The sequence below is a fragment of the Chiroxiphia lanceolata genome, chromosome 3 (genome assembly GCF_009829145.1).
Source record: "Chiroxiphia lanceolata isolate bChiLan1 chromosome 3, bChiLan1.pri, whole genome shotgun sequence".
NCBI lineage: Eukaryota > Metazoa > Chordata > Aves > Passeriformes > Pipridae > Chiroxiphia > Chiroxiphia lanceolata.
Genome location: NC_045639.1, coordinates 59,382,155 through 59,670,512, shown reverse-complemented (window position 1 = coordinate 59,670,512; position 288,358 = coordinate 59,382,155). Strand labels below are relative to the sequence as shown.

Below are 288,358 nucleotides of genomic sequence, written 5' to 3'. Positions count from 1 at the left end.
AGGCTTTCTTGAGAGGCGTCTTTTAATGTTCTGCCCCCAGGTAGCTTTTCAGCACATCAGCTCTCCTGTGCTGGGAGTGCTTCCTAACATCTGTTTCAGATTTGTTGCTCCTTTGTTTCTATTTATGTCCCTTCTCAACCATTATTGTTTTTAGGCCAAAAATATTAAATTGTATAGAAAATCTCTGGATAGGCTAAGACTGCTGTATGCATGAGGTAGATTTTATTTTAATTATTGTTTTCTATCATATTAAGCACAAGAGGTTCAGCTGCTTTGTGGAAAGGAGAGGAAAGATTTTTATCTGTCTTCATTTAACAAAGCAAAGTCTGTAGAGACTCTCTGTCTTTTTACAGACCAGCTATTGCAGCCAGAAAAATACAACAAGGTTTTGAGCTCAGAGTGCTCATCATATCACACTTCTGCCATCAAATCAGCACTACTACAGCAAAATGAACTTATTTAGAAATGTAGCAATTTCTTTATCTAATGAGTCTCTTGATTTTTGCAGTCTGCAAAAATCAAGGGATAACAGTGCTGCGGGAACTGCACCTTAAGGAAGTCCTGGTACGCACCTCTGGGTCTGGTTTTTAGATTATGTTGGGGTGGCATGATCAGTGGTCACCTAGATGATGAATGAAAACAATGGAATTTTTTTTTGGCTCTTCATGATTACTGAACAACTGAACTACTTCGCATGGTGTTAAAAAAACGTAAGATGGGAATACAAGTGCTTACTTGCTACAGTTTATAAAAGCAATCCATTCAGGGAAAATTGGAGCTTAATCTTGAGCAAGTATGACAAACAATTAAAAAGTAAATATTTGCATGCTGTACCAAACAGGTAAGCATTGTACCAAATAACCTATATAGTGCAGAGCAAGACAATAAAGTCATGTGCACAACTGAATGGATCTCTTCAATTTCTGTTCATGTCCATCCTTTATTGTTGATGATAATTTCTTTTTTCTTTTCCCATTCTCTAACCTTCATGCATACATTTCTAGCTCAGTCAGCTGTACCTGCCAAGGTGAGAGGTAGGCAGCCAAAGTTAAAAATAGAATGGTTCTCTTGCCATTTCCCAGTCCAAAGCATTTAATATACCCTAAGATGGTGCACAAAAATTAAGTATGTGGCTTATGCTTTATGGAGCAGAGGTCATCTGGCAACCAAGAGGAGTAAGCACCTCACTGTTTGCAAGATCACAGTTTTTTTCCAATGTAGAATGTCTAGGATTTAAGCTTTGCCCTGGTTCCATACATTGCTCCAAGCCACATCCTGTTCAATGGAGTTAGCAGAACCTCTGAGTAACTTCTCTGTGGGGCCATTTTTAAGGTCCACACTGGTAGGACATCAATAGCTCTGTACCACAAACGTGGTTTTGGCTGGGGTGTGGGGTTCGGAGGCAGCCTCCAAAGCAACTTGCTGCATTCTTTGGCAGTCAAACTACAGAAGCATATGGCACTGAGTTACTTACTGGATAATATTAAAAATAGTATGAGGCTCTGCATTTTAGCTGAGCAACTATATTGCTGCTCATTAAACACTTCAGAAATGTCTATCTTCATAAATATAAAATATAGAATTCCATATGCCAAAGAAAGGCATTATTACAGTTCCTTAAAATGAAATCTTCCAGGTTTTAAAATGCTTAGTAATATTGGCCTGCTGACATCCTTCTTGTGACCTTAAAACAATTTTTTGTTGTTTCCTTTAAATAATTTACTGAGTGATTGCTCAGTGATGATGTTTAAATAAAAACACAATGTGATAGTTAATCTGTGAGACAGATGCTATTAATATTGGATGGATGTAGTTTCAGAAGTATTCTGCCTGAATCTGAAGTACTAAGCTGGATATAAATAGTGGTGGATTTCCCTTATGTGGAAAATGTAATAGCCCCATTAAGCATGTCTTCGCTGCAGAGTCAGGCAGTATATTGGCTCTCAGCTTCAAGTACCAGCTTTTACTGAGATGAGGTGCAAGGAGCCAGGCTGCCAAGCTATTTTGGGCTAATGAATCTCCATCAGCTTGGTGCTCCCCTGGGTATTTCTTTCGGCCTTCACAGGACATCTCCCCTAGTCCTTTCTCTCTGCCGTACGTGGAGTTGTTTCAAACCTAAGTCTTTGAGGGAATAGTGCCTTTTGGGCATAAGGAGGGAAGCAGGAGGCAGAGGGTGATGGTATGACCCAGTCAACCTTGTAATAGCTGAGTTATATAGCTTAACTATAATCATTTCAAATGAAGTTATCTGGATCTGTAGCACCAAATAGTGGGTAGCAATGACCATGTGATGCCTTTACAAGGTCTAGCTGTTTCTGAAATACTTTGTTCCTGTGAGCTAGGTCTTCACCAGTAAGCAGGGAAAATGAGAATGCTGAATGAAGGTGAAAAGCTGTCTCTAACCTCCCTTTTCAATTTCATCATCCCAGAGACCGATAACATCAAAGTTTGTGTGTGGGCACGATGAACAGAGTAAAATGCAGAGATGAAATAAGAGTCAAAAAATAACTCCACTCTGAAGACATACTGTTACAGGGGGGCTGTTATATGGCCAGGTCACTCTTCCCAAATGCCCACAATTTCAGCCTAAGGCAGAAGAGAAAAGATGTTTCTGTATATGTATGTGCCAACAAAATGCTTATGGGTATATACTGCTTTCTTTCCAGTCCACCCTTCTTTCCGTCCTAGAGAGAAGAAATGTTAAAACTGCTACTACTGTAAAGTAGTAGGCTATACTCGCAGCTACACATTCAATTATTTTTAAAAAGTTCCAGTGACAATTCCTGCAATCGGCTCCATTTTCCCCTTTGTCCTTTGTTTTTTTGACTTTTACTAACAAAATAAAAGATGGATCAGCCAAAGATCTTTGCTTAAATATTATTGGCATACAGTAAATTTAATAATTCTAGAGTTAGTCCTGGAAGGATGTTAATAAGATTACTCATATTACCTATGCACTTAATAAATTTTTGCTGGCTACTGCTGGATGTTTTGTAGCTCTAGTAACTTGTACTTTAAGTTAGGGCAATTCCCAGCTCAATACTGAGGGGAAGGTTGATCCAGCCATTAGTTACTGCCTGAAGTTTGGGAGACGCAGCTGCAGCTTCCTTGCTTTACCAGAGCTACCACCAAAAGCAGCAAAGCAGTCAGCAGAGGTGCTACACTGGGACACAAGACAAGGCAAGCATTGGCTGGAATATTTCATTTTTAACACAGGAACGTCTCTGTTTCAGTATTTGATTGGTGGTGGCATAAATGCTTCTGCTGACACACAGAGAAGGGCAATGCTGGGGTGGGATGAGAGGAAGGAAGGACTGATGTTTTTCCATCACTGGCAATGTTTGTGAACCAGGAGCCACTGTGACCCTCTGCCCCACCATCCCCTCAGTAAATGGGGCAGTAATACTCCTCTTCCCCACAGGGCCCTTGAAGATCAACAGTTCCTGCTGCTGAGGCACTCAGGTGCAACAGATGTACACAGATACACTAGATCAGGCCTCCACTGGAAACCTGGGGAATGAATTTCAGCTATTTGTCTCCATGACTGAAATCAGAAACCTCAAAAGTTGTCTTCAGCCCACTGCTGCATCATTTTCATGATAATTTAATCTTTTTTTACTTCTTCCTTGCAGTTCATTTTATATATTGAGAGAATACTGAAAGTAAAAGTACTGTGCAGAAAGCTTTGCAGTGCTTTAACATATTCTATTTTTCCCAATATTTTGGCCAAAAGCAGTCTCATAATTTGACACCAAGCTTCTCCTCGCTGTATGAAAAATCTGATATATTTCAATGAATTTATTGTCTGCTGAAAAATATTCTCACGGTCATGTAAGATGTAGGCCAGTCTGAAAAATCTGTTTAAAGACTTCAATTTTTTACCATTATGAATAATGATGTTGATATTTAAAATAGGTATTTGCACTACTTAAAGTTGGGATAAAGCAAGTGGTTTTGGAAGCCAAATCCAGAGTTAAGGCTTGAAGTGTTTTTCTTGGTGAAAGAAGCTGAATATTCCTACAGCGAGAAACTTTGGACTCTCCTAAAACACTGCCAGTGTTTTATGTCTACCTGATAATTAACAAGAGGACATGATAATACACTATATATGCTGGAAGAGTGATAACACTAAAGAAAATGGGAACAGTGTGATGATGGAAGAGAGAAAAATAGAATAAGATGAAAATAAGAAAAGTATAATTCAGTTTGTGAGGAAAGTATCTTTGAAGGTACTTGGATAAAAAGTCTCCAGTCTTCTGTGGTGAAACAATCCATCTTGAGTTTCTAAAATAAATCTTGTATTTTCATGATAAACAGCACTATGATCTGGATATGTTTTCTGTATTACTGGTGTAGTAATAGCAATCTTACTGTTTTCTAGTATTTGGATCTTTTCTCAAAATCTTCTAATACAGAACTTCTTCACAGTGAAATTAATTCTTCTACCATTACATTTACTTTTCTTAGGTACTTTTTACAGACTTGCAAATCCTGGTCTGAATATCAATTTTTTAGGGAAACAGGCTGAAATAATTCAAATATTTCCAGTGGAAGAGGGCGATCTTAAAATGACTGAATCACATTTAGAAATCTGACAAAGAAAACTGAATGACAAATGTGTTATAAAACTTTATGTTTCCCCAGAGTACATCTTATTGCTTATATGTATGCATTAGTGATATATGCTAACATTGAATATGTACACAGTACAGTTGGATAAATGATTCTTTGCAAAGAATACCTACAAATGTAACCCATCTTTCTCCAGTAAGTTAGTCTAATTTCTACAAATACATTTCTTGTTTATTATATTTACCAAAGAGTTTCCAGCAATTGATTCTACATGGTATTTACAAGCTATTTGGTATGACTAATGCCTTGTTTTATTATAATTGATTCACTGCTGCTCAAATGGAGGACCTAACATTCCTAACACTTCGATGTAGATAAAGTACTTGGCATTTCTCTTCCTACTGCTGTTTTTGTAGCTAAAAGTGATTAGTGTGGTAACAGTGCTCATTTATTGCTTTATGCTATTTCTAAACAATATTCTGATAAAGATGCACATTTTTTTTAATTAAAAATTTAGTTCTTTCTACACACTCCTACCTTCACGTAGTCTTCATGCACACCTCTACCTCCATTTTTTTGAAAAAAGTATGTACTTCTTGTAGAGGTTTGTATTTTTGTCACTCACACAACAAAAATTCAAAGATTCACAGTTGGTTTTTTCCTAACTTTTTGCCAAAAATTGAAGACTAACATGAGAAACAAGTCAATCTCTTGAAATGTTTTTTTTCAGTCTTATGATACATTTCAAAGCCATTAGAAGCTAATCGGACAACATTTTTATGTGACATGGTTGTCAGTAGGAAAAAAAAAAAAAGCATGTGAAAGCAGTGGGAAAAACCTGAAAATAAGAGACTTCAATATAGTCGGGAACAGCTGCTAGTGAGATACATGTGTGTACAGGAAATGCACTACCCTAAAGGATCAGGATTTTAATAGAGGTTGGATAACACTTTAAGGTATGCTGTTCAGTGTCTTTACTGTTACTGCATCTACAGGAAGAAAGTCGGAAAACAACAGCTTGATGAAGCAGATTGTAAATGAAAGAAACTTACAACCTTCTCTGAGAAAGTTAAATTAGGAGTCCATCAGCAATTAAGAAATTAAAGTCCTGTTTCTAACGGGTGATTAAGGGAATACGTAAGACCATCCATTCTAAAACAATGGTTAATGTGTAGCAAAAATCAAACCAAAAATACACAGAACTCTGAAAAGTCATCTTGAAGTTTCAGCACCACCTTGGAGCACTTCCCTGAGTGAAAGTGAATGGCTGACTTTGTATGATGGGCCAGTGACAAGACCATAAAAGCCTTTCTAGTTCTGGGCTAATTGATGTGTCTACTATCTCTTTTCACATCTAATCTTCACTGAAATCTCCACTCTGTGGAGATTTAAATAAATTTAAATAATTAAAATTATTACTACACTGAATTATTAAGTAGTATGGAGGAATTTTCTTAATTTAGTTACATGGTATTTGTACAATTGATCAAAACACTCAGCTTGCAACTGCATCACAAATCATCACACTCTTCAGGTAAACTAGCAGTGAGATGTTGGCTGTTTGTGTCACAGTATTAAAGCTGCAGAAGTAGTACAGACTTCTGAATAGTTTGGATAGAGTGCTTAATATAATCTGAAAAGCACTGAGAATTTGTGTACCAGGACTCAGTTACCTATCAAGCCGAAAGTGTCAATAGCTTCCTAGAAAAGTTGTATTTTTTTAAATGAAAGGGCTATATTAAGAAGGTTGCGTGTGTCTTGGTGCTACAAGGTACATTTTTGAAACCCACTGAAGGAATGTAGTTGCTTCGCTCTCCGACGTTGATGACAGCACACACCTCTTTGAAAAATCACTCTCTATGCTTTGCCTATGTTCGGGTCCTCCAGCTCCATAAGCTCCCAGAGTGTATTGTTATTGCATTTTTGACAGCTGGTTCGCATACCAAAAGTGATGTAACCCAGCTGACCTTATATCCTCTGCAGGTCATGCATGATTTTTGTATTCACATTTTAATAAAGCTAGGAAACAAGACTTGCTGAGAAATATGTCCTTCCCTGGGCAAAGTAGGTTACAGCAGCTCTAAGTTGTTTTTATGGCCTAATGGAAACAGCAAAATATCTGTCTGTGTCAAATTATTTTTTTATTTTTATTATGGTAAGCCACCACGTGAATTTTGATTCCTTCTCAGAAGAGAATATCTAGGGAGTCACAATGGACATGGCAGGTAGAAAATGAGTCTTTCCCATATCAACACTTGCTCGCTTATTTTTACACCATTTTATGTACATGATGTCATTTCTTTTTCTTCCCATCTCCCAAAACACAGTAACTCTCCAAGTCTAAAAATTACCAAACAGAATGGTTTTGCTCCTGTTACATGACTCCAGAGTGACTAAAAATTCCTTTGGTTAATAGTCTTCCTAATTTTTTTTAAGTCTTGGTGTTCTATTTTCTGTTGGCTTTTTCTCAAAATTTCCTGTATTAATGTTAATTCAGTTTTTAGAATGCTCAGAGGATTAGGTAAGGTCATGTGCAAATGTTTCGCCTTTATTTTATGCTGTAAATAAATAAAAACAAAATAAATTGTGTTGATACAGATAGGTTCCATTGTGCCTTTGTGCATTACAAGCTATCATAGGATAGTCTGCTCTAGACCAGGTTTTGACTAAATGAGAATTATGGGCAGTATGCAAATGTCTTGTCCCTCTTGGATGCATGAACCTTCCGCGAGGTTTTCTTTTTCTTCTGTCTGCTGTAAGATCATGTTTTTATTCATCCACTTCAATATCTGGGATGACAGAAGATGTTAAACCTCTCAGTAGCACAGCTGGAGTCTTTGAAACAGCCTTTACCCTGAATTGCCCTGACTGTCAGAGTGGAAAGGAAATTTGAAGAAACAAAAGAGCAGTGACAAAGGAAAACAAGAAGAGCAAGAGCCACCAGGCAGCTTCTGACAGCTTAGTGCATTGCACTCACATAAGACTCTGATGACTTAATTACTGACTAACTTTCTTCTCAGTGGAACTGATATGCCTACACTTTCAGTACAAGGAAATAGTTCAAATGTTGAAGTAATTCAGCAGGCTTTGCCCATTTCAGTTTTCTTTAGCTATCTGGTTGTGAAGGTGTAAATATTGTAACCCCAAAGGGATTTTAGGGATCATTAGTGGCATAGAAGGCTGAAGACGTGAGTGACACTTGGCTGAAAGCCTGTGACTGAGTGGTAGCTACAAATATGGTTTCCAACTACAGAAAAAGAGTGAGATCATCATCATTAGGAAGGAAAAGAAAGATGGAAACAAGAGGACCTTTTTCAGAGTGAATTCAAAGTTTCGTACCTGTTTCTTCAACTTGAGTTGCTGAGAGAAAAATTTAAAAGATAAGGTAAAGAATCACAATATCCACAATTAAAAAAAGCCCCAAAACTAGAAAGATTGACACAACCATGGGTAACACAGTGAAACTTCACTGACCTTCAGTTAATTTGTTCCTATGTTCCTATTAGTGAAGCCAAAAACATGTTATTTCAGCAGTATTAATTTCACTAAATTTATAAAGAAAATATAAATGAGAGCAAGAGGGAGAAATTACCTAGTAGTTGACTTCTAGAAATAATTTCCGGTCACAACACAGTCACTTTATGAACTGTTTCAAAAAAATAGCCTCCCACCAAAATCACAGTATATAAAATACTTGTCTATGTACTGAAAAAATCCTCACTTAACATTTCATTCTGCAGGGTAAGCTCTTTAAGTACAACTGCAACCTTCAGAGCATGACAAAGAGCTGTCCTTAAAAAAAAATATTGAAAGCACTCCAAAGTAGGAACACGGAAGAAAGAAATAAATTCTTTTCTTCGATCAAACAAGAAAAAAGATGAAGTAGGGTGGAGCAAATGAAGTTTTTTGAGGTCATGTAAGTGTTTTCTTTATCAGTTTGCTCAATCTACAGCTTCATTCACTCTGTTTTCACATATTTCACTGACAAAACTTTACAGGGAAAACAAAAATGCAAATCCTTTTTCCTGAAATAATAAGACAGAGATCCACTACAGCCTCTAACAAAATTAAAAGGATCAAAACAAAACAGATGAAGCCTATAGGTCACTTATCAAACACCCCAAAGTCAAGCTGCTGCAGTTTGCCCTTCCCTGCTTAGGGTCCTCCTAATACTGGGAGAGCAGTGAAACCAGCCATAGAGCAGACAGTGAGAGTATTATGGAGATGGGGAGGGGCACAAGAATATTTCCTACACCTAAGACCTTAATTTTTTGGGGATGGGGATGGGGATAAGCAATTGGAAGCTGAAATGAGGGTCTATTTGGATGAGAAAACTGTATTATATTTGACTTTGGACATTGTCCAGCACTTCCAAATGAAAGCACAGAATTGTAAACCATTCTAAAATTTACTAATGAAATTCATAACTGTTCTGAATTAGAGCAGGATGGTGTCCCCTTTATGTCTTTGTCTTGTAATTTAATTAAATTAGCCTCCTTTAGAAGCACTAATTAAGGCATGACATAAGTAATTTACTGAGTTCATTCACCATAAGACACGAAGACAATAACACAGATCCAGATACATGGGAGAATAAAGAAAGTAGTAATACTAGCTGACCCTTCTGATTTCTTTTTTTCCTGTTTTGAACCATTGAACTTATTGGGAATCACAAGCACAAGTCCAAGAGCTTCCCCCTCTTCATCTCTGCCTAGATGTTGCTGCAGGCTCTCTTATCTCTTCGTGACACTGGTGCGACACTGGTGACACGGCTGGTCCCCTGGACTGTACACAGAATTCACTTGCAGGCACTGGAAAGAATTCAAAGCAATTTAAAAAACTTTTAGTATAGATGAGATTGAGGCCAATGATAGCTAAATTGCACATCATCCTCATACCTCTCACTGATGTGTATTTGGGTTGTTCTGCAAACTCCACCTATAAAAATGAGACACAAAGAGATGCCCACACAGCCCCCAGCTTTGTACAACCCACTGCCTAAACTTCATGACACTGGCAAGCCAAAAATGTTCATCCTAGCGAAATGGGTTGACAGAATGGGCTAAACTCTCTTCTTTGCTGAGTGTTTGTGTCCTGCTGAAAGAAAGCCTTCTAGGAAAAATTTGCATCATTGCCTTTGGATGCCTGTTGGCACAAGTCTTCCCCAAAGCCATTCTCAAATATAACATAGAACCCTAGAATCATAGAATCATAGGTTGGTTTCGGCTGTAAGGGACCTTAAAGATCATCTAGTTCCAACCGCTGCAGCCATGGGCAGGGACAGTTTCCAATAGACCAAGCTGGTCATAGCCCCATACAACCAGCCTTGGGAGCTGTCTTGGTCAACCCCCCCAAACATACAAATAATAAATGAAGACTGCAGGTGGGACTGCTGACACTCTGATACTGTAAAGTTTTGTCATGTCCAGAACTGCAACAGTCAGTGCCTACAGTGAAGAGATTGATTTACATCCAGTAAATGCACTAGCAACCTAATAATAACATATGTTTTTCAAATAGGTCACTCTGGAAAACCTGGCTTTATTATAATTATATGTGCTCCTTGGACCTACCAGCATCTTGAATCACAGGATCACAGGCTGTACTCATAAATCATACTGAATTGCTGATTTTATACATATATTGTGATTGTAATTTATGTGTTGGTTTATATTTCTTTCCCTTCTTGACATTATTCTTCAGTTTGAGAATGATTTATATATTTTTCCAGTGTTATTTTGACCTTAATAAAGACTGTCTTACTACAAAACGAGTTATTACTATTATATGGACCTCTTGGGCAAAGGTGGTGCTCAGACAAATATGACTCAAATTTTTCAGATGCCCCTATCTTTTGGATTATTTGTTTTCTGAGTTCAAGATATAGTGTCAACTGTACAGCTCAGATCTCATGGCCAATGCAGTAGCAGAAAAAACACCTATAAGGAAGTTCAATCTTTGAGGAATTACCATCCCCAGAGGCTCAGGCCACAGCCATTTCTGGGTTTGTCCTCTAGACCAAAGCAGTGCCTATCCCAGCCTTGATTTCACAAGCCTGTCTACCTCCTATTTTCTTTGTTTCTTATGGTGTTCCTAGCAAGAAGCTCTATAGCCCCTTACAGAAATCCTTCACTTTCTGGCATCCTGGGATTTCAGGACCTCTTTTACTGTTTCTGGCACTGAAGGGAATTGGGACACTCGGTCACTGATGATGATTCTTCTCATTAACTTAATCTACTTAAAAGTCTTTGTTTTTAAACAAGGCAGTTTGCATGCTTGACTGCTGAAGATGGCTTACTTCAGGCAAGATCCTCAGAGCCTGCATTTTGGAGGTGTTGAGTGCTACAAGCTGAAGTCAGTGGGAAATTCCACAAGGTCAACTCACTTGAACAAGGTCTATGAAAATTGCTTTAAATGTGCTACAGTAGGCTGAAAGTAAAGAAAAAGCAGATCTGGGGGGAAAAAAAAGTTAAAAAAAAAGAAAGTATATTTTGTTGGTTTGTGGGGGGGAGTTTCTTTTGTTGGTTGGTTGGATTTTTTTATTTAATTCTAGGAGGGATATAATATTTTGAGAAATAAATTCCACACGTAGTCGAATCTATTACTTAAGAAGAACTTCTAATCTCTCTTTTGTCTCGGCGAGGAAATACACATTCAGCCGTGTACAGAAAGAATAACTGCTGTTATTCTAAAGGCTTAAAGAAAAGCTACAAAAATGATTGTTTAAAGTATTTTAATCTATTTTGTGTTTGAAGTGGATTTTTGTATTTTTATTTTAATTATGTTTACTACATAACTCACAAAAATCAGTTTATTTATATATATATATATATATATTTAAGGAAACCTAAAAAAGGCAAAAAAAATCTAGAAGTATTACAGTAGGCCTTCCCATGACATAACAAGATTCAGGTATGTTGTGATCATTTTAATATACCTCTTTCCTGTGTTAAACCTTTTTCACCTTTCTCTGTACTTGGTCATTCGTTTCTGGATTATTGTAGATTACAGTTGTTCTGTATGGTGTCTTGATGGTTGTTTATTTAACATATAAACCAACTTTTTTCAGTACAGCAAAGAATATGACAAAATAATTCAGAAATATGATTTACTATTCTCCATACACCTTTAAGAACAATCTTCTCTGAAATTTGATGTATTGGCAATAAATTTCTTGATATTGTTCTAGAATCCAAATGTAATATCTGAGCTGGTAGTTGGGACCTATAAATCTTCTTATGTATTAAACATTGTAAAAGATTGTATCTAATATCTCAAACCTTTCTTTCAGCTTGAAATTGCCTGAATAGATGCTCATTAACATTAGTTTTTCAGTGGGCCAATTTTTTTCCCCAGTTGTGCCAATAAAGAAAGCCCTTTGATTAGAAAGGCTTCAATCCATATTCATTTAATAATTATTGAAAGCATTGGAATTTGACCCCATAAGCCTTTGTGTTGAGAGATTTCCATCTTTACAATGTGAGGGTTTTTTTACCCTTTATTAAGACTCGAGCTTTCTTTTTCTAAAGTTCGAGTTATTTAATTTTGATATATTTCTTCATAGAAACACCACACTGTAAACCTGAATTCCACAGAGGTTTAATTCCTAGCACTATGCATATTTTGTCTATAACCTCTACTTAGATTTGTTTTTATTCCATCAGATTCACACCTTTCAATTCGACATGACTACCTATACAAGACAGAATGACAAAAACTGCTGATTCAGAATAAAGAATAGCAAGCAATGGGAACCTAAATTCATCTTGTGCTTGATTTTGGACTTCACGTGCAACACTCATCAGCAGATACATAAAGCTAGAGGTTCATCTCCACTCCAGAGGTGTGAGAGGACTTAGGATACACAATGCTAGTTCCATTTTGGTAGATGTGACTATCTCTGGATAAAATTTGCGTATAAATTCTGCCAAGATGTTTAGTACATAGCTTGCCTCCAGAGACAAACACAAGCATGTCATTGAACAGGCTTTCTCCATCAGTAGCCTTGTGATGGATTTCCCATGGCGATGGGCTCCTTCATTATGTTTATATCATAACAATCTCAATACACTCAAGATAATTAAAAAATATTTCTATTGACTTCATTCAGCTTTCGATTAAGTCTTAATAGGAAAATTAAATGAACTTTAGCAACCTACTAGAAGCGTTGTGTAGCTCTAGTCATCTTTGCTCAGGTTGTATAGTTATCTACTCTTGGGCCCTGCTTCTTGCTTCCCGTTCATGACTATTAAAAGAAAAGATTGCATCTAGCTGGTAAATCAGTGACACTGGTCAAGATTTCTATTTTTTCAGCTTAATGGCATTTGTTAAGCATTTGAGGGAAACTGACAGGCATAACATAGAATCATAGAAACTCCGGAGTTGGAAGGCATCCACAAGATCAGCAAGTCCAACTCCTGGGCCTGCATAGGATCACCTCAAGAATCACACCATGTCCCTGAGAGCATTGTCCAAATACTTCTTGAACTCTGTCAGGCTTAGTGCTGTGACCACTGCCCTGGGGAGTCTGTTCCAGTGCCCAACCACCTCCTGGGTGAAAAACCTTTTTCTAATATGCAGCCTAAACCTCCCCTGACACAACTTCAGGCCATTCCCTTGGTCACTGGTCACCAGAGAGAAGAGATCAGTGCCTGCCCCTCCTCTTCCTTTTGTGAGGAAGCTGTAGACTGCAATGAGGTCTCCCCTCAGTCTCCTCCAGGCTGAACAGACCAAGTGACCTCAGCCACTCCCCACACGGCTTCCCCTCAAGGCCCCGTCTTCGTTGCTGTCCTTTGAATGCTCTCTAATATCTTAATATCTTTCCTATATTATGGTGCACACAGGACTGCAGGTAAGGCCACACCAGTATAGAGCAGAGCAGGACAATCCCCTCCCTTTACTAGCTGGTGATGCTGTGTTTGATGCCCCCCCTGGACACAGCTGGCCCTCCTGGCTGTCAGGGCACTGCTGACTCATATTCAACTTGCCATTGAGTAGGACCCCCAGGTCCTTTTCTGCAGTTCTGCTTTCCAATGTCTTTTTCTTCAGTCTGTACGTATATCCAGGGTTGCCTCCTCCCAAGTGCAGAATTCAGCACTCGTCTTTCTTTCTTACGGTTGGTTATTCCCCAGTCCTCTAACATGTTAGATGTCTTACTTGAGTGCACCACAGCCAAGATGCAATTGGTTAGATTTACACTTCATGTTAATCAGCCTAACACCATTGAATGTGTTGTTTCACAGAATGGCTTGGATTGGAAGAGACTTCTGGTGATCTAACCTCCTTGCTAAATCAGGTTCCCCTACAGCAGGTTGTGCAGGATCACAACCAGACAGGTTTTTTAATGCCTCCAGAGAAGGAGACTACAACCACTCTGGGAAGCATGTTCCAGAGTTTTGTCACCCTCACAGTAAATAAATTTTTCCTCATATTTGGATGGAACTTTCTGTGTTTCAGTTTGTGTCTGTTGCCCTTTGTCCTGTCGCTCGTCACCACTGAAGAGTCCGGCTCCATCCTCTTGACATCTGTCCTCAAGATATTTTTACACATTGATAAGATCACGTCTCAGTTTTCTCTTCTCTAGGCCAAACAGGCCCAGCTCACTGAGAGGGAGTTCCTCTTGTCCCCTATCATCTCTGTAGCCCTCTGCTGAAGCCTTTCCAGTAACTCCTTGTCTTTCTTGAACAGAGAAGCTCAGAACTGGACACGGAACTCCCGATGCAGCCTCACTAAGGCAGAGTAGAGGGGCAGGATCACCTCTCTTGGTGAAAGCCACACTCTTCCTAGTTCACCCCAGAACACAACTGGGCTTCTTGGCCACAGAGGCCCACTACTGACTCATGGACAGCTTGTTGCCTGTCAGGACCCCCAGGTGAGTATTTGCTCTGCTGATTTAAACTACATGGAGATCATGACACGGATCTGCCTTAGAAGTTGCATGGTTTGTTTTCTTTTGACTTCTCTGAAATACAGTGTCTGCAGGTAGATTTTGCTTTGTGAAGTACTGCTATAATGGATGATCCATCATAAGGAAAACAGATGGTATCTCTGCCCTTACTGCATGGACATGGCTTCAGGGAACAGGAAGCCTGCTTTTCACAGCCCAAGCAAGCTGCATGACCCTCTGATCAAGAGTCTCTCTGCTCTCCCACCTGTAAGGCAATAATTTTACACTGATCTGTGTCAAGTATGTACTGGAAATATCCCAGCAAATCTTCACGGTTCCCCAGAAGACTTGTCTTTCTCTTTACTCTGCCAACGTACATGGTGAGAACTGCTGCTTCCCCTTGGTTTTTGAGTTGTTCATGCCAGCCCAAAGCATGAACCTTGAAGAATAAACTCTGGTTTGTTTTTCACTAACAGCTGGAAAAAGTAGTTAAGCAAACCAATGTTTAGGTTAAGCAGACCATCTAGCTCCTATAGGAAGAAAAGGCACACAAGGCAGTACAAGTACTTGAGCAAGTCATGGTTAGCAAGCAGGAGCTCACAGCCTGGTCCAAAGCAGCAGGAAAGGAAGTGCAATCTAAAATTTAAACCTCTCCCATTCTCCTTGTGTTGAGCCACACTCAGTCTGCTGGGAAGCAGGAGATTAGGATGATCTGGTGTTATTTGTAATGTTCTGTTTAACAAACTTTCACCAAATGAAAAGACGGGCAATACAGGGAACAGAAAAGAATGCTAACTTGCATTTAATTGGTATAAATGGAAGATGAAGGTCTTGCACAGAAATAGCAAAAAAACATGAGAATCTCTGAATGTGACCATAGAAGTAAAAATTGAGAAAAAATGAACATAAGGAGTAATTTTTTTGTGTGATGAGGGCCGTAAGGCCCTGGAATAGGTTGCCCAAAAATTTTGTGGATGCCGCATCACTAGAAGTGTTCAAAGTCAGGTCAGACACAATTTTGAACAACATGATCTATGAAAGATGTCCCTGGGGGCTGGACTAGATGATCTTCAAAGGTCCCTTCCAACCCAACCCAAGCATCTCAAAGAGAGATGTTTCTTTGCAACAGTGGAGGCAGGCTGACCTGAAATTTTAGCCTGTGAATTATGCTGACGTTGGCCTCAAGAAATAATCCACTACAGCTGTAGGTAAGAGAACTACTGCAAGGTGAGAAATGCAGCACTGTTTCATGTCGGGAAATGTAAACTCCTCAGTACAAGCCTAATGGCTGTTCTGATTATTTCACATCACCTTCTTAGTTCTGATTAGACAAGCACAGATACCCTGTTCAAAGCAGCATCAAGGATGGTTCAATTTCAAACTGGGAAAGTGGTACCAAAGAAATAAACCTATGCAGTCGATATGCTGAAAGCTTTTCCTGATATAGGGTCTACAATCTTGCCATTTGCGTAAGTTAACAATATCTATCGTTTTATGAATATTTTGTTATGCTGACATTGATACCTGTAATTATGTGGATTCATTTATGTCGTAGCATTTGTAACAATCTCAGTACAACTAATAAGGTGAGAGATTTTCTATATGTAGAAGAAAGTTTTTACAGCTCTCAGAGATACAGATATACGTTTAATTCTTTCAAAGTGTTAAACAAAAAGCTTTCATGTTCCTGGCCCTAGGTTTTGTATTTAGATGTAGATGTCTGGATGAAGTTGAGAAAAATATAAGACAATACAGTAATAAAAAAATCCATATTGGAAATATTTTTGGGAACTGCAACAACTTACTGGAGTAAATTTGGTCTCAAAAGTGTTCATAAATGTTTAAGAAGAGGGAGTAATTTCTTTCTGATAGGCATTTCAGTATTACTACCCATTAAGCTTTCTGATGTAATCATGCTCACAAATTAATAAGAAACAAGTCAGTTTTTATAGACTTTGCGAATACTAGAAACTACATAGGAATCTGAAAATATGTACATACTAAGTACTTAATATCACCTCTTCTACTTAGTGTTAGTTGTATAAAATTGAAGTGCTATTCTTCCGAAAACTAGCATAATTCTACCCTAACCTATTCCCCAGCACCTTTCCTCCCTCCCAAGACTATCTTGCCAACTATCCAGACAGCTTCAGGGAAATCACATTAAAACAGACTAAAATGAGTGAAAAAACCTCCACCTATTTTGACACAAAAAGTTGCCTGAACCTAGGTGCCACCTGAGTAAAACTCAGCAAGGAAGAAGTGTGACATAAGCATCATAATGATCACTGCAAGCAGCAGCACTCTCTGCTTAACACTCCCTGGCTCTCCTTGGTATCCAACACCTTGTTGTGCTGGAAAAAAGCCACAGGGTGTATGCTGTCTGACAATTAAAAAAAAAATCCTTATTCTTGTTAAAATTACAAGCATCACGAAGGAAAGAAGAAAAATGGAAGCAAAATAGTTTGCTTGCCCACAGCTCAGTGGTTTCCCATCAGAGGTATTGAATGTGCCCCTCCAAAGAACTGCACCAAAAGTTAGTGGGTAACCTGACTTGCAGTTTTAGGAATAGCTGTTTGTACTAGCATCACCTTTGCCCTGTTCTGTGGCAAAATATGCCAGAAAGATAGCTCAAACTTGTTTTATTGATTGGTGTTCTTCAAACCTATCTGGTTTAGGACATCCTTTCCTGACCCTGAGTGTGAACTCTTCTGGCATGAGCTCACCAGAGCTATGATGGTCTCACATTCACAGATTTGGGTCTTGTAAGTGCACTCCAGAATCAGAGGAGACTGGTCCAAAGCATAACCTCTCTGGATTCCTAAAATTCTATGGTGTCCATGTGAGATTTGACTGTAGATACTGTATCAGCTGAAGTAAGCATGGAAGTGGAATATTATAATCTACTTATGACCCAACCTACCAACTGTCTTCAGCTGGGAGTTACATCTTATTTTGCTGTCAATCGTCAGTGCTTATCTGAAAATGTTAGATCTGATAGACAACCTCAGGGCTCACCAGAGGCTCTTTTTCTGAGTGTGCAACCTAATTTCTGTGAATGCCAACACCACAGCTCAAAGAAGAAAGGAAGGTGAGTGCTTTCTTCTTTCATCTGGAGTAGTCTGCAATCTTAAAAACTGTTGTGGGTATACAGCTAACCAGATAAGAAGAGGCACATTCAAAATAACCATCAACAAAGTTAAATAAGAGGAAAAAAATGGATTCTAGCTGAAAGGTGTAGGAGAGATATTTGACAATAAGGTTTTTCTTGGCTGTATTAGTTACTATGTATATTTTCCATTGAGGTTTTGCACTAACATCCCATTGATTTACACACATACTAGGATGTGTAGGGCTGTTAATGATACACCAAAGACATGGGGATATTTTACAATTTCTATGGAGAAGGGGGAGGGAGAGGAGCTGTTCACACACTGGCTGTAACCAATCAAGTTTTGCATGATGCCAAAAGTTAAACACAGTAAAGCTAGATCCTGTTAGCAACAAGTTGATTGCTTTAAATGGGGAGATTTCCTGAATGTTTAAATTGAAACTTCTACTATGATTAAGGAAAAAAGAAGTACCAGGATGCTTCTTAACCATTTAGTTCCTAAAATTCTTGTGAGGTCTGGAGATGACAAATTCAATTCTGATGTGCTGTGCTTTACACTCTGCAGGCTGTAGTAAAAGGTAAAACTAATCAAGCTTGGGTTTCCCATGGACTGTGCTTTAAGATGTTTTCTTATTTAAAGTCATGGAAATATGTTAAAATCCGTGCAGACTGGGTGAAGTTTATACAAGGCAAAATATATTTGACCATGCTTTTGCACAGTGTGTATATTTTGACTTTTCATTATTTTTTCTAGTTTAATCCTTCATCCCACTTAAAACTGTATTAAACCATATTTACAGACTGAAGATAGGGAAGAACAGTTTATAAGTCTCTCAGAATGTTACTTAAGACTGTTTTGAGCAGAGGATACCATGGTAGTGAACTGAATTTCTTTAGTAAGATTTTAAATGCAGACACACACTCAGCAGTAACATTTAATTACAAGGGACAGAATATTCATGCTGCTTATACTCATTTCAGAAAAAACAGAATTTTATCCCTAAGACTTTATTTTAAGGGAAATTTTAAGTTCATCAACAACAATCATTCCACACCATTTCAAGCTTCATGAAATAAACAGACAGATGGAATGTACCTAATTAATTATCATATGTACACACTGAATGTTTTACATGATTGAAAGGAGTCTTTTCAGAAGATCTGGCTCCATCAGAAATTGCTTCTGACCTGACTACAAATGTATTTCTCAAATACATATTTTTGAAATTATAATTTTAAAATTTCCTGAGTGCAAATGATATTTCCATTGTAAATAAATGGAAATATATCTGTGCAACTGCACATTTCACCATATAAAATGATCTCATCGAGATTACTGTATCCCACCAGAAGAAACATTCATCTTTAAATCTTCTTTGTCCCAGAAGTTTTAAGGTTGGCTTGAATTGCTATATTGTTTATACTTCAAAAGTTTAGCACTTTTCATTATGCTGATTAATCATGGAGATATTCTTTACAGTTCATAATTAAAATCTCCCAATGCAATTTCTCTGATATGGTGTCCAAGTTTAGGTTGGAGAGAAACTAAGTAGAAATGTATTTTTAAGATTTATTATACCATAAGTTGTGTGGTGGTCCTTTACCAAATGAATGACAGATGGATGATGAGTATTATTTAACTGCCTGTGTCATCATTTTACATTCTGCTTTTGGAAGCCTAAAGTATATTCATAACAAATCAAAAATACAGACATAGAAAATTCATGTTTAGACAGCCTTTTAGTCTATGTTTAGATAGCATTTTAAAGGCAGAAAATGCTGTCTTTTCTAAATGCAATGATTTGAACACATGCAGTTGTGGTCTAGGTTTATATTTTTTCATTCTGGCCAGCTTTCATTGACTGATGTTGCAATTGCTGAGAAACTCTGTCACTATTGCAGCCTACATGTTGGTTTTAAATAACATCTTCCATAAACAAGGTTATTTTGATTGGTGTATCCTAAAGAACACCTGTTAACAAGCGAGCATTGGAATTCCTTTAAATTACACTCCAATTAGTTCATATGGTAAGTGACAGTGGGGTGCTGCTGCAACATTCTCCCTCACGGTCTGCCTTACACAGCCAAGTCCAGGAGCTGGGATCACACAATCACTTGATGGTCTTTATGTATGGCTGCATTTAAGGTTCAGATGGTTTTCAGGCTTAATCACCTGTGATCAGATTGTGCCCCCATGGAAGCAAATGATGAAAACCCATCTTCTCCAAAACAAACAAATACACGTGATTAGTGAGGTAGTAAATGGGTTTGAACCTCCTTCATTGAGCTCTGCTTGCTCACGTGGAGATTTAATTTTCGTAACCCACTAAAAGCAGCCATCAGCATCCATGGTGAAATGCAAACTGGTATTGAAGTACAGATGACAGAGGAAGGATTAAAGCCCTCATGACAGTGAGAAGACAACAGTGAAGTAGGCTAGCTAGAAATCTCCTTGTGCCTCTTTTCACATGATCAGGGCATTGCAAGGTAAGAGCCAAGCAGACCTTTTTACCCAACAGTATGACAGATGTCGATGGGGGTCTGTATCATAAAGGAGCCTTTGCCACAGCCATGCACAACTAAGCTACCTGTGTTGACAGCAGTAACAAGCTGGGCTTGGCGGGGCAGCCCCAGCCACTCAGGCTGGATGTCCACTGCTGGATCATACCAACACCCTGGTGAGCATCAGCATGCTAGGAAACCCTGGGATGCCTCTTGGAGCCATTGCGGCTGCATCCTCAGAGCTATCCAAGGCAAGTGAGGAAGCAGGAGCTGCAGCTGCAGACAATTACCGCCTCCACCCAGACTAAACAAAGGGCAGCCCTGCAGCCAGATCCCAGAGACAGAGACTGGAGAGACTTACCCCTTTAGCCTGGACCACTAGCACAGGCGGGTGTTCTGCACGGCCAAGCACGCAAAGCCGACAAGTCTTGGGTAATTGTGAATGACAGAGAAAGGCAAGGCAAGGGGAAAGAGCAAGTTTAGCTTTGTAAAGACATAAAAGCATCTCTCCCTTGTGCAGCTTTGTTTTATTCCCCACTCAGAAGCAGATCTGACTCTACCCACATGGATTTCAGGCGCTCCTTTTGGAGAGAAGAAAGGGGTTTCTGTGCTCTTTGAGGCCTGTGTATGCTGGTCAGACAGGAAGCCAGAGCTTCTGTCAGTCAACAGCACATGCAAAATTTATCAAGTATATTACTTGACAGAGGTTACTCTGTCATTACTAGCTAACAGGCCTCTGCCAGAGAATTTTTTTTATGGAAGCATGTGCTGTCAAAGGCAAAGTGTCCATTGATTGATTGCCACAGCTGACCTAAACATACAGGGATCACTGTGTAATAACCCTTTTATCATATATAAACTGCCAAATGCTAAGTTCAATAACACTAATGGTCTCACTTAAAGCCCCAAAGAAAGGCAAATTCAAAGGAGGAGGAAAAACTGCCATTCTTTCTGTAACCAGTGCAGCAGGACTGTCACTCAGGACGGAGATGTGGGACTGTGGAATGGGAGCACTGGGCCCTGCTGCCTGCAGTGGACTCGTGGGGAAACACCATCCAGTCCATAGGCTGAGCTTTCCACAGCAAAAAAATATATTTATACGTATGTATTGCTCAGATCTGTATTTTCTACTAAACAGCATGGTATGGTTATAACAGAAATACTGTGTAACAGTCAAGTCCAGTAAGATCCTAAGCCTGAAAACTGCTTGAATCCCAAGAACAACAAAACAAACGAATAAAAAAATATGGAAAAAACCCCAACCTGCCCCCCCCCCAAGCCCCCAGAAATAATGTAGCATTTACAAAAGAGGAAGAAGTAAGATTTCTGAAGCTACAGGCTAGACTTTAAGATCTCTATAACCTGTTTAAATGTATCATTAAAATTGTCTTTGGAGATAGAAGTGTAGGTAGAGAAAACAAGGCATGAATGTTACTTGTGTTGTGGTTTTCTTAGGGAAGACAAAAAAGGTCTGAATGAGGAAAGAGAAGAAAACTGAATATAATGTTTGCATTGCAGGCTATTACCATATTAAGAGTTTAAGAAATACAGGATTTGAGGGGAAGGCTGAACCTTAATGTGTTGCTGTTCTCAAAAAAAGAAATTGCAGTTTTTCTTTAACAGTTACTATGAGTTCCCCCTCCAATTGTTCTACAGCTTTTAAAATCTTCTGCCTAGCTGTAAATGCAGCAGCTATTTAGACAGAGATCAGTAGTCATTTCAATAGCCAGGAGCCAAGACCGTGTTCCCCTGAGGCCAATGACATAGCTTACTATAATAAACATGGCACTGGGCTGAGAGTCATTTCTGGTGGGAGGTCTAAGGTCTTGTGGGTCTTTCTGTCGTGGTATTTTCCTGGAAGATTACGATAGGACTGCAGCTGGGGATGCACAGAAAGATTCTTCATGAGGAAAAAGCCCTGTGAACAATTTCTGACAGAAACTATTTGACCACTGGGATTAGGTTTACGTGTAGAAGAGATTTTTTTTGTTTTGTTTTGTTTTTTGGTTTTTTTGTGGTTTTTTTTCCATTCAGCAGCCAAACCAAAACACTGCTTTGGTTCTGCTCAAGCAAAGTATTTGTGTAACCTGAAACAGATAGCCCTAGCCTCTCTCAATACATGCACAAGGCTAGATCACATTCACCATATTAAAAATCATATTTTGGAAATCATATTAAAAACGACAACAGTGCAAATTCTTAATAAGTATTTTATAATAACTGAGAAAAAACAGCAGAAAATATCCAGGGTGCCCTGAATATTTGATGCTGCACCTGTTGCTCTCTGGCCTGTTTAAGGGAAGCACAGGGTAAGCACTGCTACGAGTAGAGCAAGGAAGGGGGAACAGTGTGCACTCTAAAGATACTCTAGCTTGGAGGTTGAAATTGGCAGGGAGTTTTACTTTAGGGGCAACTTCTACCTGTATAACTCTAGCAGGAAACACCCCATCTCTGCAGGTGAGCCCTTGGGGGAACTCTCTGCTTTGTTGAGAGTTGCAGGCATGAATGAGGTGTCCGGGAGAGCCAAGCCAATCTTTCTGGCAGGGTCAAACATGTAGAAATGTCACAGCTGTAAATCAGAGTTATCATCACCTGGGCAAAATGTCCAATGAACTGGAAAGCATTTACTGCTTCTGGTTAAAGCCATATACAAATAGATTTCCATGAAAGTGGTTCCCTAGAGTTTCAAGTTGAAAACAAAATTTAGTCAATGGATTCAGATAAGAATTTCTTTGGCATATGAGATTAGTTTGAACCTGAGGTGAAATGCAGCAGTTGGGGGCCGAAATGTTGTTTTCCTGAACCCTTTCTTGTCAGTCAATACCCCACCAACCCCCCAGGTTATTCTGCTACTTAGTACCAAGAGGAGATATTACCCACCTTACCGTGATTCATGGATAGTATCTCTGTCAGTTGCTGCTGGTAACCAAAAAGGCAGGATTCAGATATCTATGGTTTCTACTAAAAGCCTTCACTACCCATGGAAAAGCTGATTTTTACCCAAGTCTCTTGCCATTAAAAAGCAATACCAACCCTCGCACATATAGAGTCAGGATATAAAACAGCAAAATACTTTGTTAAGGGATACAATGACAAATCATCAGTAACTCAACTGTCGGGGAACACAGCACAAGTAATAAGTCAATCACTCATAGCGCAGTGACTTCGGCCACAATGAATTGCAACCACTCTAATGAAGCAACATTAACTTAAAATACTCAGATGAGGAAATGCTTCAGTGAGACCTGGATTCAAGGTCAATGTGCATTTAGAAAATTTTGAAACGCTGGAGGACATTCTTCCTTGTGAGAGTAAGAAAACTACAGTCCTCTTGGTCATATCTGTGTTTTTTTTCATGTGCTTTCCACGTCCCATATCTTGTTTTCAGCTGAACTACTTAATATATGGCATCACACATGCTTGTTTGTTTTCATTCACCAGTTTCTTACAGGATGGTTTCTCTTACAGTTTTAAAAGAAGAGCTCAAGCTGAAGTCAGTTTCAGAGCCTCCCTTCTCAAAAAAGCCAGCTATGTCATTCCTGCTGAAAGTGTCTTACAGTACCTGGAAGGTTGGACAAGAGTGGTCAACCAGCTCTCACCTGCCAGCTTTCTTAAAAATAGCTATTGAGACAGCCTTTCTTATGACTTCCCACTGGTGCTCTGTAACATTGTAAATAAACAGTGAGTGATGCTGACGACGTCCTGCAAATTCCGGCAATGTCCATGAAGAATCCCATCCATCTGGCTGTAGTAACTGATGCTCTCCATCTCATCTTTTTTATTCAAACAACAAATTTTTAACTGGCTACATGCATATGTGGTTCCAGCTCATTCACAGTTGTGATACCCACAGATAATATATATGGAAAACTCTTGACTTGGGTACTTGCCTAAAACCACTCTAGGAAGCAGATAAATGTATTAAACAGCATGATTCTGAGATGTGATGAGATACAGAGCTGTATTAAGTGACTTAACCTGTCATTTCCTTCCTCTCTCATGCCCCTTTTTGTGAGGGTACACTTTGCAAAAGGTTCAGTCTCTTGTGATCGGCCTCTTAACCACCAGAGAAAGATATGGTGAAGACCTCTTCATGTGGCTTTTGCCACTGGGTCCCTCATTGCATTCAGGGACATCTCAGGCCCAGTGGTGTCAAAAGCTGACTAGAGGAGTTATAAACTAAGCATAAGCAGCCTTCCAGGTGTGGGGAGAAAACCCCAGTGGGAAAGGATGGATAACATGCACTTGGAGAGGAGTCAACCACTCTGAGTCAGTGAGCAGCTGAGGGAAACAAAATGGTGAAGGAGGCCTACATTTGGAAGCAGAACAGTGTTTCAGGATCCAAAGTGCTGTGCATCAACATCATCACCATAAAGCAAAAAGCAGAAGGGAAGCCATGGAGAACTAATAAACAGATGAAAAGCTGGCTCACAGAGGTACCTGGCTCAGCTGCGGGTATTATAGTCAATTTGCACATCTCTCAGAAGAGAGTTTTCTAAAAAACATCTTTTTAAGAGGTGAGCTTGCCAAAAATAACATTTTAGCAGCAGCACAGCTTGTCAAAACTAGCATTTTAGCTAGGGCAAGTACTCAGTGTGCAAATAATATTTTTCCAGGAGCAAAGCTTCCCATATAGGAAGGTAGAAGCTGCTAGCATACAACTTGCACCAAATCCATACCTCCTCCCTTCTTTTTGTTAAAGTGTTACTTGCATCCATCCCCTCCAGCTAAAAAACCATTATTTCTGGAAAGTTCCTGCCCTTCATGCAACACTATTTCCCTCAAGCAAAACTCCTGGTAAAAGTCCACTTTCAGCAAACTTTTCTCCTTAAATTGCCGTGGTCCTCAAGCCTGATAAAAAGGCATTTTCTGTTAAGTCTCCATGTCTGATAAAATGTTACTTTTTCCAAACTTCTGCTTCTGATAAAACATTCATTTTTTCCAAGATAGGCTCCTGAAAAAATGTTATGTTTGGCATGGGCTCTTCCTGATAAAACATTTATTTTTGCCAAACCTCCGCTTCCATTATTTTTTTTCCCCTCAAAATTATTATTATTTCCCCTAGAGCCTCCTTAATGTAAGATACTGGATATGACACAACAGTGGGTGATAGTGGATCACTTGCCAACCAGTCTTTTATCCACAGCCATGATTGTTAACAACGAACCCTCTGAAACACTGATGTTGAATGTCTCTTGTACAGTGTGGATGTCTTAGAAGGAACAATGAAAAAGATATTTGCACCCTTGTGCTGAAAATGGGCTTAGTTATCATATTAGCTCCTCATATAAGGCAAACATCATCTTATTTAAAAATAAATCAGATCGGACTCACCAACAGGTTGAAGGTAAAACATTTACGAGGATGTTCAGAATTTTCGAGTTCTATAATATTTGATGTTCCAATGAGGTTAAATGAGGTTATAGACAGGAGACCAGGAGATTCTTGCTTGTTCACGAAACTTTAGACCTGCCAGCAGTTCTATGCCTATTCTGTCTCATTCTGCCCAACTTCACACTGGTAACTGCCACAACACACCACATATTTATCAAAAAAGACTTCTTCCATGAGCACATGCAAAAATCTGTTCTGATGTTGTGAGGTGCTGTAGGAAGGGGTGACAACAGCAAAGGGCACAGGCATCATGTTGGCACAGGACAAGAGAACTGGGGTAACAATACCTGGAGCACACTCTTCCCTTGCGTTATCACGACCCTCTGTCTGGCAGTGTTCAACCTGCACCCAAGGCTATTCTGTGACAAGTGTCATTCAAGAATTAACAACAAACCACCTGATACTTTTCATATGTTTGCACAAAGTGCGGCTGACCACTTACATGTGTGGCTAGTGGATTGTGACACACAATGTGAGGAAATGGTGAGGACCCTAATCAGTCTAGCCTGGAGAAGCCTCAGGTCTCTAAATGCTGCCTGAAGCTACCTAAAGGGCAGTATAAGGGAGGTGGATCCAGACTCCTCCCAGTAGAGCGCCTCTGCAAGGTCAAGAGGCAACTGGCACAAGTTGCAGTAAGGGATATTCCACTTAGACGAAAGGAAGAATAAATATCACCATGACAGTATCCAAGCACTGGGACAGGTGTCCACAGAGGCTGTGGAGACACTGTTTTTGGAAATACCTAGAACAGAGCCGGACACAGCCTTGAGCAGTACAGCTTCTAAGACTGCTCTGCTTTTAGAAGGAGGTTAGACCAGATTAGCAGAGGTCCCTTCTGACCCAAATATATAATTTTCAGCATATAGCAATTTACGTATTCAAGCTGGAACCCAGACAACAGAGAGTATTTTCTTTACAGTGAATTAAAAATTTACCTTGAACAGAGTTGAATATTAGACTGTACCTGGTGCACTTTGTTTACTCTTACTAGATAATGTCTCATCTGAGTTACACCTTCAATAAATTAGCCTTCTGAAGGTTAGATTGAAGACAGCAGGTAATCTGTGGGAATAAGCATTAAAATTAGTAATTTTGATTAAATAATTTATGAAGCTTCTGAGACAAGCTTGGAGTTAGACATGTTAAATCTTAGTGCATTCTCACATGGTAAAATTTGAAGAGAGACTTGCATGGAGACTGTGGCCAGAGGCAGGCAAAACAGCAGCAACACCTTTTCCAGCAGCAAAACACTTTAATCAGTTTAAACCAATTGAAAAACTGCATCTTCAGGAAGTGCCCACTGAGCTGAAGTTTTGGTAGCAATACATGTTGCTCTTTCTTATCTCTGTACCTTTGTTCTAAGCTAAAGAACTGTTCAGGTTTGGGTGGGTTTTTTTTGTTTTGTGAAATGTAAATTCATTCACCTGTGCTTGTACTGGTACAAGCCACAAGTATTGCATTCCCTTTCTGGTCTTGTCCTTGCAGTTCCTGTTCCCAGGTTTAGGGGCACTCAGGACCTAGAGCCAGTGATGGACAATTGTATGATGATCTCCTTGTCTCGTAGCTTAATTTAGGCACTAATAATTCAAGACTTCAGGTGAAAGTGTGTTCTGTAATGCTGAGCACCAGACAGCCCATCTTTCATAAACAGCAGAGCAGTGGGGAGAATGCCGCATCCCAGGAGTGTCTTTGAATTGTAACCCTCTACATGAAAAAAGTCCAGTGTATATTCTGGACAACAAAGCTTAAGAGTAGCACTTGTGCAAGCACTCAGGGGCTGGCCTTAGTCTTGCCTCAGTTTACCAACCACTGGGCTCAGTAACTGACCAGTCCCAGTAGTAATAAGTATGTGACAGAGAGCTGGCTCAGTGTTTTCACTGCTTCCTTGCTCAGTAGGGAGAGAAGGACCCTTTTCCTTACAGTTAGCTTTACATTTTTAAATAAAAAGTTGAAATCAAAGGCATGTCTTACTACCAAGAATACAAAGTAATTAATGAGTCCTCTCTTCCTTTCTTGTACTCTCATTTTAACAAAGTGACAGTGCACAAGATGTAGTGACATGCAAATCTTTAAGTTGTTAAGCCACAAAACATGACAGCATTACCTTTATTTCATCAAAGAGACTGGAAAATCAGTGTTGATCCTTTCCCTTTCTCCACACCTCAGCAGATTACAGGGGCTGTTCTGAAAATAGAGTAAAACCTTGTATTTTTTAAGAACCAGTCCAGAGTATAACATTAATCTCTCACTTCAGATTAGCAAACATAATGATTCTTGTCTAGTTTCATTTGTGTTATCTCTTCATCCAAGGAATTGGAGCATTTTCTTGCCAAGAGAAGAAAAAAAGCTAAAATGTTTTCCAGCTTATGTCATACTAATAAACCTTAGATCCACTACAGAGAGAAATGTTAAGTCAGTAATAATGATGAACGAGACCACAATCTAATAGCCCCTATGTTGCAATGAATTTTTTGAAAGAAGAATAAGAACAAGGTTCAAATGCAGCTTCTGATTTTGGATGCCACACACTGCAATGGTAAACTTTGGGTACCAAGGTAATGCTCTGAAGATACCACAAACCAATGTCCCCTTTGGAAAATGTCAGCCATAGATTCTACTACACTGATACTTAAGTTAAAGTAATTTTTACCTCAGAGAAAGTTGCCACTTGCATCCTATTCATATTGGGATTATAGGTGCATAATTTTATTTATATTAGGCTTTTGTAAATATTTTTAGGTTTTCTTTTTTAAGACCTGTCCTCTGGACAGGTAGCTTCCTGCTGTGTTCTTGCAACATTTCCAAAACATAAGCACATGCTTAAGGCATTTTTCAGATTCCTCAAATTTCCCTTTTTTTCGGTGTCCAAACTTCCACAAAACCCATAAGAAGTGTTAAGCACAGAGGGTAATAATGAATGAGATGACATCAGGCTGGTGACCTGTCACTAGCGGGATTCCACAGGGCTCCATCTGGGGCCCTGTGCTCTTCCACATCTTCATAAATGACTTGGACACAAGACTGGAAGGGATACTAAGCGGGTTTGCAGACAACACAAAACTGGGAGGAGCTGTTGACTCCCTCAAAGGCAGGGAGGCCCTGCAGAGAGACCTTGACAAATTAGAGGACTGGGCAATCACCAACCATGTTAAGTTCAACATGTGAACGTGCCAGATTCTGCAACTGGGATGGGGAAACCCTGGATGTTTGTACAGGCTGGGGAATGAGATGATGGAAAGCAGTGCCACGGAAAGGGACCAGGGGGTCCTGGTTGATGGCAAGTGGAATATGAGTCAGCAGTGCCCTGGCAGCCAGGAGGGCCAACCATGTCCTGGAGGGCATCAGGCAAAGCATCACCAGCTGGTCAAGGGAGGGGATTGTCCTGCTCTGCTCTGCAGTGGCGCAGCCTCACTTTGAGTCCTCTGTGCAGTTTTGGGCACCACAATATAAGAAAGATATTAAGCTCTTGGAGAGTTTCCAAAGGAGGGAAATGAAGGTGGGGAGGGACCTTAAGGGGAAGCCATAAGAGGAGCTGCTGGGGTCACTTGGCTTGCTCAGCCTGGAAAGAGGAGACTGAGGAGAGACCTCATTGCAGTCTACAGCTTCCTCACAAAGGGAAGAGGAGGGGCAGGCACTGATCTCTTCTCTCTGGTGACCAGTGATAGTACCCTAGGGAATGGCCTGAAGTTGTGTCAGGGGAGGTTTAGGCTGGATATTAGAAAAAGGTTTTTCACCTAGAAAGCGGTCGGACACTGGAACAGGCTCCCCAGGTCAGTGGTCACAGCACCAAGCCTAACAGAGTTCAAGAAGCATTTGGACAATGCTCTCAGGGACATGGTGTGACTCTTGGGGATGGTCCTGTGCAGGCCTACAAATTGGACTTGCTGATCCTTATAGGTCCGTTCCAATTCAGCATATTTTGTGATTCTGTGAAATATAGGATAGTTTCTCTGGCTGTTCAGCATTTGTCCTCTCAAACATGAGGCACATGAATCAATACAATATGTTTTACTGTATCTACACAAAGTATGTTCATATACTCTGATAAAGCACAGCAATGTAAAAAGCGCAAACCACTGACAATTTATTCCACTGACTTTTTCCAATACTCACAACCTTGCTGTTTTCCGGATTCAGCCTTGGGACCCTACAGAGGTTTCTGCTTCCCTGACTAACAGTAGGAGTTAGAGTTTCTCTGAAATCTCTCTATGACTCATGTTGTTGATCAATTTTAAGGAAGCCATCCCATTTCCAAAATTTAGTCACTGCTAACATCCCTTGCCATGTTCACCTGCCACTCCTGGCTGCTCTTCAGCAGATAATCTGCACACCACATAAACATTTAAAGTTTACAGTTAAACTAGGAATAAGATATCAGTATCAGGCATAGCTGATGACCTTTCTGATAATGACATAAGCAGATTAAGAGGTTTTCTTTTAAAAAGAGGACCCCCACCTCCTCCCAAAACCCTGAGACTTTGCTTGTAGGAGTCATTCATCAGGTCCTGACTCATTTGCTATTCTAAATGGCTGACAGAATTATGCTATGCTTAAAATATTAGCACCATAAATAAAGAGATTCATGCTTATGTGGTTTTCTAGGAAGGCTTTACTAAGAGATTTCATTTTTCTATCAATCCCTGTAGTAGACAAGAGTCTAGAGGCATCCAATCTCTGTGTAGACCTTATCCCCTTAATATCATACACATAAAGTTTGCATCGCATTTCTCTACAATAATCTATCTAGTCCACAAACAACATGGCACTAGTAAGAAGATATGAAACAACTAGCTCCACACCTCAGGTTAAATCTTTTTGATTTGGCACAAACATAAATAAAAGGAGGTTAATATGAAAAGAAACTAGCTTGGTTTAAGAAAGCAAGACAGAATGACCACCTTTTGATTTTCTCTGTAGTAAATAACCATAGGAGAGGAGTAATGGTGGAAGTGGTTTTGTACTGTTAGGGCACAATCTGGCTGTAATATGTAGGCTGTGAATTCTCCATAGTATGAAACAACTTACCAAGTCATTTCTCTTGCTGTGAAGAAATAAAACATTGACACAGAAAAACAACCTTCTGTCATCTCTTCTACCTTTTATTGTAGGGATCAGGTAATGAGAATTTGAACTCAGACAGATTTACTAGTGTTATTTAAAAAATTAAAATAATTCAGTTTGCTCTCCTTTGGGGGAAAAGACTTTGCCTCTGGACATGCAAGCAATGAACAGAAGGCAATAGTATTAGCCATGAGGCTAACAGTGCAGATGCTTGAGTGTCTGTAGGCTTGGCCTTAGCTACTGACTCAGATCACCTTGCTGGCAGCATAGCTGGTTGCCTCTGTGCTGTCAGGTCAACTTGGCTCCAAGATTTCTAGAGCATGAATTTTCATGACTTACAAACTGTGGGGTTAGGAAAGACTTATGATTGTAGGGGTCAACAGCACTGTATTTTGACCATTCCCTGCAACTGTTAATTGTTATGGAATTTGAAGGATTGGAAAGGGCTTCCAGAGCACAGGAGAGCTGCTTGCAGCAAATATATTTTAGCAATGTAAAAAATACATCCCCAAACCAAAGTGAGTATTAGGTTGCTTTAGGAAATTCTGACCTTCATTACTTAATGCTTCTTATATTTTGCAGTGTACCACTGCAAGAGAGGTTGTAACAATTTTATTTCTAGTTGGTGGTAGCCATCAAAATAAATTCTAGGCTAGGGAGGAAGGAGACAAAGTGCACTGTCTGAGAGGAAAAGTGTCTTTTCTACTGCAACAGTACTATGGTTAGAAAAAGATAGCCATGATAACTATCCTGGTAAGATGCCAGGTGCATTCCATGTTGAAGCTTGACTTATGTCATAGGAAAAGCTACAGAGACTGGTCTGTAAGGTATTAGAGAGGACATATATGCCATAAAGCATTTTTATGCTAAAACACAAAGCAGGAAAGTCCACTGTTGCCCTGAAGCTATAAACTGTGCTCAGCAGACATGCTATCAGAGAATTATTTTGAAAACTAATTTTGGTAAAAAATCTCAGTGAATTGCAGAGATAACACACATGGCTGGCTAAAAGTTCTGATTAAGCTAAAGAAATAGAAATCATGGGGACCTTGCTCTTACTAGAAGTGCTGAGACAAACTCCCTCATAGCTGGAAGCCTCTCAGATAGGATTGACCGGAATCTCTACTGGTAAACATTAATAAAACCTTGCAGTAACTGATGTCAGCACTGACACATTCACACACAGTATGAGATAGTTGTAAGGAGATCTAGAAAAAGGATGCAAAAAGAGAGGAAAGAGTATTTTCTGAGTAACATGATGCTGGCAGGTGGGGCAGTGTGCAAGTTTTGAGCTGGCTTCCCACCAAGTCTCCGAAACTTGAAAACAGGGTCTGCTTCCCAGAAAGGGAAGAAAAAACAAACAAGCAGCCAAAGCTATAGCAAAAATATATATTTTACATATGAAACAGATATATACAGTGAGAATATTATATACCTATAACCCCAGAAACCCTAAATAGCTTCCTAAAGGGAAGAGGGGAAGGGAGATGGGAAAAAGGACAAAATAGGACGAAAAGGGACAAAACCAAAACAGCTCTACACAATCTAAAAACCTGGTAACCAGCAAACTGAAGAACTGGCAAAATCTCACCACTTCCCTTGAGAGAAGCAGGACGGCTGGACACGGCCCAGCACTCTCCCCTCATGCGCGGCAGACAACAGCAGTCACTGTGGGCCTCAGCTCCAGATAAGCAAGACCGAGACAGGGACCCACCGCTCTCGAACCTCGCCGGAAAGGAAGAGAGCGAGGTCCCTCCTGTTGGCTTTATTTATACCTCAACTAACGTAAAGGAATAGCATGGAATACTTCCCTGGTCACCTTCCTAGTTCCTTCCTGGTTACAAGCTGGTCTCCAGGAAGGCCTAGAGTGAAAACTATCCCAGGCAGTGTGGTCAGGGAGAAATGATTCCTTTTCTTGACATCCTCTCTCATTATACTATGGATGTATCTCAAAGTAAATCTGGAGATGATGAAAAAAATTTTTTTCTTCTTATTTTTTTTTCTTCTTCTTTCTTTCTTTGGAAGTTCTTTCACTTGTGCAATCTTTTATTTAAATTTCCGTTGCGTGGTGACTTGTCTGCACCTTCTCATTCTGTCGTTCATCTGAAACTTTAAAATCAGCCCTGTTTACCACGAAACCTCCCTGGGCAATGCAAAGAAGGTGTTTGCAGACTTCAAGAAGTCCTTTATTCATGCTGCACCTGCAACAGTCACAAAAGGAAATAATAAGCAATTTGTTCACATGAATTTCTACAAAAATGCCATCCATCAGTGTGCTTCTAAGAGAGCAGACTTTTCTAACAGCTTTAATTGCACAACATAAAGAATTTACTGCAAATAAAAAGAAACTCTCAGAAGGTTGTTTTTTCACCATGAAGTATTCAACTTCTTCTGAAGACCACATATAACTTACTAGAAATCTTAGCAATACTTTATTATTTTCTTTTCAGAAGTGTAAAAAAATATGTTAAAGTACATATATGGACTGACCACAGATTTACTACCACTAGCTCTTTGTAAGGCAGCCGGAATGAGGCTGCTCGTGTACATAAATGAGTCCAGCTGGTACATTTACTGGCAGCTTTATAAGAACACCTCCAGAACTGCTGAATGCTTGTGAAAGGTAGGGTATCAAACAAACTGGACTGGACATGTGGGCCAGTTGATGGGCAAGGCACTATAAACCTATCCATAACTAGTGCAGCTGTGACTATAAAACTTTTCAGAAAGCCCCCCCCAAAAATCAGACACACAAACATTTAATGAATTTCAAATGAAAAACCTGGAATGCTTAAAGGGACCACGTAATGATTTTGAGGAGTCCATTACAGGTCACACTTAAAACAAGAAGTGAAGTTTAGTAGTCAATATATTTTGTTACTTCCTTTAATCAACCTCAATTAAAATTTCTCAGCAACAATTAACTTTCTTTCTATTTTTAAAATCACATTTCAGAGTGCAGCCTGGTATTAATATCCAACAAAACAAGGGGACCTCTTTAATATTGCTGCCAACAGAGTGGTAGCATTGAGGTTCAAAGGCAAGCTTTGCACATTTGTGTTAAACAGAGAAAGCAAAGTCATTTGTCTCAAGTGTAATAAAAGCCTATCTGAAATTTATTCTTCCTCTAGCAGTGAAGTGCCTACATCTGGTCATTGCAATGCCCCTCAATGAAAGTTTATGTCCTCAAGATCAATTGTTTAATTTATTTACTTTTTCTTCCCCCACTCCCTAGCCAAGTATTGGCACTTGGTAGTCAAATCCTGAGAAGTGATTGCAGTGTGTTATCATCTGCAATCTTTCCTTTACATAAGCAAGTAAGTGGGAACTCATTATTTCATAGACATAGCAAGTTATCTGTAGAGATGCCTGTTGTGAGTGTACAATAATAGTATCTCTTCAAGTTCTGAAAGAACCAAGTAAACTGTACCAACCTGGTCTAAGGCATATCTGACCACAGCCCTCAGGTTGGCTCAAAGGTGATGAGTAAAATGGGAAATATCTCCCATCAAAGGTCCAGAGAAAACATTTCAGTATTGTAGCAGCAGACAGCGTAGGACTTCGTAGCAGCATGTGCACACAAGATTTAATTCTAGCACAATTCTTGGGCAAAGGCTTTGAAGAGTATCTGAGGGATTACAACCTGCACAACACCCTTGCACACACACCTTTGGGTCTGTTGAATGCTAAACACCCCAGCCAGGCCACTGCTGCCCTATACAGAGGAAATTCAGGGGCTATCATGCCCCTTATCATGGTATCCAGACCTCCATACCCAGTCTGAGACATGGAAATCACTGATTGTGCAGCCAGATATGTGATATGTTTGTAGGTCTTTGGAAAACTGCCAGAGCCCATGTTTCTGAGGGACTCATAGCCTAAGTCTCCACAAAATTTGGAAGCTCCTTCACAATTCCTGAGATAATACTGCTGAGACAGCTGAAGTTACTCTGGGGACTGTCATTAAGACAAAAATGCTCTGTAAATGGAACCTGGCTAAAGCAGACAGGCCAAGACTCTATAAAAAAGGGGGATTTAAAACTATTTTGGAGGATCTTTCTCACTATGTTACATTATGAGAAATAGCTGTATTTCATCCTGATCTGAATTGCTGTCTTAAAACGGCCTCAGGCACATCTGTATGTGGAGGATGAAGAAAGAGCATCTCCATCAGTGGTGTTCAAACACCATCCAGAGCATCTTCTGCATGCACAGTTCAGCTGCCCATACCTATTACAGGGCAGATCATTTTCACATAATAAAGTTGTCCAGAGACAAAAGTGTTGAGACTATCAAATCCTATTAAGGATATCTTCTTTAGCAAGAACCAAGTGCTCACTTTTTATTACACTGACATGTTGCAGTCATCAGCTTCCTAACCAGGGTAGTAAAGCCAGGGGATTAAAAGTAGCAGAGAGGGTTGCAGTTTTTCTATTCTAGACAGATTCAGTGGAATGATTGAAATATAAAATAGTTGTCAGCCTGTTTTCTAAATAAACTCGTTGATGAACTACTCCCTGAAATACAGAATTAGATTAATTGATCCCATGCTGCAGCTTCTCAACTACTCAAATGTAACCTGCAGGGCTTCTGCTGTAACAAGCAAGTACTGAAAAAATACACAAACTTCATAAACAACACTTTCTATTTTCCTGGACTTTTTTACTCTAATTTTCTTATATTCCTGGCAATCAAGAGTCTCCGTTTTTATTCTTCTCCTGTTCTTGTTGAACTGGATCAGCAGCAGAACAAAGCAATACAACTCCGAGGGAACTATGTTGATTTCTACTGGCTGTGGTGCTGGCCTCGAAGTATACAAATACCAAGAGATTTGACTCAGTAATAAACATTACTGATAAAATCCTTTCCATTCCTTGAGATTCTGTACTCCAGCAGAAGCAAAAGATAGGGAAGAAAACTAATTGTATAACTCAAATTTTAAATGTTCATTTCCTGCTGCTGAAGGAGGGGAAAATTGTGGGGAAAGAACAGGTTAGCATAGGCTTGAAATGGCCATCTCCAGCAGAACTCCTGCTCATGCACTCTCAGAGTCAGGCCATGCTAGTTACCTCCCTTTAGCATTTTGAGTTTGCATTACAATTTCTTCTGCTCCAGCTAACAGATCATCTTGAAGTCCCATGCTGTATTAGTAGTGATAATCTCTCTTTCTTTGGTGGAAGTCCACAAAAGTGGAAACATGGTCAATCTCTTATCTCACATAGTCTCTGTCTAACTCACCCTCAATTGCTCTCAAAACCAGGAGTCAAAAGCCATGACTGATCTTAAATACGGGAGGTGTTTGTTGGGAACTGCAAGCAATCTGGACAGTTTTAAAGGCCATGTTTAAACTAGATGATGTGGCTTCAGATGGATTGGCATCATATCCTGCTTATTCGCCCAGGTAACTAACCAACTTCCAAATATCCACTTGGGATTTTTATTTTGATCATTTCTTCCAGCAATTACTTTATTCCTTCTATAAAACTTTTATTTAAACAGACAAAATTGAAAGTAGCAGCCCCTTGATTCACTAGCCTTCTGACTACTGGACACTTGGTGACTTGGTCACGATAAGCTCTCTGGTTTCTTCGATCAACTTGAGTATTAGAAGGTTTTCATGTAATTACCAAACACGCTGAAATCAGTTCGTCTGCTACCCTCCTTCCTGCTATCTTTTTAATACTTTAAGATGGTTAATACAATGCACTGCTGCTTGAGTTACCATAAATTATAATAAGAGTAGTACTATTATTTTGGATGATATCAGGTCCATCAGTCAGTATCTTTGTTAATGTTTGCTCTCTGTGTATGATGGCCTTAGTGAAAATTTACCCCCTCCAGTTTGCCATCATTATATTGAATTGTGGGTCCAGGAAGGTCTTCAGTCTGCACTCTTGATGACTGCTCACTTCTGTAGGGATGCAGGTATACAATAAAGATAGTGTAGTGTAGGCAATGGGAGCTGCAGTGTGAAGAACTAACATAATGCTATGCAGAAATGCTTCCTGATGAACAATGTCCCAGATGCCAAGTTGGCCATGTAGTGATGTGTACCATGGCCAAACTTCAAATGAGTCTGGTTACATACCTGAGTCTGCTAGGACTTTCACCAGCCTCTGCATCTTACACCATTTCTGTGAAGCTATATACTTGAAGGAGATATTTTTCTCTATCCCTCCATTACTGGCACCAGACTATACCTATGGCACACTGGTAACAGTTTTTTCTTCAAGTGAAATTTTAGAGGTCCCTGGGCTGGCCAATCTCAGACACCAGTCCAAGAATCTGTCCTGAGATATCTTTCCAAGTTATAACCTGGGTGCATTTGTTTTCTACACACTAAAAATTTAGATGCACAGTCTACTCATATCACCCTGTAACAAGAATAGCTTTCTTGAGACTGTCATTGATTGTGTTGATATCGTAAATATCTCAGCAAAATGACATTGCAAGCCACACTACTACAATGTAGTTTGCTAATCCAGCAGTGTATTTTTCTAACTCTGTGATTTATGTCAAGGCTGTATCAATCAAGGACTGTAAATGCATAAATCTAATTGTTTTTGTGATTTGCTTTTGGAGAGTGCACTGCATTCTAGCTGAAATAACACACTCCAGGCTACACATTTCCAGAGGATTACTGAACTTATTACTCTTCTTGGGTGGTTAAAGTCAGTCAGACAGACAAATACGTTTATAATACTGCATATAGAAGGCCATATTTTTATGTTATAGTATATGAAAGAGATAATTCCAATGGATAACGGCCTCCCACCACTTCATAAATGCTGAAGTGAAGTCAAGACTTTATTGTAAAAGGAAATTGATCTCAAGACAATGTTCTATTGCAGTTGCTGAAGATTGCAGCTGCTGAAGATTGCAGCTATTTTATTACAATAGCTGCAGCCTACTATATGGCAGATGAAGGGGAGCTCATTTTTGCGGCCTTAAACCTGCAGAAAGAAGCCTAGAAGATTGCTCAATGTGCACGAGGAAATGAAGGACACTGATTCTGTGTTAATAAATATTCTGCTATGAGGCTACTGTATTATTCCTGTGTGCAGTTGAAGGAAGAAGGCCTAACAGCATTCGAGAGGGACAGGCAGTATGGAGATAATGGAAAAAGTCTGAGATCTGGTGAAACAAATAGGAGTTTTCCCCTTGGATCTTAACTCTTCGCTAATTTCAGCTCCTACATATGCTTATTCATGCCATTTCTCAGAGAAAATTAGTGCCTATCAGGCAAATGCAATAGGCTGTTTATGCTCTATGCAGACACCCTAGCCCAGGCATGCATAGTTTTGCAGCACAGCTGAGACCAAGGTTTTTTTCACCTCTGGCAGCCCCAGTCCGGCGTTTGGGCTGTGGGAGCCAGGTACACTTACTTTTGCTAACTTACTGTCTTCAGCTGGGGCTGCCATGCATACTGTCCAATTAGGTGCCAATCTGTTCTTGAAACACCTATCTGATGGTGCCACTTGAGGAAGAGAAGGGAGTATAGAAATCGTGGTACTGGATCTGTGGGTTGGGTCTGACCATGGCCCCTACCAGGTGCTCGGCAGATGTCGTCGTACCACAGTTGGCAGATGTGGGAAAATCTCTATTCCATGGTCATTAGGTCTTATTCTGATCTCCGGCTTAAACTCTGAATCAAGAAGTTTAATGGCTGGATTGCTTCCAATGGGCCAGTATTATTTATGTAACCAAATCGGGACTTGTCCACACAGTGAGATAAAAGCAGGAGGGCAGCAGGTTTTGGCAGCTCTGAGTTAGCACAGGGGCTATTGACGGGTCAAGACAGTGACCTCTTTAGACCAAGCAGACTAGGGGGCCAAGTCAGGCCCTGACCCTGCAAAAATAATGTGTTTAAAGCAATCCCACAGTGTTTCCCCAAGGAATTGGAGTGTGTCCATGATATTTCCAGTGTTTTAGCACACCAGCCAGCTCAGACCGTGATGCATGCAAAGGGGAGGATGAACCCTTCCAGTGCCTGGTGCGAGGCACCTCCCTGGCCTCACACCTCAGCCTCCCAGATGCTGTGGCCAGTAGAGTGGCAGCTGTGCCCCAAGAGCCTCACACCCAGTGGTGGGCTTCCAGCTGAATCCAGCTCACAGGAAGAAACAGGATCTGTCAGCTTTCCTGGACACAAAAGCCCATGTCTGGAGTTTGCAGGGTCTCCAGCACAGGTTTTAGAACAGGTTCAGATTAACCTTGTAATGTGTACAGTGATAGGGCTTAGGAGATTGTTTTGCCAGGTTTAGGTGACTAATTATCTTGTTGGGAGAAGTCCAGCAGGTACAGTAATACCAAACAGGTGTTTATAAATATTAGAAACATACTTCCTCCTGGCATTTGATCTCACCAGCTCCTGATGTTGCCTCCTTAGTGGAGACAATTGCCAGCTGACATCATTCATTTGGCACATGAATATCTTGTATTTCATCTTCCACCTCACAGGTGCTAAAATAAAAACAGAAAGGGAGGAGTCAGGTTTATGAGGTTGTCCACGCTGGGCGGTGGGAAACTGAGCGAGGTTGGCCTGATTTTCCATCCCAAGTACACAGGGGCATGGTCAGGGTAGGTACCTGGAGCTGGCAGATGCCAGGAGGAATGCAGGTGAGGAAATACCCTCAAACTTCAAGGTGGCATAGGAGGATTATAGCCCTTGGAGGTTCCTTTTCAATCTTGTTGGAGTTGATAGAAGAGTCTTTTTAAGATGGTGTCTGGAAAGACCCACAGAAAGAGATTAAAGCTGTAAGATACAGAGTGGATCAGAAGTGTAGCTATTTACAACCCAAAGTGGTAAAGATTTATGTGTGTTTGGTTTTCACATGTGGTCTAGAGGCTGGGGAAAGACTGGTGGACTTATAGGACTTTGGATCAGATGCATGAATGTTTCAATAATCCAAATGTGATAACCATGGAGTCATAACCATATGCCTTCATTAATTTCTTTTTTTTTAATTTTTGCAGAACTGGGTATGAACAGCTGAAATTCTCATTCGTGAATCTATTTTACTCAAATAACCCTTTATGGATTTTTTTTTTGGTATTAACTGTTCCCTAGCAATAAAACTGTTCTGCTATCACTATGGATTCAAAAGTAACTCTTTTCAAACTGCCCAAATTGGTTTTTATTTTTGAAACTGGCCACAGTGTTAAGATGCGACTCTTAACATATATGCAACATACTAAACATATAGGTCTTTGAGGAATTTGTCCTTACGTCTTGCTTCCTGTCTAGTTGAGGTATTATTTAATGCTCACAGCCCCTGTTTGTTGCTGTAAATAACTGGAATTTAGGGTAAGCCCTCATAATGATTAATGATAGAGGTAGATGTTTTGGTAGCACAAAGGAGAGTATTAGGTATTTTAGGTTTTTTTTTTTTCATTATGGCATTCAGTTTTGCAAAATTTGAAAGTTGTTTCCAGAGAGATGGAAAAGTTGTTTCCAGAGCAGAAGAGCTTGTGCCTTTAGATGAAAAATTTATTTTACTCATAATGCAATAGGTTAATGAAACTTCATCACGGCTGAACATTTAAGGAGAGCATTCTCTGAAAGGATAAACGAAGTCTGGGCAATGGGCATCCTGGGGCATGCTGTAGGCATCTCAGTCCTCTCAGCACCTCATTGCCAATGCAAAGCCCACCTAGGCTTGGTGAAGCCAGAGGTTTCACTATAGGATGATTACTTGGGGTGTGACATTAAATGGATAGCAATGCTGCTTCCTTGTGGTAGGTGGGTCACCAAGTCCATGCCTTTTATGGGCATGTTTAGTAAAGGCCTGAATCCTACAGGCTTCAAGCTAGGCCTTAATAGATAGAGCAAGTGAGCTCCTCTTTCTCCAAATAGCAAGCAGTGTGTGAGTTACCAGACGTGTAAGGCAGGTGGAAAATGAAGAAAAAAGAAAAAAAATCACAGTCAATGCATTAATGCACGCTTTGAGTCACTTAATTCCACAAGGCAGATATTGAGTGCGCGACTGTATACCTGCAGGAGATTGTACAACACACAAGAAGTTCCTCCTTTCAAGTACCTATTTGACAGCCTTCAAGAGGAGACTAGGTCTGTAACCTAGAAGTCTGCAGCCATGGACCTATTCTGCAAACCTTGGGAGAAGGATGTGAACATTTTCCCCTGTCACTGGCTTTAAACAGAGTATATATTTCTATGTCTGTGTAAAAACACTTTTGGACCTATTATCTATGTAATGCAAAACGTAAGTATCCATCACTGTCAGGACCTTACATGGTATATCTTTCCAGGAATGGCACATGTTTCAAAACCCATTGTTTTGGATATCATCACAAAATAACTGGCTTCCTTTAATTTTTCTTAATCAGTACTAGTGATCTACAGACTATCAAAAACTAAGCATACTTTTTTTTTCTAATACAGACCTAACAATTGTAGGATGCTACACAATCATTACCCCAATTCTGGAAGATACTGTTTCAGTGAGAGCTCTCTCTTTGAGAGGAACACTACTGTGTGACATTTTTGGTTTCTGGAGCCTCAAAAGTGAAAGGAAGTCATGCACAGGAACTGTAAGAACGGGAACGACTGGGATTGCCGTTCAGAAGACAATTCAGGGCCTGTAGAGACTTTATTCTGCTGTTAAAACAAGGTCAATAAAGGACATGAAAATGATAGGTATAATCATCTGTTCCTTGTGTTATTATTGTTCTCATTTCTATTAGATCTCATCTCAGAAATGGTATCTGGTTCACCTACTTGTTAAATCTGCTTTCCTAGTTACTGTGTTTGATGTGCTGGCTACTTGATAATATTTTTTCTTTGTAAATCTCATACAAATTGCCTCCATTATAGCATCAGAAAAAATGTTTGAAACACTTTCAGTTGTACAGAAAGCTTCCAAAAGACCTTTCATAAACCAGGAGAGAAATTAGCTGTAATTTTTAGGTATGGGCCTTGTGTGGGATTACTTTTTTTCTAACTTCTTTCTGACAAATCCAAAGTATATAATTTACCACTAACCAGGTAGAAGTATTCTTTTTGTGTATGTGATTTAAAAATGATATATATAGAAACATAAATAATTTCAGGAGTCAAAAAAATGCCAGGGAAACTATTACTTCCAGTGCTAGTGTTGAAACAGCGCCAAGCCTAAAGTTTTGTAAATTAGACTGTAAGTGTGAAATCCCTCCAGCTGTTAAAAGTATTCCATATCTAATTATATGCACAGACTACTCTTTGCATTTGGAGAATCCTGAAATTACATACTGTATGCCTGGAAGTGAGGGGCACATGCATTCTGTGAAAGCACTGAAAAACATAAAGAAAACAAATAGTCAAAATAGATAAGCCACATTTTTATATGGTTTTGTATGTTTTTGTCAGTGTTTCCCTATGTGGCTTTCTTTGTTTTCAGAACATTTCTTTATAAACACCATTTACTGTAACGTGCCCACCCTGTCATTCCAGATGCCTTGAACAGTTATATATAAGGAAGTGACTATTTTTCAAACCTGTTTGTACAGGAGGCTAAAACAACAGCTGCATGAGAGTAGTGAAGTCCCAAAAGGAGGGAAACTTATTTACAGTCACTACTCCAGCTTTCAGAAACCAACTGTAAAAGCTTTTTGTGAGCACCAAATTGTATTGTCAGAAAGCGGGTAGGCTGCCCATTTTGTGGAATAACTTAATCAGATTGATGGGAATTGCATTTTTTAAAATTGCTACATTTGGTACAAAACTTTCTGACTGTATCTGATCCTCTGCATGTTCATATTGCAATAAAACTTATTAATTAGCATCTTTGTCACTCATTCGTAAAGATACTCAATGCAGACATTCTCCTGAGTGGGAGCCTAGTGACATAAGCATTAAAGAAAAACTAAGTAAGTCCTACACCTTAAAAGCAGCAAAATGTTGGCAAGAGTGGGAAGATGTGAAAACCACTTGCCATCAAAAACATTTGCCATCATACTTTCTTTGTTCTTCTTTGGATGATTTACAGTTCTATATGTTCCCTCTGTAGGAACTTATATATGTATGTATGTATGTTGGGGGGGGGGGGTGTGTTTCTATATCCAGGTTTATTTATTCCTTTGTTGTACATCTGAAACCTTGTGAAACCAATGTGTGTTCTCCAAGACCATGGTTACTATTGAAGATTGTTCATTTGCCATTTTTGGTTTGAACATACCGACACTGCACACAAATATTTTGGTCATTTAAACTAAAAAAAAAATTATTTTAAAAAAAATACTTAATCTATCATCCCATAGGAAAGATATAATTTTCCATGCAAAAGTCCTTTGAACAATGACCCTGTGCTACTTGAAAACATGTACAACTGGCAGCCTGGACAGTCCCACACATTTTGCAATTTTAATGGCACAGAAGTTAAATGCCTTGAAATCAAAATATTGAAGAAAGACTGATTAGGTCACTGTAAGGTAAACTGCTTTATTACATTTTCAGACAGAAAATGCTCAGATAGTCATTTAAAAGAAATGGACATAGGAAAATTTTTCTCATTTTAATGATCTTACCCTAATTTAAAATATCCCACCCATGTTTTTACATGCGAAGTTACGATATTTATTTCGCTTTCCATGACCCCCCCTCATTTAAAAAAGACAAAACCAAACCACACCCAAATCATCACCAGCATATACATCTGGACTGCAAAACCACAGCATTCCAGGAAAAGCCAGTGGCGCAGTTCTGCCGAAGGGCCTCAGGAATGCACCCATACACTGCACAGTCAATGTAAAATCACTTCAGAGTTCATGTAAATGATATCTGCTTGGTTGTTGATGATCAATTCTATCTAGCACATGGTATATGTAGTATTTTTGGTTACTAACCTGTGAAAAAGATTGTTGAAAGTGTTTGTTATTTGGGGTTTTTTGTATTCCAATGCATACAAACACCTTTGTTTTGCTGCTGCTGTGGTTAATCACTGCCATATTGTAGGACTTCCTTGATTGGATTATATGTATTACATTTCACTTTTCTAATTCTAAGAAGGTGTTTTATTTTTTTGCTTGCCAAAAACAGTAAACACCCATTAAAAATGTAGATAAGGAGAACTGTACAAGGACAATACCCTGCTATAAACCAGCAGTGAGATGCAGGGCCTAGTAAACTAAACCGATGCCCTAAGATTTCAAGCACAGTAGCTAGGGTAGTTAGGCACATTAATGCTTTAATCTGATCAAGCTCCCATCCAAAAACTGTGTTTTCAAACCCTGGCAAGATGAGTCACGGTATTATTGCCAGGGACAGGCATCAGGCCTTCAGCATTGAAAATGAGCCTGCCATTTACAGCATGCTATACCAGTGACAGTTTTCCAGGAGACCTAAAAAACCAGGGATGTCTGCAGGAGCAGGAGAAATATGAAAACTTCTAGCAAGGCTGAGCATCATGGGAATTTGAAACTAGCTAGCTCACTCTTCACCCATTCACTGCCATGAATGGGAATCTTGACATTTCTTTGGATCCAATTCCTTTCATTTCAGATATTAAACTTTATATTCAATATGTAAAATGTAAAATCAAAGATGTATTTTTGTGGCAAAACTCAAAAGCACATGTATCTTGTCATTCACTTTGAAAACAAAATGTTTTTAAAATCAGCACATTCCTCAGAAACTTTTGATCTTGACAGAGTAGAATACCTATTAAAAATTTATAGCCAGAACCAGTATGGAGCTTTGCATAGCCAGAATAAAAATGCATTTGACTTTGCCTTTTGACATGTATGTAACTATTTTTCCTTTTCGTAGCATATGTTTATGCCACGTTTTTAAATTTGAAAGTGTTATATCCCAGTCCTGCCACTTGTTCTGTGTGGACGTGTTATTGCACCCATGTATCCTTTGAAGTCATGCCTGTTTAGTAGATTAGTCAAGCATATGTGACAAATAGATTTTCTTTGTGAAATATATTATCTAATACATCTTTGATATATGACAAAATCATTGGTGTGTATCTGGTTGCCTTCAGTCTTCTTCTGAGATCAGAAAAGGAATGTTTTGATAAAATAATCAAATACATCATAAATTTTCTATTAAACTTTAATATTTTGATTGCGTATTAACCTCTACTACAGTAAGGGATAAAAAAAAAATCTTTTCCTGTGTTTAAAAAGTTACTTTCAGCACTAAAGAACTACATCCATCTAAATTTTACAAGTCCATTTTTCATGGACAATGAAAGTGTAATTGCTGCAACATTTACATATTTGACAACTGCCACGGTGAGTTCTTAAAGCTCCAGAGAATGGATAATGTAGAAGTTCTCAAAAAGAATATAACTAATAATAGGATAAACAAAACTATAAAACTACCTCTCAGTTTGATACATGGCAGTTAACTTTAAAGGGAAAAGAGGAATTTTATTCTGTACGTTGTGGAGATACTCATAGAGAGTAGGTTCTATATAGCTTCTATGAAAAAGGTTCTATTGGTGTGGATATGTTCTATATGTCCTTAATTCAATAAAACATTCGTTTCTTTGAAGGATTTTTTTCTTTTTTGAGTCAAAAGTAAAGAGCTGTAACAAACTTGGTGCAATACTTCCTCTAAGGCTTGCAAGTGTCAAGTTAGCAGGAGACATCAGAAATGGGCAGATCCTTTACAGTACTAGAAACTGGGAACTCCTTTCTTGTTCCCACTTACATTCAGTACTGAAAGTCTTGCCCCAAGCTTCTTTCACACTTGTGCACGGGGTCCCAGGATGAGAACCTGAGCACACGTTCCCCTGAGGGTCCTGTTGTCTCCTGTCACATAGGGCTGCAGCATCATTCCTTCCGTGCACCACATGAGCTGGAGCTAGTTCCTCACCTACTGCTGTGTGTATGTAGAATTGTACATGTGGGACAGGGACTGACTGTCTTTACTTCTACTGCCCATAAAGAAGGCTTGATATGGCCAGCTGAGGCCTGGGCTATGTCAGCATTAGCAACTATATCTGAATATTCTCTTGAAAGAGGAGAGACCGGGAGACCAAAGCACTTTTGGTGCTCAGCCCCCAACATCAGTACTGCATGCAGCTCAAGGGGATTGCTTGAGCTCATGCTTGTGGTTCGAAGTTGCCCAAAGGACTGATCTGGGGTTAGCACCTTTATGTCCTCACTAGGGGTTGGAAAGCATTTTGATCTTGAAAGTAGAGCTTCTGGCCTCATTTTCCTCTAGAGGAATCCAGCTTCAAACCCCTGAAACTGCTTTGCAAACCAGACCAATGTGCATTAAGGGACAATGATCACAGGATTCACTTCAAAACCACGCTGCTGTCTGCAGCCAAAATGCTGATGTAGGCACAGTCTCAGCCAGCCAACTTGTTAAAAGTTACATCAGGTAAATCTTGACCAATGAACATAAATTTGGACCGTACCTAAATATCTGTCTTCCCGTGGATGCATTTTGAGACAATCAAAACTAAAAGAAAAGAGCATCACCTTTTTTTAGGTTTAGATTCAGCAGTTACATGGCCTGTCCTTGTCATGATTAACTGAGGAGATCTAGAACCCCGACACTTTTGGGGGGACCTTCAGGACTGTTAATATTCCTGACGGTGAAAGAAAAGCAACTGGGAACTGAACAGACCATGCAAAGATACAGATTTATTAAAAATGCCCCGTTACCCTTTATAGTACCCGTTCTCACAAATCATCTGAGCAGAGGAGAGAATTTACATATAAAAATATGTATGGGGCACAGGTACTTAATTTATGGGACGGAATACGCACTGAGTAAAACACGGATTTGAGCAGAAGTTGCATAAACCCCTGAAGTAGCAGTTTTAATTTCTCACTCCTTCTTCTGAACTGAATAAAACATCTCAATGTAATTACAAGGAAGCTGTGAAAAACAGTTTGTTGAAAGAGACAAACAGTTAAGGTCATGATCTGCAGCCTTTATCTGGCTAAACTCTATTTTTTAAGTCTATACTGCCAGCAACTTCCTTGGAAACTTTGCATACATTTGTGTGTATGCTTGCACAGCTGTGTGTAACCGAGCCTTGGATATTGGATTACATCTGCACATCCTTATCTGTCTGCTATGGCCTCTGCATCTTTAGAGTAGGAAGATGTATCCTTGTATCTCATTCTAGTATAATTTGCAGAGCTGCTCAGTCATAGGAGAAGGGCTTTGGTTCCATTTGAATCATAATTTTTTAATTAGAAAAGAAATCTCTGATCTCCAACAGGCAGATCAGCTATTTATATACACACACACGTTTCCCTTTATCTAACAAGTATGCCATGTTGTGGTCTCTGGCTGCATGGCCCAGCCCAAGATTCTTTGAAGCCAAGGAAAAGACATTTGCTCATTTGGCAGCAGCAGGATCAAGCTAAGAAATAAAAAGTAGTGAAAAAAAGGCCTTTCCTGTAGAATTCCTGGTCTCAACTGAAGGAAGTAGTGCTAAATATTTCACAAGAAAGCCTGATGTTGCAATCTAATTTTAGACATGATGTAATAGGAGCGTGTACTAAACAACAGGAGAGAAGGAGGGGAATTAAGGACAAGGATAGAAGTAATAAGAGCATGCCTTTCTCCAGTCTTTTTATTTCTGCATATTGGTAGCTCTGCTGAATGGGAAGATGTAGTTATTAATTTATTTATTTAGTACTTATATTGTCATATATACTAATAACCCAGAGAAACTTACTTTCTCCTTTCCTCTGCCAATTCCTTTCCAACACCCACCATCCAAAACATCTGCTACATGTACGTGGCAAATGGGAAGCAGTAGGCAGAGTGGGGCAAGCCTTCAAGAGAGTTTTTTCTCCCCTCATATACTAGGTTACAAAGTACAGCCTTCAGCTTAGTCCTGGAGATGAGCCCTGGGACAAGTGGTTGCAGAGGACCTCACAACAAGCTTGGCCATCATGCACTGGCAAGAGGGCTGGGTGTGGAAATTGCAGGTATTTCGGGTGCAAAAGCACAGCAGCACCAGCACCCTTAGCAACCAAAGATTTCAACTTTCATGTCAGCTCCAAATCTCTGTTTCCACTGCTTGAGGTGAATAATGCCAGTTTCCAGTTGCAAAATAAACCAGTTCTTTCTTCAAATGAGCCTGTGTTCCCTGCCCACACCTACAGCAAGTGCGCACTGGATTAAGGGCTCAGTGTGGCTCTTGTAATGTGAGAGATGCTGCTTCACAGAGAAAGCCATGAAATGGTATTCTTTCTTCAAGTGGATTTCGCAGTTCTCTGCAAGCCAAATCAAACATTAATAACATTCAATCAACATTTCCATATGTTGATACTTTTATCAAACCACAACTTCTTTCATTGTTATTTTTCAGTATCATTTTGGTCCCTTGCACATATTGACCAAAGTAAATAGCAATGCAGCTTTATGAAATGTTACTTCACATTTATGAGTGTTTTTTAAAGGTTCTGATTTTATTACTCTTGCCAGTACCAGTAAATGTGTTTGAAGTCCTTCACAAGTTGCTTTGCTTATGGTAGAAATACCACATTTTGCTGCGGAGAACATCTCCCTATTAAAAAAAAGAAAAAAAGAAGCTGAAGTTTTACTGAATAAAGCCTTCAGAAGAGTTAGTTGCTCCAAAATATTATGCGCAAGAAAAAAAAGTTTGTGTCCATTTTCGTTAATGACCTCATGAGTTTTGCTAGTTAAAACTGAAAGCAAAGAAACCAGGACTGATGCTTAACTGGCAAGAATCCAGTTCAAAGAAATTAATAACATATGTTGAAGAACCCATTTGTAACAATTTTTCCATTTAAAAAAAAAAAGTGGCAGCTTAAAACCACTGACAGGACTGTCTTTTCTTTTTTCTTTCTCTTCTTTCCTCCCCCCTTTCCCTTCACTACATGGGACACTTTGGCTCATGTCCAAATGTGCGGTACCCAACTTGTCTAAAAGTTCAGATTAATGCTTTATGCAATTTTAAGTGATCCTCTTGCAGCTGCTGCTCAGGAGAATATTGTACTGAACGTGTTTGCTCTGAGGAGCCAGTGGCAAAACCACAGATGCAGCAGCCATCTCTTGGCAAATAACAGATGTGGTGTATGCTGTGTTCAGCCCCATCCTCAGCGCTTACCTTACTCCTGAGCAATGTGTGGGGCACTGACCCAGCTCACTGCCATCCATACACAAACTCAGCTGTAAAGCACTTGGCTTGTGAGATTTTTTGCTTGATTGTTCTCTGATCACATGCAAGTGAATCTTCAGATGGAGAAGCGAGGATCTTGCCCTAAGGAAGGTTGCCTTATCACTCTCTGGGATATGTCACCTCCCTGTATTTTTATCTTCCCTTTCAGCCAGTTTGTTTTCATTGCTGCTGGGTTTGCATTTTTTTCCCACCTCCTCTAGAGACTGTATTGTATGTCCTTTGGGGCAAAGCACTCTCTCTTGCTGTTACCCATCACATTTTCTGTGAGAAACTCCAGGCACATTGGAGCTTCATAGCTGTGGTGGGATTCTCCCATTAAGAGGTTTAAGTGCCCTCAGTGGCATAAGCCAGAAATGGTTTTAGTCATTAGAGATGACAGGAGGAAAGCATCGTGTTTTGAGAAATCTCTGCTTGGCATAGAGGAGACATCTCGGTTTTTCCGAGTGGCCAGTGTGTTGGTGAGGTTCTTTAAGGATACACTGGTAGTTTATAACTGGGCACAGAGAATGAGAGAAGAGGGCGGTTCCCAGCTGTGGGAGTGCAGTCAGATGCCTGGAAGTAACTAAGGTATGGGGAAGTGAGTGAGCTGATACGGGAAGGGAATGAATAAAGCTGTGGTTGTCCAACAGGTTGGAGGTATTAAATGACACTGAAGATGATTCAGGAAGTGATGCATCCCTGCACAACAGATGGAGACACCAAGCAGGCAAAATAAGGAAAAAACAGAGTTAAAGTTGCCATATACTGCAAATGAAATGAAAGGTTTTGAGGCAATTAGTGCTCATAGTAAGCTGGGTAAAGCCTTTGTAATAGTGAAATGAATTCCTTTTTGTGTAATCTCACTGAATTCAGTGGCTTGTACAGGGTAGTACTATGCCGAATTGGGCCCAAAAATCAAAATAAATTCAAGTGCAGCTATTATGCTGTGCTCTGACTTGAAAAGAAATTGCACAGACTGTGGATAGGAAAATCTTCAATCATCAGTTCATTGTATGACTTCAGTAGAAAAGGAAAACAGGTGGAGCAGAGTGGGGGAGAAGACTTGAGTGTATGAATGAGGAGAGAAATCCAAATTAGTTCCAGTGTTCGGAGACTGTATGAGGTGCTAGCTCCATTTCCTCCACAAAACTGGACACTTTGGGTTTCCTCACAGAAAGTATACCATTGCTCTGGAGATAGAACAATGCTTGGGAAACATTTGAGACTAAAGGTGTTTTCCAATGGAGAAGGAAAAACAAGATAACAATGTGCCTATTTCCATAACCGGTGGCCTGCACGGGCTTGGTTTATACCTATGAATATAATTTCTGATAGAAGGCAATAGGCAGAGCAAGTGTTTAAAATATACTTAGCATCAAGAAGAATGGAATTTTTAAAATGTTTGGACAGTGAGAAGGTGTCTAGATCAAAGGATAATCACAGCAATGGCTAACCCAGACATCTAACATTGTTTAATATTTGCATTGTACCCTGGCCAAGGTGCCAGTCAGCTACAGGAACGTCTCTGTGCTGAGCCCTGCATGCTGAATTACAAAACGTCTGTATAGAATGTGCCGTACATTTTATTAAAAAGTGGCTGAAAATTAGGTGCAAAAATGACAATACGGGGTGGGGAGGGGGAAATGCTTACAGAAATATTTAGAGCACAAAGTAGAGGCTGAGTTGAGGATATTTTGGAAAGGTGTCCCTTTTCAAACAGGGTAGGTAAGCCAGCTCCGAGCTTTTAGGTATAATGTATTTACTAATGTCTATGCTATGTTGTCTAGGCATACAAGATCACGTTCTAGTCACTGGCACTCACCCTGCCTATTCAGGTTTAAGCCACAAACTTATTAATTTTGAGCCTCTTTCTTACTGTTATTTCATGGGTTTACTTCTGAGTCTGGTATTCTGTCTTAATCTAATGTCTGACTTCAGGAGTCTTTTTTTTCCAATTTTCAGCAGTAAGTTGAAAAAGCGTATTTCTAGGTGCCTATGTGTTATTATATCTAACTTATAAGAAGACCTGTGAAAAATAAGCTTTTTAGTCTTGCCATCAAAAAGTAAAGGAGGTTGCCAATTTGTGTCAAACTGAAACAGAAATTTTAGGGTAAAATGACAAACAAGGAAATTAATGACCATTTGTATAAACAAAAAGATTTCACAAACCACAGTGAAACATCTTCACGTAGGTAAGCCCATTATTTGATTTCAGTTTAAATTCATTCATTCCGAGCAGAAAAGAATTGGGATTTGAAGCAAATTCAATGACTTACAATTTTTTAACAAATCTCTATTTTTTTACCCAAAACAATTAATGGAACTAAATACTGACTTGCAAAAAAACTCAGCCCTACAAAATTACTTTTTTTCTGACACTTAGATTCTTTTTTCTCAAATTTGTCCAAGTGTTTTTTATGATAAACATGACTGAAATCCTGATCTCATTCGAGTCAATAGCCAAAACCTCACTGACTGCAACATAGTCAAAATCTTGTGTATGCAGAGAATTACTCATGAGAGCTCTGCTCACACATTGTCTGTTCTCATATTTGTCAGCTGGTCATGGAAAGTGCAGGCACAGCATTTGACTCCTAGCACCGACTTCCGAAGTTAAATTAATAAAACTTTTAAAAAGAACTCTGTAGAACAACCTTTTCATTTTCAGAGTAGTTAATTGGATGAAAATGAAACTAAGACTCCATCATTCTGCATTTTGCTTTGGCAACTTTTAGTCCCTCTTTTTTTGCCCTTTACTTGAAAAATGCGTAACATTAACTTATATTCACAGATTTGCAAATCTCCCTTTTTCTATAACCACTGAAACAGTTTTTCTTAGACTTCTGCACATTACATAATTATTTTTTTATTACAGTAATTTATTAGGTTAAGTTGGAGAGCTTTTACTGCTCTTTATACAAAAAGATTGGGCTGACTTTGGATCTCTTTAAAGTGGCCCTTTAGATGTGGTAGCTCTGACATTTGAACTTACTTGGACATTTGACATTTGAACTTACCTAGTATCTTGGTAATGGGCAAAATATGACAAAGAAGCACCATTCCCTTCAGAAAAAGGGGGCATTGTGCTCTCCTAGTTCTTATGCTAGGTATAGCCCAAGGAGTAAAATGCCAGTGTGAATGTCCATGGAAAAAGGGTGTGATGCCTCAAAAGACAGCTTTTGTGGCCTTTTGTGCTGAGATAGATCTGCAGGCTAGAATAAAAAGGTTGGGTCAATTTGGGAAATGATCTGCTGAGAAGAAAGGCTGAGTTATGTTATGCATGTAAAAAGGCTAAGATGCAAAAATGTAATCAGCTTCTTGAGATCTAGTGGCAGCAGAAAACTCATGTAAATGTGTTTTGCCAACCTACCATAGGAATCCCCTATGTAAGGTCAAGTCCTTTCTACCTCTCATATAGTGTATCCTGTAAGAGACACCTCTATATCTGTCACCATGTAAATCATCAAACAAGACCCCTAAGACATTACACACTGATTAGGTTAGGAAAGTAATTTAGGTCTGAGTCACTGGCAAGCACTGACTGTGCAGTGATCCAGTCTTCATTTCTTTGCATATATAATTTTAAGGACAGAATCCTCAAATAATTTAGCCTGGTTCCATAATGACTTTGTAAATCCAGAGTGAGTAGACATTTACAAATCTTTTTGCATTATTATTGATAATTGAAGAAAAGCAGCAATGCAATATGGAATTTTTTCCATGGTCGATTCTGACATAAAATGTTGAGGTGAAAAAACACATTTATAGGCAATTATTCAAGGCAGAAAAAGTCTTACTTTGTGTGAGTCCTACTTTATGTCTCTGGGCATGTGAGGTATTCTTTCCTTTCTTCATTTCTTCCTTTCAGAATGGGAAAGCCCTGAGGAGACTGTTACTCATTCAGTATCTCTGTGGTGAAGCCCAGCATAAGACTGTCACAGGAATTAAAAGTCATCCTAGGGCTGAATGAAAATCCTGATATAATTAAAGCTGACTACATTCCCTTTAATAGTGAAGTTGGCATAAAACTTTTCCCCTTCAGGAATTTCTACAGTACTCCAGTATCCAATTTTCCTTGTCTTCTTTCAGTTATTTGTGGGGCTGTACTTTAAAGTTGGATAAGTGAAGTGATATTAGTTAAAAAGAAGCCCTGAATTTTAATGTTTACTGAACTATACTTGACTCTAGTCATTCTCTGCTCTTACTTTTTGGGGGAATCTGTTTGACCCGGATATCAAACTAATGAAAGAAAATGGGCCATCACCTCCTGTGGTAGAAAACCATTTCACAGTTAAAGTTGCACAGGGAGCTGGAAGATGCAAGCACGTAGCCATATTTTCATCTTTTGGTATTGTGTGTTGAATGAGTTAATGAGATATTACTTTAACTGTGGCTGAAGTCTGGCTTGAACTTCTCTGAGGTCTGTGTTGTAAATACGGAACAAAGCTCTCCAGAAGCAAAAGTCAGCACTGTACAGCACACATGATCTAACGTTAGACTTAAGTAATTTTATCTTTTGCTGAACTATGTTAAATAGCCATTTTAGGGAAAAACCACTATAAATAATACAATTTGCAGGGTGTAAATCAAAATTGCAAATACTCACATTAGCCATTCAGCCTAGCCAGGAATCAACTGCTGCACACTGTAGTTCATAATGTCCCTACAGTTCAGCCTTACAGATCAAGTTGCCTGGCAGGTACTGTAAAGCAAAATGAAAGACTGAGATAAAATAAAAGTATATACATTCTCTCTAGCTCTTGAAATTGCTGAAAATATGAAAAGTGATAATGAACTTTATAAGCACTTCCTGCAGTATTTCACAATCACTTACACAAGTATTTTATTTTTGTGCTATAGTAAGCCTGTTCAGTACCAAATACTTGATTGCTTTTCATTGGTGATTTACTTTTTTTTTAATGTGAAATTCAGGACTTGACTAATACCATATATTTCTGAAAAGTGAACAACCCTTTAAAGAAGCACAGGAAGATTTATCATAGAAGCTGTGGGTTTTGTTGGTCTTTAAAAATGAAGACGTAGGGTGTTTCATTTTACTAGATTAAAATTTAAAAATGCTGCATAAAAATGTGGCTACTTAAGTGGAAAAAACCTAAAGCATACTGGAAAAGGATGCCGGATTTAGGTGGGGGTTTTTTAGGTCAGGAAGTCCTTACATTAAATATCATTTTACAACCTCTGAATTCGTTATAAAGGAATTCCTTGAAGAACCAAACTGTGTGAATGAGATGTTGTAACACTATCACTGTAGTGCCTGAAATGCTAACTACTGTTTCTCATGGAAAAGTCCTTTACAATCATGGCATGTAGCAACAATTTGATTTGATTCAGTTTCTTACAGTTTAGACCAATAAAAGCTTTAGCTTTGTTAATACTTTGTTCAGGTGGGTAGGCCAAGCTAATCATGACTCCCTGAGGAGTGTCTTGCCTCCCAGGTGAGACTTTTTCCACTTGTCACAGAAATGGCCTGTCCATACAATCCCCCAATGTACCTGAGATGACTTCTGATGTTTCAAGTAGTAGTCAGACTTGTTCTTAAATCCGACAGGAGTAAAACAAGACAGGAAGAGGCAGTTCCATTACGCACTCTGTTGTACAACACGCAAGGATTTACATGGGGGAAAAAAAATAACAGAACTGAACTCAAAACTATGAAAACCCCAAACATCAGGAATTTTCTCATTTGCACCTTTGATGATGTACAAGGACTTGTGGCACCATTTCAACAAAGCACTTTGACATGTCATCAATTAGAAGGCAGCAAGTCCCGCTCTGCTCAGAAAAACACTTGAGCACATGGTTAACTTCAACCATATTAAATGGATTCACTGAAGTCATATGAATCCAAAATGATTTAGAGTGAGACTTAAAGTTAAGTCCATGTTTCATAGATTGATAGCATTTAAGGTCAGGAAGAACAATAATAGTAATGTAGCCTGACCTCCTTTGTAACAAAGGACCAAAAAATTTTGCCAAGTGTTCCCAATATGAAATCAGCTGCTGCTGCCTGAACTGTAGCTGCGCTTTCCAAAAGACAGACAGATATGATTTAGGGACTTCACAGGAGAGAGAATACATTGTATTCCAAGATAAGGTTTTTTTTCTTTCATTAGTTACGATCCGCCACTAAAAAGAGCTGTGTGCTTGAACGCTGATCTCAATTTGCTGAGATCCACCTTCCATCCATAACAACCTTTTCTGTTAAGTTAAAAAGTCAGATTCTCCTTCTTTCTTTCTATAGAAGTATCCTCAGACCATCATTATATCAAATCTTAATCTGAACTTTTCAGTGACTAAATTAAGATGCCTTTTCCTCTCACTTCTGTGACTGAAGTTTTCTTTGTAGCTCTTTTCTGAACATTTTCCAAATTGCCAACATCCTACTTAAATGTGTACATGAAAAGTGGACAGAGATATCCCAGTAACAATCTTACTAGCTGACAATTATCCACACTAGTAAAACTCCTTTGTTTCTATCTGATAGTCTCCTCTCATGTATACATCCAGGATACCATTTGCTGGCTCAGCCTTTGTGTTGCCCTTGGACCTCTTGTTGGTCTGTTTGTACCGCAAAACAACTAAATCCTTTTGTGAGTCACTTTGTGCCTGACTGTCAATCATTCTGTAAAAATAGTTAATATTTTTCATTCTTAAGGAGAGGTCTTTGAATGAAAGCCAGCATTTCATGTGGCATTTAACAGTAATACACGTGCAACCAACTTACAAATCAGCTCATATTTCTGTGTAGTACTGGTATGTCCTCATTATTACTCATATTTTCCAATTTTGGTGTCATTTGCAATGATTTTGCATCTTCTTCTATATCCTTTTAAAGAACTCAATACTATTAAGCAACAAATCTATGCTAGGAATGTTCCTATTTAATCACTATTTATTAAGTATATTTGCTTTCTTAAGATGCATTGTCTACCAGAAGGGAGGAAGAGAGAATAACATATGCTATACTGTTTGCTTAGGAATGAAATTGGCTAGTTCCCAGTCTAAAAGAACGAGCTAACAAAATCCGCAATGAAAAGTAAAATAGAAAATAAAAATCTTTCTTATCAATTAATAGTGTTGGTGCCAAATTTTTCATCCTGAAGTTAGTTATTCTGCTTTAACATACACTGCTTTAGGAGTAGCTACTTTGGCTTTCATCACGTGGTTTTCCATGAGAAAGTGGATTGGGTGATTGTGGGTGAATTTTCCAAATTTAGGGACTTCAGTTAATATCACAGAGAAGGGCTCTTAAAAATATGTGGAGATTTGAGAATCAATTGATTTCATGCAGATCGCTGATTGAAAAGAGGCAATGTGACAATGTAACAGTGAGACATTATTTTAGCTTAAGAAGTAGTTATGTCACAAGCGGTTAGTTTTTAACTGCCTTTCTTAAATGTGATTATTTCCCAGCTGGCTGCTTTCCCCTCTCATTTTCTAAATTAGAACAATTTGCACAAGAAATGAAATTGACTTTTACATCATATGTGAAAAACAGGCTCAAGCCTGACTGACTCAAACCTATTTATGCAATCTCTCTTTAACTGCTGAATCTCTTCACCATCAATATATGTACAGTAAAAGCTCATTACTGGGTGAGATATTAAGTAGAGCGTCTTCTAAATACAATGCTGACACTTGAGAGAAAGGAGTTTTATAGTCCCTTGCAAAATTTGCTTTTTCCTTCATGTGACTGAGTTTGCAATTTATAAAACAAGAATAATCCTAACTTCTTATATGAAGCGCTTTGAGATCTGTCATGGAAAAGTGCTTTGTCAAGCAAAGTTATTATGCAACCCTCCTGTAGCTTCAATCTTTTCAGAAGGTAATTTTGGTTTGGCTAAGGACACCTATTTGAAGACGGGTCACTCCATCACCTACTGGGCAACTTCTGGATGCTCCTGAGCGTGTACCTCAGACACACAGAGGAAAAATGGTCTAGGAGACTGGCAGACAGGTCTGTGATTTAAAAGATGAATTAAAACAGATAAGCAGTCACTTATTTCCCTTTCCAGGAGATTCAAAGCTGAGTTCAAGGGACCATGACACGCTTGGCTTAGTTTTTGTAAAAAGCCCTCTCCATCATTAACCAGCTCTGTTTTCAGATAGCAACTATTATTCACGGTGAGGGAAGAAAGGGTGTGAAGTAGATGAACACTGGAGGCTCACACACATTGTCCAGAGAACTTTTATCACTGTAGGAGTGCAGGGTGGAAAGCAATAAAGATTGAAATCCTGAACTTTTACACAAACTGTAACTTATTAAGTAATACCTTCATCATCATCACTGCAAAACTCCGAAGTCCTTCCCTGCTTCCTGCTGTTCCTACAGCCTCCAGGGCTTCAGTGGCCTTTTTTTTTTTCTTTCTTTTTTTTTTTTTTTTTAAGAAACATACATCATAATGTGTTTTCTTTCTATTTTAATTAAAATATCAAAGGCATACTTATCAATGACTGAGGAGGGAGAGCTGCAGTGCAATCTATTTTTTAACTGGAACATGCACCATGCTGTGACACACTCATCCAGGAGCAGAAGATTGATGGCTAGACATGTGGAGAGAACTGCCACTGATTGAAATCAGACAACTGCAAGCTGTGAGGGAGATCCAGGGGAAACCATTTTAACCACAGTAGCACACTTGGACAGGGTCTTTCCTCTGTCTGAAGTTTGCACTGCGGGACACAAAGAAACTAGGCAGTATAGCAAGGCCAAAGGCAAAATATAAAACTATGACAGTATGGAAGATATATGTGTACATCTCTATCTATCTCACCTCTGTAAATTATTTCCTTCACTAACAGATAACAGATCAGAAATTTCATTTTTCAAATACCAGTCATCTTCTTACACCTTTCAGATTCTTTCTCAAAGACCAAAAGAAAGGGAGAAATAAAAAACAAACAAACAAAAACAAAACAAATAAACAAACAAACAAAACCCCCACAAAAAACCCCTAAGCTTTCAAATAGGAAGTAAACAATGGGAATAGTATTAGAAACCTGATTTTCAGAAGTAATGAGCACCTGGAGTGTCAGTTACAGTCACAGTGAGCTGGAGCTGTTCACCATATCTAAAGACATCAGAATTACTGCAGCACAAAATTGTGAAGAATTTACTTAATTCCACTTCGGAAAAGTATATCTTGTTTGCTGCAAAACAGGGAGAAGTGGAAAATGTGATGTGGAAGGGCATGCCCCCCAGCACCCATCACTGGGACTGCCAGGGTGGGTGTTGGTAGCAATTGCACAGCCGTGCACTTGCACTGAGACATTTTTATTTCATTATGGGTGTCAGTTTACAGCCATTAGCTAAGCAGATTGGCCTGGACCAAAATACCTCCTTTTTGTGTGCATGCATGTGTCTTATCACTAGATCTTACTTCCATTATTCAAGTCTTTCAAAAAGAAAAAAAAAAAAGAGAGAGAAGGAAGGAAAGAAAAGAGGAGAAAATAAAAGGACAAAATAAAGTCTTTACATACATTATGTTCTGGAGTTTGTCCTCTGGCCAGAACAGTCTGAAATAGATTTTATTGGAAATCATTACTTAAATTCCAGCACTGAGGAGAATATTGATCTCTTGTGTGTAATGGTTACCAGACTGCAGAAAGTAGCAGAGAGGGCTCCAAGCAGGCCGACATAATGTCAGTGACAATTCATTTTTTCTACCAGTTAGGATGCTGGTTTAATATCCTGTAAAAGGCACTTAATGCCAGCCTTCTCATAGCATCTGTCCGGCCCTGGCGGCAGCAGGGGGCTGCTCCTGGGGCGGTGGGCTGGCAGGCGCATTGGAGATCTGCTTGGCCAGAGGCTGCTGGCAGAGCCCCAGCATTCCCCCGGCACCCCGCACGCGCTCACCAGCTGTTCCAACTTTCCAAGGCCCTTCTCAATTTTCTAAATATGTGTCACATAAAAATAAAATTTCGGACAGTGATGCGCTCAGGAGCCCCTTGCCTGCAGTGCATAATTCATTCACAGTGTCCATAGCCCATTATTCCCACATTCCTTCTGCAGAGCTATCAATTTCATCTCCGGCCAAACTGGAATCTGAATCTTGGGAGCACAGTGAAGTGGCGGTGGTGTGGGTATGCCACTTTTCTTTTTTTTTACCTGACTCTTTCTTGTCTGTCCTGCAAGAAATGTTACATTCATTTTGTGTTTGCAGACATGAACCACCTGGAAAGTGACACATACGTAGCTCCAGATTCCCAGATTTGGTAGACTTCAGGGGAATAAAAATACGCAACTGTCCATTAGATGCTGAACCACACAGAGAAAACTACCATCTTCTTCCCAAAATAAAACTACCAGTTGTTCAATGCATCTCTCACCCATGAACTCTCACAGGAAAACATAGGAAATCAGCTATTTGCTAATGAGGTTTCTGTTCATCTCATAAAATGTGTGAGGATTCCTATAAGTTTCCCTGTGTTAATCATTTCAGTAACCAGGGGCACAAAACTTTCCACAGATATCAGTGGCATTTAATTAACATAGTGACTTGGACATCTGCCCCAGTGCTGCAATGACCTATGGAGAATGGTTTGTACTGCAATTATTTGAGCCAGCAGTTACTGTGCTGTAAGCACATTCAGAAGGGTGCCAGCAAACTACAGTGTAAATTTGTCTCAGGTCTCCTAGTTCTTTTATTCCCCCTGAGCCATTTTGAAAATACTCTCCAAAAACTGCCAGAGAAAGGATAATCCACTGCACCACACAACAAAACAGCAAAAGGCTGCTCATATGAAGGAAACTATGACAGATGAAAAGCTTTTAGGGACTAGTGAAGGAGCTGGCAAAGCAATGTCATCATGGACTTCAAGTCTGTTATCTGTACCAATATCTACTATCTACTTGCTATGTTTAGCAAATAAAATCCTTTTTCCCCAAAAAAACCAGAACATTCTTAGCTAAAATTTTTTTAACTTTTTTTTTTTTTAAAGTCTTGGTAACTTAAAATAAATATTAAGTAAATCATTTTGTTTAATTGGTAATAGAAAAATCAATAACAGTGAATATCAGCTATTCAAAACCCATATGGACACAGTGCTGGGCAGCCAGCTGCAGGTGGCCCTGCTTGAGCAGAGGAGTTGGACCAGATGACCTCCAAAGGTACCTTCCAGACTCAAACATTCTATGATTCTGTGATACAGACATGTAAAATTAGTATTAATGTGTTTGCACAGAACCACATATTTCTAACACAGGAGCACTTAAAGATCAGAGTCAAATGCTAATAAATTTAAGACGGACAAAAAGTTATTGTTATTCTTATTTGACAGTGTGAGAAGCATGTAGAGACTCAGTGCTAGAATTCATCATGTCTAACATCAGCTATCTCAAAGTTAGGCATTTAGTCTAAGCTCTGCTGTAATCATGTCTCTACAGAAATAGCAGAGGTTGCTGGTGTGCAACCAAATACCTATTGCATGGAGCGGACCCTGAGGCAAAGCTCTCCCTTCATTCATGCCCAGGGTTTGTCTTACCACCTATGCAGAATAGACTATCAAAGACACACAGCTAGATGAGATATAGTCCATGCAGAGCCTAAAAAGGGCAGCGAAGTGTCTTCTAGTAGTATGTCTTCTGTACTATGACAGATTGTATGAATGAGTATAATAACTAACTTAGAGAAATAATTCCCTTTCTAGGTGGTAAAGTTAGGTGAGATGGATCTGGATCCTGATATCTTACTTAAAAAAGTCAATTGCATAGAAGCTCCAGGGCAGAAACTAGTCTGGCAAGACAGACTTTTTGCTACCAATAATCCTTCACTATGAGTACCTATAGGTTCTTTCTTATCACTTTACAAAGCAGAAATTCAGCAATTTAATGCAGTCTTTTCTGTTTTTCCTAGGATTTTCTTAATCTTCTTTCTGAAATTGAGAGGCCTATGGAACATGGAAATGATGCAGTAATCTTGTGAGGATTCATATGCAGTTTCCAGGAACAAACACGTTACAGAATCATTGTACTATTTGCATCTCTCTGTAGTCCTCTAAAAATCATTACAGCTTTTAAAGAATTCTAATTAGGCATGTCTGAAGTGCCAAATCCAGGTGGATTTTCACCCACTTTCAGTAATATGGCCAGTCTGAACCCTAGCTGAAATAGATCATATCTCTGGAATCTAGCTGTAATGGAGATCAGGTTCTGACTTATCCTATAACCTCCCAAAATAAAAGTTAAGTTGCTCAGATGCAGCCTGTTTTAAAGCTCTGTTGTGCTTACAGCTATGTGCCTGTTAACATACCCTCCAGTTGCTTATATTTGGTAGCTATGAATCATGGTGTTAAAGCAGTCATTCTTCTCCTATCTTTCCTCTGCAACTCTTTTTTTAAGACTTTCTGAGTTGGTTTTGTACTAATATGGTACTTTTCTGCACACACTGTTGAATAACATTATATTATCAGCATCTGCTTCTCAGCTGAAGCAGTATGGAACCTCAGCAATAAGGGGAAAAAACCTGCCATTTCTAGCCATAATTTTGAGCACAGTCATGTTTTTTTTCTTAACAGCTCTTCCAAGATATATATTTTAAGGTGAGAAAAGGGCCATTTCCATAAAAAGGCCCTGTCATCAATTTTTACAGTACCTGAATCTACATTATAACAACAAATCTCTGCTACTATGAAATCTTTCTGATGAGCTAAACTAGTCTATACATATGCCTTAAACATGGTCAGGGGAAAATGAATTCAATGAAACAAGCTCAGCGGTTTTGTGCATCTGTGCACTAAATGTAAAGAAGAAAAGATCCATTTCAAAAACCAAAATTGCTGCTTAAAGCTGGGCAAATTCCAAATACCCTGCTGATCAGTCAGAGTCTGTAATATTAATCAGACCGTCATTTAAAAAAAAAATGTAAGTACAAATTTAGTCAATCAAGATACAATTACTGTTATTGGTTTTGTTACTATTATTTATTAAGACAAAATAATGTGAAATCTGTGAAGTTTGGGATTCTGACACCAAGTACATCTTCATATAGAAGTCATCTCAGGCAGAGAAGAAGACATAAGGGATTTTTTTTAGAAGATGATTGTCTGATCTGATTCTGCTGTTGCCTTGCCACAAGATAAACTGGGTATAGGTAGAAACAACTTGTTTCTCAGTTCATCAAGGATTTTGCAGTTTAGAAGAAGCCATGATGGTTCTTCTTGACCGTGTCCCAAATGCCCTTCCTACATTTAGAGGACATACATTTTTAAAACCCACATCTATTAAATCTGATGATAAATCTGTGAAGTTATTCTCAAAGAGGCAATGAGAGTTCATAGTATACTCATAGATATACTACAAATGCACTCATCATTGCTTAATAAAGCCAAAAAAAAAAATATATTAGTTCCAAATAGTTTTGTTCAGGCCACATAACCATAAATATGATCATGCCTCTTTTTTATTTTTAAATTATCATTTATGTTAATATATGACACCCATTGGAGGTGAATGTTAAAAATGAAATCTTCACTGATGAAATCATTCAGAGGAATGAGAGCTGCCTAAAAAGTGGCAAAGGATGCATGATTGTTCACATGTACCATTCACAGTGCTTTAATAAGGAATTACAAGTGTTTGGAGGTTGTCAAAACACCTGTTTGTGGGTCAGGAATAAACTGGCCAGTCTGGAGACATATGAGCCTTTACTAAACAATGCTTGTAGGACAAAGGACAGTATAGAGAAATACGTCTGTTCCAACACTTACTGAGATATTAATCTGTAGGGGAAAAAAACAAACCATCTCTATGCTCTTAAAATGTCCCTGTAATATACACAGATTACTAGGGATATATACTGAATCATATCATGTTTGATTTTGGAAAAATGTAGTTATGATTAAAGGCAATAACAATGATGATGATGGTCACCAGATCATCATATGCTAGTGTTCTTGCTTCTGTACTTACAAGAGATACATATTGAGATACATATTGCACCCTTGGTGCAGAGAGAATCAGTGTTCTCATTTAGATCTGTGTGGCCAGCAGGTAAACAGCCTTGCACTGTTTCACCAGAGGAGCTGAAATATATTCCACACATCCCTGTGCAAACTCAGATTAGAAACAATTTCAAGGCTACATATCAAGCTGAAGTCTATGCTAGTCATTCTATCAGGCTACACTGCACAGCCTGCAGGGCTTCACAGGATGGGGGCCACAGTTTTACTCTCAGCTATGTGACCATGCTACTGAAATCTGAAAATCAGTAGGAATGACAGTAATTGCAACAGGAGAAACAGTCCCTCAGGGACTCTACTAAAAGGAAAGTCTATGTAAATGCAAATGAATTAGCATTTCCTGAAGATAAGGTTCAAGGAGCGAGAAAAAGGTAGTCTCTCAAGGGTAAGTGCTTAAATAGGTGGAAAGAAGCCTGGTGACATACAATCTGGTTTTTTTCCAACTGAAATCGGTAATGATTGCTATGGCTGTAATATCATCACTCTCCATTGCTCCAAATGTTATTGACCATTTGATAGAAAAAGGCCAAAACAGCTGAGAAAGTTTCAAGTGTATCTAAATACTCAGCTTTATTATTGCTTTTTCTATTACCATGTGAACAACCATTATCTGAAATGGCAGCATTGTATGTATGAACATTATGAGCACCTCAGATTCCCTTTGCTGGGTATAAAAGTAGCTTAGCAGTTTTTAGAAGATCCGTCTGACAGGATCAGACCATTGGATTTTGCTAATGAAGAGTCTCTGGATGCAATAACCTGTTGAATTTGCTGTGGCTTAGAAGTGTTTGCCAGTGAACCACACTTACATGGAAGCTCAGCACGGGAATTTTGTAATGTTTCTAATAATTTTGCAAAGTAATGAAAAAGGACATTGACGAACACCATATTGACTGCCATTTGCACATGTCCAGCTCCTGGTTTCTCCTTCATACTTCAGATCCATTCAGAATCAACAGCTCCTTTTAGTCCAAGATGAAAAAGGAAATAGTGATGAGAGGTTTATATAGTTATGAAATCAATATATGAGGGAAATGTTATCTCCTTTAGTCTGCCTAGATACCTTCAGTGTTAAGCACCTCAATGCTTATTTTCACTTGGGTGTTTCCAGAGGCTCTTTAAAATGTATCATAACTCCTGAAGTGCAGTGATAATTCAACAGCACAAAAGGAAAGCTAATGCTAAAATTCTATTAAGTTGTGTCAGTAGTGTTCAAATTACTATCACTAATATAATTTCAAAGACTATTAACATTGTTAAGGAATTTATTTCCAAAAATAGCTTCTAAACTTGTACCAGTATAGCATGTGCATGCAAGTGATTTTTTGTCTCTGAAACAGTAAATCCTCATCTCCATGAGCTGCTCTTGGGAGGTACACCTTCAGCTAACTCCTGCATCTTCCCATGTGTGCAAGCTTATACACATATAAATCTTATTGCAGTTTGGACTTTCTCCTATATGAATAGCAAAGAATGCTGTGCAGAATGATCCACTCTTTGGTGCCATTTTGGTGAGGAAAAAAGAGAAGAGAGAAAAAGCCCCTGCAGAAAATTCTTGTCAGAGACCTCAGCACAGAGAACCGGTAAAGATGGCAGCCTAAGGATACCACCTAATGTGAGACTCGGTATTTGCCAGCTGTAAGAGTCTGGATGCATTATTCATCTCCCCATATTCATATTCATCATGACACACAAGAGAGACAATGTGACTGAAAAGTACCGTGAGAAGAACTTATTTTTGAAACTGCTTTCAAAACATTATTTTTCTCTTTGATTTCTTTTATAGTCCTAGGTCTGAACAAATGCAAAAAAAGGCCTATTTCTTTCCTAAATCAAGATAGGCTTTGCATGTGTCATACTTGTCAATACAATGAAGTCCAAAGGACGTCATAGAAGTATTGGGTCCATTTCCAGTACGCCTTTGTTCTGTCACACCGTGAGGAAAAATGTACCATGACTAAGTACCATTAGCCTGTTGTGTCCAAACGTTGCTCGTACAACAGTTCTTGGACCTCACTGACAAATGTATACAAGCCATGGAAATCGCCTGTCCCATTCTGTTCCTGGTGTGACAGCTGTATCACTGAGCTCTTATGTTCAGGTTAAGGAAGATTCCTCAAGAGAAAACATTTAGAAGGTGTTATACTACCATTGGGGCTAATACCAATATACAAAGGCATGTGATACTCAGCCACTGCCACATTGCTGTAGCATTCTTCCCATCACAACACTTTTGACTACGCTTTTAATACATGACACTTTTACCCAGCTGTTATCTGTGAGATAGCACAGAAGGAAACTCTTGCCCAGATTAGTCTTTTTGACCTTCAGCACAGTCATTAAAGTCCTAAAATCTTTTAAAAAAATCATGGTCAGTGCCAAGCACCACTTCAAAAAGGATCTTACAACAAGTAGACAATGGTTATAAATGGCAAGCAAAGATAAGTACAGGTATGGAAACAGTTTTGCATAACAAGAGACTAAAAGTTTATGTCTGCTTAATGGGAATTGCAAAAAAAAAATTTCTGATGTAATGAATAGAGAAGTAAATCACAGAAACCTTTATATCTCTTCTGAAGATGGCACAACACAAGAAGGCACAGGCTGCAAAACTAAAAAGTGATGCCAAAGGAGGAAAAGGTATTATCTTATTCTTCCATCACTAAAAAGAAAAGTTTTACCATTCTGTTCAGTGGGAGTCGAGCTGGTGCTCTATCTCCCCATTACTCTGAGGGATACCTCGTAAAATATTACTGTGCTTATGGTAAAAAAGCATGTGGTGAAACCGACTGTCTTTGTTCCTAACACTTCTTTCATTGAGAAGAGTCAAGTGAAAAAATGACAAAGCACCAACTTCCACATTTTTACTTTACAGTCGTTGTTTCCAAGAGAAGATTGTAGTATTTATTTTAAAAGATTTCCCAACATGACAAATGAAACATTGAGATAAAACAGTAAAAATAGTGTTTTCTCCCCCAACATTGTCACAAAAAGAGTTTTGTAGGAACAAAAGTGTTAAGCAAAAGTGTGTTATCTTTGAAATGAAGAGCTGAATGAAGCAAAAAGTTAATTAAAATGTTTTTTTAATAGAACAAGTATAAATTGAAATAGACTTCAAAAGGAAAATAAACAGTTGAGTAAGAAGAGTATACACAATTCACAGAGTTACATGAGATGAGATAAAACTTTCATAAAAGGGAAATCCTTTACACTTCAGGATATAAACTGGGTACCAGCTTTTGCTCAAGGTTAGGTAGAAATATCTTTAGCGTATGGCTTATTTCATACTTAGCATTACGAGATGCCTACATCCTCCTCTGAAGTGTTAGTGTCACATTTCCTGAGCATTCGGAGTTAGAAATGCAAGGTGGTATGACCTTAGTTTTGAACAGTCTCAAATCTGATGGCAATTAATTATTTGTGATGTGTTCAGGACTGCATACCCCAAAGCAGCTGGTCAGGTCCTAGCCACCATGTTTGGAAGCCATTGTGTCAGTTACTGTTTAATACTACTAAATTCTTCTGTGGTTGAATAAAAGGACAACCCTGATATTCCTCCCACTATTTTACACAATACTATTTTCAGTTAGGAAACTGGCCTACCTGGAAACTCCTTATGAAATGGATCTGTTTCAGATATTGAATACTGAAAAAAGAAGCAGCAACTAAAAAGTAGTCCTGCATGAAATCTCTGTTCTACCTCCTTGTCTTGCTCTTTCTTTCCATATATATATTAAGATATGTATATACATGTATTTTGCAAGAGACAGATAGAGAAATAAAGAGGCAGAGAGAGCTGTGTAATAGGAAAAGATAGAAAGTGAGCACCAGCTATGTGTTCTGAAAACATGCAAATAATTTCAAATTCCTCCCACAAAGAGATAAATGAAAGGAAGTGAATGTCAAAGGCTACTCATGCACCTAGAAGAGTAGGTTGTGTATCATCCAGCTTGTAAAAAGTCTATAGCTTGATGTAAATGTTAAGAGTAGCTTTTTTTCTCTCCCAGATTTTCAGTACCTTGAGCTTGAGCTAACAAATGAAGCTTCAACTCAAGATGGAGTTTTAAAGATGTCCAGCTCTCAGTGCTGTCTTGCCATCTCTTTGTAAGAAATCATTATGGGCTACTTTTCATATGTTCAACCACAAACACTATGGCAGCCTCAAGTAAAGCCCTATGTTCTTCTAGCTTATATCACTGACCCAGCATTATTACCATTTTTACAGCATTTAATAGGGAGAGAAATAAGCCAAGATCTATATTTTTAAGTGTTGCAAATAGTATAACTATTTTATTGCACAGAATTTCTGACTCAAAAACATCTGTTTAAAGAGTTTAAGTGTCTGCCAAACAGCCATTTGACAAACGTTATTTTCCTTCCCCCAAATATTTTCTTCAGCAAGGAATGGCAAGCAAGTAAGTTAAAAAATTTTACATCAATTACACAGACTTGAAGCTAATATTGTAAATTGATGCTTGTTTGAGTGCTTGATACACATAAAAAATGCAACATCAGTGAATACAATAAATTATTAAAAACCATTTTCTGAGCTCCTTAAACAGTGGAAGTGACACACTGAAGTGACAAAAAGGAAAGAGGTTCTGTACCTATCATGGTTTAACTCCAGCCTGCTCCAAGAGCCACACAGCTGCTCACCCACTCTCCCATCAGTGGGATCAAGACGAGAATCAGAAACCTAATAGCAAGAAAATTCATAGGTTGAGATAAAGACAGTTCAATAGCGAAAGCGAAAGCAAATCCACACACACAAGCAAAACAAAGAATTAATTCATTGTTTCCCATGGGCAGGCAGGTGTTCAGCCACCTCCAGGAGAGCAGAACTCTGTCATGCATAACCATTACTTGGGAAGACAAACGCTATCACTCCAAACACCCCCTCTGCTTTCTTCTACAACCCACTTTATATACTGAGCACAATGTCATATGGTATGGAATATCCCTTTGGTCAGCTGGGGTCAGCTGTCCCAGCTGTGTCTCCTCCCAGCCTCACACACACACCCAGCTTCCTTGCCATCATGGCAGTACAAAAAGCAGAAAAGACCTTGGCTCTGTGCAAGAACTGTTCAGCAATAATAAAAGCATCTCTACTCCCTTGAAGGCTGGGAGGCCCTGCAGAGAGACCTTGACAAATTAGAGAACTGGGCAATCATCAACCATGTGAAGTTCAACATGCAAAAGTGTCAGATTCTGCACCTGGGATGGGGCAACCCTGGATGTACGTACAGACTGGGGAATGAGATGATGGAAGGCAGTGCCACAGAAAGGGATCAGGGGGTCCTGGTTGATGGCAGGTTGAATATGAGTCAGCAGTGCCCTGGTAGCCAGGAGGGCCAACCATGTCCTGGAGGGCCTCAGGCAAAGCATTAGCAGCCAGTTGAGGGAGGGGATTGTCCTGCTCTGCTCTGCGCTGGTGTGGCCTCTTCTTGAATATTGTGTGTAGTTTTGGGCACCACAAAATAGGAAAAATATTCAGCTCTTAGAAAGCGTCCAAAAGAGAGCAACAAAGATGGGCTCTTGAGGGGAAGCCGTTTGAGGAGCAGCTGAGGTCACTTAGTCTGTTCAGCCTGGAGGAGACTGAGGGGAGACCTCATTGCAGCCTACAACTTCCTCACAAGGGGAAGAGGAGAGGCAGGCACCGATCTCTTCTCTCTGATGACCAGTGACAGGACCTGAGGGAATGGCCTGAAGTTGTCTCGGGAAGATTTAGGTTGGATATTAGAAAAAGGTTTTTCACCCAGAAAGCGGTCAGACACTGGAACAGGCTCCCCAGGGCAGTGGTCATAGCACCAAGTCTGACAGAGTTCAAAAAGCATTTGGACAATGCTTTCAGGTACATGGTGTGACTCTTGGGGATGGTTCTGTGCAGGGCTAAGGGTTGGGCTTGATGATCCTTATGGGTCTCTTCCAACTCAGCATATTCTCTGATTCTGTGATTCTGTGATATTATCAACACTGTGTTCAGCACAAATGCAAAAAAGAGACTAATACTGGGTACCATGAAGAAATTAACTCTACCCCAGCCAAAACCAGCACAGTTCCATACTAACTTGCGATGCAAAGTTGCCTAAAGATTGGTTTAAGTCATTAATTTTCTTCTCCCTATTTCTTCTCTCATATTTGGCCCACCTAAATTGGAAAATACAAGGTGTTACTGGAGCTGGAGGTGTTCAGAGGAATTGACATGGGCATGTCATCTAGCACTATAAGACTAAGTAGCCAGGTCAAGATCCTGACCAACCATAAAAACATGTCTATATGAGATGACCGCTTCTACCCAGTGGATAGGCTGATCCAAAACCTGTGGAAATTTACCAGGCTTCAACAGGCTTGAGGGCAAGTTCTTGTGAGATTCCTAAAACCTTGCCTTATAAAGCCTGTCTTGCAGATGAGATTCTTGAGGGAATGGCACTAGGACATTTGACCAGTAAGAGTTTTAATCAGCTTTCGTAGCTGCCAAAATGTAGTGAAGTGGAATGTCAAGGATTACAGATTTGAAGAGCTTCAATTGATGTCCTTGTCTACTTCACTGTACACTTTATATTTCCTGTCACGTGAGCTCTTAGTAGAGCAAATCACTGTCCTTGGCAACAGCATCATACAAAGAGCCTCTTACAAAATGTAGATTGAACAAAACCAATGAGTATTCTCAAAAGTAAGATGGCACATGGTAAATAATTCTTATTTCCTTCCTCTAAATGCAAATCAGAATAATTTATATTAGTTTCCAGCACTGCCTTTCTAGTGTTCTTTAATCATATGATTTTGAAACTTTTTTTTGTTTCTTTTAAAGAAAATGTTTTATGTTTAAGAGTACTATATTTGAAAGAGATATTTTTAGATATCTGAGATATCTGAAGTGACATACAAGTAAAAAAAACCAGCCCTGTCTGTTTTCGAATGAGGTCCAGGTTGGAGAAGGTACTCCATTACCTGCCTATGAACCAAGCAGTGAAAGAATAAAAATAAAGTACTTTTTGTCCCAGCTTTCTAAGCTAAATCTTGGATGTCTCTATTTTACACACAGCATTGCAGCAGAAGGAATAGAGTGTCTCTGTGTATTAGGGAGCATTTTTCATCTCATACATCACAGTCATTTTGGTGGTATAATTCCAGAAGGTCAGTTAATCTTCTTCTACATTCACATCAACACAAATAATTTAAAATAATAATTTGAAGTGTTGGGCTTTTTTTATAATTTGTCTCCCCCACAATTTCTTCTGCCTCTCCTTCCTTCCACGATAGATGGATAAAGCAGATGTGTCAGCGGTGAGCGTTTTTAGCCAAGCACATTGTTGAGTTCAGCCCACTTGTCTGCCTAACAACAAGCTGAGCATTCCCGGTAGTGGCCTTGGTGCATTAGAAAAAGATTTAGTGTCACCACCTTCCAAGCTGCGTAACAAATCCTTATAAAATATTACAGCAAATAATAAAGGGTGTCTTTTGTACACACCTCAGCTCAAAAACAGCTATTCAAAAGTAAGCAGAATGGCTAGAAGAGGAAGAGTTACCTCATGGAAATATTTTCTGAGATTTTATTAAAACACCAAAGTCCACTTGTCACTGGCCATGCACAAACTGCTTTTTGTGGAGATTGCTGGAAGGAGAAAGTTAAAATGAGAGCTGATGGCAAGAATAGTAGAGAAACAACTGGTGATTACAGAAATCTGCTTAGGACTCTGAAAACAAAAGTCTAGCAACTATTAGACTCATATTCAGATAGAGAATAAAGAGAAAAGGACAGCTCTCTGTAGGTTGGGAAAGGATTGAAGAGCTGGCAAAAGGAAAAAGTATTCCTGAGTAGTTTAAAGCTAAAAGGGAAGCTGGGTGCTTTGAGGTATGAGAAGCATACAGAAGGTTTGTCAGGCAAATATGAACATGAATGCTTGTAAGGAAAAGGCTAGCAGAAAATTTTCGTAGCTGGTGAACCAATTATCTCAGAGGGGGAGATTTAGTCAGTGAAGTGTTGGAAGAGGTGATGGGAGGATTCAGTACTTTTGACACTAGCAAATTTTTAATTGCTGAGACTGTGGGAAGGTAAAACAAAGGAGTCTCAGATCAGGCACTCAGTGGAATTACAGGAAGATGGGGAAAATACACTAGTATGTTCCACTTAGGTAGAGTTCTCTGGGCTATTTACTGCCTAAACACATAGCATCTGATTTTGAGAACCCTGGTGTGTTTTGCTTTGAAAACTTAATGTTTTTCTACATGTCATGAGTTAAAAATGAAAGCAAAAACTTCTGAGTGGAAGAGCTAATTTGAACCTTTGAGAAAAGGGGGACAAGCCAAATAGAGATAAAGGTCCTCATCCTTGTAGATGTTGAGGCTCCACCACTGCTGCCCACAAAGGCACAGTGTCTTCAGCTTTCTGCCTTCACTGCGCAGAACAGCTCTTTTGTACTTCAGGCCCTGATGGGACTCCATTATGTACCTAATGCAAGGATGCTTTGCTCAGTCAGTGGCACTGCAACCTGAACTGACACCGTGATGATTAGCAAGGTTCATATTATTGACTTCCTCAAGCGCATGCTAAGGACTGCAGGGAGCAGGCAGCATTTGGACTGCACACATCTGTCTATGTGATCAGAATGACCAATCTTTCTTTATGAGATTCTTTTAAAACAAAGAATGATCTTTGTTAGGCCCTGGGGGACTTTTACCAGCAGTATGAAGAGTACTTATTAACCACAAAACCATGTTTAAACTGACAATATTCAGTACTCCTGAAGGGGAATGAAAATCACCAGGTTTGCTTGGGCAAAGGTTACTCTGTGATACAGAACCAACAGACAGACCCACACCCGAACCTGTGACCCGAGATGCTCCAGACATGACTGCTACTCCTAGATTTGCTAGACTGGCTACATCAGGAGTGGCCTCCCCATGCATCTTAGGCTAAACTTGGGTGCTGAATACCGTCAGTTAATTCTCTGACTTCATGCCTGTAGAACTTTGTTAGAGGTATACTTGATTTCACAATCACTTCCATATTTCTGTATAGCCTCCACATAGATAATTACAGTTCTGTGGTATCACTAGGGCTGGCCACGTCACATTGACTCCCCTGTGTAAAAGGGGAGGAGGTTTTGTTCTCTTGGACAAATATTTTATTATTCTTTTTTATCCTTAGTTTTCAGCAACATTGAAACAAAGGACTGATACATTTTTGAAAGCTACATGAAAAATTCAGGCCTTCTTTCACCAATTTAGGACACCATTCTCTTTGTTTCTATGTCATCAGAAAATTCATTTTTAACTTAGAAAGGAGTGATCGCCCAGAGCGAGGTGGGACACAGTGGAAAATACGGAGAAAAATAAATATTGCATTAGGAGCAAAATGCAAACATAATAAAATTAATCCAGAAAGGAAATACAGAACAGAGAGCCAAAGCTGACCAGAAAAGTGAGGACAATAAAAAGGGTTTTTTTCAAATGCATTTATAGCAAGAGGTAGTATAGAATTTTCCTCAGCCCATTACAGGATGAGGACGGTAACCTCACAAATAGGGACAGAGACAAGGCAGAGATGCTTAATGCTTTCTTTGCCTCTGTCTTCAACATGGATGACAAACCAAGGGGATCTCAGTGCCATGAACTGGAGGACCATGACTGTGAGAATGATCAACCCAGTTGACTCTGAAACTGTGTGGGATCTGCTGCTCCAGCTGGATCCCTACAAATCTATAGGGCCTGATGGGATTCATTCCAGAATCCTCAAAGAGCTGGCTGACATCATCATAAAACCTCTCTGGATGATTTTTGAGATGTCTTGGGAATCTGGAGATGTCCCAGCTGACTGGAAGCTGGCAAATGTTGTCCTGATTTTCAAGAAGGGCAAGAAGGAGGATCCCAGGAACTACAGGCCTGTCAGTCTCACTTCAGTGTTTGGTAAAGTTATGGAGAAGATTATTCTGAGAGATATTGAAAACCATCTGAAAGACAGTGCAGTCATTGGTCACAGTCAGCATGGTGTCATGAGAGGAAAGTCCTGCTTATCAAACCTGATTATCTTCTATGACAAGGTAACCCACCCAGCTGATCAAGGGAAGCCAGTTGATGTCATCTTTTTGGATTTCAGTAAAGCTTTCAATACTGGCTCTCACAGGATTCTTTTGGACAAAATGTCCAGCACACAACTGGATAAACACATCATGTGGTAGGTGAGCAATTGGCTCACGGGTCGAGCACAGAGGGTGATAGTGATTGGGGTAATATCAGACTGGTGACCTGTCACTAGTGGGGTTCCACAGGGCTCTGTCTGGGGCCCTGTGCTCTTCCACATCTTCATAAATGACTTGGACACAAGACTGGAAGGGATACTAAGCAAGTTTGCAGATGACACAAAACTGGGAGGAGCTGTTGACTCCCTCAAAGGCAGGGAGGCCCTGCAAAGAGATCTTGACAAATTAGAGAAGTGGGCAATCACCAACCATGTTAAATTCAACATGCGAAAGTGTCAGATTCTTGCAACTGGGATGGGACAACCCTGGATGTACGTACAGACTGGGGAATGAGATGATGGAAAACAGTGCCATGGAAGGGGATCAGGGGGTCCTGGTTGATGGCAAGTTGAATATGAGTCAGCAGTGACCAGTGACCAAGGGAATAGCCTGAAGTTGTGTCAGGGGTGATTCAGGTTAGATATGAGTGGTCACAACACCAATCCTGATAGATTTCAAGAAACATTTAGATGTTCTCAGCCACATCTTGGGGATGGTCCTGTGCAGGGCTAAGGATTGGACTCGATGATCCTTATGGGTCCCTTCCAAGTGAGCATATTTGGTGATTCTGAGATTCTGTGAAATGGAATGATTTCCAAAACCTTTCTAAATGTGTTTGTCTTTACGCCATGCCTGTGTCAACGTGTGTTGACACCCCTGTCAGAGTTGTCTCTCTGGGACTCAACATTTCATGGGATTAGAAATGATGCAGAAGAGAGACTTGTGTCTGCCTCACCTCGCATTTCATTTGAAGAGCAATATGAACATGAAGGCATAAACTTGTATTTGGTTTAGAGGAAAGGAAGATGAAGTAAGCCATCCCACTTAAATTTCTGATTATAAAGCCTCCTATACCTTAAGTTCTTGCTTATTTAGTCCTACTCAATACAAGTAGTCCCTGGAAGGAATTACGGATCAGACTCCAGAAAAAGCACATGATTTATCTATATAAATAGGAATTAGAGAGATGCCTCAGTAGCCATCTTTCACAGATCTGCTTGCGAAATGGTATAACTCTTTCATAAGCTCAGAATCAGAAGCATTGTGACTTTTACATCATCTCGGAAAGTTTTGTAATAGATGGATCTGTATAAAATGATTCCATTTAATCTGAACCAAACTCCACTGGTGGGTTGGCAGTCCTGTAGTAGATTTCTCCAGGAGTTTGTGCAGACTCTGACATTTTGAATTTTCTTTCTTCACTGAGGTCACATGAAGGTAGACAGGAGATAGCAACTATAAACTCCCATCATGGGAAAGGAAATCATAGTGAAACTTCCCCTGTTATATAAAACTAGCAGTGAAGGAGTATAACTGTACAGACATCTGTGAAATCTCCCTGAAAAATAAAGACTTTAATCTATAACTAGCAACTTGCTTTTCTGTGAGACCACAGTACATGTCACAGTCAGAGCTGGAGGTGGCACATACAGGTTTCATGGCTTATCAGCATAGTTTAAGGGGCTATTGAAAATACTTCACAGCCTACAGTACACTTTAATATGTTACAGAAAGCTGAACAGAGGTGTAGAATAAAATATAATTGTTAACACTTTAGGCACATATTTGTGGAAGAGTGTCTACACAGTTTGATTATTAAAAGAAAATTCAGTGACTATCAAATATAAAAGCACCTATCATCATGAAATCTAAGGCCAGATATTGAAAGGAAACCACAACAGAGGTCAGGAGTGAGTGCCTGAGTCCTAAACAGATAAGTCATTGACAGCTACAAAAAATGACTTAAATAACCCTAGGATAGCTCATTTACTTGTCTTTGTGTAACTAGGAGATATCCATTTCAATCTCTGAAATACCGGCTACTCTTATAGCCAATTTCTGCATCAGTCCTTCTTCAAAATGTAGACAATGCCTACTATTATGTGGTGATTACACAAAGCACACAGGAGGATGAAGGTGCACTTTTTATTTGTGCAATTGCCAAGAAAAGCCAATGGCAGTGAAGCAGCATAAATTAAAGCTATGAAAAACTAGGAGTGGCAAACAGAACTAGGACTGCAAGTGAATTCATCTATTAATAACTAAAAATTGATTGGATATATAGATTCCTCAGGGAGGTTGCTGTGGTTAAAATAAAAGAAATCACTTCATGCCTAGATGTGAACAAAGTTCAGTCTGACAGTGACTGAAGACCATCATGTCATTAGCCCTTTATAATTCTAACAACATGCTGTCTCTCCTAGGTCCATCACAAAAATCCCAAATGGGATAAGTATTAACTACCTCCTTCCTTCAATCACAGGTGTTATAAAGAATTCAGTCTCAAAGTAGCATCCACATTGCATTTTCATTGAGCTGCTAGAGCTGGAAATTGAAAGGCATTAATAGGAGAAGCCACTAGTGTGGCATCCACTAGAGTGCTTCAGGAAATTCTAGAAGGTCCTCTAGAGATTTGTGGGATTTATCTAGAAGATTTTATGGCAACAGTATACCCCTTTAATACCTGGCACTGTTGTCAGAAGCTCCACCCAGCAAGTGCTGGGCTGAGCTTCATTAATGCTGGAGACTTGATTTTGGCTTGGGTTATGTGACTGCACTGAGGGCATGAGCATCAGGGTAAGACAGAGTGGTCATGGAGGGGTGCTGGGCCAGCACCTGGTACCATGGGGAGCTCAAGCTGACAAGGTATGACTGCGGACCAGAGTGTGGATCACCTTGGCACACCATAACTCCTCATGGCTGTCATTAGGAGAGAGAAAGGGAACTGGGGGAACATGCTCCTCAGAAATAATGGAGAAGCCAAACGCACCCTCACTGCTGGACTTCTTTTGTATTTCATCTCAATGAGACAGAATTCAAGTGAGTCCTCATCACCCTGAATGCTCCCAAAATCCTTTCCACAGATCTCCCATATCCCTCCAAAGTTAGTCCCACCACACTGTGTCCATATGACATAAAAACCTACCTTCCCTACTGGAGCATTTTAAGATACCCAAAAGGCGTTTTCTCTGCATAAATACCTGACATTTGGGTTAAAAATAATGAGGATTAATAATCTTATTCTTAAAGTACTACCCCTGCTGATGGACTCTGTACTATATATTTAAGTATAGGATAAAACATAGGAAAACATGAGAGTAGTCACTTAACAAACCAGGATAACCTGTGAGAAGGACAAAATAAGACAATGAAAAGGGACTGAATCCCAAGAAAAAAGAGCAAAAACTCTGGTAGGAAGACATGAATGCAGAATATGCTGAATTGGAAGGGACCCTCAAGTATCATCAAGTTCAGCTCCTGGCCCTGAACAGCACAATGTGCCTGAGAGTACTGTTATATTAAGAATTTCCCTTAGAGATAAGAGAACTTACATTTCTCAGTTAGGAGAAAAAGAGACCTTTGAATTCAGTGCAGAGTAACTTCTGCAGCTTAGGACCACTGCAGCATGCTGCAGGATGCTGGAGAGTGGCATTCCCTGAGGTGGCAGTGCTTAGAAGAGGTTGCTGTGTGCGAAGGGCTCAGTGTGTGCTGGGGCATTTTAACAGGTACGACCCTCAGGGAGGATGCCTTCAATACTATCAGGGCTTGGACTGTTCCCAGCTCCTAAAAGCCCTTTCTTACTTACTCAAATCAAGCTGTTTCTTCGTAGGCAGGCCATGTAAAACAATCCTATAATACACTAATGGCCAGAAATGGAGGCCTGAGTAAGCACATATGTCGACAGCTCAGAAACGCAAAGAAAGGAGCGGAGAGCATGGGAGACATGTTGAAGGGGCCCTTACTGACAATCACGATAAATGTTTGTGGCTTTTCTTTCACACTTGGAAGTGTAACAAACACCAGGCTAAGCATTCACAGGTAGGACTTTGGGCAATCTTTATTTAATGTTAAACTCTATGTGTAATATTATTGTGTGGTTTTATTACTACAATCTGTTCCTACCCTTCCCTTTCCTTGCCACGACTCCCTCCAGCTCCCATCACAATAAGACACTGAAACCATGGATGACCTGTTTCTACTGAAAACCTTCTCTCACATCTTTAGAAACAATCGTGCACTTTTAAAGGGTTGTAAAAATAGTTCTCATAGTATTGCTGAAAAATCTATCCAGCTTTATTTTCATAGGAACTATTTTTCACAATACCCAACAGTCCTCCCTCTTGGTAGCCTTTCTAAAAAATCGAAAAGTGTCACAATTGTAAGTCATCATTTAAAAAAAAAAAAAAAGAATCAGAGAGCTTTTCCATGGTATTACCCAGATAATCCAATCCACATGTAGCTCTGCACATGAGCAAGTGACTCCATGGACTGGAGAAGGTCTACTACACACATGTGTAAATCAAAGCAGAATAGTTCTGTTTGCAAGATCTGAGTTCTGCTTCAATTCTGAAGCAGAGTAAGATTCACATGGTTGTGATTCACATTGAATTTGAGCCTCAAATTTGAACATGCCAGCTTGTCATCAAGCTAGCTGCCTTTATTTTATTTCTGGCTTTTTCTTTGTCAGTGGAAGCTTCTTATATTTCAGACATATATATATATATTGCGAGGCAGCTCAGGCTGCTGAGCCAGGATCTTTCAACAAGGAAAGAAAAGTGTATTGCTTGATTCTTAGAGAAAGAAGAAAACCTTCCTGCTTTTTGGAATACATCCAGACTGTCTGTGACACCTTTAAATACCATGGAAGTAGCGTAATTTGTCATAAATTAAACTATTAATGGGTTTTAAAATATACATAGTCTGATTAGCTTGTGACCAAGTATAGCAGTCAATAGCAGTCAATAACATATCCTTATACAATTCCACATCTCTACTGGTGTCTAAGGATTCTGTTTCTGAATCTTTTGTGTTTTAACAAAATAATGGATTCACTGTTTTGCAGCATAATTCTAATTTTTATTGCTATATCCCTCCTAATTTTGTCCTCAGAACTTCCGGAAGCTGTGGTTTGATGCTTTTTCAGCTTTTTCTTTTGTTTCTCAGATCTTCAGAGGCAACAACCCTACCAACACCAAAAAAAAAATCCCCAATCCCATATTTTGACTCTGTCATTAAGATATTAAACACTCAATTAATATTTTCTCATAAGGAAGCCAAAAGAGTTCAGGTATTTCCATAGTGATGGGTGAGCAAAAAGAAAGACAGTCACCCTTTCCAGCTCTGCATCACTTCTACACTTTATGGGCCAAATGCTGTGGCAGAGCTTACCATTGCAGGCACTGTGCAACACTGTCCCGACCATGTGGCTTGAGCATAACAGTAGGATCACATCTGGACAATCACATCAGAAGCTGAGAAACTCAGTGCCATCTGATGTCTGTGAAGACATAACCAGTAAAGGAAGTTGTATTTCTGCTTCTCTTCTCTATGACAGCCCTGTGAAACTAAGCTTCAATTAAGGGATGTGAACATAATATGTGGCCTTGCTATATTCCCAAGTTCTTTGCTAAGAGAGCCTGCCCAGTTTCCTGCAGATGGCCTTCCCTCCCCTAGACCCATATTCAACATGCAAGATTAACCCTGGGGACAACTTTGTTGAATAGAAGTCATATTTTAGGATTCAAACACACATTTTTCTTTTTACAATCACTTAAAACTAGAGTGAGGAAAACTGAAAATTTCATTGTGAAGTTGCAAACTACTTTTCAGCAGAACTGCTTCTATTAAATTTGTACATTTCTCACAATTACAGTGGAAATAAAGAAAAGACCATGACCATTATGCTTTATTTTATTTTACTTGAAATTTCATGAACAGTTTTCGTTATCACCGGTACAAAGATGTGCTGGTTTAAAAGTAAACTGGCAGGAGAAACGAACACAATTCAAGAGAGGTTACAAGTCAGAGTTACAATTTACTAAAAAAGATTACAATAAATGCAATGATAAAGAGAAAAACTGGTTTTAATCCACAGAAACAGATGTTGTCCCAGCACCCTGGGACAAGAACAGAACCATGTTTGTCAACCCCTGTGCTGAGCACCACGTGGCCCCACTGGGTGCAGAGTAAAAGGAAAGGAAACTTGTTGGTCGAGATGATGGTCACCGCTCTGTTGATGTAACGATTGCAGTCTTATCAAGAGTGGCAGTCCCAGTTCTGGTCCTACTCTGGATCTGACAAGTGATTCCAGAAGTCCCCAGATCCCAAGATTATATATGCTCAGGTTCAGGTGGGAATGTGCCCAGAGCGGGGAATTTCACAATCGGTGATTTAACTCTGTGAGTCATGGGATATTTTTTGAGTCTTTGATGCTCTAGGACATTGCAGCTGCCTATTACACCAGTCCAGTATGGGCCATTAACAGAGATGACCCCTCAGGCTGGGTATGAAGGTGCTAATGCCTCCCTGGAGGGAAGTTATCACAGCTGAGTCACTGGTGTGAAGACAAAGAAACATTTCTTGAAGAGTTCTTTAACACTCAGCTTGTAGCCCAAGGTGTCAGGTGTACCCCGGGCAGCTGCTGCAAATGATCCATTATTAACAGTCCATTAGAAATGATGCAGAGATGTAGAATACATAGTTTTGGTTTTACCCACACAGTGATAAACTGGTCCCATCCCCTGTACCTAGAACAACAGATAACTAAGATCTTCTTCAGAATACACTAATGTATTGTAGACCATGGAAAAACCAAATAGTCAAGAGCAGAATCTGATCTCTGCATTTCCTAGTCAACAAAAATAATGCAGTAGGTACACATTAAAAAAATAGCACTTTTCTAATGTAATAATATCTATGTGAAATGTCATATGTGGTCAGCATACTCTGAACTATAAAATATTTTGTACATGCTAAGACAATAGAACTCTACAAGGTATTTCATGTAGCATTTTATAGCATACCAATATATCTTCTAATACATATGTAAGAGAATCAAAGAGATCTCTTGATTTCATACTAAGTGATGTTTTCATTAGATACTTTTATAATGTGGTGGTGATATTAGAATTTATCTCACTATAGTATATTCCACTGCCTGGCTCTTTTTCTCAACAGCTTCCTTATGGCTAGGTCATGGTTTGAAAACCTGGGATTACTTCCAAAGAGCATAAGCAGAAGAGAGTTGTTACAATTGAAAACAATTTTGCTAAATAAAAAGGAATGTTTCTATAAATATATATGAACTGTAGACTTCCATAATTTATTTGTTTGTGGATTATCTCTGCTTGTCTGTACTGATACTGTAGAATACCGCACAAAATTAGCCTTTTTATATGACTGTATTGAAATCAACACAATGGGATAATAGAAAATTATATCAGTTTAAATTTAATTAAAATAGCACTAGGAAAAATCAAACCCCTAATTAGATAATCCAAACTGCCATGTGCTTTTTTTCTTCCCTCCCGTCCTCTGCCTTGTGCTTTTTTTCTTCCCCTCCCCTTCTCTTCCATCCCCTTCCCTCCCTTCTCTTCCTCCTTTTTTTCCTGAGGCTTTATGGTAAATGCCTCACTGGCTCTGAAGCCCTAGAAAGCATGACTTTTGGTCTGCCTCACGACACACAGTTCTGTGTGGAGGATGATGTTGAAACCCAAACAATACTTGAGCCCCATGCAGACAGAAGCTCTGTCAGTTATGGCTGATTTGACTATGTCCAGTTTAAGAACAACAATGTAAACAAGAGCAGGATTTGAATAGAGGAACAGTCAGCAAAATCACAAGCATTTCATAACTTCTAACCACAGCCACCAGAGAGAATACAAACAGCAAGTTTGTATTGCTTGGTTTGCTTCATGTTTTGCCTTGGGAGCTTCACCAGACACCAGACTTTGATTTTGCCCAACCAGGAGTAGGTACACATTCAGTTTTTAAAGTATATACTTAGGATATTTTTGGATATCACTTCCATATCAAGTCATAACAACACAGATCTTTCTCTGGTACAAAATGCTTGTTTCAGTGAAAAAATGTTAAGTAACACTGGTGATTTTCAAGTCAGATTTAGGACCTCTGCTACAGGTCAAACAGCTTTCACATTTATCGGTACTCCAAATCAACAGACAAAGCGCACATTTTCACATCTGTTTTAACCACTAAACCAATTGTTTTGTCTTTTGTTTGCTTGCAGGCTAAGGCTCAATATGCAGTTATAAGGCTCTATGCTAGAACTGCATCAGAACCATGAGAGTTAAAAGCATATATGACGGTAAACCAAGGAAAGGTTTACAGATATGAAAAAATGGGACACCATTTCAGTCAAAGTTGTGCTTCAGGAAGAAGAAATCTATGATATACAGCCTGGCATATGGGCCTAAATTATTGTTATTCTGTTACAAGGTTCACAGTTTTGGCATCTCTGCGTTTCATTGTTCCTTATGAGTTTATAATGCCTAGGTTACAGTTGTTCCTGATAGGCTCTGGAAGCCCTTCGCTATAAGGAGGCCGTTCATCATTGTATCTCTAAGCAGCCTGGGGTCTCTAACTTCAGCGCATAGAGCTACCTTTTGAGCAAAACAGAGCAAGTGCTGCTACCTATTTAACTGTTACCTAAATGAAACTCATATATTACAGTCTTAGAGTAAAAATAAAACAGAACAACACAGTTTTAATTGCCACTTCTACAATAAAATTGTGGCTTATTTATAAGTTGGGATTTTATTACCTACTGCAATTTATACCCACTTTATCTGGAAGTTCATGGTGGGCAACAAAGGACTGTTCACAATTTTTTCAGTCATTTTTCCATGAAAACATAACTGCATCTTAAAATATGGTAAAGTAATTTATAAGTGAAATGAAAAAAGCTTACATGGAAGATTACATAAAATACATCTGTCTTTTCAAACCATTGAGATATATAAACAACTCGTTAAAAACTGAAAAAGCCAAAGAAAAGGACAAAAGACCTTTTAATGAGAAGACGTTTTGAACAGATATTTTTCTGCTTTTCAGAAAGGCAGGGTATTACTTCATTCATAGAAAGATGATCTCAAGTGAACAGGGAAAATGCCAAAAACTTCAGTGAGCACTGTCCCTAAAAGGGCTTATGCTAAATCTTACAAAAAAAAAAAAGTTACAAGAGGAGATAGCATCCCGGCTCTTTTTTTCCATTGCAAAGAGTTTTCTTTTATGTCAAATGAAATTTTAAGATCACCTATGAATTTGCAACTGAACCCTTTACTGCCAAATCTGATTCCAATCCCTAAAAACTCTGTTTCTGTAATATGGCCAGCAATGCAGTAACTTCTAAAAGGTAGCCAGACATATTGGCAAAAAATATATGTGGTTAATCAACTAAAACTATGTAGCAGTTTGGGAACAATCAATCATTTTCCAGAACCTCTAAGGCAGGCAGTTGCTGTGAGGATATCCAAAAGTAATGGTAATAATAATGGCTAATGTACACAGATGTTTTTGAGATGGTCTTGTCTTTATTTTTTATTTTCACAATGCTTCTACAGTAGTGTGGGTTCTAACCTTAGACTAAAATAAACTCTCCACAAATAAATTCCAGATAATAATACAAATATAGAGGGACAGTAGGTGTCACTTTGCACCAAGGTAAAATAAGCACTATCAGAATGAGGTTTGTGTTCAACCAGTGGTGTTTTCTCAATCTGTGCTCATCTACATAAGGACCCGGAGACTTAAAGAGGGACTTAGGCATGCAACACTGGGATTCTGAAAACTCCCCTTAAGTTATTCCTTGAGGCATCACACCTGGTAACTTGAAAGGTGACTAAGCAACTTGAACACATTTCTTCTGTCTATATGCAGAAAATGTCTCATTCTTAACAAACAAAGCTGAGCTGTTCACTTGCACCTTCACACTTCAGCCTGCCTGGCACCTAGGAACTCTCTGCTAAATTCCTTGAGGGGCTCCTTAAAATACATTGCATAAAGTCACCCCTAAAACACCCCAGTAAGAAATGGTAACCCATAAAACATAGTAGCACTTTCTGAAGTTCTTTAGAATAGCTGGAGGAGGACTACAATCACTCTCATGTTCCCTTTATATCGTAATACTGTGATCTGAGTTCTGACCAAAGAAATGTGTGACCAAGGTTCAGTTCCTGGTTATATCTCATAGGATTTTAACCCCTGTTTCCCACTTCCTGACTCTTTATATATCAGGTTGCTGGCTTCCATCCTGAGAGAGGTTTGTGTGTGTATATTACATTAAACTCTTCTTGGGTAAGTTAGCAGATTGAGTAGAGGAACCAAGAGAAACGCAACAGCAGCATCCATGTGGGGACAGTATCTACTTCACCCTGCGTTCTACTGAAAATTATGGAATTGCCTTTAATCCCCTTAAAAATGTTTTCAGAAATCTGTGATCAAAGCAGACATAAAAGCCCTGTCATATGAAATGAAAGCCCATGTTTTTGTACTTAAACTACAGTAATCCTCTTTAGGTCATATGAGAATGAAAAATTTCTACAGTTTTGATTTCACTGATGAAATCAGATGGTTTTCAACTCTAGAATCCTAATTTCGATGGGGGCTACTTGTTCCATTGGCAACAAGTGCTGCAGAGAGGGTCTTCTCTTGAACTGGCATCATCTAGTTTTTTGGTGTTTTTTATTGGGATCAGTGGATAGTGGATTGTGCCCTGCAGATAGATAAACTGAAAATGACCAAAGTATTTTTGTAAAAAAAATATGTAAAGAATTTGTGCCAAATAAATAGCTTTAATTTAGTCCATAAATATGACAAGTTGCATCATTGTTAATATGATGATTTTTTAAAATCGGTCTAGGGTTTTTCCAAGGCAATTATGGTCATTTAGATCAATGTGGAAGGTTGGGTTAGACTTCACCTTAGTATTTTGGAAATATAACTTACAGAGGGTAGAACCCAATTTTCTTTTTCATGCATTTTCTTTTGCCATAGCTCCATTTGTCACAGTGACAAATTTTAAATATCTTCAAGTCATTTTGTTTCATATTTCCTTGATAAACTTGAATAAAGCAAATCTGATTAGTCTGCCCTATGCGGAAGTCAGCATTTTCTACAACCAACTACACTCCTATTTACTTGAAGAGTAGTTCTTGTTTTCAGGTATGTAAAAGCATTTTATAACTTTGAATATTTTTTTCTTTTCTATTAAAGGTTAATAGCAATTCTCCTGTACACAGAACATTCATGAACTCAAATCATTAACAGAATCTGTGTCTAGACTAAATACTACATTTTAAAGAAAAATATTTCAAAAACCAGCTACTCCTTAATTTACATACCCAGGCTTAAATTTTAGGAGTTTGTTTCCACTGCAGCAGATGATGACATCATTAACACATAAATCAGGACAGAAAAATGCCTGGTTTTAGGTGTGTCAGTGACATTGTAACTAATTCAGGGAGCACATTGCACCCAGAACTCCCAGACCTGGCAAGAAAACCAACTGATGTCAAAACACTTGTGTAAAAGGTACTCATCCTAAGGACAAAAACTACTCAAGATCTTACTGTGGAGATCTTAAAAACTTAAAAAAATAAAAGGAAAATAATATTTTGCTGTTCACACAGAATAGAGATGAAAATATGTGTAAAATGTATATTTTGGCGTTTTGAAGTGGTTTGCTTCTAACAATAGAACTGCACACTCATCACTGGTCATGGGATAAATGTGGTTTGGGGGATCTGTGTTATGCCAAGACTCAAAGCATTTAGTATGAGCTTTGTTTTGGAGTGATGGCAACAGCAAAAGGGAGCTGACATGCAGACGGTGGTGACTCCAGGCTTCTGGAAGTTACACGATCACCTAGGATCTGATGCTTCCAAAAGTCCCACATGACATGAAAACATCTGATCCACTAACCAGCTGCGAGACTTTCCCAGATTCTCTCAGCAGATGTACCTTCACAAGCTCTGGTAGAGCCCAGAGGACAGTAAACTCCCTTCCTGCACAAGTCTTTTGGAACTCTCACTGGGCTGTGCTTCATGTCTTTGCATACCGACTGACTGGTTTATGTCCGTTACTGGCTTTGTACTGCACCTCCTGGGAGAAAAAAAATCAAGGGCTTCTGGTGCATGCAATAGTTAGCTGGGATAGTGTGCCAAGAAGCAAACTAGCAATAACATAAAGAAAAGACACTGATTTGGGGTTTTTTACCACTTTTCCATTAATGTATTTGTGCTTAATTAGTACTTAAAGGGGGCCTGTAAGAAAGAAGGGATAGACTATTTAGTCTTTCCTCAGGGGACAGGGGGATCTCAGGGGAGTTGGACTAGACGACCTTTAAAGGTCCCTTTCAACCCAAATTCTTCTATGATTCTATTACTCTATGAATTAATCATCAGCTCTCATCTTTCTTATGATATTGTTATTTAAGATGCTTCCTGACTTGGAATCCAAATTACTCATGTCTTAAGACCCTGTATGGCAATGCCCCCAATGGGTATTTACTATGCATGGTCCTTGCAAGATCATGGCAATATCGTATTTTCCAGCTGGGTTGTAGCATAATAGATAAAAAATAAGGATAGTGGGCAATTATTTTGCAAGTGCAAAGTACATCCTACAGAGACTTAAAAATCTATCCATGAATTATTATATATATTCTCCATTTTGTGTGCCCATGCATACATTCACACACTTGGAGAGTTTTATGTTATGTACATATTTTTTCCTGTTCGGTTTTAATCTGTGTGGTGGTTTGACCAATCTGTCAGGCCCCAATTCCTATTTGTAATAGGAATGTTCTACACAGACACACAGCCCTCAAGAGGGTTTGACATATCTTAATCCAGCCATATCTTTTTCTCTTTAAGACTCCCATTCTCTCAGGCAGATGCCTTCCAACACTGCAAAATACGATCACTGCTACAAAGGCTAGAATAGAGAAGAAATTTAGGGTCATCTGCAAAAATGAAATTAAGAGATCCAAGAGCCTTTGAGTGGCTCTACTACTGTCCTGTGTTACTCCTTGAATATAAGGAAAGGAGCCAGTGTCATCTTGTTTTTTGTGAGACTCATACTTTGCTTTACATGAAATTCAAATGAAAACAGTAGGATTGACAAGACCAGCAAAAGCAGGTCATCAGCACAGTCTGAACTTGCCTTATTCAGGCAAATAGATACCATGATGTTAACGGATATTAAAAAAACATATTTTACATATATGAAGTATTTGCAGTATCTACATCTCCCAATGTAGATTCAAGAGCTTCACAACAAGTAAATAGTGAGAAGAGACAGGGAAGGAGAGGCAAAGTTCTGATGAAGCATGAGTGGAAAAAGAGTGGCAATAACATCAATTTTTGAAGTACCAGTTATATTTATGATATAAGCTCTCATGCATCTGTCATTTCATTTAATGGTAGAAGGTGGGGGCAGTCCCTCCATGTCCAGTCCTCTAGTCTGCATATTTCTGTAACTGCTAAAACCACTTCTGCAATTTCTTTTAAACAGGGATTACCAAACTGGCAACAAACTATAAGAGTAAATGCATTTACAATATGCCCTCTAGATAGCTTTACTGTCACGGAAATAGTTTTGCTGTGACCGTGGGCCGTAGGAGCATAAGGTTGGTGATATTACACGCTTTGAAAAGATAAAATCCATCAGGTTTTAGCCAAACATTTTACTTGTAACCTACAACCATCTCACCCATGAATTGTGTTTATTGAGTTTCTTTCGTGACCACAGGACCTGCAATTTGTAAATGCTGCAGGTGTGAGGGCATTGTGTGGCACTTTTAGGTTAGTGAAAGAAGATTGTTATTCATGGGTGAAATATTCCATTTATTCAGTGGAAGAGGAGTAATGTGTGTGGGGGTGGAGAGTGCAAAGCTGATGATAGACATAAATAGAAACAGACTTCAGTGGAGCACCTCAGCCGTTCCATTGTATTGCTGCTTCAAGCATGTAAATCCCTCCACAATGGCCAAGCACTGGGATTTTTTCTCTAATGACACAGGCTTGCTGTATGTCCTGCCACTAAACTAGTTTTAAAAGTTTGCCTAATCCTACTTAATTTTTAGGGAGTAACAGTGATGGTGCCAGACCGTGGTAATCCAGTGGTTTCTTTTAGTTAGAGACCAAGTTCCTGTTGATGTAGATCAGCCCCTGTATTACTTAGCCTTTTGCTGTTTCTATGCAACGCTTTACTCCGATCGTCATAGATGTCTATCCCAGAAACAAATGTCCCTAAAAAATGTGACAGTGAGATTTCTTGAAGTTAAAGGCAGGGCTTAAACTACTTAGTAACTTCATTTTTTTTAGGAGTTTGAACAATCACTATACATTATTGTTCCTGGAGAATATTACATCTTATCTTGTCTTCATTCTTTGGACTGCTTTCCAATAGCTATCCTCATTTTAGTTTTCAAGGACTGACAAGGAGCAATTTGAACACAATGTTATTTTAATGCAATGAACAGATGAAAGGATTTTGCGATAGTTTAAGATTTTCTTTAAAGGATACACTTAGTTAATGATTTTCACTTTGAAGGAAGTTGGATAAACAGTTGAATTTAAGACAGTGCATTAGTGTGACTATAACATATTATAGCTAAACCCATCATGATCAGATAGTACAGATGTTAAGGTAACTATCTGACAGAAACTATGATTTCATCCTGTGTTCTTCTAGCAACACCTGCAACATCATGCTTCATTCTTGTTCCATTCATTACAGATGCTCTGGTTTCCTTGTATTTCTGTATCTTCTATAGAGTTGAGTATGATTAGACTGTCAACAGTTCTTACTCACATAGGAATACATCCCCAGAAAATTGTCATACAAGTGACTGAGAGTAGACTTTGTAAATACATTATTCTCTTGGAGTTACATACTTGGAGGTTGGTGCAGGACTTTTGGTGCGGAAGTGTATTGTTCCTCTTTCAATGAGATACTGACAGTGTCTCTGATGTATCACTACTAAATTGTTAAGATAGAATATATAAATGTTTACTGAATTTTTTTGTCAGGTCAGCAATGTAAAAAATACATTATATGTAGATATATTACACGTAGCAAAGGACATAGACTCAGTACTGTCAAGAACACTGAAAAGTGATTTTTAAAATCTATACTTAATCTCTCATGTTTCTATTTTCTTTTCTAACTTGGCTATAGGCACTTGGGAGTCTGAATTTTTGAGCTCCAAGTGTGCTGCATTTTTAAATCAACTATGGGGATGGGAAGCATGTACACATGGGCTGTAATGCTGGCTAACATACTGGAGTATTGACAAACCTTGCTCCAAAGGAAGAAAAAACCAGCAAAATAAACAAAAACACCCACAAAAAAACAAGCAGCAAGCATATCAACCTAGATGTAGACAAACATCTAACCTGATTTAAGTTCTAAGACAATTTTTCCTTTAAAGAGAAGTTAAAAAAAGTTCGGGTTAACACTGAAAGTGCTTCAAACTGAACAACACTGGATATTCCCTTACTTATCTCTCTTCTACATTACTGGCAGCTGCTGAGTAAACAGTGATATTTCTCATTAAGAACATTTAATGGAGAATGTTCTATCACTGTGAAGCTAGGAGAAACTTAAGCAACATCTAAATTCACCTAGCACTCAAACTAAAGGAGGGCTTATGTTGGCCAGGGCACCACCATATTTTCTGCTAGATCATGAAATCTTTACAATTGTCAGAGCCTCAACACCTCATTCACAAGACCTGGACATGATTAAGTACCGACTCAAGAAGACTAATACCTCCCCCTCCGGTTATCAGCACACACCCCCATCCCACACACACCCCCGCACACACCCCCGCAGCATTTGCAAGACTCTTAGCATTGGTGGGAGCAAATACTGAGCAGCTTGCAAGGTTCCAGCAAATCACCCGCAAGAGGGATAAAGTTGGAAGCTAATAGTTATAACAACATGATCAGCAATGGCATATTCATCTGTTTTTTAGCAAGGGGGTTATTTTAGTATTTAAACATATTACAGAGCAGTGCAAACCTGAATCAAAAGACAAGTGGAAGTGAATTTTGAACCCGCATTTCTTTCAGACACACATTACTTCAGGCATTTGAAGAAAGTGTTGAACAGCTTCCCCACCCACTTTCTCAAAGTGGAGGAGAAATTGCTCTCAAATGTTGGTTATAAACCTGTAATCTGAACTCCAGCCACTCGGCAGGGCTGCAGAAGAATTTACGATGTGCTAAATATTTCCTTTGTTCTTCCCAGTGGTAGCCTGCTGTAGCAATTAGAAAGCAACTGACTGCACATGTAAACTGTGGCTGTTTTCTAAAGAATTGTTGATAATTGTTAAAACCCTTGCTAAGCAGGACTTGTTCTGTTAATACTGCAAAAATTTTATTTTTAAATGTGTGTCTATATTGATTGCCTATATGCTTTTTCTTATCTTCTAATCTTAGTCATGTCCTCTAGGTACCTTACTACTGGGATAGAAAGCAGACACAACTGTCAACCATTGCTGTAATTTAGCCACTACTAACTGGCCTTCTGAATCCCTCTGTCTTTATTGGGCAGCTATGTAGCTTCCATAGGAACAATGTGTTCATGTAAATGATCCAAACCACTACAACATTTGTTTCCACTTCTGCATAAATATAATACAAAATAAAATGCAATGTCAGTCCAATTCTTCTTGATTCCAACAAAGAAAGCAGTGTCCTAAACCATTCTGCCGCATGCTGAAAACACAAGGTATCAAACCCATGGTGGCGAATTTGATGTAAGCTTGCTATGAAGGAAATTGCAAAGAAATGTGCCTTGGAAAGACTGTAGGTTTTGCAAATGGGAAAAATGGCTTTGGAATATGCCCCCCCCACCAACATCCATTGCCTTAGCCATAGCTACAGAGAAGGCAAGAAGGGCAAAGTAGACAAATTGGTACAGCTGCCATATGCAGGAGGGCAGGCCACGCCGAAGGTGGAGCCTGCTAGCAAGATGAGGTGTCAATAAACAAATGCTCTAAGCAGCAAGACTGCTACTCTTATGGGAATGAAAGTTCACAGTGAAGAATATGTTAGTTATGCTGAGAGCAGCTTTAGCAAGACTTTTGTGGTCCGTCACCTCCTGCCCAAAGCTCAGTATGCAGGTGCTGGCCAGAAGCCAAGGGCAACCCCACAACCTTGCTGCCTGTGCTGCCTCTGCAAAAAGGTGGAGAGTAGTGAAAAAGCCAGAGGGAAAACTTCTTCTGCATGCCAGCAGCAGGATCTATGGGATTTGGCCTTGGAATTCCTGTGGAGTCTTAACCAATACATCAAAAGTCAGCTCCTTGGCATTTGTGTGCTATTGCTTAGCTCCCTGGCTTTCCTAATCCTTGGGATAGTGCATGATATTTTCCCTCTGAAGCCTAAGGAAAACACAGTTCCTGAGCCAAAAGCAGCCAACATACATTGAAAAGACAGCAAAATACTACCTCTGGCAGGTGATCTTCAAGGTAAACCACTGGACATACAAGTTTTGATCAGAGTACACTCTCCTCTGTGGTGGCCTTCACACTGTTGCACCACCTGGCAATGTCTGGAATTAAGTTATATATCGTCTATACAATGAGAAGTCAAGTGAGTTGTATGGTTCAGGATTTTGGTAATGGGAAACAGAGATTCCTGTTTTGGGCTTGCTGGGTCAGACTCGGGCTGGACTGGTGTTAAGTGTGGAAGCCATTGCCATCTAGTTTCTTCTCAGCAATATGTGTGAAATGGACTTTGTTTGGGCACCCTTCCTTTGAAGGCCCTGCAGACAAACCAATGAGGAGGGCAGACTGAATAGTCTCTTTCTTCCCTAGATTTGAGCCTTACCAGGCAGATTGGAAATAGTCTACAGCTAGTGCTTTAACACTTTCCTAAGGCTTTGATGAGACGTGTTTTCTAGAGCAGACCCAAACAGTGCAGAAGTCAGTGGAATGAATCCCAACTTGTGCTACTGCCTCCTATACTAGTTTATTTTAAATGTAAGCATAAATGAAGAGACTCTCCAGACAGATATTTGCATTCACAGCTATATCCATCTGCCACAAGAACAAGTCATGTTTTCACTCTACGCTATTGCATTGGCTCCATCATTTCAAACCCAGCCCTACCATCCATCCTTTCATTCAAGACAGCCTGTTTCTTCAACTGGACAGATTTTCATCACTGTTATGGACTTGAATTTCTTTGGATATTTAGGGTAAATTAATAACCTCTGAGACCAAATCATCATCCATGCCTGTGTTAGTACTGAATATTTTTGTGGTTAGTCCCTCACAGGTCTAAATGATTCATCATCCTGAGACTCCAGTCTCACAAAATGCCACGAAACACAACCCATCCCTAGCTGTCATGTTACATGGAGAATCCTGATGATCCCATCTTTTTGCAGTTTTAGTAGTGAAATGAACAGGAACTCACTGTTTCTCTCCTTTTGTGTAATCAGTCAAAACTAGCATACATGTCCTGGATTGCTTTTAATATTCGGTTCTCTCTAATACATAGAAAGATACGCCAAGAAACATGATAGGAAGAAATAGGAACAAGAAACAAAATTCAATGGGAGTTGAAGAAAAACATAGCACTTAGTGGTTATGCTCACAAAGACTGCAATCAACACAGGGATCCAATGGGATCTATTTGATATTCTCAGTGTTCGTTTATTACTTGTTTCTTGGAGATGTACACTTCTGTCTCAGCTTTGTATTGCAGCAGCACTGACATCACATGCATTCCCTCACTCTTTTTCTTTCTTGCTTTGACCTACTGAGAGGAACACATTTCTGCAGGCTCTGCCAGTGTAAGAGGATATCACTTGTCTCCCAGACTCTAACTTTCCATCAAACTGCAGTTGTAAATCCAAACACTAAATTGATTCATTTTCAGCACTATGTGTTAAGGCAGAACACACAGGGCCAAAACATGATTAACTCATTAGATACCACAGCAATAGTCCTTGCTGCAAAGAGCTTCTAATCCAAATAGATAAGACAGACCACAGATGTAAGGGAAAACAGAGGCAAAGTCAACAAAGATAACTCATCTAAATTCTAGAAAGAGCTTAGATTAACACAATAACATTTGAGGATACATCACCAAAAATCTAAAAAGATCCTACATCTGGGCTTTTCTTTAGCAGGACTGCAGATATTTTCAAGACACTGTAAATAAAAGAAAATAAGAAAATAAAATCACTATATTTCATGTTATATATTTCCTCTAATAAATGGACTAGCAATGTCATAGCATTTATATAAGCACTCTTACCCAAGGATTTTAAACAACTACCATTTAGTGCAACTTCCTCATTCTCCAATGCTATGGATAAATACTGATTTCAATTTACATACTGAAGCCCAGAAAGTCAAGAGACTGGCTTAGCATTCTTCTAGCCAATGCAAGCTGCAGCAAAACTTCAGGAGCAAAGATGTGCAGTTTTGACTATTCACTAGGTGACATTTATTTTGCCTTCTACTGACCTATTTTGCAGTTGGTCAGTGTTGGAATCATCATGCTCAAGACTTAAAGTATGTTGGTTTAGGCTCAAAGGAGTAGGAAAAGTGGATGGAGAGAGAGGAATAGGTAATTGTGTTTCACATGAAAGAGATCTGTGAAGAGATAGCAGAGTCAGTGCAGGTTAATATGACAGCAGTGATTTAACAGTTTGTGCGATGAAATTAGTTGAATCAGTTTGATGAATTAGTAGAATCAGTTGGTTGGAGTATGGTGCTAAAAACACCAAGTTCGCAGGTTTGATCCCTGTATGGGCTAATTGCTTTAAGAGTTGAACTTGATGGTCCTTGTGGGGCCCTTCCAACTCAGAATATTCTGTGATTCTGTGAAAGAAAAAGCCTCCCCTGTAGCACTTCGAGGTAGCTCTGATCAAACACAGCCATACTGTTTATTTTTACCTCGCCAATTGCTGCATTTAGAACATTAGCAAGAAACATTGCAACAATGAAATTAAAGTTATCAAAGTGCTGTTAAATTTCATCCACTCGTACATCAGCTAGAGTCGCAGTAACTTGTGCCATCAGCCTCTGATTATTTTTATACTTTGTTTGACAGACACTTCTGGAAATGTCTTCTTGTTTTACGCCGTCAGCAGAGCTCCCAGGCTAAGTTCCTTACGTATCTCTCAATGTTGCTAAGCTGATTGGCATTTACTTGTACCCCCTCACTGTAAGAATCATGGGGTCTGACTTGGCAAGAATCACCTCCTTTTTTTCTTTTTTTTTTTTTTTTTGTTTTCGAACAGAACAGCTGCCCTCCAAACCTAAGCCCATCTGGTCTTATTTGAAAAACGAAGGGGCAAAAATTAAAATCAGTTTCCACTGATTAGTGGAAAGTTGTACGTAAACAATTGAAAGGTCTTTTCAGACTTATGCCCTGACATTTCCACAAAAAGCTTAATTGCTTGCATGGGCCTAAAGGGTTATGTTCTTTTTTTAAGTTGCATATGCTCTCTGCCAAATACTAGCTTGGACATGCTGTGAGTGATTTTTGGATCACCAGCAGCTCCTGCTATTTTAGTCTCTGTCACAGCTTGAAGTTGTAATTAATTTTGAGGATCCTGACAATCATAATTATGATCGCCCTGGTTTCTGATAAGGCTCACTTCGATTTTTTTTTTTTTCAGGAAGATCTTTGGGTTTAGTGTTATAAAAAAAATGCCATACTAAAGACTATCATACTGCAATAAATTTTCAGTTTAAACACTTACCACAGAGTTGTGGAGGAAACATGTTTATTGCACCATGAAACTTTTAAAGTTTTCATAAATGTTCTCATCATGAAAACAAGATTCTTTGAAGCTCTATTTATAACACCAGGTACAGCAACCTATAATTGTAGTATAATATTTTGAATGCTCAAGATGCATATAAGAGACAATTACAGTTTCTTTTATGCTGTCTTCTTTATGCAAGTGGAACCATCTAGGTTTATGTAAAAAGTAAATACTAAATGGAGCAGAATCTGTAGTGGACAACTTTCTCTGTCCCAGTCAGGTCTGATTAAGTTGCACTTTGCTGTTCTGGAGTTTTTATCAGTCTCTTCTCATCACATTCTTCCATTTCTCTCTAGTTTTGATCAGAAAACCAGGTTTTGGGCCAGAGAAATCCCCAAAATATTTTACTGAACTGGTGTGTTCCAATGAAAAGTTTCCATTTCCTCGAAATTTTGAAAATTTCTCCTTTGTTCCCTGAAACTTAAAAACCATTGTGTTCTTTTGTTGCAGGTGAAAATGCATGATGATTGCAACTTTCCAGCATAGCTTACCTTCCAACTTCACATCACCAGTAATTTGTAATAGGAATAATGGCAGGAGTACTTCTCCTTTCAGATTTTTAGAGACATTGAACTAAAAATTCACTGGAGTTGGGTAGCAAAAGAAGTATAGAGTGAAAAGAAAATGTTTGCTGGACCTTTGGATTCACTTCTGATGGCTCTGGGAAATAATAATGTCCCTCAACTGTTTCATGGCCCTTGAAGACAGAAAAAGCTTACTGCATTTGCCTCACCCCCCAAACTAAGCACATGCGTCATGCTGTAGTCACTGTTTTCTGAGATTTATCCTCCCTCTTTAGCAGCTCCCATTAATAGCAGAAGTAATTACACGGTTACAGAAGGGAGGATGTCCCTTCTGAAAAAATACCGTTATGTGTTACTTGAAATACAACACTCAAGGCCAGCTTGTACCTTACAGGTTTTGGCTGATTTAGGGTACTGCAGAGCCTCAATAAGTAAGGAAGGAGCTCAAGGAGTTTCCTAGGGTATGTATTCCTAGCCAAAGATGACACCCAGCTAAGGAAGTAAAGACACACAGTTCTGTGCAATCCCCCACCCTGGGAATCACACAGCCTGTGTAAGCAGACTGCTTGGCTGGCCCAGTGTCCAGAAAAGGGAGAAAAGCAATGCCTACCTTCTTGTCTGATCCAGGGGCATTCCTTCCATCACTGGGTTCAAGGGAAAGTCTTTTCTACACTTCCCCAGCAGAACAATAGCAATTTTACCTGCATTCATTGCATCCTTTTCCTTGAGAAAGAGCTATCTCCTAAGGATTAACCCTTAGGAGATAAAGTATAGGTCTCCATTCCTATTTGTAACATATTCAGACAGTTCTTCCAGGGATCCTAAGACCTAAGATCATGTACATTTGTGAGGATTTTTTTATATATATAATGTGAATTTCCAGCTCCTCTTTCTTCATCAAGAAGATTCTACTGGTGTAAACTAGGTAGGTACTAAATGCTGGAGAAAAAAACCCTCAAAAACAAAGGGAAAATGAAAAGATCCCATTTCTTGTTAGGGTTTCTAAAGGAACTTTGTGATTTTGTTTGTTTGAATCCAGGTTTTTCAATGCCCAGAACTAGTAATCCTGATTAAATATTTACTAAACCAGAATTCACACATTCAAAACTCTCCACATTTTATTTGGAGTGGGTAGGGAAGCTTGGAACTTACTGTCTTTATTCAGTGAAAAACTCAGATCTAAATGTGTCCAGCTTTCAGATCTAAGCATGAATGTGAGAAAATAACAGGTGGTGTCATAGATCTACTGCAGAGCTATAGCCACACCCATGAAGTACCTGTCTGCTACCGAGATTCTCAACCTCCTTCTCAGTTTTTGCCTAATCCTATTTAAACGTTTTATTTTAGAACTCCTAAATAGCTAAAAATCTGCTGTTGTATATGCCCAGAAACCTTTTTTACAGGACTAAGCAATTTAGTAATTTTCTCATTCTTGAAGATGAGAAGGATTTGCAAATTAGTCGTGGTCTCACTGAGTTCTCAAATGAGATTTACTCTGGAAGCCAGTTTTTTAATACCCTTAAATATTCAAGCCCAGTAAAACTATGGCCACCAAAGAGGTTAGTAATGGTTGCAACATTTATGCAACTTTGTTTTTACACTTTATCTGGCTATTTCAGATGACAAGGCTACTGTCTGTCCCAGAATATGAATTCATTTCTATTAAAACAACTCTGGTCTTTCAAGCGAAGCTGTCACTAGTTGAAAGACTGGAATCCAGAACTACCTTATCTACGTCTGGTGGCCTGGCAACATGCCTGATTTTACAGAAACTTACCTTTCTTTAGGCAAGTAAATTAAAATATCTACTTTTTTTCTCTCCCAGTATAGCCTCTAGACTGGCTGTTGTAACATTTTCCTGAGGATAAAAAGGAAGATACTGAACCCAGAGTCGGGAGTGCTCAAGCCACTGGATGACCAATGATAAAGAAGGAATGAGATGCATGATAATCATTAACTCTAAGCCTGTACTTAATGAAATGCCTCTTTAGATATTCCACTTTATTTCACCTATGATTTTTACACTGTGTACTTAAGGAGCAAGATAGTGAAGTTTCACAGAGATACTTCTGCGTCAAGTTCTACGTACTGGTCCTTTTCTCCTCTACCTCCTCACAGCTGTCCAGGTACACTCCGTGTAAACGTATCAGTGACTCTCACTTCACTCTGTTGTATTCTGATTTCAGCCTCAAACTATTGCACTTCAGAAAGTCTATACACATTCTTAAATATCTGAGAAGCTTCTAGTGCACTAAATATCATCTTTGTCATCTTCCTTGCATATATGTTTTGTGAAGTCTGCAGATTCTGCTGCATGCAGCCTCTGAACATGACTGTGCAAAGCCTTTGGGAACACCACCAGTAACACCAACAGAGGTAAAAAAAGAAGCTCCTACACAAGCACAACTCTGAGGGCAAACATCTTGCTTCTTGGCTCTTTCAAGTATATCGCCAGATCAGGGGATTCCTGAAACATAAGGAGTATCACCAGCTCCTGTTGTGAAGTCTTCAGGAAGGATGACACAATTAATCCTTGGCTATCAAAAAAAGAACAAAGATACTTCTTTCAGATGCATCCCTCCGGGAGGGTGGATTACCAATTCTAATGCCCTGCAGTAAGGCATCTGTGCTCTAGAAAGTACTAACACCTAGGATCAACCATGATCCCTGCTCAGTGTGCTGCCTGCTGTGAATCCCTCCAGGCACTGAGGCAGGCAGGCACTGCCATGGAAAGTATTACAAGGCCAAAGTTTCTTTTTAGGCTTTGGCCCTAGGATTGAGATTAGGCAGAGCACTGCCCCTTTGCAGGCTTAGCCGTCAGAGTACAATTTCCCTCCAGATGTAAACATACAACAGGCGACTTAGGAGGTAACAGCTTAATTGTCCTTTAGCTAGTAACTCTCTGTCCTGATCATTAAAACATTTTATATACTGCACAGAGTATGCACATTGTAGTAGCAATTATAAAGAAATAGATAAAATAAAATGGACTGATAAACTTGATTGTTTGTTTTCCCTTAGTTTTCTTTCCAGGCCTGCTGTAACTGTTTGCAATAACAGAAAGAGTAGCAATAATGCTGGTTAACAGGGTTGTTGTTAAGGTATGGAGTGGATTCTATTCGAAGCTCACTATTGAGTTCCCATGTGTCCTGAGGCAAGGCTCCCTGTGCTTCTGCTCCCCTTTTGTAAAGAGAAAAGAACACTCCATTTTCTACCTACTTTAGGCATGCCTTGTCCTCTGAAATGTATTGTGTTAGGGATTAATCTTCAGACCTGCCATGAAAATCTTCTTTAGAACATTATCTGATTGTTGCAAGTTCTGTTTAGGCTCAGAACTTCACTCAGTAACTCAGAAACTCCCACCAGTACCCCACTGTGGTTGCATCGCATGTCCAAAACCCATGTGGTGCGAATCCAGGTGTAGAGCCTTCCCTCCTCTATAGAAAGATTCTGCTAGGTATATCCTATATCCAGTAATTGGTTATCATTTCTATCTAAATTATCCTCAGGTTACTTGGAAAGCTGTGGAGAAACACTACCTGAATAATTAACATAAAAAGATGCCCTATTTATTTTACTTAAATAAATACAATAAGACTAAATGGTGCTTCCAATAAAACAAAACAAAACCAAACCAAAAACCTCAAAAATATTAAAATTTTTGTTCTCACAGGAACCTAGACAATCACTAAGGCATTGTATTATTATTATTATTATTATTATTATCATCCATATTATCACAAATATGTAAGATTCATAGACTTTAAATCTAAAAGAAAAAATTATGGTAGATGACCCAAAAGACAATTCCACATAGCTGTAATTCATAAGCAAAACAATGCTTTTGACTATACCATCAAGACTTGCTTAGAAAGATACAAGGAATTGGTGCAGGTTTTATTTCCTTTGGGAATTTTTCTAGTGACAAACATCCCTTGCATCTAAAAATATGTGGGTTTAAACTTAAATGCCTTTAAATTTTACACATTTTTTTGTTCCTAATTCTTTTTCCCACTAGATGCAGTAGGTATGCAATACTTCTTTTTACTCCCTGTAAAAGTGTCCCAGCACTGAACATCAACAGAAGGAAGCACACCATGAGTGGTCTCCACAAATGCTAAAGTACAATTGGGTTTTCTGCTGTGTACTTGGAAAGAGATTTGTTTCCAACTAGTTCAGGCTGTGCCAAAGTTCAAGGCTATTGCAGAAAATGCCTTGCATAAAGTCAAGGACAACAAAATAGTTCTAAGATTTGAAAAGAAAGCAATCAGGAGCATCAAGGAGCCACAACTAAATAGGAATTCATACACTGAATTTAGGAATAAGAAAAACTAAATATTAAAAAAGTATTACAAAAGAGCCTGTGAAATCATTATTTAGCTTCATTCTCCATTATTACTGAAGAAATAAACGGTGTTGCCTTTACTAATTAAAATTGGTCAAGTACCCTTGAATATTTGCAAAGAAAATTAGAAACTTATTCCTAACATCAAGCTGACACCAGAAGACATCTAGTTTGTTCTGTGAAGAGGGATCAATTACATGTTTATTTATAGCCTGTGAACTGGGATTACAAAATGTAGGCCCATAACTCGAATGGGCTTCCAACACTTGCTGTTGGAGTATTGCGCAACCATTTCACATAGGTGGTTATGCATGTGGTTGCACTGCTTTTCAGGGTAAGAATGCAACTGTTCTTCTGTGGCTGCCTCAAACAGCAAAAATGTTGAAGCAAGCCTGGCATAATGGAGCACTTCAACTTCTCTCATCCTCTGAGAGCTAAAGTTGAAGGTCTAACTTAGCAGTTATTTTATTTTATAAACATGATATTTATATTCAAATAGCTTTTTAAACTGACTGTTTTTCTTTCATCTCCCTTAGTTTCCTACCACTATGGATTTTTCTTTTGTTGGACTGTATAACAGCTTCTACCTTCTATCATGTAGTCATAGAGTAACATGATAGAATCCCTCCAGCTTCAAGACCCATGTTCCTGGCATTCCCGCATGGCTTTCAGCTATGATTTGCTTCCTATCTGCACTTGGAAAATAGGGTCATGGAGAAAGTTAAAGGCTGTGTCATAGTAGAGACACACTGCCTAGATGAGACCCTGTACTTAAAGAGGTCTTGATAAAGGTTAATTCCAAAACAGTGTCATGGACCCTCCCTTTCATTTGACGTAACAAGGAGTACCTGAAGAAACCACAAGTGAAGTTTATTTTTCATGTCATCTGATGCTATCTTACTTCTGCCTAAGCTTTTATCGTCTCTGGGATCTTGGGACCAGAATCACAGCTCAAACAATTAGCATCAAACAGTGGCCTTACTAAACCCAACACTAGCACTCTAACCCCTAAACTACTAAATCATATCACCCAGCACCAGAGCAGATGCCTCCTAAATATCTCCAGGGATGGTGACTCCACCACCTCCCTGGGCAACCCATTTCAGTGCCTGACCACCCAAACAGTGAAATTTTTTTTTCTAGTATCTAATCTGAATCTCTGAATCTCAGCTTCAGGCCATTTCCTCTTGTCCTCTCACCGCAGACACAGTAGAAGACATTGGATTAGATGACTTTATGGAGTCTCTTCTATTATATTTTTTAAGTTTCTTTTATATTAAAATGAGGTAGTTTAATTCTCATTACAGCATTTGATTTCTCAAACCTGAAATTTCTGTTCTGTAGAGGAAAATTTTATTTGAAAGGTTTTTTTATTGGGACAATTTGTAAAATTTTAGCTCTATATTGAATTAAGAGACCATGAAATGAAATTTTGTTTCTTATTTCAATCCAGTGCTTTTTCATATTTTCCTTTACAAGTATATAGCAAATATATATAATAATAATCTGAGTGCCTATAAAAACATAATATTATCTTCTGATACCCATAAATGCTATCAATAATGCAGAAAATTCAACCTGAAGGTTATATCAAATTCAAACAAGAAAGGTGAATGCAGCCTACTGCTGGATCGAATCTCATTTTGAAATTAAAGTTTGAGATACTGCATTTTAGAGCAATCTATTTTTAAAATAGTTTAGAAAGGATTCAAATTAATAATTTATCTTCATTTTGATATATTTTTAATCTGTTTTAGATATAATAATTAATCCCATTTTATTTCTTTTAAATGTCAAATTGTATTAAGCAACACAGATTGCATGCATCATGGACAAAGCATCAAGAAAGAGATGATTGTACCTCACATATTTTACACCTGGGGGCTGACTGTGGGATATTTAGTGCCCCCAGGTATAATCCCCTATCTAAGATAGTTGATATTTAAGATAGGCTGATATCTTAGGTAAGTTGCCATAGAATCACAGAATAATTAAAGTTGGAAAAGACCTCTGAGATCTTCTAGATCAACCACTAACTCAGCACTGCCAAGCCTACCACTAAACCATGTCCCTAAGTACCACATATTTTAAATACTTCCAGAGAGGGAGACTCAACCACTTCCCTGGGCAGCCTGTTCCAACGCTTGAAAATCCTTTTGGCATAGAAATTTTTCCTAATAACCAACCTGAACCTCTCCTAACACAACTTGCGGATGTTTCTTCTCCTTTCGCTTGCTACTTGGGAGAAGAGATTTTGACTGTACAAGTAATTATGTACCTAGCTGGAGATCAGTAGCTATCCCACAAAGTAGGGGTAGAGTCCTAAGCATTGTTCAGCCATTGCCCAGCACTACTCAGCATGGGTTTGACCTATGGTAACTCATGCTTGGATTGTGTCAGGGCATGTTTGGGGAGAGGTGGGTATGTCTGGTGAGAAAATCACAGTATCCCTAGGACAGCTGCTTTCCCAGCAGCTTCATGAAAACCTGTATTTTCAAACCCATTTATTCATACTGAAAGTTCAGCAGACGCAGATTAACCTGGGGAAGGAACATCAGAGGGATTTTACTCTTCTACTCCTGTTAGCGTCAGCTGCCTCTGCTTTGTGATGCATGTGCTGTAATATGCCTATACAGCCCTCTAGTCAGACTAGACCATTAGGGCTGCTGTTCATTATTTTCCTAAATATTTCTGCTCCTATAAAAGTTGAAGAAGTTTCCTGACAAGCTCTGGTTTTGGTAGTTGGAAAAAAGTATTCAGAACTGATTGCAGTACTTAATTTTTAAAGACAGAGGGAAAGAAAGAGCACATAGATATTTCTTCTTAACTAAGAAGTGGGTAGAATGTGTGATGGGTTCCAGCCAGGTCCTTAATAAAACGGATGATGTCTGTGTTCCCCAGAGGGCTCATGACGCCACTTTGGAGTTTGCACTCAGCAAGAAGCAGCTCATATTGCACACCGCATGACACTGGAATAAGACTAACAAACATCAGGAAGTCCTCAAGGGCTGCAAATTTGGCAGTGCTGTCTGAATTGGCCCATCACAGTGTTCATGAATGTTGGGAACATACTTAGGCCCAAGTTTCAAGGAGATAGTAGAACCCCAGTTTTTATTTCAAGGCATCTCACTGTTTAAAAGAATATGCCAATTGAAATAATACAGGTTGCCTGTGAAGCTCGAGGTGCACCAGCTAAGGCATAGGGAGCTGAAACTTTTACAATGCCTATCTGGTTTAAATAAGACCATTAACATTCCTCACTAGCATTCATATACATGCATTCATATTAAAAATCTAATAAAAATATTCAAACCACATCTGGGAACTAGTATTTTAGGTCTGCTCACTTATTGTAAATTTTCATAGCTAAGCCACTGACTTCTTCATAAGAGTTCCTAATGGAAATGTTGATAGGCCATTAGCTAAGTACAGTGGTGAGAATAGCACTAACCATGAGTCATTTTAACAAATAATAAAACACTAGTAAATAGATGAGGCTTTAAGCCTATTCATTAGACTCACTTTCTGATGACTTAAAACAGACTGCTTATTTCTTGTCCATAAATGCCCCCAGGCAGTAGAAATATGTCATGGATACGCCTGGTGTGACAAAGTTTGTTTAGTTCTAGAAAACAGTAGTCAGAAAAATGCAAGAAGCCACATATGGTGGCATAGCGTGCTTTAGTCTGTAGAGTTGGAGGGAAATTTTCTGGTTAAAAATTCCAATATGTTATAATAATGTCTGTTATCTGACTAAAAATTAGATATCTGTGGGACCAGTTTAGAACAATGAGGCTGCTAAGAATATCATTACTAAAAAAGTGAAACCATTGTCTGACATGGTCTCCGGCTGGAGGGTTGTGTGGTGGGAAAATATTTTAACAGGGTTTCCTATTTGTGTGATTGTTTTCGAGATGTAACATGGTATTGAAATACAGTAGAATGTTCATCACGTGAGTCTGTCTAATAGATGGTAGGCACTTCATGGTTATTTTGTTTTTAAAACCCCATCTTTCTGATTTTTGCTTGTAATGTGATTAATAAATTTACAGGCTAGTACAATTCATGCTTATTTGATGCACTTACACTAGAGTAGCAAATGTTACAGAACTGGAGAGGCAGATCTGTGGAAGAAAGAGGAAGCCATCAGAGCTTATGATATATGCTGAGACAGCAGCCTGCATGGTATAGCTCATGGGATCCCAAGCTAAGCCTACTCCCTGCCAACAGTTCTCTGCCAAAGCATCTTAACCTACAAACCCTGATAATTTGCAACTGCTCTCACAGGAAAGTATTTGCAGTACTGCTCTGAAAGCAGATAAAATATAGGTAAAATCTAAAAAAAGTAGGAGGTGAAAAGAAGTTAACTGGCACATTTTTATTAGTTCCATTCTTCTGTCACTTGCCTACCGGTCATAGTATATAAACTTGTAGCAAATATATTACATTAATAGGTTTATTTATATAGCAGTGTGTTTAAGTCCAATTTTATATAGAGAGTAGATTTTTATATATATAGTGGATTTCTGTGCAACATAACAAACATATGCTATGATTTAGTAGTTTTGGTGTTCATGAATGTTAAGATATTTGCATGTTACAATACTTTATTTATGGCTAAAGCTTTTTATTATACCCTTGTATAAAATACCCTTGTATTTTTTTCAGCCCTGTGTTAAATACTTTTTCCTTGAATGCGAATGGCAAAACTCACAGTTGTCTCAGTGGAGATCTTAGGTTAAGCTGTTACACACTTTGACCATTTGTCCTTACAAAACTAGTAGTTTTTGTGGGCTGTCTCAAGTACACTTCTATGTCAGGCAAAATGGAGGTTCTTTTTGTTAAGGAGATTCTTCTCAAAGACAAGATCACCTTTGAGATGACAAAACTGAGCTGTTTCACCCTCTCGTCTGCATGTTGTGTTTGTAAGTGGTCTGCCTCCACTCCTCCTGCTATAGAAGTGTACTTAAGATAGCTCACAAGAATCATGGTCTTTGAGTTGTCTCTTTAGATTACAAACACATCACTCAGAAAAGAGGATGAAACTCCTTAGTTCAGCATTATGCAAAAAACACAGGTACAGCAATTCTGCGCTTCATTGGAGAGCACAAAATTTATGCTAAGATCTGTGTGAGTGTAACCTCTTTGTGTCCTACAGAAACAAACCTAGACCACAGAAATGATTCATGCAGGTGTTTTGCTACAGTTCTATCTTCAGTTGCACTTATCTTTGATTTCACTATTCACGTAATTTATGTGTTTCTGGTAGGGTTTTAATTTCTTTTTTCAGAGCTGCTATGTTACTCTAATTCTTTTTGCTGGTAAGTGGTTCTTGCTTTGATTGTTTAATTTCTAAGTATTATGGATCATATGCAGTGGGGGAAAAAAATCAATATTTAAGGTATTACTTTCTTCCATAAACTCAAGCTTCGCCAGTATTAGAGAATTTTAAAAATAAGTGTTCTCTGAAATGTATCTAAGATTCCCTTCGGTGCTAGACATCCTATTATGCTTCCACAAGCACATACAAATGAAATTGCTAAACATCCTCTCTAGTACTTGTCTTCATGGTTTCAATGATTTCTTCTAATGTGGAATCTATCTTCCTTCACAACTCAGAGCAGTTTCAGACCTGCTTATTAGAGAGAAGAGCAGTACATCAGTGGTGAACCTTTTCAATATTAATGATATGCCTTTGAAGTCTGTTTTCACAGTTCCATCATGGCACAAAGCTTCCCTTAATATAAATGTTGTCCTATTGTATTACATACTCCAAGAAGAAAAGGATTTATGAAGAAAGTGGAGATTCAAAAGAAATTCTCTCCTGTGCCAGATTCTGCTTTGCTTCTATAAGACAGTCTAAGGAAATCCACTGAAATCTAGGAGACTGTTCACAGGAAAAGAGCTAATGTAGCTAAAGCTATAGAACTATCTGGCCTGAGTTTTGGTAGAAGATCAGGGCTGCCTTACTGATCAGCATTTGCTCATTTTCCAAACGTATAGTTCTCTATCACTTTGTAGGTCCTGAGTACCCTCTTCTCCAAACAGCTGGCAAAAGATGACTGGCCATCTCGGTATGGTTATCAGGACAGTTGCTATGTACCTCGCACCAGAAAACCTATCAGGCCTTTTCAGACTTCCTGATTTTGCTAAACATTTACTAGAAATACTCCTCCTGAATCTTGGGGCCTGGTGATGGTGGCTGCTGGGGACAGAAAGTGTTTCAGGTTCTAGTGTAAGGATCTCTGTGATATGAGATGAAAGTGCTCTAATTTAAGGACAACTGAACACTCTGAGGGCACTGCTTATGCAACATTTTTACCAAATTACTTAATGGGTGAAGAAAGTTATATAAGAAGTCATACTTTTAATCCCATGCATTTTTTGTTGATACTTATAATGAAGCTAATAAAAGGACCACTCTCTTCTGCGTTGTAGAAGTGATTAAGAAACAGTCTAATATCAAAGCACTTCAAGAGCCGCAGCATAAGCTGTGCTGTGCTGTGCATTCAAGTATTATTATAAAGAACCTGCCTTCATTTTTTTTTCTTTATCAAGCAAATGTTTTGTCTTTAGTTTCATAGAATCACAGAATGGCTTGAGTTGGAAGAGACGTTCAAGACCGTCTAGTTCCAACCCCCACCCCCATGGACAGGGATGATTTGTCCATACTGAAGCTGTGCTAGCTGTCTTGGATCACCTCCTTTGTCCTGCATGTGCCTTGGATGTTTAATCTGGTTTTTTGAGAAATAGTGGCAAAACATGAAGTTAATAGTGAATTTATAAACATAAAAACAATACCAGAGGCTGTTAAACAGAAGAGTTGGCTAGTGTATGCTCTGTAGGCTTTCACAGTTCTTTGTGGACTTCAAACTTGTACATATTTACAGGTCTTTACACTATTGACAGTGAGCAAGAAGTGCTTTTGAGTTCTCAGTTGTTTAAAGTTGGTGTACACTTTTTACATATAAGCAAAATGTGAGAAAAATAAGGTTCATACATATTTAAAAAATTCATGGAGAGTTTACTGTTTCTATTTTTTTAAATCTCTGACTTTAAATTAAAAGGAAAAAAAAAGAAAGTTAAACGCAAGAATTTATAAAATCTTTTCCAGTTAGACTTTTCAGTGCATGGATGGAAATTAAACAGCTTTTTGTGTTGAAGAGCAAAATAAACAAATATGTTGCGTAAATGGAAAGAGAAAGAAAACAAAAAGCTGCACAGTCCTAGGAGTAAAACAACTTTTCTATATTTTATAAAAGCAAAATGAAGACTTTCATGAAGGCTGAAAGACACTCAGGACCTTCAGTGTTCATAAAATTACAAATTATTATTTACCACAGGAAAAATTAGATTAAACCAACAATTAGAACTCTATGTTTTCACGAGTTTTTCCACATTAAAAATTATGTGTTGTTGGTTTTAAAAGGATTTTTAATGAGTCTGTTTAAAGCAATTTTAATGGGGAAAAAGCTCAGCTTCAATAAAGGTGTTAGAAGATGTACAAAAATATTAAACATCTTGCACATAGGAACCAAATATAGCCTTTCTCAGTGCAATGTAGATTTTAAGAACTAGGATAACTGGTTTACAAGATTCATTTATAATCAGAAACATCCCTATTAGAGAAAATAAAATAATGTGGTAACAGCAATAATGGGGAGGTAGGGACTATGTAACTAAAGACTCCAGACTTTTAGTAGAAGCATCTATTTAGAAAAGCAGGGTGGAAAAGTTATTTTGCTGTTATTCCAGAAGCGTGAGTTTAAATTATGCTGAAGACAATCTTCCAGTTAGCTAAGGAAAATAGGTACCTTGTCAGACAGGCTGAAGAGCCAGTTCTCACCAGCTCTCTAAGTCTCTTGTGCACTATTGACTATACAGCACCAAGCCTGTCTGAGGTCAAGAAGCATTTGGACAATGCTCTCAGGCACATGGTGTGATTCTTGGGGTGTCCCGCACAGGGCCTGGAGTTGGACTCGATGATCGTGATCAGCCCCTTCCAACTCAGCATATTCTATGATTCTGTGATTCCATTATGCAAGCTGTCTTGACCATTCGAGCTTCTTGGGGAAATTAGTAGTGCTTTGAAAAACTACAAACAAACAAATCCTAGTCATAAGTTAACCCAGGGCAGAATTTTTTTACTTTCATTTTTTGTTCAATCCTCTACCCTCATTCCTCTATCACTCGAGCAGAAATACAAGATGAATGAAGCCAAGTGCCCTAAGTTTTATGTTTCATGAACTTTTATCCAGTTTATCTGCTAGATATGGACAGTTTCTCATTTTATGAGTTGTGCCATTAGTCTTCACTCTGACTCAAAAAAGGTAAGTAGATCAAAAAAGGTATGCAAGAAGAATAAGGAAAAGGCATTTCACTATTTGTGGTGTTTTCCTTACTTCAATGTTTAGAGAGATAGGTTGTTCCTATGACAGATCTCCCTTTCTGCTGAAAACATTTAAGTATACAGCAGCATGTGGCTCAAGCCTTGTAGTGCTGGCTTGTTCAGCTACGTAAATTACTACTTTTTTATCCTTGTGATTTTTTAAATTAGTTAATACATATTTACAAGGCTACAGTCACTACTTGTAGCAAAAACGTACATGACTCTCTCCATTCACTTTGCTTCCTAACATGATGATAGTTCATTTATTTTGACAGAGCTGCTTTGCTAATATCACAAACAGTCTGTGTTTTTTTCTACACTAAGTGCAGCCTTGTCGAATGTGTTCATGCTAATAGTTGATGGCAACTCTAACAGGAAGGAAGCCTAGAGGTCCATGACACTTCAATAGGTAATACAAAACAGAAGATAATTCTGCATTTGGGAAGAGGGGAGATACAGTTTATTCTCTAACTCTGAAAATTAGAAAAAAATAGCCTAATAATTTGAGAATGAAAATTCCTACTTATTATAGGTCTCATATTTAGGGTGCAGGATGTACCACAGGGTTTGACAGGAGGCATGGTTTCTGTTCCATCTACCCGTACTGAGGAATTGTTTCACCCTTGGAAGTATTTTAATTATTCTACTAAGTTTGCTTTCCTTCCCCCTTAAATCTGAAGTTCTGCAGGAAGGTTCTTTCATTTTCGTTACATGGTCATGTAACACCCAATATAACAGAGCCCCACCCTGGACTGACACATATTTTATTTCCCAAAGCGAGAATAAATCTGGAAGTCTCTATTGTTAGCCCACAGCAGTGTTCGTTTCAGTTGTATAAATCTCTGTGGTACATATGAAAGCTTTGATATGGAAGCTAGGGAAAGACAGCACCATATTTAGCATCACTTCAGCTGCCTCTGTGGGATCATCCCACTAACCTTGTGCGGACTTGACTTGCCCACCTTTGATTTTTCTTTCTTTAAAAGCTTTTCCACTGGACTCACGTAATATGTCAAATTATTCTATTTAATGGGGGCTGTCAGGACTCTTTCCAGAGCTCATCAGTGCTCCTCTTTAATTAGCCAGAAAGACCACTGTTGAGTGACAGCAATGTACTCTTCCCATAGGGTCCCCAACCCCAGCTACCACAGGGCATGTGAGATGGAACCCGAGGATAGTCATCAGTTTCTGGTTTCCAGAACAACACTGTCAGATAACCACCCTAAGGTCATGAAGCCAGTACTACAGCTGATAGAAGGTTTTTTTAAATTAAGACTTCCCATGCCGCAAACTTACCCTCCTCTTTCAGTAATTTTAGCGTAACTATAAAAAACATATATATAGAATGAAACAGCCACTAAACCTGTTGATATCTGAAAGTTTATTTTTTACATATTTGTGGTTTTCTTCGTCCTCTTCTCTTGACTTTTGACATGTACGTTTTCTCATATACTTAGTATTTACAACTTGCCCAAACACCAGGGAGAATACTAGCTTAGGATTCCTGTGGAGGTGGAAGAAGTCTTGCTCACAACATTCACCACCTGCCTCTTCTGTAGACAGAGGATTTGTTTACAACCTTATGATATGAGGTATCTGGGTAATCAAAGCTGTGGATCTCTGCAAACTCAGATTTTGTAGTTTCCTGAAAATAATAATTCATGCTTTATTTCCTTGTTTTCTACAAAATAGTGCTAGAAATATTTGTGCATATTACAAATCGTACACTTTACGTCACGGGTGTATAATTGCCAGGGAAATATCAAAAAGCTGTTAAGTACTCTTCTAATAAAACACAACTTCTCCATTCTGACAATACTAATGGAATTATTTTACAATGTGAGCGGAAGATGCCAAAACTAAAATTAAAAAAAAATCCAGAGAAACACAACAGAAAATGAACTGGCAGTTCCCAAGAGATTAAATTAGGGCATAAAGAATGGCGCCTTAATCTTAAGGAAACTCTATTAAATGTGAAGTATTACTAAGCTATCTATTAATCTTGCTAAAATGACATGAAATTCTAATTTAACTGAAATACATATATAATTTAGAGAATTAAATATAATAAGGACAATAAATCTCTCAAGCATTTGTGTACAAACTACAAGTGTGATATTTGCAATACAAATATGATATGTACTGAATCACTTAAAACAGAAAGCAATCACAAGAGGAAAAGGTATGGGCCAATGTCAACACCTTGTTATTTCAGCATTATAAATTTCACCAAATTCAGCTGCTACAAGAGTGTAATTCCTCCTTCCATGGGCATTTCTTGCAGATAATAATACAGGCTGCAACTACTACAGAACTTAAGTACAATTCAGACCAAGAACTCTCTCCTACACATGATCTCTTTTAACTTTGTTCTTTAGGCCTGCTTCTTCATCAATTTCTACCTACAGAGACTGAGAAACTTCTTTTTTCTGATGGAGAAAATCTACCTCCTCCAAAGAGAGCTAGCAGGTATGTCAGGGCAGTATTGCTTTGTTTTTCCAGATTGTTCCACCTGAGAATAATTGCTGAAACAAACACCTTTTTGTAATAAATACTTTTTTAAAGAAAGTATTAGTTACTTCAGCAGTACTTCTCACTACTAGAAGTCCTGTTTCACATTATGATTGATTCACAGCAGTATGCACGATACCAAACAAGTAAGAAGGTTCCTGAATACCTGAGTAATCTTACTACCTCACTTGCCCTCTGTTGATCTTTTCCTCCTGCAAGTCTTTAACCATGACAAAATGGTTTTTAAACTTTCAAATAGGTGAAGGCAAATCTGATACAAGAGCATTCCTGCTTTTCTCCTGGCTCTTTGACATCAACGCCATTACCATTCATCTTCAGAAGTGAAGGTACCAGGAAGGAATGCAGGAAAACCTCTCTGCCACATCATCTGGAACCCAGCAGAACGACAAAAGGGCTCCAGCACTGGTCACCCTCCTCCTTATCAATTCATCAAAGTCAATTAATCTCTGACTTTTCACAAATAACAGCATATTTACACAACTGAAACAGCATCTCCTCTCGCTGCCAACTATGGTAATTCCATGTCTTAACTACTACACTGTTAGAGCAAAGCCATGACATCATACATCTGAGCATCATAACTGGGGTTTATATTACCTATGAAAATATTTATTTATTAATTCCCATCCCCACGTAGGTAATGTTAAACTCCTTCCACTATAGAGTGAAATTATTTTAAAAGTTGCTGCCTGTTTTCAAAAACAAAAGGCAAATGGATACATGTTAAAAAAAATATTATTAACAGGATGCACAATGAGGAGGACTGCTATAAGGATTTTACTAATTGTTTGCAATGCTTGAGTAAATTGCCTATAAATTATGCAGTCTTCACAAGCTCTGAGCAGTAAAACTGTTATTACACTTTGCACACTATGTACCTCTAATACCCAATCTGAAGTTCATTTATCAACAACTACTTTTGTGTAAACAATCCATGGAGAAATCTGACTTGTTTTCACTTGTTATTGATGATCTTTCAAAAGTCAGAAATTGCCTCCTCTTCAATTTCCTGCCACTGAATTTTTAGGTAATCACCTCATCAATAGTTCTCCATAAAAATAATTGCTTCCAGAACAAAACTCTCCCCAGAATTTAGGCCCTCTAAATTGGTCCTTCTCTGAGCTTCAAAAGTGTGAATAATAAAAATGTGTATTTAAAAAAAATCTCAGAATGTGTATATGCTTTTATTAAGTCAGAAGTGGAGAAAAGTTTTGCCAGAACAGGATATGGAGAAGGGAAAATGAAACACAGGCTATTACCTTTTAGAATATGTTGGTTTTTTTTTTTATTTTTCTATGAAGTTCTATCTTCAGTCTCATTTGCACAGCAGTACAGATTATTCAAATGCTAATAAAGCACTCACATTCACAGGCAGTCAGAAGTGTAGTCAACTAATGCAAAAGGGGAGGAGGAAGAGTACTCTGTACATCTTTTGATGAAGATGAAGTGGTGTGCTATAGGGCAAGGAGTGGAGATTTACGTTAGTTTCTTTGTTCTCATCAGTGGTCCACATCTTTTGTGTCCATCTCCTCTACTCTCTTTTTCACTGCAATAGCAAAGATGTTCTGAAAACAGAATCAAAATAGCCACTTGTAGGTCTCAGAACAACTTAGGAGCTTTGGCAAAACCTACACCATTTGGTTTTAATTGTTTGAAAAAATGCAAAGTATTTGTTACTAGAAAAAGAAGAATATAATGGGAGGAGTGAGGAAGAATAAAGGTTCAAGAAAGCATATTTACCTTGATGAACCTCTGCCTTCTGTTTTAAACTACTTGGGACTGCTTTGGAGACTGTTGTCAAAAGCTTCCTTTTCCTGTCCCAGGACAGCTGTTGCCTAACTGCAAACTAATGGAGAGAAAGATGTGCATGTACCATTGCATCAATACTCAGTCACACATAGCAATCTGTTTGACAAGTTCTTCTACCCCAAAAATGAAACTGAGAAGGCACATCATCTCCATTTGCCTGACGGAGGAAAATCGGCTGACTGCTGCTCAGGTAGCTCCCACAACTCTTGACTATCAATGTCGTTATGTTAGCTGAAACAAGGTTATATGAACTTATTTAGTTTCATTTAGTATATTCTTACCTTGCTTATAATGTGGAGCTGGTGGTTTCAGAAAGTACATCAAACAATCTGTTACTTCTCTGCTGAAAGACTGTTCCATCATTTATGCAGTCCAGTGTAACTGCAGTAATAACGTCCCCACAAAATCTACAGATATGCAGCAAGACATGTTCCAGTTAATACTAAAATAGAAGTGCTTCTTTCCATTAACTGCAACCAGTGGATTACCACTCCAGAGGAAACTTTTTTAGTAACTTCTTTTGTGTGGTTTACATGGGACTAGCTGGTGAGATCCCTGGGGCAGAGACCATGCCTACCTCTGCTTTTACAAAGTGCAGTAAGACCTCCAAGCAGAATGCATAAATTATGAGTAAATTTTAATAAGTAACCAAATGTAAATATAATAACTACATTAATAACTACTAATATATTACATAAAAGACTAGACCCATTGGAAGAATGCAGAAACCATGAACTTAAGTGATTCTTTCAGAGTATGCTTATTATTTCACAATCAGAATGGAATAAACCTCTTGCTGGACATCTTAATATTGAAATGCATAAAGATTGATTCAATAAGGAGTGTAACCTCAGGATTAACTAACAGTCATGTACAAAACGGACCTCTACAACTGCTGTTTAAATGTCCTTAAAATAACTGTCCTTAAAATAACCTAATCAGTTTATTTCTAATTGATATCTCTGAGATTCAGGATGAGGTCCTCACAAAAACCAACACCTGAAGAGTCTGGTCAAGAGTAGCCCAACACAAGACAACACTGCAATAGTTTCTGAAAAGGAAGGATGATTATCCCTAAATACTATGCCTGGTTTTCTGCCTACTACCATTATGATGGTGTAGCAAATAAACTGGCAGCTTATATCTACATATACTTATAGATTATACTGGAGCTATAAAGTACATGTTCAGAAATGTCTAGTCTTTGAACCGAACATTTCAACAGGTGAAAGGAACTGGTACTTTGAAATAAAACAGGTTTTCTGCAAGTACTCTTTGGCATAATTTTTTTAATCTCTGCTTTTCGTTTTATAGTTTTTCTGTTTCCTTCCTCTACTACACACCACCTGCAAATAAATGAGTGAAATTGCCTGAAATTCATTTAATCTTATACTACTGGAGAATTGAATTCAATTATGCTTCTGGAAGTAAGAGAGTTATTTTTAGTGTAACAGTAATATATGGTAATGGTAATAATTTGTACTGTCATTTGGCAATGTCATTTTTACTTCTATAAAAGATGTGAAAAAACTTATGGCAAATAATTCTTTACTGACTACATGTTATTATACTATAATGCAATACAGCAACAATATGATGTTACAGTGTAGTAAAAAGTTCTTGGTGTGAATCTGTATTTGAGTTTATTGCATAACAAGCCCAATCCTCCTGACAATGACATTGATGAATGGTTTACTATTGGTTTCACTGGAAACCTCAACATGCTGATAGTTGAATATCAAACACAACTACTCACTCACACAGACCATTTCTGATGAATGACAGTAAATGATGTCTTTGGTTTATGCTACCTATATATGTAACCAAAAACCATTTTCAAAATGCTGGATTTTACGTCTTACAGGTTTTGAGGATGCTTTAAATAGATCTTTAAAAATAGCATGGTAGCCATATCAGAGTTATTCCACTGAAGAATGTTGTAAATGGATAAAAATAACCAGAGAGAAGTTTTAAAATATGGTGGAAATTCCTAGAAGTAATCAAAAACTGAGGAAACTACATCTAACATGAAACTGATTAAAAAGCAAATTCAAGGGAATTACATTAAGCAGCAGCACTAATGTTTAATGAAACAGATTAAAATATTCACATTTTTATAAATCATCCATGGATTACTCTTTATTTTATTTATGATGAAATGAAATCTGAAACAAAATTCTACAGCCAGAATAAACATAGATGGGTGTGGGGCACACCCTCAGTTCTCCCCCAGTGCCAGAGGCTCTGGAGGTGAGGTAATGCCAGCCCTGACAGTTCTCTTACCTCCCCAACAACCTGACCTAATGTTGTCTCTGGAACAGGACTAAGAGTGACTTTCAGGCTACATCTGCACTAGGAAATTATCTGAAGATTGCTCTCTGACCTGAGGCCATCTGTCAGAGCAGTGTTTGTGGAAGGCCAAAATTCTCATTATCAACTGTCTCATTCTCCAGCATAGGATGAATGCCTGGACTAGTCAAAGCACCAGGAATCATCCTTGACCCATACCACACCTCGAACTCCACCAGGGCATTTTTATGAGAACACTAACTGATGAGAGCAAAACCACACCAAGAAGTAAGTTAACAGATCTGTGTGCTAGATCTATGTCCCTGATCAGTGCAGACATAGTTTTTGTATCGCACAGTGATCAAGGAAAACATGGTTCATTAAACAAAACTGTATGGCCCAATATTTTTTCTGGGTTGGCTCTGTAGATTACTTAAATGAAACCTCATGAAACCTACACGAAACATGACAGAAAGGTACCTTGCAGGATGCAGACTGGGTTTCTCCCAGGAAGGAGAAAAAGATCCTGGTGTAATAGCAGGATACAAATTGAGATTATCAAGCACACCTCATTCCGCCTGCACAGGCAGCTGAAATAATGTAGGTTTTCATTTGCACTTAGCCAGCTTCATTTCAAGCAAGCTTTAGAGTCAAAACCCACACTAATTTCAGTGGGACTTTTTTCTGTGTATGGTATGCAGAACAGAGCCCTCTCCTGGTAAGCACTGGAGATAATTGAGGACATCCCTGGCACAGTATTTGGCACAGTCTGCAGCACATATCTATGTGATGAAGTATTGAACGTAGGCACTCAAAATAAAATATTAGAAAAGCTCAGCTATTTGGAGCCATGGAACCTTATGATTGAGGTCAGATTTGTTTGGATTAAAAAATATATGGAAATCCAAATAACACTGAAATGATGCCATACTTGAAAACTGAAACCAAAAAATAGGTTATATAACATACTTAAAGGCACAGTTGGCATTTCAAGAGCACAATGACTAGCCAGTTGTAACCTGTTTTTGAACCCACAGCTGAACCCTGCATGTCGAATTACTGAAAAGGGTGTGTCACCTTCTTTTTAAACCTGAAATCTGATAACCAAGTCAAAAGAACCCCCATTCATTCTTTCTTTTTATGACTATAAAGCCATGAAGCACCAATAATAACCTGAAGTATATAGATCAACACACTTTGCCTAATTAACAGGCTTTTGGATTTCGTACTTGAACCTGAAAATAAGAAGTCATATTTCAAAGCTCTGCTTTTGTAAAACAAAATTGCGACAGGTACCTAAATGGATGCAGCATATGGTAGGCACTTCAGTAAATCATAATCATGATACATTGCCAAAATAGCAACTGTCTGTCATTAGTTTTTCTCAGAATAACTACGTATAATCCCTTTGCTTAAACAACAACAAAACCTTGTTGTCACTGAGATACAATGTAAAAAAATATTGCTTTAATTTAAAAATTACTTATAAATATTTCAAAGTCCATACTGTTTTTAGCAACATATGCAAACATGATTCTCTGGAGCCATACTACTTATGGCTATACTCTCACTAGATTTCCCAAGGTAAGTAGGGTTGGGTCTATAGTATTTGCATGGAAGACCTCCAAGGAAATTCCAAGTTACTGTGTGAATAGGTATTTGTGCAAGGTGACATTCTTCTGCTGACTCAGTATGGAACCAGCATAAACTATATGATCACAAGTGCTGTCTTTATTTAAGAGGTAAAACGAAGGATACCGAGCACTTGTGGACATTAAACACCCTGGTAGTTTTTGGTAGTGCAGGAGTGCCTGGCCAAACACCAATCTAGATAATTACATCTTGCCTACTTACATTCCCATGTTGCTTTAAATGGATAAGGTATTATTCTTCTATTCTGGTGTAAAAGTGGGCCCTACAGACCTTCCTTGGGCTCTCTTAGGACTATTTCTAGCATGACCTTTTCCATGGTCACACAGAGTTAATTTATTCGAACCAGTGTACTGTACTACATTTTGGCCTTCTGAAATCACTTCCACTGAGCTCACTGGAATTTACTTCAGCCCAAAGACACTGATTTAACAAAATCATCATTTAATTCCTACCCGTGAAAGTCACATTTACAATAAATCACTGTGAAAAATTGTTTGGTTAGGAGATCAGTTTCTGTAGGACTCCCCTCAGTCCCTTTTGACCCAGACCAAACACTCATTACATTTGGTAGGACCCTGCTCACTCTCACCAAAACGAATACCAAAATAGCAACGTGATCCAACGACATCAAGACCAGGCCCCTTACTGGGAGACTTGTCTTGGGACCATACCATGTAACAACAGTGCAACCCTCTCATCTCTCCTCAATTTGAAGCAAGTTACACTGAGCAAAGATACACGCAATCTTTTCAAGTCAGCTGTACCTTACATTTTGAGAGAGAGTGTAACAGATGTTTAAGAGCTTGCTTTAAAGTGATATGTCTATTAAAACAACCGATGTTACTAGGGGACTATTCCCCTTAAAGGAATTTGCTTCATTGTAGTGGAAAGAAACCAGACTTCGAAAGACCTTCATTATTACCGTGTTTGAGTACCTCAGGTTAGACCACTGCGCTGCCATTCACAAAAAAGTCCTCTAGAAAGGAAGGAGTTGTTAGCATGTTTCCCTGCTGAAGGAGCCTGTTAGCAAGACGCATGCTGGCATTAGTCACAACCTAGTCTGTGGCAGGGTTGTCAATTACAATTATTCCCACAAATCTGAGTTTTCTCCCTTTCCAGTTACTCTCTGAGCTCTCAGTTTCAAAATTCATTTCGTATTTCTGGCTTGTCTCACACTATGACAATTTGAAGGTTGGCTTTTGGAGGCTTTTTTAGTTTAAAAGATTTTCTAATTGTATTTTTGTAGGTCAAAAGTGTTTTCTGAGTCTGTTATCTTTCTGATAAGTCTGTTATCTTGCTGTTATCCAAGACAGCAAATACAAGGTTTTTATAGACTTGTTTTCATGAAGATTTAGTTGTCTTAAGCCTGAAATTATTTAGGAAAGAGATGACCATGTTACTACAATTCATTGAATGCAAATTATGAAATTCAAAGGCAAACAGCTTGAGTAAAGTTATATAATAGTATGACCAAATGCTTTAAATAGTATGACCAAATGCAACTTAAGGAAAGAGAAGGCAGGTAGGAAAGAATCTTCACAAACCCATACTTTCCCCCCCCTCATTTCAGGTGACTTGCTGACCTCAAAAGCTTCTGAAAACCAAGAGTTTTCTCTCACATCTCTCTCCGGATACAGGGCCTAACTTTGCCTCCTATTTTAAGTTTTTGACTTACACCCTCTGGAGAGTGAAGTTAACTTGACAAAAAGAGGGTGATGCAGCTGGTTGGACAAGAGCCACTCAATCCACGCAGTGAAATAATACTTAGGAGATAAAACAAGGTGAAGGGTAAGAGCATGAAATGTGACTAAGCAATTAGAGGTTTTCTTCCGCTTCCCCACACTAAGTAGCAAAAAGGACCATATGGAGCTGCTGAATTTTCTGCAGAAAAGAGCGTTCAGTTTCAGAGCAGGAAAGGACTTTGCCTCCATCCACACTGGCCAGATTGAGAACAAGCAGACAAATGCATCCTGTAAAAGGGTACACCAACCACTCCTGTTGTGTGGCACTTGATCATTCATACACTCATAGTCCTTCCAAAAACTCAGGATTGCTTTATAGTATTGGTTTCTCGTAGAAGAAACAAATGGAAAAAGTCAAGTGCAGACTTCACTACCTGTACTCGAGTGGATTGGCATTAGTCAACCTGTGACCCTTCAGGGCCCCCTCCTTTGCTCCCATCACTATTCACTGCAGATGTCAGGGAGTAGCAAAGGCGAAAGGTCCAGGCCCCGGGCTGCGAGGCCGGGGAGGCCGGGAGGGACACTTCGGAGTTGTCTGGTGGCCGGGTAAGCCGGCGGTCCATGCCCGCCGCGGTGTGCCGGGGCCGGGGGCAGCGGCAGCGCAGGCGTGCTGAGCGGGGCTTAGTAGGGCTGAGCGGGGCGGCGGCGGGTGGGCAACGGGACAGCCGGGCTGCCGTGCCGAGGCAGGGGCCGGAACAGGGCGCAGCCCCGGCGGCAGCTCCTGGCACAAGTGCGAAGCCGCGCGTCTCTGACTGCGCTGGCTCCCGCGGTCCTCGCCCCTTACCTCCGCGCTCCCGGGACGGCCTTTCTGGGCGGGAGAGCGAGAGGGGGTTACCTTTTCTTAGGAAAGTCCCGTCCCTTGCCAGAGAAACTTTCTACGTTCCTGTGCGTGAGAGGCAACTAGTTGCACTCGCTGAAGTGCGAGGAGTGTTTGGCTTCTCCCGTACCAGCCTCCTCCTCCACCTCCCCCTCCCTCCCCCCCAATTTCCCCTCCCGTTTTGCTCCGAGTTGCGCTTTATTTGTGTGTGAAGAAAACGGAGGGGGGGGGGGGAACTTGTAGAGGGGATGTTCTGTTTTTGCCAGAGGAACAGTGCAAAAGGGGAGCCTCGGCTCGGAGAAGGTACGAGAATAAATACGTAAGGAGCGGCCCTAAAATAAAGGTAGCGGCATATCCCGGCAGCGAGAAGGTGAGTGTTTCTGACTTCGCCGTCCCCGTGTCTCCCCCCCACCTCTTCTGCTCGGAGGTGGAGGAAACCGGTTCCCTGTCGCATGTGCATGTGTCCGTGGAGGCGTCTGTGTGCATGTGTTAGTATTTAGCGTTTATTTAGCATCTTTTCGTGTTGGTCCGATGACAACAACAACAAAGTTACTGTAAAACAACGTGATGGGAAGGAACAACGGAGGGGTAGAGACGAGCTTTCACCCCCGGCCCCAAGCGAGTTTAGTTGCAAAAAACCAGACTGGTCTCCGGTGCGAACTCGGTGACTTTTTCCACGCCCAGCCGGATTTTCTGCCTCTCTCCAGGTGACAGTCCCCGCGGTTTTTAACCTCACCTTTCTTCGGCTAGCTGTTACCGGTGCTGCCGGGGTAAGCCCGAAGACAGCCGCAAGCCGTCACGGCTGCCGTCGCATTGTTTCCCGCTTGACCCTCCCGCCCACCCCCGTGACGGCGGAAACGGGGGGCCCGGGCTGCGCCTCGCCAGCAGCTGGGGGCTGCCGGCCCGCCTGGGGGAGGCGGGGGGCAGGTCGGCCTGCGAGGGTCGGGGCCGGCGGCGGCTTGACCGGAGGCTGGGAGGAAACAATATTTCTGGCGGCGGGGACCCCCTCCGGCCAGAGCGACATGAAAACACGCAGGGATGGTAGCGAGCCCCTTCCCGAAATCCCCGTTCCTTCTAGCCAGGGTCTGGGCAGCGCGGGGGCGACACAGCCTGGCCGGGAGCCGCAGGCACTGGCGGCGGCGGCGGCGGCAGAGGAGCCGTCGGTTCTGCCGCCCGCCCTCGGCCCCGCGCTGCCCCAGCTGCCGGCAGCGTTCGGGGGTCGTCACTGCCCGCCTGCCTCTGGGTGCCGGCGGATGGGGCAAGGCTGCCTCCCGCTGCCTCCTGGCCGGCAGCCGCCGCGGTGGCTCTGGCAGCCACTTTTCCCAGTGTCCGAGGGGAGCGTGGACACAGTTGCCCGTTGTTTTTGTTCCTCTGCGTTTCCTTTCCCTGAGGGATGTCTCCTGCCCTTCCCCTCCCCCGCCCCGGCTTGTTTTTCTTGTGGTTTTAAAGGACAAACCGGAGCGTTTTCGGGTCGTCCCGCCGCGGGTCCCCGCTGCGCCGGAGGGGTGGGCCGTGGGGAAGCCCCGGCGCGGGGGTCCCGCTGCCCTTCCCACCGGCGATGCGGGGTCTTGTGTTTGGTCAGAAAGCGTTTCCACGTGGGGAAGCCTTGTGTGTTTGCGGGTGTGCGCGCATACTTGATCCGCGAGGAGGTAACAGGATTCTCCGTGTTCAAACCCAGTGGGCTCATAGCCATTAATTTCCTTCTCCTGCTGTCACTACAGACACTTCCAAAATCAGATACCCGCGGAGAACCGCCAGCTGGGTTTCACACGGCTTCGGCTGCGGTTCTCCTCGAGCCGCGGGGGCTCCGCGCCGTTCCCGGGCGCAGGGGTGCCCCGGGGCTGTGCTCGGCACCCACCCGCGGGGTAGCAGCCCCGCGGCGCCTTCCTCCGAGAAGGGAGAGCGGGATTCCACGGCAGCGCTGCTGCCAATCGGTAGTTGGCATCTAAAGTTTCATTTACATTTATGAAACCGCCGCTCGGAGCCAAGCGGGCGCGGTGCTGCCGGCCCGGGACCCGCGGGCAGGGCTTGCAGCCGAGCACACGGAGGGACACGCTGAAGTCGGAGGGACACGCTGAAGTCGCGCGTGGGAGTGTGAAATAGCTGGTACTCAGAAAAATCCTGAGGGGCAAGCTGTACGAGACAAGGGAGCGCCTTGGCCGGTTCGAGTTTAAGCGTGAAGTCATGCTAGAACAGTAAGGAAACAGTATTTACGGTTTTCTGGGCTTTGTTTTACGTGTTTCACATGCGTAGACTAGAAAGTGTATCTAAGATAAACTAATCAACAGTTTAGATTTAGAGTGAATTATACAAAGCAGGCATCTCCCCTGTATGGTAAATATATTTTTTGGTCTGACCTCGGAGTTTGTTGTTTGAAGCATGCCCTTTCTATTAAAGCTCAAGCTATATCTTTGTTTCGTTTCCGTAACGCTCAAAAGAAAACTTTCGTGAAATTGCTGTGGGTTTGACTTTTCCTCCTTGTATTTCTGAAAATGCTGCTAAATAACAAATGCTTGCATACCTGCAGTATGTATCATACTATGAGTAAAGTGGAAATACAAACTGACATTTCGCTGTCTTCCCTGTGATTCTTCCTCTGTATCTGACATCTAACATTAGCTGAGCTATGACCGAAACAGCTCTTCTTGCTTTCTTTTGAAAGTTCTGGTATTTATGTTACCAGATGTTCTTCAATCAAATCTAATAGAAATGAAAGAGGAGTTTGTTGGCTGATATTTTATGTATCTTTGTTCAGATAATTTGTATGCTGTTATTAATTGTTACGTGTATATGATTGTACTGATAATAAATTTGGTTGACAGTTACTCTTGCTGGATTTGTATTTATTAATGGCTTCACAACACTTTCCAATAGAAATTTATTCTGTATGGATAATGCTAATGGAATAAATAAATTCTAAACAAGCAATGTAATGAATAGGACAACGGTGGTTTTCCAGTTAAAATATTTCAAACAAGGTAACTAGAAATACAGCTATAGATAGTATCCTGTGGCATATTTTTAGCATCTGATGCAAGCGTTACAGTTTAACACTTTAAACTTTATGCAACTTTTGCCTTCCAGTCCTAGAATTAATGTTAAACACTGGCATTTGGTGTGGGAAAGGTACCAGTCTGTTTCCTTGATGTACTGGTGGCATTGCACGATGTCCTGTGCAATCCTTCAGTTTTAAAATTTAAACTGCTTTTTCCTTTTAAGTACAAAAGTTAATACAGAAAGAAGAAGGAAATTCCTAGAATTTCTGTGAAGTGTTCTAGGACGCAGTTATTATTTTTTTCTCTGTTATCTTTTTCCTTCTTGAAAGTAGGGAGTTTATGAACTCAGGGTAAAACAGGTCTCCCTTTTTATAAGGAGAGTTTATTCAGCATACTTCTATATTGCAGCTGCTGATCATATTTCATAGAGCTGTTAAAGTACTTAAAACCTAAAATTAGGTACTGTCCGGTAGTAAATATTTCAAATCACTCCTTGAAGAAATAGAGAGGTGGGCTTAAATAAAAAGAGACGTTTTGAAATACATCATTGAAGAAAGGTAATCTTGCTTTGCTTTTACTCAAAATAATGCATTTCCAATCTAAATCACTGATTTCAGCATAGTGTTCTTTTGTCCGTAGCTTTTGTTAATCTCCTGCATTTTTATTGTGATTTTATGTTTGCTTTATTTGATATCATAACCAGGTACTTTGTTTAAGCTATGTTTACGACGGCAACATTTGTATTAACAGGTGTTGAATTAACTTCTAACATGCCTGTATTTCCAGTGAGTGTTCTTGTGATAATAAGAACTGAAATGTAAGTTCCCTTGCTTCCTGGTGTGCGTGTTTCTGGATGGCTTTTAATTGCACTTGTATTTCCCAGATTTAAGATGAGTTAATTTACAGATTAGTATTTTTAATTTGAGGGGTGGGTGTGGGTTTATTGTGTGGTAGTTTTCTATTTGTTTTTTTGTTGAACATAGGAATAGGTTTATTTGCTCCCTATCATTCATTTTTGGTACTGTGAGGGTTTGCAGGAGGAATGCAAACACAAGGGCATCAGACTAGCAGACATCTGTCAAGTTGATCAAGTATTTTTAAAACTTTTTGGAAGTTCAGCGCTAAACTGCGTCTGGTAGCAGAAACACTCAGATGTCTTTGCTTTTTCTTTGTACTTGACAATCCAGTAGTATTTCTGCTGTCTAATGTATCTGCAGTCTTTCTGATATTTTTTGTAAAAACATGGTATTTACGGTATGCAAGTGGAAGAAGAGTTTTGATATTCGGTCGTTGATCGAAAGGTTTATAAGTAAACTTAATATGTGGGATTTTTCTTTTTTGGATTTAGATATTGCGCAAATGTGTGTTCAACTTAACCTTTTTCTGTCATTGGAAAGCGCTAATTGATCTTGCTGACCCTGACATAATAGTATAGTTTGATATTCGAAACCTTTCAGCTTTAGCATGGCCCTTTAATCACCCCTGAGATTTCAGGGCATGGTTCTACTGAAGGCATAAACTGCTGCTCTTTTAAAAATTAAATAAAAAATGGTTATTAAAAATAAATTATCTTTATAGTCTTTTAAAGACAGTAGATGTTTTACCTATCAAAGCCCTAGGGTTTATAATATACATTAAAAAAATTCTGCTTTACTTGTATGTGTTGGGTGACATTTTAGATGTTACTGTATAAACATCAGATTTTTATGAAATAATTTTTTTTGGCCAAGTCCACACTTCTGTGTTGCAGTGTTATTAAATCTGTCATTAAATCAGAAGTGGTTAAAGAAACTTGGATGTGCTTTGCAGTGCAAAAGCTCAGATAAGGAGAGTACTTATATATCAAGTAAATAATAAAATTTATTTTAACAGGCAATAAAACTCACATTTTTAGTCCACATTTTAGTTTGTAATGCTGCTAGAAAGATTGCTTTTGGGATGCCTGTAATACAGTACCTTGGCAAAAACTATGTTAAAGAAGTTTCTTCTTTTTGTCTCTAAACCTGAGAAATGTAATGAATACCTGGCTCCCTTTTTGCTGTAATGTTAAACAGTGAAAATTACTTGGATGATCATATATCCTATATTGAGATGATTGACTGGGCCGTCTCAGTCACAGGATTGTATGTAGACTAGTTATCAGACTTTTGAGTAAAATGTCAAATGCAAATGGTTGTCTGAAGAATATTAAAGTTTAAGCATATTAGTTTCAATTTGTTTAAAATTTCTTCATGTCTGAAATTTCTCCACTTCTCCGAGGGAAGATTATAATGACCAGTGATTATCTTCAGAACTGCGGAGGTCCATACACTAGGGAGACTTATTTGGTCTTAAGCTGTTAGGCTTAGGTACAAGACACTAAACTTTGAGTTAGACTGCAGTTACCATAGATTCGAAAAAGAGGAGTTTGAAGGTTTTCTGTGCCTAAATTCCTTTGGAGATCTGTGTCCTTTTCCTAGAATTAATTAAATAAATAAATACTATTTCAGTGATTTTTCACTGAGCGGCCCTCTGTAGAAGTAGTGTAGCGAGTAATGTTGCGGGGCTGTGGAGGGCAGTTCAGCTGGATGTAATTTATGTGCTGTCTCAGAAGAACTCAGTCTCTCTGGGCTGACTGAATACTGTGTCTTTACGGTTGCCTCATATTGTGGCAGGTCTATACAATTTGACTAATTTGGAGCAGCAAATTGGAAAAAAGACCTCCCAAGACAACCTACATAGAGAAGACTGATTTTGTATAGGTGATAACTTTTTAGTTATGCGTTTAAGTTAATATACACTATATCTTTTGGCAACATTAGTTACTTTTGTGATGTGACCCGGTATAAACTGACATTCCCAGCAGCGTAAAAAATTACTGCTGCCTTTCTTTTTTTAATTGGGTAGATGCAGCAAGTAACTAGTCTGCTCTTGAAACATATATCATTAAACCACAAAAATCTACATTAAACCTGAAGGGTCTGATTTAGACCACAAAAGTAAAAAAATAATAGAGAATTTGCAATTTTTCAAATAATTCTCCTCTATGACTATGTGTATGTAACTACTGAAATCAATGCTGATGCTTGAGGTAATTGGAAACTTAACTTGATGTTTTGTGCCAGATCCTTAGCTGTTGCAAATTGGAGTAGGAATGCTGAAATTACTGGAGTGGTCTCACATTATGCCAGATGAGTATCTAGTCCTCTATTTTTAGTGCAGTCTGATTTTTTTTATGGGGAATTGCAATATACATTATATGTGAGAGATCACATGCACAGGGAAGTGATCCTGCAATACTTAGGAAAAAAAACCCAAAGGAACAATAAGCATAAATGTCCAAAATATATATTTATTTTCTTCCATTTTAGCATATTTTCATACTCCTGCATAAGAATATTTTTTTTTGGTAGCATTTTATAAATGACCAGAGAGATGCCTTTTACAGTAATTGTATTCCTGAAAATTATGCAGTTAGAAATATTGTTAGTTGTATTCTTTTAATTCTCTTCAGGCAACTTTGTTGCCCATGGAAATAAATACTCCAGTTGTGCTTATTCAGAGGCATTTGGTGAAGGCCAAGCATATTCAATGAAAGGCATGAAGTCTGTTTACTATATTAAATCCCATCTAGATGTTCGTTTTTATTTACTGTAGTATGTTTCCAGAACATCACAGAAAATGAAGTTCACCTTACTCCCAAGAGAGAGCAGCTAAACCAACCTCTGTACACTTCAGTTTAAGCATCCTGACATCATGCTATATGTGAGGTTTTTCTTCCAGCTCTTCTGAGTGTCCCAGCATAGACATGATTTCACAAAACCAGGCACCCCCCAGGGAGATTATGCACATTTCCTCTGCCAAGTTCTAGCAGTGCAACTCAGACTCAACCTAACATTTCTGTTCTGGTCTTAACACAGAGGACTGGGGAGCTGGGAACCAATAGGGCTGAATAGTATAGAGGTTTTACAAATGCAATAATTATATTCTGGGAAAGGGTCTTGAAAATAAAACTTCCTGTTAGCCCAAGGCAAGATTGGGACTGTGGTGGGTTTTTCAAATGGAAAGATTAAAGTACTTTTCCACTCAGCCACCTATTTTTATGTTTATTGTAATCTGTCATGGCAGGAAGAGCTGGTGTAATGTTCATATTAATTTTATTCAGTTGATTGCCTGTTCAGGGAAGCAATTTTTACGTTCAAAGCACCAAGTCCTGAGCTCACTGTTCAGCAGTATGTCTGGGAGTCATCTGCAATAGGAGGTCTTTCAACTAAAATGGCCAGATGATGTGTTTCATAGTAATTTCTGGTAGCTAGTTAGCTATGATTCAGCTTGGTTTCCAATTTTCTGTTTAAAGGATAGTCTAATTTCTCCAAGGACTAGGTAAGTAGTCAAATTTTTGTCATAAAACAAATGAAGTGGAAGGGTTTGTTCCCTGGTAGTTGTGAAACTGTCCAACTTCTTGAGGTCTTGCTTAGATCTGCAATGAATGAAGTCCGGGATTAGAATAGCAGCTTCAGAGATGCTGTCAAATCGGGACGAAGTCTGCAACAGTTTGATTGTAAGGTCGGTAGGAAGAGGTCCAACATTTTGCTCTTTTTTTACCTCATTTTCCAGGAGTATTGGTTCACTTAAGTGTCAACAGTAGTAACCTTATGTGTGACTAACCATATCTCAAGTTCTACTTCCATTTGGTTTGTGTGGTAGAGGACAGAAAAGTATGAATCTATGGTTTTACATTTGGTGGCAGTGCTTCTAAAGCAGTCCCTTAACCCGCCTCTGCTGGCCACTCGTTCAGGTTGGATCTGTTCCTTGCTGTGGTTCACAAACAGCTGTGCTGGCAACGAGGCAAAGGTCGGAATGAGTGGCAGCACCCATGCTGCTGAGCCTGGCAGCGGTGCTGCAGAAATAGCTGCACAGTCTCCGTTACCTAATCTGCCACCTCTGTTAACTGAAGTGCAGGGTCAAGTCTGCAGGGTAGGCGGAATTTTTAAGAACAAAAACATTGTCTACAAAAATGATCCCTTGATCTTCAGTCGAAAGGTTCTATTGATGTTGGGGTTTTTAACTAAAATTGAAATAACTGCAAATAATTTGCAGATATATGTGCAGGTTAAAACAATAGGGAAAGTATTGAAGCCTTTGGAGGGGACAGCTATGATTTTCTCAAAGGAAGGCAGGAGCTCAGACATGATACCAGATGACAGAACTCTTCCGGATCTTTGCACTGCTGTCCAAAAGCTGGGCTTGCAGGAGACAGGCGGAGCATAACCTCACTAGAGGTAGAATGTCACTACCAAGGGCTGCAGCGCTCGTGACAGGCTGTATTCTTTTACCACTATTCCTGGGGAAAGAAGTGTAATAATTTCTCAGAAGTGGCCATTACTTAGCTGTCACTGTAGACAAGTGCCTAATTTATGGCATCTGTATTTTTTTATTAGCCTCTACTGTCACAAAGTATTAACTTACATGCTGTCACGTTCCAAATGCCTTTTTTTATGTTGTTCCCATATAACACTGAAATATGCATACTATACTGCATCACGGGTTTATGAACACTGAAGCGTGCCAAACCAGGGATATTATTTTTGATGTGAGTACAAGTTTGATTTCCAAAGATAAGTGTAGTGATGTAATAAAGTTCTCTAAGGGTTTTGAGTTGACATGATTTTTTGATTGATAAACTTGAAGGATACAAAATCAACTTGGCATAAGTGAAATGGATTAAACAGCAAATGAAAGTATAGATTTCACAAATACTTTTTAACAAGTCTTTAAAGAGAATGCTATTACAAAGAGTTTTTTTCAGGGGCTAGTCATCAAATCAAAACCTAGTTGTTATTTTACCTGTGACAGAAAGATTAGTAAGTACTACAAGAAGTAATACCCTTGATTAGAACAATTGCTGACCTAATAAAAGAGATTTTTCTTCTTACAAACTTCCTTGTACTTCTGTTGCTAGACTGTAATGCCTACAGTACTGCTACTACAAAGACTGAGGGATTGGTAAATAATGAAGAAAGCAGATTGCTAAGAGTACTCTGGCTCATTGAACAAACTGAGAGCAAGCAAACAGTATGTGCTTCACTACAAGCCAGCAGTTTATTTAAAAAAACCCAACAGCTGGAGGCCATAGCAAATCATCATGATGGTATCATAGGCAAAAAAGGAGTAGTAATTTAAACAAAGTACTCTACAGAGTAAGAGAGGTTACTTTACCTATGTGGATAGTGTGGGTGCAGCTACTACTGCAAAGCCTTCCTTAGCCTTAGAAAGGAAGCTTGAAAAACTGGAGAAGTTTCAGATATAAGACCAGAGGAGTAATTAAACAATTGGAAAATGTGTCTTCCAGGGGATGAACAAATTTTAGTTTACTAAAGGAGAATGTTGCATAGTTTGATCATAGCTAGTAAATATGTAAATGGGGGAAGGAAAATATGGTAAGGAATCTATTGTCAAAGCAATTGTTATAATTAAAATCTGAGAATACCTGTTTTTCACAATTACTTTGTGTGGCACATTTGCTTCTGGCTCATAGTAAAAGAGACTCTCCTGTAGGATGGTGAGCTGTTCGATGGATTTCATGACATTTCCATCTCCTTTGGGGACTGCTGATGAGCCAGGAACTGCAATGAGTGCAGACAGCTCATGTAAGGATCAACAGCATAAACATGTAGACTATACAGCACTTCTGGTATGGAGCTTAGCATTTTCTTTGTGCTGGACAAAGGTGATACACAGAAAATTTTCTACTTTTCATTCATTGTGTTCTGATGCTTTCAGTTTAACTTGATGGCTGTGGTGCAGCGTTGTTAGGCTTGATGAGTAATAATTGTCATTCTGTTCTGTCAGAAACCACCTGAGCTGCGTGCTGGCACCAGCAGGAGTTCCGTATTCTGGGACAATTCTGCATTAACACTTTTTGTTTTCCATTGTTCATGGAATGAGAAAGGAACACTGTCTCAAATGCAACATTTAGTTGGCTATTGTCAACTTTAGTTAAGAAAAACATTGCATTTCTTCTACCGAACAATAACCAAAGTACCCATGTTTCTTTTTGGTGGCTTTACTTTTCTATTTTTTTTCTGACATTTCAAAATGTTCCATTAAAGAACTGTAAGTGAAACACTTGCAGTAACAGGAATGGCAGCTGCTGGGCAATGACGCTGACAGCTAAAAAGGATGGGCAGACTGCACACTTCCTCCTTCGTCAGGATGTTTCTAGGAATCCTAGCAAGTATTTGAACTTCTTCAGTAGCATATTCGTACTGCATATTCATACTGTTGAATACACTCTTCAAGCTATGGCATGAAAAAACAAATAGGATGTGTAGATATCATGCTGTCATGGCTTTCGTGATATCATGTGCTTGGATTCTTTGAGTTATTTTTTACAGCCTTGTAAAACTGCTGTTTGCTTTTACGTAGAGGATGTGCTTTTGAGGGAGAGGAAATAATATTTTCAAGTCTGCACTGTCTCTTTAAATATTCTGGCTAACCAAGTATAGCCTTTTTCTTTCTGTTTTCAATGGCTTCTTTATAAAGGACTGAAGTGTTTTATTTGGTTTGTTTACAGGTATTTTCTACAACAAAAGGGAAGGAAATTGTCTCAGAAATTAACCAAAATATACTTCATAGTAAAACCCCAAATCCTTTCCCCTAAAAAATCTAGTTGTTCAAAGCATTGAAACGACCAGCTAGTAGCATCTTTGCATTACTTGTTTGTTGGTGTTTTTTCCCCTGGGAAGCATTCTTCATTTTGGTAAGGATTATGTAGGTTTCATGGGTTTGAAAACACTGTGTTTAATTTGTTTGCAAATCAATTTCTCCTTATTTTCAGGGGAACACAGTGGGATTCTAGATTAGATTTGTGTACAAATCCAGGCCAGAAACTGTCTCAGCATTTGTTTTATTTATTTGTATCTGGAATAATTGGTAATTGATTAATCTGGAATGAGACAGAAGAGGTCTATGTGCCTTATCTAAGCATGAGTGAAGAGGTCCCTCACAGTTGGGAAGTCCCCAAGCATCAGTGGATTTGCAGCTCTGGTTTCAATCTCAACAATTTTATGATATGTTGTGCAATGTTAGGATAAGGGAGATATTGCTGAGTTTATAATTCTATATTCTGAAATTCTGAAAGTAATCCTTCTTATTTGTTGCACAGGTGTGGAATGGAAGTGGTAGGAAGAGTAGGGCAGTCAGTCTTACTCATATTTGGGTGCCTGTAAAGTTGTTACTCAGTTTCGCAAGAGATGAATGCTGCACCAAAGTGTTATTTTACCTAAACTCTGTGAGATACAGTGCTTGCAGTTGTTTACCAGGAAGTCTTTCTGTTTTGCTCTTTTCCCACTTGTTTTGTTGTATGATGATAGTAGGACAGCAGGCAGATTGTCATAGGCTTTTTCTGTTTCTTACCTGATTTACATACCTACGTGTTGCAGGGACCTCATGGTCTGCGTTGCTCTGCTTTTTTGTCTTGATGCCTGCTTTTGACTGGCACCAAATGGTTTTGTGGTAGTGTGACCTGTTTCTAAGTTAGAAGTGTCTGATGCAGAGTGGGAGTAGCACCTTAATTTTTCTTGGATAAAATCTCCACAGATACCACACAAGCAATGCCATTCTCCAGGAAAATCAGTTCAAGGAAGCAAACTACACTAAACTGACAATTATACAAACATTCACTGAAGACCATACAGAATTCGCAAGACTGTGTGTAACAAAGCAACTTGCATGAAAGCCAATTATTTAATGTAAATTTTGAGGACTTTTCAGTGTATTATCGTTTGGTGGGATGAATCATGTCCATTTTGATTACTGTATTTAATGTCTGGCACGAATTCACATGCTCAGAAAAGAAAATGGAAATAATAAAATTATGTCCTGGTTATAGATGTGTAATTTTTCAGGGGAGGGAGAAGGTAAAAGGAATCTAGATGAGCCCAGAACTGTATATGCGTGATGGGTGTTGTCTCTGACTAGGTCATACTGTCAGGGTGGCTTTGTTTGACTTCTTAACTGTTCATGGTATTTAAAATGTGTTAGTCATTTGCTCTCCTTTCAAGTTAGCTATAAATAATAATACTTCTTACTGCTTTTCTACTAAAGAATTGTTTTTATTAGTGTTGACACTCCTTTCAAGAAAACATAGCACTTGTATAAGATAAAACACCAAAGCAAACAAAGCTAAAAATTATTTAACATAAATACATATAAATTAGTTCTAAAATTAGAACTATATCAAGTTCTATATATAGAACTTGATATATATCAAGTTGATATATATCAAGCAATTGCTTTTCTGAGATTATGATGAGAGACAAGTTTTCATTCTGCCTTACAGCATAAGAAAGCTGACATCTTCTCTTTTTACCAAAGCATGGACAGTGATCTCCAGCTTTTAGAAAGCCCTAAGATTATAATTTTGTTTATTTTCACAGAATTATTGGGATTGGAAGGGGCCTCTGGACATCCAGTCCAACGCCCTGCCAAGACAGGGTCACCTAGAGCAGGTTACATAGGAACACATCAGGTGGTTTTGAATGTCTCCAGAGAGGCAGATTCCATGACCTCCCTGGCAGCCTGTTCCAGTGTTCTGCCACCCTCAAGGTAAAGAATTTCTTCCTCATGTGGAAGTATAACCCCTTGTGTTTTAGTTTATGGCCATTGCTCCTTGTCCTGTCACTAGGTACCACCAAAAAGAGTCTGGCACCGTCCTTCTGACACCTCCCTTTGAGATATTTATATGCGTTGATGAGGCCCCTTCTCAGTCTTCCCCAGAGTAAACAGTCCTAGCTCCCTTAGTCTCTCCTAATAAGAGAGATGCTCTAGACCCCTAATCACCTTTGTGGCCCTCCTCTGGACCCTCTTCAGTAGTTCCTTGTCTTTCTTGTGCTGAGGAACCCAGAACTGGACACACTATTCCAGATGGGGCATCACTAGGGCCAAGTAGAGAGGGAGGATCACCTCCCTTGACCTGCTGGCCACACTCTTCCTAATGCACCTGAGGATACTATTGGCCCTCCTGGCCACAAGGGCACACTGCTGGCTCATGGTCAACTTGTAATCCGCCAATACTCCCAGGTCCTCAGCAGAGCTGTTCTCTAGTAGATCAGCTGTACTGGTACTTGGGGTTATTCCTCCCCAGGTGTGCAGGACCCTACACTTGCCTTTATTGAACCTCATTAGGTTTCTCTGCCCAATTTCCCATCCTATCAAGTTCCCACTGAATGGCAGCACAGCCTTCAGGTGTATCAGCCACTCCTTCCAATTTCGTGTCATCAACAAACTTGCTGAGTGTGCATTCTATCCCTTCATCCAGGTCATTGACAAACAAGTTGAATAAGATTGGATTCAGTATTGAACCCTGGGGAGCACTGCTGACTACAGGCCTCCAACAGGATTCTGCTCTGCTCATCACGACCCTCTGAACTCTGCCATTCAGCCAGTTCTTGATCCACCTCTTGTCCTTTCATCTGAGTTTACCTATGAAAGTGTTATGGGAGACAGTGTCAAAAGCCTTGCTGAAGTCAGGGTAGATAACAGTAGACAAGATCCACTGTCTCCCCTCGTTGATCCATCCTACCATGTCATCACAGAAGTCTATCAGATTAGTCAAGCATGATTTCCCCTTGCTGAACCCATGCTGACCACTTGTTGATGACTTCCAGAATGACCTGTTCCATCACCTTTCCAGGGATGAAGGTAAGGCTAACTGGTAGTTTCCCAGGTCTTCCTTCTTGCCCTTTTTTGAAGGTGGGAGTAACATTGGCCTTCCGTTAGTCATCAGGCACCTCTCCCCTTCTCCATGATTTTTCAAAAATGATGGAGAGCGGCAGAGCAACATCATCTACCAGCTCCCTCACCACTCATGGGTGCACCCTGTCAGGACCCATAGATTTATGGGTGTTAAGTCTGCCTAGCTGATCTCTAACCCAACCCTCTACTACCAGGGGGAAGCCTTCCTTTCTCCAACCTTTTTCTCTTACCTCAGAGGTCTGGGATTCCTGAGGGCTGACCTCAGCAGCGAAGACTGAGGCAAAGAAGGCATTCAGTAATTCTACCTTCTCTGTGTCTTCCATTATCAGGATACCCATCTGATTTAGCAGCAGCCCTGTATTTTCCCTAATCTTCCTTTTGCTGCTGATATACTTGTAGAAGCCCTTCTTGTAGTCCTTGATGTCCTTTGCCAGACTTAATTCCAAGTGGGTCTTGGCCTTCCTTGTTGCATCTCTGCATACTCTGACGATGTTCCTACAGTCCTCCAATGTAGCCTGTCCCTTTTTCCACATCTCTTAAATTCTTCCTTGAGTTGGAGATTTTCTAGGACCTCCCTGCTTATCCATACTGGTTTCCTGCATCCTTTGCCTCATTTCTTCATCATGGGGCATACACTGGTCTTGAGCTTGGAGAAAGTGGTGCTAATGACCAGCTCTCTTGGACTGCCTTCTCTTCTAAAACCTTATCCCATGGCATTCCTCTAAGCAGGTCCCTAAAGAGGCCAAAGTTAGCTCTCTGGATGTTTAGGATTCTAGTCCTGCTTACTCTTTTGCTTCCCCCGGGCAGGATCCTGAATTCCACCATCTCATGGTTGCTATAGCCAAGGCTGCCCCCAACCTTTACATCTTTCCTTGTTGGATCCTCCATCACTTGCATCAAAAAGTTATCTTCAATAATCTGCAGGAACTTCTGGACTGTGTATGCCAGGCCATGTTGTCCCTGCAGCAAATACCAGGGTGGTTGAAGTGCCCCAGAAGAACCAGGGCCTATGGCTGTGAGTATTTTCAGTTGCCCATAGAAAGCCTCATCAACTTCCTCCTCCTGATCAGGTGGCCTATAGTAAACACTGATTTTAAAAGTGTTAAATTAGTACATTTTTCTTATCAATTTGCCTGCTAATATTTTTACTTGAGTTTTGAAGAAAGCTAGATTATAAAGCACATCAATCTCCTTTCTCATCTGGGGCATGGTTCTTTCTTTTTCAAATGTGATAGTATTAGGGACTGATAAAGTGGTATGCTTTTACTGTCCAAAATCCAGTTTTGTACTGTAGATACAGGCTAAGTTGAAATTCTAATAAATCAGCATTTGGTTTACTTTTCTTTTAATTTAGGTCGTATTTTATTTTTTTTTACAAGATGATGTGATATGCATGCAGACAACTAGAAGGGTGTTTTTCTATGTAAGAAATTACTGAGTGTTAAGCAGTGCCTTTTTTTTACTACACGTACCCTCTCTCCTGTTTCTTCAAAGAAATGAGTTTCCTGGAAAACAACTAGCACAAAATAATCTAATTTAGTGAGATTGCAATGTATATGCACTATTATATTGCACTGATTCTAAAGCAATTAATTTTCTCATTATCTGCCTTCTATAACCTTTCACAATGCTTCAAATGCGCTTCACACTAATTGAATGATCTGTAGAAATGGTGCAAACCCAGAGAGACTTACCTGAGGCTGTGGGACTTCAAACTCTGGAGCCTGTCCTCACTAGTTGGCACCTTATTGCTGCATGTCCTGCATACATTCAGTTGCAGCTATAAGCACTAAGTACTAGTACTATTAAAGATTTCTGAAGTAGAGCACTAGAAAACGAGAAATTGCTCTATTTGTGATCCCTTCTCACTTAACATTTTGACTCTCAACCTGTGGCTGTGACAGAAGTGAGCTCTTCTTCATGGCTGAGTGAATTGTTTTAACCACAGGAGCATCCTTTCTTTTTATACACTAGGCTTCTTGCCAACACGTTTCAAAATGTATAAAACAATACAGTAAATTTGACTAAGATCTCACAACTTCTGAACCATACTGCCAGAGCATTACATGATATTACCGCAGTAGAACTAGGGAGCATCAAATGATATAACCTCAGTAAAAATATGTGTTCTTCAGATAAATCAGAATAAAAAGAACTTGACAATGTGCACAAGGGGATTATCATGTGCAAAAAATTGTTGTGGTAGAAACTGAGGACCATCCTCCCTCACCCAGAATTTCATTTAAGAAGACCGATTCCTACTAGACAAAGAAAGGGCTTTCTTCCTAAGTTTTTGGGTTGAAGTGAAATGGGGAAAACTTTTTGGCTGATGGTCAAACTCCAGATGATGGATTCTTCTTGGAGTTCCATCTCTCCATCTGGCTGGCTGGAGGGCCTGAAGCAGCCTCTGAAATACTCTTGAGAAGTGTCAAGTGCTTTAAGGCTGTTTTTTATGTGTGAGTCCCCAGGCTTCACATTCTGTCTTGAGCTTGTGAAAGTTGCGGCACTAGATCACATTAGGCATCCCATAGAAAGTGACATTACATCAGTCACCTGATTATTTGTTGGAATCCTAATTTTCTGAAGAAATCACTACAAGGGGAAAGATCAGGTCCTTGCTGTATTACACTTTCAGTCATTTATAAAGTAGAATGCAGCAGATCCTCAAGTAGCTTTTTATTTTCTTTAACTTATGGGTGTATCTCTGAGAGGAAACACATGTTTCTTCTCATGGTCAAGTCCTGGAAGTTGCAGTTTAAATTTGATGAAGTGTTTTATTCCCCTAGATAAAAATAAATAAATAAAAAATTAGATTTAAATGCATTTGTTGTTGAGGAAACTCAAGAATCCTCCTAATTAAGACATTTCTTAGAAAAGTAAAATTTTTATCTGGGAGCATAAAACACTTCATCAGTTTTAAAACCACATCTGCAAGAACTGTATCAAGAGGAGAAACAGGCATTTTTCTTTATTCTGGCTTGTCTGTGTATTTAAGACTTTTAACAACAATTTAAAAAATATTTAAAGCCAGCTAGAAACACTTGCAATATAATAGGGATAAGAGTGCCCTTCCTCCCTCTGTTTTTAATCTGGTTCTCTTGATGGAATAAACGACAAGGTTGAATTGGTAACTGGATTATTGCCTCATAAAACAGCACGAGGTTACTATTATCCTTTAATTTTATATCTTTATTAGGGAGTAATGTTGGTCTTATTTAAATCACTGACTTCTCTAATGGTTTTTCTCTTTTACAAATTTATGAAACTAAACCCTAAAGGATTTGGTCTAAGTGCAGTTGGCATAACTGCCATTATAAAAATCTTTGTGTTAGCAGTTGGTTATAATCAGCTGCTTTAACTGGGCTCAAAATGTAGCAGGATTTAGCTGTTGATAGGTAGAATAATGCTGATAAAATATTAATGCTGAATTTTATTTTAAAAAGCTGAATTTCCAATAAGAGCATTTGAATTTTGAGCCAGCATGAAGATGAACAACAGTGCTCTCGAAACTGTATAATTTAGCATGTTCGTGCAAAGGATATATTTAACACATTGTGTGTTTCTGCTAAGATTAAAAAAAGCTTGTCTTTGTCTTGCAATTCAGTAAAGTAACATTGGAAACTGTTGAAAGCTAGTCTTTTTTAGAAGGTGACTAATACAAGTGGCATATTTAATGATGCATTCCAGTGAATACATCCACCTGAATTTTGGGACACAACACATACCGTGGGTGAGTCATTGGCAGTCCTTAATAGGAAAAACTGTTGGATTGGTGTCATCAGGATGTATTTAAGATATCAATACACTTTGTTCTTTAAGGAAAAATGTGGCATACATCTGTTGATTTCAGTGTGCTTTGGTTAAGGTCATGATCAATAAGAAAAGAAACACAAATATGGATCTGTCTGTTATGGTATGGCTCTGTAATTGAGTTATAGTTGAGTTTTACACAGGAAGTGAATGATCTGTCACCTTCAGTGGCTGACTGACAGAATTGGAGCATTTACTGTTTGAATGCAAGGCAGGTACTGACTTTTCAGTCAGTATTAGTCAAATAATTTGTTCTGAGTTTTCTATTTTCATTGTTTATTTCTGCAGACAATCTTACAATGCAATAACATGCACATACTTCAAACTGTAAATTAGACTAGATTTTATATTTAAGTTATTGATGCAACATTTTGGTATTGGTTATAAAAATTCAGCTCTGTGTTTGGATTCTTCCTTTGACAGGGACTGCTGCAGGCAATGCCATGTAGAGCTGCTTTCTCTTAAAATATCCATTGTTCCTAGTAGGTTCCTTTCTGAAATTTGTATACAGTGGGTGTTTTAAAGAAGCCTTTCAATTCTCCTTTTGTCTTAAATTGAACAAAGGCTGAAGAAGATTTTACAAATACAAGAGTGTGGGCTCCACATTGATCAAAAAACATGGGAAGTGGTTACAGTTTGGGTGAAGGCATCATGGGTGAAGACAAGTCTTGTAACCTTCTGAAACTGGAAAAACAGGAATTATTTTCAGCTCTATGATATGGTGAAATACATACAACATTATTTTCTTGCAATTGGTCTTTTCCTTATGTAACATCATGGCAAAAATTAATGAAATCTGAATGAAAATAATTTAGAAACTTAGACAAGAGGGAAGACAGGAAGATTTAGTTTGGGGGAAGGAAAAATCCAGGTGAGACTGAAAGGAAAGTAGTTTGGGGCTGTGCATTTGTGCGTGTTCTGGAAAATATCTGATGCAAAAACAATGAATTTTTTAGAGTTATGTTTTGGGGAGTAAATGGAGGTATGGCACTTAAGTGACACTTGAGATTAAGAGAGCGGGTATTCACAGGGCAGCGCAGGACTGCGGGTGAGAATATGTAGGTGCTATGGCTTGTTTCATGTATATTCCATAGCTCTGGTTCCTTTCAAATGTTGTGCCTGTGTCAATAGAGCTGTACTTTGTTTAACCTCGGAAAAATAGTGGTTGCATTTATGCAGGGTGGAGGTAGCAAAACGTATAAGTGCTTGCTGGTCAGAATATAACAGAGGTCCATAATATGTTTATGTTATTGGGTATACTTCCAGATAATGGTTTCTTGTGTGCCTTGTTGATAAACAAATTCAGGTAATGTTGATAAGCAAATCCAGGATGTTTGGGTTCCTTAATGTATGTGTTTACATATGGTTATTTATTTTTTCTTTTAAATGTAACATTAACTTTGACTAATAATATAATGATTATTGCATATATGAAATATCCCTGGCACTTTTTTTTTTTGTTCTAAATGATGCAAATTTGCATAACTCCAAAATAGATCTTTTCTGAGAATGGAGACTGTAATACAATTGTGTGGCTTTATAGTTAAGGTTAACCTAATGATACGTGGGCAGAACTCTTAGGATTTTCCTACTGAAGAGCTCAGTATTTGATGAGAGTGACTCACCCTATTAGAGAAGTCATAGACACAGCAGATAATTAGGGTAATTTCTGTTATTTAGCACTTTGTAGGGACCTGCTTGTTATAAACCGCTTTGTGTACTTTATTTAATCCTAAAGGAATTTAATGAACCTCAGAGAGGGGACTTCATGCTGATGATTGCATAATGACTTGTTTTTCTGCCAGACTCTTAATGACTGAGAGTTTATCATTAAATGTGTTAAGCACTTCTGTTCTATAACTCTTTTTCTAATATGTTCTCCCAAGGGTTATAATTGATTGTCTACTTAAACAACTGCCTGTATTCAACATTTTGGTTTGTTGGTTTGTTTTCATAACTATTTTTTGTCTTGCAGAAGCCAAAGAAAAGTTCCTGTTTCTGTTTGTGTATTTTAGATAATTCCCAAAATAATACTCAAGGTGTTGAAGCACTTTACATGAAATTAGTCTTCATATAAATCAGTGAGAACTTTGCTGAAGATTTTAGTGAAACCACAACCTCAGTTAGGGGGTTTGTTTATTGCAGATTTGCCTTAGAAATGAGGACCCTAGACTAAGGTGTCAATTTTTTATCTTCTTTTTAATTTAGACTACTGAGCTGTAAATTAAAGGGAAGATAATTTCTACTCGTGGAGGAAAAGAAACGCGAATAACCTCAATGGAAGACTCTCAGGATCTAAGTGAACAGTCAGTGAGTACAAATGTTGATAAACATGGATGGAGGGGAATAAATTGAACTCTGTTCAAGTTGTGTGAAGGGACTTGGGATTTGAAAATGATAGTAAGATCTGGAGAAAGGTTCTGAGCTTTTAGTTTGAAACCTTCTCTTAGTTCATACATTAAATAAGTGGTTTTAATCGTTTTTACCTGTTGAAAGGTACAAGATCATTGCTATATAGGATTTTGCAGAACTAGAATTGTTGGAGAGATACAATAAAGGTATAGGGGAAAAATAAAATGTTATGAACTTGCACAGTGCTATGCCTTGTTCAAATAATTTCATCAAAATGTATATCCATAGTGATCTGTCAGTTTTGCCAAAGCAAGAGTTACCAAAATCACAAACAAGATACTTCAGATGGTCAGACTGTGGTAGACGACATATATTAATTGTTTCAGGATTCTCTTGGATTTCAAGGGAATTGTGAGAATTGGCAGTGTATCTCTCTGTTTCATGTCAGAGAGAGATTCCCCTTGTCATTGATGACAGATCTGTGAGAAATGGGGTGGACATTTCTTCTCCTTTTTCCTTTCTTATTTCTCCTTTCCTTTAAGGATGTGGTCTCCAGACTTCCTTACTGCCAGACTGAGGTTCTGAGGAGACAGTAGGCTCCAAGCAAATTTAAAGTTATCTGGGCTTGCCATCCACAGTATTGGCTTTGTTTTTAGTATCTTAATTTCTTAATGTTTCTTACTGGTCACAGTAGGGGCACATTTTGCAAGTACCATGATCCCTATGAAGTCTAATGTACTAAAGATCAACAAAGGGATTTCATATTTCTATTTCTGATATGCTGAAAGAGGTTATTATGTAATAAACTAGTTTTAATATATATATTTTTATAACAGAGACTTTTATGGGTAACACAAGTTCAAGGAAGTGGGAAAACCTGCATGTATTTCTAAAATGTCAGTAATAATCTTTCATAAGGAGTACTTTGCTCCTGACTGGATAGCTCCTATCTGAGACTTTATCTTGGACTAGAGTTTTATTGCTGATTTTAAGTGGTACAGAACTGGAAAGTCTTAACAGTATTGTAAGTCCCCATGGTGGCACTGCTTGGGACAGCTGCACATATTTAAATTGTTTTAGAGCATGTAAAAGCTACATGGCTTCATAATTTAATAAAGTTTTATAAAGGTCATAAAAGATTAGGCAGAAGTTCATGTCTTGCAGTCTGTGAAACAATTGTTCTGTGGAGTATACATGGTGCAGTTATTAATAAGAAGTAGATGAGCCAGTTTAGCTTAGTGCAAAAATGTCTTTTCATAGTAGTTTAAATGTTTTTGCAGCGCTGGATGCCTGATAAATGCATATTTTAGTAGCTATTTTACTACCTCATCATAGTATAATTTCTGTAGTATTTCTCATAATTACTACATATCTTTATGATAATGCATGAAAACAGTCTTGCAGATTAGAAGTTGAGGTGAAATCTGTGCTGTGTTGCATATGGAGGCAGGATCTTCTGGCTTTATACTGTTGTTAGTGTCACAGAAAATTGTGATTCAAGACAAATTTATTCTTCTTACTCTTCACTAACAGTGACAGAACTTCGGGGTAGTGGATGGGAGAGCCACTTCATCACTCCCTTCATCCAGGTCTATACTGAGACTTAAGATCTCGCCAAGATGTTGGGTACTGTCCTGGGAGAAGGAATTGTGCTGTGAGGCCCATCTGCCTAGAGTAGGCACTGACCCTTCATTTCCCAACTTCAGAAGCTGTTTTGCTATTATATCATGGTTAAACTCCTCTTGCAGCCAATTTTTAAAAGAGAAAATAGTGTTTCTGGCTTAGTTCCTTAAAAGCCACAGGGCGTATCTGTGGACTAGAGATTCCAGGTAGAAGGGGGCGTTCTGAAGATGAGGCTTTGGTGCTTTAGGCTCTAGGAAGGTATCAGATGTAAATCCTTCAAGTCTTCTGCTTGAAGTGTAGCTGTAGTGTTTTGTACTGGTTAATGGTTACTGGGTAGCTCTAGGCAGTTTGTGTTTATCAGGCAGAATTTCTGGTTTTTGACATGTTTGGGGAGGATAAGTACTTCATTCCAGCTTCAATATTCCTCTTAGGGAGGTAAGTGCATAAGGTTTAGATAATGAAAATTCATGGAGCATAAGGATGTAGTGTATTAGATTATGCGAATAAGCATGAATGTAAGATCTGTGCTCAAACTTGTGCTGGCAGCTTGCCTCGAATAGTCTAGTCCTTGGTTACTTGAAAGACTGCCTTTCTCTGTAAGTGGGATAGGTGAGAAGGTGCTTGCTGTTGGATGGTACGTTTGATGGACAGTTGAGGTTTTTTGAATAGAGATATACTTTATTGAATTAATTTCCCTGGGCATTCTGTTAAAGAGTCTTTCACCCTTGGGAAAGGAGGCCAGGCATACTTACTTTGTACAGTGAACAAGGTTAATTTTTAAATTTAATTGCCTTAAAAAAGAGGAACTTTTGCTAATTTCTGCAAGTGTATCATCCTCCTGCAGCATGATATACTGTTTTGTAGCTTTTATTCTGACAGACTTCTCCATAAGTTTGAGATCACTATTATTATTTTAATGCAAGTTTTTGCTGTTTACTCTGTCTTCTGTTCTTTTAAAATGCACTAATAGGAAATGAATTGTTCTATGATTCCTATCCTGAAAGTATATCGCAGCATCCCTGTAGCTATATGAGAAATAAACTCTTACCCTTTTGTCTCAGGGCAGTGACTGGATGACCACATGTCGCTTCAGATACCTAAGTGCACCTCTGTTCTCTGAGCCTCTAAAGAATTGTGTTTGACTGAATTGAGCAGCTGCTGTTTTCTGAGATGCCAGCTTGAGTAGATGTATTATATATACCACTTAATGCATTATGTCATTAATTTATTTATTTTTCCTGTTTTTGTTTCTGATAAATTCCTTGCTTCTGCTATGTTTTAAATTGTTATGCTTCTGGCTGACCAGAAGTCAGTCGACTTGCCTAATTGTACTGTAGAGCCTCTATACCCAGAAAACTGATGTTTTTCCTTCACCTTTTCCCATGTGGCAGAGGTGGGGGAATCAAGCCTTAAACTAGCTCGTGCAGTGACCAAAAGAGTCAGAATCAGAGTAGAGTTTGTTATACTTTGGTTTTCCTGTCTTTACTCACAAGTGCATAGGTAAATAACTCTGTTTTGAAGATCAGTGAGAAAATAATTCAAGCTACTAGCTGACACAGAGCAGAGCTGGGATCCTTCAGGTGCAGCTGAGATCCAGAAGATCCCTGCAGCTGGCATGGAGTGGTCTGGGTCGTACCATCGTGGTACTGTACTTCTAGGGTGGGTGCGTGTCCTAAAAATCTCACAACTCTCTTTTTCTTTCCAGTTCAGATGCAGAATATACTTGTATGACCATGCATAAGAAGGAAATTTTCTTTTCATTGATAGGAAGGCTCAGTTTTCATTCATAATGAAAAAGAAGAAAACAGTAAGAGAGATATTTCACAGACAGAAGAAATTAACCAAATGGTCCTCTTCATATTCTGGTGAGAGGTCTGTGACTAAGTGCAGGGTACTATTTAGCAAGTAAAAGAATACTTTAAACCACATACATTTGTTTTACATGGACAGATGTAGCTAGGTAGAAACATAGTTTTAATAACTGTGTATGCCATAGACTGTATGCACACTACATTAAAAAAAAAGTAGAAGGTATAAGAAAATACATCACCTTTTATTTTACTATTATTGCTTCCTTCAAAAAAAGCTGATTTTTTTCTAAATGCTAACTAGAAATACTTTTTTATCAAAAGATGCATGTTAAAAGTTCTTCTACTTAGTTTTGAAATGGGAGAGAAGGAAATTTTGCAGATCTTGTCTTTATGAACAATCTAGCAATAGGGAGACAAAAGCTTTTTAAGACTGGTCTTGGAGATGGCTAATAAAATGGGAAATGTTTAGCACCTAAATAGTCCTCTCATGTGCCTTGGTATAGCAAACACATACAGGATTTTGAGAACTACAATTTTACAATCTTATTTTATTCTCTTCTAGTTGTCACTTGTTGTTCAGTCTGTATTAGTAGAAGAAAAAGAATTTGGCTGCTAACTTGCTAGTTTAGGATTTCAAAGGGCCTTATTAGAAACTGGTGTAATTTCATCCCCTGGCCCTTTTATATAACAGCATGCATATTTAGATTACTTCATTTTAACCTAGAATTAAACAATAGATTGCAGTGCTGTAGGACAGGACACTAGCAGATGTGAGGCTAAACCTGAATGAACAGGTTTTCATTTTTGTGACGTTTGGACAATCATCCCCATTGTGCCCTGGGTAAGTTATTTGTTTTTTATCAGATTATGCAGACTGTTATATCTGTTACTTGTATTTATGGCCCACTTGGAGCTGGACAATCCCTGGCAACCTTTTCAGACAGTGTTTGCCCATTTTCGTTTTGTTTTAATGTGTGAAGCTGTCAGATGTGATCCCTTTGCAGATCAGTTTTCAGCTGTAGCTACTTCTCTGTCACACAAGCGCTGTACTTGCAGCATTTAATCTTACCCCCGTCCAGGGTGGGCAGCTTGCTTGCACCCCAGGAACTTCAGCTGAAGCTCATTTCAGTGAAATGAAAATTAGTTTAAACTTTTAAACTGAGTTTTAAATGTTCTGTTTAATTGTTCTGTATCACAGCATAGCATGTTATGGTTCGTATCTCTGTGATATCAATATCTGTAAGACTTGGAATATTACAGGCATTTAATCTTGTCATATTAGCAATGTTGGTTGAAAGAGATCTCTGGAAGTTAACTAGTGTAGCTTCTGAAGTGCTGGCAGTATGCACAAATATTTTACTTATAAAAGCAAAGAACTGTATCAGTAATATCAGTAAGTGAAAAAATTACGGGTTTAATAAAAAAAGAAAAAAGTTTCCGTAACAAATGGTTACTTGTTTTTAATTGGAATCAATCATTGAAGAAAAATTCCGTAACTCGAAGTCAGCTGTAATAGAAAGTAATAGAAAACCAGCATGTCTTTTCAAACGTGTATTTCAGAGCATTTTTGAGAGTTGCTTAGATATTTTATTACCTCCTTTCTATAGACACAGTAACTGTCACAGAGAGATGGCTTGCCATAGAGGATCCAAAATCAGCCATTATGAATTACAGTAGATCAAGAATAAAGTGTAATATCATAATTCCTTGTCTCCCATCTAGTAAGAGTTTGAGGTAGAAACATCACTGTTGTTCTCTCTCAGCTGCAAGACCTTTATATATGGCATAACAACCTCTGTGAACACATACTGGTTTTTTTCTAATTACTTTGCCCTCTACTACTTCAGCATTCTGTCATTTCTGTACAATAATCTACCAGTGCTAAATTTGAAGCTGCTTTTTCCAAACTGCATTAGTGGTTGTATATACATTTTATTTCTCCAGTTTATCAAATGGGATAGACTAAATGAGACAACACTCAGAAGCAGATAATGCATTTTGACATGCAGAATAAACTGAACTGATTTGTGTTTTGTATGAATTGTATATCATTGGAGAAATAATTTGGTATTGGTCAAAGATACAATCTCCAGTGTTGGCATATGTGTCATTTTCCCCCTGAATTAATTAAAATTATGATTTGAAAGCTCTTTATTTAAAAGCTAAGTAGACAATCTCCTAAATATTCATCCAAGAATGATATCCATGGCTTCTAACGTTGCAAGATGAGATGAAAAGAGGGGTTGGCAAACAAACAGAAATGTTCCTGTCATTGTCACAGTCACGTCTCCTCTGGTTCAGCACTCCACTTGTCTGCTGGAAGATGTTACCAAGTCAGTTTCAGAAATTTAAATGGAAAGGCATTGTATGGGCTGTATTTAATAACAAGGAAAACCAATAAAAGAAAGTGTTCTGCTGTCACGTACTGTCCTTGGAATGCTGACAAGGACTGACACATAACTTCTATATAGTTGTTGTGATTGGTATTTCTGGCTCCAGAGAGGTCCCAGACTAGAATTTTAGGGATAAAACTACTTGGAAAATTGCTACTGCCATAAGCTATGTGAACTTCCCTCAAGGTAGATATACCATCTTCTGCACAGGGGGCTCTGGAGTTTCTGGAGCACAAAATTCTTTATTACTAGTGATGTTATAGCTCTGATGCTATATGGATATCAGAGGTGACTTCTATATTATAACTGATAATACCACTAGAAAAAATAAGGGAAAAAAATTGCAGGTGCAAAAAACTTTTCAAGGCCTGCAACTGGGCCAACTTAGACCTTCTTTGAATCTTCAACAAGAACCTGTTCACTTTAGAAAAGGTTTTTACATATGCATGTATACATAAGACTTGGAACATATGAGTCAGTCTAATAAAAGTATTACCTCTCTCTATAAATGGTACTTCTTTCTGTTAAAACACCAGAGTCTGACAGACACATTCCAAGCTCTGCAGATGAATTTTTCTTGTAAGATATGATGCTCGTTCAAGCATTTAAAATGCCAAATTTATAAGTGCTGTATTTTTAGTTTATTTCAATATTGTATTTTAACTTAGAATTACTCACAACGTTTCCAAAGATGTCTATGTCAGTCCTATCTGTGAATGCAAAATGAAAATACAATAGTTTATTTAGGAGAGTGATCATACATCAGCTTAGGCTTCTGTTTTTACAGTGTCCAGGTGAAGTTAGCATGTCCAGAAGCAGTTTCCTCTTCAGTAAGAAGGGGTTGGGGTTTTGTAATGCACACAAAATATTGGACAGTATGACAGTATAATAATTTTCTCTAGCCTTTTCATTTTGTAAGGCTAAAAGCCTAGTGTCTTCATGCCTATTAAATGACTGTGTACATTTTCACATGAAAAGCATGGATTACACTGAATATATATTTGGGTTATACTCATTTGATGATTGTAAAAAGTCCAGATGCAGCAATGTGCTGAAGAATGTGTGGGACTTAAGTGATTAAGCCCACTAAAATCAATGGTATTTCTCATGTGCTTTAAGTTAGGCATGTGCTTAAATACTTTTCTGGAAAGGACTTGGAAATACAGTACAAAATAAAAGCAATAATTTCAGAAATATTTTATTAGCAGATACTTCTGAATGATTTGCAGCTATGGCTAATATTTATTCAGCATCATATAACAGTCATGGTTTCTTTCTTCTCCTTATAGAACTTTTCTCTGAGCTCTACCTCAGTATCCAAGTGGCTGACTTGCAAGTCAACTTGTATTAAAAAAGAGAAGAATGACAGGCAAAAGTGTTTAAATAATTTTTAAATAATAAAATGACACTAGACAAAAAATCTATTTCATATTTTATAAAGTATGTCTTAAACACATTGAGCACATGCAGACCCATTAAACCACAGTCACATCCTTGTCCTCTTACATTCGGTTAAATCTTTAGCAATGTAAAGGAGTAAAAGCTAAAAGCATTGAAATATTATGGCTACAGTGAATGAAAATAGTTCTGCCATAACTTAAGGCAGAATTTATCCCAGAGGATACCATTGAAGAAACAATGTGAAACTCATGTTGTTTCTTTCTTTCTTTCTTTATTAATTAATGAAATGATTTTTTGGAAGATTGGTTCATCATCATTAGGCAACCCCTAATGATAGATGAGAATATTTTCACTATAACATCCTTTGCCTCGTATCAGCACTTGGACTTCAGCAGCGATCGTGCTTTAGTCAAAGAGGTTCCACCAACCCAAATATGAAGTAGCTTTGCTGCAGCTGAGAAACCTAGAGTTTTGTGTTGGAGTGTTACTCTTACAAAGGCATCATCTAGGTGAGAAACTGAGGTTGTTTCAGCCAAGACCGGAGCTGACTGAACAAACCTTTTCTTAAATGTGACAGCACACCTAGTTTATCATATCTCTCCCTTTCTTTTTCTGTATATGTTTACAGCAGAGGAATAAAATTTAACTGACCTTGATTTTTTTTTTTTTTTTTTTTGGTACTGGAAGTAGTGATTAATGGGATTTCTGTCATGAAAAAAACGTCTTTTTTAGTGCAGATCTTGAGTTGTTCTGTTTCTATGAAACCATATTTGACTTTAAATTTTTAGTCTTTGGTCCTGGGCCACATGAAATTTTTCTTTATGTGATTGAGTCGAAGTATACCAGAGCAGGAGCTAAAGCAAACATCACTTATTTCTGTAATGAAAAAGAATATTTTTCTTATTTCAGTTAGCAATGCTGTTAAAAAATGACACAAGTTTTCAAGTTTCAGTTTGTCACGCAGTCACCTTCCCTGTGGGACTACTAGCAGCTTGTAGTGAAATGCACTGGGCTGCCACCTGAGTTTATTTGGGACTTATGTAGTAAACACGCACAGCTTGGGAACCTCATGTTGCTGGACATGGCAGTGTAGATAATAAATTCCTTCTATTAAAAAGTCAAACTATGGTTGTAGTTCAGAAAACACTAGTGAGTAGTCTATGCTTTAACTATTTTCCAGGGATTCTTTTTACTGACTCTGAGCAAATAGGATTTGTGCATTTACCAGCCCAGATAGAATTAAGTGTGAGAAAGACCTTATGGTGATCCTCATAGTGGCCCTTGAGCAGTTAGAAAAACCTCTGCTTGTTTTTTTTCCGCCCATTCAAAGATTCTTACTCTGCTGTTAAAAATTCTTCCAGCAGCCTGTGCCTTGGGTGCATCATGTCGCTTCCCAGCAGTTCAGGCATTTGCTTGAGTAGAATAGGCTGTAATTTCCTCTTCTCCTTTTTATCTTGTTTTCTTTCAGATATGAAATAAACTCGATAGCATGACAATTTTTGAAACAGTGAAATTAAAATAATTCTGTAATGAAATCTGTGGAGTATTTCTATCATTCAGTGGGTTTTACCATCAGAGGGAGCAATGTGTTCTATACTTAACAGACTTAGTTATCTTGGTATCCTCTGTTTAACTTCCATCACTGTTAAATGCACTTCCATAAACAGCCTGGCAGGTATTGGCCTTGAGGGACCCTGATGCATTACGGGCATCCAAGCTTCACTTGCTTGCCTGTTGGCTACCATGGGCCGTTCCAGGATGCTTTTAATCTCACTTATTTCATGAACCGGATTCACTCAAGCCTTCACTGCGTTAGACACTGGAGCCTCTGTTCTCAGGGAAGTATGGCACACAGAAAGAGTGAATGCTGTGTACAGTCAGTCAGATCCTCTATGCAACTTATGTTCAGGAGCTTAAACTCAACTACGGTTTCTGTTTCTAGTGCACACACTGAGCTACCAGTTATCATCTTCCATTACGTATCTATTATCTGCTTTTCAAAAGATTAGTTACACAGACTAAGCTCAAGTCATTAGCACATTCACGTGTTCAACTTATGCTAAATAATCTTAAGGGCTGTATATTTATTTATTTATTTCTCTATGTACTTTTTCTTCCATGTAGTTGTAGTGCTTGTTGTAGTAGTGCTAGAACTTTGACGGGCTACAGACATCCAGACATCCTGCTGTTCATCACAGATTATCCTGTTATCAAACTGTTTGTCTGTAATGTTCTCAAATTCATTGTCCAAGTTAAACACCTTCGATAATGAGTTTTCGTGGGTTTTTAGCACTTCAGTGTAAAACTTGTAGCCTCTGTAATATGGCACCTGCACCTAGAATTTTCATAAAAATGAAACTTATATTATCCCCTCATCCTGTAGCTTTGAAGGTGCAAGGGCCCTCATATCATCAGTTTGTTGTTTCAAATGACAATTTAAACCATACTCTTTAGGGCATCACAAGTGAAAATTTTAGGCTTTCAAGGAACTGATACCAAATTGAGTTTCATGCACAACTTGCTTCTAAGTGAAGGAACCCAGAGTTTAATTAATTGAGGAAGAATTTTACATTATTCTTGCAAGATACTAGATTTAGTCTGAAAATAACTTCAAATTGAAATTAGAAGTACAGGAAATAGTCTTTGTAGAACCAAGGGCAGTTAATGTAACACGTCATTGGTTGATTGTTCATAAATTCTTCAATTCTTGTTAGTATTACAGTTCAGTAGTACTTAATTTTGGCAAAAGCAAACATATGAAGAGTCAACATTGACCTGAATTTTCCAGGTTGAAATAATATCTAATTTTAAATTAAACAGGATAAAATTATCTAGCATTTTTGATAACCTTATTCTGAACTATTTACTGAAAATTTCTCCATTCATGTAATTTAAGCTGTATTTTACAATATGCCTATGAAAGCACATGTATTGCAATAATAATGGTACAGTTCAGCTGCTTTTCTTTTGCTGTTGCTTATCTTCTGTTTTGGACATAAACGATGTAAGAGTTCTGTTTGAAAGTTCTAGTGTTGAGCTGTGATAAGTAAGACTGAATAATTGCCTAACAGGATATCCTGCCAAATATGATTGGGTTGCAAGAATTGTCTTGTTTGCAGCATAGATCTGCTTTATAGTTTTATCTAAATACCTGTGTGTTGATGAAAGAAGACTTAGAATATTGGCATTTCAAAAATTCTATACCAATGCAGCTGTAGTTCACCAGTTGATGGTTATGTCTGTAAAAACTGAATTCATATATAGAGCCTGATTCCAACATAGTTATTTCTGTGCCATGCAGTTGTAAAATTCACCAGTTGTTTAAAGCCTAACAGTAGGGTATCAAGCACAGCTACTGTCCAAATCGCTTATGTGAACACTTAAAAAAGACAGGAGAAAAAAGAAGTATGTTTGGATTGTGCTGATTGCTACTTCCATCTTTTGTGGTGTATGGGCAATTTTATATTTTGTCAGATAAGGAAATCTTCTTGTGGTCTTCATGCTAAAATATATAATGATAAAACCCAGGCTCTAACGGTCAGCAAACTTGTACCACATATTCCTTAGTGGATGAATGAATTTCTCATGTTTATGAAGAGCCTACTGTGCAGGTCAAAAAGACCTCTGTAAAATTCTATGTCTAAATTTAGTTCCATTTGTAACTGATCTTGCAATAATATTCAGTCAGTACTGCAGATATGACCTGATTGTGGATCTGCAAATCACGCTGCAAAATTCAGTAAGATTACCTGTAATAGTAAGGAGCTAACAAATAACTAATTATACTGGGGGCAGTGCTGTATTCTTTTCCGTCTGGTTTCACCTAACATGATGTGCATCGAAGAGGAAGGATGCCAGATGGTTGTAAAAGGGCTGGAGCGTGCCTTCTTTAAAATCACGGGTTACAGAAATTCATGTAGCATATGCTAAGAGCAGGAGCTGACCAAGTAGTTGTCCTCTGACTTCCAGTAGTCTCAAGGGACATTCTTGAGGCCTTTAGTGAGTCCATGATGCAGTGCCTAACTAGTAACACTGTAGTATTTCAAAACATCTGAAATTTTCAGCTGAGTGCTTTGCAGTGCTCAGAAATTATACTTGCTGCTGTAAATGACCGCTGTGAGGATACTTTGACCAAGTATATACAGTAATGTAAAAAAGTGAAATGCAGCAACTCTGCCTGCTGGAGGGAATAATACAGACATGGCTCCTTGGCGCTGTTAGTTTTACTAAACCATTGTGTTTACTTTTCATCTTTTATACTTCTGTGTGCTTCTGCTGTAGCAAAACATCGAAGTGCCGTGACTGTGTATTACTTGAAAAATGAAATGAATGTCATCTGGGGGAGGTTCGTGGAACATTGGCTGATGTTTAGAGCTAACTTAGTTCTCAGTATTCACTTATCCTTTACTACTGGTTTCTGAGAGAGAGTGGGAGAATGAGTCCCTGCTGTTCTGCTGTGGCTCAGTAGTGGCTTTTGAGCTTAATCTTAAAAAAAATTGTGTCCCACACAATCAGACCATTATGAAAGTCTTGAAGCCTATTAGAGGCACAGTCATGTTGCATTATGCAGAGAAAATCTCCTGCTGCTTTATTTTAGGTTGGAGTTTTTTCCTATCTTTTCTTGTAGTTTATAAGACTGTTCTCTCTCAGGGGAGTGTAAATAGTTACTCTTGAAATTTGGATTTGGAAAATGGCCTTTAGCAGATGCCACAGTGCAAAGTAGGCAGCAAAGGCTTGTTTGTAAATCTGTGTAAATAAGGGAGTTTTATGATGGTGATGAAGAGCTCTGTGGTAATATTGTCTCTATTATAATTACTGCTGCAAAGATGAGGCCTTTACATTCGGCTAGATAGAGAGATTATTGTCATGTGAAGACTAAAAATGTTTCTGCCATTGTCTTCCACTTCTTGGTCTACAGTAAACTCTGTCCAGCTCAGGGGAAAAGACTTAGGCTGTCTTCTTATCTATAATTGTTAGTAATGTAACCTGGTAAGTTTGCATGTGCGATTTTTCCACTTTTCTAGAAGAAAATGCCTCTATTGAAATTAGAGAAACCCAATGAGTGATTTACCCAAGGCCAAGTTAAGGTATGCTTGTGAGTTTGAGCTCCACTGGAACTTGGTTTTATTCCCAGGGCTTCCTGTTTGACATCATACAGTACATACTGTGAGGTTATAATGCCCTGTAAGTCAGAAAATTAATGATGTCAGATTAAAGGGGGAAATGGAGAGAAGATTCATCTTAGAGATTAGGAGAAACTGTAGCTGTCTTCCAGAAGGAAAGAAAATGATGGAATAAATCATTCTTGCATTTCTGAAGCAGACAGGATTATTCTGTATTAATAAAAAGTGAATTTTATTTTTAAAAGTATAGTAATGGTATTGTACATGTGTAGTATTTGGCACTGTTTTTCAGTGAAAGAATATGTAGCTGGGTGGATGTCATGTGGGCTTGTAACCATCCTTCAATTTTTTTGTGCTTTTTGTACTTCTCTTAGTTGCTCGAAAAAAGCCATTAATACACATTATTTTAATGGTAGAATGTACTAGAACACAAGATTACTGCCATGTTTTCTCTACTCAGTACCCACACATGGGATGTGTAGCAAAGCTGTGCCTTTTCTGTGCAGAGAAATAGAAATCATCATGGCACAATTAGCATTAAAGAGTTCTGTTGTAGTTGATATATTAAGAAAGTGTGGGAAATACTGAGTCTACTCCAGCCAACTGTCTTTTCTATCCCCATATACCTTAAGAGAATAAAGTCATGTACATAGAAGAAAAAACTGAATTGCTTTAGTAATGCATTTAGGCTAGTAGGAATGTTGTGTATTTCCTTGTTTTCTTCATTTGGTTAAAGATCACTTTGTCTGAAATGTATTTGAATAAATCTTTTTGGGAGGAGATGAACATTTTCAAAGATCTAGCTTATGATGAATAGCAGTCTAAGGTTCATTAGTAGACTCATTGTATGCCTGCATATCCTGGATCCTGTCTCCAGTCAGTACATTTTGAAAAACATCCATCATCTGTTTTACTACCAAGATATTTATAGTATAATTCCTGTAGATCATGACATCCATTTTCTGCCCTCATTATGAACCAAGCCCTTGAATTTTGATGATATTTGAGTATTCTAAAGACTTAAATTTTATTTAAAAGTACAATCCCCTCTTTTTATAACTATGGATAAACAACTAAGTCCTTACATGCTTTGAATATGAGCAAAAGAAATAATTATGGTGAGCAGGAAATGTGTATTAAGTAGAAAACATAACTGTTATTATGTCAGTGGAAGTCTTCTAGTTGTGACTACAGTAGCTGTCATTACAAATATGATGGACCACGTTATGAACTACGTTACCTAATATGATATTGCACATTTAAGTCATTATACTTTTAGAATTTAAAATGTCCTAGTTATTATGCAATGTATATTTAATTTGAAATGATTACGTGGTTTTAGAAAGAAATATTATATACAATTTTCTACCATCATTTAAAGGCTTCCCTCATTCGTAGGAGGGTGGACTATTCTGAATAGTTGTAGTCATAGTTATTAAAACATTGTTACTGTGTATATTGAATAGCAGACTAAGTGCCTAAGACCAATGTTACTTTTTGGCTTAGGAGTTATTGCTACCCTGGGACTTGAGTAATTTGCAAACTTTCTCTAAAGGAAAGAAATCATAGGTTAAAAGTAGGACCACCACAGTTTTACAGGAGATCTTGCCCTTTCTTGGAGTCATCTGCTCCATTTGCAATTTATATTAACATTGTTTGCTTGTATGCAAGGGAAAAGCTGGTTTGAGGATTAAAAACTCCCCATATCATATGAATAAATACACTTTTCACATTTGCTGTCAGTGTAAATATTTTAATGTATAAAATATAGAGGAAATGGTTGAAGATTTTTTTTATTAATTGTTTTTAACACCTATCTGCACCAAAAAAGTCACTGTTTAAGTACTGAAGTATGTTGATATTTTAAATACTGAATTTTGATTATCCAGTAAACATCATCTAATTCAGGAGAAAATTCTTGGCTCCCAAAACCACAGTAAACAAAGAACCAAAACACATGGTAACCAAAACAAACCCTAGAGACCCTCCACTGTATTATACCGTGGAATTAACAGGTATGTGCACTTTGTGTGGCAGTGTTTTGCAGTTCATTCTGGAAATATTTGTCATTTGAGCAAATTCAATCTAAGGATGAGAGAAAATTTGGCAAATTTTTGGAGGTTTAATCAAGCATGTTTGAGTTGTAATGGCATGTGTGCCCAGCACATATCTGTAAATTCTTGCTGTGTCTGTATATTGGCTATGAAGAGAAATTGGTACAAAGAACAAGTTAGAGAGATTCATGAGGAAAAACAAAAATCCAACCCAGACAGTTCTACAGAGTATTTGTAATTAGTATGGCTGTAGGATTTGATGGGTTTTGTGGACTGCCGAAAGAAACAACCTCTAATAGAGTATTTAGTCTTAATACTCAAAGAATAGGAACTTCTGCATCCTTATTTGGCATACAAAAAGCACACAATAAAGAAACACTGCATGATTGCATGGCTTTGTAATTTGATACATGATCCTTTAGAGATCCTTCAATGATTGTTGCATGATGAAAAGCAAAGCCTTCGGAAACTGTAAGTCAGACCATGGTAGCAACACATTAATTGGTACACAGAATATGCAGCCCTCTGCTATTTCTGTCCTACTTACTTGCCACATTACTGTGACTTGAAAAGAACCTTGTTTCTCTCCCCGAAATACAACTGCAGCCATGTTAGTATGCTCAGGTTATACACACCTTTGCATTACATATGGTTGGGTTGACTGTCAGGATCTCAGTTTATGAAGGCTGCCTACTCCAAAATTGTTCTATTGGTATAATTGCATGATGTTATATTTTGGTAAGTGTAAATTACGAATATTATCTCATTACCCTGGCTTTCAATGTTTAAAGATTAATTTTAAGAAGTATACTTAATAATGTTATAATTGAATTATTCAAACACCTCTCTATTTTAACAGATTGACTGATAGGAAAATATGTTAGTAATGTTGTGAGAGTTTGTGTAGCTTCTGGTTTGTTAAATCCGAAGTTTAGAATATCAGTACTTACTAAAGTTTCTGCTGATTTCCAGTGTAATAAAAATTGCCAAGGAATGAAGCTGCAGCTATATATTTCATTTTCCTATATTAAACCAATATTTCTTTTGCATTGAAAGAGATGCCAAATCTAGTCTTTATCTCTTTGATCAAAGCTTTTATGGGTAGCAGTGTATTTTTAAACTTTGTAGCTCTCAGTGTCAAGTTTTGAGTGGTTCTGCTACTATATACTTTTATTCAGCTAGGTAGTATTTTTTAGTGATATAAAATCAACATGAACTAGGTGAAAAAAAGTATCCTTTTTTAGTGAAACAGTTATTTGAAACCAAATAAGGGGTCTGGTATTCCCATACATACGCATAATTACAGTTCTTAGACTTGGTTTTCCCCCGTGCAGACCACAGGGTTTTCCTGCTGGCTTATAATCATATGCAGATACAACATCATATCACAACTGGGCATTTTTCAGACCTTGCCAGTGGCTGTTAATCCATCTGGCCTCTTGTGTGCCCTCAGTCAGCTTCCTGCTTTGCCCAAAGCAGCGACTGAGCAACCTTGCTTACTGGTGACCACCTTCTTTTCCAGCTTTGGATTTCTCAGAGGGAAGCACTGAATGGAAGGGAAAATATAAAAGTTTTGCTCTGTAGTGCTGCTAGTGAAAGAGGAATGACCTTCATGAAGTAATCATTCCTGTTGCTTAATCAACACATTCAGAGTTCTTTCCTTCCTTGCCTTTCTGTTTGCACTAACTGAGTATGTATCAGTAGATCCAAACCACTGCGATAAACAGTTCTTTGGCCACCTGCCATTTATCCCCATTATATTAATATGCCTGCTGGAAAATCAAATAATGCAAAAAAAAAGGTGCTCTGCACCTTTTGCAGCACTTTCTGCAGTGGACTAGGTATGTGAGATGCCAAATGGGTCCTGGGATATGGTTATACCCCTTTTGGCCACACTGCGTTTTACAGAGTAGTATGCTGAGCTGTTCTGTGTTTTAAGCAGTGCATCATATCTTAAAAATATAAACATACATGAATGAATGCTTCTGCTGTGGAGGTAAGTTCTCAGTTACTTTTACTCATGCATTTCATGTCTGTTATACCCATTTCCTATGGTACCATGGACCTGATTCAGAAAAGCATATAAGCATGTGCTTAATTAAGTGCTTTCCTGAATAGGTACGCTTTTCTGAATAGAAGCCCGTAAGAGTAACTGGCATGCGGGCTGTAATCTCCCATTTGGGACCTTCTGGGGGTGGATATTAGAAGACAAACTAGTTTTTTTCTGCTATTCCTGCTTTCTGGAAGTCTCCTACTGCTCTAGATGATTTCAGTTCTTGATAAGGTGCATTTGTCTGTGAGCTCAATCGTGGTTTATATTTATGGTATTCATCACTTAAATCCCTTTGTTTTGAATAAATACAGGTTGTAATTGATAGAAAGTATGTTTGTATTTCATGTTAGAAAGCTAGATACCATGGCAACTCTAAAAAGAAATTAAAGAAGGCTTTCTTCTCAATCTGGAAATCAGTTTTTTAGCCTTTGGTTTTGATATTTAGTAGGGCTTAGTTTTTATTTTTACAACAAAATTAATTTGCTTATTTCAAAAATCATGTGATCAACTGCCCAAAGTGTGTTCTTTGGCACAGATCCCGATTCCTGTTCTCTTTTGGAAGTGTTACAGCTGCAATAAATTTGATTTCACCCTTGATAATTTCTATAATGTGTCGTAAAAATGTATTGCTGATTTAGCATTGTTGCCTTTCTACTAAGGAAAAAAAAGGTCACAAATCACAAAATCAAAAATGTTATTATATTTACTTACCTAAGTAGTTGTATATATATAAAATTCAGATGTGTTTCAGGATGTGTTTGGTGTCTAGTCTTGGAAGGTTATTCAAATAACATAAATTCTGCAGTTTGCATGTAACTTATCACTTCTGAGAATTCTGGTAGGTTCCATTGTTTCCTTTGAGGTCTCTGTTTAATATTTAATAGAAAAAATGCGCAATAATGAAGAAGAATTGTCTCTATATTAATGAAACACAAAATATTCTTTATACTTGGCAATATAATAAAATATCAAAAAGGATCTTTAGATGAATGGAAAAAAAAGTTGGCTTTTATTTTGGTAAGTAGTTGAACTGTTTTTTTTTTCTTTTTGGTAAAGCTGTTCTGTGGTCTCAGTGAAGTTACGCTCATTTCACAGTTTTTCTTCCAAACTGTCTTTCTATTTCATAGTTAATGGCCTATTGCATTGCTTGGACAGACACTGTCTTAACATTGTAGGCTTATTTATTCCTCTTTCTGGAATAATGCTTAATACTTTGTAAACTTCGCTAAAGTGATTCTCTTAGGAGTGAAACTTAGCCTGGGAGAAGAGGGGAGACCTACAAAAAGGAGAATGACCAAACCATCCCTCCACCCCAGACCACTGTGTTCTCTATGGTAACGTGGGACTTTCTCTGTGAAGGCTGTTAGTACCTGCTGATTGAACATTACCATCTCCGTGCTTAGTTTCATTAAGGAGAATTTTTGGCAGATACGGTGGATTATGTGCTTCCCCTAGTTAGCAGTTGTTAATGTATGGGTTTGGACACTGCTTTCCAGCCCTGTGGAAAATAGGTTGTTCAAAGGGTTGGCACAGTCGCTGGTCCCCCTGCCATGCCCATTTGCCACCCCTGTGTGGTCATTGACCCTTTCTTTGCGTATATAAATCTGTCCCCTGCTAGAGACCACTGTTTGCAGCTCATGTACCTAATAGTAAAAGAGGCTTTGGATTCCTCCCTTTTCATAATGTTTCTACCTGCCACCTCTTTCACAGCTTTTCAGGAGGGGGTATCTGTAGAGAAGATACAGTTTCCTTATACAACTTTTAGGGCATGTGATGTCACTGGAGCAGTAGCATCAGTTTTGTAACCTACATCTTGAGGTGCAAGAAATACTGAATATGAAGATCCTGAGACATTATGAATTAATATAATCAGCAAAAATAATGATTTCCTCTTGGGAAGAAATTTATTACAAGATGACACCTTTACTGCTTCTATTTCACCCGGTTTCTATTTCCCTCTTCTCTAAGTAGAAAAATAAGGCAGAAGGCATAAAACAAACTTTCAAGTGCATCTTTCCTCAGCTGCCCAATCCATCCTGCAGGTTTTGCGAAACCAGAACTTTCCTTTACTTCATTGCTGCAAAGGAAGGTCCTTCTTTTCCTTGTTGTTCAGAGCACATTTTAAATAATTTAATAAGCACAAGTGATTAAGGCATTAAGAATTAAAGTAGCTTTAGAATGAGACTGTGGTAATGGAGAAACATTGCCTAAGTTCCCAGCTGAGCAAGAAAAAGGAAAAAGCCTTTCCTATTCACCTAACTCCTGTAAAACTGACAAGCGATTGATGGAAAGAACCTGACTCAAAACCATATTTTTAGGAAAAACAATTCTCAAAGAATAGTAGAACTTCTTGAATTCAATTTTCATTCTTACTCCTCTGTAAGTTTGTCCTTAGAAAGCAGCACATATTTTTGGCAGCATATGTTTTACTAAAAAATTCTAAAATAAAAATATTCATAGTTATTTTTTAACATTTTGGGTTATCAGTATCACCCTGTCATACTTCCACTTTGTTAAAAATAAGTATTTGCAACCGTCATAGAACATTGCTAAATAAGTAATAGGAGGACTGTTGATGAAAATGTTGGTTTCATTATTCAATGGATACAAGAAAAAATTATTTTGAAGGGAAAATATTTACATCAAAATGTAAATGTATTATTGTTTCACTTTGTATCCAGTGGATGCAGAGCTGTGTTCTGTCTGCAAACTTAAATGTCAAACAAATATCTGCTAATTTCTTGGCCTGCTGATGAAAAGGTAATTAGAACAATTCTATGAGGATATAATTTGTGCTAAGATAATTTGACTTATTTGCTGAATTGATAAACTTAGGGAAAGTCATTCAAAGATAAATTGATAAGAAGAGATGATCTATTTTTAGTAGTGGTCCCGTAACTACATATAGTATAAAATAAAATTAGTCCCAGGGAGACCATCAAAAGCAATTACAGTCAATGTCCTTAGGAGATGGAAAGCTCAAATAAACTTTTCTTTTTCAAACAGAGCTTTGAGAGACTGATCAGAATTACAGAAGCAAAGGCATTCCCTTCCTTTTCCAGTCTTTCTGTTCTTCCCTTCCATCTCTGTTCTTTCTAGTTCATGACTCTGGCAGTATATTGGTGGAAAACAGTTATATATCTCATTTCTGTAAGAGCATTGTTTCATGTCTCTGGTGAGCATTGCTCTCTTACCTCAAAGGTCTAGTGGGAGGTGTCCCTATCTGTGGCAGAGGGATTGGAACTAGATGATCTTTAAGGTCCCTTCCAACCCAAACCATTCTGTGATTCTATAATTCCAAGGGAGATAAGGGCAGGGAATGCATAACAAAGGAATTTTTTTCAAGTAAAGCAATCTGAACTACTTCAAGTAAAGCAACCTGAAGCATCAGCTACTGTTGTCCTCTCCTGATTGGTCCAAGAAACAACTCAGGTATGTTGTCAAAGATGTGGCATCTCTTTTCCTTTGGACTTTTCTATTATTAGTATAAAATGGTTTCTGTGGAAGAGACAGCATAATCAAGAGTGAATGAGGTATGTAAGGGAGAAAGCAAATTCAGCCCTTCTCTACTTTAATTTACTATAATACAGAGTATAATTTCTGATACACCATTACACTAATGATGTCCATCCATTTGGATCTATAATACTAGACTAAATTAATTTTTGCTGCTCTCTTAAACCACCAGTACAGAGTTCTAGAGATGGTATGTAAAACCCACCATTGATATATGCAGGCTCAAATAAATAGGAGTATTGCATTTTCCTCTAACTGTACAGCAGTTGAGTTGGTCTGTAAGTATATTGTCTTTAAAACTCCATGATAATGCCTCAAAATATCTTCTTAGATTAGTGTAAGATGACCACTGTTTTTCTTCAAGAAAATAGGATGACACAGCACTGAGCACGCAATTATACATCACATTTTAATTTCTTTTTCCTACTATGCTGGAGGAAAGTCAGAGGGTGTGTAGTCTGGTGAGTACAAAAGAACTTTGCTAAAGGCTTCTTCAAGAAAGAGAAGAAAGAGTATAATTTCATCTGCTCACTAGTACATGATTTTAAAAGCACAATAAGACACAGAAAATCACTAAGCTGTGTGTTTCCTTTATTTTCAACTGCTCTGTAATAGATTGTGTGGATTTGCTGTCAATCCAGAATGTCAGTTTTGTTTTGCCTTTTTTTTTTCTCCTTTGTAATTACATTTTTTTCAGAAAAGTGACCTCTTGAAAGAACTGCTCATGCCTACACCTTGCGGGGTACAAAGCTGGAGTACGTGGTGGTGTCTATCGTAGTTAAAATATTGAAATGAGAAGAACAAATAAGTGGGATTTTTCTTCCCCTCTCATTTTTCAGAGGAATAGAGAGGAATTTCAGAAAATAAGGACATATCAGACCTTTTGTCTTTTTTATTTTTTTTTTTTTGTGGGTAGTGTTTTCAGAAGAGATATTCTAATTTTGGTAAAGAGATAAAAATTACGTGGTTCAAAAGGTGATGGTGATAATAATTTTTGATCATGACCTATTAAATGACTTAATATAAGTGAAACCAATACTTCACAACTCTGAGAAAAGAAGATGCTATAGTATGCAGTGGAATCATGAGACTGACAAAAATAAACAGCAACTTTCGGTCTTTCAGATTTCAGGGAATTTGTTTCAATAATTTGTTGCTGAGACCCTAGTCATACGGTGTTGAAGGACTGATGTATTAGTTTTGCAAATGATAAGAGAGGGTTAGAACAGATTTATAGAACAAAGGTGTTTGTTTCTGTAGTTGTTGAACAAAAATTTTGTGTGAGTGCTTTAAAAATTCACTGGGAAATGCACTGTTTCCAGGAGTAAGTCCCAGCTGACTGGAAGCTGGCAAATGTTGTCCCAGTTTTCAAGATGGGCAAGAGCCATGATCCTGGTAACTACTGGCCTGTCACTCTCACTTCAGTACCTTGTAAAATCATGGAGAAGATTATTCTAGGAGTTACTGAAAAACAGCAAAAAGACAATGCAGTCACTGGTCACAGCCAGTACAGGTTCATGAGGGGAAAGTCCTGCCTGACAAACTTAATCTCCTTTTACAGCAGGGTACCCATCTAGTTGATCAGGGGAAGCTAGTGGATTTCAGTAAATCATTCGATACTGTCTCTTACATTATCCTTCTGGACAAAATGTCCAGCACACAGCTGGATAAACACATCATGTGGTGGGTAAGCAATTGGCTCACAAGTCAAGCACAGAGGGTAATAGTGAATGGGATAACGTCAAACTGGCAACCTATCACTAGTGGGGTTCCACAGGGCTCCATCTTAGGCCCAGTGCTCTTTGGTATTTTCATAAATTACTTGGATGCAGGACTTGAAGGTATACCAAGTAAGTTTGCTGATGACGCTAAATTAGGAGGAGCTGTTGACTCCCTGGAAGGCAGGGAGACGTTGACAAATTAGAGGACTGGGCAATTGACCCATATGAAGGTCAACAAGGGGAAGTGCTGGATGCTGCACCTGGGATGGGGCAATCCTGGATGTTAGTACATACTGGGGAATGAGATGCTGGAGAGCAGCTCCGTGGAAAGGCGCCTGGGGGTCCTGGTTGATGACAAGTGGAATATGAGTCAACATTGTTCCCTGGAAGCTAGAAGGGCCAAACGTGTCCTGGGGAGCATCAGACAAAGCATTGGCAGCTGATCGAGGGAGGTGATTGTCCCACTCTGCTCTGCACTGGTGTGGTCTCACCTTGAATATTGTGTGCAGTTATGGGCACCATAATATAAGAAAGATATAAAGCTATTAGGAAGCATCCAGAGGAGGACAATGAAGATGGTGAAGGGCCTTGAGGGGAAGCTGTATGAGGAGTGGCTGAGGTCACTTGGTTTGTTTAGACCAGAGAACAGGAGTCAGGAGACACTTCATTGCAGTCTACAACTTCCTCACAAGGGGAAAGCAGAGGGGCAGGCACTGATCTCTTCTCACTGGTGACCAATGACAGGACCCATGGGAATGGCACGTAGTTGTGTCAGGAAAGGTTTAGGTTGGATATTAAGTGAAGGTTCTTCATCCAGAGTGTGGTTAAGCACTGGAACAGGCTCCCCAGGGAAGTGGTCAGCACCAAGCCTGGCAGAGTTCACAAAGTGCTTGGACAATACTCTCAGGCACATGGTGTGATTCTTGGGGATGGTCCTGTGCAGGGCCAGGAGCTGGACTCAATCCTTTTGGGTCTCTTCCAGCTCAGGATATTCTGTGATTCCATGACTGCGGGGGGCATAGAGAGTTAAAACTGTTGTGGGATATGTGTGTATGTGTGGTCATCTGTGAGGTTTTTTTTGTTCCTGTGGGACATAAGAACTGAGCACACTTTATGTTAAATTTCTTGCTGCGTACCAGTCAGACTGAGAACTTAAATGTGTTTATTGCAAAACATGTATTTACTTTTTTATTGGAGAATGCTATCTTAATCATAAAAAAATAAAATAAAAAATGAAAAGGCCAGTTTTGCCTAGGCAGCTAACTAGACCAGGTGGCTTATAGCTGAGAAGCCAAGCCACAAAGTGGTGGGTCATTGATCTAACTGGTAATTGGCAGGTTGACAATCAAGCCCATTTTTTCTGATCAGTATTTCCCACCAGGTGGATGATTACAGCATGCTGACTTCTTTGGCATTGCCTTTCTCCCTCTGTGGATGTGGAGCCCAAAAAGTAAATTAGCGCTCAAGATTCTACCTGGTTCTAAATACCTAAATCTCTTCTCCTAGATTTAGCCCTTGGTACCTGGTTGGTTACAGTTTTGATAACAGCCAGCAGGCTGTTCAGTAAGATTATCTGTTGGTCAAAACAGCTACCAGAATTATCACCTGTGAGTGAGTGCTATCTTGCTTGTTACCAAAAAGGAGCAGGAGCAGTGATGTTCTGTCCACTGAGCGCTTTGCTAACAGCAGTCCTGTGGCAGAGTTCTGATGGTTTGAACAGATCAGGGACACGTAAGGGAGGTGCAGCTTCAACATTCAAAGTATTCTGGGTGGTTTTATATCAGTACCAAAGTGTTTCCATCCTGAAGGATAACTTGCATCTTTATTTGGAGTGCTCTGATGTGAACAGAATACTGCTTAAAGTGGTAACTTTGACTACGCCTTCTCTGTACCTTATTCTCTGTGTCCGATGCATTCAAAGACATTTGGTGATCATGAACTTCAACATATGTGGTGGTGCTTTTCATACACTAAACTGTGTTTTGGTAAAGTAATAATGTGTAGCAGATCAAGAGCAGGCTGCTGGTCATGCCTTAGGTAAATGTAGCTGCCTAAAAGTAGCACCATTGGCCCACAAATGCGCATACTGGAGTGGAGCACTCTAGTAATTCGGCTTTATACTTTTTCATTTTTCCTCACAGTAAGTCTTTGAAAAAGTTCTGTGAGGTTTTGTGAAATGTAAACTGTCACTGCTAGATTTAGGACACTGAGGAAATATTAAAGGAAATGCCTTTCCACTCTTTTGAACCTTCTTGTCACAGCATTTTATGTCATGCTTGGCATCCCTTCTGCTCTTTGTTTTGCTTGCTCTGTGGCTTATGAAACACCCTCTTTAGCTAATTTTTTCTGGCCTGTTCTGATAGTGCTGATTCACTGGCAGCTGCTATTCCACTGGATTTTTTTTCTTTTAGTTAATTATCGAGAGAAAACCTGCATAGCATTGTGAAAAGGGTAGTGGGAAATATGGTACAGCCAGATTCATCTTCCCCTGCTACCAGCAACAATTCTTGTTTCCATTCATCTGTCTGCTTTGGTTCTTTTAAGTCTGAGCTTGGAAATTCTAAGTAATTTTCTGTAAAACCATCTACAATAATATATTTTTGCAGTTCTCTCAGGTGCTTTGTGCTACAAGGAAGAAGTTGCTTACAGTACTGATATGTAGGACCCTCACAAGTACTGAAGTTAGAGTTCTTTTTAACAAACTTGAAACTGACTTTCTTATCCTTCCTCATGCCATACAGAGACAGACAATACCTTTGTTTATACTTGGAAATGCCTGTCTCACATTATCTGAAATATATTTCAGGTTGTGTGTCTTGCTTATGAAAAATGTTATAAATCTATTAAATAATGCAGCTTTTCATATTAAGGCTAAAACCTTGTAAATCTGTGTCATCAGCAGCATCTTTTAAAAGATGGCACAAATGGTGACATCTGGGAGCCAATTCATCATTTAATTAAATTATCCTGTAATGAAATCTGCCTTGATGAGATTAATTTTAATTATTAATCAGGAGCTGACATGGGCACAAGGCACCATAAATAATAAATGGAAGCTGTGTCTGCTCTGTTTCTAAGAAAGGACCTACTTTGGAAGAGCAGTGCTTTTCATGAAGCTGTCTTGTGGGTTTTTCAAACTCTCTTGATGTTTATTTTGTTGAGTTTGATTTCTGTTTCAAATTTTAAGGCATAATACCAGTCCTGTTTTGGTTGAGTAACTGTTCTTTTAATATTTTATTAGATTCAATCCTTATATAACCAGTCACCTTCATTATTCCAGGAATAAATTCTTGTTTCTGTAGTTAATTATCCTAAGTATATTTTAGAGGTAAGTAGTGTAGGTATAGTTTATTGAGGTTGTGCCCAAAATGTGTGAGGCTTTGGGCTATCACACCTTACATGTGCTCACACTGGTGCAGCTTTTCCCACCTTATGCTGTAATGTCAATTTTCTTGTGGATTACATTGATATTTGTATTATGAATGCTGTTTATAAGGACTTTTGTTGCTTGGTCTTAACAGAATTTATCAGGGAAGCATGGGTGGCATAGGAGAAATTGTCCCTATGGGTACCAACCACAATGCTCCATGAGTCTTACAACAGGAGTGAACCTTTTTGCCTTTACCTCCATTAACAAGCAGAACACCACTGTGCTCTCACTTGCCAAATGCAAACTGGGTCCACAAGTCCAGAGCTGATTGTTTGCTGCTCACAGAGTGTTTTTTTTTGGCCTCCTGGGCCAGGCATGTTACCTGCCATCTGCTGTATTTGTTTTGAAGGAACTGCCATTTGTTTTTAGTTCCCGCATTCCGTGAATATTTGGTTTCCTTTCATCGTTTCTTGTTGAAAAATCATTTTGCTTCAGAAAAGAACCAAAAGGCTAAAGTTAGTAAAAGAGCTGTTGATGCTGAGGAATGTCAGTAACAGCCTGTCACATAGAGGGGTTCCTGAATGCAGTTCTTGTAGGCTACCTATGACCTGATAGCGCAGCCACATTTGGGCCTTATTGCATGAGAGAATGAGCAATATGTGACCAGATGCCTCTTTCTTGGCTGAGGGAACTAGCGTATTCTTCAGTTGTCCACAAAGAATTTCACAGCTTTATCTGCACTGGTGACTGGAGAAGGTAGAGAATTCTAGTGCCACCTTTATGTAACCTTTCCTTCCTGCAAACTGCACAGTTACATGATAACTATGTGACTTTTTAAAAAGAATAAAGGGATTTGTGGTCAAGTTCTTATGCGTCTAGGTATATGACAAGAAGTGGTTTGTTTCTTCATTCCTCCCAAACACATATAAACATACCATTACAGAAGTTGGACCTTATGATGACCTCATATCACTTGAATCAAACAATGGTAAGAGCAGAAATACCTAGAAATTGTAGACTGAAATGACGTCCTCATCATTTTAGAACAGTTGAAAATATTAGTAATGGAAATTGTTTGCATTCCGGAGACTTTCTTGTCTGTGCTCCATAGTATTTTCAAGTGCCATGGATTTTGGAAGCACAGTTTTCACTCTTCTGTCAACTTTCCATAGATTCTTAGGGGAAATGGTTGTTTGCATAATACAGTGATATCTGGAATACCTGTTCTGTAGAGTCTATGCTATATGATAGAAGCAATTAAAAGTTTTATACAGGACAATTATATATGCTTTAAATAAGTACAGTATGCACTAAGAATCTGTAAATTTTGTAAGTTGTGAATTAAAAAAATGAAACATGTCTCAGACTAAAAAAGTTCTTTGTCTCATTTAAAAGTAAATCCTAAAAATTCTGAGGAAAAATCATCAAAAGTGAAGCATGCCAAATTCTGATGCATTTCTTTTATTTATCTTTTTTTACTGGAAGCAGAAGAATGAAATTTATTGTATTAAATCTTACAAATTTCTTAGTGCATGTGACATATAGTATATGCTTTGATATACATCATTCAAATGAACTTTTAATATAGTAAGAATCTTAGCTCTGCTCACCACCTCCTCCCCCTCCCCCAGTTTCTCTTTTATGCAGTGGTTTGGAAGAGAGTAAAGGGTTTTCATGCCTCACTGTTGTTTTTAGAATTCTCTAAAGGAAAGAGGTCTGGCTGATCAGTTCTTCATGCAATTTCAAAAGGCATACCAAAGTGTTCTGCATGGAACCAGCTTTCTGAGGACATTTGTCAGGCTTGGGAGGAGAGGGTAGGTTCTCACATGCGTAAAGGTTTAATGTGAAGATTAGGATATGAGTGAAATTATTAAAAGACACTGAATGACATAATGGAAAAAAATTACTCTTTTTTTTAATGTCATTTTAAATAGTTAACATTTGAAGATGAGAGTGTGGAGAACATTCTGGGTAAACATCTTCTGTGATTTACTTGTCTTATACATTTTCAGCATCTGTTGAAGGTGGGATGTTGGGCTCATGCTTTTTTTTTTTTTTTTTGATACCTTGAACAACTCTACTTATCATAGAATCAGCCGGGTTGGAAAAGACCCTCCGAGATCATCAATCCCAACTCTTAATCTAACACTGCCGTGGTTACTAGACCATGGCACTAAGTGCTGCATCAGTCTCATCTTAAAAACCTCCAGGGACGGAGAATCCACCATCGCCCTGGGCAGCCCATTCCAATGTCTGATTACTCTCTCTGTAAAAAATTTTTTCCTAATATCCAACCTAAACCTCCCCTGGCAGAGATTAAGATCCTGCCCTCTTGTCCTACTGCTGATTGCCTGGGAGAAGAGACTGACACCCACCTGGCTATAACCTCCTTTCAGGTAGTTGTAGAGAGTGATGAGGTCTCCCCGAGCCTCCTCTTCTCCAGGCTAAACAACCTCAGCTCCCTCAGCCTCTCCTCACAGGACTTATGCTTGAGTCCCTTCACCAGCCTCGTTGCTCTTCTCTGGACCTGCTCCAGCACCTCAATATCCTTCCTGAACTGAGGGGGCCACAACAGTACTCCAGGTGTGGCCTCACCAGCGCTGAGTACAGGGGAAGAATCACTTCCCTGGACCTGTTGGCCACACTGTTCCTGTTGGCCACACTGTTCCTGATACAGTCCAGGATGCCATTGGCCTTCTTGGCCACCTGGGCACATGTGGCTCGCTCGTATTCAGCTTCCTGTCAATCCAGACTCCCAGATCCCTTTCTGCCTGGCTGCTCTCCAGCCACTTTGTGCCCAGCCTGTAGTGCTGCATGGGGTTGTTGTGGCCAAAGTGCAGGATCCGGCACTTGGCCTTGTTGAACCTTATCCTGTTGGAATCATCCCATCTCTCCAGCTTGTCCAGGTCCCTCTGGCCCATGTTTTTAAGCAGAGAATTGTTGACTGCAGAAAAATTTATGTTAACTTGGATCATGTCTGAGAAACTCGTGGAACATAGTGCAATAATAGTATGATCTCCCAAGCTGACTACAGGGAGATCACACGTTCTAGGAATGCAGCATGACCCATGCTGCTAGCACAGTGTGTATTCATTTGGGATCTGCATGTGCCTCCAAACAGAATGCCTTGTGCCTCATTAGAGGGGCACATTTCACTTGTTTTTGAGCCACTGAGCTCAGTGCTGTAACCTCTCCAGTAGGGGCCAGTTGGCCCTTGTGTCACTGTGTCCTGTTAAAATGCAGGATGTACCATTGTGTGTTAGCAGCCAGGTTTATTATTCTGCATGTGGTGGTTTCCTACATGCATCTCTGCATTGCAGTCAAACTTTAAGTTGGCTTTGTTCTCCAGGAGCTGATCCAAAGCTCACTGATGCTTAGAGGAGTCTTCCAAGTAACTGCTGTAGGGTTTGGAACAAGTTGAGTATTATAATACAGGCTGGGAACATTCAAAGAAGAGTCACAATTTCACACACGTGTGTGCACACACACACACACAAACTTAGATTTGTTCAAAGGATTTATTATCCAGAGGCTATGGAGACTATTTTGTTCAATGGCTGCATATAGAAATAATAGTATTCAGTCAGAAAATAGAAAACTCACTTCTGGAATGGTGGCTTGGCAGATGTCAGGTTTTGAGGATGGGTGTGCACCCACATCCAGTGTGTATGTGTTTGCAAAGTTGTCTGTTGATCCAGTTCATTTGTAGTGTTCAGGGAGAATTACTGCAAGATTTCAGTGATTTATTTTAAATGTTGTAGTTTTCTATCCAACTTCTCCCAGATGCATTCAACAGATGACAGATTTGAGGGTAATACTGGCTAGTCTTTATATATTTAACACTCCATCCCATTCTCTCTTTAAGCACATACTGAGATCTGCGCAAATGTTTAATATCATTGTTAAGTTGCAAAATTAAACCTTGGCCAGTGGGACACTACTTGGAAGAGTGCAGCCCTATAGAACATTCTGGTGTTCTTCTTAGGTAGGACAGGCATAATGTTGTGCAGTCCCCTAATTGCCTTGGCTCAAAGTCAAAACAATTCCTGTGCCATTAACTTAGCCCTCCCTTAACTACTGAGTTGTGTCTGCTCCCCACAGTTCTATGTGGACGTAAACTCTCTGCATTTGGACTTGCCCCTGTATACCTTTTTTTCCATGTTCAGAAGTCCCAGTTGGCTCCTACTGAGTATAAAATATGCCATTTGAAACCATGTTTTCATTAGGCTTATCACCCTTGCATACTGATCTGCTTTTGATCTCACCGGGTCTGTGTCTGTTCCATAATTGGTGTGTCCACATTTCCTAATGTATAAATGGATAAGGAGATTTTAGGTGAGATATCTAACTTGCCAAGAAATTGGAATTTGTAAATTCAGCCAATCTAGATTTCCACCCAGTTTCTGCTGTATACATGTAAATGTAAATTGGTTTCAGTCACTTTAATTTACATACCAAAGAGCCAGAAGAAGGTGTAAGTTACTATAGGAATGGATAACTAACTTATTAATGTGTGCTTCTTTTAGCTGCATTACCTACTTATCCATTCTCCTGACCGTTCACTGTATCAGCAATGCCTTTTAAGCTCAAACATATTTAATAACCTGAATTCAGAAATAACACATATAAAGATGTAATGTACAATTTTTGAATGAGTATGGATATAAATTTACCTGGTTTATGATTCTAAATTCACTCATTTCAGTCTTAAGGCCTGTTCTGCTGTCCCAAGAGGCAAGACTGAAAATGAAGCTAACAAGGAGAAACATGCTCTAGATTCAGAGCATTCAGGATCTGACCTATGACATCCATGGTAGATCTGCTCTTGACTTCAGTGGTGAAAGATCAGACCTTAAAAATTTTAGTCTTTCATAGAATTAATTCAAGTAATTCTATTTCCCAGGGTTACCTGGTTTCAGTCAAAATGTTTTAAACAACAATTCTAATTGTGGGTTGAACCACCCATCAGAAGAAAAAGAAGTCTTTATCTTGCTTTTTATGAGTATTTTAAAATTGGGTTTTACTTAGAAATCTTCTCTTTGACAAAATATTCATAAAACGTGTACCCATCTTGCATGACAGCTGAAAAAGAAGTAATTTTGTGGTCTTACTCGACCTCTGAATCTCAGTTTAAATATTATTAAAAATAAGGATACCACATTTGTAACTTTTAGAAAATTTAAATTTGAACTAATTATTTGGGTCAACCTGCAAATCAGGATTCCAGTCAAATGCAGAAAAACAAGATTTATTTTCCTTTATTAAAATAAGTCAGACTTAAATAGATTGAATATATAACAAAAATGTTTTCATGGATTTATTATACAAGAGAATTATTAATCACAGATACTAACCAATCATCGTACTGGGAGAGATTTTCAAAGCTGTCTGAATACATAAAGGTGTTGAAAGGTGTACAGGAGGATTTTCATATATTACAAATGCTGACCTCTGAAAAAATGAGTTTGAATTGACAATTAGTTTTCTTTCTGCTCAGACACCTTTGAAGTTCTCTGTACCAGAAACCTTCAAAATTAGTTTAACTAATAGCTTCTATTTTTTTGTTTGTTATATGGATTGGAAAAGGAAAAATTTCCTGCCTTTGCATATCTCAGTTGAATTCCTTTTCATGAGAGGTAAAAAAACTTGATTTCCCTTGCTTTCCCTTGGGTTTTCTTAAACTGAAATTAAAAGTGTCTAGGAAAACTCTTTTCTGTGCATGTGAAAAGAAAATATTTTCTGAAAACATATAATTACCAAAGTTTTATCCAGTATATATTGTAAAATGATTACCTATTGTGTATAGTTAATTTTGTAGTTTACTTTTTAGTCTTGAGGTAAACAGAAAAGTTTTTTTTGCGTCCAAGATAAAAATGGAAGTTCTTGTTTATACATTTAATAATGTCTCGATAACACTATTGTTTAAAAAAATCCTATTCACTTGATAATTTTAGAAAGTTTTAGTTTGGTGTAGAACCATATAATCACAAATATTTAAAATTCTTAAAATCAAGTACAAAATATTTAAATGGTAGAAAATACATGTCCTTGTCCTTTGCAAGACAAGCTTGTAGAAAGATAGCCATATTCACCACACCTTTGGATAGTTTGCATGAGTGATACTGGGGCCTCCTTTCCTCCTCAGAAGAAGTTTCAGTCTTACCCTGGTAGACTTTCAGGCCATCTTAAAGTTGGAGGGGCGCATGAATCAGCTCATTAATCAGTTCTTCATAACCTGGTAACTTTCAAACCTTGTACAATTTAAACATCAAGACAACATCTGAAAGATGCTTCTCTGTAAACTCTTGCATTTCATAATATACCAGACCCTCTTGGCAGCAAGATTGGAACTAGTGTTTGAGGTCCCTTGCAACCCAAGCCATTCTATGATTCTTTGATGATGATTATCCTGATTTATGCTCAAGGTTAGTGAATTTTAATTGTATTTCATCAAAATATGCAATATTTGGGTTTTTTAAGTCAGTGCTAATTTTTTCATGTAGATTAAATTAATTTTATGTCCTCTTGTTTAGCCAAGAAGTGACTATGAACACTCTGTTTTAGTGACTGAAATTTCAAAACCAGTGTGATTTAGTGCCCAAAATTCCTAGACAAATTTTAAAAATCTTACAGACTGTAAACTTTTTGTAGTGTCAATTTTCTGCCTTTTTACTGTTAGCACAGTTCCTGTTTATATTCATTCTCATTTTTATTCCCTTTGAATTGATTTAACCATCAGAATTTTCTCTCCAGCCCTCAGAAAATGGCTTCTGTTTGACTTAAATTTACTGAAGAACTCCTCAGCTGATTTACTGAACTCTGAAATCTAAGAATCTGTGTAATATTTTATCAGAAAAATAGAGTTGTAATGAAAAACTCAATTTTCCATCTTTAACTTCTAAGGACTGCTGATTTCCTCTTTATCTGGTTTGAGGGGGTTCATGTGATAAAGATTCAGAGAAAGCAAGACATAAGAGTCTGTTTCATGCAGTAGGAAGCTGTATGAGCTTTTCACATAGTGTCAAACGGATGCATTAGTTAATGTTTTCCAAATGCTCAAGGTTAATTTTTCATTCACACATGTTCTTTGAAACAGTCCTTCAGCTCTTTTTTCCAATTCCCTACATTTCATTGAGATGGTAGCTGTTCCAAGCTACTTACTCCCCCCGAATTCCTCTTCGAGCTGCTGCTTAGTTTATTCTTAAACTTGGTGCACCTCCAGGTCCTATTTGTGTTCCTTTCTCAACGACCAGCCCTGAGACAATGTGTCCCTCTGATCTTGCAACACTGACCTAGTAATCTGTGGTTGTCACTCCCTTTTTGTCTATATGGTAAATCTTATTATAGAAACCAGAAGTTTAAATTTTGTTTAACTAAAAACTGAAGTATCAGCCTCAGTGTTGCGTTTGTTTTTCAGTAAGGGAGAGTTTTTGGTAGCACTAACTGTTTACCTGTTTAAATCTGCTGAAAGGAGAGTTCATACAATTGCTTCAGGTATTTAACTTTACGTAGATATTTAGCGAATAAAAATTCAGGTTCATCCAGCCTAGTTGTAACTCCTCATTGAGGAACCCAAGTTAGAAGTCAGCTGAGGAGGAGATGTGGCTTCTGCAGTAGTACAGTGGGTTTTGGTTTTCAGAGTGTCATGCTGACAGAGTCTCATGATTGGACTGAGAAGTGTGCTATCCAGTAGAAAGTAGTGGAGTAGAGTTGTATTGTAGTTCCCTAAAATGTGAGTAGACTCCTCTGCCCTGCCACCCTGTGTCCCTGCTACTACTTACATAGATAGGAGTGTTGGTACTCCAGATAACAGCATAAGTGACCTCACACAAAATTTAAAGAAACATTACCCAGTGGTGAGTTTTGAGTCTCTTGCAGTCTTTCTGTGCTGCCACAGGAAAGCACAGAGGAACAGAGAGAGGGAGAGAAATCCATGCCTTGTGTTCAATTCTGTTTGCTCAACATGCTATGGATTTGGAAGACTTACAGAATTCAGATATGGGAAATGGAGATTAATAAACATATTCAAACCCCCAAGCCTCCTTTATGAACTGCAACAGATAGAGTTGACAGATGAGTGCAGTAATGTGTATGCAATAGTGACTACAGTAGAGACTGTAAGTCAAGTGATGCAATATAGGGAGTATTAAAAGAAACTGAAATACTTTTCCAACTAATAAAAGGAATATTTTTGTAACAACACATAATATAGATTTGGAATTCATTGCCCCTAGAGAACATGGATGGCTGTATGACTGAAATAATTTAATGAAAAAAAGACCATCCACAAATATTAAGTAGTTTTGTTTTGGTCAGACAGAAATACTTGTATTTCACAACAACAAATCCATGTAGTACAGAGGTAAGTTTGAACTCCCTGTCCTGACAGATTGTTCCATAACTTCATCAGACAGTGAATTGACTCTTGCATCTACTTTAAAATCATCAGTAACGTCCACTTCATAACTATGTCACTGTATCCTGTATAACCCGAAGATCGAATCTGGTAATCTAATTTGTAATAGAGACTGAAGGCAGAGATATCAGGGTTGATATCTTTTAAACTGAGCTCTCAGCCATCTCTGGAGTGCAGCACTCACTGGGGGAAAAAAAAAATCTACTCCCTTTCGGTTGCCAGTGGTTGCTGCTCCCTGCTCACACAGGCACTGTTCAGAAGGACTTCACTTTTGAATTGTCTTTTTTCTACCGTGCCCTTCTGTGCAGGCAGTCCAGGCATTTATTTAATATTTTAAATGCACTTTTTTTTCTTTTTTTTTTTTTTGCACCATTTTTCTTGTAATAAAATAGTTCTTGCTTTGTTTTAGGTACTTACTTTAGTTGCCAACTTGCATATTTCCTCTCTCTGCTGTGCACCTGAAGTTCTTTAAAAGATTCCTTAATGTTTTCTAATATTCCCATGAACTCTTGCTAAAACTGAAGATATTTATAGCAGATGAATTTTTAATTGATATATATGTGCTTGAATTGTTTCAAATATCTGAAGCAATATTTTCATGCACTATATAATTGTTTTTAGTAATATTTCAAGGTGTTTGTACATCTTTAGAAATATGTGTGAGCAGTAAGTCTCATTTCTAATTGCAAATATTACACCGTGATATCTTTTTTTGTTGAAAACAATTAAGTATTACAAATCTGGAAAGGAGAATAGACCTGAAATCCCTGGTAGAAACTCAATAGTTTTTCAGTTCAGGTTCCATTCTTCTGGTGACTTACACGTATGCCTAACTGCACACTGTGAATTAAACACGTATTAAAGCCAGTGAGACAGTTCACGTGTGAAGAAATAAGCACGTGCATATGCTTTTTCATAGGTTATGCTGAATACTTGTATTGGTATGGGAACCAATATTTTGAAAGAAATACGTTACTTAAATGTGTATCTCCAGAACACTTTCTTGTATCCTAAAAATTATTAAAATACAGTTGTGTCTGTCTAAGAGAGAAGAAAAAGGTTTATCTATACTCTTTTTTTAGGACCAATGACCAGAATTACCACATTACTTTCAAAGTTGAGAAAAAGCACTTCAACATAATACAGGGAAATACCATTAATGTTTTTTTCTGTATTCCATTTGAGTTTAGTGCTTGGTTCCCAGTTTGGACAAAAATTTTGTTTACCTGCAAAAGTTACCAAGTTTTATTTTTCATTTTGTGTGTATTTCAGTTCACTTCTTTCTCACAGGAAAAAAACATTGAAGCCTCTACATTTTATCCTCTACATTTTATCCTGTAGTCTTGAAAAGGTATTACTTGATTACTGGGAATGATGAAAAGTCCGGTTAGAGAAGCAGAATACAATGTACCCTATTTAGGCCTCAATGGAAATTTTTAGAGGTCTGTTTTAGGAAAATACAAATTTAAAGATATACAGGAAAAACCCTTCACTGTAGGATTTTAATTTAAGCACTGTATGTCTCATGACAGCGACAGAAACCTGATTTTATTAAAGCTTCTGAATCACGTTACAAAATACTATGATTTGTGATACTTTATTCTTCATTTATATATGCAGATTTAAATAGTAGGTAAAAAAAGGTAAAAACTTATGTGCATTTCTGTACTCGTGTCCAGAAATACAGATGGCCATGTAAAACAAGTAATTCTTCCAAATGCTTGTGCTGATGGTGAAAAATTGGTTATGATGATGGAGGATGTTTGCTCTCCAGCACTAGTCACTTGTAAGATGATCCACCTTTGAAGTTGTGGTAAAAAGTCTGAAACACTATATTTGTGAGTAGGATGGTGTTGAAATCTGCATCCTGATTCAGATTTTGTTCTCACAACAGTGCAACCCCATTGACTGTAGTGGAACTGCAAATGTGATGAGAAGAAAACTGAATGCAGTGAAGTAAAACTTTATACATAGAAAATTAATTTTTTATACAGTGAAAACGAATTCTTTATACATAGAAATACTAGGTAAAGAAACACAGCAAGGGTCAAATTTTGTTACTTTATCATGGATAGTTTTAGATGGATACTGTAGTAAAGGAGGGTGTTATAAATGAACATTAATATCACTGTATTTCCAATTGTAAATCTTCATGTTTAAAAAAATACTGAAGCAGTCTAGAATTCTTAGGTGTTTTACAATTTTAAAAAGCTTGTAGAGTTTAGTAAGTGATCAGTTTAATACAATGATATTTTCGCAAAACTATCTGTGGAAGCCAAAAACCACATTCTGCTCTTGATTATTGGGGTACATTTCCCCCAAAAATGATGAATGCCTCTAAAGGGCAGAATATGCCCCCCTGTTTTTCTGTGCTTCTTAGGAATAAAAAATTAACTTAGCCTTCAACATGCAATAGCTTAAAGCAAAGGGTGAATTTAATAAAATTGCAAAGAGGGAGGAATGTATTTTAGTTTAGCAGTAACCTGTCACTGGAGGAAAAAGGAATAAAAGCCTATAGTTTAGCACAGTGTAAAAAGGAGCAAGCTGCTGAAAGCTTGGATAGTTTGGGGGTATAGAGATGTCACTTCCTCCCTTTGCTAGGCTATAAAATTCTTTGTAATTCCCGTTGGTAAAGCTGCCAACACAAACAAAGGGAAAAATGGAAACTGCCATCCAGGCCCTACTTTGCTGAGTAGAAGAACATATACATTCAAGGGAACAAATTTGTCAGCACTGTGTTTGATACAAACTTTTTGGAAGCATTATAGAAAAAGCACAGAGATCTTACCCAAATGAAGAAAGTATATATAAAATTTATTAATTAATTATGGTAAAAGATTGTTAGAATTATGTTTTTAAAGAATGATTTTAGTATCAGATGTATGCCTACAAAATGTGGAATACTAACTTGTCTAGCAGTTACAATGTTGTGTGTAAGCTGGGAGAAAGGTGGCTGTGTGATACTAGAGGATTTTTATTAACTAACTGTTAGTCTTTTTAGATGGAAAGATGGAGACATCAATAGTTAGTATGGCTAAGCAGGACTTTCAGAGCATGGATTGTTTATTAAAACATTGGTGAGATAGTGCATAAAACAATTATTTTTATTATTTCTGATATATCTTTTGTTTAAAATGTTAAAGGATATTCGTAGGACAGTGTTTCATAACTGCCTGAGAATAATTGTTTCCAATAAAGGTCAAGTTAACTGACAAATAAGCTAGATATCTCCTTGGAAAATGGAGAAACCCAAGAATTTTTACTTAAGACTCCCTTTCACGGTTTTTATACAGTGAAAACCATTTCTTTATACAAAGTGGCTGACTTCCCTAAATTTATAGAAGATAAGCTTCATTCACTCACAACCAGAGCTTTTCTTTAGTTGTGTTTAAGGCAGTTATTGTACTGGTAATTTTTATTTTTTTTTAAATTTTTTTTTTACATTTCTTATTTTTGCCAGTTTAATGCATGCATAAAAGTTATCATGTTACATTGAAAGTTTATATTTTTTAAAAAAGGACAGTGGAATGTTTCTTATATACTTCCATATCAAGGGAAGTGTCTTCAGTAAAAAATGCTGACTTTATTAATCCTTTAAACTGAAGAAGACCTAAAAGAGTTTATTTGCTAGGAAAGAGTCATATAGAGGTGATCTTTTTCAGAGTAAGTCAGCCATTCCTTAATTCCCATGTCTCCCGAGTCAGAACCTAAACACCGTATTTTCTGTCATGCAAAAAGCACTTCCCCTACCACACTAGATTTTGCTCCAGGCACAAATAAACAGTGTGAGTCCTAGCACTGTGCCCAGAAAGGTCAGGATCTATTGCTGCTGCTCCTGCTTTTGCCTGGCCCCGGACAAAAGTACCGCCTTGAAGTGGTTTGCATACCACAGCATAGGAATCCCTGCTTTGGTTGTCTCCAACCTGATATTGCTCCAGCTTTCTGTTGTGAAGGTCCATTGCAATTATGGAGGTGCCAATAAGCTTTCGAAATAAACAGTAAGTTAAAGCAAGGATACATCCCTTGTTTTATATGAAAAATCTATCCTGCCATTTCTCAAACCATCATTTCTGAATAAGTACACAGTAGTCATCACATGTGTAGGGGAAGGAGGATCAAGAGGGAGGAAGCTGCAGAAGCAAAAGCAGAACAAAAGCTGAAAGAACTGCTCAGTACAAGCAGTAGAGAGCATTGTACATTGAGAGATTTAAATGGACTGTGTTTTCTTCAGTCAAACTGGATGTTTTCCAGCATAGGAGGCTTGACTAAGAGCAGTCAGATACGCCGTCTTACTGAGTGTCTTTGAACACATAATGGTTAAAATGACTGAAAATGGGATCTGGTGATAAGAAGTTCAAGTCAGAAACTCCAAAAGGATTGGTCTCTTCTTTCTCTTGCAGCTTTCAAGTCCACTTCAAAAATTTAAACTCCTTCCAAACTTCACATAACTCCTGTCCCCTGGGAAAATGTTTTTGCAGGTGCTGGGGTCCATCACTTCTGGTCACTTTTCAGACATCACCTCCTAAGGGCACAGAAACAGGCAATTCCCAAGTGTCAGAAGTCAGGCAGGCAAGGTAGAAGGCCCCTTCTCTTGGAAATAAAGCAAAAATGGAAAGGTGTATGCCCGGTGGAAGCAAGGTCAGGTGACATGGGAAGAATTCAGAGATTCTGCTTGATGCTGTAGGGAGAAACTTCACATGACCAAAGCTCAATTGGAGTTGAAGCTGGCCAGAAATGCAGGGAACAATAAAAAGAGTTTTTTTCAAATACATGAGTGGCAATAGGCAGTATAGAAATATCATTGGCCCGTTACAGGATGGTGACCTCACAAAAAGGGACAGAGACAAGACAGGGCTGTTTAAGCTTTCTTTACCTCTGTCTTCATCACGGATGATGAAGGAGGGCTCAGTGCCTTGAGCTGGAGGACCATGGCTGTGAGAATGATCAAGTCAACTCTGAAATTGTGCAGGATCTGCTGCTCCAGCTATATCCTAACAAATCTATGGGGCCTGATGGGATTCATCCCAGAATCCTCAAAGAGCTACTGATGTCATCGCAAAACGTCTCTTGATTTTCAAGCCATCTTGGGAATCTGGAGATGTCCCAGCTGACTGGAAGCTGGCAAACATTGTCCCGATTTTCAAGAAGGGCAAGAAGGAGGATCCCGGAAACTACAGGCCTGTCAGTCTCACTTCAATGCCTGGTAAAGTTAGGGGAAGATTACTTTGGGAAGTATTCGAAAACACTTGAAAGACAAGGCAGTCACTGGTCATAGCCAGCACGGCGTCATGAGAGTAGAGTCCGGCTTATCAAACCTGCTTTCCTTCTATGGCAGTGTAAACCACCTATTTTATCAAGGGAAGCCAGTTGATGTAATGGTTTCAGATTTCAGTAAAGCTTTCAGTGCTGTCTCTCACAGGATCCTACTGGACAGAATGTCCAGCACACAGCTGGATACACATCATGTAGTGGGTGAGCAGTTGGCTCATAGGCTGAGCACAGAGGGTAACAGTGAATGAGGTGACATCAGACTGGCAACCTGTCACTAGTGGGGTTCCACAGGGCTCCATCTTAGGACCAGTGCTCTTTGACATCTTCATAAATGACTTGGATGCAGGACTGGAAGGGATACTAAGCAAGTTTGCAGATGACACAAAACTTGGAGGAGCTGTTGATTCCCTCAAAGGCAGGGAGACCCTGCAGAGAGACCTTGACAAATTAGAGGACTGGGCAATCACCAACCATATAAAGGTCAGCAAGGGAAAATGCCGGATTCTGCACCTGAGATGGGGCAACCCTGGATGTACATACAGACTGAGGAATGAGATGCTGGAGAGCAGTGCTGTGGAAAGGGACCTGGGGGTCCTGGTTGATGACAAGTGGAATATGAGTCATCAGTGCCCTGACAGCCAGGAGGGCCAAACGTGTCCTGGGGGTATCAGGCAAAGCATCACCAGCCGGTTGAGGGAGGTGATTGTCCCGCTCTGCTCTGCACTGGTGTGGTCTAACCTTGAATACTGTGTGCAGTTTTTGGTCACCGCAATATATGAAAGATATTCAGCTCTTAGAGAGTGTCCAAAGGAGGTCAATGAAGATGGTGAAGGGCCTTGAGGGGAAGCCATATGAGGAGTGGCTGAGGTCACTTGGTCTGTTCAGCCTGGAGAAGCAGAGACTGAAGGGAGACCTCATTGCAGTCTACAGCTTCCTCAAAAGGGGAAGAAGAGTGGCAGCCACTGATCTCTTCTCTGTGGTGACCAGTGATAGGCCTGAGGGAATGGCCTGAAATTGTGTCAGAGGAGGTTTAGGTTGGATATTAGAAAAAGGTTCTTCACCCAGAGGGTGGTTGAGCCCTGGAACAGGCTCTTCAGGGAAGTGGTCACAGCTCCAAGCCTGGTAGAACTCAAGAAGTGCTTGGACAATACTCTCAGGCACAAGGTGTGACTCTTGGGGATGGTCCTGTGCAGGGCTAGGAGTTGGACTCGATGATCCTTGTGGGTCTCTTCCAACTCAGCATGGTCTGTGATTCCATGAAATTATTTGCTCATAACATAAACTTGGAAGATTATACTTGAATTGACTCTAGAGCCATAAGAAAAACTAGTTTTTAAGCTTTCAGTGTTGAGATCATATTTGTGCCCAGCACTGTTTACTGAACACATTGCTCATCTTGACTGGAGTCCTAGAAAATATGGTAATAAAAACACATAATAATTAGCAGGGGCTTGAATGAATATTCTTATAATTTATTTTTTTTTACCTTAAATGCCTTGGAAAGATAAGGTGTCATATGTCAACTTCCCCGTAGAAGAAATTATATGAAGACTCTTTTCACAATGTTTAGACCTTGAACTTCATGTGTTATGAAAAGTTTAGGATTTCATGTATTTGTTTGTTTTAAATCAGAATGAATATTAGAGACAAAATGGAAGGTGTAAATGAGATGTAAATGAGTACGTTTTAGAAAAAAATTAGATTCATAGATCTGTTTTTTCATCTGTTTTTTAACCTTCTTTTAAGATTTAAACAGTTTTTTAGCTTTTGATAGCAGTTTCAAGTGTCAAGAAAGTGCATATCCTGAAATCCATCTAGCATCTGCTGTTTTGTTGTTGTTCTCTGTATCCGAGAAGACACTGTCTGCAAGGCTGAGGGGAACAAGGAGAGGGAAGGTGGTGGGGACTGTGATGAAACTGCAGACTTTCCTCCAAAAAAGCTTCAAGCTGGTGAGTGCCTAGGCAGAACATAACACAGCGTTAGTAGTGTCTGGAGAGTCTAACAAATACAGCATCATATACTGATGGAAGCATTAGAATAGTAATGATTTTATTTGTTGATCCCTTGCTTTTACAGACAAACCTTGGAGCAGGCAGGAGGCACTCATGAAGTGAAATTCAAATGATAGTTTATTTTTCCATAAAGTCTAATGAATTGCCACAGATACAGCTCAGAGAAGACAAACAAAACAAAAATTACAAGTCAACAAAGCCATCCAGGAGGAGGCTGTAAATTTAAATTTAATTTAAATTTCTTGAAAAAGCACGGTAGTTTGGATCTGGGAATTTCTTATTTAGCTTTGAACTAAAAATACAAACTAACAAGAAAAGGTAAAAGCAGCCAAGTTAGCTTTCTGAAAAAGCTGGGTGTGTTTCAGGCACCATTATACCATTATCTGTTCTATGGATAAAGTTTGCCACCCCCAGGCCTCCTGTGATTCATCAGAACTAGTCAGCCAGCCAGGGAAATGAGGAGAGACCCCGAAGGGGAGAGAATCAGGGGCTGGTGCAGTCCTCTTGATCAAAGCACCTTCAAACCCTCTTTGAGTGCAAGATCGGAATCCATTAAAATAATTATTTGTCATTGAATTTGATCTTCAGTTATGAAACTGTTGACCAACCCAAAATCTCACAGGTAGCCCCTACTCAAAAAGTGTCTCTACATACATTCTTCTTTTTCAGTAATTTTTATCTTTTGATTGCTTGAAAAATGTACTAACTTAAATATGGAGTGGTTTTGGTGGTTCTCAAAACATATAAGACAAGATTACTCATCTGTGTAACTCGTAGTGCTGCTCTGTGTGTTTTTCCCTGTAACATACCTTAAGAAGTAGTTCACGTCATATGATGAAATCTGACGGAAGAGCAAAAAAGCAACTCACTACTTGGCAATGTCAGTTTGTGAGATTGCTTAAAATGTAAAAGCTTGCTGGTAAGATTTCTTTTTGATTTCGTATTCCCTGTATTGCAGGCAAACAGTGAACAACAGTATATAATACAAAATGTAGAACAGGAATATATCAAGTAATTTTCACTACTGTGGCCCTAAACCAAGCACTTTTGGTTGCAGAACTAACTGAAAAATTCAAAATACTTTGCATTTCTTGTTTTCATATTTTCTCAATACAATTTTATTTGCTAATGTCAGCTATTTTCCTTTCTGTCATGTTTGTGTCCTTAGAATGGTGGTGTAAATAAAGGACGTCCATAAAAAACATCTCCCCCTTAGTAACCTCAGTTTGCAGACAGAGCAGTTCATCCATCACAGGGATGTTGGGACAGTGGTTTCCCTGTCAGTCAGTCTGAGAAAAGAATGTATGTTGTAGATATAATAATTTTCTCTCATCATCTCTTGACACTGCTGGTGTGTGCACTGAAACTATGGCATAGAAATTTTTTACTGCCAGCATGGGATAAACACGTGTACTTGGCATCCAGGCATCCACGCCTGAGAAACAGTAAAATTGTCTTGTTTTAGTGGGAAAAAGAGGAAGGCTTACAGTTGTTTCTTTGGTCCTGGCATTCTTGGGAGCAGAGATGTGTTAGTCTGTGGCAGAAGACGTGAGTAAAGAGGAGAAGTGGTGGCAGGGGGTGACAGACAATCCTCTCTGGTTTGAAGCTGCTGAGTGAAGACCTCCTGCATAAGGAGGTGTGCAAAGGGACTAGTGGTGTGCTTAACTGCTGATGGAGTCGAAGCCCAGGCTGGTTTTCCTCTGCCCAATGCCTGGTAGAAGAAGAGACAAATTTAGTTCTTTGTCTGCTATTGTGAGTGCTCTGCAACTCATTGAGTAGGTGACTAAGGACTGGAGCTTTGGAGCCCCCTGTTCATGCTTGTCCCCTTACCTTCAGTCTTCCTTTGGCAGCATTTTCTGCAATAGCTTTTTCCTTTGTTTCCCTTCTTTTGGTGGTGAAAAAACCAACTGCTTGCATTAGCAATCTTGCATTAGCAACCTTCCACATCTGATGTATTAGTTGTTTCAGCAGTTAATAGTGGGGTTATGCCCAATGCTAATGTCAGAAACAACATCTGAAAGCTGATTATGCTCTCCCTGGTACTTTATATATGCTCCGGTGGGTTTTCATTGTTGAAGAGGTGGGCCTTTATTATGCCACATAATGCAGTAAAATGAGGATTGCTTCGATTTCAGTGCATGAGATAATAGCAGCTGACAGGCACCTGTTTAAGGAAGTATATTGTATTTCTAAGCACAAGTATTTTATAAAAATTGAGATTTCACATGAAAAAGCTTTGTGTTTAAACTTCATAAGCAGGTTTAAGTAAAAGAAAAGGCATCAGGGAATCTGGATGAATGGATTTATTAGTGGCCCTCACAGTCCCTTCTAATAATAAAGCGTGGAACCTGTCAAATGATGGCACAAATATCCTAATCTGAACTGACATGGCTTTCTAGCTCAGTTCATCAATCATGTTTTATTAGCTTTAACAGAGCCAAGCTGCTGTCTGTCATTTTGATGCTGTAGTGGTGACAAAAAATGGTGCCGAAAATGTGCTACAGGTGTAACTTTCACTCAAAGAGCATTTCTGAGCAGCAGTCAGGCTTGTGTTTGCATAGGGAGAGAGTGCCATCTTCAGTTTCACATCTCCACGTTAAAAAAAGGCTGAACTTCCTAGTGCTGCCTGATGGCTAAGAAATGAGAAAAAAGTACCGGTAGAAATTTGGAAATGGTTCTCAATTCTTATTTTTATAAGACTTTGGACTTCTGAAGAATAATAGTAAACATTATTTGCTTGTCCTCGTTTTAAGATACAGTTAATTTAGATCAATTGTTGTGATAAGCAATTTCCAGGGGCTTTGTCCTTTGGGTTGCAATGCTGTATGAAGAAAATAACAATTTCCAGTCGGATCACAAACCTCTTGTAACCAGTAGCACGTTATATGCCTAAAAAAATGAGAGCTAGGAAACTATATGTTTTTCCATATTGTTTTGTAAGAACCATAAATTCCATGTATTCTTTCAGCCCAGAATTGACTTGATGTTTGCATTGGGGTCCTGGCAGTTGACCTTTGTTTTTTTTGGCTCTGTATCATTTTACAGCAGAGCTCAAGGACACTCCTTCTTTCTTGTTTTCCAGTATGTTAACATATTCAAGTAAATATTATCGGGCATAGGCACATGCATTATCCTTTTGGGGAGTGTTTGTAAAAGTTTTAGATCCAGATCAAACAATGACATCCATCTTCCTTCCTCTTGAATTTCTTTTCTTCACAAGATAAATGTTGCTGCCAAAATTCTTTGATCTTTAAAAGACTTTATTTGCTAATATTCACAGGCAAGGTAAGCGCTTATAAATATCTGAATTCCTTGCAGAATATATGCCCAGGTATAACTTTTCTGTATATTTTAACACTTAATAGGGTTTTGCACAATAAGGAGCAGATGTGTCATAGTGACAGCAGGCGAGCAGGGACCAGGAAGGTGGTTTCATTAAAAGAGCCTTGGGATAAATGCAGCACATTAGATACCCACTGAAGACAGGAGCTGTTGATGGGGTGCCCTCTGAATGCAAGTCATCTTACTATAAACAGGAGGGTGTGGAAAGCCATTGGACAGAGCCAAGCTTGTTTACTATCCAGATCTCCTCCTAGTTAACTTAAGTAACCAGACTGTGCTAGGCTCAGCATGACAGCTCAAGGAAGAACAAAGTGTCTTCAGTATTCCTGAGTTTAAAAAAATCCTAGCTGATTGATGCAAAAGTTTTTTGGTCTGCCTGCACACCCTTAACTGCTCTACAGTGGAAGTTAATTAGTGAAAAACGTAACAGATATTCTCTTTTGGTTTTTTTGTTTTGTTTTGGTTTTTTGTTTGTTTGTTTTTGTTTTTTTCCTGGAACATGACTTTGCATATCTGGGGAGCTGGTTTCTGTTCTTCAGAGATAACTGAGGTAAGGTTATGATGGATTTTAATTTGTGATATGATGCAAATGTTGTTTAATGATAAAATGGGACATATAAATGGGTATTAGTTCCCATTCAGATTCTATTGTGAAAAGGAGATCTGATTTTCTTTTCTGTAGTAGCAGTTTCAACTTGTTTTTGGAACAAGGTATTTGTTCATGGTGGCTCTAGAGTAGTTTAGGTAGGTCACAGGACCTGGATCCATCAGGTTCTTTATGGAGGAGCTTTTGCTTACCACAGGAGGTTACTTGTTAAGTACTGTAAGAAATATATTCTGTAATGTGCTGCAAATGTCACACTTTGTCAAATCTGTGAGCAGTTCCCTGGTGTGTTATTCAATAACATTTTGTAAGAGACACTTAAAGGCCAGTATGCTGAGACAGGTGTCTAGACATGAATTCAAATTAATTAGCCCTTAACTGCAAAAATTGTGGATACAATAAAATAAATTTAACTTACTAATACTTCATTCAAGTCCATTTAGTTCATTTCTAAGTTGAACATTCATTTGGAACAAATAATGCTGAAGTGTAATTATGCTAAAGCCTTAGTCCTACCTCCTCAAAGTTTCGGTCTAACTGCGTCTGTAATGTTATCTGTCACTTACCACTGTGAGTTTGTATTGGAGTCTTACTTCATTGTTAATTTGTTTCAGACTTTTTAGTGCATTTTGCAATTGCACAGACTAAATTCTGATTAAAACTTCCTGCAGGGAACCTGTGTGCATGTGCTGCTGTTATACTCAGATGCTCTTCTCTGCCTTGGGGTCCACGCAGCAGCAAACCCAGCAAGTGCTGCTGCCGTGCTTCATGCAGAGGCCGCGGTGGGAGCTGGCATAAGGATTACTGCTTCTTAAATGTCTGTTTCATTCAGGGAAACTCGGTAGGGGTTTTACTCTGGGAGTGCTGTTTTGTTATCCTAGTGCAGCAAGCAGAGTCCCAGAGAAGAAAGAGCAATGCAATTTGGTCCTACTGTAAACAGGCATTTACAGCTATAGGGAAGTGTAATAGGTAGGGAACCTGTTTGGAAGGAAGGTATGATAATTATTACAGCCAGTATATTCTTCAATTTGTGCCTGGGATCTGGTAAGGAGCAAGCAGCAGGATCCAGTTACATGTTTCTTTTCTTGGTCTGTTCACTATTTTCTGAAATACATTCAGCTGAACAGCTTTTGACTGTCTCAGTACCTTTTGTGCCATTATAATTTCTTCTAAAGTAAATCAAATGTAATTTTGAGAGACTGTGTAAATCAAGTAATATTTTAATTTCCTGAATTAAAATATAGTTCTTTGCCAAAGCATTTTTCCAAGACAATTTGAGATTTTAGAAGTACTTAGTATACCTTGCAAACAGTACAGCAAATCGAATTGCAGCAACTGTGTGTGAATGTAGATAATCCAGCAAAAGGACTTGAATTTGGGTTTGGAAAATATCTGTATGTTGTGTTGAGAATGCATACATCTATATGCATGGCAGAGGTGTGCATACAGGGAAGCTAATTCATCTGTTACAGAAATTAGAAGTCAAGGTTATTTTCTAAACTTAAAACAGAATGTGGCTTGAGAAAACGTCTGAATAGACTGTTTAAATAGAGGAAGCCCATGAAAAACCTCAATGCATACTGTCTCATTCACATGTTTACCTATCGTTCTTATCTTTTGTTTTCTCTTTGTTTTCTTTGCAGATAGCTATACATAAATGTTATTGAATTTTCATTTACTTTGGGACAGTATAGGAAATAAGTAGCACTTTACTCAGTTTTAAACTTTGAATTGTAAAATTTATTAAATAAATGTTTATTTACAAGAGATTAAAAAATTAACATGATATTTCAGTATTTTTAAATCAAAGAGAATGGCTGTATTAAATTATGGAAAAAAGCTATGTGAACAGGTTTTAGAATGTAATGCTCTAGATAGTATGTTACTTAGTTTCTTTTTATATTTATTTATTAAATATTTTCAGTTATATTGCAGGAAAAAAAGAAACAATTGCATTTTGGTAATACTTTATCAGGAAAGCTAATATTGATATGGTTTATTTTTCTATGCAGTATTCAGTCATTGCCCTGAATTAATACATTCTTAAACAGTATTCAGTTAATAAATAAATATCTGAAGAAAATGTGAATTTTTTTTTTAAAGCTGATTTTAAGATGAATCCCATTTTGCCCTGAAGGAATGCAGTTAAAAATACTTAATGAAGAACTTGGATTGATTTAAAAAGCATTATTATTTCGTTGTTTGTATTAGATTGAACAGAAGGTGTAGCAGTATCCCAGGATAGTATTATTTACCTAGAGCTAATTGAAGATTTGCTTCCTAATACCGAAGCAAAGTTTTCTGCTTGTTCTCATGTAAATCGGTAGTTGTTTAATTTCAGGAACATTTAAAAGTAATTAACTGAGTTTTGCAATCATATAAGTGTGGCTGCTCATCCAGTATAACTGATAAAACCTTGGAAATCTGAAGTGATTTCACATAAACAGAGATTCTGTATGTATTATATATATTATTTTTACACATGCATAAAAAGGTGCTTTTGTGTGTTTGCATAATTTTTGGACAGTTCTTTTTATCAAGGATTTTCTTATGGATAAAATGACTTATCTCATGATGAGATTTTTGCTGTACTTAAAGTATTGGCACTCCTATTCCAGGTGAGCTCTGCATTCAATTAAAGTCAGAGCTAAGAACCAAATGTACATGTGCTCTTAACATTCAAAATGTTAGCTGTACTGAAGCACAGTTAACTTGATTGATACTTGGATTTTAAAGCAAATAAGGACTAATTTTTGCCTGTGGCAAAATATCTTTGAAGTTCATGCCTGTGCCGAGGCTGGATCAGCAAAGCGATAGGACTGGGGCTGGGACTGTGACCCTGTTGGGCTTGTCAGGTTGTGATAAATGGGGGAATCTTTCTTAACATTCCAGGATCAGGCTGGGGAGACAGGAGAGAAGGGAGGAGGGTCAAAAGATGCAGGAGACTTAGCAGGTTAAGCCAAAACAAGGCACTTGCTTGTTTGTCTGAAGTAGGGGCAAATGCGGAAACTCTTGTGGGAGAAATTACTGCAAATGCATTGCAATATACTTTATTGTTATCCCTGACCATTAACCTTGGTAGATGAAATTCATTCTTCACTATGAAGCTGTCTCTTTTACTTCAGTTTCGAATGCTTTCAGAGTTTAGGGAATCTTGGTTGTTATGTTTCCTGAAGTAAAAGAGGTTTTTATTTAATGCTTGAGATCGGTATATAAAACCATCCAAAATAAATTGGAAGAACTTCTTATTCTAAGTAATTGCCTGCTGGCTAAAGGAATTTACTGTAGGAAGCAAATATAAACAAATGGTATGAATTTGGAAAAAAAAATAACCAACCAGGTTAATTAATTGCTCCCAGAAAGCTATTTCAACTATTTTGTTTCTAAAACATCTTTAATATTAAAGCAAACTTTAAAATATTTTTTAATATGTGTTATTATAACATATTAATAATAAAAAATAAAAATCTGTTTGAATATACGAAAGATCAATAGTGGGATAAACCAGTCAAATGTTCAAACCTGAAAAAAGAGGTAAAATTGAGTTATATGTGAGCTGAACTATGATCTATCAGGTGGTTCTTTCTTGTGGCATTTTAAGAGCTATGCTGCCTCTGATGTTGTCCCCATTGACTAATAATGAAAAATATATTATTAGCTGATGGTTTGAGATTTATTTACATACTTTATACTGTAAATATAACTATTCTGAGTAGTGTTAGGAACTATAGCATAAAGCAAGTGAAAAAACCCAAAAATAATATTCTTTCTAATTGTGAAACTATTGTTACTCGTATACAAGCAAATGTATGTTTTATCCCTGTGAATAGATAAAATTAATAATTTATCTTTTTTATGATTAATTTCTCTGATTGAAATTTTAACCGTATGATATTAATAGGAATTTTAATGAGTATTGTTTTGTAAATGTTCATTATTATTAGAATAATTAAATGTAAATCATATGTATAAAAAGTACTCTCACTATATAGGATTATATAGTGATATATGGGATTATGCTTCTGTGATGCTTACTAGCCTATGGTAACTGTTGTGTACATTATGTGCATTACATTTTCCTGTGTATTTATTAGAAAGTATTTTATCTGTGGTTTGCCTCTGCTAAATTATTATTTTTTTCTTCTACCCTTAAAAAAAAGACTAACTTCTTAACAGCATTTTCTTCCCTTTGATTGGCATGTTTCAAAGGCACTGAAAATTAACCAGGAACAAACTAAATTTGGTCCCATGATGATACGAGTGCATGTGAATAGGTCTTTAGTTTATATCCACTCTTTGTGAGATTTTATACTGCAACATTGTATGTCCTTTTATCTTTCCTCTAACAAATTATTTTTTTCACCAGTTGGACAACATCTGGGCCACAAAAACCTGATTATTTTGTTTTGACCAAAGTAGTTTAAGCTACAAATAATTTCTTGCATCATTCCTCTGATAGAAGTAGTTTGCCAAAGTTCTTGGTTATCTGATGTAGTTTATTAATGTTACAACAACTGCTAGAAATTGTTGCTGCAATGCTAAACAAATCAGCTTAAGTAATGAGAAAAGACAGAAATGTATGAAACTAAGAAAAAGCACAGTTGTTCACTGTAAATGTCCAGGAGATTTACTTGTTAGTTTTTTAAGTAGAATGTGATGTAAATTTGTTTATTATCTTCGCCTTTCACTTCTTTCCCAAGTTTTGAACACACTTTTGTTAATAATTTGTAACACAGTCATTTGTATATACTTCAAGTAAGGTGGGTTTAATTGGAATAGCCTTAGTGCATTGTGCAAAAAAATACTAGTTATACAGTTAGCTGATGCTTTCAGCTTGCTTATATTTTCAGACCAAATTATCTGTTCGTATTCAGCTCTTAGATATTATCTGTTGAAAAGTCAGATATTTATGGCTGAATATCTTTGATCTACTACCAGAAGAAAAACTACCACAGAATAGCAGAACAGGGTTTTTATCGTTGGGGTTTTGTTTTGGTTTGGTTTTTGGGGTTTTTTAGTTTTATTTTATTTTAGTAGTGTTTTAATGCAATTCCCATCTTTCACAATGCCTACAGGACTCTGCCAGCTGTTAATAGGTAGGCAGGTGCTGAGCTAAAATTGTGTTCATATTACATGCTCATATTACCTTGTTCATCCTCCTTCCAACCTGTCTTATTGCTCTGTCCACCTGTTGCTTCTTGGCATTAATTGAGCGTCCTGTCCTACAAAGGCATCACATGCTTACTTTCATTATTCTGAATTGTTTCATCAACAATAATGGGCCTAACCACCATCATCCTATTTAGACCTAAGCTTAAATCTTTGTAGGTTTGTCCCAAGCTTGACAACTCTTCCTCTCAGGGTTGTTTTTTTTTGCTGAAGCACTGAATACAGCATCACCTCAGCTGTAGCTATTACTCTTGCTGCTATTGAAGCAAGGTGAAGGCACCAGTGGAAGCCCATGCAAACGTAGGTGGAACTGGATCATACTCTGCAGTCATTGCAGTTAGTCACCAACAACCCATTTGCATTTCCATGTCTGTGTACATGTACTCAGAGGTACTCCTGCCTTTCAGAGTTGTGAGGGAGCACAGTGAATAACTAGCATTGTTTCTGACAAAAATAATCAACATTTAGAGCAGTAATTTTCCTTTTTTCTTCTGTCAGACATGCTGGAGTTTAATTGCAGCTGAAGAAACCAACAGTCTGGAGTGATTCTTGCCTGTTGCTGCAGTCAAGCCTCTCCTTTTCCCTGAGCGTAATCACAGCAAAACTGCTCAGTGATCAGTTGCAAGATCATTTAATTGAACTTGATATTTGGACCATATACAGTCTGAATTCAGGTCAGGATGTGGAACTGAATTGCGTTATAAAGAAGTCAGATGTTCTTATTTATCTGTGAATAGTGGTCAGTTACATTTTCTCATCTTTCTGATACTCTCTGTCACAACACTGTCCATTGAATACAGTTGTCTCTCCTGAGAGATAAAGAAGGATCTAAAAGACACAGAAGTGACTTTTAGTCAGAATAGTCCTTCTCAATAACTACACACTAAAAAGTGTACTGAAAAGCTGCAGTACATCACTAGTTTTTCTCCTTTTCTGAAGGACATGTACAACATTACCTCTCATTCTGTATGGCACATATGTGATGGACTGGTCACACAGCATGGATTATGCTGGCAGACACTGCAGATAATACACTGGTCTCCTACCATTACATCTGGCTCATAACAGCCATAGCTACATAAGCTTGGGTAAGACTAACAATGAAGAAAATTTGGACAAAAAGTATCTGAGCAAAATTTGCATTAGTGAACAGGTGGCTAAACTTGGAAGAGCTTGTGCTTACGGTTTTGTCTTGACTAATTGAAACCTCAAACTAGGAGCTTTTTTGGCTTGCCAGTATACCAAGTTGTCATGTAGCTGAATCCACATACAATGCTTTCAGTGTCCAAAAATATTCCATCCCATTCTGTCAGACCATGATCTGAGTCAGGTATTCATTCATTCATTCTTAAATGGGTTGTACTTTGATGAAGACTTAATGCTTGAAAACTAATTAGTACAAAAGTCACATCAAGTCAGGGTATTGTGAATGCATTAGATCTGTTTTTCCTTTCCTGAGCTTTTTGAATATCATTCAAACCCACAATCCTTGTCTTTAAAGTCCCTTTAGCTCTGGGATGAAGAATGCAGCTTACGATTGTGCTTCTCTGAGATGAGAAGATAGTGAAACTGGTGGGGTTTTAGACATTTCGTACTTAAAACTGACCCAGCATCGGTGGGTGAGTTCTCAGTGAAGCTAAGAAAGAGAATATTGTTGAGCAAGAGTAAGGCACGTTTCTGGGAATGATCTTTTAACATGAGGACATAGTGATATTTATATTCACAATATGGAAGACAACAGAAGACTACAGGGAGAGTAAAAGAACTTCTATGCTAAATCAGAATATTTTACATATATGTATTACATCTGTCAAATACCCATCCTCACCACAGATGATGAGTGATCATGTTGGTTACTGCAGTTGGGCATCAATATGCTCCTAGGTAGAAACCAGGATAGTGAAGAACAGAAAGGAAGAGATGATCAACAAGGCCATTTGCTTAAATTTCATCTAAGTGAGGGATGGAAAAGCTGTGACAAATGTTCTTTGATCTCAAGGGGAAAAACAGATTATTTTCTGATGAGGCAAATGAGTCAGGAGAGAACTTGGCTTTTGTTCCTGGGGAGGTCAGTGTGTAAGCTCTTGGGTGAGCTTAGGGAAAGCTGGATTCCAATGAGACACCAGCATTATCAGAACAACGAAGTGCCTTGAGGCAGAGATACTTGACTTGTGGTGGAGTAGTTAGCATTAGCAGTAGAAATACACTGCACTGTTCCTCATACAAGATTGTTTCCACATGAAAAGAAAACAGCATGTTTTATTATGCTTTATGGCATAGTACTATATGCCTTTAACAAAATAGCCTGAAGTATTTGCATGATGTATTTGCAACATGGCCAAGTAACCACAGCCATAGGAACATTAACTTTTGAACTTCCTGACTTTCATTGCTTTAAATCTCAGCTTCAAAGTTTACTCTTTTTTCTTTGCATTTGTTGGCCCTGGTTGATTTTGAAAAGCAGGAGGAAAGAAAATAAGTTCAGGTTTTCTGAGGAGGCACTGAATTTTATGCATATAAAGGAGATGACTCGCTAGTCCTTTGAATATTAAATGATAACTCCAAAGCAGTTTTGATACGCCTAGTTTGCTTACGATATTTCTGTGGAGCTGAGTAATCGGAAGATTAAATCTAGAAAGCATTGCGCAGCATGGCTCTTTTCCTGCATTTCAGTATGTTTTTCTCCTGAAAAGAGATCAAGGGCATCTGGGAATACTGAGATTTAAAAGCAAACACTTTAAGCTAACAAAAATGGTGTGATTGCAACAAAATGGAGGAGGTCATGGGAACATATCTGAAAATAGTAGCATTTTAAAGAACAGTATCTTCTAGCTGATTTCCACTTTGGAGATACCAGGAGGGCATGGAGGATATAGTTGCAGATTCAGCTGCACTGAGATATTGCCTAGAAAGGCAAAAAAAAGGCCAAAGGCTTGTCTTTAGATTAGTGTGGGGGGTTTTTTTGAGAGAGAGGAAGGGAGAGAGGGAGAAAGAGAGGGATAGGAATTAATGTGAAAGGAAAACAAAAGAGAAAGAGAATAAGAGATAACCAGTGTTAGTGCTTTGTAGTTTTCTCTGAGCTGAATTGGATGACAAATTGAGCTCCAGCTTCTGGAGCTTCCAAACCTTCATAACTACTGAATGAAGAGCTAATGCCTTCCTCCCCTTCTCTCCCCTCCCCTCCTCTCCTCCCTTCCCCTCCTCCTCTCTCCCTGCCCTGCCCTGCCCTCCGTGCCTCCCCCCTCCCTGCCGCTGCCCTCCCCCCCCCCTCCCTCTGCTCCTCCCCTCCCTCCTCTCCTCCCCTCCCCTCCCTCCCCCTCCCCTCCCCTCCCTCCCCTCCCCCTCCCCCCCTCCCCTCCCCCCCCCTCCCCTCTCCCCTCCCCCCTCCCCCCTCCCCTCCCTCCCCTCCCCTCCCCCTCCCTCCCTCCCCTCCCTCCCCTCCCCCTCTCCTGCCCTCCCTCCCTCCCTCCCTCCCCTCCCCCCACAACCCCCCCTCCCCTCCCCTCCCCCCCCCCCCCCCCTGCCCTCCCCTCCCCTCCCTCCCCTGCCCTCCCCTCCCCTCCTTCTTTTCTTCAAAGGGATCCAGGATGGCCCTTCTCCTAGCTGAGCAGGGAAAAAGTGTTCTGTGAACTCTGAGCTATTAGGTAATCCAGACTGAAACAAAATGTCATGTGGTGTGGCATTTGCCCTGACTGACCCACCAGTTAAGGGAAGGTATATTTCCTTCTTTCATAGTACACAAACAAAAAGAAAAAAAGAATGCCAGTTTTTCCCACAGTGCATGCATAAATGCTTTTCAAAATGTAGAAGTTAGTACTTTACAGGTTCCAATTGCTTAAATTATGACTTGACCGTTACACCCTCTGATGTTTTAGTGCACTTGTGCCAAAGGCAATTTAAAATGTGTTTTTAAAATGTTTGCAGGTATAAAAGACTTTAAAGAAGCTTAGAGCTCTGAACTGTGTGAACCCATTAGTCATGTTGCAAAACAAACACGTAGGAAACCCTTCCACTAGCAAGAAATTACCAAGAAAGGAATGTTTAGTCCCCAAAGATAGCATATGAATGAGAAAATTGAGGAGTTAAAGTTGTCTCAGATTTTATGAATTCATGTCATAAATATACCTTAATGATGCCTTCATTCTCTAAAACGTCTCAATAGAAGCATAGTTTTATATTGGATAAAACTTTCTGATTTATGTTGCACAAAGGCTTGTGTCAGTGATAAGACTATGCAGTGTGCCCAAAAATCATTATAGGCCCACTGAAAGTATGAAAAAGGCACTTACCTGGATTGATTAAATTCCAATTAACTTTAATGTGTATGCACTGTGCACACCAGCAAGTGCTCATCATTCCAACCTGGTGAAATAAGATCTAAGGGAAACGCAGCACCCCTTTGAAGTTTCTTGGTCTGTCTGTAGGCAGGTTTCTGGTTCATCCACACTATTCTCGGCAGCAGTTTATACAGAAAATCCAAAATGTTCCGAGTGTGATGAAGAGTGTAATCTCAAAAAGTGGAAGCATTTAACAGATTAGTATATGCTTTGTAAGTCATAGGTCCATCTTAAAATTATTAGAGTCAGTGACTGGTTAAAAGGAGCTGAGGCTTTAAACCATGACACTTTCACGGGAGCCATCTCTCTCCATTGTTATAATCAGTGTTGCCGACAAAAAGGATTTAATGGAAGATGTTATGAGACGTGCAGGCTGTGTCCCTCACTCTTTGGCAGCACCATTCCATTTTCTCAGTGTTTCCCCGCTGCCTGCCCTCTTTAGCGTAAGAGGAGAGTAGAAACCATTAGTCATAATTAATCTTGGCATAATTCTAGGTCAGGTGAAATACAACTGTATCTTTCAGTTAGATATAAAGGAAGCCTGGAGTCACAAGCCTAGACCAATTTAGATGCCTGAACTGTAGGTATTTAATACTAGATGTATCCCTTCTGGATTTTTCATTGCAAGTTTAGATGTACACCACATAGTGTTGCAGACCAGAGTTGTTATTGCATTTTGTATTGGTCTGGGAACAGGTAGGGGAGATGGGGGTAGCAATGATACCTTTTGTGAGAAATATCTCTAATTAAAATTTTGGAGATGGTCAAATAAAGTGAAACAAAAAACTTTATTAACAGTGCGCTGAGTGCACTGGACTCGTGACCAGGTCTGAGCACACCCCGAATGGGAGGGATGAGCCCTTTTAAGACCCTTTGATTTACATAACCACTCTCCCTCCTCCCATGCCATGCCTCCCTCTTTTCTTCCTTAAAAGGTGATATAGTCGTTTCTTGCAGTCCCTTGGTTATTTTAACCAACCTATCAAGTTGTTCCCCTGCCCCTGGCCGCATGTTCCCTTGGCAGTGAGCCCAGACTGGTCTTACTGCTTTACATACTTTCCGGCCCACCTTCACACCGTGACTGTAAGTAACGTGTTGCATTATGGGTTTAATACCACCTGAGCGTGTGTGCGAGTGTGTGTGTGAAAGAGAGGGAGTGTGAGAACACCTCATAGAGCAGAACTGCTTCATGGTTTAACATCTAGTGTAATGAGGTCCAATAAAATCATGTTAAAAGATGTTAATGTTGCAAAGAAAAACATCGGAAGAAAGGAAATACCAGAATTAATATGGCCAGTGGAAATCCAGCTTCTTATGCATTATGGTGTAGATCTTATTACCGACATACTAGGCTTTCCAGAGGATGTCTTCTTTTTGCAGTGAATGTGTAGTTAGATTTTTCATGTTCTTCAGTCTCTCCTTGTTAAACATGAAGCATCCAAAGTCCATACTTAATGTCAAATCATTCCTCATGTAAATATTTATTATATACCTTTATTGAAGTTCTTTTGTGATTAATGAATAAATGCATCTCTTTTTCACAGTGCCCTCATAGTATCAAATGCTTTTAACAGTGTTCATATTTGAAATCTGATGAAACAAGGCAAAGATGAAGGCAGAAATTGTATAAAATGTTGACTATTTTTTCCCCGGTTTGAGTCAAATGAGACTTTCATTTTTCTGGATAAACATAGCATTTATACACCATCTTCTAAGTTCAAAGTATAGTTTCCCAGCTTGGATTGTTAGTTAGGTCTTCAGTGCAGCTGGAGTAGAACTAATCCATTGCTTTGGGCAGACTGGTACTAATGATTTTTCTAATGATTTTCACAGGTATCTGATGAGTGGTCAGGCTTGTTTTGTGGTGTTAGTCCCAAATCTAGAGAGGAGATCAAACTGTGCAGTGCTGTCCCATCCCAGCCAGCCCCAGTACTATTCCACTGTCCACACCCCACCCCTACATTTACCACATTTTTTGCCTGCCTTCTTCTCTCCTTTAGTTTTGCCCCTGTGAAGAGCTCGTTCTTCTTTCTTCTCCTGATTTCTATTCCCTCTCCCTGTTGTTTCCTCTCTTCCTCCCTGTATTTGAGTCTACAAAGTTTTTATCTTTCAGGGTATTGCCTGAGTACTTGAACAGTGGGAGATGGAACTGACAAAGCAAAGAGATACAGTTTTGGTAATGTGAAATTTCCTGATGGCATTGGGTTCTCCTGGCACTCAGGAGAAATAATCCTAAGGCTCATGCAGTAACAGCATCTTTGAGATGGGAGAGTATTCAATGCAGATAAGGTCTTCAGAAATTCGATAGCAACAGGAGTCCACTAACAGTGTGACAGCAGGGCTTTTAGAATCTTAAAAACTGAAATAAATTCGGACACCATTTCACAAAAATTATGGTTCCTGGGTATCTGTACACCTTACTCTCTCCCATCCCCTTTCAGTTTTGGGATTTTGCCTCCAACTTTCAGGTGCTAAAGCCATTCAGCAGCATAATGGCATGACATGTTTTCAAAATATTTGTATGTACGGATTTTTAGCTGAAACTTTCCAAACATTTTGTAGCAGGCAGCCAGAGTGGGAGAGTTCAGTACAGTTTGACAAAATTCAAACATAAACTGGTATCTTACTCTTGTGAATGATTTTTAACGTGCATATCTAAAATGGTGAGAAAACCTGTGTAAACAGAGAGGGGGGGAAAGGAAAACAGAGCAGGAGTAAAGAAAAAGGTTCTTTTTCTCATTTAACACATGAGAAGGTAAATAATAATGTGGTGTTAGTGAAAGTTAATTATTTTGAAAACAGTCAGCAAACAGATTAAGAGGTAAAACAGTACAGCTGAATACAAAGAAAACAACATTTAGTCTTTGATCAAAATTTTTCACAGTGATTTTCTGTTCACCTTCAAGGGTAGCATAATTTATGAATAAGAAAATGTGTTTTGCTACTTGAGTAGCCTTAAAAAGAAATGGTGTGCATTCCATATGACCACTTGAAAGAAAATCACATGCCTGTTCCTCCTTTAAGAAATAACATTTTTATTTATTAAATTTTTCTCTCAAAGAGGGACTCTAAAGATACACAGTGAAGTTTAGTCTCAGAGGAAAAGACACGTCTATACTCTGCGCTTCTGCTGCACATTTCTTAGATAATGATAGATGAGCTGCTTTATCTGTGTGTCATGTTGAAAATCTGAAATATTCTTATTAAAAAAGTATTGTGTTTTCATTGCAATACTTGTAAATAAAAAATACTGGCTTCCTGTCCCACCCAAGTTTGTTGCATCTCACAGGAGGTGAGTTTTTGGTATAATTGGTCAGTGGCTTTTCTGCTACTCCCTTTGAAGGTATACCAGAATTTATCAGAGCTTGTTTATTTGTTTGTTTTTGGTTGGTTGGTTTTGTTTGTTTGAGGGTGATGGTGGTGCTTGATTTTTTTTGATGTTTACCACACAGATAAAGCATAATCTTTCAGACATTTCAATTGCTTTGTAATGTTGGTCAAAGCAAAATGCAGTAGTAGAGTGAGAAGGAGGAGGACAGCTCTTCTGTGAGTACCCAGTTACTGCTTAACTGAGAAGAAGAAGCACCTCACATTCCTGCACAGATAAACCCGGGGTCTAATTATATCGTCTATGTTAAAAGTGCTCGGATAATTAGTGTTTGGTTGAACTATCTTCGAGCTTCTGTGGCAGTTGCCCACCACAGGACATACCATCATTTTGCAAAGTTAGGGTGGTGGGATGCACTGGGTGACTGTCAGACTCTCCAGCAACTGTTTAAAATCAGCAGTTGAACTTTCCTGACCTGGGCAGTGAGATCTGTGTCCCAGTGCAAATGTGACAGACAGCATGTCTGGTGGCAACCACAGAACAGCAAAGAAATTGGAAAAGGAATCTATAAATGCCAGTAAACGTAACAGCAAGGAGATAGCAAAAATATCCTGGAAGTGAGTAGATATTAAAGGGACATGGAAAAAGGAGCTCTTCTAGGGTTTGTACTATATCTCTATGAGAAATATATTTATATTGTAATTAATTTTTATTATGTTATTGTATTTTATATTTTATAGTTCTAAATACATTATGTTTTCAATTATTTTAAACTATATTTTATATGTGAAATGACAATATTATTTTTCTGGCCAAATCCTATGTAGCTCGATTGAGATAAACTGCTTCCGAAAGTACACATTTCCTCTCAAGGAAGGGCTGTTGTAATTTCAGTGTGTTTAAATGATTTTGAATATATTTTTTAACACTTTACTGTGATGTGACACTCAGTAAAGTAATCTGAATAAATATTTCTCTGTTTGTGTATAACACACTGAAGACATTTTTGTGGTACTTGATCATGTAGTTGTATCTGAAGTATTTTATTATATTTCACATCTTACTCTACCTTAATAATAATGTAGTGAACATAAAACTATAGCAATGATATTTGCACCTGAGTGTTTATGAAATAGTGTCTGTGAGGTTTGGGTTTGTGTGAGCCTTCACTGTGTCTCATGCTGACCTACTGCACGATCTCATCTCTCTGTAGCACACTGTAACTAATAAGTCCATGGAGTTGCAGAGTAGAAACAGTAAAGAAACAATCTAAGAGGAGGAAAATTAGAAGGGCTGAAAGTGAGTAACTGGATAGGTTGAAAAAAGTTTGTAGCAAAAATCACGCAAAATGTAATTAGAAGTTCCTTTGTGTTTCCTACTTATTTAGTGTTTTGGATGACACTGTTACAATAATAAACACAGATTTAAGTTGTTATCATGGGAAATTTTCACTATTGCTACAGAAATCTGATTTTTGTGAATAACCGTGTATGCGAACTTATTGGTCCTTTTAGTATCTTCAATGCAAATGAATAAGAGAAATGACCACCTGTAGAATAATGCTTGTACTTAGACATCTATGAGTGATTTGAATGGCATTCAGTTGAGGTATTTAGGGAAAATATTAAGCATTAGTGTAATCCTTTATTCTGTTTGAGTTGGTGAGTGTCATTTATCAATAACTTCAATAGAAGTGACTCACAGTCACAGGGGGTTTTTTTCTGTAAAGTAGCAGAAAAGTATGGAAGAGTCTCTTGATTCAAGGCATTCCTGAAAATTGTCATTGAACATGCTGGTTGTAATGCAAATGTTTTTTGTATTGTGTCAGTCACATCATTTGAGTCCTAGTGACTGTGATGTTTCTAGATGACTTTAAAAATGGAGCTTTGAAACCTCCCACACAGCCCTGGATTCTGCATTAACAAAATGGTTTTTTCTCTGCTGAAAATACAAGTGCTTTAGATTACCAGAAGGTACAATTAAATTTTGCTGGAAATCATGAAGATCCCAAAGAGATATCTAGTCTACAAGAGTACAGTTTTCTATTTTTATTTGACAGCAATGGATTTGATCACCTTCAATTAGCCTACAGCAATGTATTGTAGAGATCAAATTGGAAGCTGAAATACCTTTTATGTACCTACATCTTGCAAATATGAGTGAAAATGGTGTAAGTGTTCATTGATGCAATAGGAAAATATAGTTAACATACAGTTAGCAGATTCACAAAATGAAAATTACCATATGAATTTATTCATATTTAACTAACAGTGCACTTTGCCCTAGAACCTGGTGTTTATTATTGTGAGCTTTAGCAGGAAACAGAAGCAATATCAACTGGAAAAACATTTCTTGGCCAAGCTGAGAACAGTATGGCTTTCTCGTTTCCAAGTGGGGAACCTGGTTCTTTGGTTTCTTTGTTCCTAGTTAAGACTACTCCCAAGCTATTTTAGCTGAACATTTTACATACTAATGGAGCCTGGGGAAGTGCAGTTGGCAGCTGTTCATGGGATAATAATGAAACACACTGTTTAGTACTGCATACTGCTGCTGTAAAGTGCGGGAAGTATTTTATAGAGATCATGGTGAGCAGAGCAGGATCCACTTTACATACTGTAAGTGTGTGAACTGTGAGCAAGGAAGTTGTGTTTCACTTGAGAGTAACTGGCACTCCTTTGCTTTTGCAGGTAAAGAAGCCGTGTACAGAGTCAGATGGTTCAGAGACGCAGAATCCCAGGTATGGTACCGGAGGGCAAATGCCAGCTGAGTGCAGCACGGTGGTAGAGCACGAGGCAGAGCTGTGCTGCGGATATGTAGCATCAGAACACCAGAGTCGCATTTTGCAAAGAACAAATGGTTGGGTCAGTTTTAATGCTATTCACTCTGGAGGGTTTTTTTCCCATCAAAGATGCATTCTAGCATCCAGGTAATTGAGTTTAGATGATGTCATAACACAGAATTGTGCTCTTCAACTAAAAAAATGCAAACTATTAAATAGTGTAGGGAAATCTATGCAATCAAATCTCAGTTTCTTAATTTATCCCTTTTTGGCATACCTGAGTCTTGAAGTTTATTGAAATATAGTTTATTTCCAGTGTGGAAAATTAATTCTTTATTTGGGAAAATTCACCCTTACCAAAACTTCTTTGTTTTCACATCTGAAAAACATGCTGTATTCATAAGCTGGGAAGAAACCATACATTCATTAAAAGCACAATCTTTTCAAGCACAGTTTTTCCTAATTTCACATGGAAAAAGGAAATGGATTTAACTTCTGTATTTTGCACATGTATGTATGTATATGGATAATTTTGAGCAGGCAAAGTGGTAATCATTTTAGATGTGCTATTAAGCATGCATGTTGATTAGTAAGCTGTTGGGCTACAAAGGATAGTTTTCTCAGTTTTTGGTGGTTTGCACTGCTTTTTGTCTTTGTCTTGTGTCTGTTTAGAAGACCTATTTTAATTTCACAAAAACTCAGCAGCTTTAATTAGGAGGGGACAGCCACAAAATAAACCCGATATTTCACTAACATTGTGATTAAAACTCAGAAAAGTCAAATAATTCAAGGTTTGCCCATCAAACCCATCCTTAACTACGTCTTAACTATGCTCCTGTTGCAGCAGGATCCTCTGGGGGTCACCTGCAATATCCAAGGCCGTTATTGTATCTGTGACTTAAGCTGTACTGTGCACTATCTGAACTTCTTTCATTAGCTCGTGTCGGTTATCTTTTCATTTAGTTTGGTAAGAACTGAATGTATATAAGGGAATACACAGTTCAATGTCCACATACGCTTTCAGCGAAGTCAGTACCAGTTTTGCCCTGGACTTCAGTGGAGGTATGGTTTACCCTTCTGTGCTTGTAACTTCTAAATAAAAAATGTATCTGCTGTGCTGCTGCTTTGAATTAAAATTTATTATAAGGGCCATGCTCTTTCTGAGTATTTCAACGCCATGGAGAATCCCAACTTAGCATAACATTCATATATGTGCCTAGTTTTAAGTGCCGTGCTTGTCCAAATGAGACTGTTATATCCCAAGCTTTTAAGAATTATGAAGTCCATAGTGTGATGTAATTTCATCAGAGTGTGATATTGAAACAAACCTGTGGACTGTCGTTATCTCTGCACATGAGGAAATTCTTATGAGCTGTAATTAAATTCTTCATACTAAGTCTGAGGAACAGGGTGCTTTTTTTTCCTCCCAAATGCTCAAGTGAACCCATACTACCAGGCTAAATCTGGTAGTTTCATTTTTTAAGGTGCATTACAAACAAATGCTTTTCATTTTTTGCTCTGCAGCCTCAGTTTTGAGGATATATCAGATAAAGTTGAAATTAATGTTCCTAGCCTGAGCATGTGCAGTGCTGTGTATACGCCTGAAGTGGGATTTTTGGTCACATGTGACTTTGGTCTGGAGAGGAATCTCTGACAGACCTCAGGCTGGAGTGGCACTAGAGGGCTCCGTGTGGCGCTCACACTTTGGAGCCTGGAGCAAGGTAATTCTTCTCTAAACACGGCTTAAGTGAAAACACTGCACATAAAATGAAACATCAGCATAAAAATGAATGCTGGAGACACACAGCCTTACAGAATAGCTCCTGGCTTGGGACCTAAGGCCAATATCATTCATTTATTTAGCTAGCTTTATAGTCTGTTAGTTTTGGATTTGAAACTATTACAATACATGCAGAGGAAAGTGTTTTTACAGTAGGGAAGTAATTAAATTGGGTGTGGGAACTTTGTCAGGAGAATTCTTCAAGTGACTGTGTGTATCAGCGATTCTTTGTCTTGCTTGGCCTGGGTTTGTCTTCTAGAAAGAAACATTGAAACTGCAGATGTGACTGGCAAATTTTTTTAAGGGATGTATTAACGTATGCAGCATATCAAAAAAATGCTTTTCAGAAGTAAACAGCTATACCATGCGTGAAAATCAACCTTGCCAGCATTTTTTATAGAAAGTGGTTGTTATCTTAATAGACAGGTAAACTGCATAGACGGAGAGGGATATGTAGTTAAGAATTGAAGTTGTGGATAGGCGAGTTGTAAATGGAAAAGGAAACATGCATGACTCAATATCTCTGACAGGCATTTTGATTCACAAACGACTTTGTCTTATAAATTCTGTGTGAGTTTCTGGGAGTTATTTTGCCAACATCCCTATGAGTGGTTGTGATACTCCTTTTATACCTAAAATGGTAGTGTTGTACCTTATTGTGGTGATATTGTGGCTGTATATCAATACTATGGCATTCTTTCTTCATAATTTGCAGTAGAAATCAAATTCACCCTGTAAGTCTGGTGGCCGTACCAGTCATCCAAAATGCTTACGGCTTTTTGGAGCTGTTGGTGTGTGATACAGAGGCAGTGAACGGTTGGGATTTGCCAACTGTTGTACTGCAAGTCTGGACAAGACCGGAGTAGCATGGTTGACCACTCTGGCATGCTGGCCCTGTGTCAAATTCACTAGCAAGGTTAGGAAGAGAAGTTCCTGTGTTCAGAGCCTGTAAATATACATTGTTCTTGATTTTCTTATATGATGGGTAGCTTTAAAATGGTATCATTTCCGAGTATACTGAACAGCTCCTACATGAACTTATGTCATACAAGAATTCTCGAAGTCTAGTGCATTGCTTGAAAGCTAGTTTGTTTGCAGTTATCAACAACCTTCCATTTTACATAGGTAATCAAAAGGCCATTTTAACAAGGGAACGTTTTGTTGCCCTAAAACTTGTAAGCTACTCTTATAACCTCATGACACAAGACCTTGCTGTGAAAGTCAGTTAAAAAACGCTAGAATATGTATGATACTGAAGTGGTAAATGATAAATACCAAGGTCCCAGATTCCTGCTCACGCTCAGCTACTGCACGTTCAATTTAGCCACACATCCCAGAGCAGCATCTTTCTTTGAGACTACAGTCCACTTGATTAATGCATCTCTGCTACCCTCAATCCTCCTTCCCTTCCCACCAAAGTCCACTGATTACAGGAAAAAAAAATATGCTTTTTACCCTTTGGAAAGGACGGAAGACTCTGCAGAAGAATGAGGAAATTTTTCTGACAGCTTAGACACAAATGTTTTTTCCTGGATGGTAAAGGAAAATGGCCGGTGTATTTCACATACTTGCCCTCTTAAATTATGATCTTTATATTAGATACTTAGATGTCTATAGGAAAAAAGGGAAAATTTTAAGATTTTGATAAGTAGTTTGTAAGCTTGAGATAAAAGTTAGTTGACAAATTACTTTATAAAATTACATCTGAGGTCAAAAAGACATTACTTCTGTGTTCTCAGAAGTGCAATGCATTTTTGCATTAGTAAGTTAAAACTAAGCCTACAGACGCAAGAAGCCCTCCATTCCTGTTGCATAATTTTTACTACCAAACCTGGGGGATCCAGTATTCCAGTGATATTCATTCTTACTGACTTATATACTTTAAAAAAAAAACATTCTAAAAGCAAAAGAAGGGAAAAAGAAGCCACTCTTAAGCAAATAGTCCCTTTCAAAACATTATTAGATGCTGTAAGAAGAGTTTAAATCAGAGACATTATAGTTACTGCATTAATACCAGCTAGAGTTTGTTCCTATGTATTACTGAACTATAATTCACCAGTTATGATCAGTGATAAATATTGAATCATATGCACAGATCTAATTGCCAGATAAAGCAGTTATCCAAAAAATCACAGAGGGATTTTTTATGTGTTTAAAAAAGGTCTCCAGTATTTCAATTTAATATGGGTTTCAATAAGGTTGTTAGCATAGATTGCAGCTGTTCATCAGATGATTACTGTTCTGTTCTTCACACACCCACACTGTTTAAAAGTGCACCACATAGTAGGATTTAAGAGATATGAATTCCTGTTTCTCTTTCATTTAAAACTTCGGAATGAGAAATAGGCTTTCACATTTTCTTGCTGGTCTCATTTTGATACCTACTTATGGTTTTTCATTGATCAGGATACAGAGTGCGTGTACGTGTCCAGAGACAATTTTTGTCATTAATGCATTCACAAGTAATACATGGTATTGAATGTCAGTGAGAGCTACCACGTTCGTACATTATGTTCACTTGACTAAAGTTTGTTTCCTCTGCAATTTGGGCACACTGTTGTGTATACAATGTTCACTAGACTTACTGTATCTGAGCTACGCTAATACTGCATGTGTGCATTACCGAACAGGTATCCATGACCATCCATCTATTTAACAAAAAATGAAAAGAAAAATACATGTGTCTTCTGCATCTTATTTCAGACACCAGATCATCAGAAGTATTTAATTCTCGTCAGTTTGAACTGTGTAAAGTACAGTGAGATTTCTTTCCCTGGACTAATTCCTCAACAACACCTTCATAGTGTTATCTCAGAATGATTGTGGTGATGGTTGATTCTTTCAGGTCAGGCATTGGCTTGCCCGTATTTGCCAGATCTGACATTGTAACTCCTCAACCCAATCCAGGTTTTACAGGAGGGTGATAGATTCTCTGATGAAACTGTTGTGCCTTTCCATGACTATTTGAACACAGCTGACTCTCTGAATACCAGTTCCTAGTAGAGGGAGACCAGCAATAACTTCCCAATCATTTGCAGTTCAAGAGATGAACAATATTACTGTTACACGGTAAAGAGATGCATACAATGAACTGCTAAAAAGGAAAGCCAGGAATAGCTATGGAAATTGTCATTAGAGTTTCAGCAATTATAACAGAAAAAAATAACAGTTTTGCATGCGCAGTAAACATGAGCAAACCAGTCTACCAGGCTTCATATCTGTTGTTTAAATGCATTGTACTCCTTTATTTTCTTCCCGTCCATGTCTTAGAAGTTTTTTAGAAGGTGAGGGTTCATTGTCTGTTGTAGCTTTTCTTGGATAGAGGGTAGTGCTTTTCTGAGGTCAGGAGTAGTGTAGTTCCACTGTATCTCATACTGAATTAGCTGTAGATCACAGTAACATGGTAAATGGGTTTCAGTTGAGAAAATGAGATATTGAGAAGATCTCTGATTTAGACTTTGAAGGTGAGGTTCATCTCATCCTGAAGTAGCTGTGTAAGGTAGGCACTTCTGAAATGCCATTTATCTGATCTTCTTCTATTGATGGGAAAACAGCTTACTGTATCCCTCTTCTCTTGAGCAACCATGCAGACTCCACCTGTTGCACTGCTGATTTATTGTAAGAAGACCAGCTAGATACACAGTATAACCGAAGGCAATGAAAGCATTTCTTTTGATTTTACAGATTCAGCTTTTCTGCAAAAACTGTTCAGTTCCAGAAGAGAATACATGCAAAAATAAGATTAATCTTTAGCCAGGATAAAACGCTTTGTGACTAGCTCCTAGTATTTCTAGGGGCTTGGGGCAAACTATAAGGAGGAACATATACAGCAAAACAAATTTGCTATGAAAAAGAATAATTAAAGTTGAAATTGAAAGATTGCCACAAGTGATTTGGGAACTGGAAATAAAACTAGTCAACAGGAGGGATAGTATATGTCTGTCAGAATATAGAATTCATGTCAGTGAGGCCACTGTAGTTATAAACTTTTCACCTAAGAGAAATGTTTGGCAAGATCAAGCCCATACTTCTCAGTCAAGATAGTGACTGGCAAAAAAACATATAACATTTTCCAATTTTAAAATAATTACATTGTGGAATAAGATTCTTATAAAGGCTACATTCTGGGACACACAGGCTTAGCTTGCAGAGAATGTTTTATACAAATCTGTTACTTATTAAGGTTTGGTGCACTTATTTAGTCTGCATGCCACTTAGGCAGTTGGAATCAATCAAAATAACATGGTTAGGGAGATGACTATGCACAAAAGTATAACTGAATGACATACAGCAACCATGACAATTCCACAACAGTTGCTACAAGAAGTGTGTTGCCTTGCTACGTGAATTGTATTTTCAGGCATGTAGTTTTCAGGCAGCACAAATCTTTCCTATTTTAGAGAAGTCTGTGTGGTATCTTTCTGCCTTCTGAACACTGATGTTCTCATTCATTAACTTTAGAAATTCAGTCTTCCGATTACCCAAGGCCTATTGAAACTGCTCACTGTCTGCCTGTTGGTTTTTGTTGGCTCTGGATCAAGCCCCCAAAGAGTTCTAAAAATGTATGCGATATATTTACAGAAATTACAATAATCTGTTTAGAGTGCAAATACGTGGTAACTGATGACATCACAGGGAAGTATTTTAATGGTTTATATTAACAGATCCCTGTGGCTTATAACAATAAAAGTAATATATTTTTCATATTTCATGTCTGTTTCAAATTCCTGGTTTTTTTTGTTAAAATTGGGCATAACATATTTTCTGTTATATTAATAATAATTTTTCCATGTGATCCCAAGCCAAATCATGTCAGTGTTAAGACCTATTAACCTGAGTCCATGGTGGATCACATTTGGAATAAATGAAAGCAACAAAACCCAGGAAGTTGTGAACATTTTTTTTTGAAATTTGTATCACCAAGTTGAAAAAAAAAATTGGTAGTGAATGTAATTTGTAGATTTTGGAGATCAAAATGCCTTGTGATTTTGAGTCTGCTCAAGAGAACATTTCTGCATTTCTGTATTAATTATTGTATCCATTAAATTTTAATAATTTTTGAACTTTCAGGAATGTCCTGGATATGGACATTCACTGATTTTGAGTGAAAGAAGATAACCTAAGATTATACCTGCAGATACTTTTGCTTAATCCAGTAGTTTCTTAGAGACTTATCCTAAAATTTAACTGCATTTTGAGCCATAAAATGACAGTGTTGGTTCTTCTTACATGTGCAGCACATATAATCACAATGAGAAGGAGTTATTTTTCTTTCTCCCTTGGTCTGTTTTTGCTTTGTCATATCACATTGCAAAAGAACTAATTCAGACTCCATTCCAGCTTCTTTGTCCTCTTGGATACTCTAAATGTATTTTACCATTGGTGAGCCTGAATAGTAAAAGTATTTGATTCCACCTACTTTGCACTTCAAATCTAGTTGAATAAATTCCTGAATGAAGACAATGAAAAAAAATGGCCATTTCCCCTATTTTGAGATTGGTACGGGTTGCTTTTTATATGAATCATCTTTTTCCTCAAATATTTTTAAGTGTCATTTATTGGCTAGATGTTTCACAACCTTTTCAGATACATTTTAAATACCATCAGTCAGTCTATGTACTCGATAAGCATTTAACTAACACCATGCAGTTAGTACATGTGCTAGTATTTAATACATCAGAAATCACTTCTTTGCCATCCTACTAGATCCTGAACAGTCATTAAAGAAAAAATATGTAGGAAATAAGAATAGAATTGTCAAGATTTGATCCCAGCTGGCAACTAAGCACCATGCAACCTCTCATTCACACCACCCCCCCCACTCCCAGCCCAGTGGAATGGGGAGGAGAAAGTAAAACTTGTAGGTTGAGATAAAACAGTTTAATAATTGAAACAAAGTAAAATATAATAAACATAGTAAATAATAACTAAAAAAAAACCCCAAGAAACAAGTGATGCACAATACAATTGCTCACCACCTGCTGACTAATGCCAGATCCCATTCCAGAACCCAGATAAGCCCCCCTTCTGAGTATAAACTCCAGTTTATATGCTGGGCATGATGTTCAGTGATGTGGAATATCGCTTTGTCCCATTCAGGTCACCTGTCCCAGCTATGCTCCCTCCCAGCCTTTTTTTTTCATTTCTCCTTAGAGGCAGAGCATGAGACACAAAAGAAAAGAAAAATAAAAGTTCTTAGGATAAACATTACTTAGCAACAACTAAAGCATCAGTATGTTATCAACGGTATTCTCATGCTGAATCCAAAACACAGCACTGTACAAGATGCTAGGAAGAAAATTAACTCTATCCCAGCTGAAACCAGGACAAGAATGAACAAAAAAAATCCATATGAAAAGAGAAAACTTGCAAATAAGCTAATTGAGACCACATGCAAATAAGCTAATTGCAAGTTGTTTTCTTTTTTTCTAACATTTGCATCTTCCACACGTTACACAAATGCATGTTAAACCAACTGTAATATTTCAGGCTTGATCTCCCCTCTTCATGTTAAGATAGCCTTATCAGAGAGCAGCTCTGTACCTCAGCTTTCTCCACATGCAGCTTAGTCTGAGCACCAGAAATCATAGTTCTCCTCTGGGAACAGAAGTCAGAGGATCCATATGACAAGGAGGGAAAGAGACTCCTCCATAAGCGGCATCTGGCTCTTTGGCAGATTTGTCAAGCACTTCTGCTAATGGGTTTGGATTTGCCCAGGGGTCTTTTATGTGGTTACATTGCAGATGGTCTGTCTGTTCTATCTTCTCCTTTTGAACGCTTTTACTTAAAAAAAAAAAAAAAAAAAAAAGGGCAAAAAACTTTCGTCTGATCCTCAGAATTTACACACTCCTTGCCAGCTGATAAGGTTCTTGATGGGTCTCATAAGATGCCTGTGAAGGCTCCTTTTTGTTAGTAATCACAAAGTTCTCCATATATCCAAACGTGTGTCTTGAGTTTTGCTGGCAATTCTGGACTTAGTTCTCCAGTTTTGCTGCCAAGTGATATAATTTACTGTGATCTGAGTCCACATTATTGTCAGATTTCTTTGGGAATTTCTTAATGTCGTTTGTAGAGTAGAAGTAACCTTACCTCCCCTTGAAGCATGAAATATACTTGCCTTTCACTCACCGTCCACCTTTGAAAACCTAAGTTCAAATCTGGATTTGGTTAAATGTGAAAATGAACATGATGGTCTCAATCTAATTCATAGGGGATTTGTGTCTGCCATTTAAGAGAGGCCCAGGACTGAAGCAGCAAGTCTGTGGGAAGGTATGTTTGGCAGAGCTATGGAGAAAGGCATATATAGTGCCCAAATAAATAAAGCAATTCCACAGATCAACTTTTTAACAATTATTTATTGTGTGGTGTGAGGGCAGAGAGGGAGAACATCCTGTTTGGTGAATTCCATTTAAGTTCTGTTTCAATTTACAACTAAATCTCTGTCACTTTAATTTTTAAGGGTTTTGAGATTTTATTTGTTTTTCAGTGTCGAAGTAATTGGCAGGTGACTAGACATAAGATCATGTTTTATTCCTGTGTTATTTCAGGCTTATGTCTTATTTTCCTTCTAATTATGTAGATTAAATTAAATAGAAAATAAACCTCTGTGCTCTCAAAGATGCAGTCCTTTTCATGACTTTCTCAAAATAGTACCACAGAAACATATTCATCCCTCTTAGTGTTTCATTATTATACCATGTTTCACAGCAGCAGTATTTTAACATTTGCTGAGACGCAAGAATAATTGAATTATAAAAAGCAATCATGTTGTTATTAATGTCTCAAATCCTAGTGCCCTGTCTCACAAACCAGGTTCTTGGGGAACGGCTGGGGAACCTGTGCTAAAAGCAGTGAAGTTACAGACATATCTGCAATATAGATGTGGGTGAACTTAAAAACCAACAGCACCAAGTGGCTTGTTTTCCTTTACCATGTTTTTCCCTCAGGACTTGGACGAAAGTGGATATTTAATGATTTTAAAAGACTAGGCGGTATGTCAGAAGTCTTTGTGAGATCAAACCATTTTGTGTAAGCTGGGCTTTTAGCAGGAGGAGCTATAAAGGATGGTAACCATCAGAGAGGCTGGTTCCAATGCTGCTGTGTGTGTGCCAGGGCAGTGAGGGCTGGAGCTCTAGCTCTGCTGGTGCCCCGCTCCGGTGGCTTTGGCCGTCCAGACAGGTATGCATGCCCTGGCCTGGCAACAGAGTTATCAGCATGCAGGCTGAGCTGGAACTGGAGGTGTTACAGATTTGCAGCTGCTACCTGCCCCTTCTTGTGGCCCAAGGGGGTAATTTGGGGAGGGGAGGGAATTGTGCCCCAGAGTTCTTAGCGACAAGTATTTATTAACTCTTAGAAAAATCACCTACTTCACCCAAAATGAAAAAGGTACATAAAAACTGTGTGTATGCTTTAAGTCTCAAAGTATAAAATAACTTGGGGAAATCAAACAGCAAAGTGAAATTCAATCATTTGGTACCAACTGTAAAGGGCAGTTAGCATCAGTACCTTTATCAGAGCATCATTCTCTTTGTTTTGAATGTAATTAGTTCTGAAAAGTTCTTTCAGAAGTACAAGCAGTGAAGTCTCCTGGGAATAATGAAAAAGGGATATGTGCAGCATGTCTAATGCATCTAGTGTACCTTGCCATCCAGAATGGCTATGCCCAGGTACACCTTACAGGAGTGATCAAATGCTGAATCAGTTAAAGCATCAGGCAGACAGCAAGTTTTATATTGTAAATCAAACTCATTGTTGGGACTGTGATTAGAAGGCAGAAATAATTGCTTTTGACACCAACTGTTTTGGAGCCAAACATAATGTGCTCCACATGAGGTAAACTACAGAATATTTGTCTTGGGAGCCAAGATTCAGATCAAGTTTAACTTATAAAGGGAACTTCACTGTTAAAAGTGAGATACGTTAATGTTTCCCACATTAGGGCTGCTTGCCAGTAACTCTCTGTATTTTATATTTACCAAAAAAAAAAAATATCCCAGAGAAGATTCAAAATGTTTGCATTAAAATATGAATGGAGAATGAAAACTACAAGTTTTTGGCAACTCCTGTATTCTACCTAGTCTGTCATCATAACTCATCCTTTCTAGAAGCAGATAAAGTTCTTGAAAGGCCCTTGTACTTGTAGCTGAAGAAATTACATTGAAATGAGCTATGGTCAGTCTAATACAGCATACCTGAAAGAGTGTCTTTTCCTGTGGGCATTCCCTGCTGAAGAAGAACCATGTTTCAATAACTAGTTTGAAATATAAGAGACGTCTCAATTTAGGGTGAGTCAGATACAACCCATCCTTTTTTTTTTTAAATGAAAATATGGGTTCACACTTACATCATGCAGTCCAGGCTCCATTGAAGCCAACAGCAAAATTCCCAGCCTTTCATCCCTGATTTCCCAGTTTTAGGTTTGCTTAAATATTGTCTGACATGAATACAGTTGACATTATTATATTGAAATTAATAACAGTAGCACTACATCATTTTAATTAGTAATATAAATATAAAAAAAGCAGGTCTGCAGCACTCTAGGGACGTGTATGAGGAATTATAACACTTTCTCTCCAAAAAAGCTAGCTGGAAGATAACATAGTTATGAAGTTATCCCTAGAAATTCCTTTTTTGCATGTATGGCTAAGTACCAAGGATTTGAAAGACCTTCTGTGTTTTGATGCTTCTTTCCATCTCAGTCTGTCATTAATGTGTGGTTTGGAAGAGGGCATTTCCTCTCATTGAAGAGCGGAGATGCTAGAGCATCCCCTGTTTATTGTCCATAGGAAGTCAGGGCTTCAGGTAGCCCTTTGAATACTCCTGTCATTGTTCTGCTTAAAATCAGATATCATGTCTTACTGCATTGTGTTTTCCCTGAGTTGTTTTGAAATCCCGTGCAGTAAGCAGTGTGCCTTCGAAGGCTATGTCTTACAAAGGGCAGATTAGCAACAGGCTACTAATTGGCAGAGCTGATCATCACCACATTCCTCTGGATGTATAAGAAATAGTCTTTGTTGCTCAAATCAGACTCAAAAACACCAAAGAAAGACTTAGTGAGATTCTTCAGTCACTGTGTTTGTTATGTGTTCCTTATGTCCAACTAGGTCACCCCTCAGAGATGAAGAAGAGACTGAAATTCTGAGCAGAGTTTTCAGATGTGACTCTGAGGAGTTGTTCTGCAGAAGTTGTGGTGTAGGAGGGAACTTGCAAACAGGCTTGCTGTTTGAGTTCCAGCCATCTCCACAGAAGTGTTTGTTATTTGTTTATGACACAGCACATCATGTTGTAAGAACCACAGTATTTGCAAGTGCCAGTCACATCTGGAAGTGATCAGAAGCTGTTGGGTGAACTGCTCTTTGAAAATGTGGCCCTGAGATCCAAAGACTTGCATTTAGATCTTATGTATCTGTAAACTGGTAGTTTGTATTTAATGTAAGTTGGATACTTGACAGCTCCCTGTGGAACTGTGGTGTCATTATCACTTTTGATTTATTTAAATACTCACATAAGGACTTCAAAACCTACTCTAGTCATCTTTTTTTTTTTTAAGTAGCAGGTGCCTGTGTACCTTTATGTGTTTTTTGTTCGCACTGGGACTAGGAACTGCATAATGCAGCCCATGGGCTGTGGGGTCAAGCTTGTGACAGTGTGTAAAACGTGCCCCTGTCTGAGCCTGAGCTGTGGCACAGGATCATGACTACTCTTGGAGTTGTGCCGGACAGGGGTTTGGTGCGTGCCATCTGGCACATGCTCCAGTACAACCCAGGCTCAGCATGGGCCAGTGTCTACATGGATAAGAGAAATGAGCATCCTACCGTTCTGTCTGCCATTCCTTCAGTCCTTGGTCCTTGTTGCTTATTAGTTTACATGTTCTCTGTCTGGCCTCTGGAGTGGTTTTCTCCAACCAGCTACCTTTTTACTTGAGAAGATGGGAATTATTTATTCAGACACCACATTACCTCTTTCCAGATACTTCCTCCTGTGACTGGAGTGTAAACCCTGAGCTAAAATTGTGTCACATCAAAACTGTAGCTGTCGTATTTGGATAGCCCAGGAAAGAGATCTCAAAGGCTAGGTTTCAGCTGGCCAGAGGGTATTGTTCTGCATAGCTTTGCTTTTTTGTGTGTGCATCAGTTTATTGCATCAGAATGTAATAGTTCCCTATATAAAACTATCATTTTCCTTCATCAAATCAAATCAATCTTAAACTTCAGAGTGGAGAGATGAGGTGAAAGGGGAACCATATGGAAAAAAGGGCTTCCTGTTACTTATATTTTCAGTGACAGCCTGCCTGTTTCTCTGCTCTGAATCTGTGTTTTGTAATTGAAAAATCTCCTGAGCACAGGAAGGGTGAGCTGGAAGCTTATGCTGAGGTAAATAACTTAGTATGTTCCCCTTCCCCTGAGTTGCCTTGATTTTTATTTATTTATTTTAATCCTTGTTGCCTTTGGACAAATCAACTGCATGTCCAACAGGAGAATCCAGAAATGGCTCCTAGATATTAATTCTGTGTTTTATCAAAAAATGTAGAAATCCAAACTAATTTTACCTTGTCTTTTAATTGTGTCGAGGAAATGACATTCATTCCCAATAAAAGTCAGAAAGCAGTGAAAAATTAATGTAATGTGGATTTATGGCCAGCTGAACTGTACTAAAATAGACAGTTTTCAGTGGTTTTCTGGAAACCACATTAAATGACATTATACTGAAATAAAATGTCTCAGTCAATCAGAAACCAGTGAAACCACGCAGTTACTGACTTCTAAGCAAATAATAGTTTTCAGCAATTGTACAGCATGACAATCCAAGCCATCTAAATTCGTGTGTTTAGTCATCACCAGAGCAAACCCAAACTTTTCACCTTTTTTTTCCTCAGGCAGGAAAAGAAAATATCAGTTGTTTTTTTTTTTTCTTCTGACCAAGGAACCCTTGAATTTGTAAGCAATTATTTTTCACAGTATTTAGTCATATTTTCTCACTAGACCCGCAAAGAACAAATCCGCATATCCCTTTCACTAAAACTATATCTGCTTATTACTACAGCAGTAGCATTTTACTAGATTACTAAAAGCTTTGGCCTTTGGCAGTTGCTCATGCAGTGAGAAAGGAGGGAAACATAGATTTAATAAAGACAAAAAATATCTGACTCCTAGTTGCTAGGTAGTACAGAGAAGCTCAAGGTGGCACACGGTCATAGCCAGGAGGATGATAGCCAAAGCCTAACTGGTGAAATAGGAATGGGGGGTGGGGAAGAAGTTGCAGTGCTGTTAAAAGAAATGTCTTTTTTCTCTAGCTGTGAATGGTGTAAGGAGGCAAACTACAGTGCTGGCCTTTGTCACCGAACCTGCTTACCCACGTTCTCAGCTGAGCTCTCTGCATCAAGTGTATCCGAGGCACTGACATTGTCTGTCTGTCAGACAGCTCCTGTAAAGTAATACTGTCTGCATGAGGGGTTTTTTTCCTGGTATTAGAGCTTGAATAGCCAAGAGAAGGACAATGGGCAGGAAAGCAAAACTGAGATACAGTCACAACCAGTGCCACTTTATGCCTCAAAGAATTACCTAAGGAGTCCCATCCTCTGCAAGGCAAGCAGTTTATTTGAAATCAAAACAGCTATTTGTAGGGATAGGTGCAATTGCGCAAGAATTTGTAATGGAAATCTAGAACTTGTTTTGCTTAGGAAAACTGCAAAATGCCTTTTCAAATGGGTTAGATGTAAAGTTGCAAGCTATTTTTCTCCGTGGTATGCAGAGATAACATGTTTGCAGACATGCACAAGGAGTCCTGGGGGGGGGGGGGGGGGGGGGGGGGGGGAGGGCCGGGGAGGGGAAGACACTGGGAACACAAGGAACCTGGAGAAGGCGGGGCATTTCCTTTTGCCCGTGAAGGTCCGGTGTGTGCTGCATCGTAAAAGAATGGTCCTTGCATCTGAAATAAACCTTTTTTTTTAATCCTTCCACTGCCTTGGCATTCTTGGGAAGAATACCTGCGTATGTTTACCTTACATTATTTAAAAAAAATCAGGCATGTTTTTTTTCCCTGAAATTATTGTTGCTTCATACAGCAGGGACCCTCTCCACACTCCAGTTATTGCAGTCTCTGGGTAGAAGTTATTTCCCTGTGAGCTTGAACTCATGCCCTGAGAAGCTGCGTGATGATATTTAAGCTTGTAATGAATAATCCACAAGGAATCTACTACAGTCCTTACTGTATACTTACAGTTCTGCAAAGCTGAACTTTATGATATTTTTATTTTTTATTACCTATGTGGTATTTCTTAACATGGTAGAAAAACTCTAATGTTTTAATTCTTTGTTTCACTAAGGTTCCTTCTTTTTGATACCTTCTACCTGACATTGATTGTAGACTGACAAAAGGTTGTGGTTTTTTGAATATCAATGTGGCATTATTTTGCTTCTTTCCATTACTTTTTTAGTATAAGTGTTGACACTCTACTTACAAATATGTGAGAAATAGAAATTACACAGCCATAATCCCCCTCCTATCCCCAAATGGTTGCAAAAATTTAACACTTGTTTTCTGTATTGTTAAAAAAAAAAAGGTAATAAAATAAAACTCTGAGGAGCATTTGCTGGTTCTATCAATCTAACATGACATTTTTTACTTCTTCTTAGCGCTGTATCAGGTTGCTTTCCAAGTTACAAAAGGAGACCTCAGAGAGAGTGGGAAGGAGGTCTTGCTAGTGTCCAGCAGTATTATTTGTTTTTAACTGTGGCAAGCTCCCAGAATTCACATGCTGGAGGGGCATTTCTGCAGTATTGTGCCTAGAATAGCAAAAGTTCTGCTATTTTGGCCATCTGTTAAGCTTGAGAAGATATACAGGAGGGGTTGATGAGCTGGGGAAAACAAGAGGGGCAGTTGTCTCAATGGAATAAATTTATCTCATTGGTTTTGCTGTTTCTTCCTTACCTTTTACAGTGACAAAAAAATGGCAAAGATTGCCATACACAGTAAAAGCACCTGGAAAGGAAAATACTGTCTATTAACCTGTATTTTGGAGTTGATGAAATAATTAGAAATGTTACTTAATTGAAGAGTTCTCCCAGGCTGTGTGCTGTGTTGCACTATTTGTGGAAGTCTTTTGTGGAACAATGTTGGGAAGTTTTTTGTTGTGTATTTATACACTTAGACACATCTGTGTGTATATTTATTAAAATTATTAAAAGTTTGCGTGTAGCTGTATGTTAGTGTACATATATTTATATGCATGTGTACATTCTCTAGAAACCTGTCCATCATCCAGAATCTCTCTTTTTCCTCCTTCTTTCTTACAGCCCACTGTGTTCTTTGAAGAGTGTTCAAGGGTTGGTGAAACTTATTTTTAATTGCATTACTTACAGTTCCTGTAGGTCCAAGTAAATATGAAAAATGTCTCACATAACTATGAATGTAATGTGTAAAATTTAGTTAAAAAATCCCAAACAATCAAAACACTAAGAAAAAAACACCCTTATAGTTATGATGTATCTATGTTATTGATTGTTTTAAACTTTATTGCAGATTTTATGTAGATTTTATTGAACTAATGACTTTTGTGTATGTGCATCCATTTTGATTTTTTTGTCAGCGTGAAAGGCTTGTATGAGCTAGTTCAGACTGCATGTGAAAGAGAGGTAAGCTCACTAGTCCTGTTCAGAAAGTGGCTGAAAGACCAGGCTAAAGAAATACATGTGGGAAATGGAAAAAAAATTACTCTGCTTGTCTTCAAAACAGTGTAGTTGGTCTGAGAGCTGAGCTGACAGCAGTAGGAAACAGTTTTAGCCGAGTTTGAACAGCTCTGTTACCCAACCTTCATATTGTGCAAAAAGTTAATGTTAAATAAGGGGAATTTCCCCATTTGTTTAATTTCAGAAGCTCCAAGGTAGCTGTCATCCTAATTGGACAAGGCTCCAGAAAGTGAAAAAGTTTGAGATATGTAAGAACTGGGGTTACGACAGGAAAGATATAAGAAGAGCAGGGGGGAAAACTAACAAAAAAACCCAGAACAAACAAAACCAAAGCAACCAAACAAAAGTAATAATACTAATACTACTAATAAAAAACATGTATTTTTTCCACAATGAAGTTTAGTAAGATTCTTCTAAAGAAAGTTGTGTAGTGAATTTCCTATCAAATAATTTTAAAAAGAAAAATCCTACAAAATCATTTTAAATTTTTTTTATGATTATTTCTAAACTAAATGAAATTATTCCAATTTCAATAGTCTTTAACCAGTCCTTCTTTCAATATGCCTGTAATTTGGATTTTGCAGTAAATTCTTCACAGAGAGGAATTAGTATTTTTAAAATGTTCTGGTTAGGCTGGGATTTGAAGTTTTCACAATAGAATATATATTCTTCTATAAATCTTTGATAAATTATTTCATGCTTTTAGTTTTGTTGGTAAAAAGGGTTGAGCTGTAATTAAATCAGATTATGTAGCAGAAAGTTTTCATTTTATAACATGATCTCTTTCAAGAAGAAAATTATCTAAATATAATCTACTTGTAGAATTAGTAAATAATCAATAGAGTTACAAGCAGTGGAAGGACCCAGCTCACAGTCCACGTTCATAATAGTTAAATTGGAAATGCAAATGGATAACAGAGTTATAAGAACACAGATTTTCTAAAAATAGATTTTAACTCTACTGAAGAAAAGTAGTGCACAAATGGATATGTGATTGTAATGAAGGGAAAAAGAAAAAAAGAGGAATTTTAAAAACATAACCGTAGAAGCAAGGCTTGAGCTTTTTACTGTTGAAATAATGCAAGTTAGAGCTATACAGAAATACTGAGATGGAGTTGTTAAATGGGGCAATCATATTTAGCCGTACTTAAACCTTCCTGTGCAAGGTTGGGTCATCGTGCTTGGCTGTGCACTTCGGTGGTCTGGGGTGTGGCACAAGTTCTGTTCATCCACCCTTGTAAAAGTGGAACAGAAGAGGGTGGAATTTTTCTTTTTAGATGCTGTTCCTTAATCTGCATCTGAGCATGGGCTAACCTTTGAAAAGATGTAACTTCAAGCCTGGGAACAAAAATTGCTTTAATGGGGAAGGCCCAGGGTTTCCACACAGCCATATATTTGATACAAACCTGCTTCAATGTGGTAGGGTTGTCTACAGGTTGGAGTTAAAGCCCACTGAGAACTGGGAGACTGCTTTTTGAAATGGGATGTTTTATAGACTTTTCCAGTAAGCCTCTGAAATGATCCACTAAGCATGTGCAAATACCAGTTTTCAAAGACTTTAAGCATAGCCAAAGCAGAATAAAAGACAAATTCATCTTGCCAGGTTTTCACTCAGGAGCTGGCAATCATGCAAACCTTCTTCAAACAGTCAAGAGATAATTAAAACATCTTCTTACCAAGTAGTGTGTTTCCTTCCAAAATTTATCTTTTTATACAATTTAGCATTTTACATGATTATTATAAAAAGAGGTCTGACACAATGCAGGAGGGGGAAAACTAAAGCACAAACAGTTATGTGCCTGGCAGAGAAGCAAAATATGTAAAATAATGTTGTACAGTATAGTTTTTTAAGCAGCTTTATCAATAGACTTTATTATGTCTGAATTGAAATACATTGCATTTACTGAAAAACATTCTTTAATATATAGCTGCATAAACTTAAAAGTATTAATTGGTCTTTCAGAGATCTCCCTTTTAAACTTTTTTTTAGTGCATGAAAGCACATACTGAACCTGAACCTGCTTCTGATTAAGTCAGTGAAAGCAGTACTCTGATAAACATTTAGTTTGACAAAATGAATTCAAGATGTTGGAATTATTTCATCCATTTTACTAGGCATTTTTCCTGAATCCTCCATTCACTGAAAGGTAAGATTTTAGTAAGCCTGTTACATCTTCCTGAGAATTTTTTAGGCTAAAGGTAAACTAAATGCATCCAGAAAGGTGAATTGAATGACATGTGTTACACAGAAAGTAGTGTACTTCAATAAGTAAATCACAGAGGGATATATTAAAGTAATCCCTGTACTTGCTCACACAGGATGGAGCACCCAGGATAAGTAGAATATACACATGGTTCTGTGAAACTTTTTATTGCTTTGGATATTCTTTTTGTTCTTAATAGACTACCAGTAAGTGCAAGATGTGTTTTACTCATACAGAGAAAATGTCTGTGAATGCGCTACTTCTAAAATAGTTTTAGTTAATTTAACTTGCCATGTCTGTGGGCTGGGATGCCATTTGTTATAGAAAACAAATTAGGATGATAAGAATACTTTTCTGCACAGAAGGTTTCATACTGACTTGGAACAAAAACTATTCCTTTTACAAAGTTTGATTGTTTATATTCTTTGCCAAGCAAATGAGAGTCACTGGACTTAGTCTTCTGATTAAGAAAGTCTGATTTGATTAAGAAAACCTGATTCATTTGAGTGTAAAAAGTGCTTAAGATGGATATTTCTTATATACACTAGCTGCATAAACCAGTAATTTTGCTTATCAAATACTGCTGAAGTATTTGCATCTGTGGTGATTGATATATGCCTGTCTGAAAAGAAATTATTATAATTTTTTCATGCTGACCAAGAAAAAAAAAATCAGATGTGAACTTTCTAAGCTGGAACTGCCCATTAGATATCTGTGGGCTGATCATACTTCAGCAGGAAATCATGGCATTTAAAACTGCTAAGTGAACACGTGGGGAGCATTACACTGTATATGCAATGAAACATGCATTGTTTATTTCATTTAGCATTCTTCTGCTCCCTTAAATACATACAAGATGGAAACTCACGGAATTTTTTTAACCTTTAGCTGCTATCCTTGTACTGAAACTACTAAACAAAAATTGACAGACTTGTAAACAACTTGAGTTCATTTTATTTCATCTAACGCTGATCACATTTCCAGTAGACAATAAATATAATTCACTGCTGACAGATGTGTAGAAATGTGTATACAACTAGATGAAGAAATTGGATTCAATGCAGTTCAAATCTCAGTTTATGCCTCGGCATTTCCTTGAATATGGCTGTAAAATTCTTACCTGCTGGTGCATGGCCTCCGACAAGATCAGTTTTTCCCTGCTCATGCAGACTGCTGCTGGGAAGGCTATCCTGCCAGTGGCGTGTTGGTGCATCTCGTGGTTGACATAGGCATTTACTTGAGTAAATGAGATTCTTTACTTCATGTGCCTTTGGGTAAGGCCTTTGTTCATTTTCCCAGTTGAGATGTAGTATTTCCTACATTTTCTCGAGCATATTCAGTACATGAAGGCTCTGAATCTATATATTGGGTTAAATGAATGTAATGTGAGGGAGGCTGAAGCATCCAGGAGATCAGCAGAATTAAGAGCACAAAATGGGAGATAATTTCATTCTCTGGAGGGAAGAAATGTAGATTCAGATAGCAGACTCATATTTGATGGAAAGGTAGTGGGGTTTTGTTTGGCTTTTTTTCCCCACAGAGGGGGATATGTGGGAGCACAGAATATAGGTAATTTCAAAGTGAAACTTGGAATAAATACTGAAGATGCTGGGTATTGCCTTAACAATGTGCCACTGATTGTCCTGCTCAGAATATGGATATACAAGAGCCATTGTTCTTACTGAACTATCCCAACTGTTCATCTCTTTCCTAGCCATCTCAGCCTTGTACAATGTAATTTGGCTTTTACAGCTCTGTAAGACAATCTTCCTGTTGGCCTTTGCATTATACATATGGTAAATGGTTCTCCTGTTGTAGATGGGCTGGCCATTTTGCTTATATGTAGCAAAAATATTTCTTTGGGGGAAAAAAATCTGTCTAATTTATAAATGAAGCAAGGAATAACTGAACATACACTGCAAATTGGATTGCAAGTACTGGTTTGACAAGAAATGTTACTTGTCTGCTTTGTCTGCAAAAGGCAGATCTGTTATCACTGCTTTAAAGCCATCTACAGGTCCCCGGTGTAACTGTGATGTTGGAATCCATTGCAATCTAATCCACTTGAAATTTTGCAAGCTTCCTAGAAATTACTCAGAACAAAACAAGGATAAGTGATCTAATAAGAATATACATATTTGTAAGAGTGAAGAATCTTCCAGATGTACATGAAAGTTCTGTTCATTCGCTTGTATGGCCTGTACCTGTGATTTAGTGTGGATGCAGTGACTGCTGGTGGTTGGAATACAGATAGCAGGAGGCAGAAGTTCCTATTTTGACTTTCTGTAGTGACTGACTTTTCACCAAATTTCTCTGTTTTCTTCTAAGAAATACCTATTACCTGAATTTGTCCATTCATCTCTCCATCTGTTCATCCATATATATGCACTACCTCATGCACATCTTTTACAAGCTCTTTGAGCAGTTTCATAAGCCTATGTCACTTCATAATACCTAAAGGAAAAGAGAAAAATACTGGCATTGTTGCTGTTCATATAAAATTATTAGCTACTTTCCTAGATTTGGTAAAAAGCAAAGAAGATGTCAAAGGAACCTGTATTAATTTATTAATCTGACTGCATTGCAAACTCTCCATATAAAAAAAAGTTATTAAAGAAAAAGCAGATAATAGTAATACTATAGTAATAATAGTCCATAATACTGTCATCTTCTTTTTTAACAGGTCTATGGAAATGCAGGATCTAGCCAGTCCTCATAATCTTGTTGGAAGTAGTGATGCACCAGGTAGTTCCAAACTGGATAAGACTAGTCTTAGTAGCACATCAGTTACAACAAATGGAACAGGAGGTAAGTATAAGACACTGCTGGCACATAAAAAGTTTTGGCTAGTTTTTAGTCATATGCATTTTTTAGCATAATTTCAAGAATGATATATACCCATTTATAAGTACGCAGCAAGAATTATGAAAAAATGGCAGTCATAAAAGTATAAATCTCTAATTCTAACCACTTCTTCAGTTTGCATCAATTGAAGTAAGAGGCAGCACTGAAACAAGTTGCAAAGGTGCAACAATGAAAGATTTGGAATGGTTGACTTGAACACGGTGTTAAAGGCTTGCTTATACCTATTGGTAACTTGAAGTAAATTACATTTTCTGTGTCATATTTCATTCATGAATAATAATTTACTCTTACACCCTGAACTACGTAGGTAGTTAGGTTAAATTAAAATCACTGTCAAAAGAAGTACATCAAAATTAGGCTTAGGTAATTTTTTTTTTTCATGATGAATTCCATTTCTTGGGAGGTAATGGAAGTTTCTCATAAAGACATTGTTACATTTTCCTCAGAAGTAGCTGGTTATTACTGCTGTAAGTGTTACTGTAGGGACAGCACTATCATGCAGCTACAACACAGATGTTCCAATGCTTTCAGATAATCGGTTATACCATAGCTGAATTGGAGCAGTGGGAGGCAGAGTACCACATTCTGAGGTGCAGTCCATGAAAGTGACGCCATGGGTATGAGTCAAGCTAGAGTTTCAGCCTTCTTTTTTAGAGTTTATACATTGCCGTCTATTTTAACAATTTACTCTAAGAAAATTTTTTTTTAGTTTGTTCTTTCTGACCACAATGTAGAGCATTTTGTTCACTTATCCCTATTTTAAAAAAAGTCTGTCAGTGTGAGTAAAAAGTGTATGTGCTTGTGAGGGTAACAGAGCTCTGCAAAGAAGGGCTGAACCACATTTTTAAATGTGGAATACTTATTCCAGCAAAAAAGAGAAGAGAAAACTTCAAACATACCATTAGAGAACTCTAATAACTAGATGCCTCTATATTATACATGCATAAATAAACCAGTTAAAATAATACCCATAAAAACAATACAGTGCAGTTAAAAGACTTAAGGCACTTAGTTGCCTTGAGGACTTCTCAGGTACACTGAACAGACATTGGGAGAATGAACTGTTATACCATTCCTGTTCTCAGGAGACAACATGACTGTGTTAAATACTGCAGACTGGTTGCTGAGTTGTAGTACTCCCTCCTCTGCCACAAGTATGAGAGACCCTGGTACAGTGCATGTGTGTGGTGGGGTGTGGTGATGTGTCTCTATGACTGCTGTGTGACATCTCTCTTGGTTTGCTCTGTTCTTTTGTTATGCAGTTTGAACATTCTCGTGGGGTTTTCTTCCCAGTCCTTTTTTTCCTACCCCTTCTAAAAGGCTTTTCCCACAGCCAGGAAACTGGTAGGAAGTTACAATAAATAGTTATCTTACAATGCTTTGAAAGTAATTTGATGAGCAAGGAGAACTTAACCCACTTATAGTTAGCTTAACTGTCTACATGCTCTGAGAGGCTGGGATTGTCTCGTGGTGTTCAACATTACTGGGAATAGCCAGTAGTCAACATTAGTGGAAATCAGACCAGTGGAATTTTCACAGAATGCCCCTTTACTTTTCTTTTGTTTTTAAGTACAGCACTGCATGATTACCTGAGCATTATTGGTTGATATTATTGTTACAATTCTACTACAATTCTAATTATTAATCAAAGCTTATGTCTAGTGTGCTACTACATGTAACTTGCAACTTTACAAACATTTGGCCAAATTTTCCAAGCTGTTGTTGTCATTTACGAGTTTACTGAGATGTATTAGTAATTGTCAGGAGTTGTAATGATTAATAATAATTCTGTATGTGACACTGTTGCAGTACATACAGGATTAATCATATCTGTAAATGTGCATCACTGCGTTTCTCTACAAGTCATTACAAAGGTGCTTAAGTTTTGGACTAAAGTTAGGAAGATCTCAAAACCTTTCCTTTTAAAAAAACCCCTCTGAATTAGCTTGCCTTTTGTAAAACACATCCACAGAAAATTTACCAGAAAAAAAATTGACTTTAGTACAAAAGATCATTTGCACTAGAATAACTCATTCCATGTGAATGTTCCTGCTCAATTACAAGAAGTTAAGTTTAAGGAAGGACTGAGCTAATAACTTAGTCTGTCACCTCAGTTAACTGTTCAGTACGTTAGATGAATGTGGAAAATAATAATTTAAGTACTAATATTTTAATCAGACTCATACTGCTGTCACAGCTATTGCACTTGTCCTGCTTCATGCATAGTAGTAGCACCTCTTGCCCCTAAAACTCTGCATTCATTTTCAGTTCTTAACATAGAGGGACTCTTTGGGGAAAAAAAAGAGATCATCAGATTAGTAGTCATTTTAGTCTGCTAAGTTCTTTCTTCAAGTAAAGACTGTATATTATAGAAGCTGTCGCCGACTGGGAGCTGTATTCTGAGTTAGTCTTAGAATAATGAAGTTTGGACGAGATTCCTGGAGGTCAGTTGGGCCAAACACTGCTCGGAGCAAGGCCAACTTTGCTGTTAGATCGTGTTGCTTAAGGCAGTGTCTAGTTGAGTGTTGAGTGTCTCCCAGGAGTAGGTGCCACAGCCTCTTTAGGCACCTGTCCCATGGCTTGATTATGCTCGTGGCAGAGAATTTTCCTCTTACATCTAATTGGATTTTTCCCTTAGTACAGCTTGTGTCTGTTTCTACCTGTTGTTTCCCAGGGCACCTTTTGAGATGAGTGTGCCTTTGTAATCTTTGAACCTTCCTAATAGCTGCAGGCAGCAATTAGCTCTCACCTCAGCCCCCTCTTCGTAGGACAGAAAAAAACCAGCTTCTTCTATCTCCTTGTACATCATATGCCCCTGCACCTGCTGATGGTGTTAGCTCTACCCTATTAGCGCATCATGGTTTTAACCCAGCTGGCAGCTAAGCCCCACAGAGCCACTTGCTCTATCCCAGCCAGAAACAGGACACATGCAGTCTTCACTGTTAGCAGCACTGAAGTGTATTTCCAGTTAGAGATTGCTTTTCGTTTTATTTTTACAATTTCAATATGCAAAAAAAAACCCAAAAAACAACAGAAAAACTAAAAGTAAAACTAATCAACACTTCAAAAATAGAATATTAAATGTATAGTCTTTAAAGTATTCATCCAAAATGCTAGTTAAAACTTGTAGTGTCTGCATTATGTCTAGGACAGTTACCATAGTAGTATCAGAACCTTACTGTCATAAAATCTGAATGCAACAAAGTAGAACTGTTTAAAATCAAGCGCATATAAAAATACTTTCTACATGTATTTTTCAACAAAACACAGTGCCAATATGTTTTTCCTCAAGTTAAGTGCAGGAGAGAGTTTTTTTGTTTTGATTCTTTACTGCTTGACAGGGACAGAAAATAGATGGTGCCTCTTGGTGCTGATGGAAGTGCACTGCAGCTGGCATTAACCAGAACTAGACACAATTCTAAAGGAAACATTTAAATTCAATACTGAAGTTTTTGTTAAATATAACAGTTAAACACATAGTGTCTTTCTAGATGCAGTACTCAACATAGGTTTGTAGCTTGGTATGGGCAACAGTGCCCATCTTGAATAGAAAGAGATAAAGGTACTAAAAAGTACTTTTTTTCATGTGGGTAGGTATCTACACTTTGCAGAAGTACGTGGAGGCATCCATACGTAGTAATCAGAAAATAAATTTAATTAATTTTCATGCTTCAGGCAACCATACATGTTCCATATAACTGAGAGGTTCAATGGAGGAAATAATTTTGTGACAAATGACACAAACTTTTTCTTGATTTGTGTTTATTGATCTGACAAAAATAAAATCACATCTTTCTCATATAAATACAGAAATGGGAATGATTGATTACTCTTATGAATGACTTCGTTCATTTTGGGTAATTTTGTCACAGCTTTTTTTTTTTTTTTAATGAGAAGATAATAGCTAGCAGAATGAGAAGGAGTGCACAACAGCTTGAAAAAATGTGGCTATAATTCTTCCCTAGTGATGCCATATTGAGTTAATATCCTCCTGCTTGCAGGGAGACTATATGAGTGTGGTAGTTTTACTAAAGAAAAACAGTAATGAAAAGAAGTTTACTTTCAAAAGACAAACATTCAAATATTTTTTTAAAGATATAACTTAAGCAAGAAGATGCTACTTAGTTTGATTGGCACTAGGGCACCGGCAATGCGGCAGGGCACTCTCCGTGTGTCAGGGACAAATATATCCCAATTCATCTGCTTGATCTAAACAGGTGTAGGTCAGTTGTACAGTTGTAGACGTCAGTAGCATCCCACATGACTTACTGAAGTAAGGTCCATTAAGCAGTGTGACTGGAAATGGGATGTGATTTTGTAGGAGAGGTAGCTCATGCGGGGCTCATCACAGCAGCTGTATTGGTAGCTGTGCAGTTCCCGATGAACAGCTTGCTGTGCTCACAGACACGAGCAAGAATAGCAAAATGGATCTGTGGGTTCTGGACCTTCTCCCCATGAGAAAACAAAATCCTTTATTTAGCTCATCCACTACCTTTTCCTCTACAGACTGTAAGAGGGCTGGTGAACTTGAGGGCAGCTCAGGCTGTTCTTGGACTGAATCAACCTCTGGAATCACCCCTATGTCTCAACTAAACATGAAGGGAGATTAGCAGGCACCTTTTATATGCCTAAGTTAGGTGACTTGAATCTGAGCCATAGTTTTTAAATATATTGCCAGCTCAGAACATGAAATTCTCGCCTTTCCCGTACCGCTGCCAGTGAAGTCAAACATGGATGCAGTGATGTTGACAGATGAGAGCTTTGGTCAGCTTAGCTGATGCCCCTCAGAGGCATCAGGTAACCAGCTGGCAGAAAACACCTTTCCTTGGCATGTGTTAGACCTGCTGAGGGGGCTCTGCCAGCCCAGCTGTCACAGCAAAGGCTTCTTCACAAATCCCAGGCTGTGTACTCGGAATTTCAATACCTAGCATACAACTGTGGCAGTAACCTGTGCAGGTCCTCATTGTGACTTCTCTCTGTGCCCCTGGGCACCTACCAGTCCTGTGATATCTGTAAGCATGTTGCTGATATATATGTGATGAATGTTCATGCCCTACCCTAATTGACCTTCACAAAGAAATTATGATAATATGTCAAGGGTTTCCATATTTGTCAGTCAGGCAGCTGTTAAAAGCTGCAGTGTATTCTGTACTGCTGTTTCTTACCACATCAATTAGATGTGGTGGTTCCCAAACTCCATTACAAAAGTCCATGCCAAATGTTCTGTCCAGGTAACATATTAACTATAAAATCTGTATTGCCTCTGTGGTGCTTTCAGTTATAACTTGGATGTTAAGACTGCATGATGATCTGTAAGAAGTAATTTGAGTTTAGACTGGACCCAAATGTTTGGTAACCTCTAACTTAGAAGCTGACTTGTGGCTGCCTTTTGTGTCCTACTCTAGTTCTTTGGCTTTTTTTTCTTTCAAACTTCTCTCTTCCTTTATGGAAAATTGCTTGCTGGTAACCTAGCTCAAAAAGGCCCCCACAGACTCTGTAAAAGGGGAAGGGGAAAGGCAACATGCTGGCACTGTGAAAGTAATTTGCTTCTATATGAGCATGAAACCGTATTATAATTGTTTTACTTGTCAGGCAAAACTATTTTTGTTATGTGCTACATCCCTTGACAGCTAATGTTTCCTTCCTCTCTGCTACTCTTAGGGAATTGTTATTAGGGAATTGTATTTAATTATGTAGGTTGAAATCTCCCCAGAAGATATTCCAGTTGCTAAAACCAATAGCTAGACAAATAGACAGATAAAAAGCTATGTAGATGCATGTCCATTCCAGACAGAGCTGGTATAGATTGTCTCAATTTGGTGATAGAGCAAAGGCTAAAGCTGTTGCATGCATGCTTGTTCTAGCTGGACTACCACTAGTGCGACTGGCATGAGGACTCCAGTACAAATTTAGAAGTAAAATCTCATGTCTACTTATTCTTCTATGTAGTGTCTCTTCTTGCAGTCAAAACAGAACCCATGAACAACAGTGAAACAGCAACAACAACTGGAGATGGATCGCTTGACACTTTTACTGGGTCAGGTAAAGCCATAATAAGATCATGTTTTGTTAGATGCACATTATTGTAGCATTTAATAATATTCACTACTGAACATTTCACTGCATGGAAGCAATTTTTAAAAAGCTACAGTAAAGTAACATTTTAATGCCTAATAATAATAAAAATAATAATAACTTTTTCATTTTTGTAAGTGCAGCTCTGCAATTTACATGAGGTGGGATCTTAATGAAGCTTTCATGATTCCTAAGACGATTGTTGTATGCAAAAATCTTATAGCAATACTGTTATTATAGTACTGTAGAGTTTTTTCTCAGGGTTAGTCGTGTATGATCTTGGGAGGAAAAATGGATTGTATTTGTAACAGCCATGCTAATTTGTAAAATTTAAAATCTTAAGGGTTATGTCTCATTGCTAATTGTTTTACTCCTATGAGCAGTGTGTTAGTACAAACGCTGACCAGATTACCATAAATTACTTTCTTTCCATTACAGTGAGCTACTTTCTTTCCATGAAAATAAAGTTTATATTTTGCTTTAAATAATCATAAGGTTCAATTACTTCTTAAAAAAATCAAACAAACATCACTTTTTAAGTATATCCCTATGAATTACTAAAATGTGATGAACTGTGGAAAAGTACAGATAATCTGCCTTCTAATCATTAAGTTGAATCCTGCTAACAATAGTATTAACAAGGAGAGGAGGGAGAGTAAATTTTACATCTGAAAATACCAGTTCAGTAATGCTCGACTGAAATGTTCATGAAGCCAGGAATCGCCACTCACACTGATGCTGCTATTACTTTGGTAGACTTAGGTAGTCAAACCATATATAAAATATTTTGGAAATCACAGTGTTTCTGTGTAATTAAATTTGTTTTAAAATGAGTGTATGTTTCTGGAATTGTCTTGTAGGCATCAGTTATACTCCAAAGTTGATTATTCCAAAAAATATTTATAACAAATATAATACCTGAAGAAAAGGTCATTAGTGAGATTTAAAGCAAGCGTATACTGCTTCTGATTAGAAAAAATGAAAACATTGTCTCCATTATAATTGTACTGAAAGGAACCACATCAACCACAACGAAGTCTAAGAAGTTCCATAAAATATTAAATAATCTTGACTAAAATTTTGCTTTTCTTTTTCACTCTGTTGTTACTCAGTGCTAGGATTTTATTAGTAATAATTACAGATTATAGAATGTCCAACCACATATATGATTTTGTCATTGTCAGTGAAATTTTATCAGCTTCTGCCATGTATGAAAGGCAGCTGAGTTGTATTCCATGTGTAAAACATGGCTAAGGCAACGTTGGGGTACTAAAAATTGCAGCCTCCAGTTCGAGTTTAGATAGTTAAGTAACAGCCTGATTTTCCCAGGTGTCACTCACCCATCAGCTTCTACTGACTTCAAAGAAGTGCTGAGATCTCTACACTTTGGATGTTTGAAAAGTTGGTGCCTCCAAAAAAAAAAAAAAAAAAGACAGGAATTTGAGCCTCGCACAGTCCTTTTTTGCCTGTTAGCCACCTGCATACTCAAAAGAAATATGAACCTGATTCTCAATTTAGTCCACAAGCTCAAGCATTAAATGAGTACAGTCATTCACAGTGGGAAATCGATAGTCTGCCTGTCTGGGTGACGTGCAGTCTTCATCATCAGAGCGAGGCGCAGATCTGCCTTGACAATGCACCGAGCCTTTCATAAAGATTGAATGCTTTACTTTCACACTTGCCTTTTACTGGTACTTGCAAGTTGGACAATTTCATTGACTCTAGGTTTGTGGGAGAAGTGCTAAAGAACAATAAAAACTCAACAAAAACAGTATTTCTCTTGATTTTTTTAACCTAACTGGTTATTTGAGAAGTTTAATGGGTTGCCAAAGACAGTAAATACTGACTAGTAGGCAGATGTCAGTTCAGATGAGCCAGCTGCAACTGAAAAAAATGCATAACAAAGCCCAACACTGAACAGTTTGTTTTTTCCTTACAATCAGATACATACGTGTGTTATTCCCAACTATGACAAAGTGATAATGCTGGTACTTTCCTGCAGTTCTCAGAGGACCCGTGTGTTCATTTCGTGAGGATGCACAGACACATAGGCTGCTGTTACCTACTCTGTCTTGTACAAGTATTGGTCAGAAGCACTCAAGTGTTCTTCGTTGAGTAGGGAAGGATTTAGGTGTATTCTTAAATATTTTATGACATCAGACATGGATAAAAAGAGAACTCCTGGAGCTGAGACTCTGCCATGCAGAAATCCTCTCTTTCAAATGCTCTACCCATTAAAATTGATTTTCATGCTCCAAGGGCAGTCAAAACATGTGACTTGTCCTGGAACTGAGCAGAAGGCTGAACAAGCCCTGTGGGGTGTAAAGTAGTCAGCTCTGTCCCTAATGACCAGCTGTAACACAGAAAGTGTTGGTCAGAGTGTGTGAGGTATAGGGTGGGAGAGACAGATTAGACTCCACAGAAAACTGTGATTCTGTTGATTGAAAAGTCAGAAAGATAAAGTGTGTAGTAGGTCTCTTGAAGTTAGAGTGACAGTTGCCCTAGTGGCCGTGGCCAGGCCATTGGGAATGGGCATGCTCCTGCTCAGGGCTACAGTTCAGGTGTTGCAGCTCACAATCAGGGCTGCAGTTCCCCTGTCCTGCAGAGCTGCCCCTGGGAGAATCCATGCCAACCCTCTTAGTATGGGTTAGCCAGGTGAGGAGTTGCACTGTGCATCTCCCTTCCTCCTCCTTTTTCTTCAAAGAAGAACAGTTGGTAATTAATATCAGTGTACTTGGTTTGAAGCTTTGTGGTTCTTCAGCAGACTCCCACCGGGGTAGCATTCACAGGATATGGGGAGGTGCACAGCCTTGAACTGAGATTTTAATACACTGTGAATTTGTTGCAGCTGCTGTACTGTGAGTGCATGCATTCTTGTGTATACATTGCTTACAATAGTGGATTTAATTTAAGGACTGTTATTTTAATGGAGTGGAGAGAAAGATACTTGTTGATCTCATTATCCTTTTTACTTAGGATTTATTACACAAAAAAGAGGATATAGAAAACAGTTCCTGAAGGCTATAAAGGTGAAGTTAGGAAATGTCTGTTTAACTGCTGTTTAACCTACATTTGGTTGACTTGTGCATAGAGATTGTGATGTTACTTAAGTGAGGTCCTTTTAACCTAACTTTTTTACATGGAATTTTCCAGATTTGTAATGAAAAAATACAAAACTCCAACCTATGTTAATATACTGAACCCAAGACATATTATTTAAACAGTTAATGGTCATTTAAATCCCCCACAGTCACCTTGGCCAGTTGATATGAGAGAGTAACTGGTAAGGGCTGGCTGTCAACCTTCTTGTCCCCTCTGTGAAACAGTGCTACTGGGGAGTGCAATATGCCCTCAGTGCCATAGGGGAACTGGAGAGATCAAGGGTCTTATACCTGCCCTGAAGAACATTCCTCTGATGAATTCAAATAGTAAAAGCTTAGGAATATCTGACTTTTTCAGAGAAGAAACAATTTTGGTGGGTTTTTGTTGGTTTAATATAAGTAACACAAACCAGCATTTAGCCCCATTCATTTATATGGCTATTTACAGTGGCACAGTTATAAAACCCACAGCAACCAGCCTTCACCATCTCCTCCATTTCCACCAGTCCTCAGAAGTAGGGTTAGGAGGTAGTCAAAGTTGTTTCAGTTTGATAACCCTTTGAGTTACCAGTTTGATCTATGAGATACAGATGAAGTCCACAGACTCCACTCAGTCATAATGTTCTCTTATGGTAGGCCTTACACCCTGTGTTTCTCAAACACCTTATAGTGTAAAATGTAGTACTCAAATTGCTGGGACAAACTACAGAGAAAGAGTGAAAAAACCCAGATTTTTTTAGTCTTGCCTCTTTTTCTTCCTTACAACTGGCAGTATCATTGGGAAAATTGGAAAAAAGAAAGAAAAGGAAATTTAAAACCAGACATATTCCAAAAGTATTTTATTTTGCAGAAAAAAAAATAACAGGTGGGACAGGTTTTTTTTAAAAAAAACATTAGGTTTTTTTATGTTTAAAAAAACATAGCTCAAGTGATCTAAATTAATAGTAATTAATTTCTTTTGTAGTTTATATAGGGTGTGGTGGCATGGTAAATGTGCTTTAACCAAACTGATTATTCAAGTGAACTCTTACACAGCAAATGATCAGACAAAAAGTGGAGCAGTATGGGCAAAAGTGATCCAACAAGCCAATAATGGATCACAAAAGTTCCTTGCCCTGAGAATCACCAAGGTCACTCTATTAGCTATTGCTTGACTTTAGAAAGGTCACAGAGATACAAAAGGGAAGAGTAATTGCTCTTTGAGCCTTAAATAACTAAGAGCATCCTTTAGAGTTCTATGGACTGATTATGTTGATAGATACAGCTATAGGCTTGTCTAGCTCTGGGAATAGCTGCCTGCACATGTAGCAGATCATTCTGTGAGTTGAGCTTAAACTATGGAAAGGCATTCTTGAAAAAAAAAAAAGAATAACCACACAAAATGAAATTTAGCAGATTTCCATCATGGGCAAACCCTCAATACCTTTTCAAACAGCAACTCTTTCATGAAATCTGATGGCACGTGCTTTAAAAGTTATTATCCAGTTCTTCTTCACTTTCAAGCCATACTCAACTGCACATTTTAAAAAGAAGTTAATTGGTTTTCTTCCACTGTATTTTCCTTTTAAGTCCTATACATTCTAAATGCATTTAAACTAGCTTTAAAAATATCAAGCTCTGCATATGTTCACAGCAGTAGATCTGAAAGACGTTAATTAGGCCTGGATGTAGAAATATATCATGTTTCATAAAATAGTTAGGAACCTAAACCTATTTGTCACTTATATAATTCTGAATGTTCATTTCTACTACCATTACGAATAACTCAGGAAGAGGGTACACTTTGAAGTACAACTATGATTGATTAGACTAAAGAAATTCCAGTGCTTCGTTGTGTACTACTTTAATCTTTTGAAAAGTGAATGAACAGCAGATGGCCTAATAAAGACACTCTGTATGTTTGCCCAGTATGGATTTGCTCTGAAGGGATTGGTTCAACACTTTAGAGTACGTATATTTGGAATACATCTGTCTTAGTCAAGACAGATGGCTAAGGGAAAGAGAAACTTCCAAACACTTGGAATTAATCCAGTGTGAGCATCGCTTCTGAATGAAATTTTAATTGGTTATGACTATTGTTCTGTTAGCTTTCTTGGAAGAATGCAGCTGTGAATAGTATAGACATACACAATTTGGATGGCTACTGAACAAGACTGTTTATCCATACTTCACAGTAAAAATATTGTTGTTAGTGAATGTATTCCAATCTGCCTGTTAATAAAGAATGATATTTGCTGTGATCAACCCAGTGTCTTCCTAAGCTGACTAAAATTAGCAACAACCATATAAAACATGCTTTTCCATCCAGTATTAAAATTGAACTTGTTAATGTGAGCCTTTAAAGGTATGTGTATGTTATCTCATTATCATATGTTAAATCACAAGCTTCTTTTTAACTATCCCTTTTAATGCAGCTTGCAAATTTAAAGGATCTACGGTGTGTGGATCACAGATGATGTATGAAATACATGCCTCTGCAGTATACTCAGAAACGTGTCAGTCAAGCTGAAAAAGCACAACACCCCCATGCTAACTAGAGGGTTCTGCACAGCAGTGATGATTTACAGTTTTTTTATTTTTATTAAGATGTTGCAGTTCAAGGGACATCTGCTTCCTTGAAAAGCTGTGTATTTCAATAAGCTTCTCTGTTAATGCTGCTGCATTAGTGTTCACACTGTTTGGATGTATCGGTCTCACGGTGTTTCTAACTGCTACTCTTGTTTTCTGTTTTGCAGTAATAACAAGTAGTGGCTACAGTCCAAGATCGGCGCACCAGTACTCTCCGCAAATATATCCCTCCAAGTTAGTGTCTGCACCTCTTCTAGTCTTTTATAGGGAATTGACCTTGGCTGTAGGCAGTTCTGTGGTTTGTTGCAAACAAGTGTTCATCAGCAGAAGAAACAGAGAAAAAGGAAAATTCTTAAGCCACAGTACTGGCTCCCTCTCCAACTTTTTTTTCCTCATGTGTCTGCAGAGTAAGATCCTACTTTGCACAGTATTGCTGCACAAGAAATAGCCTTGAATATCTGCCCACAATAGAAGGAAAAAACAAGACTATTATGTTATTGGACATCAGCATATTAACAGTACTAGCAATATATACAGAAATATTTTGAAGAAGTCAATTTATATGTAGAAATCACAATTGCATGTGCAAGTTGCATTCTGGGGGTAGCCCTGTCCCTGACCCTCCCAGGACCATCGTTGCCAAACACTTCCAAACATTCCACCATCATGAACCACCCTTTCCTCATCCCTCTCCATTAGCATAACATTTAAAAATCAGATAAATTAAATAAATTGGATTAACTTTTAATCTCATTATTTTTAAGCCATCAGGTGATAGGAATAGAAAATTTCTTTTTTTGTTGTTTTTTTTTGTTGTTGTTGTTGTTGTTTGTTTGTTTGTTCTTGGGTTTTTGTTTTGTTGTTTGTTTGTTTGGGGGGTTCGTTTTTTTGTTGTTGTTGTTGAGGAAAACAGGGTTTTGGACAATCACATGAATCCAGGAGTGCAAATATTAGGAAAAAACACAGAAGATGTTCACAGAAGATGAAACTACTGCAGCTGGCAGTCTGTTAGTTTGCTTGTCCTATGATCAGTGCTGTGCACAAGGGTACTTGATTCCAGTATGCCATCTCTTTGTTTCCATGTATTTGATACAGGACACAGCTACCTGTGTGATACAGAGAAAACATTGACATTGTAGTTGATCAGGCTTTTTCAAGTTTGGGTTTTTTTTTTCCAAATTTGTATTGGTATGATGGTAGCCAATATTTATTAATACGGAAAGTAGGTGCCTGAACAAAGAGCCCTCATTCCACTTAAAACAGGTTTTGGCAAACTATATTAGATATTCTTGGCCATATACATTACAAAATTTAATAGAATTTTTAAATCTACTGTTACAATTTTTTGGCGTATAAATTAATGAGCAATCCTTTTCTGATGGTAAAAGCTGCCAACTGTACTGAACTAATTAGAAATAAAAAAAAATTTAAAAATTAGAATCTGAAATTTAGTCATGGCTTTTAATGGCCAGGTTTCAGTTAGCGTAATTCTACAGAGTGTGTTTATTCAACTCTTGGTCCGTAAAGTCTTATTTGACTTACAAAACAATCCAAGAAAAATGTTTCTCTGTATATTTTTGCAACTCTAGAGGGCAAAAATTTTAAACTTGGTTTTATTCAATCTCTCTATAAAACCCTAGTATTCATAAATAAAGACCATTTATGTTTCCATTCTGTTTCCCTAGCCTATATTTTCCAAACATTTAAAGCCCATCTGGTTACCAAAGTATTGCTGTCAATGTTTTTTGTGCCCCTCTTAATATGTATGATCCATCTCCCACTGAAGCTAGAGGCTAGATGTCTGTTGAAGCAGAACCTACAAAGATGACATAATGTACTAGCTTCAGCATTCACCTCTGTATTTTCTTTATTCTTCTAGTCCAAATTTCCCTCCACTGGATTAAAAAAGTGTGGGGGCTTTTCTAATTTAAACGTTCTGATCTTGGCTGAAAGGGGTCAAATCCATATAAAGCTGCGCAGCAGTGTCAGGGTCCACTTTGAAGTGGACACAGTAGCTTAAGAATTAAATTGTAGTGATGGGATGGCACAAAATATTCACTATGCCTTGGGGAATGTGAGACAGAGTGTTTTTCAGCTTATTTCAGTGGGGGATGGAACAAATCCCAGAAGAGGAGCAGTTGGCAGAATAATGAACTGCCTTTGGACGTCTTTAAACCTTTTGCTTTACTTTATTGCTTGAATCAACATACAAAGTATTTGTTGCCACAGTAATGCTATTTTTCCTGATATTTAGGCCCTATCCACACATTCTTTCTACACCAGCAGCTCAAACAATGTCTGCCTATGCCGGACAAACCCAGTATTCAGGAATGCAGCAACCAGCGGTCTATACAGCCTACTCACAGACAGGACAGCCCTACAGCTTACCCACTTACGGTATCTGGCCTCTTATTACTTCACTTTATGTAGAATAAAAAGCATTGCCAACTTGAGTGTTTTTTGCTTTCTGTTTTATTTTTCCCGACTGTAAGAAAATATTTTAAAGAATCAGTTGAAAATTAATTTCTTATACAGATTTGGGTGTAATGTTGCCAGGCATCAAGACAGAAAGTGGGCTCTCGCAGACCCAATCACCACTGCAGAGCGGGTGCCTCAGTTACAGCCCGGGGTTTTCGACCCCACAGCCAGGCCAAACACCTTACTCTTATCAGATGCCAGGTGAGTAGCCAACTCCAAAATTTAAAGCTAAGTATTTCTTTCCATTACTAATATGCATATGTGTGTTCATTTTGATAAGTTAGTTTGGATCTGGCCATGCAATACAGTCCCTGTTTGCACCTTTTTTGTTGGTTTTTTTTTTGTGGGGTAAAAAATGACATGGCAGGACTGGAAGCATTTGTTATATTTATTAACATAAACAAGTCACTTTGCCTTATTTCCATGTTTCTGAGTATGACATAATTTGATACTTGGGTTAACATAATTTTTTAGGATTTCTCCTTAATTCATATTTATTCTTTCATTTACTATTCATTTAGTTATTTACTTATTACCCTCTGATCACTGATAACATGTTTTCTTTGGATAATTTTTAGGCTTCTTGTACAACGGTTAATCTTTTGAATATTACAAATTACAATATAAATATCTGATTTATGTTGAAAACAAGGACATGTCTCATTACAGATTGATTAAAAACACATCAATCATTAAATAGTCTTTGAAAAGATTTTGTTTTGTGAATGTAACACCAAAGTGTTAGAAATTAAAACAAAAGAGAAAGAAGTATTTTAGGAGAGATGAGACACTGCAATAAATTGAAAAATGCTGTCTAGATCAGTGAGATGGCTTACTGCTAATATCTTCCTTTCATGGTGTGAATAGAAATGTATGCCTGTATGTATGGAATTAGCATTTCATTTCTGTTAAAGTTTCATTACAATATTTTATTTTTTTACCAGTAAATAAAAGTTGGTTTTTTTCTTCTGATTCTTTTACATTTTAACATGGAGTATTCTATTTAGATTTTTATTTTGATTCACAAGCAAATTCTCACAGCTAATTGAATTTTTTAATCTTAGGTTCTAGTTTTACACCGTCGTCCACTATTTACTCAAACAATTCTGTTTCGAATTCCACAAACTTCAGTAGTTCACAACAGGTATGAATTTTTATTTGCCAATTATGAGAGGACCTATATCACTCCAGTTATAGCATGTTACTTTAAGTTAGGTCTGTTATGTCGAATGACATTCACTGTGGTTCAGTGCTGTTTTCTGTGGAAAGTAATCAAAATCTCACTGGAAGCCTGGTTGCATCTTGTGGCATTTAAATATTTCATCAATCTCACTGTAGTTTTTTAGCAAATATCCTTAAATTAAAAAACATTAAATATTCTTAAATTAAAAAAAGTGCTAACCAAGCCTTCAGAATGCTTGAAAAAGTCATGTGATTGTACATTTAGAAATGCTTAATGGAAAAAATCATTCATTACTGTACTTAATTAAGTGCTCTGCTGCATTTGCTGTTTTAGGATTATCCATCATACACAGCTTTTGGCCAAAATCAATATGCACAGTATTACTCAGCATCAACATATGGTACATATATGACCTCAAACAACACGGCTGATGGCACTTCATCATCATCATCAACCTACCAGTTACAAGACTCTCTCCCTGGCTTGACTAGTCAACCAGGTACAGATCTACATTCAGGTGAAAACAATTTTTCTATTTTATTCTCTACTTGTATAAAGATGGGATTTTCACATCCACCTTGCATTGATTGAATGCCTTGGTTGAATATTGACATTTTAAGTCATGCCTTTCAGAAAACTTCACAATGTAAACCAGACAAAATAAGTTTTTTACTGTATAGTTAGGAAACCTGTCATGTTTGCTAGTTAAATGAAGTGTTTTCAGGCTGAGATGGTTGTCACTATTACTGACAGCGGGACATTCCTGTTTCCACCTACACATTCTGAAGTATGACTGTAAAGAATTTAACACAAGATACCATTGTTCTTTTAACTGTGCCCCAACCATGCTAGCAAGAGCGTGGCTGGGCTTTATTCAAATGTGTACAAGCCATCTATGCGTGTTAATTCACTAATTTAGGTAACAAAGAATAGAGAAATAGGTTAATAGCACAAGTCTCTTTAAAAAAAAATTATATTGAACTAGTCTAACTTACAAAAAGAGCATTCTCAGGAGACACAAGGAGGCTCCCTTTGCCTGCCCAGCCCTGCCCTCTTGTGTACAGCCACCACATCACAGCCGCAGCACAGTAGCCTGTTGTATTCCTAGGACACCCCTGGTGGGTAATGGCAGTTCATTTTTCCTCAGCACTCAGAGCAGTGTCTTCCAGGGCTTCTTCGCTTCACTGGCTTCACTCAGGCAACGTGGGTAGTGTCTCCCTTACCCACAGACTGGGAGCATTTCTAAAAAGACTTTTTTTTTTTTCTTTTTTCATGACTGGGCTTCGCACATGAAGATTTGGGAAGGGCTCTACCCACGTTTGTTACAGGCACGCTGGTGGCTAAAAAGGCCAATACGAGATAGACATATCTGATTGCAAAAGGCACAGCAGAAAGACTCCTTAGATGGTGTATTCTGCAAGACACGATTCTTTCTGTGTTGTCTTTTCTCCTCAAGGGTGATCCTGCATGCTTTCTCAAAAGCATCAGCAGCGTTATAGATGGTGTGTCTCCAGGCCTCCCGATTGGAGGCCAGAGAAGACCAGTTGTGTTGATCAATATGGTCAAGGCTGAGATGTTGTTTCAGGGAGTCCTTGTATCTTCTCTTTGGGGCTCCTCTCTTGCGGTAGCTGGTGGCAAGTTCACCATAGAGCAACTTAGGGAGGCGATGGTCCTTCATCCTTGAGATGTACCCTGCCCAACGCAGCTGTGTTCTCAGCAACATGGCCTCAATATTTGTGATTGCTGCTTGTTCTATAACAGACGTGTTAGTCACATAATCTGACCAGTGGATGTTTAGGATTGTACGGAGACAGCGTTGATGGAAGTGTTCTAAGAGTCACAGGTGGTGACAGTAGATGACCCATGATTCAGATCCATATAAGAGAGTAGACAGCACTATGGCTCTGTAAACACTGATCTTTGTACTTTTCTTCAAGTGTTTATTTCGCCAAACTCTTTTATGGAGTTTTCTGAAAGCACTATATGCCTTTGCTAACCTGTTGTCTATCTCTCCGTCAGTCTTACCATCTGAGGAGATGAGGCTACCTAGGTAATTAGGATTTGATTTGAGCTCTGATTGGCCAATGGTGATATGGGGATGATGGAAGACTTGCTGAGGTGCCAGTTGATAGAGAACTTCTGTCTTCTTTAAGCTGACTTCGAGCTTAAAAGACTAACAAACTGACTTTTGGATTAGGCTCTGCATAGGGGAGGAATTTGTGCTTTAGTCACAAAATCAACTTACTGCATAAATTTTTCCAACAACTGCACCACCTTATTGATAAGTACAGTAGAAAGACTATTATTATAATGAATGGGTACAAAGGAAAGGTAACACTGTGTAGAAAAGTATAAGCAAGGCCTCATACTTAGTATAAGCTGCTTAAATTTACTAAAAATGTTGGAACTTTAATTGCATGAGTTGAAATTTTTCCTACCCAGATGTTTTCCTCAGACTGATTTTTAAAGTCCAAGTGTGTGCATGTGTGTGTGTGTTTGGTGTGTCGTGTGGTATCCTATGGATATGGATATGGGTATGGATATGGATATGGATATGGATATGGATATGGATATGGATATGGATATGGATATGGATATGGATATGGATATGGATATGGTATGGAATAGCTATGGGGAGATACACGTTCCCTTGATTTTTTATGAAAAGTGTAATATATTATTTGGTAGTCTCAGAATGTGAATTTAGGAAGAAAAAGTTAAGAGGTAATGCAAAATCAAGTGAAATTTCAGCAGTTGGAGAATATCTATAACCGATACAAATCATATGTATTTTTAAAAGAGAATGAAGCGTTTTAATAATTGTGCATGCCCTGTGTACTTTTCCTTGTTTCTTTATTATTCCTTCATATTCTCATTTGAGAAAATCAGTTTCCCATATTACCTCTCCCTTATGTATCTCTGTTTCCTAAAAATGCTGTGTAAATTTATCATCTATTATGAACACCCTTAGTATTGAAGACAATTGGCAAAAAAAGGAATCTTACAGAATTTGAACAGGTTGAAAAATTACCGAAGGCTTCACGTCTGTGAAACATTAAAGATTTTTCTTGGTTGTGGATTGTTTAAACATAGGAATTTGCTTTCTTTATAAGTAGGTTGTTCATCTGAATTTAACAAATCCACACCCATCTGTTCCTTATTTCTGTTGAGTGTTGCACTGATCATGCGACCCTCTGCTGAGAGTGAAACGCCCACTTTGTGAATGCATGTCATGCCTATGCACTTCTGTATCACTGTAAAAATATGTTTCCATTGGTGAGGTGCAGTGTCTTGGAGACCATTTCAGATACTGCAGATCTTTAGCACTCACCATGTTCACTTACTGTCTAACAGACCTTAAGTCCTTAAGACTTACTCCAACTAAAACCTAAGACTAAACAGGCACTTCATTCTTCTGCCATATCTTCTATTAATTCAAATATCTAATCAAAACCTATAGTACCCTCCAAACATATAGGAGGGTACTAGTTTTGTAATAAATCCCCATCAGATCAAGAGTTAATAACAGTTAAAATTTTACTTATTGACCAAGTAAAGAAAATGAGATGAAAATTGAAATAGACTTTACTCTTTCTGCTATTCATGACAAGCAATAACACGTTACAAGCCAGAAAAAAAAAAACGGACCAGGCTTGTAACATTGCAGCCATCTTCTGTCTGCTGTGACAAGTAAGAATATGTAGCAAAAGTCAATCCATAAGGAAAGTATGAAGGGGCTCAGAAATTCATCCATCCCACATCTGTGTGATGCTCAAGCCTCAAGGCTTCTCTTCTGAGTTTGTATTGTGCCTGCTTTATATTAAGATTTTAAAAAATGCACTCATTACCACAGAGCATTTGTGAGAGAAATGGGTATCTCCTAGGGCACTTCATCTCAAATAAGGATAACTCAGATGAACTCTGAGATGTGGTCTCAGGGGATAAGTATATATGAGTACATTTGATGAATACATAAGTACATTTAATCTAGGGCAAATAAAACTCTAGCAGAGGAAATAGACCTGGATAAAAGCTTCATGTTAAGGCATCTCATTTTCATATGTCCAGGGTTAAGGGAGGTGAATCACTGTAGGATATTAGCTCCTGTTTGGTTACTGCGATGCAGCAAAGCTTACTCTCTCTTAATTTGGTACCCACAATGAAGTCACCCTTTGCAGATTCTCTGGGAGATGGCATTAGGTTTAAATGCACTGCATAAACTCTTTTCTCCTGCTTAAGTGGTAGAACTGTGTTTTAACAAGGAGGAGAGGATGTTCACATCAAGCCAGAGATGGGAAACAATATTCTGGATATGAAAGACGACCTCCATTTGTAGTGGTGATACTGTAACTCCCTATCCTCTAACTGGAGTGCTGCAAGGTCTCCACAGAATGAAAGGCTTCGTATTGGATATGAACAAGTGTATGAATGTGTGTAAGAACATCTGTGATAAAGCGGTCATTCCACATTCTGGTTTTAACAGTTTTGTTGGATCCCTGATGCTGCTTGTAGCCCAGGAGGTTATGTAGTATATTTATTAGGCATGTGTTGAATCTTGGAAAAGCTAAAAAATTTCAAACATTGTCATAAAAATTTCTTCTGATATGAGCTGCAGTAGGAACTCTTCATGAGGGTAATGTTTTCAGTACTCTTTGATACTAGAATTTCTCACATTTCTTTATGTTACATGGCTGAATTTTTAATAAATTTTCATTTTATCAGTGTTGACCTCATTTCTAAAGCAGAGGATAAGAGAATGCAGTTTCTCTTTTAGCCTGCTGTTGGTAAAAAGCAATTCAAGCAATTAAGCCTACAGTTGTTTGAAAAAACATGCACGACTGACTTCTGCAGTTCTAAAATAGATGCATACCTTGCATTCAAGTAAGAGACAGCTGCTCATTCTGATTTAGAGATTAGCATAATGAAATAAAGTTGGCTTTAAATATCTAGATTTTTCAAGGAACAATGATTAGTTACAATACCAATTAGTAGATAATTATGCAAACATGTACAGCATTGACCCAAACAGAAGCCTGGGGCAAGTGGTAATGGCTAATGCTAAATGAAAATTGAAATTATTTACTTTGGTTGTTGAATACTTTCAGAGAAGATTTAGAACAGGGCTTCTTTTTTTGTATTTTATTTATAAACACAGTCATTGAGAATAGATGTTATAATACATTACTGTAGAATGAGTTTTGATTTTATTGTAGAATGTTGAAATGTTATAAATATGAAGACTTTCTGGTAAGAATGTAAACATCCATCTTCACTTAATTTTTGCCTTTTCATTTCTGATTTGGTTTGGGATATTTTTCCACTCTGTCTGAAAAATCTAGGAAACTGTATTTTTGTACAGAACTCTTGCACACTCAGAACTTCTTTTGAAGCCAGTGTAGGTCTTTGCTGCACAAGGATCCTGGTTAAGAAGCTTCTTTTTGTACATTTTTACATTTACCAAAATACGTTTTGCTGTTCTTCTTATGGGGAAGGAACTAAGATACCGTGATCTTATTGATTGCTTTACTGCCTGCAGTGTCCTTACTGACATCAACATCATACTAGGAATAGAAATGATTATTCAACAAGAACTCTCTCCCTTCATTCTGTAGGAACAAGAGAAACCACAATGAGAACATTTTTCGTTGGGTATTATTATTGCTGCTTAATTTTCCTGTCATTTTTTGGCAAATAAGAATTTTAACTAAGAGAGAAACTACTACAGAATGCGTATAATCCTTATCCAATTCAGGACAGAGCTATCTAAAATGGTATCTGGAATAAATTCTCAAATTGCAATTTTGGTAAATCTCTTCTTAGCTACTGTTTGAAAGTTTTGCTCTGTTTGTTCTGCAAGCAGAGAAGCACTTTCTGAGGAAGCGAGAGAGGCAAATCTGCTTTCCTCCTATTTCATGGAGGATTCATCACCTTCCACATGTATACAGGGCTGTGGATTCTGAGCCATGAAAATAAATCTTTATATTTCATTTAAATCAGTCAGTCAAATACACAAGTGTACCCCAGAGAACTTAGATATGTCCTTCTTCAGGTAAATGTCCTAACCAGTAGGCTCAGGAGCTAAGTTTCTTCTTATTCTCCCTTTCCTTGAATCTGGAACTTTCATCACAATGTCTACTAGAGCTCTAGAGCTGCCATTCAGGAATGTAACATCATGGGCTTAAATCTTTTTCTTCCAAAAAATACACTAGTATGTTTCCAGTCAAGATATAAATCTTCCAGTATATTTATTTTTAGTATCTTTTGTATGTGGTTGACTGCAAGGTGTAAACAAATTATGGAAGAGATTAAGAATTCAACTGTTGTGTTACATTATGTGTTACTGCAGACTCAACTGAAACCTTCAGTCTCCTTTTTCTTCTTAGAGCCTGCTAGATCATAATTGTTTTTTTTATTTTTTGTGGAGAAGCAAAGAGGTCAGTGACTTGAGGAAGGTCACAGAAACATTCAGTTATTCACGTTGGAAGGGACCTCAGTGAGTCTTTTGGTCCTATCTGCTCATGGATGAGCCAGCTTAGGTCATGTTGCTGAGGGCTGTGTCCAGTGGAGTTTTGAGTATCTCCAGGGATGGAGAATGCACCACCTCTCTGGCTGGGAACCCATCCCAGGTCCTGACACTCTCAAAGTGAAGGAATTTTTCCTAATATCTAATAGGAATAACCCTTGCTGTGATTTCTGTCTGTGTGTCTTGCCCTTTCCCTGGATACCTCTAAGAAAAAGTCACTTAGCCTCATTTACTACATGCTCAGCCCATTAACTGACTTGGTGGCCCTTACCTGGACTAATTCCAGTTTGTCAATATCTTCCTTCTACTTGGGAACCCTAAACTAGGCATTTTTCCAAATACGGTGTTGCAAGTTCAAAGCAGAGCAGAAAAATCACTCTCCTTCATCTGCTGGCCACTCAGTGATGCTCTTTAGTAAAAATGAAAAAAAAATTCAGATTCCAGCTCAAAATCAGATGCATTATAGATGATTCTTGGGAAATGCTTTTACCAAGTGTTGATTTATTCTGCAGATGTGCCATCATGGGCACTTTTAACAAATATTACCAAAGTGGTCCAGAAATGCGTGATTACAGGCAGCTCAAGGACTCCCTTAAATCAAACTCTGTAATAGATATCAGATCAAAGCTGTACCCTTTCCTTCTTTAATGGAAAAAAATTGAAATCATCAATAGTATAAATGATGAAAGACATTTTTTTGTCATTTAGCACTTGGGAACCTAGCCAAGCTACATTTATTGCTACAAGTTTTAAAGGGGCACTGTGTTATGAAAAAAATTATATATTCCATTTACTGAGCTGTGGCATTCAAGTGATTTGTAAAAAGATGTTCTGTGCCATCCTTCCTGGAGATATCTTCTTCAGTCAGTCTGTCTCACATAGCTACTGGTTTGTGATCACCTCTAAAGCCCTTTGTTACCATGAGAGAGAAAGTAGATTAAATGAGTAAATCAGGGCCTGAATGTGATTAAGACAAGATATACCATACCAGATGAAAGGTCCTTCCAGCACACAATACCTGGAGAAAAAGATGATCAGAACACAACAGGTACGACTTCATCCTCTTTCAAGTACTAACTGGAATATTGCATTTATAAAGCATATAATATATGACTTTCCTCTGCCAATTTTTAGGCAGAGGTAAGGTGGAAAAAAAAGTGAATTCTGCTAGAGAGTAGTGACATGGGAGGAGGACATGAAGCGGGAAGCTGCCTGGCTGTTCTGGGGCATGGACGAGTGTCAGAGGGTGTTCTGGTAAAAGTAATGCAGGACTTGGAAATAAGTCTAGCTGAACTTCAAACATGGGAAATGAACTACCTAAGTAAAAGGCACTTCATGTTTTGAGAAGCCATTAGTGTGACTTCTAAAATATATCATCCTTGATGATATTTTGCCTAGGCTTATATGTGTCATTTTAATCTTATTCTGCTAGGGTTTAGAATGTTTCATTGGTAAAGTCAAAAGTGTATGTGGCATCTGCTGATTCCATCTACATAAGACAAGCCACCTTGTCACTCATTTTTTACAGCTTTTTTTACATGTATCTTGTCATTGACTTTGCATACAGACATGTCCAACTTTGAGAAAAGAAAAAAAAAATTATTTAAAAATCCAGCACTAATTTTTACATGAATGGTTGACTTCACAGGGGAGTTTGACACAGTGCAGAGCCCCTCCACGCCAATTAAAGATCTTGATGAGAGAACATGTAGGAGTTCTGGGTCGAAGTCTAGGGGTAGAGGACGGAAGAATAATCCATCACCCCCTCCGGACAGTGACTTGGAGGTATGCCTGTGGTAATTGATGAATGTTGATGTGGAGATTTCTTCTGTGAAGAGTAAATTCTGAAAACTACGTCTGTAGAAATAGCTTAAAGCATTTTAGAAAACATCATAGACTCAGTCTCACTAACTGAATACAACAGAGATTAGTAGCTGCTTTAACATGCATGTACAATGAGACTTTACTGTTCTGCATCACAAAGTTAGGCAGAAAGGTAAATGTGTTTCAGCCTTGTTTATTTTAGCTCTCAGATTGCATGTCTTGTAGTTCCTCATGCAATAGAAGCACAAATCTGTACTCAAAATTGTGACATTTTCTTTTAGTTTTTTGATTAGGAAATCTCAAATATATCACTCAGCTTAATTGCACGTATTTATGGATGCTGTGTAAATATGCAGGATCATCCGGACGTAGCCTTTTAAGTACTTAGGCACCAGTTTGTCCTTGTGCTTGTAAGTAATGTCAGCAGATTTCAATGAGGCAGCTTCTGTCAGTAGGTAGTACAGTGCAAGATCAGTGTTTAGCAATGAAATATATCTGCCTAATATACGGGAGGATGATTTCAAGCACAGGGGATGTCTTAGCAACAGAGTAATTATAGTCCTATTACTGCTGTGTTAGCAGTGCACTGCCTTTCAGCGACAGGAGGAAGTGAGGTGCCTGTGTGTGTGATACTCCAGCTCTGGTATCAGGGATGTGCTGCCTGCCAGTGCAGTGTGTCCCCCACTGCCACCAGAGCAGCACTGGGAACCAGCAGCCCTGGCCAGCCCCACTGTTCTGCCTTCACTGACCAGTGCTGGGTATAGAAGAAGACAGAATTGGTGCTAGGACTTGGCTGGCTAAACAGCCCCTCCTGGGGTAGCAGGGTAGGCTCCAGGGCTAGGCACTGAATGTAAATGCCATTGCTTTTGTACAGAAACTTATATATTTTTTACTTTTTAAAGGATTTAACTCTTCCAGTGAAGAGACTAACTTCTTACATTTCAGGCTTCTTTTGTTTTGTTTTGTTTGTTTTGTTGTTTTGTTTGTTTGGGGAGTTGTTCGTATATTTATTTGTTGTTTTTTATTTACCAGTGAAAATGAAAACTAGTGAAATTGAATTAATGAAATGGAGTTAGTATGATCTGTTATATTCTATAATATTATTTAAATTCTGCATTATATGTGGCACTTTTACCCAAGACCTTTTTTTAGTTCTACAGTAGAAATAAAGAAGATTTTCGAATCAATAAGACTCACAGAGAAGTATCTGAAAGTGCTGTTTATCCTTAACGTTTAACCCCACATCATGTTTCTGAAATCTGTGTTATAGAGCTTTTGTGAAAAGCTTTTTCAAGGACAAATAAGAACTGGTTGAAGAGAAAAAAAGTTACTTTCCTTTTGAGTTTTTACCATGCATGATACACTGCTACTGCTGATTTTCAGAGAAAACCTGCTCTGTTAAATGCTTGATGAAACTTTAGGACTCCATTGACTTTTAGCCCCGCGGGGTGGGATAGTGGTGGAACTTGGATGTTATTTGTTCGATAATATTTTCCCCAATTCTCTTTTCAGCGTGTATTTGTTTGGGATTTGGATGAAACAATCATAGTTTTTCATTCACTGCTTACAGGATCCTATGCACAAAAGTATGGCAAGGTATGTGAGCTATGAATTCTGTGTCAATTCACTTTATCAGAGCTATCTGGCTTGCATATATATATATATATATATGTTTTTCACCTCCCACATTCATTATGGCTTGGTCATAGTTGGGGGGAAAGTGTACAGGAAATCCCATTTTCAGAGGGTTAATGCGAAGAAGTCAAGGACAGAAATGAGACAGACCCTAAGCACAGTATATAAGGACTGAAGCAGATGCTGCAAATGAGGGAAGAGTTTATAGAGGAACAGGGGTGAGGTTTCTGACGTTGGAAGAGATGTTGCAGGGAGATAATAGATGAAGTGCACAAATGGAAATAACTGAGGGTATCTGGAAGCGTAGAGGAAGAAATAAGAAACTGGAGTGGTGGATGAATTTATGGGAAATTGATAAATCAGGGTGAGTAAGTAAGAGTCTGATCTATTTCAGTGCCAGCTGCAGATATTATTCTTTGACTCCCCACCTTTTCTGTGAAATCTTTGGTTCCCTTGGCTGGCTCTGGGGTGAGTAATGCTGGGGAGTGAAACTGTCTCTTAAGTAGTTTTAAGCATCATCTCCCCTCCCATGAGTCGAAAAGGAGCAGTGAGCCTGAGAGTAGGAAGAAGAGTGAGGGAGGCAAAGAGAGGCAGTGGCAGCCTGCAAGAGCAGAAGCTCCCTTGCTGAGTCAGCAGTGAACCCCACTGTACTGGTAATAGGAGCCCAGGAAATGGTTGCTCCGGCAAAGGAGAAGGGGCTGGTGCATAGCAACAGGAGCAGACTGGTGGGAGGAGTAGAGCTAAAGGCCTGAATAAAATGAAAAAAAAATTTAAGCAAATATGTGGGAGGAAGAAAATGGACAAGGGGAATGTTGGTATGTACATACATAGTTTTCTATGTGTTGTGCCATTCCAGTGAAATGAATGCAAAGGTATTACTTTTTAAGAACATAACCATAGAACATAACATAACCATGTTCATACTCTGTCAGATAAAGCGATTGTTTAGCATCTTTTCAGACTCTTTATTCTGACCAGAATCAGATGCTTGAGAAAAACATGTGAGAAATAGTATATTACAGAAATGCTTTTCACACCTACCTCTCCATCCGGTGGGTTAGAAATGTCCAAAGCCAAAACCTGTGGATTATAACCATGGATGGGCCAGTGTTCCATGTGAGCAGCCTTTTTTGGTTATTAAAAATAAATAGGAAAAATCAGAGAACAAGTGAAAAATCTAAATTTCTGGAATTCTAAGATAAGGATAGTTATTCATGTGTTTTTAAAAAAATCAGCTTTGCTTGCTTTGCAGCTTCACAGTGCCAAATCTGTGCACATTTCAGTACTCTGTCAAGAAATCCTCTTCTACTGTTTTTCAAATATTGTAACAACAGTGACTTTGTCAGAACCATTTCCAACTAATAGTTTTCAAAACAAGAGACAAACCTAGCTGAACATGAACATTTCTATGACTTTGAGAGTAGCCTATAGTCTGCCATAGGACTTTTTGAATTGCTCCAGTGATGCAGTCATTCCTTTCATTCTTTTTTGATTGTGCCCTTAAGACGTTTCCTAAATCAACTTTAATGAATTCAGAGCACATTTTCCAGCTCACAAAACATCTGTGGATAAGTTTGGAAACTGCAACAGAAATGTAATTCCTCTTCATTTCCCACTTAGTTAGGAGTAAGGATATTTGAAAACATCCCAGTACCATTGTTCTTAAGAACACATGTGCTGCTAAAACTGACTCTTCATACAGAGACTTTAGAACAGTAATGGCATATTAACAGCCAGTTGTACTAACAGTAGTTTAAGTCGACTTCTACAAACCAAGAGTATCTCAAGGGTAACTGAGATCAACATCAGTAAACAAATGTCATGGATGACTACGAAGCAAAAGGCAGGGAATTCCTAAGTAAAATATTTTTTCTTTTCGTTTTTCTTTTCTTTTTTGGTACTGATAGGTGGCATCCACACAACAGAGGAAAGGTGTTCATTTCCAGGCACTGTAGACTTTTTCTTTCCTGCAGTGACTGCCTTTGCCATATTTACGTACAATTTGTTTGGAATGTAATGAGTAATTACCAGTGAAATTCAAATATATATATTGTTAACTGCAAGGTGGCTAGAGCAGTAGGAAAGGGAATGCAGGAAGAGCTTATCATGAGCAGGCTTTAGCTTTTGCGTGTCACTGAAGTGCTGACTAAACTTAAGGTGGGATGTGTCTGAGCCTAATTGCCTAAGAGGTTAGAAATGGGAGAAGAGAAAGATACCACAGATGGACTTGGATCAGCCTCTGATGCATGACATTGTTAACAAATGTAGTCCTTATCTTTTCTGCATATGATTCCCATCTTTACACAAGGTCTTAATACAGATATTGAAGATTGGATTGTTATGAGAATGGGGTTGCTATGAGAGTAAATAGTCCAGGAACTGTGAGGTTGTCAGCAGAAGCTGTGTGAGCACAAAGGTCTTTCAAAAGTCTTGAGAGAGCTCTTTGTCCTGGAAAGGTGGTATAAAATCATTACTTAACAATGAAAAAAGAAATAGTGGTGATATTAAATTATTTAATTGGGATGATTTGCTGTCTGATTTTAAAAAATAAAGGCATCTAATGTCACACAGATGCTCAGCTGTGCATACCATGTTCTTCCACATGTATTTTATGAGCTCATTTTGTATAACATAACTGAGTTACTCCCAAAAAAAGAAACCCCACCAAAAAAAACCCTCACAGGAAAAGGAGAATTTTCCCTATCACCCATATTTAAATTTTCTACATGAGAATAGCATGTATTGTTAATCTGAACATTGCTTTAAGGGAAGGCATCTCCTTATACCGTTTCTATCAAGTGTGCTCATTTCATACTTGCAAGGAGAGAGTGAGATGAGATGGAAGGAGCGAGTATAGAGCTAATGTGAATATACAGACAGGCAAGGATATTCACCTACAGTTCTTTCCCATCTACTCCTTGACATGCAAACTTTCATTCCTCATTTTCACCAGCTCCTTTCCCAGTTTCTTTCAGTAACCAGGTGAAAAGAAAAACTCAGAAATTAGTCTTTTAATCTCTCTGTTCTGCTTCAATTCAGGCTGTGCAGGTATGCAGTGAGGAGAGGTGCAGCATATTATGGCCTGGCGAAGATCTGTGTGTGAGTGCAGAAGCACTTGAGAGCCGCAGTTGTACCTGGAGATAAACACTTTCTCTTTAAAAATATTTCTACTGTTTAAGAAGTGGTTGGAGTAGAAAAAGAAAAGGCAAACCAACATTCCCATAGGCAATGGGGGCTTTCATTGGCAGAGAATATTTGGGAAGGCCTGGATCCAGTAGGCAAGTTTCAGATTGTATATTTGTCAAGAGAACAACAAATTTCTGACTTATGCCTGAGGGTTTATGAAGTTGAGAATGGACACTCTCCTTGGTATATACTTGTTCAGCACTTTGCGTGGTGTGATAGTTATTTGACTTCAGGATTTTCTAGAGCCGTTATAATAACCGTGTTAAAAGCAAAATTAAAATTTCCTCAAAGATTTAAGCTGTTGGATTCAGCTGTAAGCATCTCACTTAAAACACAGAGCAAACTACTTCTCTGGTCACCAGTAGAGTATAGCTTCAAAGCAACTGAACTGGAAGAGACTTGGCCAGAGGTTGGTCAATGTGTCTCTTTTAATTTTAAATATAAAACTTACCCAGAGGATATTCTGTGCCTTGATGTTTTCTACCTGTGAGTATTTCTCTGTGACTTTTGGTGTAGTGGTTATTTTGTTGGGCTGGTCAAAGCTAACATAAAAAGGGAATAAAAACTATGCTGCAGCTGTGTTAGGTTTCAGGGAAACCATGCTGCCTCCCAGCAATAAGAGTACCTCTTGCTGTTTAGCTCATTGCTCATCTGCTTTGTTCTTCATAAAACTAGTACGTTTCTATTTTAAATTACTTATTGCAGTAGCATATTGCAAACATTGGCATTGGAGCTGGTATATTGTGACTTGTGTGGACAATGATGGTTTTTGCAGCTGAACACCAGTTGGCAGATATCTTTTTCTACAATGCTGAGCTCTTAAGTGAGCACTGGTTGATGTGACAGGACATGTGTTAGGAGATATCATCTCTTTAAAGTTTACGAGGTACATTCTTATTCCCTGTGAACAGTGAATATTCTTTGTTCTGTTGCATTCCAGTTATTCTTGCTGGTTGAAGGCTGATTAAGCTGGAGTTTTGTCTACATCCCAGCATTTATGTTGCATTCATTACTCCGAGGTTGACCAAGAGGATAAGGATGCCAAGATAAATGATGTGACTCAAGATACAACTAGTTAAAAAAAGAAAAAAATTCCTTTGTGAGCTTAGAAGGGAGAGAATGTGATTTCCAAGTGCAAAAATCAAAATAAATCCACACTTGATTATCATATTTTGCCATTTTTGATAACATTACAATTACAGAAATCTGTCAGGGAGGCCTTGTATACTTCTCTGAAAGGGCTCAGAAGCTTTTTACTGCTCACTCTCTGCTTGTCCAGTCATTAAGCAGAAAAACTTTGTCGCCATTAACACCCATGATGACATTCCCGAATTCACTCATAAATATTCTCTTGTTCGCCTGTATTAACAGTGTACCTCTCATCGCCTCCAGTTGTCCTCTCCATTCACTCCCTCCTTGTCTGAGAGCTCTGAGTTGATTTTCCTACCACCTTCTAGAGAGCATGGAACAGAAACTCTCTATGGAGTATGTGAGTTTTCCTTCATCAACCACCACATATGATTATTAAGAAGAGATATATTCTCTTCATCCGTTACCACCCATATGAATCTCTCCTGGGACAGGTGCCTCCTATGAGAGAGTTAGAGCTGAAATTAAATGTGAGATTCCTACATAATATAGGGAACTGTCCCTAAGCTAAAAATATTGGTATTTAAATAAAGCATTTCCACTTCTCCCAGAGGCCAGTTTTGTTCTGAGTCTGTTCAGGACAGCCACCCATTGAAAACTACTTCCTACAATACTATTCATATATTTTGCTTGTTTTCATGCTTATTTTTAAGGCTTTATGGATCCAAATTGCTGTCACAAGAAATCTACCTGACAGTAATCTCTTTGTTTTCTGAGGTGTTCTAAAAGTCAGTTTGGTGTCTGTATTTTTTTTCCAAGAAATGAAATGATTTTGAACATCTTCTGCTGAAACCTGATTTCCAAGACAGTATTAAATAGATTTCTTCTACTAATGGACACTGAGCTTTTGGGGCTTTATTACAGTCACTTTCCTCTTGGTCAAAACATACATATAAATATTGGTCCTCCTAGGATATTTTTATCTAGTCTCCCAGGAGGCATTCCAGTGGATGGACCAGTCTAGTACAGAAATCCACAGGCAGACAGTCTGGCTCCAGAGTAGTGCCTTCATCTGAACGTAACTAAAGTAATTTGTATTTTGGTATACAGAGCTACTTTAGCTGGTCTTGATTTTTCTGCACACTAATGATATCTGGCTAACATCATGCCTCTGAGGGCCAAAGAGTTGTTCTTTATTCTACAAATTATCTGGGGAAAACTTCCAGATTTGTTTGGGGTTTTTTTTAAAATCATTGTTTCCTCTTTTGTGTGTGTTTGTGCAGAGTAGCTGAAAATACTATTTTGGCAGAAGTTCAGTCTGCCTCTTATTAAAGTTTTCCAATTTGCTGTGCTAAAATCTGTATCAACTGCAAGTTTCTTGCTTTCTTTTCAACACTCAGTCCTTTGTGCCACTTGAATCAGTCTGTAACTTCTGCTTCAAGTTGAAAGACTGTAAAACGATGATTGTGATGTTCCTCCACGTTGTGCAAACAGCATAAAACCACAAGACCCTGACAAATCTTCTTTTTTTTGCCTATTTTATATGTGAAGAAAATAACTTAACATGGCAAGAGCTGGAACGTGATGTGTGATTCCTGTTAAACAGTTGCAGTGCAAGTTTTGGTCAATTTATTAAGGGAAAAATTGTTCATGCCTTGAGAATTCAATTCCAGTGACTCTCCTTAGCAGAAGTTGTTATGGGGAGATCCCATATCAATTTTGTGCTAAGCTGAAATTAAATTTTTTTGCTTTATTTTATTTTTTCATGTAGTACCTCTCAATATCCTTCTCATACTTTTGTCAAAACAGGAACATAAGAAATATCATATTAATAGTAATAAAGTCAGGCAGAGTTGGTTACAAAACTACTATTAATAAGAAAATCATAAAAGCTTTGTCACATTTAATGTCTTTCAACTATAATAGGCAAGGCAGGAAATTGTCATACATAGGTGGTAGTTGATGTAAAAACAAATTGCATTATAATGGAATACATTACAGCAAATTTCCACATTCGAGTCTGCTTCTACCCAGAAAGGGGTAAAAAAGGATGAGAATCAAAAGTGAGATTACAGCTTTGGACGCAGTCCAGTGAGTAACTTACATAAATAATAATGAATTACCACCTGTTCATAAAGTTATGCACATGCCTTAGTGTTTGTAGGATTGAGGCAAAGAAGCATATTGCAAATACTCTCTACTGTATTTTATCTAGGAAGAAAAATCTATAATTAACCGTGCACAGAAAAAGAAAAATGCAAACACATGTTTATATGTGATGACATTTTGATAAAAACATCATGGCTTGATGAGGAATCTCATGAATCCAGGGTATTTTGATTACTTGTGTTCTAAGTACCTAACATGAGTTTTACAAATCTGTTAATGTGTGTTCCTTGATCATCCTCTTGGAAAACTGACCTTTGCACTTGCTGCTGCCTTTAGCCATGTGACTTTCAAATCCAGTAAATATGACTGCAGAAGACAGAGGGGATGAAGTTCTGTTACTGGGCACTGCATTTGGTTTTTATTTCTGAAAGGTAGTCTAGACCAGTTCAAGGGTCAACATAAAAATATTTCCTTTTGCTGAAAGTATTTGATCTAACTTTGGATCATTATAATTTCTTGAATACTGTTCTCCCCTTCAGGTATGACTTTTTTGTGAGCAAGAGTCGAAATATGTCTGTGTTTTAGATTTTACCATTAGTTATTAAGTGCTTCAGTGCAGAAGCCATCTTTTATTCTGTCACTGTGAAGCCCTGGAGTAGTGGGTGTCTGATCTTGGTTGGGAAGCCTTTGATCCAAATACTAACAAATGATCACCTGAGGTTTTGTGTGATTCTGTTGCTACATACTGGTAAACTTCTAGACTTTAAATCTCAAAGTATGTAAGAAGGGATTTCTGAAAATTTGATAGTGTCAATCAAAGTTTAAATTATGGAATATAGTCTTTTTTTTTTCATATTTTAACGAGAAGAGGATCACATGTATTTTGAAAGTCCATTGCAGTACATTAAGCATTAAAAAGTTAACTTAACCCCACAAGCTCAGGCAGATAATTAAGACAGTAATCAAACTAACTGCCAGATGTCAGCAAAGCACCAGGAACTATTATTCTAAAACAAATGTAAAGTAATGCAAATTTGTTTTACTATGTCCTAGCAAACCTAGAAAAGTTAAATTAATTACCTTACGTTTGCTATACACTTAATGCTCTCAGATAGCGTTATTGCAGATCGGTAGGTTTGTGATCTCTTGCTGAGATAGAGCAGTTTGATAGTGTGAAAGTCAACGTACCAACAAATGGGACATTTTGAATGAATCTCATCCAGGGACAAGAACCTAGTATTTCTACAGAAATGAAGGGGTGATCTGTAGCAAACAAACAAACTTACCAACTTACAACATTTCCCATTCCCGTGGGCCAGCTAAAGAATCGTGCCATAGATTGTAGGCACTTTGTTGAATGAATAGCTGCAGTAAAATCATAAAGGAAAGACCAGAAATTCATCATTGAGTGCCTTCATGGAAGAAGGGGAAATACAGAGACAGAGACTGATCAAGTGCAAGGTTTGAAGCTACATACCGGAGTGGAAGAAAGTGTGAGAAAGAAGCAATGTAGACCTAAGCATAGCCAAGGCTGTGATGATTTATCCAAAGTGAAACTGAATTTGGGGAGATGAACATAGGTTCAGACTACCTTTTGTATTTTTGTAAAGCAGAGACATTAGAAATGGAAAAGGCCACTTAAGTCACGCCTTCCTATCACAGTATTTTTCCTACATACCTCTTTAATGAAAAGTTCCTTCCCCGTTTCCAGCCTTCTTTATGCTTGTTTATCTGTATGTTTATGGCCACCAGGTTTTTTCCTGTCAGTTCAGCCAGGTTGTAAATTCCTCAGCTTTCAAAAAGCTTGATTTTTCAACATCCACAGCTCCCCAGATTTTCTCGCACAGGTTTAGCAGTCTCTTCTTACAGCATCATATTAAAGTAGCTCAATACTGAAAGGATTTCAGAGAAATTTCTTACTATGTTAATTTTTCAAAACACTTTGAATACAGCAATTTTTAAGGTAGTTCTGACATAACTTACAAGTGTGTAAGTAGTTAACCTTGCTTTCTGTTTTTTAAGGATCCACCAATGGCAGTGACGCTTGGACTGAGAATGGAAGAAATGATTTTTAATCTTGCTGACACACATTTATTTTTTAATGATTTAGAGGTAAGAATCAAAGGAACGTAAACACCATTGCTCCTGTTTTGTTAACATGATGGATTTGCTGTGCATTAGTGTTTATTGTGTGTGACATTTACTGCCTCTGTAGTCTTTAGGTTGGTCCTACTCTAATCAGAGAGAGGTTAGCCAGGTGGCACTGACTTCCTGTGGCACCAGAGTCCTTCCATGAAACTCAATGAGAGAGACAATCTGCAAACTACCCATTCCTTTCTATGTCCTATAGCCATCTTTTCAGCTGTCTGCTGTCATCTCCAGGAGGGGAACATACGTGCCTCACGTTCTTCTCTTGAAATTCTTTATATTCACTTTCAGTGGGTGCCATCATCTGATCACAAGAGTCTGTGTTCTTCTCTTGACATACCTGAGTAGCCTTTTAGCCACAGGGCCCCATTTCTTGTTCAAATGGAGAAAATTCTTCATTTACCTCAAAGACTGCAGCATCAGAGAGCTGGGACTATAATGTATTCATCAGTGATGTCTTTTCCCAAGGTAACCAGGCAACCACATGTGTTGTCACAGTATACCCAGGGTGTACAGTTTGGCAACTGGTCAGAAAAGACCTCTCCCTAGGGAGTGCCTGCTGTGGACAGATTACCTGTCAGAAGCACATGGAAGGACTACTGCAGGGACAGTGGCCTGGGAAGCACGCTCATCAGCTGGGCTTCACAGGTTTTTTATTTCACTCTGGGAGTCTGGATCTGTTAGCGTGGAAAATGATAGTCTTATAACCATGTGCATCAAGAGACAGGGTGAAAAACAGTTTTCAAATTAAACTATGGGCTTTTCAGACCTTCCCCTGGTCTAAAACACTTGTATTCTTATTCAAAGGGGATCCCAGATTTCCCTCTGTGGACAGATATTTGCCGCTAATGGCAGCTGGAAGACGTGGAGGTTTTGTTCAGAATCCCAGAGGAAGGTCTCTGGTGAGAGAATAGAAAAAAATAAAAATAAGTGAGATTTTTCCATCCCCTGGGATGTTGATTTTTTTAGTGTGTCTTTTGTTCCTTCAACAACTGTAGGCAGTAAGAAAAGCAGAAGGTACCAGTGTGTGGTTGCCTTTGCTAGCCCTTGTAGACCTCATCTATTCTTAGATCTTTTTAGGTCTAGAAACTAGAATCTACTTCACCCCACTGAGCTGCACTTCCTCCTTCCAGCAGCAGAAACCTAAGAAATAAAACCCTGGACATGCCTTTCCCAGTGTTTTATTGCAGTCCTAGTGAGTCATCCCTTGACAGTTCAAGTGCATTTGGTGAATGTTCTTCTTCTGGTGCCCTGTACCAGAGAGAGACACCAAATAAATTTTCCAAAGCATTTCTTCAATTTCTCTTTAGCAGACCTTTGCCCCTGTACATTCAGATTTCATGCAACACGAATGAATTTTAAGCAATTTGGTAGAATATACCCAGAGTTCTTCAATCTTGTGCTGAGTTCGAGTGGAGGAGTTCAGCAAAAATGGAGCTTTGCCCTCCTTCCATCCCTCTTTATTCTTGCTTATGGCTATTGAAGCTTCTTACCTTTCTCTCATTTTTTATTTTCTTTACAAATCACAGGTTCAGCTTTCATAGGTGGATCATCACATTTTGGATAGTCTTTGTCAGGAGCTTTTAATATCCTGTCCAAAAACTCATGCACCAGCTCATTCCAGAGCTTGAACAGTATCCAAATAGTTTCCAGTTGTAGATAAATCAAAAAGTACTACTTGGGGACTATCTTGGAGAGTCTCGTAACTCAGTCAGTTTGATTTGATTAAAAACAGTTTCTATATGCAATCAATAATCACAGCTGCTAGAAGAAATTAAGCATTTTATAGAATTAATCTTTGTTTCAAAACCAACTCTCTTATAAAATTACCAAAATATACCTCTCTTATAAAATTCCAGAGTTCATGTACTGAGATGAGTTGTATGCATACAATCTGGCATATATGCAGAAGTGAGAAGACTAGCAATTTTCTATCTTCTTAGCAAATAAGAAAATGTGGCAAAGTATGTTGAGGCATCCTTTAATAAACTGATGAATAAATCTGTCTTTTTAAATATGTTTGCAGAGCACATGGCCATTACTGAATATTCTAGTGAATCTGCATGATGAACATGTGATGAATTCTGAGAATTCCCCGGTTCTGACTTGGGGTCTCTCGTCTCTCCTCCTCTCTCCATCTGTCTTTGTATTTCTCTCTCCATCCTCACAAGGAGAGCAGAGCTGAGTGCTGAGCTGCTGATCAAGCATGGACATGAGACCTTCAGTTCTTACTGGAGGAAGTGAGATAGGCCTTTTTTTACTAGGCTGATTACTTATCCTTTCGTCATCTCACTTTTTTAATGGTGAGCCCTCATGTCCCCTACCTTCTATCTTGCTTCCATCTTCATCCCACAATAAACCTCGAGGCACTGGACATGACAACTCTAATGTACTACTGAACCTCTATTCCTGTAATATTGACTTCAGTCACAATGTCCTCTACGCTCTCTTTTTTCCCCTATCTTTCTTGGTTACATACCAGGGTCTAGTAATAATAACCAAGTTATTGAAGTTATCACAGAAATAAAGTTTTCCTTCCTTTATGCAAATCTGTCTCACTACAATGGTTGCTGATGCAGAAATTCTGATCTGCTGAGACATTCATTCCCTGCTGACCCAGTAACCCATGTTCTAATCAGCCAAGCTGCACTTCTATTTCAGGCTAGACTGTTCTCCAGCTATTGCATTCTCAGTGTATAAATTTTAGGTACCTTGAGAAGTATTGCTTGGGAGGGCAGTTGGTGTTTTGCCATAAAAATAGGAGTCTGGTGCTCTAAAAGGTTCGTGTGCCTAAACAACACTTAGAGATGGGACTCAGTTTTGTTATTATATCCAACTAAGGAATTCTCTTGTCAGCTAGGTAAAGAATAAGATTTTCTCCCTATTTCAATATTAATTTTAAGACAGCTTTTAGAAATGTTGGTAAGGCATTTTATACATACAAACCCCCTCAATTTCTATAAATTACAAGTAGGCACTCAGATGTGAGTCTTCCAATTCGGTTATCCCCCTCTACTCTCAGGACAATGAAGAAAAAAGAGTATTTGTTTCCAACAAACTGAATTATATTTCCATTTTTATGATAATCTTACCTTATTTTAAAGGAGATTTTTTCTTTTTTTTTTCTTCATTAGAAATAGAAATGAGAAATAAAAAATAGGATTTAGGTAAGTCTCAGAATTTGGGAGGCAGGTCAAACTAGTTTTAACAGAGACTGAAGCATATACATTGAAAAGAGTTTTCTGTATAGCCTAAGAAAGCATAGTGCTGAATATCCTCTCATTAATAACAATATTGTGTTCAGTATGGTAAGTCAGTGTTTTTACTGGATAATGAAATTACTGTCCATTTCAGGAAGATAATATTTATGGATGATTTGTTGATTCTGTATTCTCAAATTTTCAGGCTCTAAAAATCACTGGAAAGAATTGGCTGCACTCAGATATAATTTAAGTTAGTATTGGTTCAAGCAAAAGCTAGATATTGTACCTAGATTCCTTTCCTATAGTCACAGTAATAGGAAATATATTTTTATGTTTTTTAAGTTTTGACCTTGCACTGACAATGAGCCACTGTGACTTCAGCTTAACCAGTACTGCAGCTGATGTGAAAAGTATTTTACTTTAACATTTACAGTGTCAGAGAACTTGCTTTCTTTCCTTCCTCCCCATAACTGTTTGGTGTTATGGGGAGATGATGTGTTGTGCTACCAGTTTCCTGTTTCTTTTGAGAAAAAGTAGAGAACTATCTCAAATCTGCTCAACCCATCTGCTTTTTTTTTTTTTTTATGGCAAGTTTTTTTGACACAAGTGAACTTGTAAAAGGTAAACAGTTGAAGTAGTAAGTAAACAAGAAAACAAAGTAAACAAAAGCAAGGAGTTGTAAGCACAGGAGTTATTTGATGCTCAGCAAATGTAAGTTGCCAGTATGCTGAGAGAAGAAGATGAAGGGGGAAAAGGAGTAAGCTGGAGAGTGCTGTTGGGATTGGTCTCCTGTATATTTAACAACCTTCTTCAAGGGACAAGTAATCAGAAAATTGCATGGCACCCTCCTGTTCCTGGAGTCAATCACAGAATCACAATGAACAAACTGTGAGACAACCAAAAAAAAAAAAAGTAAACAGCTGAGCCTTTGCCACCCACTGATATTTAATTTAATAATGAAATTATCAACAGAACAGTTATCTGAAATTTTCAAGGCTGGAACAATGTAGCTGAAAGGATTGACAAAATCCAAACTGACTTATCCATCAAGGCTTTTGTGTGCCCTTCATTTAATAGTACACCTTCAAATCCACAGAAATTATTTTTAAACTTTTAAACTTTCACCAGTTCCAGGGAAACCTGTGAAGGTGATTAGGAAGCTAGATACTGCAAAATAAAGAGTGGGGCTTTTTTTCTTGATTTTTGAGTTCCTGTGCTACATGGGGTGAAGCATAGTTGCATTTTTTTTCTGGAGTGTAAATAATAAATAAGGGTAAAGAAATCAATCTTTTATTTCAGCTACCCCTTCCCCTTTACTTTCTCTTTTCGTCTACTGTTTACATCCCAGAGCAGCTTCTTTAAAATATTCTACAGCTCAAGATAATCTCCTCAAACAGAACCAAAAAAATTTTATTTCTCCAGTGGGGAGAAGAATGCTTCACTTCTGTTCCTTGAACACATCTCTGTCATACCTGTCTTAATGGACTCAGCCAGATGAGCAGAGTTTGATAACTCATTTTTTTAGCTTTGACTCAATATTTTAAATTATGATTGCTTGTATGATGAAATGAAATTGCGTATTTGAAAATGAAATCATATATATTTATTTTATTAAAAAATTGCTAATATTTTTTATAACAACTTACTTCACATGGGTAAAATCTCTTAAGTTTTCGTTCATTGCAAAGCAGACAAAACAGATGAAATGTTAATTTCCCCAACTCACACTCTAGGAACTTGTGGCATACACATTTGGAAATAACTCCTCTGCTCAGACTTATCTGTTATCTGTACAACTTAGCACTCTTATGAGACAGAGATTGGAAACTTAGAACTGTGTCTTCTTGCATGTCACAGAGAGCTTGAATTAAGTGCTGCTTGTCAGCAACTTTATTTGACATAGATGACTCAGACAACTCTTTCTTTGAGGCACAGAGCTGTGCATTTTGAAAGCTCAATCTCATTTTGCCTAAGTAAGGAGAGTAAAATATTGGAAAGTATTAATTGGGGAGTAATTTTTAAATACATCCTTGAACTTTTCCTTAAAACATCTTAGGACTATGTTAACAATAACTATTTTAAATATTAAAAAATTACATACAGCAAAGTAAAATCTCTGGACATTGAATTTCAGGTGTGTCCTTGGGTTAAGATGTTAGTTCAAACAGCTGCTGAAAACAGTTAATATGATGCGTGATGGCTTGACTTATTTATTTACTGTGCTTCCCCCCCATTTTCTTACCTTTCTGCTATAACCACTGTTCAGATAAGGATATTTGATAGCTGTCCAATTATAAAACCATCTTGGAGGGGAGTTCAGTTTTCTAGTGTACCTCAGTTCCCTCATGTTGCTTCCATCCCTTCCAAAACCAGGGAATAATGAAGTTCTTGAGGATTGATGATTATCTGTGATTTCCCAGCAAAAGGCACTTGCATAAATTAATAAAAGAACCTGATACATGTCCAAACTACTTAACATAAGTCATATGCCTGTTGAGGTTCATTATCATTAGCTTTTAGGGAGTGGGAAAATATGATTTAGGTGATTTTTAAGTACTGGTATACTAAGGAGACTATAAATGAGACTTGCAATTGTTGGGATTTTACAATTAAAATAATCTAAAATTACACCAAAATTGCATATTGCTTTTCTAAAGGCCCGTTTTAACTAGTAATTTACACTATGTAGGAGTTGAAGGTTTTATTATTTTAAAGACAATGATGGTGATAGGAAACTGTGAGTGTACCCACTCTGCCATCTTCTGGTGTAGTTGGTGCACTGCACCGGTCCTTTCTTCAACATCTGTACTAAGCCTGTGGTGAGCATAGAATCATAGAATCATTAAGGTTGGAAAAGACTTCTAATATCATCTAGTCCAACTAGCCCACCGTTAACCTAGCCCACCATGTTCAGCACTAAACCATATCCTCAAGTACCATATCCACATGCCTTTTGAAGACTTCCAGGAATGGTAATTACACTCTTCCATAAGATAACTTATCATTTGGGTTTGTTTGTTTGTTTTCAACAGGAGTGTGATCAAGTTCATATAGATGATGTTTCTTCTGATGATAATGGACAAGACCTAAGGTAAGATACAGCATTTGTTTATTTTTTTATTTTCAATGATTAAATAATTTGAGCATTTACAGGAATACATTGTATTTATTTTTACTGTATTTTGGGTGTTTGCAGTACCTACAGTTTTGCAACTGATGGCTTCCATGCAGCTGCAAGTAGTGCAAACCTTTGTCTGCCAACAGGTGTAAGAGGAGGGGTTGACTGGATGAGGAAGCTGGCTTTCCGTTACAGAAGAGTAAAAGAGTTGTATAATACTTACAAGAACAACATAGGAGGTGAGTTTAATTGTCAAAATGAACCTATACTGCTGATCAGTCTAAACTGCATGGTGATGAACTCCTACCAAGTGAATGTGCCTGGGAAGCCACTGAGGGAATGGAAAGTGATGTGACTGGACTATGGGCTGTTGAAAGCTACTGACTGGAGCAGCAAAGCCAGTGTTATGCTGTTGTGCAGGAGAAAGAGTTGGAAAAACCAAGTAGGCTTTCATTTGGTTCCAACAGAGCCCATCTTCCTGCTTTAGACCCAGGTATTCTTACTGTACTGATTGGTTGAACCACTTATTCTATCTCAAATACGCTGCCTCTAGGAAAGATGTTGTATAGTTTCCACAGCACAAATTGGTTGTGGATGGCCATTTCCATCCTACATTTTCATGATCTAGTTGGTAACAACACAGTCTCCTGAACTCTGCTGGGTACCTGCTAGTCTGTTTTCACCAGTGGATTCAAGAAAATTTTAGCACTACCATGCCAATAACCCCTTTTGTTGACTCTGTAGCTTGCACAGTTGTGTTCTCAATAAGTCCAAGTCTCATTTGGGCCAAGAGCTTTCCTGTTACTGTTTTACTTCATGGACTTGCTCATGTCCTCACCAGCAGACATGTAGGTAACTGAGCAGCAGAACGAAAAGAATCTGTTGTGGAGAGTCCTGTGACTTGCAGAGACAGCCAGCCCTCTTCTGAGGAGGTGAATATGTCAACTGATCCATTCAAAAAGAGACTGTGAGAACAGGGAATACTTAGAAGTCTTCAATAATTGCCACAGTCATGTATTTTCACTCTTAGTAGTTCAGAGTTTTTACATGCCAAGGGATGAAGCAATAGGTGGTAGTAGAGGTCTGACTTTCACTTGCCCTCCCTTGCCCTTTATTGGTGTCATGAATAGTTTTTGTATACTAATAATTCTTGAGCCAGTATTAACCAAACATTTACTGGGTTTTCTTAATGCATCTAAGATTCTAAAGCTGTTGCATTTCATAAAACCTTTTACACTGGTAAGAGCTCAAGTCCAAGAGCACAACATAAGGAATTGCACTAAGAGGAACAATCATTGCAAAGACAGAATGCAGATACATGATGCATTGTACTCCCAGAAATCCTGCTTCTGAAATATAATTCATCCTTAGTGGGCAAGTTTATTCATTCATCCTCTACTTCTTAGCCTTTTTAATAACCTACTTATCACGTATTTATCTGTTTATTTCAGAATAGTGGCTAGAAGGCAACAGAAGGCTAGACTAATCTATATATTTTTAGGTTGCTTCATTTCAGATTTTTGAAGACAGTCACACCATTTCTTGGGTACATAGGGTGTTAGAAGAGGGATACTAAAGGGCATGAAGCCTGCTTCCTTGTTCTTCCAGGACGAAATCTAATTTTAAAATATCTTGGTTCCAAAGAATTCATGTCTCAATGTTCAATAGGCTGGGTATTTTTAAATATCTTACAATTTATACACAAGAAGAGATTTTGAGCTTTTAAAGAGTGAGATCTGAGAACATAAGATGTGCAGCTGTTCGAGGGCTGTAAATGCTATAGAAGGAGCTATCATTACTAACTACAATAGGACATGAAGAGCAAACCATCAGCAAACAAATGTATTTTCATGTGTGTAACCTGCAGTTCACCTATATACAGAGTCATAAGCAGGGCAGTTTTAAACATATGCAGATACTGCAAAGGCCAGTTTATTCTAAAGTACCTTCTTTTGTGACTGTCTCTGCTTGTGACCCTGATGACATGGATCTTCTTGTCACTGCCTCTGATAATTTGAGAGTAAGATACATGTGAGGAGTTGGTTTAAAAAATATGTATTTCTGAAACGTATACTTTGAAATGCAGTAAAGCGGCCTGAATAGATGAAAAAATCTAACTAATTATTAGTATCTAAAATATTCTCTGACATTGCTTGATGCAGTGAAGTACAAATAAAACCAAAGATTTACTGATGGTTGAAGACAATAGATTTTCTCTTTGATATTTGTTCAAGTTCTAGTGGAATTTAAAATATAAACAATTACCATAAACCCCAATACATTCCAGCTAATACAGAATTTAATTCTATTTTTCTTTCTCTTTTACATAAAAGGACTTCTGGGTCCCGCTAAAAGAGATGCATGGTTGCAATTAAGAGCAGAGATTGAAGCTTTGACAGACTCCTGGCTAACAAATGCACTTAAATCATTATCAATTATCAGCACAAGGTATGTATCTGAGTCTACTGTAAAAAAAGGTTCTAGTTTTGGATATGTAATGGCTATTTTTTGCATTTTAGCTTACAGTAAATGAGTGCCTTTAAAGAACAGAACAGATGTACTATGACTTTGGAATATGACATGGGAAAAGTGGAAAGTGGTTTCATTTTAAGTGATTCCACCATTTACTAAAGATAGTATGAAATGTCTTCTAAAATATGTGTACATTGAAAGTGTGTTGTAGAATTCTGAGCCAGCCTTTAATTTATTATCATGTGGACAGCATTTTCTCAATTCCACATTGCTCTGTCCTTCAATGTTTGTGCTTATTCACAGTGCTACCTAAATACTGTATAAATACCAGAACACAAGAACATTTTCCTTCTGTCCTTCCAAGCAAATCAGTATATATTAACATATACCTGAAGTTTTCAGAAAAGCAAAAATCTCTTTTAACTGAGTTAAAATCTGGGTTCCTAGTAATGAGACATAAAATGTACTGTTCTTTGAAACAATGAAAGTATGAACACTGCTGCTGCTTAATCAGCCATGCAATATGTATCTTACCAGAAATCCTAAAAAATCCTAGGTTTAAACCATAAAAAAGAAAAACATTAAGTCATCTTGCCTTCTGAACATGTCTGGGAGAAGACTTAGCATCAAGTGGAAAGACAAACTTGGAAAGACATGAAAATCTTATTTTCAATGTAACAAGTTTTGCAATATGTTTGTCTTTTAATTGTTATTTACTTAACAGTGTCCTAAGCACATCAGGAGAAAAGTAAAAAAATTGTGATTGTTTAAGCTGTGTTTAGCTCTGCATTCCTTTCCAAATCGTTAGTCTTCAAAAAGACTTTCGGTAACGAAGGCCAGTTGAGCACGGGTGGATGAGTCTGGAAAACTGTTATCAGTTACTCCTAATTGTTAAAGGATAGTCTTTTGTCTTGTCTTCAAAGAACTGTACAACTGTAAATCTTTGGAAGCTACCCATGAATCAGCTAAACATTACTTACATTATTGACAGGGAATTGAGATACCTTAAGTCAGAAATAGTAACCTAAGGTCTTGCTTGGAATTTGTGGAAATGCCAGAAGGAAAAATCACAATTATTTGCTCTCAACTCCAACCACTCCATGGTCACGCTCATGTTCCAGCCTCCAGCCTGTCAGTGCCTAAAGTAGCCTGGCTCTGAGTTTTCTGCTGTATAGCTGCTAGCACAACTTCTCCATTCAAGTTTCCATTCTCACCATTTGATGCCAGCTTATTACCATGATTATCCTCCCTCTTAGAAATATTCCTACTCTTGAAACATGAAGGAAGTAATATCATTATGGAGAAATGTGTACTGGCTGTTTATTTCCCTTAAAGAGTAATAAAAAACGTTTTTGTGTTCTCTTAACTCCTTTATATTGCCGATGGCTACTGCCAGCTAATTGCCAGCATGAAAATTGTGCTTTCAAAGCATTAAAATGCCTCTTTTTGGAGGTAGTTGGTAGTCTTAAATGTCTGTTTTAGTGGACCCATCTTCAAGGATTTGTTTTCTATAAACCACTGTGGAATACTTCCTACAAAAATCAGGCCCTGCATATTTTTTAAAGGATTTTTTTCCAAAGCTTTATGTACCTTTTTCTGTAAGTGACGGTGCTGAGCAGCACTACTGTGTGAGTGAAAGTCAATGTTGAGGAAATCTGGATATGCTCTTCACAGCTAGTTCATTTCATCAGCATTTGGATACTGTTTCTAAACTATTTAAACTTAAACCGTTTCTCTCATTTTAGGAGTAATTGTGTAAACGTGTTGGTAACAACGACCCAGCTTATCCCAGCACTTGCGAAAGTTCTGCTATACAGTTTAGGAGGAGCTTTTCCTATTGAAAATATTTACAGTGCAACCAAAATAGGTAAGAAAATTATTCTTTCATTCATTCTCACTACACTGCATTACCAATATTTTTTTCTGCCAGAAATGGATGGATTCCAAAACACTTCCTTGACACTTAGCAATTTTAGTTATAAGATTTAGACGTTGCATATATTGAGATATCTTTATGTTGAGGAATTCCAAAGTTGCCTTATTTTAAATGATGCCTGAAGGAATAAAGATACAGATTAAAAGCCTCAGAAATTCCTCAGTATGGTGGAGAAAACAAAAAACGTGCAGAAAACCATGAAGAAAAGTGTTCTGTGAATTCAAACCTGAGCAGAACTTGTGTTAAAATAACCTCTGCTGTGACATTCAGCTCTACGTAAGTAAGGCCACAGCTCCACAAACTTTTTCCCGAGGCATAATACATCAGAGATGGTGATGAAAACTATTACTAACAGAAGCTGCATTGGTGGATGCCAAAAGATCACTTCCCTATTCTATTCATAACTGTGTGCCTTTTGTGTATTATGGTTTGTAAATGTATGGTTTAATTCACTAACCTATTAATTTTTGCAGAGTTGCTAATTCTTTTACCTTAGTGGCTTTCCTGTAATAATTAATAAATTTATCTTTACCTGAAACAGCTTAGTGTCAATAAGGGAATTCATTACTTCTTACCCGATTTGGCTCTAAGGCTGGGAACCTTTCAAAAGTAGTAGTAGCAATGTCTTACCACTCCAAAAATCCTTTGTAAGGCTTCACTGTAACTCACTTGATATTTTGAATAAATAGTGCCTTGTTTTTCAGGCAAAGAGAGCTGTTTTGAGCGTATAGTGTCCAGATTTGGCACTAACATAACTTATGTTGTGATTGGAGATGGCCGAGATGAGGAACATGCAGCTAATCAGGTAACTTCACTCTGAACTCTTATCTCATTTATCTTCCAGGAAAAGAAAGTTGCTTTGAACGAATAATGCAAAGGTTTGGCAGAAAAGTAGTATATGTTGTAATTGGGGATGGTGTAGAAGAAGAACAGGCAGCAAAAAAGGTAACCTGTCTTCTGAAATGTTGGTGTGATACGTAGCTACTAATGCAAGCCTTTCTGTTTGCATTTCTGTCAGTGTTGCACAAAATGACAAATAATTTCAGTCCACAGATGCAAGGCAGCAAGAGCATGATGAGATCAAAACTAGAGTAAATGAACCATTTGGATTCTAGCATTTGCTTCACTTGGCTTTGGAAAGAAATGAAAGCCCCACAAAATTATTTTTAAAATAAATGAAGAAATATTGCAGTAAAAATGTCTGACTAGCTTCAAGCAAATCAAAAGATAAGCAGAAGAGATAGAAAGGGCTATAACACGATGGTTGAGTGGTGTTTTTCTCTAAATATTGAAATCAGGGATGTTTCAAGAGAAGTATTACAGAGAATGTGGAAAAACATGTAAAGGACTGTGCAAATTTTTTGCTAACATAGATGAAGATCCATAATTTACTGGAGCAAATAGGATAAACATATAATTTGCTTCAAGAGAGATGTATCTGCTAAAGGAAAAAGAACACAGCATAGAGATTGTGTACCAAATCTGCGGTTCTGAAAAAAGAACTCTTTCCTTATAAATATTCAGTTTTCTTATGATGATAATTCAAGTCCAATTTCAGCAGAAAAATTTTCAATGTTCAGAAATAGATAAAATCAGTAATTTGTGCCATGCTTTCTAGTATAACCCCTAGAAGTGTGCAGAAACTGTAATTTTTGCCTGACAGTGTCTGTACAGGACAAGTGATGTAAATATCCTTGAGCTAGGAGTAGCAAAATAAAGTACCCTCATAGTGTTGTAGTTGGAACGGAAAGAAAATGAAAATAACCAAAATGCTCATTCCAAATGGTTCCTTAATATAGGTACAGTATTGGTGATGGGTCTTTTATAATTTGTGCTAAACGATGGTGGTTTGATTGTGTGTTTTCCGGTTTGGCATGCTTTTTTTCTTATGTTGACTATATTGCATGGATAGGTGCAGAATTCAGAGAGAGGGATGAATATGGCACATTACAAATAGATCTGAACTCAACATGAAAGTATGGGGCTTATTAATATGCTGATGAATTGTTGAAGGAGAATAGTGCATATACTTGCACCTCTCAGATCCTGATGCTTTCTCCAACACAAATTATCTTTTCTTAAACCAGAAGTGTGTTATTTTCGTATCAAAAGAGATTTCTTTTTCCCCTAGATGGAGAAAAAATGTAATTCAACGCTGTTTCAAAGTGTTGAGTGAGAAGCCTTTTTTAATGGAAGTCTTATAGCCCTTTAAGTGATCATTCAGTATTTTGCAGTCAAATAAGTGGAGCAGAAAGGCATTTCCTATTAATGCTCCTTTGTATGGGTTTGCATGTTAACATTAAGCAAGTAGCTCTTAATAAGTAACAGGCTGTTTCCAAAGAAACTATTAAGAAAGACTATCTAATTATTTTAACTTCAGTTGAGCTATTAAGCTCAGATCTATTTTGGTCTGATTTTTGTCAGTACTTTAATACCAAAAATCAATCCAGAAACAGTGATGTAAAATACGTGGTGGTAATCTAACTAGCCTCGTGTGTCGTATACCACCCTGTATCACGGTGTTCATCTTTCCTGACCTTTTCCCTCCTCTAACAAACACAGCACAACATGCCTTTCTGGAGGATATCCAGTCATTCGGACCTCTTGGCTCTCCATCAAGCACTGGAACTAGAGTATTTGTAACTGTGTTCTAAAGTTGGCGATCCTTTTTTTTATATATATATTTCAAGTACACTGAATTTTTATGTGTGATTCAATGCCTCTGGCTTTACACATATGAATTGTCTTAAGAAGGGAAGAAATATTTGGAATTAAAAATTCCAAATTGAAGAATTCAGATTGCTGAATGAAGTTAAAACATTAGTGCTACATAAGGAAGCTCTATGGTCTTATATATACAACATTTTTAAATGAATTAAAACTGTGGAGGTTGCTGGTACACACCAAGTGAGCCCTGACAGGAGTGAACAAAGGACTCAAACTGGCAAAGCACCAAAATGCGTTTTCCAGCCAACAAGGTGGTGTTCAACAACATTCCTCAAAATGGGATATATTCTCAGCACTGAGGTTTGAACCAGACTTTAGCCTACCTAACCCAGAAAATCTGAATTGGAATGCACTCAGACTGTATAATGACAATCCTGTCTAGACCTGTAATTTGTGTAAATTATTGATGAAAATAATTTACTGTGACTTTGTTAGCAGCTGATTTTGGAAGTGGATGCAATTTTTCTTTCTTTTGGGGGTGCAGGGGAGGGAAAGGGTTATATAATATTGTCTCTTTTATAAGTTTGGCAAACAGAATGTCATAATGATGTGTTGTGCCTTAAAGAGAAGATTGTGTTCGTGTGTTATAATGTAATTTTGGTTAAAAACTCTGTAGATAAACAAAGAAAAACCTTTGTGGTAATTTTTGACATGACCAAATTTGAAATTCAAAGAAATCAAAGAGCAGAGCTGCACCAAAGCATTTAAGTATTTGCTGCAGTAAGAAAAAAATAATAAAGGAAAGTTTGTGTTTTTATTTGGATTCTGAATAATTCCACTGATTGTTTGAGAAAAGTTAAGAGTACGTTGGGAAGTTAATATTGGGGACCGCTACGTTGAAAGGTTAAAAAAAAGTGTTTAACACCTTCGGCATCATTTCTTGATTCTCCAACAAGAGAACTAAGAGCCATATTCATTAATTACCAAGTCCACTGAAAGCCATACAGTGAGTGCATCTGCTGTGTATAAAATAACAAAGTTCCACCCAGCAGACAAAGTGTTCAGGTGGCATTACTGGAAGGTGAAAATGTGGAGTTAAGCCCAGATGGGGAATAAAACACAATTCCATTAGGAATGAAAAATTCCTAAAGAAACTCAAGTCAGTCAGATGTGCAAATGATGCTCCATTTAGCATATTCAGGATCAACACAAGCTGCTGAAATTACTGGCATAATGACATTGGCCATTTCAAGAGTATAGTCCACTTTGGTACATAAAGTAGCATTTTGGTAGTTTTTCAATTGTGTTCCACATTTCCATGTATTTTGTTTTGGGTCAGCATGATTTTCCTCACCCGTTTTTGATTGCACAAAATACTACACAGGGACAACCATAAATGTTTTGGAACCAGAAATTTCAATAGTATGTCAGGTATCTGAGGAGAAGATAAAGAGATGGTTTTTATAAAGAAATATTGAGAAATATATCACCTTAACTTTCCTAATTTCTGTTAAAAGTTACGGTCCATACAGTAATGATTATCTTGCGAGTTTGAACATGCTATTTTTCATCTTTGGAAAATGAGCAACGTCCATATTGTACACGAGGTCCTTAGTGCTCTACGTGCAGCTTGAGCACTCTGAAACAACAGCAGGTGGTTTGTCTCTCATTGCAGAAAATGGAAACTACTTTTTTCAGTTTTTAAGACTGTATATGGAGACATCTGAGGTTGTCTGTGCACTGAACTGCATGAAGAGGTGTATGCAAGAGAAGGTGTTAAATGCAAACTCTGGGATGCCTGCACAAGCACAGTAGTTGGCACTGAGGTGAAAATCTTCCCTCGCTGTGCTGTGAAGCCAACATATGTCATAGTTACCAGGTAGTGACTTTGCTGATTTAAACTCTGTTGAGGTTACATTACAGTTAGTTGGTTGGTGAAAGCCTGGAGCCACTAAAAGTACAAGGCAGAATTCTTCTATAAATTCATAAAAATGGGATTTCTTCTCTGTGTTGGAGTTGGATATGCAAGTCACCACACAACAAACTAACAATAATTTGTTATCACTGGGCAGTTTAAAGCCATCACATGAGCCTTGCCACATACAAAATCACTACAGACTAGCTATTTGGATGATAGATTTATGTGTCCAAAAAGTAAAAATTATGCATACCTTCTTTATATTTTCAGTACTTGTCTAGTCAGATTTGTGCTGGAAGTACCTTTTTCATAAAAAGCTGTAGTTAACAGCTTTTTGTAGTGTTTCAGGTGGGAAAAGGTGTTTCTACTGGAATAGGAAAAAACTTCAAAGCCTTTCTCAAGTTCTAGCATTGCATAAAAATCTCAATGCAAAAGCATGATAAGCCAAAAAATTGGTATGGTGAACTAGCTTTTTTTTTCTTTTTCTTTTTTTTGACAAGTCACAGTGTTTTTTAAATGCATGAAGCAATATTATTTCTCAAATTACTTGCTCAGTGTTCTTTTCCTAATCAGATGTAAGAACAAAAAGTGGCCCAGCAACAACCGTTGGTTCTTACAAAAGGTTTGCAGTGCCTTCATTGGAGTTGTGCTTAGCTTTTTGTGGTGGATGCGGCTCAATTTATATTCTGGACTTCTAGAGAGGAGATGGAGGGAAAAGGAGGAAAGTTTTACAGAGCATGACAAAGTTCGGTGTGCTACCATAGCAGAAGTTAATTATAAAAATAAGTAATCCACAAAAATGTGAATCCAAAGACAATTCAAGGATTTAGCTCGAAAGCCGTCGCAATACAAAATTTCAGAGCATGAATACTCTCTTGCTAAGCAAAAATTGCTATATATCTTTAAATAAAAGTGTGTAGAACATTCCTTGTAGGGAGAAATTAGTCTGATACATTTTCCTGCATGAACAATACAGGGGAGAAAATAACCAAGGCAGAGACATCAGGCTGTTCCAAGTGGGCCTAAGAAGATTAAACGGAAGGTTGGTCACTTTGACACTGGGTGCATTTTAATTCAAAAGCATATTAATCAGAAACTACCTTCCCTTCAGCCTCTCCTCAACAACCAAGATTGAGCAAAGGTCATGTTTGCAAGTATTTTTGGCAAATGAAGTATAGAATATAACGCCTTTTGCTGATACTCTAGCGGTTCTCAGTACAGAACATGAACGTTCATTAGGCATTTGAGTAGTCAGCTTGCAGAATACAAAAATTGTGTGATTGCAGTCACAAGCTGGTATCTTAAAAAGATATAAAACCGTGCAGTTCAGTAAAATAGAACAGAAAAAAATAAAAAATAGGCTTATTTTTAGATGCCTGTGGAGATTGTGCACAAAGATCTAGGTGGCAGCTAGCTCCCAGATCTGTTTTCATTAGAATCCAGTGTGAGCAGCAGTGTTTGCATCTAAAGCAGTGTGGAGTGTGTTCCGGTGCAAGCATTGACAAGGGAGATGAGGCCAAATCAAAGTCCTCTATACAAGCACACTTCATCTTGGGGTGAATGAGGTCCTGTATTCTATCAGAATTGCAGAGTTTATGGAGAATATAGACTTGACCCAGGATAGGGAGACTAGGTTTTAGCTATGAGGTTGTACCCAGATCCAGGGTTTCAGTTCAAAAGTCATCTCTGCTTGAAAGGATTGACAGCAGGCATATGCTGTAAATGAATATGGTATTTAGTATCTCTGAAGAGAAGCTGAAGTGACAGAAGCCAAAATCCCAGCAATAGCAGCATTTTGAATATTTGAAGCCAAGGGTCTCTGTCATGTATTAGCAGATTATAGTTTATTAGGGCCTACCTAATTTAAGAAAATGTAAATTAAAATTAAAAGCTTGTAAAATTATGTACATCTTTACTATTTCTCAATAAATACACTCGGAAATGTCTTTTTTCTGTACTATATGGTGTTGTAAGTTGTTCGGTCTGTGGTTGTTGTGTCTCCATACACAATGTCTCTTACGGGTACTGACTGTGACCTTGGACTCTTATGTCCGTGCTGCCCTTGTGGTTCATGCCTGGAGCAACCCTGAGCCTGTGCATGTGGTCTGGTACAGACTGGCTCACCTGCAGACTGTTTGCAGGGTACAGCCTTAGAGAGAATCTACCCCTGCTCTGCACTGAGGCTTCCTCACCAAGAACATTAGGTGCCTTGCTTCAGATGCAGCCTGAGTGACAACTAGCACCTTTGTTGCAGTGTCCTTGGGACAAAATACAGAACAAACGCAAATTTGATGGTCTAGATACACAGTGTATGCATATAAATTCCCTTGCCAATTCACTAATTAATATTATGCTAGTATTCTTATGGACATGGGTTGTTAGGAGACAGACTGGGCTACTGAGGGGCAAGCAGCCTTTCCGGTTGAAGATTGTCCTCGTGAAACTTTGTAAATGTCTTTGGGAGCTGTACTTCATGTCTTAGTGAGGTACTGACCTTCGTTTGAAGAAAGCAGTCCCTCCACAGTCTGCTGTGGGAGGCCAGAGTGGGATTGCAGGACTGTCAGCACACTTAGACATGACATTATGATCTTGGAACAACATAACAAGTAGCAGAGCCTTGGTAACCAGAGTGCTTCAGCCACAAGAAGCAGCTTGTAACAGTAGATTTTTTTTTCCCATGGGTTAGATTAAAACATGTCTGTTAACAAACACAACTATTCTGTATATCTGCTTTCTCCTCAGTTTTAGGAACAAAAAGGAAGATACATCAAAAATAGGGTGGACAAAATATAAAAAAACCCTATCTACTGAGCAGACAGACCCATCCACTGAGCAAACAGTACCATTTCAGAAGAGTGAGATAAAAGGGAATCAGAAAATGGTTTTCCTCTGTGTTAAAACTGTGGTGGATTTCAGAACTTTTCCCTTTTCATATGAGGATAAAAATGAGATACTGAGGGCATTTATTTAAAAGCTTTGACTGGGTGAAAGCACAGCATTACCTTCATTTTGCATTGCTGAGAAACTCAGTGCTCTAAATGGCCATCAGTGTGTCCTGCAGATGATGTTCATAGTGATGAACTAAAGTAAAAATATTACACTGAGGGCATTTATGTGTGGACAAATAACTCTTCCTGATTTGTGTGCAAAAATACTTCTTCCTCATTATCCATTACCAATAAAAATATCCTCAAGGAAAACCAAGCAGAAATTCAAAATGGAGTTGTGTTGTCTCTTCCGTTGTTTGTCAGTTATTATCTCTAAGAGATGCATGTTTAGGGTTGACTTGTTTGATTAGTTTTCTTTTTTCCAAACAAATAGTGGATTCGGAACCATTTTGCATGTGTTTATAAATTTGGGGGGATTGTTTCAGTTGCCAAAAGCCGAGGTAGTAGGAGAAATGCTGTGAAAGTCAAAACATCTGAATAGTTTGGTTTTGCATGTTAATTTCTCTACAGATGTCAAGGTTTGATTTTCAAAGAACTGAATATCTGACTTAGAACAACTAATAGAAAAAACTAACAATGATTTTTTTTTTCTGGTTGGAAAATAAAGGGAGAAAACGCCAGAAAGCTTCACAAATTGATTTTTTAAGTGGACAAGGAAAGGAACTCTTTTGTTGCAAAAAGCACCATTTCTCAAATTTTCTGGATAATTTAAGCATCAAACATCCATCTAAACATGGGTTATTAGAAATTCACATACACACTTCAATAAACATGAAGCAAGAAAGCCAGGAAACATGAAGGACAGGATTTAAATGAGCTATATTATAGGAAGGAGTCAGGCTTGGAATGGAGCTTAAATAGACTTAATTTTTTTGCCTTATTCACAGTGTCATGGGAGAATGGAGTGCTGCAGAGAGGCAAATGGAAAGTGATTCATATTTCTTCCGTTACTATACAACCTACTGTACCCTTCACCAAGAAGCACACACTTTTTCTACATGAAAAAAAAAACAACAAAGCAACTGGAGCTATTTGGAAAATACTAGAAATTTACCAGTGTTGATTCATTGAAACCAAAATATGTTTTGGGAGTGCACACAACAACATCAGTGAACAGAACATTTCTAGTCCTGTTTAGAGAAAGAGTGAATCAGGGGCCCACCAAGTTAGCCAGAAAAAAAATGAACCATTGCAGGAGGCCGGTGACTATGGCTCTCAGTTGACATACCAAGCCCCTCGTCTTTGCTTTCAGCCTGTCTGGATTAGGATCTTAGTTTTTAGCTTTCTGATTCAAAAAGGTCCTAGTTTGGTCCAATAATGAAGAGGAGTGTTTCTGAAATCAGAAAAAAAAAGAGAGAGGGAAAGATCAAAGGGAAGAAAAAATAACAAGAATAATCTTCCTTCTTACCCAGCACTAAACCCAGTATGCCCACTGTGAAGGGTTATGGAAAAGGCAATCTTTCTGGAAATGATTTAGCAAGTGAGAAGCTGTGGTTAGTTGGTCAGCTGGTTGCAGTGGGAGGAGGGACAGACAAGACATGGGAGAAAACCAGCAAACAGATTCCCTGGACTATGTGTGTATCTCCTGTTTTACAGCACAGTCTCATTTGTGGGTTTTTGTGCTCTGAACTCCTACCCTATATAGCTACCCCTTGTCCCACTATCTCTGGTCCATGAGGTTTTGCAGACTGATCTCTTCCTTGTTTCTCTCTGGTTTTACGCTGTAGTGGGTTGACCCTGGCCAGATACCAGGTACCCACTTAAGCCCCTCTCTCACTCTCCCTCTGCAACTGGACAGAGGAGAGAGAAAAACAACAGCTAAGAATTCATGAGTAGAGATAAGAACTGGGAGAGGTCAGTGACTGATTGCCTTCACGGGCAAAACAAGACTCAAAGAGGGGATAGTACTTATATTTATTATTAACAGGATAAGAGCCAAAGAGTGAGAAATAAAACAGCCTTCCCCCCACCCCTCCTTTCTTCCATGTTCTCCCTCCTCCCCCCCAGTGGTGCAGGAGGACGGGAAATGGGGGTTACACTCAGTTGTTGTTTCTACCACTGCTCAGGGAGAGGAGTCCTTCCCCTGCTCCCGTGGGGTCCCTCTCATGGGAGACAGTCCTTGATGGACCTCTCCAATGTGAGTCCATCCCTCAGGCAGCAGTTCTTCCCAAACTGCTGTCCTGTGGGTCACTCCTCCATGGGGTGCAGTGCTTCATGAATGAGCTGTACCGACATGGGTCCCCCACAGGGTCCACAAGTCCTACCTGGGAAAAACCTGCTCCAGCGTGGGCTTCCCTCTCCACAGGCCGCAGGTCTCCAGCAGGACCCTGCTCCTGCTGGAGCCCCCCACAGGGTCACAGCCTCCTTCATGCATCCACCTGCTCCATGGACTGCAGGTGGGTCTCTGCCCCCCGATGGTCCTCCATGGGCTGCAGGGGCAGAGCTGCTCCACCATGGTCTGCACCACAGGCTGCAGGGGCCACAGCTCCGATGCCTGGAGCACCTCCTGCCCCTCCTTCTGCACTGACCTTGGTGTCTACATTGTTATTCCCATGTTCTCACTCCGCTCTTCCCTGCCTGGAATTTCTTCTGTGCAACAATCTTTTGTTCTTAAATATGTTATCACAGAGGCATTAGTATTACTTCTGATTGGTTCGGCCTTGGCCAGCGGCAGGAAGGCTACCCTGGAGCTGGCCGGCATTGGCTCCACAGGACAAGGGAAGCCTCTAGCAGCTTCTAACAGAAGCCACCCTTGTAGCCCCCCTGCTACCAAAACCCAGCCACAGAAATCCACTACATATGCCTTTCTGTTACCTCATTGCAGCTGCAGCCCTTTGCTGTCTCTCAATTTGTGAGCCTCCTGGATAGCAGAGCAAAGTCCTGGCATTTAGCAGTAGGACTTCTTTGCACGGATTTTTTTTTGGGGTGGTGTTGGGGTAGCTTTGGCTGGCATCCAGGCTCCTACCCAGCTGCTCTCAATCCTCTCCTCAGTGGGATGAAGGAAAGAGAAAGAACAGCAGTGAGAAAGCTTGTGGGTGGAGATTAAGACAGGTAGATTCCTTACCAATTACTGTCACACAGGAAACAGACTCCACCTGGAGAAAATTAATTTATTGCCAATTAAAATAAATATTTAATCACTGCATTGGGTAGTGGGAAACAAAAAGGCACCTTTTCTTACCCCATTTCCCTGTCCAGCTTCACTCCTTCTCTGCAAGCTCCTCTATGTCTCCTGAGCAGCACAGACAGGATGAGGGAAGATGGTGGCTACAGTCAGTAAGTACTCAGCAGTTCCTCTCTGTAGTAGGGAGGTCTGGTGCCATGGGAGGCCTTTGCTTGTATCTCACTAGCCTATCCCATGAGCAGCCTATAATGTCACCTTTATAAGGATGCATCAGCTTCAAATGCTGCCTTTCTCACTTGGAAAGCTTTTACTTTGATTTGTTTTTTTGGTATAAGCCATGACTGGAGCATGTGTTACACTTCTGCAGCTCATGCAAACCAGAAACCCTTATATGACATCTGTGCTTCATGATCACTCAAAAGCAAAACAAAGCAAGGAGGCGGAAAAATGGAGCCAAGTGTGGAGGGCTGCTCCACTCAAACAGCATATGCACATTGATTTATGAAATGCAATTCTATTCTCAGTAATCACCACAGACCACTGACATGTAGCAGCTGATGAAGGTAAGACATTTAGCAAAACCCAACTTCTCCTGTTACTCACTTGGAGCAAAAATGAGGAATTTATTGCAAGCTCTGAATAGTCTTGATGAGGAACAGTCATATTCATCATGGAACTGCCTGGTGGCCAAAAGAGATTCAGTGTGGCCACCTGACCCCCAGGGCCAGTTGACAGGGGAAGAGCCAAATCTGCCCATCTTCTCAAGGTGGGCACTCCCCCCCCTCATCTGGCCCCTCACCCTACCTGCCACCATCCCAGTGGGAAGAGGGCAGTGACCTGGGCAGCATCACCTCAGGGTTTAGCCCCAAGGGAGCAAGGGGTGCAGCACCCAGTGCTTTACTGATTCTCTCTGATTTGTCTTATATCCTGCTTAAACTAAGTTGACTTAAACTAAGTTGGTTCTCAGTGGAACAGGTATACTAGGTGGGAGGAATCTATTCACAGAGGAAAAGAAACAGCACCTAATTTGGGCCCTCAAGAAGTGAAGAACTGCTGAGTCCAAAGGGTATCCAAACTCTTGCCAGTATTTTAATTTTTTCACCTTACCTAAATGTTCTCTGTGAGTTTTCTTCTCGGGTTAAACTGCAGTTCCTTAAAAGAAGTTTACTTATAATTGAATGCTGACTCAACCTTCACTCTAATAACCAGGAAAACACAACAGTAAAATGAAACAACACATCATTCCTCTGACAGAAATGAGGCACTTAGGCATTTATCTGTCCTTTTACAGGGCAGTAAATTTATGGTTGAAAAGCCTTGGGTTTAAGCTTCAAGTTTGGGAAGAAATTTCTAGTCCTTGGCCAAAATTGCAGATGGTAACATTGCACATAATTAATGCATTCATTTTCATTCTTAAAAAACTAGTAAATGCAACTTGTTTGCATTTCTTCCTGAAAGCTAAATTTATTAGCTACTAAACGTAGAGGCTATGCCAACTGTTTCAAGGAGATTATATCCTGTCTTTCCCCTATTTTCTAATAGTTTTCCACTAAGATCACCTGGGTGGCTCTTCCCTTTTTATAAGAAACTTCAGAGTGGGCAACAGCTTTCTGCTGTCCTTTTTATGCTGTTCCTTAATATGTCTTCATGATAAAGGTTTCTTTCCTTCACCTCCATCTAAAAAGCAGCAAGGCTGCCACTTGTTCGCTGAAAATGACTTTAAATTCATCAAGTCTCCCAGGTCTAATAAAGTGACATGTTTACAATGTTAAAGGAAATCAGGTGTGTTTAAATAGTAAATGAAAATAAACATATTTATGTAGTGTTATAATAATACCATTTGCCTGGCCTTTCTCAGCCCATTCATCACACAGAAGTCTCTGCACAAGGTGCTGTGGAGTCTTTGTGCTTCAATGCCATGCAATAATAAGTCCAAATTCACCATAAATCATGTATTGCAGCAGCCTCCCTCTTTGCTGGTGGCAACTGCTGCAGTGGGCACATGTGGGGAAAGAGTTGTTTCCCAGGCACATGGCAGTGAGGATGGAGCAAAGGAAACACTGGAGAGTGGGTACTGCTACTACAGCTCCCTTCTGCTTTTCAGGTAAATCCCATTCATGCTACTTGTCCCACTACAGAAGTGCTGCTGGTCCCTTCCATGCTGCTTGTCTCACTGCAAATCGCTGGAAGCAGAAAGCCTGGACTCCTGCTCGGTTCCTGGATGCACACTTCATTTTGAAGACCAGTCTCCAGTGCTACTACTGAAACAAGGCCAGTGCGCACAGGCGGACGGTCATGTTTTTTTCCTGCATTCAGCCATGCCATTCCCAGCTCCATGTGCACTGCTTAGCCATTTTGTTACCTAAGTTCACAGTGCTAAATAGCATTACTCCACCAAGTGAGAAGTGTCCACACTGCTTGAGATCCTTCCTTTTAAAGAACGGAAATCTATCCCATAGTAGGCAACAGATATAGGTGATGGGAACCTCCAGTTCTATGATGGCTTCTTCTTAAGGAGAAAATTTTTAAATCTCCTAATCTAGTTCATAAATTTAGTGGTCAGATGTGCGCCTCTCAGAAAAAAAAAAAAAAAAAAAAAAAAAAAAAAGAAAAAAACCAAACCCCAGGATTCTCTGATTTCCCTTAAAGGAGATGACAGCAGAGTCCCTTTGGCAAGTAACACTTGGCAGGTTATGGTTTATATGTGGTTTCCCAAGCCAGCTCCTGCTTCACTACAGCTGGGCTGAACACATTATTGCAGTCTGAATGTAGCTCTGCAAGAGAAGTACCTTGTTTGCCTCTTATATGTCACTTTTTCTCACTCTTCTAAATACACCATCACCTGTCACCGTGTTCATAGAACTCTGCTCACAGGCCTTAACAGTGTAGGTGAGTTCAGCCTTCTCCTGGCACGTTTACTTACTGCTGGGTCCCAGCATGCTGCTTCTCACAAATCCTGTAGAAAAGAGCAGTCAGAATAGGCAGGTAGAATCTTTATGTTTGCTATATAACAACCAGAATTTTTACTTTCTTTTCATTCAATTTGTATTAAATTACCTAAAAAGGAAATCTTCAGTTTCTGAACAAGCTGAAGACCTTCACAGGACTCCCCACCAAGAGATGCGATGCTCTACTAATGAGTAAGTCTAGGGAAGAGCTTTCAGAAAGACAGGCACAGTTTGCTTTTTCCCTACTGAGTAGAAAGATGCTATAACTGAGGGATTAAGTGATTTACAATGACACAACGTGGCAGGATATGAATTACACATCTGAAATTAATCTCAACTGTCTGCCCTTACCTGTTGATAAATCCAGTAGCTTTTCTTCTCTGGCCAGGGCCCCATGTGACTTCTTTAATCCTTGTGTTGAACTTTTCCATTCTGCTCCATGTGCAGAGATTGGTGTAGGTCTATAATGAAAATGTACTGGTTTTTAAGAGGAAATAATGCTTCTTTCCTATAAGATGAAGACGATACTAAATTTCTATCTAGTAATTCAATCACTTTCATAGTGGTAGGTAGAACATACAATTCTTTAACTGGTAGCCATGTCTTGTCCCCATTCCTGCTGAACCATCATCAGACTCTGCTCTGTGTTATTATGCTAGAAAACATCTGGAGAACATGTGGTCTCTTACTTCCTTCAGCTGGTTGTCTGCTGAATTTCAATTGTCCTTGTAACTCCAGTGGTAGTTATGAGATTAAATAACTTGTCTTGTACCTGTAGATCTCAGAGCCAGTAGGTCCTTCATTCAAGTATGCAAAGCTACAGACACTTGGCACTCAAACTGGCTACTGGGGTCAATAAAGGAATCTTGTCTGTGCTATGAAGTCTCCACAGTAGTGATCTCTGCAGTGATGCAATACTGGATCTCTATGGTGATACAGTAACACCACAGAACAAAACATTTGGCTATAGAAAGTAGCCACCAGGCACTGGGACAACAGCTCCTTTTAAATGGTTTTAAGAGGATGAGATGTGTAAAGAAGTGGATGACATTCTTTTGGCATATTTCTGAATTAAAAGAGGGTGAATCTCTTTGGTAACCATTGATTTAATATTGAGATTACAAGAAAAATATTGTCTTGATAAATCATCATATTATACTCCTTGCCTTGTAACTGGAAGTCTTTTTTGCTATTAAACATTCTTTCTTGACTCTCACAGTAGTAAACTGACAATCAGTCTCCATGATATTTTTTCATCTGGAGAGACTTTCAGAGTTTTTTATCATTGTAGATTTCAGGATAACATAGTGAATAGAAGAAGGCAGAACTTTTGTCACACTGTTGATTTATTAGAACAGTCAGGAACAAAAAAAATGCATTTATATTTGCTTTGTTAAAAACAGCAAACTGAATAACAGAGCATGCCAACTCTGTAATGTAATCCTGGCTGACATGTTTCTTTCCTGTTTCTCCACCTTTGTGCTTAATCCAGAGTTCCTTGGTGGTTTTCAGTGTGTAGATTACTTCCCAATGTGGAGCTTTGCTCAAGGTCCATCTTATATTTCTTATATTTCTGATGAATGGCTGATCACATACATCACCCTTCACAGCAGCTTACTACTATGCAACATTAATGCCTAGTTTGGAAAACCCACATGCAGTTGTTTTTGTTTGGCTTCTTCAGTGTAATAAGGCTGACCAAAGAAAAGAAGACTGCCTTATTTTCTACAGATGTAAGCAGATGATTGGAGCACTGTCAGGAGTTCCAAACCCGTAGCTGTGGGAATGACCACTCCACTTCCCTGCTTGCAGTCGTTTCTTCAGATAAACCGATCTCCCCTGCAAAAAAACTCTTTTAGTTCCTGCTCTTAAAAACATAGATATCATTACATCAGTTGTCCATATCGTGGCGGATTAGACCAACTGTCCGGGATATCTAGGCTCTGTACTTCAAGTGGACATGGCATGTCAGAGAAGGGTAATTGTACTTGGCAATGACAGTGTATTTTTCCTGGCCCCGTCTTCCTATTCCCACCTTTCATCAGGTTAATTATCTTGTATATTCTGTGATGCATGGGTGTGCATTCAGCAACGATGCGTGGGATAGCTGAAACATTTAGATATTTCAGTCTTTCTTGCCATTTGCTAATGGAATATCTCTGTTAATGCAGCATTTTTACAATGTATTTTGAGACTAATTCCTAACACACTTCCTAGTCTGTTTTGTAACTATTGTGCATTAAAAATTATCTTTCTCCTACTTAATTCTAATCAAGCACTTGCATTATTTCAGGATTATTGTTTTTCTTTTAAAACCAGTGCTAACCACTTCATTTTGTTGATTTGTGTGATAGCTGCTTCCAATCAGTAAAAAACCTTGGATCTAGGGATTTTAACAGATTTTCAGCTGTCTGACGATGGCCCTTAGAGTCTGAGTTTGAGGGATGCCAAGGGATAACATTTTCACTATGTTTGAGCAAGTTCAGTGGTTGAAGGAGTAAAGATCCATCTTGCCTCACAATTAGTTCACCTTTGGGTGAACTAATGTTCAGATGTCACCCTAGGATGTGGCAATAATGTTTTGGAGGCAGTTTGAAGAGAAGAGATTATGCTGCATGTTCTCTTTACTTGAGAAAACCTCCTAGAATTGCTGTCTCTAAAGCTGATGGTCATCCACATGTGTAACATTACTGAAGCATTAACTTCATCTTCAGTGAAGATTTCTCAGAGTTATGTAAGCAGTTGTGTGATTTGCTTCAGAAATGAGGGGAGACATGCACTGTAACATTTGGCCTCAGCTGGAAGGTGATGACTTCAGTTATGGTAGACAATCCAAAAAGTACATTTGTTGATACAGTACGCCTCTCAGCCAGGCAAATGCTTCCACTGTAAGCCAAACTTATGTCTCAGACAAATTGTATAATTTATCAGCAAACCAGATCTGCAGAAGAGGGCCTTCGGAGATGATAGGAGTGTGGTCCAAAGAGTTTGCAATATAGTGTACAGGGCTTTTCTGGCTCTCAAAGTTAGAACAGGCAGAGATAAATGGGTAGATTGAGATCTCCGTAACTTTACCACCCTGTGCTTAACAAAGTAACAAGCTGGCCATAGAGACAATCCCAGGAGACATTCCAAAAGCTCCCTGGAGCCAGGACCGGATTTTCAAAGAAGCCAAGGGGAAAAAAAACCAGTATTTTCACTGAATGAGTTTCCTTTCTACTGAAGTCATAGCATATTGAGAGTGAGTAATTCAGCTATCTGCAAAATGTTCCTGCACTTGCCCTGGCTTAAAAAAAGGAGCCAGCATTCCCATGCTCTTCCTCTCAGAGAAGCTTTGTGGAAAACAAATTGCCCTTAAGCAAGCTGTGGCCCTGTCTTCTTTTATATGCCTATTTGAACTCACAAATTTTCTCTGTATTGATTCATTCTAGAAGAAGCAAGTGAAATGGAGCTGGTGGGCCAATCTCATAGGTATCTGATACCCTCAAATTCCTTGGACCTAAGCCATTTAAATGGTAGGCTTAGTCATAGCATTATTCACAGTAGCTGATGGTTTCCAAAAGGCTTTGCCAGTGCTATTACATCTTTCAGCACACTTCAGTTCAGTTAATGGACAGCATCTGTTGGGCTGAGGTAGAAAGCAAGATATATTCAGTTGTTTCCTGAAAAATAGGATACTACGGAATACTTCTCTGAAGGTTTCTAGTTTTAGTGACTTCTTGAAGTCTTTTCTGCTACTCAGCATTTTGTTAAAACTAGTGGAAACAATGGTAAACCACTGTGGGCTGCAGTGTTGCAAAGGCAATCCTTCCAGAGTTACTTAAAAAAATTCATAGCTGTTGCCACATTTTTCCATTTCCCATTTTATTCTGGGAGCTGGCTGAAAATTACGGCTGATATCAGACATCTAAGTCTTCTGAAACCTTGGATAAAACTTGCATTTAAAGAATATAACAAACTATTCAACAACTTGTTGTCTTCAATGGAAGAAATCCATACAAGTTTCAGCTGAATATTTTTCGAGTCCCTAGATCTTTTGGCCTCACCACTGTGCAGCCCCTGACACAAACAAGTTGACACAAACAGCAAAAGATTACAGCTTTTCATTCTGAAAGTAGGACTGGTCTTTAATATCATGATGCTCCAGCACAGAGGTTTTTTAAATGCTTCACCATCTCAGACATGAAAAAAACAGTAGTGAAAGCAGTGACTAATGCACCCATTCACTCTTCAGGTAGACTAGTAGCCTCAGATAGGCACATCACTGATATTGGTCAGAAAATGCTATTTCTGTTTCTATGTCCAAGTCTCAAAGGTGACTTGGACTATCTGTGGAAGAGTCCTGAAAAGTTTGGGAACAGAGGGGGAACTATTAAAAAAGACAAATCCAGAAACGATGAATCCTGCTTTGGAAACATAATTTCAGGAAGGAAGGAAAGACCTTTGCAGAAACCTTTTGCTGTTGTTGTTGTTGTTGTTGTTGTTATTCTTCAAGAAATGACAAACTAGAGGGTCCCAGGGACCCACCCACCTTCACCCTGTGAGTCCCTGGGACTTGGGGGTGTGCAGGGGAGAAAATGTGACATGAGGTCAGCTAATGGAGGAGAAGAGTTTGGAAAGTGTGGTTCCTCCTTACTGCCAAATTGAATGAGGTGCACAAAGAGCTCTTGTGATGAAACTGGGATGGGGGAAGCACAGAGTAGAGTCAGGACAGGGCTGACAGCTAGTACAGATCAGAGCTTGAGATCCATATAGTCATTTCTGCAAACAGCACTTGCAGTATGAGTTGTTCCTGAACTTCTCTGATGCTTGAAAACAGTTGCCTTCTCCATCCATGAACTGATGTTGAGATGGAGAATGCCAGCCTCCCTTTCTGCTTCACATTAAATCCCCCAAGAAAAACATGCATTATTTCTCCTGTCATTCAGCCCCTGGTAGCAGAGATGAACCATTATGGGTGACAGGTGAACAGCATATGGTTGTTCCTGCCAAGAACAGTGAAGCCTATGAATATTTGCAGTATGCTGTTTGCCCACATTTCCCCTTCTTTTTTTTCATATAGGCTGATCCCAAGCAGATATTGCTGCCTTGCACCACCTTCCCATTTGTCTGTGCCCTGTGCAGCAGCAATTCCTGTCTTCCAGTTGAAAAGAATTTCCAAAGCTCTGCATTGTGCTGATGATCAGGGACACCAGGGAGACTGGTGTCGCCAGCACAGAGCTTGGGAGGAGTAATTTCAGCCTTTTTTATGGCCTGTGTAGGCCATCACCCAGACAGTTGGGAAGTGTAAGCAGAGGGGAACTGAAGGTCCCAGTGCTCCAGCAGGCAGCCCTCGTCCCCATCCCGCAGGCAAGGGAAGGAAGCAGGGTGGGCAGGCAATCTGAAGGATGGAGAAGTGGGAGAGATGTTCCATTGCGTGGCAAAGCACAGATGATCACCACGACTCAGCTGATGCCACAGGCTGGTCCCGATGCTGCTCTCCAGCCTCCAGCCATCAAGTTTTTCCTCCAGCGCTAGCCAAGAAGGGCTTGTACAAACGCAGGGCTGAGGGTATTTCAGGAGAGAACGAGACAATCGCTCGCTGTGATTGTGGCTTGTGCTGCTCAGCTCTGTGTGTGCTTCGGCTGGTCGTCAGAGGGCAGACACTGCCATCTCCCGACAGCGGCTCCGGCTGGATGGAGCGCTCTGCACCCACCTCTCCTGGGGATTCTGCGGGGAAAGCCCCGGGAAGGAGCAAGTTGACTGGGGGCCTGAGGCTGGTTCACACTCATGTGTTGGTTTTGGGGGGTGATTTGGAGTCTCAGCCGCAGGCAGTGGTAGGAGGTCGCGCTCCGGGCTGTGAGGCGGTCACAGCTGGTGCAGGAGTGAGCACAGTGAGACGGAGGTAAACAGGGAGCTGAAGTGACTGAAGCTGAAAACCGAGTTGACTGTCACAGGCACCACCATTAACAGGAATCAATAAATTGCCTGTGCCTCTTCCTGCCCACCCCTCTCACCACACTTTCCGGAAGGAGGAATGTATTAGCGTAACTTTACCCTCCAAAATGACACCGATATATGTTGGAAACTCATGCATCTTCACGTTTAACTATTAAAACTACCATTCCCACTGAAGCAAACCAAGCTTGGGAGACAGAGATGGGAAAGCGCGTCAGCTTTCCCTGCGCGTACAGCCATTGTGCCTGTTGCTGGTGCAGCACACCAGACCGTCTGTGGGACACCGCTGGAAGTGCAGTTCCGTGCTAAACTCAAGGCCAGTAATTCCCAGCAAAAGCACCAGGGGTCATTCTATTCTTTATCTCCACCTTAGACGAGTTTCTCAGCACAACGGCACTAGCAAACACCTCTCCCCTTCTCCTCTCCCTTCCAATTGCCTACGATAAACCTGAACTGCAAGGAAGGTTGTGTTTAGACAGGAAAGTGGTGGGAATATTGTCTGAGTAAAGACAGGAAGATCTGTCCCGGTGGAAAGGCTTTTGAGTGGTTTACAGTATTTGCCTTTAATTGTACACATTCCTTTAACAAATCACATCCACTCATTTATTATCAAGCTAAACAACGCAGTAGGTCTAATACACAGGTGTGTCCCTCACACTGCTTCAGACTAGAGACATAGGCAATGGAACGTAATTTTTCCAGATAGAGTTATATTAATACAATGTCAGAGGTGACTGGTTTTGGGAGATGAGAAGGGAATATGGGAGGCAAAATAAGCTGAACAAAGTGTTCACCCAAACTTGGAATTACTGATAACAGGTGTTTGATTTCTCCTCTGACAGGTACAAAACAGTAATGAATTTTTTGTTTTAATAATAATTATTTTTAAAAATGTAAGTATTTCTCTAACTGCTGATGGTTTGATCTAAGAGGCATGGTAATCAATTGGAACTTTCCCTGGGCTTCAGACCATGTTACATGTGTCAACTGGATTTATTTTTCATGGGAGTAGTAATGAGAAATAGATTGAGGCTAGAAAACCTAGGGTTTGCTTCTTATTAAAGCAGGTTATATATGTAGGAGATGTGCACCTCTTGTCAACTACTGTGAGTGTTTTCCATGTTAAATGCAAGGTGTTTGAGGCCCAGAATCCCATGGGAACAGAGGTGCAAGTTTAAGAGAACACAAAAGCTACACGTATATTGTGCCACTTTTCTATGGCTTCGTATTTCATCTCATGCATGAGCAATGCAGTGTCCAGGATTGATATGGTTTGGGCAAAGACCTGATTGCTAACCCAACCATAGCCACCAGAAAGTTAACCTCTTCCTTCCTGACTTTCCCCTGTACTTCACTAAGAATGGATTGGTCACTCTTCTTGTAGATTTTTTTTTCCCCAAGGGAGAATGGCTGGACAGAATGACATCTTCAGTTCCCGATGTATATCAACATATGAGTTTGCTGTTCTCACAGCCTTAACATTTATTTGCTGTAACAGGCTCTGGTACCTCAGTCCATGTCTGTCCAGCACTTACACAGATAATGTAGTCTGAAACCTTTAATGGATGCCTAAGATTACACCATGTCAGCACTCACTCCCTGGCTTGTCTGAAAGTTTTTCATCATCTTGGCCAAAAACATCAGGCAACCCCTGTGCAATTTATTGCAGTTTATAGTTTCTCCACATGGACGTCACTTCCAAAATATTCATTAGAAAAATTAGTCATTTACAATAAATGTTACTTTTTTACAAGAAAGTGCAGCAATTATTTATTAAACATCTGGATTTTTTCAGCACCACTTCATAATGAGGATGAGCCTGAACTGGAACACCTGATCTAAACCCTCTTTTGACTTTTGGAGAATTTCAGATCCAAGTTCTTGAGGGCTGGGATTGTCTTCGAGTCTTCCACAGCTCTGAGCACATTGTTGGCACATAACAAATAAACAATAGTAATCCAAAGCTGGAGCAGAAATTAATGGCTAGATTGTATCTGTACTTCCTAAGAAATGTATACATCCTCCACAATATGCATGCTACGTCAAATGCAATGACTTCTTTCTTTTGTAACCATACATGATTGCAATTAGAAAATATAAAATCCAGCCCACAGCTCATGGAGTTGCTAGGGAAAATGACATACTCCATGTGGTGTGAAGGACAATCCAGAGGTGTGAATCAGAGTGATGAAATGGCTTTTAGGCAAGTGCTGCAGAGCAACAACAACTTCAACTGTGGCAAAGAACCTGCTGCAAAGCCTACCTGGGCAGAGGCGCAGTCTCTGACCAGCAAGCACGCCTGGCTGGGAAGGAGCAAGGTGCATGTGATGGCACAAAGGAAACATGAACTAGTGAATGTGTCTTATCATGGAAACTAAACCAGTTGTCTCATTAATTCCCAGGACTCAGAGCGGACAGAGAAGGTGGCTTGCCCAGACTGGATTTACAGGGATATAGCTTCACTCTCAAGAGAATGAACACTTGGTATAAGGAACAGAATCTTGCAGAGCTTCCCCTTGCAAAGTTATCATCTGCCAAAACCTTCCTACTGACATCACTGCTGCTTTACATCACCTGGGGTTTAGGCCACTGTTTGGAAGCATTCTGATTTGTAAACCAAAAAAAGAATGATCGAAAAGCATCTCACACTGTCCTCCCTCATGAAAGAGAAGTGCACATATTTAATAGAGACCAGCCCAAATGCAGTAGTACAGTAGCATTTGTTGCAATCTATATTGCTTTGTCCAAGGCCATACTACATTTTCCTTAGCATCTGCTTTTGGGTGTTTGGCCTTCTCTGTGCTTCACAGTGGAAATTAGGAAATGCTGAAAACTTCTGGCAGTTTGCAGAGAACAGGAGGAGAGAATATAGATAGAAAATGCTCCAGCAGAGGTGGAGGAATGGCAACTGATATGGAAGGGGAAGTCATAGGAAACAATGCAATCTAACTTCTTCCAACTGCCTGAGCAATCACAGGGACAATGCCAGATGTAATATAACTTTGGTTAGCATGAGCTGAGATCTGGGATAGCCTCCAAAAATAAGGATGGGGAGAAGAGAAGCAGCAACTTGTTTGTGAACAAAAGACTAAACTATTTGGTTGCTAAAATATACGCAAAGGAGGTATCCCTTGCCTTTTCCCCATGTGCAAATTGCATCCAATCTGGGAAAAAGACAAAGGAAAAAATAATCCAGTTTGTGGTTGTGCTGAATTCATTTGATAAACACTGAAGGCCATGCTAAATTGGAAGAGAGCTTGGGGAGTGTTATTTTAGTTGTGCAGCAATTGAGTCAAATGTTTTAACAAACTACTGCTGCTCTGTTTGAGAAACTGCATTTTTAAAATGTGAATCAACTGAGACAATTCACAACAAGAGAGCACTTCTGAGAGCCCCTCCATTAAGTGTACAGTACATGGATGGTCAGTTCATTCCATGATTATGCTATGAGAAGAAGAGCTCCAATTACCTTGGGACCAGCTACCTAAGGTACAAGAGACCAAGGACTATGGTAACTGAGCCCAGCCTCTGTGGCCAAGAAAAAGAACAAATAATCCTATTCTGAACTTCCTTCTACTGGTGTTTAATCTAAATCTACCTCAAATCACTTTATACTCTATTCAGTCATGTCTGACCGTTGAGTGTACCTTTCCCCCAAGCCATTTAGATGATGAAGGAAACTTAGGATTACCATGTAGATCAGATTGCCTTGTCTATCCCATTACTTGCTTGCAGCTATTACCCAGTCTGCAAGAGCATGGGCAGACTACAGAGTAGGAAAGATAGGCAGCAATTTGAATGCTTCTCCAGAAATGTTTTGCAAAAGAGTGCTGCTGTAAGGAAGGATTCTTCTGACTCAGTTTCCAGAGCACATTAAGAAATACCTTCAAGCTGGCTTTCCATTTTTAACTTACTTGTTTTTTCGCCATGAGGGTAGGATCCAACTGTTCAATTTGCTCAGAGTAGCAACTCAACCTGTATGATGTGGTTTGAAGGAAAGGATTCTGGTTTGGCTCCACTAAATTTCAAAGCAACTTGGCAATGATTGTCATTATTGGTCTGTATTAAAATGACAAAGTAGCAGGAGAGAGGAGGAATTATTATCCCCATTTTACAGAAAGAAAGGAAGACAAGGGGAACTCAGACCAGTTTCTTACTCCAGGGTCTTGGTCCAGCTCCATTCTTTCTCTGACACAGAAGTCACAGCTCTGAGGAGGGCAGCAGGTGTTGCAGTAGCATGGGCCTGCCACTCATCACCATTCTCAGCTAAGAAAACAGGGCAGGACTAGATCATTCAGCTTTGCGATCAGAAAAAAACCTTAAGAGCAGAGTTAATTCTTCAATGTAACAACAGAGATGGCTTCCACAGCATAATCACTGCTCCATTAGCAGTTTCAGAACATTGCTGTAGTCATCCTTCCTGGAAATATGATCAAATATGATCTGTGTTGAGTTCTTGTCACAGAAACACTTTATATTTATCACCTGGCATGTGCCACCCCTGTGCCTTTTTTCCCAGGGACACTACTTCTCTGGAAATATTAATAAATGATTGATTGCATTTGTGTAATCTTGTGAAATGTTTCGACTACTAAGGTTGTTCTATAGCAGTTCATTAAAGGACACATAAAGTATTTAAGTTTACATTTTATAAAAAGATGAGGAATGCTCTGGCTGATAGCTTTCTTTCTATTGAGCATCTGTTTCCTATTTTTTTAACAGTTTACAGCAGTGGTTGGCCAATTCTGTACTAAGAGTTGATCTTAACTGAATCAAAACATTGTAATTTCTTAACAAAGGTTAGAGAGTGTCCTTCTAACACAGCTTCCTATGGCTGCAACTAGCAATGTCCATGCATCAACATCTGGTT

At 38.5% G+C, this 288,358-nt stretch overlaps 1 protein-coding gene and 1 long non-coding RNA gene across 4 annotated transcripts; one reads left to right on the top strand and one right to left on the bottom strand.

The window, feature by feature from the left end:
- Positions 1-108,283: 108,283 nt before the first annotated feature.
- On the bottom strand, positions 108,284-117,621 carry LOC116784421. Its single transcript, XR_004356067.1, has 5 exons — positions 117,563-117,621; positions 111,325-111,450; positions 110,975-111,080; positions 110,715-110,799; positions 108,284-108,347 (listed from the first exon to the last, which is right to left on the bottom strand). It is a non-coding gene; the product is annotated as an uncharacterized LOC116784421 (long non-coding RNA).
- A 1,994-nt stretch (positions 117,622-119,615) lies between these two features.
- Positions 119,616-271,148, top strand: EYA4 (EYA transcriptional coactivator and phosphatase 4). 3 transcript variants are annotated; one of them, XR_004356066.1, is made up of 20 exons: positions 119,616-119,739; positions 137,296-137,397; positions 197,671-197,720; positions 219,117-219,241; positions 220,384-220,452; positions 225,248-225,340; positions 231,210-231,276; positions 233,297-233,439; positions 233,578-233,721; positions 234,585-234,664; positions 235,037-235,202; positions 242,875-243,011; positions 244,563-244,646; positions 253,092-253,181; positions 259,453-259,511; positions 259,617-259,777; positions 261,872-261,986; positions 263,756-263,877; positions 264,651-264,891; positions 266,509-271,148. XR_004356066.1 is itself a non-coding variant. In XM_032683021.1 (20 exons), the coding sequence occupies exons 2-20, from the start codon at positions 137,365-137,367 to the stop codon at positions 266,587-266,589; spliced, it is 1,920 nt and encodes a 639-aa protein (XP_032538912.1). In that variant the 5' UTR covers positions 119,616-119,739; positions 137,296-137,364; the 3' UTR covers positions 266,590-271,148. The 3 variants fall into 3 exon arrangements, 1 of the variants encoding a protein (XP_032538912.1); XR_004356065.1 differs by having other exon boundaries at positions 235,037-235,220; XM_032683021.1 differs by having other exon boundaries at positions 264,651-264,751.
- Positions 271,149-288,358: the final 17,210 nt, after the last annotated feature.

What these genes read in the sequence shown, in the direction of transcription:
- EYA4 (XM_032683021.1), top strand. Translation starts at nt 137,365, where the DNA reads ATGGAAGACTCTCAGGATCTAAGTGAACAGTCA. An exon ending in CCGCAAATATATCCCTCCAA is followed by an intron (nt 231,277 to 233,296) that starts GTTAGTGTCTGC and finishes CCTGATATTTAG; the next exon opens with GCCCTATCCACACATTCTTT. An exon ending in CTCCGGACAGTGACTTGGAG is followed by an intron (nt 243,012 to 244,562) that starts GTATGCCTGTGG and finishes TTCTCTTTTCAG; the next exon opens with CGTGTATTTGTTTGGGATTT.